The following is a 244,988-nucleotide window of genomic DNA, read 5'->3' as shown; positions in this document are numbered from 1 at the left end:
GCTAGCTTAAAATTAAGCCAGCTGATGCCGGGAGAAATAGCATCAGCGAACAGGTTGCAGATTTCAATGCACTGTTCAAGGCAGTTGCTATGTGATTGCAATTTCGAACCAGTAACGAACCGGTTGAAGCGTTGTATGCATATTTCATACACGCCTCACAACTGCCTGCACTTGTTTGTTAGATTTCGGAACTTGCCAATTTCCTATCAGAACAATATGTCACGTATTGCCAAAGACGATTTCTCGAGAATTGTATAAAACACATGCTATTGAACGATTCAATCACTATCGATCTCCACTCGTCAATTAGGTTACTTCACATCAATAAAAACACAGAAGACATTACACGTACATGTTGTTTCACAAAGTCGTTCGCTTTGATTTTTACAGCAAGTGTTAAGAGAAGCGAGTGAGTTTTTCAAAAGACATTTAGCAGCCGACGCAACAGTTATGCACTCAACGATTCGACATGATAACGTTTGATATTGAGATAATCTTGGGCGAAAGAACATCATCGCAAAGGCAGTTGTATGGTTTGTGGCCCGTGTATGGGCGTTGGAGCGGGCCCATTTCGACGTCATAGCTGTTTTAGTGTTGTGTGTCTGTGCATGTGCTTTTGCCTTTGATCCTTGACCTAACTTTTGCCTGGGTCAGGGTAGTTACGCATCTGATATACATGTACTCTGGAAGGATCTCAGTCTGATTGGGACGCTGTATCTTCCATCGATATGATTTGTTTTCATTAAGGTAGTATGCACCTCGAATGCAAAAGACTTAAACTTTTGCTCAAACTTTCCTTAAGAAATCTTTTAAACATTCTCTTTCAAAATCAAGAAGAAAAAACGGGGGTCACAGTGCAGATGTTGGTACTAGAGAAACAAATTGCCCAAGATTTACCGATATTTAAAATTCAAAATGGCCGTTATCCCTGTGTTAACTCTATGGAGAAAAATAAAAGTTTTGATTTTCGAAAAACTAAGCCGGTGAAAAGTTTTCTTACACCAAGAACTTTAAAATGAATACCCTCAAGTGGTATATCAGAAAAGAATTGAACAAGTTCAAGGGTCCGAATATCTGTCTACCTTAATAGTGAGTGTGGCTCACATGTAGTATCACTTGAAGTAGTTGACGAAACAGGATTTGATTTCTACAGATGCTGACGGTATAGTGTAGTACTATTACGGTTGCGATTTGGCGAGCATGAAGCATTGGCTATAATCTGAATGTTGGTAATTACTGAGGCTATAGATCTAAAGTGTTGAAGGCACTCTATGCCATTGAACGCACAATGTACTATTATCATAGTTTAGTTCGGTATCATACCGACAGAGTAATGTGCGTGACAAATCGATTATTTGATCATTTGCATATTAAATGGATTATTATAATTAAGCTATCCATACATCAATTTCAGACTCATTTTCATTTGATTAGACTTCAGAATAAATACTCGTACTTACGTTTACTGATGTAGAATGTTTGACGAGTGATGAGCACCTATTATAAGCTCATTTGCGTACTTAACGATTTATTGTACTCTGGCGATATACAAAAAACTCGTGAACACAGAATTTGATTTAACTTCACGGATACATTTTTCATACCCAGGTTTAGTCATATTGGGCGTGGCATACTGATTGTGGACTCACTTTCATATTTAAAAATCGTTGGTCGGGTTATTATCATATTGTCAACTTTTCAACTTCTCACACGCCGGCCTTTCTAGCGATCACGGCAAAGTTTTAACTATCTTATATTCATGTTTTTAGAAAAGGTGGCGTTCGTTATTTTGTATTTGTGTTCATGCAATTTCGTGCAAAAGAAACCGATGTACCGATAGGCAGAGACAACCGAACTGACTTGAGAATGATTTAGGTACATATAGCGAAGCATGGACAGACATACAGGCATGCAGACAGACAGAGAGACAGACAATAGACAAATAGGGAAAGATAGTAAGACTACGGAAGAGCAAACAGCTATGTATCTCGTTCAGTCTCTCTATAGAGAGACTTATGGAAATCCGGTCACGACATGCGACATGCGACCTGCGACTTCAAAACTGCGACCTGCGTCACCGGTGTCTCGCCATGTATTCCACACAAAATACATGCAATGATCCTTTTATTCACCATATCGTAATATTAAACAATATTGGTAGAGCCGATGAGTGGAGTTGCCTTCATTTTCCTTCATATTTATAAACATTGTCCCTTTGAAACCGGACTTTGAAAGCAACCGAACAGCACGTAGGCCAAAACAACTGTGTCATCGAAGCTCATCTCTTTCCTAAATGACACCACCTATCAGTTATTGTATCAGTTATTGGTTAAACTCATAGAAATGCCACAGGAACGTCTCCCAAAGCAGGCCTACATTATGCTGTGTAATCTTGACAGCCTTGGACGGCACACATGGGCAACTTCTGTAAAACACATTTTGTTTTCCTATGGGTTCGGTCATGTATGGCTTACCCAAGAAGTTGGCAGTACGCTAAGTTTTATATCAGCTTTCAAAACACGTGTTTCAGATATTTTAAAACAACAATGGAAAGCTAATGCTATGGGTAAACCAAAATTAAGAACTTACAATTGCTTTAAAACTCTACTTGAACCGGAAAAATATATGTTGTCAAATTGTAACTGGAGAGTTATGCAAATGTTTGCACGGTTTCGGTGTTCTGTACTTCCACTAGCTATTGAAGATGGTAGACACAAAAACATTGAATCATCAGCCAGATTTTGTAATTTTTGTAAGCAGGGTGACGTGGAAGACGAGTATCATTTTCTTTCAGTATGTCCATTATATAATGAATTACGAGAAAAATATCTGCCAAGTGCATTTATTCGAGAACCAAACTTTTGTAAATTTCAGACACTAATGAATATTTCAGATATAGAAATAACACTTAAGATTTGTCACTTTGTATTTCAAGCTTTCAAAATTAGAACGGAAACTAGCTCTAAATTGTAATTTCTGAAGGCAGTTGTTGCCAGAATAGAACTTTTTTGTAGTAATTTACTTAAAACTTCAGATAGCTAGCTCTGTACATTTTTTTGTAATATACCAGCCATTGTACCCCCTTTGCATATGGGCCGGAGGCCTTTGAACGCAAATAAAAGTGCACATTTGTGCACTGTTACTAAAACACCTATCAGTGATATAACTTGTGACTGCTTTTCATACTCTCAATAAATACCAAATACCTAAAATCATGGATCAGGTCGTGATCTCGCAAGTCGCAGTTTCAAACTCGCAGGTGGCAGCTAGGCCAGAGCACCCGGAAGTCGCAGGTTGCAGTTTGACAAACACGCAAGACGCAGGTCACAGTTTTGAAGTCGCAGGTCGCATGTCGTGACCGGATTTCCATAGAGACTGAACAAGATACATATAGGGACACTTTTAAGGCGTAACACGTCTCATAGCTGAACAGCGAATCGAAGAACTGTATTCACTACATGGAATTAGTATAATCCTATAACGACCTTTCCATTGTTTTTAAAATAGATAAATATTTCAAAACAATCTGACATTTCTTATCATTCAAATTATCACAGACTTGTTTATCTGTATCAAAACATTTCTAATTTGTTTTTGGGGTCGTTTTTATACACTTTTTACGGATACGTTAACAACAACCTGTTCCAAATCTTTAAACGCTTGATCAGACTACAATCCCTCCATCATTGTGATCTGTGAGCTGTGACCAGAGTGATCAGACTGCCCCATTTTACACTGGTAAAATTCCAATATTTACATTCACAACGACTGTAGCAGTTCCCGACAATTGACGAAGAGGGCGACGTTTGGCGAAACGTAGGAAAGTAAAATAGCTGTGAAGTCGGTAAAAATCACGAGCGATATGAATTTTTCTTAATACACTGTAAGCTTTGCAATGTACTAACATTGCTATTAGTTTTGGGATAGTATTTTCAACAACTTGAAGTACATATAAATTCTCCCCCAATTCCTTCCTCTCCGTCCCAGCACCACGCTACGCCATTTCACATTGTATTAGGCTGCTGTCATGGGATTTCCTCCTGAACGGTCGTTAACTAGACTTGGTTCGAGTCTGTGATTTGTGAATGTTTGAGTGGGGAGAACGCGATAATTTGTGGTCTGTTTTCATGTGAAACGCGCGAGTGGGGTGAACGCAAGGGGTGGGGTGAACACTATACAGGGGAGTTTCTCCCGTAATCACACATATCCGGCAGAAACTAACTCACTACTGCGCAGACTCAAAGGTAACGCGTTCAATCAATCGCAAGGAAAACCTGGCCTAGGCTGTCAAAGTCCAAATAGGTTTGTATGAAATAGGAGAGACACAAGAGAAACTATTACAAAAGATTTGTTTATAGAAATTCACCGACTTGAACCAAGTCTAGGTCGTTAACGTGTGGACAAGTGATTGTAAATTCATGTTGACACTCAAGTCTAAGACATAAACAGGTCATAACCTCACTAAAACGACGATCTTTTAAATTAAACAGCATAGTCGACGTCAGAGGATAAACAACCAGAGTCCGAAGAAGCTGTTGACGAGGAGGCAGTAGCTCCGAAAGACAGGTACCTGATATGTCAGAGGGCGCTGTTGATTTGGTCGGCTTTTCATACGTACCATCAAAGTAGTTATTTGTGAATAAACTTTACTTTCCATTTTAAAGAAATCAGCGGTATAAAGTGAGCCCTCAATATACGCAATATGGATTATTATCGTCCACAATGCAAATTCAAGTCATCAAACACAAAGTCAAGGATGTTTGTTATTAAACTTTCTTTTGCTTTTATTTCTCAAGGTACCTGGGTTCTGTACATCTTCGTTTTTTCCGACCAACGGTTAAATATCAACAGTACATGACAGCACAGCTACACGTAAAGAACTTCTCACCAGCCAAACTCCAACAAATTGCTCCTGTGGCTTGATTCCTGTCGGCTAAAGCCAGTCAAGAGCTAGTCATATCGACTCTGTCGGTATAATATAGTGAGACAAGCCTTAATTTATGGATTTACCATGGCGAAATGTTATAAGAAAAGGTGGCGAAATGACACGAGAGAATGAAAACATTTGTGAAAGATGTTAATTCCAGGAAATGCACTTTGCAGCAAGGTTTTGACTGATCAATGTTAAAAATATATCAGGAGCTCTTCAAGTTTAAGTTAGCTCCCTTGATTTTGCCAGTCCTACAGGACAACGAGGCTCTTGACGCCACGCGTTCGACAGCTATCAGATGACCGAATGAAAAGATATGGAAATATCTACCTGCCGGGCTCAGGCACAACAAATGCAAACCCACTCGAGAAGACCGGTTCATTGAAAGTTGTTTGTTATAAACTTAATCGTTAGTTTGATTGTATCCATTCTGCCGAGAGTAAATATTTGACGATAGCGACAGGAGTTTTCGACACATATCGTTGACGTCGGAGAGTTTCTTTAACTGGATGACCATGGGTCATTGCGTTCATCCAACGATCTACGCTACAGTCTGCTGAAATATACTGCTTCAGTTTGCTGTTTTGATATTTATATGCCCATAGACTTGGGGCAAGTCTACTCAAGAACCCCCTTTTAAGAAAAATGATCTTCCTGTCCACATTCAAGGGCAATGGAATTTGAGGGACGTGTAAAACGATTCAGGGTCGACCCAACAATAAGCACAGCCCGGGCGCTAATGCAAATGTACGTTCCCTACATGAAAATGATGTCTGCACAGCTCTCAACCAACCTTTCACTATTTTCAACCTGTATATTCAGATGACTCGGGAGCCCTAACACCAAATCGAGTCTTCGTAATAACAACACGTATTTCCAAAGAATCGTTTGTCCACTGAGCTGTGGTAAGCCAAATTTGAGAATCGGCATATCAAGAATAGAATCACACTGATATTAGCATCAGATTCACATTAAGTTCAGATCATTTCTTATATCCTCGAGCTCTACCGACAAATCTTGCCTCAGTTCACAGATATTAATCATTCTGTTTCCCCGTGTTTGAGTCAAATTATAAACTTGAAGAGATCCCTATACACTACAATATTTCTATTATTGGTGGCAAGCTGTATGTTATATACCAGTTACCTCACTCATTCATTTTGCATGGCCAGTTTTTTTTGGCCTAGGTCAAAGTATCTTAGTGGAAAGCAGCAGAATTTACTGTTCCAAGGACATCAAATCACTTTATCCCTGTTCCCTTGACCTAGCTAAAATAAAACTGATGATGGATGTTAGTGATGTTCACCTTCTTGAAGCTGAATTTTGTGCAATACCTTGGTATAATCAAATTGGTATTGATGCCGATGATATGATATCATTTTGGCTTTTCATGTTGGAAACTATAATGTTTGACAAAGTTTTTTTCTATAATATCATTTCTTGTGTTGTCTCGTCATTCCTTGAGAAACGACACATGAAAAGGGTTATTCTTTTCATTTTCAAACGGAAACTCTGTAAGAGAGAACAGTTATGGATGCTCTGGTACAGGTCAACGTCATTGATGAGAACGTGAACCAAACCCGGTGGTGTGACTGTCGGGAGAAATGGGTATTTCTGTATTGAATCTTGTTATCAATATGTTCTCGTCTGACATTGAGAATATCTTGTCCCCCTTTATGGCATAAGTGATAGTTATAGGTCCTGCCTTTGGTATGGATGTGCTTCCTCTATATTATACATTATACACAAAGCCCTCCCCCTTCGTCCTATAAGATAAATCCCTTAAGCGCGAGCGCAATATTTCATTTATTATTTCATATTCTTTTTTGCATCTTTTTATCAAAGTGTTCTCTACTGACACTGAGAATATCATGTCCCTTCGTGGCATCAGTTAAAGTTATAGGCCCCATTTTAGTATTGTGTTCTTGCCTGTATATTATGCATTTGGCCAAAAAAAAAGAAATGTTTTTCTGGTCAGGCCTTTCTTTAAAAAATGGTGCGGCGACGCGGCTTTTTTTTTTTTTTTTTTCCTCCTCAAGGGAGGGAGCAGGGTCAGTTAAAGCGCCAAAGCTTAGCGGCTAATTTGCATAATCATTTGCATATCATTAATTTATATTTGCATATGGATGTAAGCTTGCACATGCATCCACACATACATGTACACTCACAACAAAATGCAATGGTAACACACAAGTGTGCAGTTTGAACATCATGGAAACTCTTTATTACACTTAAATAAATCATCACAGTATTGTAATTACAATTGCAATTAAAACAGAAGATTCAGATTGAAACTTTGAGAGCAAGAAATGGTTCGTCTGATTGGAGTTTCATTAATACATATATTGCTAATAAATTGTCAAAACTTGCCAACAAAGAGGAAAATTCACAAGTTTAAGCTTTACTCAATTCAAATGCAATTGAGTTTTATATCATTTTTGAACGACAAACACCGCGAATAATTTTTCATCACGGGGATAGATTTCAACCAGCGCCCCCCCCCCCCCCCCCCCCCCCCGCATAACGTCTACTTCAACTGAACATCCGTCGTTCGATTCTTGATTTTAAAAATACCACCAAGATGATCACAAGACATGAACTAAGTACGACTAGAATCCCTCGAAAATCAGGTGTAAAATCTTTCAGAGAACGTGTCAGAGTGGAACCAGTTACCACACGCGACGCCAGGATCAATGTCAACACGTTATGAACCTGTCGACCAACATGGCCGCCGCCATATTGAAATTTATGCAATGTGAACTCGATCGCGATCGTGATCGTACTCAGACAAAACTCATCGTTGTACAATCATAATCAACCTCACCAGTCAACTCTTGTTTCTTTTGCGGTCCATTTCGTTGATCAAAGCATGGGAATGTGATCAAAGGCCCTGCTAGTGCTACACCGCCTACCTCTGTGAACACTTGTCCGCGATGTCTTTGTTGGTCGTAATAGTCGTTCTGGAATGAAAATTTGTGAACAACCCAGCCGATTCTTCTATTGTTTTAACGTTCCTCTCAACACTTCCGGACAACTTATCTGATGCATACCATACTTCACACCTTCCACTCTTTCACCAGGTTAAAAGTTGCAGTGAGCGCTTATGTGTAGACAATGCAATCAGCTGGTAGCTACGCAGAGCGTGTGAACTAAAGGATGGCGGGAATATTTTAAAGCGTAGCGGGGAGAATCGAAGCGTAGGGGGGGGGGGGGAGGAGAAAGCGTAGCGGGACCGCTATGGCCTGGGGATAACACTGAGTTTTGTAGTTTTATCAATATAGTAACATTTAAACTGTTCATGCAGTCACTGATCATGTGCCCAAAGAATTTTCTTTCTCTTCAGCCGTTTTGCTGGTTTTGGTTTGGTGTTATAGTAATCAGTATGTACTAGTTTGCCACAGCCGCCGGCCTCAAACCAGGAAAAAAAAGGGTGACGCGCTGTTGTTCAAGTGACGCGCGCGCTGACCAGAAACATTTCTTTTTTTTTTTTGGCCTTATACACAAAGCCCTCCCCTACTACCTATGACATCAGTGCCTTAAGCCTGAGTACAATAATCCTTTTTGCATATAATTATCAAAGTGTTGTCTACTTACCCTGAGTATATCACGTCCCCTACATGCCATCTGTTAAAGTTATAAGCTCTGTCTTTAGTATGGTGGAGGTGTCTGTATTTTAAATATTATATACATTGTGCACAGAGCCCCCTCGTCTTATAACATCATTCCCTTCAGCCTGAGGACAAGATTTCTTTTTTGTATATTATTATCAAAGTGTTCTCTACTGACAATGAGAATATCATGTCCCAATTTGTGGCATCAGTGAAAGTTGTAAGCCCAAATTGTAGTATGGTGGTGGTGCCTGTATATTTTACATTATACACAAAACCCTCCCCCTTCGCCCTATAACATCAGTCCCTTAAGCCTGACTACAATATTTCTTTTTTGCATCATTTTATCAAAGTGTTCTCTACTGACTCTGAGAATATCATGTCCCCTTCGTGTCATCAGTTAAAGTTATAGGCCATGTCTTCAGCATGGTGGAGGTGCCTGTATATTATACATTGTACACAGAGCCCTCCCCCTTCGTCTTATAACATCAGTCCCTTAAGCCTGTGGACAATATTTCTTTTTTGTATATTATTATCAAAGTGTTCTCTACTGACACTAAGAATATCATGTTCCCCTTCGGGGCATCAGTGAAAGTTATAGGCCCCATTTTAGTATTGTGTTCTTGCCTGTATATTATGCATTATACACAAAGCCCTCCCCTACTACCTATGACATCAGTGCCTTAAGCCTGAGTACAATAATCCTTTTTGCATATAATTATCAAAGTGTTGTCTACTTACCCTGAGTATATCATGTCCCCTACATGCCATCTGTTAAAGTTATAAGCCCTGTCTTTAGTATGGTGGAGGTGTCTGTATTTTAAATATTATATACATTGTGCACAGAGCCCCCTCGTCTTATAACATCATTCCCTTCAGCCTGAGGACAAGATTTCTTTTTTGTATATTATTATCAAAGTGTTCTCTACTGACACTGAGAATATCATTTCCCCCTTTGTGGCATCAGTGAAAATTGTACGCCCAATTTTAAGTATGATGGTGGTGCCTGTATATTATACATTATACACAAAGCCCTCCCCTTTGCCCTATAACATCATTCCCTTGAGCCTGACTACAATATTTCTTTTTTGCATCTTTTTATCAAAGTGTTCTCTACTGACACTGAGAATATCATGTCCCCCTTTGTGGCATCAGTGAAAGTTGTAAGCCCAAATTGTAGTATGGTGGTGGTGCCTGTATATTATACATTATACACAAAACCCTCCCCCTTCGCCCTATAACATCAGTCCCTTAAGCCTGACTACAATATTTCTTTTTTGCATCATTTTATCAAAGTGTTCTCTACTGACTCTGAGAATATCATGTCCCCTTCGTGTCATCAGCTAAAGTTATAGGCCATGTCTTCAGTATGGTGGAGGTGCCTGTATATTATACATTGTACACAGAGCCCTCCCCCTTCGTCTTATAACATCAGTCCCTTAAGCCTGAGGACAATATTCTTTTTGTATATTATTATCAAAGTGTTCTCTACTGACACTAAGAATATCATGTCCCCCTTCTTTGCATTAGTTAAAGTTATAGGCCCCGTCTTTAGTATGTGGTGGTGGTGGCTCTATATTATGCATAATATTTCTTTATTTTCATATTTATCATAGTCAGGACAATATTTTATTTTTGCATAGTTTTACCCAAGTTTTATCTACTTAGAATGTGAATATCATAATCCCATCGTAATCCCCCTTCCCCCTTCGTTTTAGGGTCATAAGCCCTTCGTAGCCCCCTTCCCCCTTCCCCCTTCGTTTTAGGGCCACCCGGGAGTGTATTTTATTCCCTATCACGGGTCCATGAAATCGAGAAAAAAGCCTACTTTTCCAAAACCTGGCCTAAGAAAGGTTTGAAATATCCCAATAAATACCTATCAGACACTCAAACTTCATCAAAATTTTCATTTTTCCCTATGCTTTGATCTGGTTTAAAACTGTGATTCGAAACATAATGAATTTTATGACTGTTCCAAAGTTAATAGTTTCTTTCAGACTCTGATGTGTTAATATAATTATGTGAAAACAATATCATAATTCAGCATTGACCTGACTCTAATATTACATGTCCCTCTCCTGGATTTTGTAAGTAAGGGGGTATTTTTGGTCGTATTTTCTCCCATATTTCTCAAAATAAGGGGGTCTATTTTGTTGAAAAATCCAAGATTAGGGGTATCTTGAAATTTTGTGGAACGAGCACGGATGCCCATGCTCGCTGAGAGTGTCACCACCGGGGAACCAAATGCCAACAGTAGGGCGATTCTTGATTCTAAATTCTCTAATGAGTCACTTGTTTTCAAATTAGGCTTAACCGCACACAGCTGTAGTTTCCCACGTCCTCTTATCAAACCACAGATAGTCCGTCAGAGTTTTCCACTGTTGAACGTCGACGACGGCTAAATCTAATCTTTACTTTGTGAGAAATGTAAATACATCAAAAAGATCAATATAATGGGGCAACACTTCTGCCCTTATGTATTCAACGGTCGAGGGTCGGTTATCGTTGGAAATTACCATTTAAAAGCTTTACCAATAGTACTTATCTCGCGTCGAGTTTAGATACCCTCAAGCTTGTTAACAAAGCCTGTAAATGTGTAACTACTTCTTTTGTTAACAACTGAACTCACGCGCTGACATAGTTGTGCGCTCTCAACACACGTGACACGACATGTTAAAAAGCCGAAGACTTAATGTTTCACAATGCCGCAAGTAGTTTGCCAATCTGTACGTTGATAAAAAAAAACGCCGAAACCACTTGAAGGTCTGTGCGAGACAGTCACCAAGAGTGGGTCACCAAAGGCAAAGAGAGTGTCAAGGAAATTGCTGTTACGTTGACAAAGTAATGACAAGGTCGATATTGTAAATGGGACCTGCTCTCATGTCACAGTAACCTGCTTTTTTTCCTTTTATTGGCGCTGATATGATAAGACAAACTATGTGGCGATCATGTATTTGTTTCAAAAGCTACTGTAACATTGGTAATCTGTTGCCCTTGCCCCCAAATAAGTTAATCTGTTTCACCTAATCACTTTTCCCCTTAGTTTACTTTTACTAGTCCCAGAATCATGTAAAGATATCCAGTAATCATATCTTGTCGGTACAGCCTGTATAAGCCAGATTCTATTTCGACGGGAGAATTACTCGTGCTGACCCGATTCATCCGTCAAAGATGGCATTGCTCACTGTAAAAGAATGCATCGTATCGGCAAGGCCGATATGTCAACATAATTCACAATGATCGAGAAGGTATTGTTTTTGTGGAACAAAACTAACTGAATTGTTATAGCTACTTCTTATCGTCCCTATAAAACAAGATACATAATGTCAGCCAAGCTTAGTTGCTAGCACCAATCGACAAAGCCTCACCGGTAATGCATGCTTGACATCCGGGTACCATTCCAATCAGGGAGGTTCAAATATATAGATACAGAGGTTGAGAGAATCTGCCCGAAATGTGAAACATGACACCATAATTGTAATTCCCATCAATATCATCTTGTACCCATTACGGTATTAACATACCGCTTAAAGCTTTTACTCATCGGACTGCTGTCGAATACTATATTCTATATATTCGACAGGATTGCAAGGGGTGTATCAAGTTGTCGTACTGTAGACGTTCGTGTAGTTTCCGCTCGGTGATAGTACCCGAAGTTTTACAGAAAAACGATAACGAATTTAACATATATCAGACAAGTGACAAAACAGGTCTGCTGTTGCATTGAATCAGAAAGTAAACTTTCCCTTTATTAAGAATAATTTCTTCCCGGTGTATTGTGTCATCTCTGCAATAGAGTGTGCCCCCTTGTGATCAGACGGACTTTTGTTGATATCGCTGGTATACACGCGCATATCACAACAGCTACACTGAGGTCAGCAAACTTTTCTGAGGAAAGATCACATGGAAAAATGAAGGTACTGACACTCATGTGATTGACCCTAGAAGTGACAGGTCACATGTTTTACTTTGTTTACACTGGGATCTAAAGTACCAACTTCACAAAACGTTTTAAGATGATGTTGATAGTGAGATGTTTATTATTACCTACGTTCAAAAGCATGCAATATATATATATATATATATATATATATATATATATATATATATATATATATATATATATATATATATATATATATATAGTTATATAGTTATATAGTTATATAGTTATATATATGCACAATGTTATATTACTTGAACAGTATATTTACGTTCTGGTATATCAAGGCAGATGAGTAAGTTTCCCTTCCCGTTTTCTCATTGACGCTCTGTGCCTAAACAAAGCGGTTTCTGGCTATGTGATCTATCATAGTTAAACATTAAAAACCCACTGTTTAAGATGACCCTGCGGTTATCGTCATTTTTTTTTCTTGAACATGGTAAATTATTTATTTACCATTAATGATACTGATCATCGGGCAAGTTTCAATGTCATATTACTCCGTCAAGTCACCAGAGTTTCAAAAGTCTACAGTTAACGATAGGTTTTACACATATACGTACAGGCTGATTTGTTTGCGATTTCTCAGATAGAGCTGAGGAAATTCAAAACCTCACCACTCCTATTTAACCTTTGAAAATAAGTTTCCCAACGTCACTATTTCACCAATCGTCGACAGTGAACTGGCTTACTTCAAGTTCCTACATACATCATGCTACACACAATACTTGCCGTGTCAAGATAAGCCTTATCGAGTTTGATATAATTGCGTGTCACAAGGGTGAGTTTCTGTTGAGATTTGAGTTTCTTACTCTTTTCCGCAAAGCATGCCGGGATACACAGTGTTGAGTTTCTCACACGAAAACTCTATTTCTATTGTTAGCAAGTGAATTCTGGTACGAACTAGGATTCACCTATAATAGTGCAGTTTACACATGTGCAGGCTGGTTTTACAAGCAGCTAGCTTAATGCTTTGTATCTTATGCCTATCGGGAATAGAATAATATCTTGCAGATAAAAGACAAAACAAAATTATATAGTGAAAAAAAATCATCAAAAGCTACAGTTGCAGGCCCTTTAAATATCATGACTTGGTCATGAGAGTATCTCAATGAAACGAATGGCATTCACACAGCATTTAGACAGCTGTATAGTGTCGTTGGCGAGTGATTCAATCGACAAAAAATGCAAAGTCTCATAACTCTTAGTCATTCAAACAGATGACAAGCATCGTGATGATAACAAATCAGTTTTTGTGTTTATCAAAATGTAAATATAAAAATTGACGACAGACATAAAATATAAAAATGACGCCTCTCTAGAGGCGAGCACGGGCAAAGCATTTTGCGTAAGGTAATGCGAATGCAGTCAAATTGACACTATGTTTCAACGCTGTTAAACTTACGCTTTCTATGGGCGTTCAGATATGTATCCCATTACTAATTGAGACTTATTTCTCCTTCTGAGAGCGCAAAACGTCCGCAGGCGATGTTTTCCCCAATCGCTAGCAGAGTCTCGGAACAAGTGCATTTGACGATGATTATGAAAAGACTCTCAACATCGTTTCGAAGGTTGGAAATTCGATCATGCGATCCAACTTCGGATCGGATTGAATATAGGACTTTCACCTCACAGTTTGTAATCAGACACGATAAATGTTAGGCAAACCTATGCCAGAATGAAATTAAAGACGTCAAACTTCTGACGAAGAGTGTTCTGTGTCGTTGTATCAAAGCTGCATCATTCATGACAAAATGTCATCGTCTATGCTTACACGGACATGTTGTGTCCTGAAACAAATCTGTCCTGACTTAAAAATATAATGATTATTGTCACACTGTAATGGCGACTAACTATTTCAAAAATATATCTACACACGCTGTGGCAACCTTTAGTTAAGTCACAGTCAATAGATGTTACATCACGAAACCGTTAGCCACTCCCTGTTTTGGTAGACAGATATTTCATATATTTGTTGCAAATGAATTCAGTAAACCATAAATAACAGTTTTATAAAAAATGTTACAAAATGGTTTCAGCTGATGTATGAGGTCAGATGTTGGAAGAAGCAATGATCAGTGACACACTCGATAAGTTGACTAGTGTGTTGTCCTATTGTGATATATGTTTTGACTCAGTGTATAAGTCGTGTTTGATTAGTGTTATACAAATGATGAGGTAAGAACATAATCTCGTTAAAGTCACCAGCAAAATTTTAACGATTGCATCGACGTCACTCCGCAGGCACGGAATGTTTGTTGTGCCCTCAATTTACCATTGATGTGACCAGTGCAGTGTTCTTGGTCGCATATCAGCGGTGTCGTGTGAGAGTGTGTGGTGAAGTGTCCAGGTTTCTCCTTGTGACGTCCCTGAGAAAGAAACTATCATAGTTTCACGTTCTCCATATGGCACTCTAGGATCTTTTGTCGTGAGGTGACGTCATCAGTGCCCTAAGACATGATAAGACCTCCCCTACCTTTGCACCCAAGCGATAGTACCCGCGCTGAGAAGCAGTTAGGCTGCGTTCACAAATAACGGTGGGAGGGGGGCTGGAGAAATTGCGATTGAAATCCCATTTTAGATACCCCCTCAATACCCAAAAAAATTTTCAAGTCCCAGCCCCCGTCTATATGATCAAAAAATTTCAAGTCTTTCCAATTATCATATAGCTGCGTATTTATCAGGGGTGCATACAAAGGAAAAATAAACATTTATGGCGCAGTTCTGCTCTCAGATGTTCAACACTACCTGTTATTAGCAGTTTGTAGATCCATATACCTAAGGTTATTAATTAAATTGATTTATTATTAAATACATCAATTGAATTTTTTGATTTATCAGTTAAAGCCCCAAAATGACGATCATGAGAGAGTTTGCAAATTGTGAATTCCTTGCAACATTAGATGCCACTTATAAGTTTTACAAAATTCACAATAGTGGAAGGTTAAAATATTTCATCAAATAAATGTTTTAATCTCTGAAATTTTTGGTGTAATAATGGAAATATGGTAAAAGTAAAATGACTCCATTTAGTTACACATTTTTCTATACAAATTTTCATTTACTGTCTTTTGCGTTATTTTACGACGAGAACGTGAAAATTTAGAAAATCAGCATGCTCACCCCTTCTTTTATCTTTATTATTTGATTATTCTTATATGCCAGGGTTCAAAAATTCCTGATAACTTTCAAGCCTCCTGGTCTTCCATGTGTTGCTCTCTGGCCTGATCTTGTGTACAGGTGTTCACTGCCATGAGCGTCACATGACCCGAACACTTCTTCAGCTACTTGCAGTATCTCTGATACTGCTGGTATGCAGCTCACAGTGGCACTGCCCCTTAAGCAATAGCAGGACAGTAGCTGCATTATTAAACTTTGATGATTTTGACAATAATTTTGTTCAGTTTTACAACTGCATTCTTGTTCTACTCCCTGAAGCGTGTTGAACTGTTCAATATTCAGCTTGCTAACACAGCCTGTGTATGTGTACCATGCATTTGTCTAATGTGTATAATTGACAAATGACTTTCAGTCTGGACTCTAATTCAATTATTACCCAATATTTATATATGCAGGTTTTTGTCGACAAATTGAATATTGTGTGTTTCAGCAGGGAGACAGCATGAAACTGTATTTGATATGCTGCATAGAAATATGGAAAAAATATCAACAGTCGCAGCTTCTGCCCCGAAACAAGGCCTACTTTTATGAAAATTTATACATTTTAAGATTTTTTCTATACAAAAGTAATGAAATGCGACAAAATGGTTCTAGATCTTGTTCAATTATTCCTAAAATATAGACAATTGATTGAATTAAAAAGTTATCAAATTTCATTGAATTACTCACCAAATCTTGGAATCGTAAAAAAAGGAACGAAACATTTTCAGGTGCCCCTATAGGCAATACAACTTTCAAGTCCCCCCTCACTACCCGGAGAATTTTCAAATCCCCCTGAATTGCTCAACCACCCCCTTCACTGATTTTTGTGAACGCAGCCTTTCACCCTAGCGCATTATTCAGTTTTATCGCCACTTGTTTTCAGCGGTTGTGTTTGTCTGCCCCGCTATCGTCATTTCAAGGAGAATTCGGCGTGGAAGGATGAAAATGGCGCGCTCAGGAGAATCTGTTCCCCGCTGCCTATTATTGGCCCTTTACCTTGTTGTTTTCCCGATTTCGGTGTCTTCTACGACGGAAGAGGAGGCTATAGCGTTCTTGGAGGCCTATGACGTAGAAGCACAAATCGTCATTCCTCGTTATGTGCATGCTTCATGGGGCTACTCCACAAACCTGACTCAGTACAACTTGCAGATCCTGGTATGTCATTCTTCGCAAACATCTCACAGAGTTTTAATTTTTTCCGTTGTTTTAAGGAAATATTCATCACACGTCATTTGAGCGTGGACAATTACAGTAGTAATCGGTGGAATTGTCCTCGTTCGGTGCTTCATGATAACAGACTTGTAGGGACTAATATAACATATGGTGTCTACATAAGGTTTAAAATGGACTATTTTAGATGGTACAGTGTAAAATACTGGTGGGTAGATAGTAAACTGAGATGTTTCACCCTTATGAACTATGTTTTGCTGTACTGTAATCAATACTCGTGTAGGTATGTGTAGTATTAAAGTCACACATGCGTTAAGCGGTCTAAGCTACAATGTAAGAAGGGCTAGTGGCTGTAAAGTTTGATCACTGTTTTCGCTATTTTTGTTCTGAATCTCAGCTACAGTTTCTTGTCCTATTTCCCAAACGAAGGTCAGATCACATTGAGGTTTCAGCTTGTCAACTGAGTCTGCGCATTATGCAAACTAAATCATTGTTGACGAGCTAAATATTTAGCTTTTCAGCATGTTTTGCCGGGTTGAATGAGAAACGCAATCAAAATACAAATCAAAGAAGTGAAAAATCATTAAAAGTTGCAGTTACTTGATGATCTCTTTAATTTGTATCAAACAATCATCCCTCTTGGTCAAAAAGTTATCTCGTTACGCTATTGCTTTTAAAGAAACGGAATGATCCTACAAATAAATTACCAAGAAAACGTTTGTTTAGAAAACGGCCTTGACATGGCGAAAGTTTAAACAGTAACTATTACTGTAATTGGTCATAAATTTTGCGTGTGTACACATTTATTTTGCTATAATCTCGTCAAGTTGTTGGATACTTCTTTGATGTTTCATCAAACATATTTCATCGTTCAGGCAAACCCTTTTTGCTACGGTAAACATCAGGTCTAAGAAGCATTTAATGTTTTCCCCTGCAAAATGTGGCGATTACACAAGTCAAAAGCTTTTGGAACTGAATATCTTTTGACTACACTTGCACTGACACTGCAGTCAACAGGACAACTACAACAACTGGCGTTTTTATCGTGTCATAAAACAAGATGGCGTACTATGTAAACTTTTTTTATCGTGTCATAAAACAAGATGGCGTACTATGTAAACTTTGATAAGTCACTGATGCTGATATACGTACGTGACAAAATAACACTTCTCCTCTATGGCTATTCTCTCTCTCCGTACCCACATCATTCACATTCTCGTGAATGCGTACATTTGTACTCGAAGAAAATTTGAGATATGCGGGAAGCTGTTATGGCTTATCTCGTCTAAACCATGCTCATGCCTTTTTACGTTCAGTCCAGACCATATGTCGCAATAATTTCGATAATTTCACCATGTGGTCAAAGACAGTTTGTATGCGTCTCCTTCCCGATCGGCATTGTATTATCAGTTCACTCCGTCAGTTAGACACGTGTATTATGCGAAACTGTCTGTCAGTTTTATTATCTTTGTGTTGCCCTGCTAATCATTCTGTCTGTCTGTCTGTCTGTCTGTCTATATATCTATCGATATATCTTTTCTTTCTTTGCCCCTCGACCTTACCTATTTTCTGTTTACAGTGTTTATCTCTGTCTATCAAATTTTCTTTTCTACTTCCCTCGAAGTGTCCGTGGTTTGTGCTTTCCAATTTATCCTTGTGTCTGTCTGTCTGTCTGTCTGTTTGTTTGTTTGTCGTTAAAACTGTCTGTCTGTCTCTCTGTCACTCTTTGTCTGTCATTGTCTCTGCCTGTCTCCGACCCCATCTCAAGACGACTGACTGCTTGAGTTGCTCCCCAGACTTCTCTCTCTCTCTCTCTCTCTCTCTCTCTCTCTCTCTCTCTCTCTCTCTCTCTCTCTCTCTCTCTCTCTCTCTCTCTCTCTCTCTCTCTCTCATATGTCACACTTAGCCGGTTTACGATATCAATCTCATCAGATGCGGCCGTGATAAGGGATCTGTCCTGGGGAGGTCCATATTTTGTAAACTGTCCAGACGAGGGTCAAATTTGCTAATTTTACATTTTTCAAGTGAATACCAATTCTCAATATTCTAATTCACCGGTGAAAAAGGGCAGAAAAATGTTCAGTGTAATTAGAACTGCCAAGGGCTGAAAGAAAATTTAAACTTTCATAACAACTCAGGACTTTATTTTCAGTAATGCACTTGAAGTTTCAGCACTTTGCCTTCACAAATATATGTAGATAAACGATGAAGTTTAGTGGAAAGTGGAATATTTATGTATTTTTGTTCCTTGTGTCAACTACAACTCAAAGTTTCACTTCTTGATAGAGCCTGCAATGTGTAAACCATTTATTGAATTGCCTCCACAGTGGAGATGTAAACAAAATAAATACAGGCAATGCATATATATATATATTAAAGCTGTATTAACAGGCTGTTAGGGGGCGCTGCACCCAACACAGTGTATTTTGCTCAAAAATCACTTTTTTGCAAATATTCGTTAAACTTTAGTTGATTTGTTAACCAAAGAATAAGTTATTGGTTGGGTTCACCTTTTAGCTTGTTTAGCAGTCGTAAGTTGTGTGATAAAGAGGTGTTGATCAAATTCAGCTGTCTGTCAAACAAAGTCAGCTGGTACCACAGGGAACCCAGATAGTTGTTGTTGTTGGTATTCTTGTATATGTTTTTATTAGTCATGTTGTTTTTGTTGTTGTTGACAATAAGATTCAACGAACATAACTGTTGTATTGTTGTTGTTTCAAATGTAATGTATATGTCCTATACTTGAGTGTACATTTGGAGAAAGTTGCATTGGCATTGGATCAAATAATAATTCTAGTAGAAAATTCTTAATCTTAGGACATCTTCATTGTGTTTGAAACAACAACAACAGCACAACAGTTATGTTCATTGACAACAACACGACTAATATAAACAACAACAACAACAAAAGCAACAACAACAACAACCAGATTTCTGGACTCCCTATGCTGGTACATGGGAAGGAGTCGGCTTGTTTCTGACAGCGACATTATCTTTACTGTATCTTGTTGTGCTGCCAACAACGACTTCGAATTTCCGTTTGCTTACTAGTCACTTGTCCGGGTCAACTTTCTGTTTATTGCGCGTGCGCCTTATCATGCCCTTGTTTCTTTATAGTTCAACCTTTAGTTATCCCTTTTATCATAGAGGCTTGCAACAAAAAAACAGCTGCACATTCCCATTAGAGGCCAACTACCTCAAATACCCTTGTTAAAAATCATACAGTTGCCGCTGGGGCAACACTGTTTGATTTTCTATTTTCACAAAGCTGAGCCAGAAAAAAATCTTACATTAGTTGCTCCATAACTTTCAATATGAGCCCCGAAAAGTAGTTTCTGTAAAAAGTGTCGAGCAACTGCTATGAAAATTGGACCTAAGGGAGCCTTCAGTAACTACAAGGGGTTGGCCGGGGGAATCGGGGGGAGAGACACTTTTCAGAAAGCTACCCAAGGGGGGGGGTCACTTTTAACAGAAGGTGATCTTATGGCCTAACCTTCAAATTTCCATTTCATATTGCCTGAACAGAAAATTGCAGACGAAATAAATTGATTCTTTTAAATACATACACATTATCGACAAGCTTGACAAGCAAAGAAGATTCAGTGGTATCCTACATATGGGACAGATGGCAAAGTGTATATCAGTTATCAAATGTTTATAAATGCACATATATTGTTAGTTTTGTTTTATTTTGGCAAAAATTGATCATATTTCTCTCATAGACTACCATAGTGAATCAACATTTTGGTGAAATCTCAAAATCCAATTGTTTTCACACACATTCATTTGTAACCACCCTAGTCTAACAAGTACACTAATATGAATAATCAAGAGTCGTAAATACACAGATTTACCTAGTTTTGTATTGGAAAAAAGTTATTCATAGTTTCCTCATAGACTACCATGTATAGTGAATCAACATTTCGGTGAAATTCCAAAATCCAATTTCTTGCAAACACATCCATTTGTAACCACCCTAGTCTTATCAAGTACACTATTATGAATAATCAAGCTGACATTTTCAATGAAATCCAAAAATCCTATTTCTTGTACACACATGCACGTTTTACTTCCCACTTCAAGCAAAGCACATTTACATATATTATCAAACATATATAAATGTACAGATATAGCTTGTTGTGGGAGGGGGAAATTGTCAATAGTTTGCCTGATAGACTTTCATTATGATTTGATATTTTGGGTGAAGCACCATATCTGCCACATCTTGCCGCCTTATAGTTGGGCGAAATATGGTGGCCCTCCCGCAAATGCATGACCCTACCAAAATGCTTGCGTGATAAATAGCAACACTCCCTTCCAAGAGGCTAGCCGTCCCCCCCCCTGTAATTTCTGTCCGTTACTTACATTACAGTTAAACTAATTGTTATGTAAATTAGCTGGTACTGTTTCAGTTGTTCCTGGGGAGAATACTGCACTGATTTGCGAGGGTCAAGTTTTAGAATGCCGGACAAGGGGGGGGTCACATTTTACAGTACAGGGGCGCACGGAATTCCCCCGGCCCACCCCTGTAATTATTGAAGGCTCCCTAAATTTAAATATACCTCTCGATGTACCATCTCATTCAACCATCGGTCGCAGTCGGTTGTTGGTTGTGTAAAAGGTAAAAATTGTCCAAGGAAAACAAACGATGACATGCAGTATGATTGTAAGCGCTTCCACTGAAACACGTAGGCGTGTCCTGATAATTATTTTCATTGTCTCATGTAATACAATTGGACTTCTGTTATCAGTCAATCCGCTAAATATGGTTAGGTTACCAAGAGAGGCATTGACACCAAGTTGTGACTCTGTCATATTCTATATGTTGCGCACGCCCGGCTATAGTGTCTGTGTTGCTGCCATCGTAGCATCAGGGACATCCAACATACTTGTTCGCACAAGAGGCCGTTCGTGAATAGTTTCTTGGCCGGCAGGTTAATATTATTTTCCGAATCAAAGGGCGGGCGGGTATTTTTTTCTCACTTGCCGATGGTAATTATTTTTCCACTTCAGCTTTAGCGGACAGTGGGTAGGAATCGGGTGTAGAATTGCATAATCTTTTCAGCCGGGAGACTGGCGTTGCCGTTTGTTATGGTGACAAGACAGCGGTTTTCAGTCGGGGAGGGGAAGATGAGAGATTTCGTGAAGTTCACGTTTCTGACTGAATGTATGAGTTTTTCATTGTAAAACCACTCAAACTTGTGCTATGACCTATGTATATATTAGCTCTCGACAATTGAAATAACTAGGACATAAGAATCGTTTGTTTTTTCCTCTTGGAAATTATATTTTCAAAGAAGCGTAAAATGAAAAGTAAGTACTCCTTGATTACTGAATAATGTATGATAAATTGATGGTATAGTCGTGATGAAGTGAAGTTATTTCGATAAACATTAGGATACTTGTTCAGAACTTTTTGCCAAGTCCATGCAACAAGTCATCATTTCACTCTTTCGTTGTTCTTTATACTTCACGACCAGTGGGGGAGGGATGGGGAGGTAATCTATCACGACTCTGTTTTGCGCACCATATATAGTTTTCATGACATGTTGAGTCACCACTTTACTGCTGGTAGAAGCACATACCATGCACACAACGCAACTGAACTCATTGATTCATGACTGCATATCATATTGATATTACGTCATAGGCTTATAGCAAGCCCAGAGATTAGTAGATATGTTCTGTCAAAGGTGGATTAGCCTCTATGGCGTGACTTGGTTGAGGCCATCATCCAAGTCCTTGATACAAAACACACTACTTTATGTAGTTTATAAAAAGGGTTTGTGTCTTTAGTATGGGCCATTTTATTTCCTGTCGTTTTTAAATACTGTGAACCGGAATTTTACTATTAAGTTGCTGAAAACATCGTCACATATTTGCTAGCTTTGAAAATAATGAAACCAACATTGTGTGAAATGATTTCTTCATGTGTATCTTTCGACAAAGCATGTACAGGTACTGAGGTTTTAATATGATACAATAAAATGGAAATACTTTACCACCAAAAGTTTCACAAGGTACAGAGACTTCACCAAATTTTTGTGACATTCAAAGTTCTATTTTATATAAAAAGGTGTATTATTTGTTACAACGCAATGTACACAAAAAATTTTTCATACTAATTTGCTAAGGGTTTTTAATATTCCACAATTGTTTGTTTTGTTCTCACGACAGCAAGAAGAAAGTAAGAAATATGCAGCCTTCTCGAGCGAGGCCTCTCAGAATGCCTCGTTGTATACACCACATATGCATAGTTACAACGAATCTACTAGAAGGCAGCTAGAATTTCTGACTAACATAGGAACTGCGATTCTGCCCGAAGACGAGTACAATGAGGTAAGTTCATCAGAGGACAGAAGTCACAAGTGGCGTGTGGTGGCGCCATGCATGCAAATTAAATGACTGATTCAAAAGACCTGCTCCCGCTACATTGGTCGAAAAATCGATGTTGTTAACATTGGTCATACAAGAACTATTGTTAGCCAGGTGATAATATTTGCATGCTTAGCACTTGCACAAAAGTCTACCTTTCAAGATTGAACTATCGAACAGAAACGGCATAAACGTCTCGTACTCTAACTTGTCCCTACAGATACAGGAAATTCTCACAAATATGAGTTACATATATGCTGTCGGAGAAGTATGCTTCCCTTGGAAGGGCGACAATGTCTGTCAGAAATTAGACCCAGGTATGTATCTATACCACAGCCTTTTATGATGATGTAGAGCTAAACTTCCCCCCTGTAAAAAAACTGCTCAGGTTGTATTTCTCGTTTCTAGTTTATCGGCGTTATTGGGAAAGTTTTCCCTAGCTAGAATGGGGTTTCAGATGCGAGAATAGCCGAGATCATTGGTTTAGCTACAGAAATTTTGCACAATAGTTGATCATAACCGGCATTTCTATACGTTCTGTGCAAAAACGGGAAGACAATTAATTATAAACCATGCATGGCTGAATGCAAAACTGTCAAATTGAAAGCTCAAGCAAGGGGTCATGCGTAAGACCTTAGGAGGGATAGCCAGATGATCAAATTGGAAAAAATCTACCGAGCAAAGATTGCTAGAGACGTTTAAACACCCCTGCTGCTTTTCTGAAATAAAATCGACTTACCAGCTATTTTTGTGAGGTGTGTACTACCTACAGAAAAAAGCTGTTCGTCTTATTACATTTTCTGATTTCACAGCACACTCCGAACCTTTGTTTCGTCAACTAAATATATTACAGCTTCCGAAACTCAGTAAATATTCTTCCTGCCTATTTATCTTCGATTCATTAAATAATAATTTCCCGACTAACATTTCTAACTATTTTGAAATCCCTACCCATACTTATTCTACACGATCATCTGATAGTGGCAATCCGCTCCGAATACCGAATGCCAGACTTACTATTACTCAACACAACATTGTCTTTGCTGCAGTCAAAAACTGGAATTCACTGCCGTATCATCTTAAACAAATGAAATCCTGACGTAAATTTCAAAGAGATTTAAAATCATATTTATCAAGCTTGTGAAAACTTTTCTGTGTACTCCTTATAGTTTTTTTTCGCCTCAACACTGTGTAACTATTTTGTAAATTTTATAATTTTGGGCTGTGGACTCGATTAGTCCATTGGCACTACTTCCACGGTCCAAACCAAATATATACCAGTATTTTTCAAATTGTAAGTTTGTAATACTTTGGTTTATGTTCAACATTGTATTTATATGTGATTGAATAAAAGATTCAATTCAATTAATGTTCGATCGCTAAGCATGTTATTCATTTTGTCAACTCTCTATATGTTACGTGAGCATGCAACGTTATTCTATCTAGACAAAATGATTGAGGACCGGAGACAAAAATATTGCCAACACGAATAAACATGTTTGCTGTTAAGAGTTTTGCAGCTGCGACCGCTTGCTGAAAATCAAAAAAATGTACATGTTTTCAAATTTCCTATACATAGACACTGGCTGTTACTCAGAACTTAAGTCTCCATGTTGCATTAAGTCTATAGATGTTACTATTATCACGGTGATGAACAGTGTAATTCAGGTTGTATTATCTGAATGAGCGTTTTGTTTTGCAAGGCTTGACTGATATCATGGCGAATTCTCGTAACTACACCGAACGTCTTTGGGTTTGGCGGCACTGGAGGGACGATGTTGGACGGAAGATCCGACCACTGTGGGGCGACTACGTTAGACTGAAGAACAAAGCTTCTGTCTTGAATGGTAAGAAGTATAGCAGTCTCAAAACCTTTAGCTGTTTAGATGTCCTCTCCTGACAAAAATGCCGACAGTGTGTCATTCTTGGCTCGAAATTGTGTGTGTTGTTAATCCTGAAGTATGTTCACCATCAAACTGTCCTGGTACCTCACCATATGATGTAATTAGAAGCACTTGAACGCCAAAATTAGTTGCTTAAGTGGGACTGAAAAATCAGCATGACTTACCTGACAATTATGCACACACATGCATTGACCCCATTTACAATATTTTCATGGCGCGTGCGCACTGCATACAGGTTACGAAGACTACGGTGATTATTGGCGGGCGAATTATGAAGACGACAACCTTGAAGAAGATATGTGGCAAATGTACCTCGATATCCTACCGCTCTACGAAAAACTGCACGCTTACGTACGATACAGATTTAAGGAAGTGTACGGCGATAAAATTAACCTAGATCAAGGATGTTTGCCAGCGAACCTTCTTGGTGAGTTTAGCGTCAGTGCAATACTCACATTATCACAAATTATGTCAATGCATATACCCATTTCCTTGTGATAGATTTTTTCAAAACCACAAGGCATTTACAATCGTATTACCTACCAAATATTTATAAGTATAACACATTCGTAAACAACAGAAATATGTCAAAGTATGGAGAGATACACACAGACATCTTTAAACAAGTACAGCTGGAAATTTGAATCGTTGTCACTTTATATATGAGTAGTCGGATCCATTCGCATTCTGTACTCGAAGTCGTGATCTCATTACCAATTGAGTGTGTTTCACTTACATGTATCTCTGCCAGTGCGATATTGTTAAAAAGTTGGTTGAACATTTGTGGAGACAATATTGAATAAAAATATAATACTAAGAAAATCGTGATTTCTTGAAAGAAATCATTGATTGCTTTGAGTGGCTTAGAATTATTAAAATGCAGTAAGGCATATTCTATACACCAGGAAGAACAGAACTGCTTTAAGGTAGATCGTGCCTCGGACAGATATTCAGACTCTCAAATTTTTACAATTCTTTTCTGATCTAACACTTGTGGGGGCTCATTTTGAAGCTCTTGGAGAAAGAACAACTTTCACCAGCTTAGTTTTTTCGGAAATCGAAAATTTTATTTTTTTTCTCCATAGAGTTAACACAGGAATGGCGGCCATTTTGAATTTCAAATATCGGTAATCTTGGGCAATTTGTTTCTCTAATGCTAAAATTTGCACGGTGACCCCTGATTTTTATTCTTGATTTTGAAAGAGAATGATTGAAAGATTCCTTGAGGAAAGTTTGAGCAAAAGTTTGAGTCTTTCACTTTCGAGACGCATACTACCTTAAGGCATCATTTCATCATTCGCTTAGCACTTATCCAAAGACTCCTCCGTGCCTTAACCCTTTCACCACCATGGTTTGTCCCAAATCCATTGTTTTCTATGGTAAAGTTGGACCTGTATACAGGGAACTGGGGGTGAAAGGGTTAATGGAGAGTGTTCTCGTACGTACACTTTCAAATCGGGAATCCTTCGTGCTTTATCCAAGATCTATATCAGGTCCGCAGTCCAAAAACGATGCTTTAATTGATTTTTTCTGTTCAGAAATTTTACTCGAATAATATTGTCGACTATGTTTGTCCCAACAGGTGACATGTGGGGGCGCTTCTGGACTAACCTGTACAGTTTGGTCGTTCCATATGAAAATGGCACTAACGTTGATGTCACGGAGGAACTCCGCAAACAGGTGAAACCATTTAGCCTTTTTTGTGAGTGAATTTTTCGGAGATAAAGTCCAAGTGCGATTACTGTGAGCAGGCCCTTCATAGGAAGTATATGTATGAAAGTGGCACGGAAAACAAACAGACGAAGGTGAATGGTAGATATAGTTGGAGCGACGATCAGTGGTTTGATGGATGGAAGGATGGATGGATGGATGGATGGATGGATGAATGAATGAATGAATGAATGAATGAATGAATGAATGAATGAATGAATGTTCAGCTTGGTAGGTAGCGAGGTCGGAAGGCTGGTACATTGATAGATAGACTCAGACTTGCAGCCGCACTCAGACAGGTTAAATGGGCACTCACTGAGTTGAGTTCAGTTGAGAAGACCAGCAAATAAAATGTTGTCGCCATTATTTGATACACTATTTTTTCCCTTCATTTCAAAGAATTATGACCCGGTCAAAATGACAGAACTGGCCGACGACTTTTTCGTTTCAATGGGAATGATGGAGGCTAATCAGGAATTCTGGGATCACTCCATGCTGGAAAGGCCTGATGATGGACGAGATGTTGAATGCCACGCTACGGCCTGGGATTTCTCTAATAAAATCGACTTCAGGTAAACCACTTCAAGGAAGTTTCATTATCTCATGCTTTTGTTCATCGGACGAGAAACAACTTTTGCCGTAGATCAATTGTTTGATTGATTCGAGATCAATAAATCAAAGTAATGAAAAAACTTTATTGGAAATTTGCTTTTTGATATTTTATTGTTTTAGGTGAGTGACAGGTGAATGTAAATTCATTCTCTATGTCTGTCTATCTGTCTTTGACTCTGTCTGTCTGCCTCTGTCTCTTTGTCTCTGTCTCTCTGTGTCTGTCTCTCTGTCTCTGTCTCTCTCTCTGTCTCTCTGTCTCTCTGTCTCTCCCTGTCTCTCTCTGTCTCTCTCTCTCTCTCTCTCTGAGCTCAGATGGTTTTGTGCATCTGTATGTCAATATGTGTAAAAATATCTGGCGTTCACAGCTGGTACCTGGTTTTGCACTCAAGCTAACGAACGCGAACAATTGCTACGACAAAAACCATAACATGCCAAAATGCATATTTAAATCAAGTTGTAGTACTATCTGAAATAAGGACGCAGACTAAATTACGATATTGTCATATTTTTCAACGCCACGTCTTACAGCATTATAGTTATTCGGGCTGGGCAACCTGAGAGTTGCAGGTCACAATAATAAATAAATACTACTACTACTACTATTCGACTGTCGGTTGCTCTAAGTCTCCGATTACCACGTTTAATTTTCATTCACACAATCGCCACCTTACACCACAACCAACGACTTCTTTCCCTCTGTCCTTCCTACAGAATCAGGATGTGCTCCGAAGTGAACATGGACGACCTGATGACATTGCACCACGAAATGGGTCACATCCAATACTACCTTCAGTACAAAGAACTGCCTGTCCTGTTCCGCGGCGGGGCTAACGAGGGTTTCCACGAAGCCGTAGGCGAACTAATCTCATTATCGGCCGCAACACCGACCCATTTGTATGATGTCAACTTGCTTGATACACTTAGTGATGATTACGGTAGGAGGCAAACGATTTCATAAATTCTGTCTGCACCGCTTCTTTGCCTGTCGGTCCAACTACCCCATCAACAGTAAAGTGTGATTGTGGTGTGGTAAAGAACTATTTTTCCTTTCTGGTCCCTGTTAGAAAACTACTTACTAAAAACAAGGGGGTTAGTCCCACTATTTTCATACAGGTGTGCCGCACAAGTTGAAAATATCTGCCCACCTCATGAATATTCCAAAATATTACCCGTTAAGGATTTTCTTCATAATTGGGGGGTACCCTTATTGTACTGCGTGGGAAGGTTCTCCTGAAGTATAGGGACATTTCCTTTCTTAAAGACCATTTTGGAAGATAAGTGGAAGATGAGATACGTAGGATATTTTTTCGTGAAAAAGTGACCCATTAGGGCATCGTCGTAAACCACGCGCCTCTTTACGGCAACAGCTCAGCGCTACCCGTCAAGTTTTGCGTAGGTCAGCGGAGCGGAAATTATTGCTCTGGCTCGCGAGAATGTGACCCATTTGGGCGGCACATACACGTATACCTTTTTATTGGAGTGCCCCACCCCCCCCGGGGCAAGACATAATCTTTTGAGAACGGACTACATAGTTCAAGTATTCATTGAATTTCAATATGTGCGTGTTTTACGCATAGAAACAGAACCCAATGTCAAGTGTGTATGTCAAGTGTGTATGAAAATGTTCATATTGCTTAAACAAAGCCACAACAACTTCAGGAGATGAAACTCAGTGCAACAATTGTCGCCAAAGGTAATAACAGTTGGCTACACAATAGTATACACACGACACATGCTGTCAGTGACCATCTTCCCGGCAGTACCGTGTATTGCATAATCACTTCATGTGAACTTTTAATCTTCAAACGGTCTCCCCTCATTGAACCATGCCAACTGTAACAACTTTCGAAAGTGCAGACTCCACCTATATTGTTGTATGAGAATTCCACAGCTGCTTCAGATTTGTTTAAAAGCTCTTTATTTTTCACGATTTTATATGCTTTAACTTTCGTGAATAGACAGTGTCAATTATAAGTTACCATATTTAAAGACTGCAATGGTAATTGATTCTCAAAAGATGAAATACCGTAAATCAAAAAAATGTAGTTCCGCGCTTTTTAAAGTTTGACAACATTATTTTTTACTCCCCTAGAATCCGATATCAACTTTTTGATGAAGCAAGCGTTGACAATGGTAGCAACTTTACCGTTCAGTATGGCACTGGAGCATTGGCGATGGGAAGTCTTCAGAGGAAACATCCCCGAAGACAAATGGTCAGAGACATGGTGGGAAACAAAGTAAGTTTTGCACACGTGCAAATAACATCGACCTTTGACTCCTAAACCACATAGGGTTGGGTCTCGATGCAAACGTAAATGTTATCCCGATAGAACGTTTGTTATTTGTATCTCGTAGAATGGAGTAATAAGCCACGTGAGGCGATGATTTCGGCGCCATTCGGCGATAATATGATACGTAAAGGCCCGAAGATTCAGGCCAACATCGTGTACGGCGCCCTGAACGTATTTGTAGCATTTCTGCAATTGTAGAATTGGAAGCTATTAAACGCATTTCTCCTTACATTAAGGTAGTGCGTCTCGAAAGTGAAAGACTTAAACATTTGCTCAAACTTTTCTGAATGAAACTTTCAACCATTCTCTTACCAAATAAAAAAAATCAGGGGATCACCGTTCAAAGTTGCAACTAGCAAAACACATTAAATTACCCAACATTTTGCGATATTTGAAATTCAAAATAGCCGCCATTAATGTGTTAACTCTACGGGCACAAATCTAAATTTTGAATTTTTGAATAACTAAGCCAGTGAAAGTTTTTCTTTTTCCAAGTGCTCTAAAATGAGCCAAGAAAGGAATTGTAGAAATTTGAAAGTTCGATTATCTGTTCCGAGGCGCGTTCTATCTTAAAACAAACGTAAATTGGCTTCGAAGACAAAAACTAAACTTAAACTTAAAGGGCATCTATTTCAGATGTTATTCATTTTGTCGTTGATTAGGACATGTCCGTAGCCTAATAGAATAATCATTAATATGTTCTCAATCGACAGACATAAGTTTGTTGGTGTTGTAGAGCCTCATCCCAGAACAGAAGTTGACTTGGATCCACCGGCACTCTTCCATATTGCGAACGACTATTCCTTCCTCAGGTAAGACAGAGATAATTGATCATAATTAACATGCACCTCGGTCAATGACCTTTTCTCCGCTTCCAGCATCTGTTTAGCTTTGGAAGTAAACTCTATAGAAAATGTTTCGCCACCAGTGGAGGTGACTCACATTAATTATGTTGATGACCGTCGACCTGCTCTCTACTCCCGGAAAAAATTAAAACAATTGGACGATTTGTTGGTTTGTTTGTTTTTGGCGATGGTTATTATCTGAAGTGCTGCTTTTCATTGTTATATTGTTCACCCAATACTCTAAAGCAGTGGTGTAATCTTTTCAACCACTCACCCCGATTTCGACTGCTGCGAGTGCGTTCACCTCAGCTTACATAGTCTATTATGTATATTCCTAACAACAGCAGAGACAGGGTGTGAGTTTTGCAATGTTTCATTGTTACCTATGATAATAAGACTTGAAGATAGATCAACGCGAACCACCATAATTATCAGCACTTGCTACTTAACCATAGGAAATATGAGTGGTGAAGAGAATGTTGGTGTGTATTTATGGTGAACGTTACTAAGTACTTAAGCGCGATTGCCAAACGGTGTCAACAAAGTCCATTAAAGGCCAACGTCAATGCTTGTTATCACTCGCATTGCCGGCACTATGTACTGTACTGATGACGATTTTAATTCATAATTGTTTTGATACAAATTTTCTCGGCACGTATTTTGTCATGGGCTATTTTTTTCATGCAGATACTACACTCGTACTTTCATCCAATTCCAATTTTACGAAGCCCTTTGCGAAGCTGCAGGATGGGACAGAGAACTCTACAAATGTGATTTCTTCAACTCTACGGAAGCAGGAAATCTCCTAGCGTAAGTGATTTATATAGTGAATGTTGCAACTGTAGAAAAAGGAGACACCACTGACAGTCAACTTTTCTCTCCTAAACATCATGTAGCATGGTAAAATAATTGCCCTGCTTCTGCACTGTATTCATTGTTAATGGTGACCTCGTACACATCTATGTTAGCCAAGGAATTCAACGTCATGTTCTTGACTGCTGGCTGCTTCGCAATCCTCCATTATGATAGTATGATTAGGGTACTCTCACATTTGCGATGTCACCACTTTCTGGTATCTGTACTTATGGGTATACTAAGTTTACAATCGCCGATTCACATCACGTGGTCACAATATTAGTATCCTTTCCTCTGGATCATTACTATTGGAATTATTACTAGTGGCTTAACACACCAGATATGAACTGAAAATGCTCACGTGTTTCATTATATATTGCAGTTATGTGTAAATTTGAACCTTTGCCACATGTTTGCAACTTCATTGAAAGTATTATGATCAACATAATGAACAATAATCACAGCCGATTAATTCTAAAAGGTCATGAAGTATACAAATATGTAATTAGCTGAAATAAAAATATTAAAGTTCTTTGACTGCTGTCATCGTATCACCATTTTATACAGCAAGTGTAGTTACCATAGGCCAAGTCCTTCAAGCCATATATGCCGAGCTGTGAAAGCTCATTAGATATGCAAATTGTAAATTAGCTGACATGGAAATGTGAAATGACTTTCGATATTGTTTTAACCAGGTATAATCATCAATGTACATAGCATGTTTTGCCAACTTTGATCAAGTAAATCCCAGTATATATCCCTACTACGCAAAGTTCATTAAATATGTAAATTAGGAATTGACTTAAGTAATTAATGCTTAATGATTGTCAATAATGTTGTATCATGGTATCTGCAATATATGTAGCAAGTTTTGTCAACTTTGGTAATGTCAATTCAGATATATATCTCTCATCAGGAAAGTTCATTAAATATGTAAATTAGGAATTGGCTGAAGAGAAAATGCTTAATAACTTTCAATAATATTGTATTATAGTGTCTTAATGTACATAGCAAGTTTCATCAATTTTGATCAAGTAAATTCAGATAAATATCCCTAATTATGAAAATTCATTTAATATGCAAATTAGGAATTGGCTTAGGAACTGGTAAAAATGTCTTTTGACTTTCAATAATGTTATATCACAGTATCTTTGATGTATATAGCAAGTTTCAACAACTATAATCAAGTTAATTCAGATATATATCCCTAATTGGGAAAGTTCATTAAATGTGCAAATTTGGAATTGGCTGAAGTAAAAGTGCTTAATGACTTTCAAAAATGTTGTATCATAGTAGCTCCAAATACATGTAGCAAGTTTCATCAACGTCGGTCCAGTCAATTCAGATATATATCCCTAATTAGCAAAGTTCATTAAATGTGCAAATTAGGAATTTGCTAAAGTTAATGCTTAATGACGTTCAATAATGTTAAATAATAGTATCTACCAAGTTTGGTCAATTTTGATCGAGTCAAATCAGACATGTATCCCTAATTAGGAAAGTTCATTAAATATGCAAATTAGCAACCATCTTACATGTAACCCCTTAATGTTTCCCACTGCTGATATATCTTGGTGTGATCAACATTTGTAGCAAATCTCATCAAATTGTGTGCAGTTGTTTTTAATGTATATCCGTTTTTTCTAAAATCATTAACTATGCAAATGAGTAAAAAGTATGCAAGCCACACCCACCAAAAACTAATCAGTTCTTGCCGTTTGCTAACTGAATATATGTACCAGATTTGATTCTGATCTGACAAGCTGTTTTTGAGATATCGGACGTCGACCAACAGACAGACAGACAGACAGACAGACAGACAGACAGACAGACAGACAGACACACGGACACATAGACAGACAGACAGACAGACATCGCTGCGACATTTGCTCACGTGTGTAAACACGTGAGCAAAAAACTACACCCACCCGAAAGATATTTTACTTGTCATGATAATAAGGCTATCTTGGGTAGATTTTGATATACAGACGATGATCGATACTTTTATTCGTCTTCAGATCCATGTTAGCGAAGGGCAGCAGTGAGCCCTGGCCAAAAGCTATGATGGAAATCGCCGGAACAGAAAAGATGGAGTCCGGTCCGTTCCTCAACTACTTCGAGCCGCTCGACAGATGGCTGAACAAAAAACTTTATGAACTTGGACTTATTGGTGACATAGGATGGGACAAGGAATGCTCGTGGAGGCCTTATGAAGCAGACGTGCCTACTGAACAACCTACTCAGCCGGGTAAGATATAAATGTGTGTGTGTACGTGCTTGCGTGCGTGCGTATGTATGTATGTATGTATGTATGTATGTATGTATGTATGTATGTATGTATGTATGTATGTATGTATGTATGTATGTATGTATGTATGTATGTATGTATGTATGTATGTATGTATGTATGTATGTATGTATGTATGTATGTATGTATGTATGTATGTATGTATGTATGTATGTATGTATGTATGTTTGTTTGTATGTATTTATGTATGTATGTATGTATGTATGTATGTATGTACGTACGTATGTATGTATGTATGTATGTATATGTATGTATGTATGTATGTATATGTATGTCATACGGATACGTCAGCACGCACGCACTTACATGTCACATCGGTCGGTCGGTCTGTCTGTCTCCATCTCTGTGTCAATCTATCTATCTATCTATCTATCTATCTATCTATCTATCTATCTATCTATCTATCTATCTATCTATCTATCTATCTATCTATCTATCTATCAATCTATCTATCTATCTATCTATCTATCTATCTATCTATCTATCTATCTATCTATTTATCTATCTATGTATCTGTTTATCTACCTACCTACCTACCTACCTGCTTACTTATCTATCTATCTCTGGATGGTTGATGAATAGATAAGTTTCGATACATGGGTAAAAAATCTTTGGCTGCCGATAAATCAAACTCACTATTGTCGAAATGATGACAGAGATTGATAACGCATTTTAATTTCTTATTTGTTACAGTTCCTCCTGCGACAGGTCCATCTGCCAGTGGAGAAGTGTTCACAGTCTCAAAATTGATGACTGTGATGGCACTCATAATCGGTATTCTGCTTCAACACTAGGGGGCGTTATGTTGGTGTTGGTCATCTCCAAAAGTTGCATTGGCAACAGTGATTAAACTGACTTTCGTTACAACCGTAGGGTTTTTGTTTGGACATTGTGTTTCTCATTTATTGGATAGTTTTGATTCAATTACATTAACATGAAGGTATTTTGAATATGTGTTTTACAATTATCCTGATCTTTTAGAGCGTAAACACGTTGGGGTTATATGTGCGGTTTAATTAAGAGTGGGGCGTCAGTAAGTCTCAAATAGGAATAAATGATGATATTATATGAGCGAAATACTGTTTCTTCAAGTCTGCAGTCAAGAATAGTCGAACGAATATTTTTCCATAGTGCGATCAAAACTTTTAAGAATGACAACAAACCAGGAGAAAGTCATCCTGAAATCCACAAGAGTTTCGTTTTTAAATTTCACGAGAAATCGTACCTAAATAAATAACCTCTTGATAATTGTAAAAATAGTTTTTCACAGTTTGGAGACGCAAATATTTTTCAGATGATTTTAACGATATCATCTAAAAAACACCATGTTCTGTGCTTGATCGTCCTAAAGTAATTGTATGTTGAATATAAGTTCAAAAATAATGTTTTTTAATTTGCTGTCCTCATCACGTCTCCGGAGAAATCTCGCATCGTACACCTCGTTTCCTGATACCCAGCATTCATGGCGGGTGAGATGAAGGAAACCACATTTAAAACATTACTCTAAACAAGATGTTGTCTGCTGTTAGTAGCAGTATCGGTATAAGTAACTTCAAGATGCAGATGTTGATATGAGTGTAATGCTATCTGTCACACATTTCGAGTTTTCTATCTTTGGGTTACCTAAAAGTTTACAGAAACAAATAAACTTTGATCGAAATAAAGGTATTCTGTACCCAATGTTGTCAAAGTCGCTTCCGATAAATGAATGGAAAACTTAGCCCCTCATATTACCACATCAAATATCTCGATATCACTTTTAACCTTGATACATGGCGATAACTTAAAGCAACTTAGCTCGCTGAATATGCTGAACAAAGCCACGTTTGCTAGTGTGCATATTGTTCACTTATATCTATGAACGACGTCTTTCCACATTTTTGGAGAGAGAGAGAGAGAGAGAGAGAGAGAGAGAGAGAGAGAGAGGTTAGCTTACACCAAATTCGTCCTAATTACAAGGAAACAACTAAATGTCAGCCCTCTCCAACTTTCGAAAACGCTCACTCAGCATTACTTTTATTAGCAAAGTTCAATACATACAAACACTCATAACAGACGATGTAAAAAAAAACAATACTGAAAGCTTCGGCTACCATATGTCTACCTATTATCATGGTCTAGCAGACACCATGATGATGACACCGACACATACTTGGGGTGCCCGTGCTTGCAGCACACCCATACTTACCCCGCAGTGGGCGATAACAAGTGGGGCACGTTCTTGGCCATACTGAATTGTAACCGAGACCTTGGCTGACGTAAAATTGGCACCTTTATTTGGGAACCTTGTCAAGTGTGACATCACGACAGTGGTGGATTCTTTTGCAATTATTTAAACAAGAAAAAAACCAGTTGACTAAGTTTTTTTAAGGATTTTGAAAGATATAAATTTATTTCGAACATTAAATTCCTTCATCTTACCCTGTGTTAAACATCGGCATCAGGAAAATAATGGAAGTGTTAGAAAAACGTTTTCGACAGTTAACAGACCCCAAAAAACCCAACACGTATTCAAAAGTTAACAAACTGAAAACTGAATCGATTGCCGAAATCTGGTTTGCTGTCTATCAAAAATCATAAAGACAGAAGCATAGGCCTAATATGGTAAAGCTTAGCAACTATTGAACTTATAAATTTTACATCTTTGTTCTAATGGTTTAAGGTTGTATTCCGATATTTACAAAATAATGGCACTGCATTACACAGTATAGCAACTATGTTCTTAATAAGATACTGACATCTGAAGTACATGTGATAGACATTAACTGTCTAATATCTCCTCCAAAAACCTGCGAATATCCCCATTTTTGAAAGCTAGTGCATTATAATAATAACTGTCCATTTATTCCAAATTCTGACACATGCGCATTTGCTAATTTGCTGGTAATTCACAGTCCTTAGCTTACCAGAGAATACCTTTAAAACAAGAACTTCATGTAATAGTAAAATAATAGGCCATCAAATTCGACATTTTGACTTTTCGAAGTATGAAAGGGTCACGTGCGTTGCAAAATAATACGCTCTAATACAAACAGGAAAAGCCACAGAAAAACCAAAAATCAAACAAACTAACAAACAGGACTGGTAAGCCACAGTAACAGTGGTTAAGATGAAAATGCTACCTATCGCGTACAAAATGCAAATATGGCTGCCAAAACGAGACACAACTTGGTGGCGCTGTTCATGAAGCCGGCAGACACTGGTTCTGTTACAGGATCAGCTGTAAAAAAATAGAGAAACTTCTTTCAAGCTCTTTCGTCAAATGAAGCTAAACATCACTCGTCTAACGTCTACGACCTTTGACATTGTCGTCACTAAGTCGAGGCCTATTAATGATAACATTAATAGGCCTAAATTCATGTTCCCGTAACCTTTGTCAAAGTTATCAATATTCAAACAAATTTTTTTTCCAAGGGATGAAATGAAGTGTTAATTTCTCTTCAACTGGTGATTTCTTATAAATTTCTCGCGTCAATAATTTCAAATTTCTTGATCATGTATTAGTGACTGAAAATATCTCATTCAGCGTCGTCATCGACAGATTTCTTAGGGAGAAAGTATTCCCATCTTGTGATCTTTATCAAGCTCTTTCGACTTAATTTATGCACGACCGAAGAAGCGGAGAACGGTGGGATAAAGCCGGGGCTGTATTGTATTTCTAAATTATCCTAAGAGCATGTTTCCGTTGATTTATAATGCAAGGATTCTTGAGACAAGTAGATTAACAGCGTCCAAGAAAATCATTCTCCGTTTACTTCCATTGAGTCTCTTTTGGTGCAAATGTTCTTTGGAAGGAAGGAAGGAAAAATCAGTCTTACACTGACTGACGGTGACCATACCTGGCTCATCAGTGGGCTCGTCTTCTTCGTCATATGGCCTCCATGTGCAGTCCTGGTCCCATCCGATTTCTCCAATGAGCCCTAGGTCTTTCAGTTCCCTGTTCAACCATTTGTCTAGCGGTTCGAAGTAGTTGAGGAATGGGCCGGACTCCATTTTCTCCGTACCGGCTATGGCCATCATTGCCTCGGGCCAGGGTTCGCTTTTCCCTTTTTCTAACATATCGCTGTAATTGTAGAGAAAATCGTGGAACAGTAATTCAGTACAGTGTTTAAAGGAGACGACAGTTTTAATTTATTCCTTATTTTGATACATTTGTGCGTAGACAGGGCGAAAATGCCCAGTTATCCTCTATTTCGTGTTTCTCTTCAAATGTGCGTGAGTTTCGAATGCAATGGGCTTATAAATGACGATTTATCCCTTGAACAATGCTTCAGCAATGGACAAATAGGGGTTGTGCCCATTGTCGTCGCCCTTTTCTCGCTGGCTGTCTGTCTGTCTGTCTGTCTGTCTGGCTGGCTGTCTGTCTGTCTGTCTGTCTGTCTGTCTGCCTCAATCAATCAATCAAACGGTCCTGTCAGTCAGTTTGAGAACCTGCATTCTTCAAGTTCCATTGAGCGAAACCAACGAAACGGCAAATTCTCAAGGTTATTGGCGTACACCAAGTTCTGGATGTGCTGATATCCAAATAGCCTGTTTATTTTCACGATAAAGTAAAATAAGAGGGGACAGCTACTTTGCCAACTCCTGAGAAAAAAATTGAAGGTGACTAGATATGTCGCGCTCACTTACCCAAGGAGTTTTCCAGCTGCGGTGGAGTTGTAGAAATCGCATTTGTAGAGTTCTCTGTCCCATCCTGCAGCTTCGCAAAGGGCTTCGTAAAATTGGAACTGGATGAAAGTACGAGTGTAGTATCTGCAGTGTTGAGTAATAAATCGCAAAGTCCAACAGTTAGCAGAAAATCCGTCATAAAATATAAAATCAACAAAATAATCTAAAATATTGGCAGTGACTTTGCGAAATAAGACATCGCGATCAGAGTCTTAGGGGGTTTCTTTTTCAACAATGAAAGTTATTCACTTTTTATCTTTTATGGCGAGTTCGAATCAGATCCTCAGATCTCACACCAGTCAAGGAGTATTCTAACTGAGATCATAAGTTGGAACACATTTGATGGGTGTTTTGTTATGTTCTTCTATACACCCAACATGAAACAATGATAACTCTTCGTCAATGTCAAGGCCTTCCAGTGTACGAAAAATGGCCTTATACTGATTCTTGTGCGATTAAACAATTGCAATTATCAAACCCAAAACACCACAGCTACCGCCATGCTGACAGATCAAAACTATTTCACATAATTTTTAATTCGTCTCTCGTGTTTCACTTTTTACATCACGTAAAACGATAGGTTGCGATTCGCGAAAAAAGGCGGCTGAACACCGTACACATGAAGCACATGTTTTGCAGAAGACTAGACTCACCTCAGGAAAGAAAAGTCGTTGGCAACGTGGTAAAGAGCTGGTGGATCTAAGTCTACTTCTGTCCTCGGGTACGGCTCGACAACGCCAACAAATTTATGTCTGATTTATCGGAAATAAAGTTGAAGGGAATTAAATCGAAACATGTATAAAGTTATGCGATTATGAAACAGCGAAACAGTACGAACTTTGTCTATTGGCCTACGGCAGTGAAGAGTCAGTAAAAATCTCAAAACATTTCTGGAAATACTGCAGCCAAAACTCTCATAAAGTATAAGATGAATGGCATGTGGTGCATACTTGAGAAATACATGGTAAATATTCCTTTGGTCGTACTTATATTTGATACTAAAAACCGCGAACTTTGGTTTCCTTACGGTAGCCGTACAAACACACGCCTTTATATAGTCAACATAATGTAGTCAGAGGGGAAAATATATACCGGTTTTGATAATATATCATTCTTTTTCCAGAAAACATGAATTTTCATTTCCTTACAAGTATGTTAACATACAGTATTTGTTCGCCAATACAATGTACGTATTGTGTACAATATATGAAATGTAAATGTTGACAAATGAATTTTGGACCGGACTTAAATTCACTTATCAACAATAGCAATGGACATTACACGCATTGTGGCTGTATTGCCAAGGTCAACTATGGGCTGTAGAAAGAGACTGTCTGTGGTTCAAAAGAGGACATTCCGACATTTACAAACACAACAAGAATTCATTAAGAATACATCACAAGCCGCCGATAAAGGAGTTTTAGCAAGAAATTTGTCATCAAGAATTGAGGTTATCTGGACATTTTTAGATTTAACTGAAAACCTTGGTTAATACCAGGACACTCTATGGCCGGGTACTTATTATAATAAGCTTCTTGACGTTAAGTGGTTTTTCATGGGTAATCTTGCAAACTCGTTCGTTTGGTGTCCACGGGTTAATCCTTTGCAACTAATGCTTTCATGTGGGATGTTTATCGAGATATGTAATGACTGGCAGGACTGTAATTGACGAAGTTGAAAGTCTTGCATTTTAAAGCTGCAGTAGATCATGTAAAAAGCGCCCTCACAACAGTTTAACTCACTTTGTTTCCCACCATCGTTTAGTCCATTCCTCGTACGGAATATTCTCCCTGAAGACTTCCCATCTCCATTTCTCAAGCGCCATGCTGAACGGCAGAGTTGCAACCATCGTTAGGGCTTGCTTCATCAAAAAATTGATGTCAGATTCTGCAAAAAACGGAAAGCAAAGATTGTAAGTTTATGACAATGTTTGAAGCTGGTGAAGTAGGAAAAATCAAAATTGAAAGTCTGGTATATACAGGATCATGAGATAACCTTTGTATATGAAGTTAAAAGGGAATACAGAATTGAATGCCTTCATAACAATCATGTTATGTTTTTTTCGCAATTTTCGTTATCGTAATGAATGTATCGTCCTTTGGAGGAAGATTTTAACCGGCAAATTCCATCCTATGTTATTAAAACAAATATTTGCCTAATACTCATCAACTGTAGTACATCTCAACTGTCTTTGGCAGCTGTCGGGGTTCGCACAATAGAAGTAATACAGGGAACAGAATACTTTGATCTTACTTACTCAGTGCGAGACTTTGCTAGACTTAAATATGCAACGAACAAGCAGGCTCCAAACAATATTATAGAACTTCGGGACTGGAGTGCTGGACCTCCGGCATTGTTTTTTGACACAGTAAAAGTCAGACGGAGACATGGAACAAAATCATGCAGGGGACCACAAGACTATACTGTCAGCTGAATTTAAGTAAAGTCATGTACTGTGCTGTCCTCAAGTCAAAACATGGTGCGTTGTTTGGTCCCTTTTGCAAGACAAGGCCTCGTAAAATTTCAATTATCATTAACGAAGGAGATTAAATTGACAAGTTTAAATGGTCTGTGTATGGATGCAGAATAGAGTGAATTAGATAATCAATCATTATACCATAGTCGTCTGCGAGCTCGTGTAGCAAGCCAACGTCGTAGAGATGCTGTGGCGTGGCTGCCGATAGGGCTACAACTTCACCTACGGCTTCGTGGAAACCTTCGTTGGCGCCATCGCGGAAGGATACAGGTTGTTCCTTGTACTGGAGAAAGTACTGAATGTGACCCATCTCGTGGTAGAGTGTCAGTAAATCGTCCATGTTCACTTGTGAACACATTCTTATTCTGAATGAGAAACACAGAATATGCAAAAACTTAAACAATGATCAACAAATGGGGGAAAAAATTGAAAAAGGCGAAAATAAATTGAATATACAGCTGGGGATCTTTAATCAATTATTTTGATAGGATCTAGTCTTCCAGCTGCCGAAGCTGTAGGATGAGAAAGTACGACATAAGTGAGAAAAAATCGTTATTGTTACCACTGCCAAACCATGGGTCCATTATTAATCCTGCACGAGCCCGCATGGACTACGCGTATCTTACCCCACCTGAAACTTCAGCAAAGTTTGTTAACTGACACCTCTCCATAAGGCAATCTATTACCTGACAAAGAGTTAAATGATATGGCTCGTCGAAGAGGTATACACACAACAAGAAAATTATTTTGGAACATACACAAGTGATCAGCATTTCAATAAGTATCAGTGGTACAAGATGATCAAATTCGTGATCAAGCATACCACTAGACAAACAAGTGACCATTATTTTCCAGATGAAATGCGGTGACCATTACGTATTTTGAATGATTTTATTAAGGTATCCATGTGTTTGATATGGATGACGTGATTTGAAACAACCTTAGCGCTATTTTAGATTTACACGAGGTATGTCTCCATTGGTTTTAACTACCTGAAATCTATTTGGTTGTAGAAGTCCCAGGCGGTTGCGTGACACTCAACGTCTCGTCCATCATCAGGTCTTTCCAACATGGAATGATCCCAGAATTCCTGGGGCGCCGGAATCATCCCCATGGAGACGAAGAAGTTGTCCGCCAATTCCGTCATTGTGTGAGGCGTGTAACCCTTCGAAATACATAGATGTGAAAAATTTTAATTGCGTGTGCATAGGATCTCATAGAGAGTGGTATAAATGAGTCACTCAATACAATCATAATATGTGTTCAACCTTTAGGAGTTTAGATTTCCAGACAGTCCGCTTAGCGTGTAGGAATTACAGCGCAGGACAGACTACAGTTGGGGTAAGTAAAATATCGAATCTGATCGGATATGTATACAATATTCGACATCGCCATACTTTTTAAACCAAATTTATGGCCTTTGAGGAACTTCGAGTGGCACGTTGTTTTGCTAATGTATTGTTCATGTAAATCTAACAAAAAAATAGAAAAAAAAAACATTTCACTAAAAAACTAAGTTGTAAAGTGTGTGACTTGCCGTAGACAGTGTAAAGGACACGTATAATGGTCTTGAATTTGTCACGAGCTGTCTATGCATGTTCCACAGAAACGAAACCCTTACGGCACCAATATGACTGCAACAATTGTTTACCTGTTTGATGAGTTCATCTGTGACGTCAACATCGGTTCCATTCTCGTACGGTTCCACGAGACTATAGAGATTGGTCCAAAAGCGCCCCCACATATCACCTGCCACAAGAACAAGTTTGTGATATCAAAATCAGATTATTTCCCATCTTCAAAACATTGCTCGCACGAAGATGCACGGTAATTGCTGATAGGAGTAGGAAACATGTCTATCCTGTAAGACTGGTAAATACTGGACCCATATTGAACAACCTAGTAAATCAACATAATCCTGGGGTCCCACTTTTATCAATTACAGGTGGGTCGGCAAAGAAACCCACTTGTTTCGTAGGGGAGATTGCGCTCCGAGTGCATCAGGTGTTCTGTATTTCTTCATCGTATACTCTCCCTGCAAGTTTCACGCCAAAGTTGGGTAGATGGAGTTCAACAAATCTCATATCATACGAGATCGCGTTAATGACTGATTCTTTGTTTAAGTTCCTTCCTTCCTTCCTTCCTTCTTTCTTAATTTATTATATATATATATATATATATATTATATATATATATATATATATATATATATATATATATATATATATATATAAATTTTGTCTCGGGTATGGGATAAACATATTGTTTATACTACCTTTCCAAGGTAAACTCAGTTTCTGCTCAGCATTGTTTAGGATATTTGCATGTGATGTTGCCTAGGTTAGTAATTGGAACGTCTTACACAAAATTTCATCTCGTCACAGACTAGTCATACATCGTTATTGGTATGATTGGAATAATGATTTCAAGAATCTGATTAACTTCGTCCTGATGTCAGGGATATTCTTGATTTTTCCAGACTTTTTATTTAAACCTGTGCAGAACTTCTGATTCGCTCAAGTCTGTACTGACGTACTGCACACTCAATCTGCAGTTCTTCCTCGCATATGACCCTACTTCCGATATAATTCGCATAACCCTGAGGATAGTGAATCGTCTCTCAACAACGACTCACCTAAGACATTGGCAGGGAGACATCCATTATCTCGGTTGATCTTATCACCGTACACATCTTTGAGTCTGTATCTGACATAGGCGTGCAGTTTTTGGTAAAGTGGCAGGATATCGGCGTACATATGCCACATGTCTTCCTCCAAGTTGTCGTCTTCGTAATCTGCCCTCCAATTGTCTCCATGATCCTCGTAACCTGTTCACCAGAGTGGGATTTGTTGTTAATTGTCGACACTCGAAATTAAATCTATGATTCGAAATTTGCTCTATAAACAATACACGTCTTTATTCAAGTAAAGCAACTGTTCATATGGCGCGCAGAGAGTGAAATTATTGTTGTCATGGTAACCAACACCTTGAAAATTAATGTTTAAGCAAACTTTTATGTGAATCACACATTGTAGTGCCGTTCTTCATACGGGAACCTGCTAATACCTCATCGCTTAAAAACACAGTACATGACACATGACACACACACACACTCTCTCTCTCTCTCTCTCTCTCTCTCTCTCTCTCTCTCTCTCTCTCTCTCAAATACAACGAACGTTTCGACGAGCTGCTATCTCTCTTCAAAGCCTGACAAGGAGTTTGCTGTCGTGAACGATTGGTCTCACAACGATACATACCGTTCATGACGGCCGCCTTGTTGGTTAATTCTACGTAGTCCACGTACACAGGTCTGAGTTTCCGTCCGACATCGTCTCTCCAATGCTTCCACACCCACAGACGCTCGGAGTAGTTGCGGGAGTTCGCCATGATATCAGTTAAAACTGAAAGGTTGGAAATACTCTATGAATCATATACTGTTCACGTGAATGTTTGTTTTGCTAAAACAAGTGTCTATGATTAAATTCCCAAAGCGCTGGAACATTTTCCTGTAATTTGCCCATTCGCCATTTTATGCTAAGTATTGGCGTTTTGCGAACTTTACTTGCTTGATAGGAGCAGGAAAGATACTTGCCAAGACACCGATATTTATAAGCCCAGCTTTCAAAAACGAAATGCTTAGAATTCGGTCACTATGGACCAGATTTGTATTCTGCACTTTCGGTTAGTTTTGCCACCCGCTTGAACGACACTTTCGACAGTTGGTTCTGTTAGGTAATGCTTTCTCTGGAGAACATATTAATTTTAGAATTAACGGTGCAACGATGCACACTTTGTATTACATCGTACAGACTGCGGATTATCATCAACTGAGAAATAAAAGTTCGTATAAGGTTCATCAAATGGCTGCGAAAGCACCGCCTGTCATTTTCATCCACAAAAAGAAAACCGATAATGGTTATCTCTACCGACCAGTCCTGCTAATTAATCAGCCAAGAATGATGTCGCCAGTACCATCTTTGAATCGCGCCACAACAATGGTAAGATTGCAATACCTGGATCCAACAGTTCGCATCTGTTCTCATCCCACGGGAAACAGACCTGCCCCATGGCGTAAGTTAAACTCATATTAGCCAGTACTCCTTGCAACTGTGGAAAGACAAAATAACATCTAGAGTATTAGTTCTTCAAAAAAGTCTTGTTTGGAGTTTGAATATAGCTTTATAGCTTTCCCAATTGATCCTAAAAGTAATCATCGGTTTTTATTTTCGCGATTGAGAATAATCAATCTCAATGAAAATCAAAATATTCAGTTTGAACAATTACCATCTTATTGCATTTTTCGATAAAAGCGACGAAGTGGCAATCAATGCAATAAAACAGTAATCCTAAAAGCTCGTCTCTATCGTAGACGATCGATCACAGTATAATTCAAATGTGAGCTTTGGGGCACTCTAGATAAAGCTCAGACAACCGTCACAACTTGCTAAAATTTTGAGATTTATTATATTGTAGAACACACATAATGAATGTACTTGTATCTAAAATCAAACAATAATGCAATACATGTGTTGCTTGACAAATGGTATAAATTTGTAGAATATTGTAGACTTTAGTTTTCTAACCTTAGAGCATATCATTATGATATAAGGCGGGGAATATTAATGTGTTTTTCTTATGATAAGTGATCCGTGGAAGTGATATAAGTTTTATGTGGAACTGTATCGTGAGTGTCATGCTGAACCATCACGGGAGACATTGTTAGTGATAGTTAATCAAAGTCAAAAACTTGGAACTCCCAAACAGCTCCGTCTTAATGTAGCACTCACTTTTTCATAGTCGTCGGTTTCCAAAATTGAGTATCCAATGTTCGCTATGTATCCAAGTTCCCGGGCCACGATGTCGCTATAGTTATCCATATAAGGCGTGAAGACAGACGCGTTTTGATAAGCCTCCTGGGAAAAGGCCGCAACTTTCAGTCCCTCCTCTTGCTGAAAAAGTGCAATATAGAGACCGTTATTTGGAGAACGATACCCATAAAATGTAGTACTTGACACCCATAAACGAACAATATTTCTCGAGCACTTTTGTGGAACGATTTCGTACCAGTGACGAGCCAATGACATATTTGATCGAGGTCTAGAACAACCATATCTGGGCCATAAAGATATTATCATATACGTCATGCAAGCTACCATATCCAGCAAAACAATATGCATTTCAGACAGGCGAAATGTCATATTGAGATTCTACGAAGTTATTTTCATAACAATGACCCCATATCCTGGTATGTTTGTAGTTACGAATCCGTCGGTTCGATCAAACACTATGTAACTGCCAATCATACTTACTGATTTCCGCTTCATTTCTGTAACGGCTAATCTCTAAGCGGAAGTTCGCATTTCTATCACGGCATTTTATCTACCTTAATTATAGTTCATATGTCGAAATTACCAGGATGTAATCATAAACTATTTGTTGGAGTCATTGTACTTTAGCAACAACGTTTCGTCGTGAATGATATTTCTTTACAAGTCGAACTGGAGTTTTCAATAATTATCATAATTAGCTGCATTAAGGATAAGGCTAATCGAGGTCTTAGGAAGGTCATAACAAAATTATTCCAAACCGATATAGTGACCTCAGAAACCCAGAGAGAAGTATTTAACGATTACCAACCATATTTAAACGTTACACTCTAAAGTTATGTGTTCAGTTATTGAACACATATTAGAACGCTTAACTGTAACACTTTTTGAACGCAGTTTAAGTGTTCAGTAAGAAAACTAGAATGCATGTGTTCAGGTTCAGAACATATAGTGTCTTTATTTTTGAACGCATTTCATATGTTCAAAATTACATGAAATAGAACACTGTTTACGCATCAGAACACTGTAACACTTTTTGAACACAATGTATGTGTGCAGGGTAAGTAAATAGAATACATGTGGTCTGGAAAGCACCGAGACCACCATGTGTTCGCCTAATAATGTACACATAGAAATGTTGTGACTGAAAAATATTGTAATGTGGCAAAATGGCATGTTAACTGGCCTGAAATGCATTTTAAATGTAACAACAGACTTTAACGTTTGGGTTACAGTTATATTAGAAAAATGTTGCATGGTCAATGCTGAGCTAGCATTACCGAACACTAGCATTCTATTTGTGATTTACAAAATTTGTGTTTGGACTAACGAATATGGCCCGAAAATTTGCAACTGTCTAGTACTATAAACACAAAGCGAGATAATTATTAAAATCAGACCGTAAGTGACTCACAATATTGCGAGAGAGGGTACTCTACGGCAAAAATACACTTCTAAGGAGTGTCATATGCTTATCGCCGGGCCACAGTTCACACTTGGTGCCTATTCAATGCCATTTTGCCACGATATACAATACTTACCGTCGTAGTCAAACTCTCTGTGTAGACAGCTATCACACCGTCACAAAATACTGGCAGAACTCAATCGCTAAAATCATAGAATGTGAAAATACCGCCGGCAACAAAATGTGTCGTCTGCAGAAGCGGCGCGGCTTGCATCTAATGTGTTCAGAGGGCCCTCGTGTGACCCGAGGAAGCCCGATTATCCGTGACGTCATACTCGGGACACCAAGGAACACAAGTGTTCATTTAGTTGGTAACACTAGTGTTCTCTGTTTGGCGTTCTGTTAGAATACGAATATTCACAAATTGAACACCAGTGTTCCGGAAGATTTTTGTCTTCACGATTTTATCGAAATAAAGAGTTTAAAGACATTTACCTGCTTTTATTATAAGCAATTAATAAACTTGAAAACATTTTCAGAACTACCAACATGTGCCTTTGATTTCAAAAAGTGTCCACTGACTCGAATTCACTTATATACGAGTCAAACAAAATATTTAGTTCGTTTTTTGTTCAGAGGAGTTTACTGGAGCAGAAAACAAATTACAGATATCGTGATGTGTGTCTCTAACTAAAAATAATATTGTCTGGATAAAAACACGCGACAAACACTGTTGTCAGTTGGTGTTAGAATGGCAGCGGTCTATGGCTGACCACATCCATTCTATTTCTGAACACAAATGTTCAATACTTGAACACACATAACACTTCCCATGTGATCAAACTGAACGCATCCGACGCGTCATAAGCGTCCAAACGTTTAGAGTGTAGTTCCTGGTGTTTGAAAACATTTAGTCTGTCATTTTGTCATCATGGTATCGACTTAATAGCGTGATAGCACCATGAGGATTGTAATATTGTTAAGTTCCCCCTTTTCACCTCATACAAGTAACACGTTCACGACAGATTATTACCAAAACCGGAAATCAGTTTAGCTTGGAAAACTTGGCCATGAATCGAGAACTGCTTTGTGACTGTACATGAGGTATAATATTCACCTACGAAAGTTATTGGACTTTGGAATTAGTCCCACGGCGCCATATTTAAGTGGAATATAATTGATCATTAATTCTTAGATTTTGATTTGTTTCTGCGCTAGTTCAGATACGATGTGCAATCTGTGATTTGTTCATATTTGTTTATGTTATGGAACGTAATCTGTGATTGGCTTATGTGTCAGGACTGCCATGAAACACAACCTGCCATTCGTTGATAACGACACAGGCACACTTCAACGTGGCAACGTATGGGTTATATAGTGAGTCAACGACATCTTCGTAAAATTTTAGTTTTTTTATTCATTTACAGCTGCTGAAATTTTTCATATATATTCCAGTTTTTTGATCTTTTTACAAACATGTAGTTGATTTTCTGTTTAACTCCAAAACTCACGTCGAAATGCTCGGTATAAACTTAACAAGACATCCTGTATGTACCTACAGTGAAAACCTGTCTAAGAGTTACAGACCCCCTAAAATATCATGTATAGTCATAATATGTGAAATTATATCCATCGTTGTGTCTGTTTAACCATCTATTACGTTCGTGCGAACAATCACCGCTTCTGAATGGCCGAGTGTGACAAATAGTACCATTTTTCGCATAAAGTCAAAGTTGTAAAGGATCTTCAGAGTTTATGCATTTTATCACATTTGAAGATTTCCGCCGCTCGGATTTCCCTAATTATAAATACTTCTCTCTACCGTGGAATCAAATAGGACATCCACATGGTTACAATGTGTACAGGGACTACCATTCGCAGATATCTCGGTCAATGCAACGGTGCAATTGATCTAAACCCGTTATCTCAGTGAGTCGAGATAAGGTGAGATGTAGCTGATGTATGTCACCAGCTATAGTGAGGTTGACCGGGCCGCCCTTAGTGATACTGTACCAGGAGTGGTATGGCACTGAGACATTGACCGTACAGCGTCCGGTACTGCAAGGTACGGGGTTAGCCGAAGTACACGAGTGTTTTTGCATGGATATACAGACCTCATAAATCATTACCTAAGATGGGCAGAACAAGGACAATTTTGTTTTTTGCAACTTCAATGTATTAGCATGATACGTATAAGCAAACAAGCAAGGCAATTCATTCAGTCGTGTGGTCCCACTATGTTTGTAGTAATAGTGCCTGCATCACGTTCCCTCCACAGTCGTTCTTGGAGGTGTGTTCTCGTCGAGGAACCCTCGCTTACAGAGTTGTGGGTCCGTTAAAGGCCCATGAGCTGCAACTAAGCAAAATTTGTCCAACCTTAAGGTACCTCCAATTTCCTCAGATATTCATTGCAATCTGCATATTGAACGATATGGTCATTAACAATGTCTCAACAACATTTGCTTTTGGCAGAATAGGCAAGACATTGAACAGACTTTTGTTCATTTTAAATTTCCCGCCATTTTCAAAATCTTGCCATGTTATGTGAAAAACGGAGAATTTTTTGTGAAAGTGGAGTGAATCCCTTTCCTGTTTTTTCAATGGCTTGCACCATGTTGTATTTGTAAAGATTCAAATGTGTATACATGCACCATTTACGCTGTTTATCATGTCGTTGTATGGAGGCGGCCGTATTCGGGTGCGGCACCCGTTTATTATTTGTTTTACTGTAACCTCCCCATTCAGTCCAACTCAGTGGATAATTATTCTTGAGTAAACATCTCTGATTAAGAACATTTCTATGAACTAATTTTAATCTATATATGAAATAACAAAAATAATGCCAAAAAGTTACATCTCGTGTGCCTTACAGATGCTCATGAATTACTGTCTTGCGCTGTTCGTTAATTTTAAAGTGTTGTCACCAACCAGGCCGTATAACAAATGTGTCAATCATCAGATGTCTATCCTGATAGATTCGACGGGATGACTACCTAAATTACTTTGTTATTATCAATAAAATCAAGAAAGGCCTGAGCGTGGTCGTCTCCCCTAGAAATGTTTGTGTACGACAGAGAGAAAGAATTACTCTGACAGTTGTGGTTCACGTGTGGGCTATCAAAGGTTGTACAGTCTCGACTTGGATACCATAATCACGGTGGGATTCTAGAATCTCGCTATATAGTTGACATAGAGCAGACTCTGTCCGAGAAATAGCAGTGCAGAAGTTCTGAATTCACATATCTGTGTAAATGTAAATCTTTTCCGGGTTAACCCTTTGACTGCTGTAATTTTTCCCATCAAAATTTTAATGTAATATTTTACCAATTTTTGAGAACTTTTTTATACGTTTTTTCATAATTTTGGACCAATTGGATATCACATTTTATCGACTACAGTTTTCTATCAAAATTTTGGCAGAGATCAGAAAAAATTGGCTGTGGTATATTTTATAAAGGTGACAAAAATATACTTTGGCGCTCAAAGGGTTAAATTCCATTTTGAACTTACGATAATCATAAAAGCAATATGTATTCCATGTACTACAAAGGTTGTTACACATAACGGTGATAAGAACTATGACCAACTTGCAAAAACTGTCAAAATAACTCATTGAAGTATGACGTGGCGACTCAACTTTGATCCACTTAGATACTACACATGGTCATTTAGCACTTTTTTAAAAAATAGACACGAGGAAAAAGATACAGCGACTATTTCGTGTATGATTCTGATCGTTGTGTGGCATACGGTGCATCAAAGTTCATTGTTCTCCTCCTTTTCCTTCTACCACGATTTGAACTAATTTAGGATAATTGGATGGTAAAGTAATGTCGATTTAATCTAAAAATGTAATCTCATCTGCTGTTTTTACGTTACACACTTGTTTTTATGGGTAATCTGCGATATTGCAACATTCAGCTATAGGGCCCCTAACACTTTTGAGAAATTTGAAAAATATGAAAATCCAATTATCCCAAATTAGTTCCAATCGTGTTTTCTTCTCTTACATTTCTTGCCTTCATGCAAACTTAGACGCCATCGATAGGAAAGAAAACGTCAATTTTAAAGTTTTAAATAAAGAAAAAGTTGAGTCGAAGCGCCGACTACATGGGATTACAGTAATGGGATGTATCTAATTACAGTGAATGCACTCAAGTAACATGTTCTTGGAACTCTTCTTCGAGAAACCTCGACTGTCTATACGCTGTCACAGAGAAACGTAGACTGTCTATGTTCCTCTGTGACGCTGTTCAAAAGAATTATACCATGTGTCGTCAGCTGCCAACACGTACACGGAATGTGTCAATCAGGTGCTATATGCAGATGAAGATGACTGGAGGAACACTTCAATTACGTTGTTATTGTTATACTCAGAGAAATCGATAAATACTTATACGGCGTCAATAGTCTCTTAGAAACATCTATTTACGGCGGAAGAGGGCGAGCGACGTCAACGGTGGTCTAAACGAGCCTACTTCAACGGTTTATCTATATTTGAAATCGGCTATGATCTCTTCACAATTTGCAATACCGATGTTCTTTATCCACATATGTTCCATTTTGAATTTACAATAGTCTATCTACATAGTATATAACGGATGCGATTGCCTCTCAATGACGAATGGAAGGTTAACGTTGCTATAATAAGCTGTGATAGGAGCGACGACCCGAACTGTTAAGGTTCATAGATAAACTTTGATCCACCTAGATACGACAGGTTAACATTTAGCCGTAAACATTTAGTCATGGTGAAAAGAACCAGATAATGACCTTACAATCACAGTGCAGAGTTTTGCAGAGTCTGCAATATAACCGCATCAGTGTGTGTGTGTAAAATTATGAAGATTCTATGCCTGCATTCTTGTTACCTTCGGGTACCCCCAGGTGCCCATGCCATAGTCAGGTATCTATGGCCAAATACATGAGAAATGATTGCATCATGAAATGTGAAAAAATATACCTTTCTTCTGCTCTTTCCCTGTTATTTCCCTGCATTTCCATTTCGCATTACTTCCATGAACATCATCCATTAAGAAGAAAATGCTAATGTAGTAAAAAAAGTTTCAAAGTTTGCTGGATTCGCCGACTACGGAGTATTCAAGTTACATCTTTTATTTTTCTTGCCGTTAATATTCAGTGGAAAGGATAATTTCTATAAGTATTTTCGCTGAAATGTGTGACGAACGGTCAGAGGTTAAATATCTAGTCCAGCCATGCCAAACGAGGGCAATAATTCGCACAAGAAACAAAAAAAAATATAATGACGACTGGGAGTTATTATTTGATGCGCATAGAATACTCATTACAGTTTCGCATTTCTATAGACTAAAACCGCATTTCAAACATGAAAATGATCTTGTCTCGCGTGCTAAAAATCATGAACGTCATTTCCGGTATCCATTAGAAACAATACAGTAACTGTATAAACCGTAACCGCGATGTGTTTGCATTTTTACGCAGGTTATGGACAGAGTCTCTCACTGGGTACTGCAGGCATTATTCGTCTCTATGATCAATAAAAGTCATTTATTAAACTTTTTCATTATACAAGCCATTATCCGTGTCGCATGTGTGCCTATCACCATTGACAGTAGTCTCGCTTCTATACCGGCTATGTATTACTTTACACTCGCTATCTCTGTATAGTATTTTCAAAGAAAACAGTTTATATCTCTTAAATACCCTCCTTAATCCCCGATCACCAACGCGGGGGCTGATCTCCCTGACCAAACAACTCGTTACCAGCTCACCTTATGAACTGCTAAAGTGTTATTTGGTCACTGATAAGTCCCCGCGTTGGTAATTTGCAGAACAATTAAATAAAGGGGATGGGGGATAGAAATTAACAGATATAGACTGATAGCGAGAGATAGCGAGGATAAAATAATATGCACACACCTATGAAAACAGTTTAATACATGACATTTCCTGATCAAATTCATAACTCTTGACGTACCTTCAGGTTCATTGTCTGTAGCTTACACGGTCTTTTCAAGTGTTTTTCTTTTTATTCACTACTCCACAACTATTGCATCAGCACACCGTGTTTGGAGGTAGTGTGCAATGTTATTGTTGACATTTGAATTTAAGTCCTGACTTGAATTCATTTTGTCAACAGCATCATTTCATATTGTACATGATCGTGGCGCTAACAAGGCTGATCATTCGTAGTTCAACCAATAGTGCGGAGGAAAATAAAAAATGTAAGCTTATTTGTTTTCTGAAGCGAAATAAATGAAAATATTATCAAAAGTTAATGTCATTATCATTAGCTATTAAATATATACAATATTGAATAGACACATGTCACGTGGACTTGAAGTTTTAGTTCGATGTCCTGTAATCCACCTTTAGCTCTTTTTGTCTATACCAATTTAGTATTAAACGGGCTCAACGGTACTTTTTGCCGCTGAGATCGAACTAGAGGCGCTGAAAACCCGAAACTGGAGGCCGAAAATGGCCGTGGGTGACCGAGACAAGATAGATCATCCATGAGCAGAACGCATTGCGCTGATAGTGTACAGTTGTTGGGAGGTTACCAGTTAAGATTAAAAATTAGAGGCGGCGCCACACCTAAGTGACAGCGACAGGTCGTCTCCAGCGAAGCTCTATTAATTGATGCAATTTAAATGATAAGCTGAAATTTCGCAAAATATTAAACACAATCCCTGGATATTTCGAGGTCGTATCTCGTTCATGTCTTGAAAAACATTTGCAAATGTTCGGCATTTGTCGCAGACTTCGGCTTTTTTGCTTTTTTCTTATTAACGTTGTAAATTGAACACGGCAAGGGTCTCGATTGTAATCATTCAACTAGAGAAAGAAATTACCCAACTGTAAACTGAGTGCATCGTATCCTGAATTATGTTTTTTAATCTCTAATTCACCAAAAACAACAATTCTGGTGTAAACATTGAAGCGCCGTAAGGGCGAGAGTAAGTACTAATGGTAAAGCATGCTGTTGAGGAAAGTAGGAGCAATTTAAAGCAAAAAAAAAAGAAATGTTTCTGGTCAGGTCTTTCTTTAAAAAATGGTGCGGCGACGCGCATTTTATTTTTTTTTATTTTTATTTTTTTTCCCTCAAGGGAGGGAGGAGGGTCAGTTTTATAGTTTTATCAATATAGTCACATATATACTGTTCATGCAGTCACTGATCATGCCCCCAAAGAATTTTCTCTTTCTCTTCAGCCATTTTGGTTTGGTGTCAGCCACGGCCGCAGGCCACAAACAGAAAAAAAAGGTGACGCGCTGTTGTTCAAGTGACGCGCGCGCTGACCAGAAACATTTCTTTTCTTTCTTTTTTTGGCCTATGCGACTATAGCTTTAATAAAAAATGACCAAGTAATAAATATTTTGAAAAGCAGGGTCTTTCAGGGAACCATTTTCTTAAGTTTTGAGCAAGGAAAGTGATGGGTACAAACAACAAAAAAGAACTCACCATTATATCAAGATTATGTTGTGTCAAATTAGTTGAGTAATCCCAGTAGGCATGGACGTAGCTGGGGAAGACAATCTGGGCCTGCTCGTTGTAGTAGTCCAAAAACTCCTGAGCCTGATCTTCGGTCTTTTCTCCGGACCCATTCAATTCAGCAGCCGATACATCGTACAAACAGGCGCAAAAAAGCACCAGTGCAAATAGCGAGAATCTCATACCCGCCATGATTTTACAACTGCGGATGCGAACGTTACTGTGTCGCAGGCGACCAAACACCGAAAATGATGAAATGTACACTAACCACGTTGATGATGACACCAGGGTCAAATTGGCCATGTCTGCTTCATCACGTGTTTATATAGGTAAAGTATAAATAAAAGGTCAAATGTTATCATCTGCATACAGGGTTAACCCTCTGTAATTTTTTCCCAAAAAATATCAGGGCAACATTTTACCAATTTTTATGAATTTTTCTGTAATTTTTTCCAAGATTTTGGACCAAATGGACATACATTTTCATGGCTACACTTTTTGACCAAAATTTTGGTAAAAATCAGAAAAAAATTGTCTAGATCTGAAAGAAATTGTTAGCGTTTTATTGTGTAAAGGCAACAAAAATCGACTTTGTCACTCAAAGGGTTAACTGAATCATTGGTTAATTGCATTTTAATGCTTAAAAAGGACATTTCGATACACTGAAAGGTTAGATCGGGACAAAAGTTTTGCAAGACTATGCTATGAGAAAAATATGTTTGGATTATTTAATGTTCATTTAAGAAAGAACTTATTTCACTGGCCCGCACCATGTAAAAGATATAAAGCCCTTCTTTCATTTGGCCTTCAAAGTCACGTGACAAAATTGTAGGGGAGCGATGGGCAATAGACCTGTTCCTGGATATCCCATAATGCATTGCTGTACTTAAAACAGCAAAACCATACTGATTTTGTGTTGTACAATGGGTTGTTATACAAGAATGACAGAAATTTGCAATGCCAAAAAGTTTATTTTGTATTCTTCAGAGACGAGTGCTCTGTGAGTAAATACCCTATGGCCAAAAAGTTCTGCACTAGCGCATCAGGAAACCGGTAAAAGAATATTCCCCATGCTACGACATACATAAATCACTGAACTTAATATTCTCGATAAAACAAATTGAATGTGTTGTGATCCCTGCAGTCTGATGTGTATTATTCTGAAATACACAGCTTCCAAAAATGCGCAGCTGCGATGAACATGGAGTTCACAATGTTCACGATCATTATTACATGACGTATGCCGACTATGTTTCATCACTTCTCCGACCTTTATGCTGACTTGGAGAAAATTGTGATCTCATAATCTCAGTGCCGCAACGTAGAAGGCGACACTCAGTGAAAAGTCAGCGAGCAGATAACAGCTTACACTTGACTCATGCAATCGTTTATCTCAAAGATTGATAGCAACGCGGAAGATCATCAACAGTCTAGATTCATAACTTTGAATTTGATTTCAAAATATTGGAATAACGTATATTCCTATTACTGTGTTTAGATTATCCCACAGCGAATCAATTATCCGGTCAAGATGCGCAATCCAAAAAGAAATTCCACAGTGCTGATGATTGTGTATGGACATCACGTGAGTGTGACGTCACATGATATTTTAATGATCGTCCTTATGATTCAAAAACGATCGTTTGGCACTTTTAATAAGTCAACCCTCGGTACATGGTACCGTTCCCATCTTTTTAACCATATGGTTTTCTATCAGTTTTTTTGACACTCCTGATCAAATTTAGTAAAGTCAATTTTTGACAACATATGTAAGACTGACTCACGGTGACACATGAAATATGATAGATCACCGAGATGAGTAATACGCGCAAAATACGATAACCGCCCCAGCATAGACATCCTTACTGTATCAAAGGTGACATTCGTCCGCCAAGTGACATCGCATTGACATTTTTGTCACTATAAACATGATAAAGGATCCTCCACCTATCAAAAAAACATTTGTTTACTTATCAGCGGACCGCCACTCCAATGGACTAGCAGTTCCCGGTCCGTTTGGTGTCATGATTTTAGTTTCGCCGCGTATTTTAAAAATACGGACAGAATTTAGAGTTAGGTGTCAACGGTGACTCTGAAAACATCGAATGAAGCAAAAAAAGTAACTGTTTACGTATGTGACCTATCAGTCAAACTTTCCTACACTTGAAGGTCCAAGCGACGGTCCTTTAGATTTTTAGGTTTGTTTGTATTCAAGATGGATACCATGTAGGTCAATGGCACCAGTCTCGAGCGTCCCGCGCTCTCCACGAACAGTGTGTTACCACACAAGGCTGTTGGCCATACATCGTCACGTGCCTCGTACATCCCAATATGGCTGTTTCCATAGCCGACTAAGAAAACGTAGCTGACTGAGATAACAACGACGTCGACCTCACTGCACGATAAAGGCACATGCTCACAGTGACGTATACAAAAGGAAAGCCTGGAACTAAGGAAATTCTCTCTCTCTCTCTCTCTCTCTCTCTCTCTCTCTCTCTCTCTCTCTCAGCGTCACATATAAACAAATAAACAATGAGGTGAATCAATTTTGAGCATAAAAAACATTGAACACATTTTCTTCTTTAGATGATCTCTTGATGTTAAACTCGAGAAGTTGTGAGAACAGTAGTGCAAAGTGTTTGGTCTTCTCCTAGGTAAGGAATAGCGACATGATAATAACAAAAACTTTTGCTCAAACTATCCTCAAGCAAACTTTCAACCATTTTCATTCAAAATCAAGAATGAAAATCGAGGGGTCAGCGTGCACATTTTGGCACTAGAGAAAGAAATTACCCAACATATTGCAGATCTTTGAAATTTAAAATGGCCTCCATTCCTATGTTATCTCTACGGGGGAATAAAATAATTTTAAAAATTTGAGAGTCCGAATATCTGTCCCCGAAGAGCATTCATTAAGGGGGTGTGCAGTTACACAGTGTTTTTGCCTAAACCACTTATTGCGAAAATCCATTCAATGTTCAGTAATTTGTTGTAACAATCCACGTCCACATATCACATCAAATCCACATATCAAACGGTCCTCACCTAATCAATAGACCTTACAATCATTTCCGCGAATTTCGGAGGCAGGACTGGTTCATCGAAACAGCGCCACAATGCGACAAAATTTGAATTGCTGTTCAGGCTCGATGACTTCACCTACTTCATTGGGTACTTTTTTCCATAAAACGTGCAACATACAATATGGCGTCTACATTAATATTCATAACGTCTATAATCATTAATATTAATTACCCAAGATTGAATGTAAAAAGTTTATTCCTACAATTTTTCCGACAAGAGCAACTTCCGTCTACTCGCTCTGAGAACCGTATGTATACCAGTTCTGTGTTTGAGGCTGAGAGTTTGGTTGACGTTCCGCAGCAACGCTGTCTATCAAAGGCTTACGGAAAGTAAGAGAAGTCTTCACCATTTCCAACCATTTTTATGTCAAGTGTGGCACAAGGGCAAATTTACTATACTGAATGAGCAAGCTGTCATGCTGTCGATCAACACAAAGCGACAGATAGTAAGTCATAAGGCGATGGACTTCTCCACAAGAAATATTTGACATTACATTATTCTTTACAAACGTTACCAGGCTGGCATTGACTAGGACACAGGCGACAGCAAGAGAATGTTGCGTACGCGTAAGTAGACGTCGCCATACTCTACATCTGATTTTAATCAGATTCGGGCATTGTATAGTGTACCTTGAAGAATTATAGACCCTATTTCTCTAGGGTCTATGGAAGAACCTGCATTTTTACGCGATTTGATGTTCATTGTTTAAAGGGGCAGTCCTCAATCCCTGGTATCCGCATTGGTAGTTGTTGACATTGGCCGCTAAATAATTTAAGTCCTTTATTCTCCTTTGAAAGCACACTTAGTCAATTTGTTCAGAGATAAAGTCAATAAAAATTGCCCTTCAAGCTCTGCGTGGAGGCCTTGTGCTTTTGACCCAACTGCGTACAGGTTCGTGTATTGCTGAGGGCAACGCCTCCAACCACTTGTCTGGTTGGAGGCGTAGCAAACAGGCCTGCACGCAGAATGAGATAATACAGTCCATAGGCACCCAATAATGATAATATCTAGCGGCAGTGATCAGATTCTGGATCAGATTAGACTGGAAGATCTGTCGCTCGAGGGCGCTCTCTACCCCCCTACTCTTGAGGAGAGGGGAGCGTAGGGAGCGTCCTCGAGCGACGGATCTTTCAGTCTTTAATCAGATTTGCTGTCGCTGCTGTCTGTTTCTTAGAGTGCCAGTCCTGAGTGCCTGATTCTGGCATTAGTGCTTGCTGATCTTCACTATCTACATTTTGTTATGCGCCAGTCAATGTAAACCCCCCCCCCACCTCGTGGTTTAGTGGGGGATTTGGAAATTAGTCCTGTGAAATCTGCCAAATGCCCCACCCCCTGGGGCATGACAACCTGGAAAATCCCCACCTAAACCAAATAAATCCCCCACATAGGGGGTGGGGAATTTGTAAATTCCTACACACAACCACTCTTTGGAATTTTCATGTCGTAAACAACCTGCATCAATATAAAAAGTTCATGTTCAACTTCAGAACAATTTTAATCATTTAAAACAGGGTTTTGTGACATTTATGCTGTTCACAAATGTCTATCACAATCAACACAAATAGATCCAGGATAATGACATACTTTTCGCATTTGTTTTTCAGCCACTTATACTGTGACCAGATAAAAGTGTTGAGGTGTCACTGTCACGTCACCTATTTTGGAGCAAAAATTTACAATATTTTTCAGTCTAGTTTGCTTGTATGTTGTCAGGCATAAACATATTTCAGGCTAGAACAATTAGATCAAAACACCAGATGTATCATACAAGACCTGTCGCCTCAATAAACTAATTAAAGCTGATAATTAAACAAGATACATGATGTCCAATCTCACAAGTGCAGCTTTTTGTCTTCTCGCTCTCATGCTACAAGCACAATTACACATTCTACATCAGTCATGCAGTGATTTAAAACAAGCAGAGGAATGAAAATTCACAATGATCCGTGTTTATTCATCACAAAACACGGCAGAAAGATACTGTGTAAAACTCAACAGAACAGATGATCAGAATGATCACACTGATGAAACAGAACTGTTTCCCTAGCTATATGGGTCATCATGAATAAATTTGATAATACATTTAGCGGACATAAAAAGGAATCCCGTCGTGACCGAACATGTTTTCCAAATACACAAGCAATTTAAAGGGCCATTTTTCATGAATTTTGTTTGATGTGAGATACTACTTATATTGTTTGACATGTCGAAAGATACTGAATGAATGGGTGACCCTGCTATATTCGACCCCGGTTTTAGACACGATACATGCAAACCATCACGAAATGATGAATTAATGGTCATGACCATTAATTCGTTTTCGCGATGGTTTTACTTAATTTGTATAAAACTGGGGTCGAATATATGTATGGTCACTCATTCATTCAGTATCTTTCAACATGTCAAACAAAATAAGTAGTATATCGCATCAAACAAAATTCATGAAAAATGGCTGACTTTGTCCCTTAAGCTTTATCAAAAATAGAGTTGACCCGGAGGTCTTTTTAGTGCTGGACCATGTCGATGAGGCATCGTGAACATCCGAAATGTCACGCTCACGTGGGAAAATGTGGGAAATTTTGCGTATGGTATGTTCAGTTTTCCAAAAAATAAGAATACACGGCGGATGAAAATCATTTATTTAGTTATCGATATTTAAGCCATCAATCACAAATATACTTTCATGCACACCTCTGAATATTGCTGCATCGCGTTCATCAACAGCCAGTTGAAAAGCTGCTTACCGGCCCACATGGCCTTGACATCCACCTTTCGCCATGCTACCGCTCTGAACAACAACATACCATTACCAGGGCCTGAAAATTTCTGTTTTTTCCCACTGGTCCCAGGACCAGTGACCTGGGTTTTTTTTCACTGGTCCAAAGGTAAAATCCACTGTCCTCAAAAATTTGCATAACAATACAAGAATGATTCATTTCTCATACTCATGTATGCATTTCTATCAGATTTGCTTGGGATTTACATACAGCATAAACTGCCAATCTTTTTAATATAGACACACTGCATAAACATTTACTTGGTAATTTTCTCAAGTTCTTGCACCACATACTTAATATGTTTTTTTCCTATTGCTATAAAGTTCACTTCAATTTATAATTGCCCAGCGGTTGATTCTTTCCCATTTAAATTGTAAAAAATAGGTTTAAAACACCAAATATCTGAGAGGGACTTCTTTTTCCTTTGATAGCAATATTAAATTGCCATAACGCTGTTTTGACAAGCTAGGCGGTTCTTGTTAAGGTCAACTACAATCGAGTTAGGGGGTCTTGACTATATAAGGAATTCAGCATGGTGACCTTCTAAATTCAGAAGCTTGCTTGCCACGGACGATCGGAAAGTTGTAATGAGACTCCTTCCAAAGAATTTTACTGCAAATTCTTTGATAGACAGAGATATAATATTTTCACACAATTTTCGGGTTGCTGATATTTTTAGCTGAGGCTATGGTCTGGTTTTTACCACATTAAATTTTCCCCTTAAAATGAGTACGTGGCCCGTCATTTGATTTTTGCAGTGCAGTGGCTAGTGGACGCTCATCGCCAGGCTCATATCATGAATCGCAAACTGTAATAGAGTAACTGATTTTCCTTTAGAGTTTATGTTGTGATGAAAGAAATAGACTAAATTTTAAATGTTTGATTGACTTAAAGACGCGATAATTATTGTAATTTTGTAGCTAAAAGACGTAGTCTCTCAATGGAATGGGCCTCTTGGTTTTAGTGTAACTGGCTTTAGTGCGTCTCTGCTACCTCCTTGGTTTCAGTAACTTCGGTATTTTGGGGGGGACGTAGTTTCTAATTTTTCGTCAAAAGACACTAGAACACAATCTGGGAAAAGCACTGGACATTCCCTTGCAAAATAAATTGGCTCCTTTTTTGTATTGGTCTGCGGACTTTTTAGGGGTAATTAGTACTGGTTCGGGATAAAAAATCACTGGTCCGGGACTTCGGGTAATTTTCAGGCACTGCATACGTGCGCATGCGTAGTTATTTACGAACATCTGGGCCTGTCCGTCAAAGGAATAGGGGGATCAAAACGAGGCAATTGCCCCACCCCCTCGGGCACAGTTTCATGGCACACACGGTCTAATCCCCCACATTTTTCCCGTATCGCCCGAGATGGGGGGGGGGGGTGGGGGTTTACATTGACTGGCGCATTTTGTTAGTCCTTTGTTCTCCTCTGAAAGTTGTGCCCAAAGTAATACATCTGTTCAGAGATAAACTGATAAAAGTATCAGGTCATGTCTGCATGATACATGTGTGTATAAATCAATAATCGTACACACCGGAGACACCTCATTTAAATATGTTGCGGGGAAATTTGGGCCCATCACCCCCCCCCCCGCACCCCCACGTCACCCTGCACCTGATTTATGGTGTTTATGTTTCATTATCGATCAACAACGATCGCAATTGCACTATATAAAGACCGTGGAAAGGGGAGACTGTACGGTGTTCTTTCCTCAAACCATTCCTGATTTGACAGGTGCTTTCAAATAAGAGTGTAACATACAAGCTCTAAGGTCGTGTCAATGACCACGTGACTGTTTGCTATAATCTTTCTGAACACACGTCAAACTGATAAGATATCTTCATGAAGGTATAAAAGAACGATATGGCATCCAGTGACCAGAATGTGCTTCACAATAAATTTCACTTGCCGATATGAAATATGACACATATGTTGGAAGGTTAATACACTTAGTCCAGGAACTTTGACCACTCCTAATTGTAAACTGAAATATTTCTTACTTAAAGTTGCCGTCCATGACCCTCGTGACCCTGTTTGACATTATAGGGCACGCTCTGCGCATTAACACCTGAAAAATATTTCGTGCATGTAACCCACAGGGAACTCAGGTATTGCTTATATGTCCACCAAGCTAGTGTATTCGTTATGCGCCAGTCAATGTAACCCCCCACCCCCACCTCGGGGTATAGTGGGGGATTTGGAAATTAGTCTTGTGAAATCTGCAAAATGCCCCACCCCCTGGGGCAAGACAATCTGGAAAATCCCCACCTAAACCAAGTAAATCCCCCACATTTCCCCCACCCCCATGGGTGGGGAATTTGTAAATTCCTACACACAACCACTCTTTGGAATTTTCATGTCGAAACAACCTGCATCAATATAAAAAGTTCATGTCCAACTTTAGAACAATTTTTTATCACTTAAAACAGGGTTTTGTGACATTTATGCTGCTCACAAATGTCTATCACAATCAACCCAATAGATCCAGGAAAATAACATACTTTTCGCATTTGTTTTTCAGCCACTTACACTGTGACCAGATAAAAGTGTTGAGGTGTCACTGTCACGTAATTCACCTTTTTGGAGCAAGAATTTACAATATTTTTCAGTCTAGTTTGCTTGTATGTTGTCAGGCATAAACACATTTCAGGCTAGAACAAATGATTTAATTAGATCAAAACACCAGATGTATCGCACAAGACATGTCGCCTCAATAAACTAATTAAAGCTGATAAACAAGATACATGATGTCTAATCTCACAAGTGCAGCTGTTTTGTCTTCTCGCTCCAATGTTACAAACACAATTACACATTCTACATCAGTCATGCACTGATTTAAAACAAGCAGAGGAATGAAAATTCACAATGGTCCGTGTTTATTAATCACAAAACACAGCACAAAGATACTGTGTAAAACTCAACAAAACAGATGATCAGACTGATCACACTGATGAAACAGAACTGTTTCCCTAGCTATATGGGTCTTCATGAACAAATTTGATAATACTATCCTAACTTTAACGTCTGGAAATAGAACAAAATGCAGATGATCAGAATGATCACACTGATGAAACAGAATTGTTTCCCTAGCTATATATGGGTCATCATGAATAACGTCAGACGTCACAGTATGTAATTTTACCCACAATTCACCTTGATTTGTACCATCGGAGATTGCCAGTTGAATAATTTCTTTGGTTCTACATAGTAACAATAATGTGAACCACATATTAAACTATCTATATTTATTTGGGAAAAATATGTTTAGAAAATAGAGTCAAAGCTTCAAAATCATCATTTACAAGCCACAGAAATCACAGTACGCATGTACTGCAAATGTCATACTCGGAAGGAAACAACTAAATGACCAACTGAGGTGGCCACCAACTGATAAAATTTAATATGTAAATTTATGTTGTCCTGTCAATCGAAAAAAATCAATATCTTTTTGTGTGGCTAAACAGGTGCTAAAAGTATCCCTGTTTTACCTCAAACTATTCTGTATGGCTGGTTACACAAGTGCGTCAGAATTTTATGAAATTCCTTTCTCCTCTCTCAATAATGCATGATTTTCATTACAATTTGAAAAGGTAATTGACAATAACAGTCTGCAGTCTGCTTCAAAGTATGTTTTCAAAATTTCTATTAGTAGTCTGTGTTTGATACATTGCATAGAAATATTGAACAAATTATCAGCAGTTGTAGCTCCTGCCCCATTACAAGGCCAACTTGTTCTACGAAAATTTAATGGCATTCATACATTTTTAGACTTTTTCGAGATTAAAGACATAACATATGACAAAACGGTTCTAGATTTTGTTTAATTAGCCTATTACTAACATTAGAACCATTGGACGACATCAAAATGTTGGGAGTCAAAATATTTTGAGGTCCCCCCTATAGGCAGAGCAAAACTTTCAAGTCCCCCCCTCGACTACCCCCAAAATTTTCGAATCCCCCCCTGAATTCCTCCAGCCCCCCCCCCACTTTTTTTGATCGCGGCCTTACGGCCTCCGTGCCTCCGAGGTGGGTCGGAAGCACGGAGGCCGTAAGCGATGAATAGGGTCAAGGCTATAGCTACCACGGCCCTCTCTTGAAAAATTGAACTCATCGGCTCTCTTACTATGTATTTCAATCGCTGACGACCTCGCCCAAACCCTACGTTTAAATGTGCGTTTCTAAACAAAATATACATTTCACATAGCCTGCAGCCTGATTTCCATGATTTCCTGTTGCCACCCGCGGGTTTTGATTATAAACGAGATGTAAATACAGAGAGCATGCAGAGGGCGTACTTCGCAATGCGGAAGTGCACATACGTGACCTGTCAAAATTTCCCCGCATGACAGTCTCCGGGTACTATGGAAATCCGGTCACGACATGCGACATGCGACCTGCGACTTCAAAACTGCGACCTGCGTCCTGCGAGTTTGAAACATGCGACCTGCGACTTCGATATTTAGACCAAGGTGTAACCTGCGACTTCACAACAGCGACCTGCGTCCTGCGTGTTTGTCAAACTGCGACATCAGTCTTGATTTATTTGCACCATTGCTCTGAACACGAGCCTGAAAAACACGAGGGACACCATTGCACTGCATTAAAACAGCCGGTTTACCGCATTCTCGCGACCAGAGCATAATTTTCGAATTCGCACCGCTGGCCTACGCAAAAATCGGCCAGCGAAAGAATTCAACCAGCTATAGAAGTGCACGAAGGTGTGACGGTAGAAAATCCACAAAGGAAGAGCACAAATTTATTTTCCTTCTTACGAAAGGCAAACTGATCTGAAATAATGCAATAGCAATAGGGTTTTAAACGTCTACATCAGAGTTAGTTTCTGGAACTTTTCTGCTCACATGATCTAAAATATTATATACACACAAAAAATAATATGTACATATTATAGTATGTACATATTAGGCTTAAACACTGAAAATAGGATTGTAGGAAGGTTTAATGATGTCCTGTTTTACAGTTTTAACTCGCGTTATCTATAAAGAAAGTCGGTCACTGGCTGTTCATGGTTAGCAAATATGTTTGGATTGCACTTCTGTCAATATCAGTATTATTTTAACTGCTTTGCATATGTTATTTGTGTAGACAAATGTAGTCCGAAGTAAACCTGTAAGAATATTTTTATTTTTCCAACTGTACAAAAGTTGGATCAATTCGATTTTTTGACGAAAAAGTAAAAATGAAATTAGACGAAAAGATGGCAACATCCGATGATCAATCACTGGAGAATTGGAACAAAACTGGAAATGTTAGAAAATAAAGGACAATAACTGAAAATTCTGATGTTTGCAATGACACTGACGCAGAACTTTATGATACATGGGGGGGGGGAACAACTGATGAATTAAACAGACAGCTAGATGGTTATACCGCAGTAAAATGAGGATAAATACCGGCGATATCTAAAAATCAAAAGGTTTGTCGATAACATAAGGAAAGAAGCGAGGTAAGGCAGACGAAGAATATCTAAAATAATTTGAAATTATAATATAAACATATAAATGCCTATCACGTAGCATATTATTTTCCATGCATTAACACGGACTACTGTCAACATTTCCGTCATAAAATTATCTCAGAGTCTCAAGATGAAAATGAGTGAACTGGTGTGTACATGAATTGAGTTTTGCCAGACTTGGTGAACGATTTACCAAAGCGAAAGCAATGGCTTTTTAATTGATCGATGTTGAACGTTAAATCTCCATTCCACGTTTTACCCTTTGAGCGCTGTAATTTTCTCCCACCAAAATTTTAGGGCAAAATTTTACCAAGAATTTTCTGTAATTTTTTGATAATTTTGGACCAAATCGACATCACATTTCATTGGCTACAGGTCTTTCCCAAAATGTTTGCAAAAATTGGAGAAAATTGACAGGGGTTTATTATATAAAGGGGACAAAAATAAACTTTGGCGCTCAAAGGATTAAAGTTGCGCTCAACGATTAAAGTTCACGCAAGACGCCTCAAATCTAATACTGAGGAAAACACCATGAGACGTTACGTGTTGTTGTCGCATGTCGCAGTTGTGAAGTCGCAGGTCGCAGTTTGACAAACACGCAGGACGCAGGTCGCTGTTGTGAAGTCGCAGGTTACACCTTGGTCTAAATGCCGAAGTCGCAGGTCGAAACTCGCAGGACGCAGGTCGCAGTTTTGAAGTCGCAGGTCGCATGTCGCATGTCGTGACCGGATTTCCATGGGGTACGGCATACTGCCCAACTGGCTTCTTATGCCTGCTTTTTACACTTTTTTTGTAACCTTACTTTCCTCCAGCCGCCGCTGAAATCTGAAAAAGTCACTAAACGGAGAGGAAAATGGACATCTACGTAGGCATCCTTCCATAGGTAGGCGATCGATGCACCCCGACTCCGGATTATGATGTTTTTTGTTGTGTTTCTGGAGCATTGCAAGAAAAACGCTCACTTTCCCCCCGCAACATTTTCATGGCGCACGACTGTGCACTTTTTGAATTGACTAAACCGTAGCCCACAACAACCAGCCAGGAAGTCGTAGGGCTACGGAACCGCAGCAAGCAGCTTGTGTGAATATAGTTCATCTGAACGATTAACATTTTCTTCTTCTTCTTCTTTTTCTCACAGAAAATTCATATTGATGCCAGTCGTTCCAGTAGCAGGCAGAATCATGAGAGCTATAAGGGTTGCCGAGTTTGGATCCCCTGAGGTGTTGAAATTGCAGAATGATGTTCCAATACCAGAACCCAGCGGCAAAGAGGTAAAATAGCCATGGCTCATTTCCCTCAGTGTTATGAATCCTGACGCTGCGCTGACTCAGGAGTTACGTTCTTTGGTATGTGGCTGACGAGACGAAAAGATATTTCCACAAATTCCTAAACTGAATCAAAGAGTTCAGAAGTGTTATCAGTAAGATAGCATGCTGAACACTTGACTTGAAGAGCCATCTTTCGCGAGAGCGAGTGTTGGAGAGCCCGTACCATTGAAATTACAGTCTTGCTTACAACTACTACTAGACTGTAAAGAACAGTCGTGTGCGGACGCTCCGTACCTCCGCCCCGGTGCGGAGCGCCCGCACACGACTGTGCTTTACAGTCTACCTTACAACCAGTCAATTTCATATTTAGCCTTGGAATGGTAGACTTCAATTTGTTCCGAGTATCCTATGGTTATAACGTGTGTTTGTGTATTTGCAAATTGGTTCAAACAGGTGTCATAGGGTAGGGAAAAACAGTTATTCGAAGGTGGCTGCACTGTTACATTTGAAGAAAGTGAAATAAAATTTTTGCCAGGTGATATATGTCATTGTAACATCTGACCTCTAGGTATTAATAAAGGTCAAGTCGGCAGGTGTCAATCCCGCTGAAACATACATCCGTTCAGGAAACCGCGACGTTCTGCCGGCACTACCCTACACGCCTGGAAAAGACGCTTCAGGTATCGTGGAGAAAGTTGGATCAAAGGTCACAAAGTTCAAGGTTAGAAAAAATTCGTTTGACCTTCACCTTCAACGTACATGAAGGTCAAACTTTAGAAAATTCTGATTTGTCATCGATTCATAATATAATGTCTAATATTCTTGTGCATGAAAATCAACGTTCTGTTAACTTTGATATAGTATAGTTGCGATACTGCATCGAACACTGTGCTCACACTGGAAAAATACATACAAGTCGTATACACACAGACACATTGTTAGCTTCATGCCCTTTCCGCACTGTTGATAAAATTGGCCTCAGTTTTTGAAGGGAAATATTACCCATGGAAGACATCCATTTCACAATCTAGTCAATTAACGGAAGTAAACAAAGCTCCACAAGATTTCAAAAATTATTTGCATACCAAAATAGAGCTTAAGCGATTGTATTTGGTCCCTGGAAGTATTGTGATTTGAGTTCTAATGTGAATCAAACATTAATGGCCCAGTGCTAGACTGAAAGTCCGTCGCTCGAGGACGCTCTCTACGCTCCACTCCTCTTATTTTTTTTATTGTAAGGGGAGGAGCGTAGAGAGCGCCCTCGAGCGACGGATCTTTCAGTCCAGTCAAGTGCAAGAGTGATGTAAAACGATTTGTTTGGTAAAAGTGAGTTTTTACGTAATTTTAGTCCCTGTATTAACATTCACCATTTAGAAAATTAAAAACACCAGATATGCATGGAAGCTCATAGCGTTAAAACTTTCAACAGTGAAAGTCAAGTTACAGTGTTTTCTGAGCCTCTGCAAAAAAAAAAAGATCTGAATTTGGATCACTGGTGAAATAATCAACAAGACAGCAAATATTGTCATGTGTACGTGTGAATTTTATTGCTTTAGATGTCACACATTCATATCTATAATGAACCATTTTGTCGCTATTTTCAGGAGTAAAGCTAGAGCTAGTGAAACAGTTCTTATTCATGGAGCCAGTGGTGCTGTGAGTATTTGAGGGAAAATAGCTGTAACCATTAAAGTAAATTTTCCCATTCGTCTCTCTAACTTTCGTTGAAAAAGAAAGTATTAACCTTTCAGATACAAGCCGGTTAATTTTGACAAATAAATTCTAGTCGAGAATTAAATTGGCAGTCAAAAGTGATATTTAGCATTACACACATAAAGTACAGTTTACGAGTTGAACAGCAAACATCGTGAATGATTATGGTTGAGAATAAATAGCTTTATTCTACAAATCGAACGAAAGTAATATAAAATACATCAAATATTATCGAGATAGAGTTCTATATTTCATATCCTTGATGAGTTCACATAGTTTTCGATCAATATTTGCACTGACAGCAACGGGTAGGAATTTTATTCTTGTCGAAGGCATCATTGTTTCTGGCTTTTGGCGCTTCAACAAGCACCGCATGATACCTACTGTATGTCATCGACAGATGTTAATTGTTCCCTGTTCTGTATTTGTCCTCTACGTACTTTGTACTTAAGTGCAGGTGACTTTCAAAGGCACACTTTACACAAGGCAGAGACCCAACCATGCTGTTTGCGAGTTCAAACCCATAACCATTTGTCAATGGGCAGCGATCCTTCAAATATGCCCCTACTTTGACTGAAACTTGTGCAGTATTCTTCCTCCAGAATGTTAATCAAACAGCAACACCGAAATATATCACCGAATCACTATACCGTTTCAAGTATGGAAATTACCCAACATCAATGGGTATGGTGATAGGCAATCTGTAGACAAATTCAGATCCGTATATAGATGTTCATGCAATGCTTTGCATTGATGTGCACATATATTAAACCTCACATTTTTCACATTTTTGCGTATATATACTAGTCAGTTTCAGAAAGCAATAAATCCCATCTCATTATAGGTTGGAATTGCATGTCTGCAGCTAGGGAGTGCATATGGCCTGAATTTGATGGGGACTGCAGGCACACCAAAGGGATTGGAACTGATAGCAAAGCATGGTGCTCAGAAAGTGTTCAATCACAGAGAAGAGGGTTACACCAAACAGATCATGGTGAGGGATCGAAGCTCTGATAAAAGTTTCGATTGTACGTTTGCATTCTCTAATTCTAAGAAAAACGTTCTTAGGAGTACCTTTAATTTTATGTCATATCTCTCTCTCTCTCTCTCTTCTCTCTCTCTCTCTCTCTCTCTCTCTCTCATGCAAATGAAAACAAGGCACGGAATTGTGTGGTTCATTTTGTTGGCATCGTAACATATCATAGGAAGGCTCGATTTTCGTAAGAGAAAATATCTGGGTCATGTTACGAATTCGATTTTACTTTACTTTTTGCCGTTGTATATCTAAAACGTAAAGCACAAATCTTTGATTTTTATGCCTGAATAGGACGGTCCATACATTTAAATAATTAAATGGTAACCTTTGTCACTTGAAAGGTTTTGCAGAGTCACATCGTTCGTTATGAGTGTTAAAAACCCATAACAACACATAGGGGTCACGAAAAGTTTGTATGTATTGAACTGTGCTGATAAAAGTAAATGCTGAGTGATAATGGCTGGATGCTATGTTGTTTATATGTTCTAGTACAACAAAACCTAAAATGTCACTTAAACATAATGCATGTATGATTGTGAACTCACCATAGTTTGTTTTCATAATTCTAATTTGATCTAATAGTCATGGTGTTTTACTTTCATTGAATGCCTCTGTGTGACTCTGTACAGTTTACACGAACTTGCTGGCTGGCACAAATAATTCATAATTATCATACATGTCAAAAAAGTTTATAAGTTAAAGAACAGCAGAGGACAAGATTCCAAGTTCCATATTGACATTTTTTTTTTTTTACAAATGAAAATATCAGCACTGAGTACACAGATTTCTGATATTTTAAAGGGAGTATAATTATATTATTTTTGTACTGTATAGGAAGCTACTGGTGGCAAAGGAGTTGATGCCTCAGTGCCACGACTGCCCAAGGAAGAGAGGGTGACATTCACACAAGGCGACTTGTACCTGTGCCTGGAGTGCAAACAGAGACGCTTTCCAACAGCTAGAAAGAAAAGTTCAGACGACGCTGCCAATGCAACAACTCCACCAGATACTGCCATAATGCATATCAATAACCAGCTAACAGACATTCATACTCAGCTAAGATGTTTGCCCGCTCTTCAGTCTGCAATGCAGGAAGTTCAAGAAACACAGAAGACAATATCAACGTCACTAGAATTCTTCAACAACATTGTTGAAGAATTGAAAGGCAAGGTGGAGTCACTGGAGACCAAAAATATACAATTGCTACAAAGAAATGAAAACCTGGAGAAAAGATTGACTGAGCTAGAAAGAGAAGTTGAGGAACAAAATCAGTACAGTAGAAGGGGAAATCTGGAACTACATGGTATCCTGAAATCCCTGACGAGAATACCGATAACGTGGCGATGCAAGTACTGAAAAAAATCGACGGAGACATTGTACAAGAAGACATAGAAGTAACACATCGAGTTGGACGACAAGATGCACAAGCTCAAGAAAGAGGCGACACAGAACAGCGAAGACCAAGACCAAGACCGATTATCGTACGATTTACAAGGCGACAGAAACGTGACAAGATATATAAGGACAGAAAGAAGATAAAAACACGACAACGGACATGCTAGGTTACACAGTTAATAATAATATTTTTGTTAATGAGAATTTGACAACATATAGACGCAATTTACTTAGACAATCCAATGAAAAGCGGAAAGCTTTGAGATATAAATTCTTATGGTCACACAACGGAATTATATATGTGAAAAAAGATCAAGGTATGCGGTCAATAGTGATTCGTAACGAGAGAGACCTGATGAAGATAGTTTAGACTTGAAATATGTCAACAACAAAAAATTGAAGTAGTTATCTAAAATTTTTGAGTGATTTAAGTTTAGTATGGATACTTTTGTAAATGAGAATATCCAGAGAGTTGAATGTATGGACGCTCCCATTACTCCCTCCTATTTCAATGACACTTTTAATTCCAAACTCGATCAGTCTTTAGCAATTTCCCATGTAAATGTACGCTCACTGAATAGAAATTTCGAAGATTTCAAACTTTTGTACGAGGACTTATTGAATGAGAAGTTTAAAAATTATAGGAGTCTCTGAAACTTGGAATATGAATAACAGTGACATGTTCAATCTGAACTCTTATGCATTAGAATACAACTGTCGAGAAATGGGAAGGGAGGTGGTGTTGCTGCTTACATCCATAGTTCTCTAAAATATAAAGTATTATCTTTTCGAGTGTTGCACTCGGAGTCACTGTGGCTAGAAGTTTGTGATAAAAATTACTCTTTCATTATAGGTATCATATATAGAAAACCAAATACAAGCATAAGAGAATTTGAAAATAGTATTTTAGAAGTACTAGATAGTATCAAACTTGACAAAACACATTGCATTCTAATTGGTGATCTAAATATGGACTTCTCAAAACAAGATAATAGTGTAGAACAGTTTTATACGAAATTGACATGTTTAGATCTTAAACAGCTCATTTTAACGCCAACACGAATTACAAATACCTCCAAAACTATTATTGACCATATTTATACCAATATAAACCATTGTCCAGTCTACTCTGGTACTTTAGTTGGAGATATCTCCGACCATCTACCAGTGTTCACAATCTTTGAGAATATCTACACCAATAGTAGTGTATCTCAGACCGATACAGTATTTTATAGAAGTTATAAGAATTTTTCTCCAGATAATTTCAGACAAGAGCTGTCAAGACAAACTTGGAATAAGGTTTACATGCATAATGATGTAAATGAAGCTTATAATAATTTCTTTCAATTTTATTGAATGTTGTAATAGACATGCTCCAATAGTATCACGGTCACTTAAATCTGTCTTAAAACGTAAACCATGGATTACTAAATCAATAAGAAAGTCAATTAACAAAAAACACTCTTTATATGCTGAGGTTATTAAATCAGGTCATGAAATGAGCAAAGTCTCCAAGTATAAACGTTATAGAAATGTACTGACAACAGTTTTAAGGTTTGCAAAACGAGATTACTACGCTACCCTTTTTAGGGAAAATCATGGAAATTCAAAAGCAACTTGGAATACCATCAATGAAGTGCTTGGCTCTCGTAACAGAAAGCCATGTACTTGTTTGCCTGACCAGCTCATTGTAAATGCAGATGAGGGTACTCCGTTAACTTACAATAACCCTCAAGATATTGTAGATGGTTTTAACAAGTTTTTTACGGGTATTGGTCCAAGCTTGGCGAGTAAAATTTGTAGCTCTAGTTCTTCATATGAGGAGTTTCTCTCACACCCCTCAAATCAGTCTTTTTTTCTATTTCCTACATGTGAAGCTGAAATTGTTAGTCAATTGAACAGGCTTGACATGAAAAAAGCCGTTGGTTATGACAATGTGTCAGCAAAACTGTTAGTCAACGCTGCAGAACACATTTCTGGACCTCTTTGTTATATTTTCAATCTATCTTTTACAAGTTGTCGATTCCCAAATGCCCTAAAAGTAGCCCGAGTAGTTCCAATTTTTAAGAAAGGGTCAAGAGACATTCCTGGAAATTATCGACCTATCTCTGTGCTACCACTTCTTAGCAAAATCTTGGAGAGGATTGTAAATAATCGATTAGTTACGTTTTTAAATAAGTATAATCTCCTCTACAAACATCAGTATGGATTTCGAGAGAAACACAGTGCAAAACTGTCATTAATTAATTTACTGAACAATTTGACGCAACAAATTGACAAGGGAAATACTACAATAGGAATTTTTCTAGACTTCGCCAAAGCGTTTGACACTATTGACCACTCTATTCTTTTATCAAAGCTCCATAATTATGGTGTCAGAGGAAACCCCAATCGTTGGTTTACTGATTATTTAAATCAGAGATTCCAATATGTTTCAGCAGATGGTATTAGTTCTATGAAATTGCCAGTTACGTGTGGAGTGCCTCAGGGATCAATACTTGGACCGACCCTGTTTTTGATTTACATAAATGACCTACCTAATTCATCTGACTACTTTGATTTCCGACTGTTTGCAGATGATTCGAATCTTTTCCACACATACTCGAGTGATACGAAATGTATAGACCTTTCACTAGTAGAAAACCAGTTGAGAGATGTAATCTGTTGGTGTGATGCAAACAAGCTCACTATAAATATTAAGAAAACCACCTATGTATTTTTTCACCAGAAACGTAAATCGGTGTATTTACATGGTAATATCTGTGTTAAAAGTGTGCCTTTAATTCAGTCTAATCAAGCGTCATTTGTTGGTGTAAATATAGATGAGAACCTAACTTGGAAACAACATATTACTAGAGTCAACGCACTAATTAGAATGAAGGCAGGAATTCTTTTTAGAATAAGAAATTTTGTACCACAAAATGTATTAGTATTACTTTATAAATCATTTATACAACCATACATTATATATGGTTTCGAAGTATGGGGAAATATGTATTCATCCTATTTAAATTCCATTCTCATCACGCAGAAAATGTGTATGCGAACAATAACTTTTCTGGATTAAGAACGCCGTCATTACCTTTATTTTTTAAATTACGCATCTTAGATGTTTATAAGCTTTACAAGTTGCTTGTTGGTAATTTTGTTTTTGATTTATATCATCAAAATGTACCACATCCCATGATAGACTATTTCCAAGTTGTGGATCATTGTTATGACACCGTCAAAAAGTAGGGATGAATTTAACATTGCCGAAAATGTACACATGTAAAGGTCAATCGGCAATTCGTACACGGGTGCTCAACTATGGAACTCGTTGCCTAATGTAATTAAAGCTCATACTTCCAGGCATAGCTTCACAAAAGCACTGAGAGAGTATCTGTTACAGGAATACCTACAGTGAACTAGTTAAATCACAATAGTCGTCACATCATTGTGTATGAATTTTCAGGAATACCTCGCTCTGATATCAAATTTGTATCATATAAATATAAAATAATGTTTGTAGAACTCTTTGTATAACAGCGTACGTGTTGACCTGACTAATTTAAATTTTGTAAATGGGCCAGGCTCGACTAGCGAACAGCTATATTTTCTGGCTCCACATTACCACTGAAATGTAAATTTTGTATTTGCCTGTTATGACTTGTGAAGTGTACTACTACTACTTTTCACGGTAATAAACCAAGTTATATTTATAAGTTGATGTAATAATTGAAATGTTAGCAAATGTAAACCTTCAAAATGATCTTGATTTGTTGGCTCGTCACGGAAGAGTTGTGGTAAGTTTAGACTTTATAATTGCCTGGTCCTGCGTCTAGCACAACCCTGCATACGTTTGACGATTCGTACAAAATAGCTTACCTCTATATATACATGTAGGTTAGATACTTCGTCTCCAAGTGTGTTAAAATTACCTTAATATTTCCCTATCTAGGCAAGGAAAAAAAGTTTCATCGAACGTCACTTGTAAAACTGGTGAGATAAAATATTTTAAACTTTTGTTGGTAATTTTTTGAATTCACAAGATGCAACTTACATGGAAGACAACAGAATTACTGTTCGAATGCAGTGTTCATTCTGAACATGACGATGACGATAATGGCGAATCTAAGTTCACCATTCAGAACTGTTCAGTGTGCATAATCGTAATCCCACATACAGTTAAAATATTTTCATGTTCTGAAAAGCTTAGAGAACCGTCAGATTTTTATATTTAATTTTTCAATGCAAACGCGAAAAAAAAATCGGCTGATTCAGGCACGAGATGATGACAAACGAACTCTTTTCATTTTTAACCTTATTGGCAAACTCTCAGAGACCAGTGAGGCAAGCCTAGCATGGCATGTGCAATGTATACGTGGTGGAGACAAGCATCATTAAGGGGCAAATACAATGATCGCAACAAAATTGCACAAATTACTCATCTCGTAAGGGTCAGCTGAGTTCACGAGCGAGTTCCGAAGGGCGCATTATCGCAGTTACTAAAAGTGGGAAGGCGAATTCTGAGCTTTACTCAAAGGGCAACTTTGAAACAAACAGGAACATCGATTCGGTTGTTTGCCAGCTTTTCAAAGGGAAAGGCAATATTATGCTGGCAGTGTACGGTAAGGACGCTTTGCGCGCATAACATCCTGGACCAACGTACTTTTGTAACAAAATCTCGTGTGCAGCATTGGCCGAAATTCGGACAATGCCTTGTCTTTTTCACCTGCGTCGTCTACTGCATTTTGCAATTTAAAAAACCGTGAAGTGTACCCACTTTGTCTCGATACAAAATTATAAACAGGACGACTTTACATACCAAAGTTTCCAAATTGTGTTCGATTCAGTTTGAGTAAATCCGTATAGTATAATCCGGATCCGTATAGGACTTTGGATGTGAATGACTATCAAAGCTTGTTTGTTGTAGTCGCCAAAGAGAGCCTAGTCTTACTTTTCCATTTTCCCGTAGGAATTTCTCGGTTTAAAAGCTGACATGTATCACAGTGGATGTGATCAACTGGAACAGCAACAGCCTGAGTGAAAGATCAAGTGTTTTATCGCAAACACGCAATGCTCGACAACCGTTGACATCACAGGTCAGCAGAAGACCGAGTACTAGTGTTTGCGAAAATGTCGTCTCTCGCCTAATTACACACAGAAAATACTATGTTTGAACCGCTTACAGTTTAGTTAGTTCTCTTCGGCATATCCTTCGCCTTCTTATGTCATTACGTCCTGCTGGAACAACAGGACGTGCACACGAAGACATGTTTCAGTGGTGAGGCCGAACAAAAAAACTGTGCTGTTCCGATAACCCGACCTACCCTATTTTTTACCTGCCGACCGTAAACTTTTTAGGGCTACATAAACACGGAAGTAAAAAAAAAGACAGAAAAAACCCGTAACATCACGCGTTCGTTACTTGGCATTTGATTTTTGCTTGTCTTTGATTTCTTTTTCCTTTTGTATGTATGACACATTTTTCTGGAAATGTTGTGGCCAGTGTTTGACCGCCCTGCACCCCTGAAAAATGCATATTTAAAAATAAAAATATTTTGGAAAAAAATCCCTGCCGACCTACCTAGCCTATTTTTGAAAACCATGTTATCGGAACAGCACAATTTATTTTGTTGGCCTGAATGTGACTAGTGTAAGTCTTGGAAGGTCATATTGAATTTTGCAACGGTAAAATTCCGCAACGACCGTAATTGTGTACGTGTCATTGTTAAATGCAACTCGGTTTCGACAGACATCTCAAATTTTCGCAAGCAGAAGCGCGTTGCTCTGTTTTCCTGCAAACGGATCCATGGAGATAACTGGGGTCTCTACGGTCCGGATCAGGACCGTAACGAAAAAACGGTCTTTTTGGCCGAAATTCTGCTCTATCGGGGCAAAATCCTTTCCCTGCCTACCTTTACCTCCTAACCGACCCCAGAAAAGATGCGATTAACTTCTCGTAACGTCCAAAACCGCTCGTTTTCTGAAACATACCGTACTCGACAAGTTGTTCACCCATGGAGATCGCCATTTTGAATCTCGCTGCAGAGACCCCAGTTATCTCCATAGACCGTTGCAGGGCTGTGGTGGAGGCCGTATAACGCCGGGAACACACAGACCTGTACGCAGGGCTATTATGCCCATATATGCCCATAGCTACTTTTGGCTTGAGCCAAGGTGAGTGACAACGTTACTGTGACCTTTCTCAGAAATATATCCTAGGAGATCATCGAAGTCCATCCCGATCCCGCTAAATCTAATCCCCATACCTGTTTCTGCTCGAGCCAAATCAAAGCGTTACTTGTATATTTCTTTAAACTATATATTCTCAGATATCCTCCTGGCAGTCTTAATTCCTGAGGCTGAACATTTCACAACAAACTGTTGGACGGCGATTATTTGTTAAATATTTATGAAATTCCGCACTCGTTAAAAGATAGAATGAGCCTCAGGGACAGGTAATCGGACTCTCAAACTTTAACAATTATTTTCTGATCTACCACTTGCGGAAGTTCATTTTAAAACTATTGGAGCACGAAAAATTTTCACCGTCCCAGCTTTTCGAAAATCGAACATTTTACCACAGTCCCTAAGTGATTTCACTGTATGTTTCGTCATGGCGTTAACATATGTATAGCGGCCCCTTTTTAATTTCAAATATCGGTAAATCTTGTCTATAGAAATTTTTTTCTAGTACCAATTTTTTGCGGTGGCCTTTGATTTTTTTATTCGTTATTTTGAAAGAGAATGTTTGAAAGATTCTTTACGTCAGCGAAATTGCAATATCTGAGCCTGTTCATAAAACAGCGCCACCATACGCTCACATTAAAAAATGTTTTGACCCAAACTCGATCATTGACTATAAAGTTCATTAAACACTAGCACCTGCAGCACTTACAGCTACCGTGTGCTCGCTTCTACCACTAGTTGCATGATAGTGCGATTGACTTGACGAGCCGGTGCAACGTTATTTATCTGAGGAATATCGGCAAGTAAGAGTCTAACTCTTTATATAATGTTTCACCATTTTCGTGCGGCACAACGCGCGTGTATGAATCAACATAAGTTCGACAGCAACATGTAGTTGGTCACACCTACACTACACCTCGGTCAGTCATTAGACGGCTAGACTTCTTCACAAGACATTCCATGCATTATTATTTTGTTTATCATAACACGTACAGGTACATATACAAATGGTCACACCGACACGATATCACTAACCAGAATGGGTTCAATCATTATCAATCAATCAATCTTTATTACTCAGCGTACACTAACACTCTAACAGAGTGTGGTATGGTACATTTTAGATGAAAGAACATGTTCAAAACTGAACACCATCAAATAGCTAAATCCAAGTAAATTGGATTGAAGTCCTTGTAACTCCATATTTCGCATGCAGATATTGAATATGACAAATATGTGTGAAAATGGGACTTTCACCACTCCTTATTGCGCATGTTGTAGCCTCATTGCTCACATACAGTCTCGAATCTATCAAAATTGATCTACGTCACCATTGTTTGTCATATAATTGTAATTATCGGCGAAATAGTGAAATGGCGAAATACCGAAATAAGGAAATGGACAGAAATCACCTGGAGGGAGGGCGGATGTTCAAAGTTTTCAGAATTACTCTGCACATAAAATAGCGACCCTGCAAAAGTTTTAACAAGAAAAAAGTGGCCCTCCCCTGCATGTCACAGTCAACATCAATAACATTTTATTTGACACATGATAAAGTTCAAGATGTGAAGCCATTTGGTGCCTCATCCCACCAAGTATAAAGGCTGTAGCTCCTGAAGTTACTGTTTACTAATTCTAGTCATATTTGTGAAATTGAGGTCAAAGGTCATCCTGGTCAGGTGACATTTTGGCTGATAATTTTACCTGCATAATCATCCCTGTCCACAAAAATCAGACCTCTAGCTCTATTGGCTGGCCTACAATAATTATGAGGTACAGGATGATATGAGGGTCAAGGGTCACTGGCAACCCCAAAAGTTAGTTGTGCATTATTTCATCCCATACCAGCCATTAATTGTTCAATAGACACCACCCATTTTGGAGTGAGTATAGGGTAAAATATAGCCATAGCTTAGCTGCAGAGGTATAGGGCAGGTCAAAGGTCATAGAAAATTATGAAAAAAATACTTTAAAAGTCTTCTCAAAATTGACATGGCTTTAAAACCTTGATATTTGCATTGTAGCAACTTGGTCTTAATGTCTACAAACTTATAATGTAAAGAATTTTGATTGATCAATTTGTATACAAATTAGGTCAATTTCAAGGATAAAATCCGAGATAAAGATTCTAAATATTACTGCTATGGACTGTTACATGTAGGGGAAGGGTCACTGTTTGTTATTTATGAAAATTTGGGAGGGTCACGTCTTTCTTACTACTATTTTACTTGCAGTGTCATTTAGAAAAATCTACCGGCCCTCCCTGACCCTTTAATTTCACCCCTACCCGTGCCCACATATGGTTGCTGTAGTAACAGGACAATGGGGAGCAAGTGGCGCAAGAAATACACTGAATTGACTGTCTGTTTTTCTGTTTATCGGATATTTATTTCATTCTAGATATTTCTATTTCTTTATTAATTTATGAATTATTAATTTTATGAATTCTTTATTTCTTCGTTTCAATATTTCACCATTTGGCCATTTCAGGATTTTGTCCATTATAATTAGCTATATAGTCACTCTGTGGTAAATTTTGTTGACCTCATATGAACTCAGGAACTTCTGTAATTGCCACTAATCTGATGTCATCGACATTTTTTTTCTGACAATGTAATTATTTACTGTCATGAGTATTTTTTGATAATGAATATTCATTAACGTTGAGAAGTTTTATGAAGTGTTGCTGATTATTGTGATAAACATGTAGAATTTGATATTCAACAGAAATGTACAGAACATCATTGTAATTAGGGCTGCTCTAACAGCGACTGACTCGTACATTTGCCCACTGAAGAGAGTGCACATGATTATGTCAGGTAGGTAATAAAAAATAACCCCCGCCATAATGCAATCGCAGGGTTCAACTTCAAGTTTTGTTTCCTTCTGTTCACAGAACACAACGTATCGAGTCAGTCACTCGTGCAGCAGGCAGAATCATGAGAGCTATAAGGGTTGCTGAATTTGGATCCCCTGAGGTGTTGAAACTGCAGAATGATGTTCCGATACCGGAACCAGGTAACAAAGAGGTAAGATAGCAAAAATAATTTTCGCAGACTTAATGTCAAAAAAGTCAAGCATATGCCTTTGACTATATAGCCAAGAACACTGATTTGACTGTCCTCTCACCATAACCATACCAGTCAGCCCCTTATTCTCACAGTTACTGTTATAGTATCATTTGTTCACAGTATTATGTACTCATGGTCCGACAGGTGGCAGCAAAGTGTATAGATAGACTATGAAGTTCTATAAGAGTGGTTTAGCTATACATGTAGAGCCAACACATGATAGATCCCTTACAAAAAAGATGCTATAGAATTCTATTGAGTTCTATAGCTTATAGATTTTCTATAGATATCCTATCTCTAAAAGTTTTGCAGAAGTTTATAAAGTTTTGGCCCCATTTTCTGTAGAATTCTATAGAAAAACAACACAGAATTCTATCAAACATTTTGCATAAGTGATGTATGTTCTACAAGTTGCATCTTTAGCTACTATAGACTATAGTCTATAGAAGCTATCGGGATGGGTATCCGTCCGGCGTCCGGCGTCAGTCTGTATGTATGTATGTATGTATGTATGTATGTATGTATGTCCGTTTGTGAGGCGTCCGTCCACTCAAATATCTTGAGAACTGCAGTACTTACTGATTTGATGTTGTTGTGTAGATGAAAAATATGATTTTGAGAAACTATTTTTTTATTTTTTGATATTCTTGAAAATAGGCAAATAATGCCAAAAAAGGTGTTTTTGGTAAAAAATCTTCTTCTTCATAACCGCTGGTCAGACAGCTTTGTTATTTGGTATACAGGTCCCTAGGGATAACCCAACTTAGATTTGTTCAAATTGTGATGAAATATGCAAATGTGTATTTTTAAGGAATTTTTTTGTCATGTTTGGTCAAAATTTGACTTACATTGTATGTAATTCCTGTACTGTATAAACCCTATCAATTCACCCAGAAAGAATAATTAGATTTTAAATAATTGAATTAATTAGGAAATCATCAGACCCAAAATAATTTTAGTGTGGAATTATCAGAAAGTTCAACTTTTTTTGACAGTTCATAGTGAAATGCTTACCATCTTGGAGGATTAAAACATGTAAAGGCAACTTTCCTGAATCCCAACTTTGATATTCTGAACCACCATTTATGTTGGTTTTGCAATAACTTTACCAGAGACAATGAGCCAAGGCAAGATTGTGTTACTAGTAGTTTGGAGAGAGGTCTTCACATAAAAACATTAATTTACTCTAAGCCTTCTTGAAAATTATCTGATATTTGAAGTTAGCTCAATTTGGCATTGTTCCGTAAGTTTGTTTGGCAAAATCATATTTGAAAGGCACAACTTATGCAAAAAGGTCATGTGTTAGTACATATATATTTGTAAACATACTTACACTACACTGCCATCAGACCTATGTGTAATTACACACATATGTAACTCTCTATTAAAGTGACTCTACTTGTTAAGAAGGTACAATGTGAAATTTCCTCAATGTGAAATGTGTCACTCTAACACTTGTCCTCTAGGTATTAATCAAAATAAAGGCGGCTGGTGTCAAACATGTAAAGGCAACTTTCCTGAATCCCAACTTTGATATTCTGAACCACCATTTATGTTATCTAAAAGAAATTGCTCATAATAGTTTGTCATGATAGGGTGGTCAAATAAAAAGAGATAGAGAAAGTTCTAATTTCCATTTATGGTTGACTTGGTAAGGATAAAATAAGATTACTTTTTGAGGAAAAAAATAGAGTGGTCAATTAAAAGAGTGGTCAAAGTGATAGGGTTATGATGGTAAAGCTTGGCTGTAAGATTCCTCATGTGCTATTTATAGCAATTATGCAATCTGTGTAAACAGTGCAATGAAAGTGTAACATGATTCCTTGTAATGCTTTTGATGACCTTGAACTTCTTAAGTTTCAAACATTTGTCTCTTCAGTGTGCTTTCTCTGAGTACGTACAGTCTCAACTTATTCAACAGAACTTACTTACAATGTTAATTTGAAAGTTAAAATGTGCTTGGTTAATAGGATGAAAATACTGATAAAGGTAACCAGCTCAAGATTCTTTATAACCTGACAGATATGCTGTTTTTTATGACTTAATCTTGATTTAAGCAAGTCTTGTTTACTTTAATTAGAATGTAATTAACTCTGGTTTATTTGCTATTATAGACTAATATAGTCTGAGGAAATATGCAAATCTGTATTTTTACGGAATTTTTTTCCATTTTTGGTCAGGCCATTCTGAAATGAGCTATCAAAGATATCCACCTTCTTCATCAATACATGTGTCACAAAAGATTAACACAGCAGAGCTCTGTCAACTGTTTAGTCGCTTGTTTTTTCAAAACCGCTGGTCAGACAGCTTTAATATTTGGTTTACATGTCCCTAGGATGACCTTAGTGAGATAATTTCATACAGTCAGGAAATACTTAATTTTGTATCCATGTCTATAGTAGCTTCAGGGACTTTGGCCCTATGTTTATTATAACTTGACATCGCAAATATGTAGCACAGCCATTTTGAATGACAAACAGCACTTCTATGCATAATCATATTTACAATCACATGCATGTACAGATTGAATTCCTTCTCGCTAGCCAATAGCCAATAAGATAGAATAAGGCAAGCAATTTTATTTAACCAATCAGATTAAAACAGTTTCCTTCTACACAGGTGCATTATACCACTCTGTAGCCCTTATTCAAATGCAGATTTGCAGTTGACCAGAGCCCTTGTCCTACTTGTCTTGGATATATCCATTCTCCCAAACTCGCATGTCAGGTGCATAATGACCTCTGTGAACCTTTCGATGTACAATGGGTCGCCCCATTCCATTGTGGGTGTTCAAATCAAAAGTAGACGATTTATTGACAGTAATTTTCATATTTTAGAGAAGATTGGCCTGTTTTTCGTGGTATAAGTCGTTAATCGCACCTCGTAGGTGAGCTGTTACAATTGTAATCACCACACTTATGGTCAGGAACTTGTAAACATCACTCGGCCTTCGGCCTGGTGATGTTTACAAGTTCCTGACCATAAGTGTGGTGATTACAACTGTAACAGCACACCTACTCGTGGGATTAACTATGCAAAGATTTCTTAAATTTTGCAATAACTTTACCAGAGACAATGAGCCAAGGCAAGATTGTGTTACTAGTAGTTTGGAGAGAGGTCTTCACGTAAAAACATTAATTTACTCTTCTTGAAAATTATCTGATATTTGAAGTTAGCTCAATTTGGCATTGTTCCCTAAGTTTTTCGGCAAAATCATTTGATATGCACAACTTAAGCAAATAGGTCATGTGTTAGTACATATATATTTGTAAACATACTCACACTACACTGCCATCAGTCCTATGTGTAATTACAACAAACTCTCTATTAAAGTGACTGTACTTGTTAAGAAGGTACAATGTGAAATTTCTCCGATGTGAAATGTGTCACTCTAACACTTGACCTCTAGGTATTAATCAAAATAAAGGCGGCTGGTGTCAATCCTGTTGAAACATATATCCGCTCGGGGAACCGCACTGTCCTACCGGCATTACCCTTAACACCTGGAACTGATGGTTCAGGTATTGTGGAGAAAATTGGATCAAAGGTCACAAAGGTCAAGGTTAGGATGTTTCTTTTTCAGACTATAGCATAAATATTTTTAGCTCGCATTTGGTTTTACCAATGTGAGTTTATCGTATAGGCTGAAGTCGATGGCGTCTGTATGTATGTGTGTATGTATGTATGTATGTATGTATGTATGTATGTATGTATGTATGTATGTATGTACGTACAGTATGTCCGTCAACATCAAAAACACGCAAACAGCTGCATGTTTCAGCTTGGTATTTGTGTGTGGATGCATCCTGGGCTATAGATGGGATTTTGTTCAAATGAAGTCTGCATTGCCAAAATTATGCAAAGGAGCTTACAAAATGTGAAAATGGTTAAGAATAATAACTCAAGAACCGCTTTTTTGATTGCTTTGAAAATTTGTGTGCAAGTACCTTAGATTAACCTTATACAGTTTTATGAATATTGTGAAGATATCCTTAATTTTGTATTTTTGCTGAATTTTTTTGTGATTTTTCTCATTTTCAGTAAAAATTCTTCTTCTCTGAAACCGCCGGCCCAATCGCTCTCAAATTTGGGTTGTCTCTTTGCAAGGGTGTTACTCTTCTAATTTGTTGAAATTATGACAAAATTGGGAAAATTACTATTTTTGTGCAATTTTGTCATTTTTGGTCAAAAAATCTTAGACAGTGTTTCCTTTTTAAAACCCCTGGACAGACAGCTTTCATATTTCGTACACAGACGTACAGAGATGACAATAGTTAGATATGTGGAAATTGTCCTGAAATATAAAAAATTGTATTTTTAAGACAATATTGTCATTTTTGGTCAAGAAAACTTTATCTCAACATTACTTGTTTGATAGCTTTGTAATTTGGTATAAAGTCCCTTGTTTGATAGCTTTGTAATTTGGTATAAAGTCCCGAAAGATGTTTTTAGATAAATTTTCTGCTCAAAGTGTTGGGAAACCCCAAAACTTGTATATTTTAGGTACTTTTCTCAGTTTGTGACCTTAAATGACCTATACTAACCCAGGATATGTTGTGAGACAATTTTGAAGGCTGTGAACATAATTTTGTCATATTTGATACCAATTGTAGGAAAATTTGATCCAGAAAACAAAGCTGAGGTGATTTTTTTTCATTTTGGACCAATTTTTGCAACTTTTCTATGAAGACATACAAAAACTGATGAGAAATTTGGATCCAGGATAATTCCAGATGTTGTAATCACCACCCACAGTGGAAGGCATTTCACTATCTGTAACTAACTTAAGTGCTGTTTACATTAGAATGATAACACTCATGGCATTAATTAAAATTCTCCAAGGTTGTAAATGTACTTCTTGTCATTTGGTCTTATGTAATACCAAGGGGTGGAACATTTGATATGCAGGAGAGGGTAGGGTTTAGAAGATCAATGATGTAGCATTACTTTTTTACCAGATCCCTTGTGCAATTTTTTGCCCACTCCCACCTTTCTTTTTGTCAAGCCTTCTCTGTTTTTTGTTGTTGACATTTGCTTATATATTTAGCATCTGCTTCTCCCATTGCTATAGAAGTTGATATGCATGTTCCTAAAGATGACCTCCAGTACCTAAGTTGGAGACCTTATTTGCTTTTGTCATTCTTGTTTTTCCTGGTTTAAATATTTCTCGAATGGACCAATTCAAACCGAATGTGAGCATATAGTGTCCTTGACGGTATTTTTTAAACTTCCAGAAGTTTAGATGTAACATTGATTGATCATTGCGTGCACTGTTGATCCTCATCGGAAGTGATAATGTGAATTACTTCAAGCGCATAGTAATTAGTATACTGCATATTATTATGTACCTGAAGTAATTTATTTAATTATTTGTAATGCTCTGCTTTGGGTATCAAGCACTGTAATTTCCCACAAGGACATCTGTATACTTGGATATATGGATGTATAATATACATCCAAGTATACAGATATATTTATATGTATAATATATATATATATATATATATATATATATATATATATATATATATATAATATATATATATATATATATATATATATATATATATATATATATATATATGTATATCACATTCACACACTCGCACACACATATGTATGTGTACCGTATATAAGAAAATATATATATATATATATATATATATATATATATATATATATATATATATATATATATATATATATATATAATATAATGCCTACAATGCCATTGATTTCACATAGACAAAGTAAAATCTCTGGGATCTTCTTGTACACATCAAACAGAAAGTAAGTCATCAAGTCAACACGTCCCATCCATGCAAATTCTTCTCCTCACTTTCAAAATCCTAACCGGTAAATGTCCAGAGTATTTGAAGTCACTGATAGATATTCAGGTTCAACGACGTGTTCTCCGTTCCTGTGATAAATTATTGTTAATTCGGCGTGATACGAGGAACACTACTGTAAACTATGGTTTCTGTGCTTTTTCAGTTGCTGCTCCAATATTATGGAATGAACAAGCGTTTACTAATGCTATTTTAAACTGTTCGGTTCAATCCTTTAAGCGCCAGTTGAAAACTGATCTTTTTAAGGAATGTTACTGTGTTTAATGATATGTTTTGATTTTCTTTATTTTCATTCTTTCCATTGTTTGTGTACAGAGCACTGAGACGAAGTGTAGTGCGCTTTTTAAGAAATAAATAATAATAATAATAATAATAAGCAACATTATGGGATGTGTCAATTGCAAAATGGTTTATGGTGACTACAGGTGCCATCACTAGCACTGTACATGCAAACACTTTTGATATGTATAATGTTAAATGTGTATGCAAATGGGAAGTTGCATTCAAGTGTTTTATATATATATATATATATATATATATATATATATATATATATATATATATAATATATATATATATATATATATATATATATTTATAAAAACGCCTAAGTCCTGTGTTCTACTTGTTATCATTTTTACCATATATATATATATATATACAGTCAAACCTGTGTATAGTGGTCACTCAATGGACCAAGAAAAAGTGACCACTATATGGAGGTGGCCTTTCTACAGAGGGTGGGTGTGGCATTACTTTCTGTGCAGGTGGTGCGCTAAGTGATGGATTTAGGGAAAGATAAAAGCAATTATAAAATTCCATAACATAAATCTGTTTAAACACATAGAACAGCTATTTAGTTTCTGAAAGCTTGTAATGCAGATGTAAAATCAGTAAAAGTAGACTTATTTCGTGCTTTCTAGTCTGAGCATTTTTTGACAGAGGTCATTGAGAGTCAGATATATTGACCATTATATACAGGTTTTGTACTAAAATGGAGCAATTCCATGTGACCACTGACCACATAAGAGAGGTGGCTGTTCTGTAGAGGGCCTTTAACATGTAAAATGCCACGGGACTGCCACAAAGTGACCACTATAGAGAGGTGACTGCTCTGTAAGGGTGACCACTATGACAGGTTTGACTGTATATATATCAGTGTTGTCCTTATATTTAAAAGTAGCCGGGTAATTTAAGAAAGTAGACGGGTGGACTGCGAGGGAGTGTAGCGACCGAGCGGCGAGTGAGCGTAGCGAACGAGGGGGGGAGAGGGGGGTGTCCCCCCTCTTGCAAGGCGAAAAATGAAATTTTGGAGTGGAAATGGTGTTCCCTGGTGGCATCTGAGGTGACATTTAGCTGAGACTGAATAGTACTTTTGTTGTGTGTCTTAGACGTGGCTCACATACAACAAAACAAACAAACATGATTTTGTTTTGTTTGTATTATTTATGACACACTTATGGTTTTATTTGCAGTGAAGATGTAACATTTAATCTTAAATCACCCGCTGTCTGCTCATTTCATTGCTCATTTCCCATTCTTCATTACCACATAGCAGTTTCCCCAAAACCATCAAAATCATTCTATTCTAATCAAAACACATTCGCTTTTGTTAAGAAAAACATCGGTAAGATAATTCACTGTAACAGTGTTCGCATTTACGAAAAAAAATGCGTATATAGAAAACTCATGACAATGAAAAAATGCGTAGAGAGTCGATCCAATGCGTAATAATATTACATTGAGTCTCTACGCGTTTTTTCATTGTTATGAGTTTTCTATACGCAAACGATAATAGTAAAATGTTTGCGAAAGCACTCTACGCGACTGAGCTTAGGCGACAACCAGACGAGATGAGTGCCTGCTTAACATTAGATTTGTTGCAACATTTCTGTCAATCACTCATTTTGTGTGGAAAGTTTCGGATTCTCTGAGTGTAGTCTGAAAAATCGGCATCGTCGAGTCAGAGGCACGTTACCATGTCAGCTGTGCCTATGAACTTACTACGTTGCTAATTTTCAGGCGAGCGATAGTTTCTGAAACTTATGACACAAAGTGAGTGATTGACAGAAATGTTGCAACAAATTAAATGCCAACCGTGCGTGATCATTGCGTCTCGCTGTCCCCAAATTTGATCAAAGCAGATATGCAGCATGGCGTCGGAAGGAAACAACTCTATTTTTTTTCAAATTTGCTCCACGAGTCCGTAAAAAAATGATTCAGAGGGTCCATCGAAATACACTATCGGGCAACCCAACATGGAGAACATGGAGAAGCGCAGTGAAATTGAACCCATGCCGGAATCCACGACATATTGTCCTGTTGTCTTAAGCAACAGGGGATCACCGCCACGGTGAAGCCGTGAGCCGTGACGATGGTGCGCCGGTCGGCAACGGTCGGCAACACACATGCCTGTGACCGTGGATTCTAGTACGTAAAAATAATCAATGAAAAAAATACCCATTCAAATAAACAGTTGCTTCTAAAAAAATCAGTTCTAGCTCATTTTTTTAAAAATCTAGAAAATGCGTCGGTATTGCTCTGAGAATAACTTGACTTGTTGAGAAGATCATACTCGTAGTGACCGTGACGTTGGCAGCCAGCGCGGCGGCGGAAAACTAGCTGCAGTCTCATGAACTTCGAATGGTCGATCAAAATCACATCTTTTCGGCGCTTTTTACTCACAAATTCAGCGAAATTGAAGTTTTTCATACATAAACTAAATATATTTTTGGAATCAAGTATACCTTTCGAACGGGCTTTCTTCGGGAAAAAATATTCCATCGGCAAGGTGCCAGTGGCCGACGCCACATTTCTTTATGGCGCCTAAGATTACCTTCATACTAATCAAACCAATTACACTGCTCGTAACAAAGACAACACCATAGGCGCGTCTATTAGCCAATCACACTATTTAACAAATAAAAGATCGGGCTCAAAAAGCCACAAACGGGTATTTAGAAACTGTTTTATGTTTGTGCAGTTCCATGCGGGGAAAGGGGTCGCCAAACTGCTAATCGTACGTGTGCCGTCTAACAGCTGCCAGTTGCAGTGCAATCCCGAAATTACAGGTCTATAAAAATAATTTAATGACGTTAAAAGTAGCCGGGAAAAAATGCAAAACAGCCGGGTTATTTACCCGGCACCCGGCTTCTAAGGACAACACTGCATATATATATATATATATATATATTATATATATATATATATATATATATATATAATATATATATATATATATATATATATATATATATATATATATATATATATATATATATATATAATATTTTCCCCCCCCCTACAATTATGTTTAAAAATGTCTATTACAGCCAGGAGACAGAGTCTATACAAAAAACATCAGCTCTGGTTCATATGCAGAGTTTGGCATAGCGGCAGAAAGCAAAGTGGACATACTGCCAGAAAATATGACATTTCAACAAGGAGCAGCAGTTGGAATTCCTTATTACACAGCTTACAGAAGTCTTTTCCAAAGGTAGGTTTGTGCTAGGGAGTGATTTTAATCTTTTAAAAGTGAATGGTTTGGTCCAACCTATTTTTAGCTCACGTGTTCACACACAAATGTCACAGCGATGTCTGTCTGTCTGTCTGTCTGTCTGTCTGTGTGCTCGATATCTCAAAAATAGCTCATCAGATCACAATCAAATCTGGTACATATATTCAGTTTGCAAATGGCAAGAACTTATTAAATTTTGGTGGGTGTGGCTTGCTTACTTTTTGCTCATTTGCATAATTAATGATATTAGAAACAAACGGATATCCATTGAGAACGAATGCACACAATTTTATAAGATTTGCTACAAATGTTGACCTCATCAAGATATATCAGCTGTGAAATTTATTAACATGGATGACATGAAAAATAATTGCTAATTTGCATATTTAATGAAATTTCCTAATTAGGGATATACCGGTATATCTGAATTTACTCGATCAAGATTGATGAAACTTGGTATGTATTTAGTAGATATTATGATTTAACATTATTGAAAGTCATTAAGCGTTTTGACTTCAGCCAATTCCTAATTTGCATATTTAATTAACTTTCCTAATTAGCGATATATATCTGGATTTACTTGACCAAAGTTGACAAAACTTGCTACATATATTGAAGATATTATGATACAACATTCTTGAAAGTCATTAGCATTTTTACTTCATCCAACTCCTAATTGCATATTTAATGTGAACTTTTGAAATTAGGGATATATATTTGAATTTTCATGACCAAAATTGATGAAACTTGCTATGTACATTAAAGATACTATGATACGACATGATTGAAAGTCATTTAATATTTTTACTTCAACCAATTGCTAATTTGTATATTTAATGAAGTTTCCTAATTAGGGATATATACTTGGATTTACTTGATCAAAGTTGGCATAACATACTATGTACACTGATAATTACACAAGGTTATACCAATATTGAAAGTCATTTTGCATTTTCATGTCAGCTAATTTATAATTTGCATATCTAATGAGCTTTCACAGTTTGGCATACATGTATATAGCTTGAAGAACTTGACCAAAGGCAATTACACTTGCTATTTAAAGTGGTGACACAATGATAGCAGTCACAGAAATTTAGTGTTTTCATTTCATTTAATTACTTATTGTATACTTAATGACCTTTAGAATTAACCTGTGGTGAATATTGTTCATCATATTGATCATTACACTTTCAATGAAGTTGCAAACATGGGACAAAGGTTCAAATTTACACATTACTGCACTATATGATGAAACACGTGAGCATTTTCAGTTCGTATTCGGTTGCTTGAGTTGTCACACAGTCCTATTGATAATATACATGTACTATGGTGTCTTTGCATTATTTTCAGAGGTAAAGCTAGAGCTGGTGAAACAGTTCTTATTCATGGAGCCAGTGGTGCTGTGAGTATTCGGCAGATAATAAATAGCTGTATAACTTTAGTCATATTTTAACCATTTTTGTCCCGGTACATCTATTTCTGCATAAAGTTTATTGAAAGGATTATCAACCCTGCAAACACAACACAGAGTGTACAACATGTAATGTTATTGTTGACAAATGAATCCTGAACTTCAATCAACAGTATTAACTTTGATATTTCTTGTATGTAGGCTAGGCACTTTAGTCATCAACTTGTACACTGGGGATGTCAGTGTGATTTTGGGAGCAGACAAGAAACTCCATCTTATAAATAGAATGATGACAATGCAAAATACATCAAAAGACATCACATGTTGCAGTTATCAAAGTTACAGCAATGAGATGTATAATTTTTAAAATACACGTCAGTATTTCATACTGAAATACACACGTAATTTATTCTTAATGACAGTGGCATGGCTCTTTATCAAGCATGGGTTCCTATGTTGTCATCAGGGGCCTGTACTCTAGTGTTGTACGGTAGGTTTGTTGGCACTGAGGTTTAATTGTTACACAGAAATTGCAAATGACTTTCCAGTGGAAATTTACACAACATACAACATAATGCTTGTCAGCTCAAACTCATAAGTTAAACATCTATGATTTAGTAGTGATCCTTCAAATCTGTACCTAAATCTTTGACTATATAAATTCAGTGCAACTAAAGATCATTGAGCCCAACTCTCTTTACCATTCATAATCAGTGAATGAAGTAAAAGCCCCTTGTATAGTATTGAATCATAATATGGCTTTCCTTGAACTCAGTGTTCTTTGTCTAGGTTGAGAGAAAGTGAAATTCTGTACTGCCATTACTGCTTTGAGCATCAAAATTACCCAAAACGCAATTAGATAACAAGGCAAGACAATCCTACAGAGAAATCCTGACTTACAAGTTATAAAAAATGAATGTTTGAGCTGATGTGCAAACAACGTATTCTACATATTTTGCAAACATACTCATTGACTTTTGACACCAATTTATGCCATCTTATTTGTAGACTGGAATTGCATGTCTGCAGCTAGGGAGTGCATATGGCCTGAATTTGATGGGGACTGCAGGCACACCGAAGGGATTGGAACTGATAGCAAAGCATGGTGCTGAGAAAGTGTTCAATCACAGAGAAGAGGGTTACACTAAACAGATCATGGTAAGGGACTGAACTTCAAAGCTTTGCTGTTTATGACAATTTTACTCCGATAAGGTAGGACACACCTCGAAAATGAAAGACTTCAAGTTTTGCTCAGACTTTCCTCAAGCAAATTTTAAAGCATTCTCTTTCAAAATCAAAAATACAAAGCGGGGGTCGCCATGCAAATTTTAGTACCAGAGAAATGAATTTCAAATATCTGTAAATGTCTGGAAATCCATTTCTCTATTGTTAAAATTTGCACAGTGACTCTGCTTCCAAACATTTATGGATATTTTAAATTCAAAATGGCCTCCATCTCTGTGTTATCGCTATTGAATACAATTAAATTTTCGATTTTCACAAAAATAAGCTGGCAAATTTTTTTTGCTACATACACTTCAAAATGAGCCCCCGGTACAAGTAGTTGACCACAAGAATATTGTAAAAATTTGAGAGTCTGAATATCTGTCCTCAAAGCACATTGAACCTTAATGCATCCAGATATAGTCAGATTTCGCAGGAGTACTTATAATTTTTAGCAAGTTCATGCACCCCCATTCCCAGATCCACAACCTCAGTTGATAACAAAAGGTTTGGGCTAAACCATGATGGTGAAGGTTGATGTCAGTGATGAAATCAGAAGATCATTTGCTGTCAACATCTGCATGTCATTGTGTATCATCATTCAACTTGCATTCCTAATACTAATAAAGCATTCAAATTTCACACACTGTTCAAGTTTTAATACAGGACTCATGTCAATATCACAAAATATGCTGCATATCTTTTTGTTACACATACTCACAAAATTACAGTTTAAATTTTGGGAATTTGTTCAAAAAAATGTCATGACCAAAAATGAAAGTCGTGGAGTACTTTTTATCTTTCTTTGGAATCTTCTCTACCACTTCAAAGTAGTGTTCTGTACTTTCAGCCTTGTTTTGTTTGTATTCCCTTCAGCTCAGACTCATGTTTTTGAGATCAATCCATTTGGGCCAGAGAAAATAATTGTTCTTCAGATTTTTTGTCAAAGCTACGGAGGCAAGCGATATTAATTTTTTTTTCATAGGGCAAAATCTTCCACTGCTTACATTGTTACTGATGACTTGGAGTCCAGATTTTACAAACTGTCCAAAATAATAGTATACAGGCAATGGCAGTGTTGAAGTAACAAATTCTGAGCATTAATTTTCATAAGCTACTAGAAGAAACAAAAACTCAAATATTCAAAACAAAAATGCCCTAAAATCTGCAATTCGGTAGTATATATTTGCCGCAATTTCAAAAAATAAATGTTTCCGAATTGACTAAAATAGAAGTGGCAATTCTGACGAATATGATTTACTGGCCTGCACTTAGAGTTAACTAGACTTGCTCCAAGACTGTGGACATATTAAATATCACAATAGAATAAATTTTAAGGACTAAACTTCAGCAAACTGTTGCACTAGGTAGGCTGTTGTAAAGATCGTGGGGTGAACATGGTGAATGCTTGGCCTGCAAGTAACTGCTGCTGAGGAAAGCCTCTGGCAACTTGGGGGCACACAAAACAGTTATTTGCTTTGGAGACTTCCTATCAGAAATGTCATCAGCTCTGGTTATCTGGCCTGTACTGCATGTACTGTACTGTGTCTTGCAGAGTTTGTACAGTGGAAGCCGTTAACATCGTGTTACTCATTAACATAATTATCTAAGGCGCATTCAAAACGTCTTGACCCTTTCACCAATCAGTGATCGCCATGATAAAGTGCAAATACACTCCTGCAACTGGGGTAGCTGGACCTGTTTCCAGTGAAATGGGAGTTCAAAGGTTAAAAGAACCAGTAGATAGGTTGTACAAGTTCAGGCAGTAATGACATGGTAGCCTATATTATAGATGGTATTACTTATTAACAGATCAGACGCGCATGTGATTGATAGTGTTATACTGGCAGTAGTTGCTGCTTTACTTATATATTGGAATTACTGTGGCGGTTTTGGTGCCACTATCTAAAAATTCATTTAGATTTTATTCAAAATGTACAATAATGATTAAATCAGCTATTAGAAATAATTTGATAGTGTCACTGTATCATTGTATGCCCAATACTTTTTGCATTTAATATAGTAACAAACTGTCTGATCTCACTTTCATTGAATGCCAAAGTGCAAAAGGTACTCCTACAGTACTCATCGACTCAATTTGGTTGGCATGACTCAATTTGGTTGGCATAAATAATTATCACAGATGTAGCAAATCTCACAAGAGTTTAGACCATTGGTGTTTTTTCCACAGCTGACATCATGATTTTACAGTGGAAACCTGAGTCACACAGAACATTACATGTTCGGAGAGTTGTGAAATTTTGACAGAAGAATACCGACATTATTCTATTTCTTCTCTTTACAGGAAGCCACTAGTGGCAAAGGAGTGGATTTAATCATTGAAATGTTGGCAAATGTAAACCTTGACAAAGATCTTGATCTGTTGGCTCGTCATGGAAGAGTGGTGGTAAGTTAACACTTTATAATAGCCCAGGCTGCTTTCAACAACATTTGTCCATAAATTCAAGAGATTCATAAATATCTAACCTTTATTTTGTTAATTGTACTGATCACAAATGACATCATTTTTAGTCCTTTTGACCAACGGTCCATTTTGAAATAAAGTGGCTAAAGTTATTTTGAAATATGGTAGCTAAAGTGTGAACTGTGAACTCAAGTTATTTTGGCGGGAAGAAAGCAAAGTTGTAAGATATTCTATTTCTGATGCATGTAGGTGGTTGGAAATCGTGCTCCAACACAGATAGATGCCAGAAAGACTATGGGTAAAGAAACCTGTATCATTGGTGTAATGATAACCAATATTGATGATGTGAGTATAATGCTTTTATCTTTCAGTTTCTCGACCAAAAAATATCTATCGTCAATCAAATGTGCTAACACATTTATATGTACATGTTGGAGGGGTTTTTCTTCCAAATTTAAACTTCTGAATTTCAACGGGATGTGGTTGATTTTCTTCAAATACCATGGCAAGGATGATATGCCTAGACTTTTAAGAATCCATATAATAGCTACAATTTCAACTTGACAATTTACCGGTAGATTAAATATTGCATCTTTTCATATCTGTAATAACACACCTATTTTCATGGTCCTGGCAGGACCTCATGTTGGGTGTTTTTTCACCATGAAGTAATCAAATTTCAACATTTTTCAATGGGAAAATGTGAATTTTTGCATGAAAATCGGTTAAATTTGGCAGTTCAGCATAGAATTCAGTGATTGTTGGCATTTGCAAGTGGTTTTATTCAACTTAGATTAAATGTCAGTGGAAATGTCATGATGTTCATGTAAAGACATGTATAGAAGTTACAAAAATATGTAAAACAATGTCCAGTGCAATTTAGAAATCAGAATTCCCACCAATATCTCTCAATTTCTGTCAACTTAAAGTTCATAGACATTTTCAAGAAGTTTTTCTGAGTTTGTAATCTGTCCTTTTTTTCAGAGCAGTCAACAATAAACAATATTAAGTTTTGCTTGACACAATGCTTTATAAGTCAATGTACTAGTAAGATTTTTACAGACACACATGTAAAGGTTTGTGTTTGCATAACGTTGTAACCTGACCATAGTCTTTTTTCTGTCATTTTCTGTTTCCATTGAAAGTACGATCATGACGAGATAGCTGCCGCTGTAGGTGCTGGAATGGCAAAAGGCTTCCTGAATCCAGTGGTGGGTCTGGAATATCCGCTGGAAGAGGCTGCCACGGCTCATCATGAGGTCATCGACCACAAACAAGGAACCCATGGGAAGATAGTGCTGAACATGTAAAAATAGCCACAAATGATATATATATGAACAAAATCTATAATTGGGCAATACCGGTATACCTTCTAAAGAACTCCGAAATATATTTTTCTCAAATGAAGGGATAATTTTAATTTCAACATTAATGTAAATGTGTATAATTTTCCCTGTCTCCAAGAGAAAATGATGGTACTGATAAGAATAGATAAGGTAATCTTGTTTTAATGTTATACTTAATTTTGCTTTTAATTACTAATTGGTGATTCTTTGTGTCACTTTGCAGTTTCTTGCCAAACTTGATCAGGGATGAAAAGTAAATAGTACTGACAGTTTTTTAAATGAATCATCTTCTGAAATACAACTATTCATGGTGCTAGGGAGTACATGAACTTGATTTTATAAGTGTATGTTACAGTTACGTCAAGCGCAGTAAGTCGTAAAGTTTATGTACGACTGTCAAATTGTCCAGTAAATGTGACATGTTGTCTTTTGCCGTGTAAGTGTACTTAAACAGCATTCTGTAATGTGGTGTCTTTGGACCATATGCAATATTTCAAAACAGAAAATTTGAGTTAACTTAAAGATTTAGATGTACAGGTTCTTTCTTCAATTTGTCAGCTTAAAGCTAAATTGATCACAAGCAAAACTGTGGTTTTTAAACATCCGCTTTGATAAGGCAGCAAAAAATATATATTTCCTGAAATTTTTTTGACCTATTTTCAGAATGGAAAACTAATTGAAAAGCACAATGTATTTGCTGAATGAGGGAGAGTTACATGTAGAGATAGAGAGAATGATGCAGGGATTCCTGGGTAACAACTAGCTATAAACTTTATTTTTTTTATCAGATAGTTGATTGTACCCAATTACAACATAAAGAACTTTATTATAGTATGTAAAACTAATGGCAGTATCCTTCACACCATACTAATGTTGCGTACTGCAATATAGAAAATCAAGAACTACAATGAAATAATTTATAAAAAGTCCTAGCACACAGATACTACATGTTTCCTCTAACACAACCGGAGTAGCTTAATATATGTCATAATACTTTGATAGTAACACTGTTTTTACCCCTTGTGTTTAGGTTAAACAAGATCATTGTTTGTATGGAACATGACAATTTCCATTAAAATTGAAAATTGTGAAGTTCAGTGAGGACATGAAAATATCGCTGAAGTACACGTAGTTCAACTGCAATTGTGTTTTCATAAATTACTACGCACACAGGTACGTTTAACTTGGCGCACGAGTTATTGGAACACTAAATTAGGTAATTACCCAGCAACTTGGCTGAGTACTTTGCTATTTGACCTGGCGTTTACCTAACAAGAGTCTGTTTTATGGTCTGAAGACTGATAAGATATCCACCACACTCAGCAGGCAGCTCCTCCACTGAGTAAACTGATATGCCTACACTGCAAAAAACATTTTGACTGGCAGCTGCATGTAGTTGATGGGAGAGTTTTGAAGGGCCGGAATAAAATGTTGTAAAGTGTAAAACATGATTTGCCGCTGTCATTTTGTGTCCTGTTTTTGTATATATGCATGTTATTACCAGTTTTTTAATCACAATTACATACATTGAAGAAACACTGGCTGTCAGAGCAACCATCCAATCATATGATAAAAATAGACTGTTCCATCAACGTCGGTGGTGGGCTCATGGAAGGTGGTAAATTTGACGAGTTTTGTAACTCTAGATTTACAAGGGATGCTGCGATGTTTCAATTCCCAATAACATACAGAGGCAAAACCTATCAGGTTCAGGCCCAGGACACAAAATGAGTACAATAGATTGTGTTACATCATAATATTTATTCCCCCTTTTCACAATTTTCCCATGAACTAGATGCCAGTTGAACGCAAAGTCGTCAATCTGTAGGCATATCAGTTTACTCAGTGGGAGCTGCCTGCTGAGTTTGTGGATATCTTATCAGTCTTCAGACAATAAAACAGACTCTTGTTAGGTAAATGCCAGGTCAAATTGCAAAGTGCTCAGCTAAGTTGCTGGGTAATTACCTAATTTGGTGTTCCGATAACTCGTGCCCTCGCTGTAACATGGTGCAATATTCAGGCAAGGAGCATGGCAATGCGTTTTTCCAATATATAGAGTGATTTTTGGAAAAACACAACATTGTTGAATAAAATTGGACAACCACACACAGGCAAGCTGACCTTAGAAACTTATCATACGTTACTAATACATCGTGTTTTGATAAATGAAATCATGGTGATTTTCCTTGACAAAATGACTTCAAAAAAGTGACAAATACCAGGGTAGTTCTGAATATGAATAGCATTGTATTTTATGCTTTGAATCATTTTTCAGGGAAACATGATTAGGAAAAATAAAGAATAAAGATTTTTTGAACTGACTGCCTCTGTACAAAATTTTGTTCGTGTGGTTTTATTCTTGACATAGCTCCCCACAGAATCTGTGGTACCATCGTGGAAGTAGATTAATTAAATGTTTAGACATGCCTGCTACTGCTGTTGGCATTAAAGATCATTTCAAGTGAATGTGTGCAGACTTTTCAGCAGCAACTGAAGAAAATTCCTCGGCAATTTCTGCATTTTTTGTTCAAGGAGGGGGAAAATGTTGTGTTCACATGGGGAAACCCTACCGTGTGTATTTATCATGGCAATTCATATAGGAGGAATAAATTTCCAAAACAATGGCGAGTTGCATCTCGGAAGCAAATTTTGGCACAGACTGCTGGGTGTTTAGCAACTACATGTGAATGTCGTGTTCTTATAGTTTTGGTAGGTCTGTCTTCTGTATGCTTTTTTGTGTACAATTTCATAAAACTATTATTTGCAAAATTGAGTCGTGTTGACACATTTGAGAAGATGCAATTTGATCATTAATTTATATTCTGACTTTAACAATTCGAAATGGCTCTTCAGAGGAAACGTATTACTGAAATACTAAAATATTTCCATGAAAAACTACTGTATGGTGTACCTGAAATGTGACGACTACCAATAGAAAGATTAAACTTTGCACAGGAGAAACTTACATTATGAATTGAAATGGTTCCTTCAAGTGGAGACCTAGTTACTTGACTTTCAATGATTAACTGGTGTTAAACATAGCTACAATTGGCTTTAACTCACTACATCCCTGGTGTTAAACATAGCTACAATTGACATTGACTTTCCCAAAAGTCTAAACTGAAGCGTTCAATTATGATCACCACTATCACATTGTGCAAAGGTTGTCTTCAGCATAGCTCAGAATGATGAAATCGAAGACAAGTACACACTGCCTTGTGGATGATGTTTTCTTTATTGATTTCATAAAAGTAGATTTCAATCCACATATATTTGTTCAAAAAGAAATGAAAGGCAGAAACAAAATTGGTGAAATACAAAAATGTGCAGGTGAGTAAAGGAGGACCATGTCATTAGCTGTACTACAGATAAAATAGACATGTCGAGTAGGGAAAATGACCTGGAAAAGATTGGTAAATAACAATAAGTAATGTGAACACTATTGAATTTACAGCAGCAATTTTAGTGTTTCCTTGCGATAAAGCAACTTCTGAACTAAAAGTCTAAGACAAGAAAATCCAATGATTGAGTAAGAGTAGAATTTCCACCCCAAAAGAAGTCACAAATTTTAGACAATATTTTACATGAACATAGAACATCTTTAGATACAGCATAAAATGGCGTGGGTATACAGTATTTGCTTCCATTTTAAATACCTAAGGCAGCAATCACGCACAGGCCTAGCAATGAAATGAGCAAATATATAGAGTATCCCAAGATATTGTATATCTGCGAAAAGTGAGAAAAAATGAAGTTTTCAAGTGCAAAATGTGTATGTGTATTATGAGGGTCAGATGTAACTCCTAAGTGGATAATTTAAACATTACAGTGCTTTTGATTTCGGGAACATACACTTAAAGTACCGGCTTTGTTTTTCCAACTGTGCCAGTACTTGGTTCCTATGATAGTATTAGGGACCGTTCAGTTTTTACGGCCTGGGGAGGGGGGGGGGGGCGGCAAAATCTTGTCGCCGGTGTTCAAAAAAATATAGACCCCCCCTCCTGCATTTTTTGTGAAAAAAAGATGACCCCCCCTTTGTCAGATGAAAAAATTTGATGAAACCCCCCCTCCCCCGCGCGCTGAAAAATAACCAAAACCCATATATCTAATTTACCCGCACGGTTTGCATTTGAACTTCGGTAGGCGGCGCATTTTATTCGAGTAGCAGAGATGCCAGGGAAACAAACTTCTCAGCCACATCCATGCAAACGTCTGTTAATTAGGACGACTGTAAGGCAATTTTTAACTTCATTTCCATAGACAACTTATGTCCATGGACATTGTATAAAGTAAACTTTATTGGAGTGGTTCGCCAAAGGCAGCCCTCCGGTTAAGAGGGTCATGGGCCATTACATAAAGTCAACTTTATTCTAGTGGGCCACCAAAGGTGGCCCGCCGGTGAAGAGGGTCGACCATGGTCATTGCATGAAGTAAATGGGCTATTACATAAAGTCAATTTATTGAAGTGGGCCGCCGCAGGCGGCCCCGCCGGTAAAGAGGGTCGATCATGGCCATTGCATGAAGTAAACCTAATTGCAGTGAGCCGCCAAAGGCATTTGCCCATTAAGAGGGTCATGAGTAATACATAAAGTCAATTTATTGTAGTGGGCCGCCGAAGGCGGCCCGCCGGTAAAGAGGGTTGATCATGGCCATGGCATAAAGTGCACTTTATTGTAGGTATTATGTTTTTGAAAATGTGGTGACCCCCCCCCCCTTTCCTACAAGTGAAAAAGCAATGCCCCCCCCCCTTTGCGGATTCCAAAATTACGATGACCCCCCCCCCTGGATTTTGCCGGCCCCCCCCCCCCCGGCCGTAAAAACTGAACGGTCCCTTAGGCCTACGTCTCAAGTATTTCTTGAGTCAGACTAGACTGGTAACCCAGCTGGTTACAAGCCGGCATCAATACTCTTAAACCGAACATATTGCTTACCCACTTTGTCGCGATACAAAATTATAAATAGGACGACTTTACATACCGAAGTATATTGCGTTTGAGGAGTAATCCGAATCCTTAGGGCTTCAGATGTGAATGGCTATCAAAGCTTTGCTTAAGCTTGTTGTCGCCAAAGAGCGCCCGGTCTTACTTTTCTGTTTTCCCGTAGGAATTTCTCAGTTTAGTGTATCATAGTGGATGTGATCAACTGGAACATCAACAGCCTAAATGAAAGATCCAAGTTTGTTATCGCAAACATGCAATTCTCGACAACCGTTGATATCACAGCTCGGCAGTAAGCCTTAGAGCGATTGTTTGCGAAAATGTCGTCTCTTGCCTAATTACGTTCAAAATACTGTTTAACCGCTTAAGGCAGAACGCGCCTGGGGGACAGATATTCGGACTCTCTCACTTTTTCAATTCTTTTCTGACACACCACTTGTTGGGGTTTGTAACCTCCACAAATGTAATAATCTCCACAAATGTAATATCAACCACAATTGTAACAAGGCAGTATTGCTGAAGGCAATGAGTACTTGGGCCGTGATAGAGTAATTTTGAGGACAATATATACTACTATTCAAATATGGTCTTGAATTTCCTCCTGTCAATTAGGCATTTGATTAACTGGTTATTAAACGAAGCAATGGCATGACAACGGCAAAATATGTCTAGCAACTTTTGTGGAGTTTGAGGCAGGGGTTCTTTATTTATAGTGAAAATTGCTTAAACTCCTTAAATATTCAAATTACAGCAAATTTCTTTTGTTCTCGATGGTAGATGTCTAATATTTAGATGGGCATACTTAGATTTCTACCCTATAGTTATCCCTATATACCAAAAATCGGACATCCAGCTCTATTGGCTTGCTCAGAATTAGATATGCGCATAATTAATGAGGTACAATATGTGGTGTCATAAGGTGTCCCATCATACCAAATATGAAGGGTGTAGCACTTGTGGTTACTGAGTTGTGGACAAATATATCTATTTGAGGTCAAAGGTCATTGAGGTCACGTGACATTTTGTCAAAATAATTGTATTGCTAAGTTATTCCTATATACCAAAAATCAGACCTCTAGCTCTATTGGCTCGCTCGCTTGAAAACAATCTCATAAACCTGGCCATATGGGCAACTGTGTATGGGCAGCTAGATACTTGACTTCCCGGAGAAGGCGAGCTGTCACGTTCAAGCTCAGGATTATTTGTCGATCAAATTTCAGTAAATTTACCTTACCTAGATGAAATTTTGTCTATAGGCTGAAATTTCGCCGAATTTTGACGAAATTGCATCGATTTTTCAGGTTCATATCCGACATTTTTGAGTGCAGACAGAAATAAGCTTTGAGGCAACATGGCTGCGACCCCATGTTGACCCCGGTATCTGCTAAAGTGCGGGTTGCGGGCTGCGGGCTGCGGGTTTTAGAATTATGGCTAGATTTCTAATATATGTAATATGGCATATAGTATATAAGAATAAAACCTTTAGAATGTGTCTATTATCAATAATGATGATCAGGTCTATCGTACAGTATCCCTTTTCCTGCCAAGTCCATATTTCACCTCAGGTCAAGATGGTTAAAATTAATGAAACACTACTATATGGTGTATTTTAACGTAATACTGTATATTTGAAGGCTGTTGAAAACATCAATGCTGTAAACTTGATTTTTTGGACTAAAGATGCTATAACAGACCAAACCAAATGGGTGAAAATACGTCATGTTTCTGAAAAAAATAAAATCTGCTAAACTAAAAGTGGGATTCCGAGGACCAATTTATTTATTCCGAGCTGCCTGGCCATTACAAATAATTAGGGATCTGAATCACTTTTCTTTCTTGCCATGGATGTGAGTGAGGAATATACGTAATACCAGACTGACAAAAAAAAATCGCGCCTCGGAAATGTCGCCACTTATCGCGGAATGAAAATTGTTACATTTCTAGTATCAGGCCATAGGAAGTAAATTCTTTGTAATGCATCCATTCACAATTCGGTTCCAGGGCAACTCATACAGAAAATTAAACAATGCCTAGTTAAATGCAATGCATAAGGAAAGATTTGACTTAAAAAAGCGTAGAAGTGATGTGTATTGTAAATGCCGTGTATTTTTCATGAAATCTTTAAAAGAAAACGACGTACAACAAAGGACTTAGTTTACTTTGCCGTTTCGGTTACAAAGGACTTAGTTTACTTTGCCGTTTCGGTTCAAGCGAGGTCGCGACTTTAGAGAACGACATTCTGCTAACATTTTACGCGAGAATTTCAGTGGGAAAAACACGCCGGTGCGTTGCCTTATTTTCAGGAATCGATCTAATAGGAATATTTTTGGATGAGTTTGTGTTCTGCAGCTCTCAATAATTTATCTCCTAATATCATGAACGTATGACTTGCACCTGCAGTATGATAGTCGCTCCATGCCGGTATGCCCCCTTCAAGCATTTGATCCAGCGTGACTTTGAAAAGTTTCCTAGGACTATAATCGTGTTCACCACAATAAAATTATTTGAAACGGCATTGAAAACGATTTTGAAAATTGTGCTTTTATCGGCGGTTGAACTAATCTGAAGTGTGAGAAGGGCGAAAATGATATCAAAAAACACACATTTTTTCATGCCCGCAACCCGCAGCCCGCTAGCGAGAGAGTTGCCGACATCGACGGTTATTTACGAGAAGTGAATAAAAGACTGTCATTTTTGGAAGCGATCGAGTAGCTGAGGTAGGCTGGGATACGACTTGGGCCCAAGAACGCTGAATTTCGGCAGTAATTTGGCTTTTTACGTCAAGTCCCAAAATGGATTTGAAGTCACCGACCCTACGTACGGGTCTTTGCAGAGCTGTGGTGAGCGGGGCGATTAGCTGTAGCGGAACACACAGCATCGTACGCAGGGCTAGTTGACCCCAAGTGAAAATGTGTTCGCGATCAAATCTTCCTATATTTTTTTCAGAATTTTCGACAAAATCATTGCTTCTTAAATCTTTTGTAAAATATAAAATACTAAAATAAAAATGCGATGTGCCATGTCTCCAGATTTCCAAAACATCGTTCGTTGACCGTTCGACGGAATACTCATTTTGCAAACTTGTGACGCAGTTGAAATTCAATACTGACCGCCAAATAATCTTAATGAGACGAGATCATTCTAGACCCCGGTTCTAGACATCCTCCAAATTATCCAACCATTCGCGTTAGAGTTCAGCTCGCTTAGAGTATCATAACATTCTTCGGCCTTCGTTTAGATCGACCCTAATCTCTCCCATTTAGGAAATAAATACACAAGCTACCTCGACAAGACTTCGTGCACCATCCAGGACCAAACGCACTACAAATCTGTCTTGACGTCATCATCTCCTTACATGGTAATCGGCATACCGTATTTTTTAGCAAAGGAGACACAGAATACGTCGGAGTATTCAGTTTCAAAACGTATTACATTGTGTGATGTTGTCAAAAAAAGGTAATGTTACTGCAGTGGTATAAATTACAAAACACAAAAGTTCAAATCAGTTTATTTTGGACTGGCTTTACCCAACATTTCATATTGTTTCTTATGCCAGATTTGACCACGTACTTACTGGCGACCCCTTTACATGCAAATTTTGTGTCAAATGGTGTGTTCTCCTGGAAAAACAAACGTACGATTTCTATATGAAGGAGGCGAAATTTGCCCTCAAAACTCGAAACCACCCTTTTGGGGTGTACCTAGCTATTTTGAACGAGCTTCTCGAATCTGCAGCTCTATTTCGAAATGATGGTCTGGTTTTCTCAGCTCAAGGATAAGTGTTCTCCATCGCTGTGGGCATTACTATTCTCAACTGGGGGTACAGTTTCCAGTCGTAATGTTTTTCATTGTGTCCGGGATATAAAACCTTTCCTTTTCAAACTTTCACTGTGATTAACACTAGTCCACATCTTGTCAGTGATTAAACATGTTTCAAGTTTAAATGTTAAATTCTGGTCTCGAGCCCTCCTGTTCGACCAAACTGAAATTACCCCTCCCACTTTGGCTCGTCCAGTGGGTGTAGCAAGGGTCGTGCCATCGCTTAGGAAACGGAGGGTGCATTAATTGTTGCATTTCGATGCACATTTTGATTATATTCAGAAGATTTTGTGGCAAAAACTCAGATAGAGAAGCATTAATATTCACATCTCACTTATTCAAGACTGGCTGAGAGCAGCACTTCTATTCAGTTAACATCATTACGCCATTTATTATGCCAAGAAAGATGAAGCCAAGACATTTTGCCCTCCCTGGTCTCAGCCAGAAATGGTTATACCTTACAGAGTTTTTTCCCACGGAATGAAAACAAATGTACTTGGGCTGAGGCCCAAGTACAATAAAATCAACCACAAATGTAATAAAATAGTCAACCATTAATGTAACAACCCGCAACCACAAATGTAATAAACAAATTAACCATAAATGTAATAAAACTCAACCATAAATGAACTTGCATATGTGATCATTTGTTTATCAGTAAACAATAAAGTAAAGAGTAAATAATAACTTTAATAAGACTAGTCTAATGTTATTGCATACTTTCCTGAAACTAGGTTTCCTTTCCGAAACACAGAATAGAATACTTTGAGAACGCTATCAGAAAACGGCGAGGTACTGATCAAACCGTTAAATAATGGAAGTGGAACAGCAGTTCTAGACACTGATAATTACATATAGCGTCAAAATAACTCGTCAATCAGTGATACCACACAGAGTTTATGACAGATGACTCAGAACAAATAACAGAGAAATATAAAACCTTATAACAGAAACTTACGACACAAAACATGTTGACGAGAACATATATTTCAATCTAGTAAAAAACAATACGAACACTACCTTGAACACAGTAGAACAAAATTAGACACCCTGGCATCCCTAGTGAAGGAACAAACTTCAAGTGGGACAGCATAGGAATACAGACAATCTATCGATTATTCCACACAATTTATCCACTGAAGACGAATTTGAGGCGATCGATTAAGAAAGTATGGCAATTTCGAAAAAAACGGCGTTAAAGGATCGTAGTGTTATACAGTCTTCCCCACTCTGGAGTAGAGACTGCACTGACGTTCAGTTCTGTACACAAAACAGGGAAACGTAAAATACACTTTCAAATATGCAAAACACACTAAACGCAAACAATCAAGAAATTAATAATGTGTGGAGTTGCTTTCCTTATTACATAGATCAATATTTGAGGGCTTATTCCTCAATTGCAACGGCAAAATAGATTTATTACATTTATGGTTGATAAGTATTACATTTATGGGTGTTTTTATATTACATTTGTGGTTACCATTTATTACATTTGTGGTTGGTGTTTTTATTACATTTATGGTTGATTTTTGTTACATTTATGGGCGATATTACATTTATGGATGCATTTTATTACAATTGTGGTTGATATTACATTTGTGGAGATTATTACATTTGTGGAGGTTACAGGTTTCATTTCATAGCTCTTGGTGTCAGTAAACTTTTCATTGGCCTAGTTTTTCGACATTCGAAAATTTTATTTTTTCTCTATAGAGTTTAGAGATAACGGCCATTTTAAAAAATCGAATATCGGTAAATTTTGTCTAATTTGTTTCTCTAGAACCAAATTTTCGCGGTGATCTCTGATTTTCATTCGTGATTTTGAAAGGGGATGGTTGAAGGATTCCTTAATAGTTTCATTACGTCAGCGAACTTGTAATTATTTATGAAAAATAAAAATTTATTCCAACAAAGTGCCTATTAAAATAAAGGAAGTGGCTATTCTCACCACAGCGGTGTGAATAAGGAATCTAAATTTCTTATTTGCCCCTCTGCCTAAAAGCAGTCATTTTAACAAAAAAGATCATCATAAAAATGCATTCAGGACGCGAACTTGCAAGATCTGAACCTGTTCCATAAACAGCGCCACCATACAATCACATTACAAAATGTTTTGACCCAGTGACCTCGACCTAAATCATTGGATATAAAAAGGTCATTCAACACTGGCTCTTTCAACTTGTTGTAGTGAAGTCGCCTTCTAGCAGTTGTGTTATTGACAGTGAGATTGACTTGACTAACCGGTGCAACGGCGTTTATCTAAGGCATATCGACAAGTAAGAGAACTTTATAATTTCAAATCATGTGGCATATTAGCGGCCGCGGCTAGTGTTCTGTGTTGCTATCCATGCTACACTGTAGTACGTTATCAATCAACACGAGTTCGACAGAAATATGTAGTTGGTCACACCTGGTCAGTCATTAGAGGGCTAGACTTCTCTGCAAGACATTCCATGCATTATTTTGTTTATCATACCACAGGTACATTTACAAGTGGTCACACCTACACGATATCACTGACCAGAATGTACTTCAATCAATCAATCAATCAATCAATCAATCAATCAATCTTTTATTACCCCACACACACTAACAGAGAGTGTGGTATGGTACATTTCAGATGAAAGAACAACATGTTAAAAACTGAACACCATCAAATGGATAAATTGGATTGATAGAAGTACTTGTATCTCTACATATTTCACATGCAGGTATTAAATATGACAAACATGTGTGAATTATATTCCTAGATTTAGGGACTTTGACCACTCCTCATTGCACATGTTGCAGACTGAAAGCCTCGTTGCTTACTTGCAGTCTCTACTCTATCCAAATCGACCTTCTTCACCCTGTTTGTATAGTCACTCCGCAGAAAATAATTTTCTGTAGAACTTACCATCAGTCGGCTAATTATAATCGGCGAAATTGCAAAATGACGAAATGGCGAAATCACAATTTTCGATTTTTTCCAAATAGCAAAATGAAGAAATAAAGAAACTACACACAGAGAAATTACCTGCAACCTAGAGTATACTTTATAATCGTCTCCTACTCTCACTAGTACAACATTACCTGTAAAACGCCATGTTGAACATTGCTGAAATCGGCCTCGGAATTGGATTCATTTTCGAGTAACTGAAAAAAAACAGCTGGCCTATGTTTTTTCCAAACTGGCTTTTCTGTCACATGAAAAGTATTTGGACCACAACAAGTTTATTACTGGCATGTGTTTTGCAGTATAAAGAAAAGGCACTGATTAGCTAACATATCATTGTCGGTTTAGTTTATTTGTTTGGCGGGCGTTTTATAGCATACTCCTGCCAAACTACGTGTATGCGTGCATGCTTACGCAAAACATTTTTATCTTGGTACAAGAGATCTAAGGGACGAACATTTAGATATATTTGGAGGGGTGATCAGAAACGGAAAAAAATTCAGATCAGAAAGTTTTTCGGGAAAAAATCTTCACACTACATTGCAAAATAGACAAAATATTTAGAACACAATTGAGTAAAATTAATCTACAAGACTCAGAAAAATAATTTGCACATCTATTCTCATTTGGAAAAAATTAAAATTTAACATTTTCAGTCGTACAATTTTTATTTCACATTTGGTTATACCAATGTGAGTTTATCGTATAAGCTGAAGTCAATGGCGTCTGTATGTATGTATGTATGTATGTATGTATGTATGTACGTACAGTATGTCCGTCAACATCAAAAACACGCAAACCGCTGCACATTTCAGCTTGGTATTTGGTGTGTGGGTGTGCATCTGGGCTATAGATGTGATTTTGTTCAAATGAAGTATGCATTGCCAAAATTATGCAAATGAGCTTACAAAATGTGAAAATGGTCAAGAATTAATATCTCAAGAACCGCTGTTTTGATTGCTTTGAAAATTTGTGTGCAAGTACCTTAGGTGAACCTTATACAGTTTTATGAATATTGTGAAGATATCCTTAATTTTGTATTTTTACTGAATTTTTTGGTGATTTTTCTCATTTTCAGTAAAAATTCTTCTTCTCTGAAACAGCCAGCCATATTGCTCTCAAATTTGGGTTGGATCTTTGTCAAATTGTGAGGGTGTTACGCTTCTAATTTGTTGAAATTATGACAAATTTGGGAAAATTACTATTTTGGAGTAATTTTGTCAATGTTGGTCAAAAAATGGTAAACAGTATTTTCTTTTTAAAACCCCTGGACAGACAGCTTTTGTATTTGGTACACAGAGGTACAGAGATGACAATAGTTAGATATGTGGAAATTGTCCTGCAGTATACAAATTTGTATTTTTAAGACAATATTGTCATTTTTGGTTGAGAAAACTTGATCTCAAAATTACTTGTTTGATAGCTTTGTAATTTGGTATAAAGTCCCCAGGGATGTTATTAGATACATATTCTGCTCAAGTGTTGGGAAACCCCCAAATTTGTTTATTTTAGGTAATTTCCTCAGTTTTTGACCTTAAATGACCTACACCAACCCAGGATATGTTGTGAGACAGTTTTGAAGGCTGTGAACATAATTTTGTCATATTTGGTATCAATTTGTAGGAGAATTTGATCCAGAAAACAAAGCTTAGGTGAATTTTTTCATTGCAGACCAATTTTTGCAACTTTTCTATGTAAGACACACAAGAACTGATGAGAAATTTGGATCCGGGATAATTCCAGATGTTGTAATCACCATCCACAGTGGAAGGCATTTCACCATCTGTAACTAACTTAAGTGCTGTTTACATTAGAATGATAACACTCATGGCATTAATTAAAAAATCCCCAAGATTGTAAATATATTTCCTGTCATCTGGCGTTATGTAATACCAAGGGATGGAACATTTGATATTCAGGAGGGGGTAGGGTCTAGAAGATTGATGAGTTAGCATTACTTTTTTACCAGATCCCTTGTACATTTTTTTTACCCACTCCCACCTTTTCTTCTTATCAAACCGTCTCTGTCTATTTTTTGTTGTTGACATTTGCTTATGAATTTAGGATCTGCTTGTCCCATTGCTATAGAAGTTGATATGCATGTTCTTAAAGATGACCTCCAGTAACCTAAGTTGGAGGCCTTATTTGCTTTTGTCATTCTTGTTTTTCCTTTTTTAAATATTTCTCCAATTCAAACCGTATGTGAGCACACTGTCCTTGACGGTATTTTTTCACAATCCGATCGTGACCACCCCCTCCCAAGATCTAATGGTCTGTCCCTAAGCCTCGAGGTATACGTGGTTTTGTGCTCTGTCAACTTACGGGTTCGCGATCGCGTGATTTCGCAGAATTTACCGTACTTTCAGTGCTAAACTTCGATGTTGAGAATCAAAACATGTGCAGATTTACTGAATTTGACTTTATTCAGATGAAACTCAGCAGATTTCTTATAATTTTCCAACCTGCATGGCATACACATGGGTTTTGGAATCCACTGGCAGATTGCAGTGTGCACCCGGGTATTCGGTTTAACATCGATTATAAAGCATACTCTAGGTGGCAGGTAATTTCTCTCTGTGTATTATCTTTATTTCTTCATTTTGCAATTTGAAAAAAATTGTGATTTCGTCATTTCACCATTTCGCTATTTCGCAGATTATAATTAGCCCCATCAATCCCTCTATCCACATAGAGGGACTGTGAACTTTAATACTAACCCTCAAGGAACTCTGGCACCTCTGTAATTGCCACCAATGTGGTATCATTGATATTTATGTTTTTCTTCCATGAATAAAATTACTTTTTTGGATAATTAATCTCCATTAAAGAAGAGAACTTTCATGAAGCATTGCTAAGTAGAATTGTACACAACATCATCATAGGGCTGCTCTTTAGGGGGCTGCTCTTACACTGTCCTACTTGTACATTTGTCCACTGGAGATAGTGATTATGTCAGGCAGGTAGTAAAAATGTAGCCCCACTATTATGCAATCGCAGAGTTGAACTTCCAAGTTTGTGTTTCCTTCTATAGCACACTGGTATTGATGTCAGTCACTCGTGCAGCAGGCAGAATCATGAGAGCTATACGGGTTGCTGAGTTTGGGTCCCCTGAGGTGATGAAACTACAGAATGGTGTTGCGATACCAGAACCAAGCAGCAAAGAGGTAAGATATATAGAGCAGTCATTCCCCTCCAATGTGTTGTTAACTGTCATCCTGCAAAGTTCATGTGTCATGATCTGGTCAAGTTGATTACAACCTGAAAGGCCCACAGAACTTCCAAATTGTTGTTTTTAAAAAAGTCTTGAACATTTGAAGGCCCCTAAAATATTGATACTATAAAAATGATTTTCACAGGCTTAATGTCAAAAAAGTCAAACATTGGTATCATATATGCCTTGGACTAGCCAAGGACACTGATTTGACTGTCCTCTCACCGGAACCCATAGCAGTCACCAAACAGCCCTTTATTCTCATTATAATATAATTTGTTCAAAATACTGGTGCGTGTCTGTAATGTGGCAGCAAAGTGTCACAGCTAGGGTAGAAGCTAGTGGAATAAATAGTTACATTTGAGAGGTTTAGTTACATGTTGAGCCCTAACATTTATGTATGTAGTAGCAGCTTCATCAAGCAATTGTTGAATTTTGCATCTTTGAGTTTTGTAATTTTTGCCTTACCCCACTCCCTGAGTTTGTTGTTGAGCAATAACGTAAAGTATGTTGTATCAGTACAAGAAGCATCTTAGTCGCATGATAACCAGACATCGCAAACATGTAGCACTGCCGTTTGAAATGACAAACAATACTAAGAATTCTTAATTTACATATAATATTTTTCAGATTTTCTTGAGGTTTTCAGTTACTTTAGGTGAAAAGGCTGAGCCATAGTATAGTTGTCAGCATATTTGATATGTGAATAATTTGGTACAATTTACAGCAGCACTACAAATACTTGCTATGATTTCCTGATATGGAGGGAGATTTTAGATTTCCTAAACTCTGCAAAGCTTCTACTAAAGAAAATCAGCCACGTTAATGGGGTGCTTTGAGTTTGATGTTAGTTAATTTGAAGAAATTAAAGTACTTGAAAATTACTAGAATTTGGCATATTTCCTAAATTTTGGGGGCAAAGTTATTGGACATGCACAACTTAAGAAGAAAGGTCAATTGTCAGAACATACATGTACCGGGTACATGTGCATGTGTAAATACGCACACTACGCTGCCATTAGCCGTTCATTAGCCATCATATGTACCTAAACCTTTCTAGTAAAGTACTTGTGATGAAGGTGTGATGTGAAATCCCTCCAATGCCAAACATAATTGCTTTAACATTTGACCTCTAGGTATTAATAAAAATAAAGGCAGCTGGTGTCAATCCTGTTGAAACATACATCCGTTCAGGGAACCGCAATGTGCTACCGGCATTGCCCTACACACCTGGAACAGATGGTTCAGGTGTTGTGGAGAAAATTGGATCAAAGGTCACAAAGTTCAAGGTTAGGATTCTTCTCCTTTTAAACTTCAAATTACATGTTTGTTAAACTTGCAGAAGATTTGAGTGGACATTGATTGATGATTGCATGCACTGTTGATCTTCATTGGAAGTTACATATATAACATGAATTACTTCAAGTGCAAATTAACTACTACATGTATATTATCACTTTGTACTTGAAGTAATTTACATTATTATCAATAATACTCTTCTTTTGGCATCCAGCATGTAACGTCCCATGTATATTTGGTTATACCGGGGTATACCGGTATAAAAGTCATATACAATATATAACATATAGTAATCAGTGTAAGACATAAATATATATATATATATATATATATATATATATATATATATATATATATATATATATATACACACACACACATACACACACACATATGTATATATCATTTCCCCCGTAATTATATATATATATATATATATATATATATATATATATATATATATATATATATATATATATATATATATATATATATATATATATATATATATATATATATATATATATATATATATATATATAATATATATATATACATGTATGTATAATCTTTCCCCCCATAATTATGTTTAAAATGTCTATTACAGCCAGGAGACAGAGTCTATACAAAAAACATCAGCTCTGGTTCATATGCAGAGTTTGGCATAGCGGCAGAGAGCAAAGTGGACATACTGCCAGAAAATATGACATTTCAACAAGGAGCAGCAGTTGGAATTCCTTATTACACAGCTTACAGAAGTCTTTTCCAAAGGTACATGTAGGTTTGTGCTAGGGAGTGATTTTAACCTTTTAAAAGTGGATGGTTTGGTCCAACCTATTGTTTTCAAGGTGTAGCTGGATGTGTGCAAAGGGATTTCCCAGGGGACCAGAGCTGTCAACATGAAACGATCTCGTTTAAACAACAGCTGCCGTACACTCAATGGGTCAATACCTGAATTTACAATTTCAACGGCTCACCCACTGACAGGAGATAGCCAATCGTAGGACTGCTTATTTCAAATATATGTCATATGTTGTTAAGAAGGGTCATTTCAGGTTGATAGCGTGGGTCCCCTCGGAAATTGTACCCCAAAATGCAGAGAGGATCGATTTTGATGCAAACTGGATAGCAGGTGCCGTATGAATTTAGAGATCTAATGGAAGCCAATGATACTGATTTGTTGAATAAATTGTGCTTGTTTATTAAGGAAGATCTGTCTCCAAACTTGGTGATACGTGTCTATGTAGCCACTTTGTTTGAAAACTTCCAATTGTTCTAATGCATACAACAGCCTTCACCGTGTATCGAACCACAAGTGACTGTGGATGGAGTTGTTTTCCTTGCCAATTTTCAGTCATAGTTTACTAAGAATCTCCTCTTCAGGAAACATACACTGTATCACATGCATTGTTACACAGTTGGTTAATCATGGAAATACAGAGACCTCTGTTCAACTGTTTGAATAAATTGCATATCAAAATCTGAATATCTGAAAAGATTCTGTTGGTGGCATTGTGCTGTTTGGTAGACGTAGTCGGAAGTTTGGCTCACTAGTGATGTGGTCAACAAAACAGCAAATGTCATCATGTGTTAGACTTAGAATGTAGATGAGATTTTTCATTTACTTTAATATTACACATTCCTGGCAATAATAAAGTCTGGCATCTCTGTTATTTTCAGAGGTAAAGCTAGAGCCAGCGAAACAGTTCTTATTCATGGAGCCAGTGGTGCTGTGAGTATTTTGGGGACAAAAGTAGATGTAACTTTAGGTCATATTTTAACCATTTTTGTCCTGAATGTGTTGAGATACAAATTACCAACCCTGCAAATGCAATGCAGTGCTTAAAATATGTAATGTTATTGTTGACAAATGAGTCATTATTGTCAGTTAACGGCATAAAGCAGTCACTGTGGACAACATGTACACCAGGGATGTCAACGTGATTTTGGGATTAGACAAGAATCGATATTTCATAAATGGAATGATGATAATGCAAAATACATCAAAATCATCAAACGTTGCAGTTATTGAAGTTACAGCAAAAACAATTTATAGTTTCATGATTTTAGTGAAACAATTTTAAAATACATGTCAATATTTCATTCTGCTATACACAGGAAATTTATTCTTGTTGGTAGTGGTATTGTTTTATCCCCGGATACTCTTTATCAAGCATGCTTGGGTTCCTATGTTGTCATCAGAGGCCTGTACTCTAGTGTTTTTGGTTTGCTCTCAACATACTGGTATTTGCACCAAGGTTTAATTGTTACACAGAAATAGCAAATGACTTTCGACAGGAAATATACACAACATAACATAATGCTTGTCAGCTAAAACTCATAAATAACATCTATGATTTGGTAGTGATCCTTAAAATCTGTACCTACTCTGACTGAATTCAGTACAACTGAAGAACAATGAATCCAACCAAAAATAAAACCCCCATCAGGCTTGTATAGTGTTGAATCATAGTATGGCTTTCCTTTAATCAGTATTCTTTGTCTGTGCTGAATTTAAACATCAGCACTGAAACTGAATTGATTGCTGGAGAAACTGAAATTCTGTCGTGCTGTTACTACTCTGAGTATGGACATTACCCAAGATGCAATGGGATAACAAGGCAAGACAATCTACAAACAAATCCTTACTTACGAGTTATTAGAAGTGAATTTTTGAGTTAATGAGCACTTATCATCAAACCACATATATTTTAATAGTTCTGCATACACACCCATTGACTTTAGAGACTATTTATGCCATCTCATTTATAGGTTGGAATTGCGTGTCTGCAGCTAGGGAGTGCATATGGCCTGAATTTGATGGGGACTGCAGGCACACCAAAGGGATTGGAACTGATAGCAAAGCACGGTGCTGAGAAAGTGTTCAATCACAGAGAAGAGGACTACACCAAACAGATCATGGTGAGGAATTGAAGCTCTATTGAAAACTTCAATGCTTTGCTGTCTGTGAGATGACAGTTTGCCTTTAAGGTGGTTCACACCTCGAAAAATGACAATGAAAGACTTCAACTTTTACTCAAACTCTCCTGAAGCAAATTTTAAACCATTCTCTTTCAAAATCAAGTATAAAAATATGAGGTCGCTGTGCAAATTTTAGTACTACTAGAGAAATGAATTTCAGATGTCCGTAAATGTTTGGAAATTCATTTCTGTCAACGTCTGCATGTGTATCATCATTCAACCTCGCATTCCAAATACAGATAAAGCATTCAAATTTTGCACAATGTCCAAGTTTGAGTCTTTTTAATACAAGACTCCTGTCAATATCACAAAATATCCTGCATATCTTTTTGTTACATAAGCCTACAAAATGACAGTTCTAATCTTTTGGGAATTTGCTGAAAGAAATTTTCTCGACCAAGAATGAAAGTCGTAGAGGACTTTTTATCTTTCCTTGGAATCTTGTCTACCACTTCCAAGTAGTGCTCTGCCCTTTACAGTCCTGTTTCTTTTGTATTTCTTTCTGCTCAGACTTGTTTTTGAAATCAAACCATTGGGTCAGAGGGAATAAAAATTCATTGTTCTGTAGATTTTTTGGCAAAGGTACAGAGGGGTTGAGCAAAGTTTTAGATTTTTTTTCAAATTGGCAAAATCTCCCACTGGTTACATTGTTACGGATGACTTTAAGTCTAGATGTACAAACTGTCCACAATAAAAGAGGCATTTAGAGTACAGGCAGTGGCAGTGTTGAAGTAACAAAGTCTGAGCATTAATTTTCATATGCTTCTAGAAACAAAAACTGTAAAATACATGCACAACAAGAATGCCCTAAAATTTGCAAGTTGGGAGTATATATTTGCCGCAATTTCAAAAATTAAAATATAAAGTAGAAGTAGCAGTTCTGATAAATGATTTACTGCCTATACTTAGAGTCAACTAGACTTGCTCCAAGTCTGTGGGCATATTTAATATCACAACAGAATAAATTGAAAGATTAAACTTCAGCAGACTGTCGTGTTAGTGGTAGGCTGTTGCATAGATCGTAGGGTGAATGCTCACATATGTTGTATAACCTGACCTATATATTTTGTAATGTTTCGATGGAGTTTTCTTCCATGAATGGGCAAAATGTCACTGCTGTAATTGACATGAGTAAGCTAGGACAGAAAACACCCTGTATATGCCGCTGAAATCGATTTATGAGGCTATTTTATTTCTCTCAGCTGTGATGACCTTCCCATGACCTTGCTTCGGCACACAGCAGCAAAATGTCCAGCTTTGTTGCACTTGTAACATCTTTTCCCTATGGCTAGACATGTTGCCCCTCCTCCATGCTGCCTGCCACACCTACTACAACTCTGTCTGGAATTTTCTTCCATTCCACTGTGAGATGCAGATGCTTGTTTCCTACCAGATTTCTGTTTTGACGATCCTGAGTTTTGACGAACATCCTCTTCCAAAGACATGTTTCCAAAATATTGGTGAACCGAATCTTGCTCTTTTTCCATTTCCAATCTCCTTGCTATGTCAACAGTTTTTTCCAGTGTCAAATCTTCTTCAAGTAGTAAGTCAAGCAACATGTCTTTGTCCATATTGTCCATAAGTCCGGAAAATAATTTATCCCTAATAAGTTCATCTGTGTACACTCCATACTGGCATAAATCTGCTAGGTCATAAAGAGCTCTCACATATTCATCTATCGTTTCTCCCATCTTTTGTACACGCTGGTTGAAATTAAATCTCGCTCGGATGACGTTGATTTTTGGTAAGAAGTGATCATCAAATTTCTGAAGCACCTTTTCATAATTATTTTTATCATCTGGATCATCAAACGTGAATGTTTTGCAGAGGGTATGTGCCCGTCTTCCCATATGGTATGTGAGAGAAGCCACCTGAATTTTCCCTTCCTCTTTGTCAAGCTTTGACAGTGTTCTGTACAGGTTGAAATGGTGTTTCCATGCTGACCATTCTTCTGGCTTGAAACTGAAGGCACGTGGTGACCTCACAGGTATATACCCGTATGTAGCGGCTACAGCCCCAGACATCTTTGCTTTAGTGGTGTCCTGCAGTAAAACAGTTCTGGTGTACTGACTGAACTCTTAGGTTTCACGCCAGACTTACAGCCATGAAACTCAACACTTGGTGCTGCTACTTAGAAGCGGCTGTCCAGAGTCAAAAGTCAAGGCTGGGGCATGGCTTCAGCTCATGCATGTGACAGTGCACAATCACTTCTGCCAAAGGGGTTATTTACCCTGGTGGCGTAGGACTTACGTAATACCTCTACACTCACAAAAGAAAGAGTTACAAATGTAATGTCACTAGTTCAGTACCAACACATGTACATTCCTCAGTGCAGAAGAGAGCTCCACGTATCTCCATATGACTGCTGTCTTATTATCCACAGCGGAAGTGGCTCATTAACATAATTATTTAAGGTGCATTCAAGACGTCTTGATCCTTTCACCAATCAGCGATCGCCATGATATAGTGAAAATCAACTTATGCAACTTGGGTGTAGCTGGATCTGTCTACAACTAAATAGGAGTTCAAAGGTTAAAAGGATCAGCATATAGGTAGCATATTATGTAAATGTGCAAGTGGTATAGTAGTGACATGGTAGCCTAGATAGTGTTACTTATTAACAAACAGATCTGTATATGAGATTGCTGGTCTAGTGTATTATTCTGACCGTAGTTCCTGCTTTTAATACTTAGTTATAAAACAGAATAACCATGGGGGTTTTAGTTTGACTAGTCTAAAAATTTTGTTGAAGTAATTACAAACTATTGGAAATAATTGGTTATTGTCACCGTATGCCCAATACTTTGCATGTTTTACTTTTAACAAACAGTCTGGTCTCACTTTCATTGAATCCCATAGTGCCTCAGGTATCCCATACAGTACTTCTGCTCTACTCAACCTGGTTAGCATGAGTGATTCACAATTATCATAGATGCAGCAAATCTCACAAGGAAAGAGTGTGGACTCATTGGTGGTTTTTCCAAGGCTGACATGATTTTTTCAATTGAAAACTCAATAACGCAGTACATTGGGTGTTCAGAGAGACTTGTGATACTTTGACAGGAGAATATACTGACATTATTCTATTTCTTCTCTTTACAGGAAGCCACTGCTGGCAAAGGAGTTGATTTAATCATTGAAATGTTGGCAAATGTCAACCTTGACAAAGATCTTGATCTGTTGGCCCCTCATGGAAGAGTGGTGGTAAGTTGAACAAAATTTTTACATAAATTAATTCATGAGATTCATAGAAACCTCACCTTTATATACCTAATTTTACTTTGACATTTTATTCAAAGTATGTTAACAATGCTTCAATATTGCCATCTGCTAGGAAAAATGTAGGTTTATTATCATCATTAGCCTCTCATAAAAATGAAGTAGATTATTTTTTAATCTCATTTTTTATGAGCTTAGGCCAAAAAAAAAATTTGTGCCGTTCCGATAACATGGTATTCAAAAATAGGGAAGGTAGTGGTCGGCAGGAATATTTGTTATCCAAAATATTTTTATTTTTAAATATGCATTTTTCAGGGTTCAGGGCGGTCTAACACTGGCCACAGCATTTCCAGAAAAATGTATCATACATATAAAAGGAATAAAAATATAAAAGACATCCTCGTTCAAGCAAAAATCAAATGCCAAGTAACGAACGCGTCACATTACGGGTTTTTTATTTCTTTATTTTTACTTCCGTGTTTACGTAGCTCTAAAAAGTTTAGGGTCAGCAAGTGAAAAATAGGGTAGGTCGGGTAATCGGAACAGTACAACTTTTTTGTTTGGCCTTACAAGATTTAATTATGGCATAAAAACAACAGAATAGGAATGGTTGAACACAGAGGTCGTATTCCTGACTCTTATTCACAGCAAGATGACTTTACAGAACAGTAAAGTGCATTTAAGTGTGATCCAATCAACATAAAAAATGCTGTCATATTCTGCCAAGCCTCACAGACTCCCAGTTTTGAAAATTTAATATTTTCCTAATAAATGTTTGAAGCAGTAAATTTTAAGCAAAGTATTGAGGCTACATAAAGAAATATCAGAATCTGGCCGCAAAAGTGTGAAGGTCAAATGCTGTCGGTGGGAAAAACACCTAAGGCATAAGATATTCTATTTCTGATGCATGTAGGTGGTTGGAAATCGTGGTCCGACACAGATAGATGCCAGAAAGACTATGGGTAAAGAAACCTGTATTGTTGGCGTAATGTTAACCAATATAGATGATGTGAGTATAATTTATTTTTCAGTTTCTGGACAGCAAAATATTTAATCATTTAGATAAATTTAAACATCAGAATTTCAATGGATGTGGTTGATTTTCTTCAAACCCATAGAAAACAGACTGCCAACATTGGTATGGAGTAGCCATGTAATGGCTAGAATTTCAACTTGCCAATAGAGATTAAATATTACAACTCTTCTTATAACAATAACACAGCTCTTTTTCATGGCCCTTGCATGACCTTATGTTGGGTCACCGTTTTTGATGCTGTGCATGCAAAAACGTAAATTTTTGCATGAAAATGAGTTGAAGTGGCAGTTCAGTAAAGAATTCAGTGATTGGTTGGCTTTATTGAATCGAAAATCAATCAATCAATCTTAAAATCAATTCAACTAAAGTTTAATATCATTTGAAATGTCATGGTATACACGTAAGGAAAAAGAAGTTAGAAAAATGGTTAATTGATAAGGCAAATATAAAAATCTTCAATGCAATTAAAACAATCTTAATTCCCACCAATATCTCTCAATTTCTGTCAACTTATTAAAGTTCATAGACATTTTCAAGAAAATTTTCTGAGTTTGAAGTTTGTCTGTCTTTACAGCAGCAAACAAACCAAAATTAAAATTTGCTTGACACGGTGCCTAGGAAGTTTTGTGCTTGTAAGATTTTGAACATCATAAAGGTTTGTGTTTACATAAAGTTGTATCCTGATTGATTTTTTTTCTGTCATTTTCTGTCTCCCCGGAAAGTATGAATACAAGGAAATAGCTGCCGCTGTAGGTGCTGGAATGGCGAAAGGCTTTCTGAATCCAGTGGTGGGTCTGGAATATCCGCTTGAAGAGGCTGTTGAGGCTCATCGTGAGGTCATCGACCACAAACAAGGAACTCATGGAAAGATAGTGCTGAATGTATAAAAATAACTGCAAATGATATATATGAACTATATCTTTAATTGGGCAATATGCCTTCTAAAGAACTCTGAAATATGTTTTTCTCAAATGAAGGGATAATTTTAATTCTAACATTAATGTAAATGCGTACAGTTTTCCCTGTCTCTGAGAGAAAATGATGGTGCTGATAAGTATAGATCAAGTAATCTAATTTTTATGTTGTACGTTTTTGTTTTTAATAATTGATTGACAATTCTTTGCAGTTTCTTGCCATCCTTGATCAGGGATGAACAGCTAATAGTACTGACAGTTTTTTCAGAAGAATGGTCTTCTGAAATACAATTATTCATGGTACTAGGGAGTCCAAGAGCTTGTCAGCTACGTTAAACGTGGTAAATTGTAAAGTAAATGTACTACTGTCAAATTCTCCGGTAAATGTAACATGTTGTCTTTTGCCTTGTCAGTGTACTTAAACAGCATTCTGTAATGTGGTGTCTTTGGACCAAGCAATATTTCAAAACAGAAAATTTGAACTAATTTACCGATGTAGATGTTCAGGTTCTTTCTGCAATTCTATCATCTTAAAGCAGAATTGATCACAAGTAAAATTGTGGTTTTTGAACATCCACTTTGATAAGGCAGCATAAAATAGTCCTTAAATCTTTTTTGACCTATTTTCAATGTGGAAAAACTAACTAAAGTGCCACCTGAAAATGATTATTTTTATATGATTACGAAGTCGTCATCACAAAATCTCAAAAAAGCTGCCATATTATGGGTTTTGATAATGAGGAAAGATGAATAACATCCTCACCATACATTTGATGAATGAGGGAGAGTTACACGTAGAGCTTTAGGATTAAACAGGGATTCCTAGGTAACAACTAACCATAGACTTTATATTCTATGTATCAGATCATGATTGTACTCAATTATGACACATAGGACTTTATAATGTATACAATCAATGGTGGTATCCTAGATTTCGTAGCCAGGTATACAGTACTGACATATAGAAAATCAAGTACTACAATGAAATAAGTTATAAGACAGTCCCAGCATACTCCCTTTAACACAGCCAAGGAAGTATACTATGTGGTATCACATGCCTCTATGTAATCAGTGCAGTGATTTGAATAGGAACATCTGGGGAGATAGTGGGCCATATGAACAATGTAGTTCCACAGCTACCATGTCCAGTGAAGCCCTTCGATGTTTTCAACGTCAATTGAGGGAGACGCTTTATGCTAGATGTAAAATATATGTCCATGCACTCACTGGTATTTTGACTTTCGTTAAAATCTGTTTGATGCTGGTCGATAACTGGTAAAATTGTTTGAGAATGCCCCGCATGTAACTAAATGTTATATAGCATTAACTTTGAAGAGGCATGTAATAAAAATTATTGCATGAATATATGTTGCCCTTGCACCAGAAGACAATTTGCCCTCCTGGCGTCAGGCAAATTGTCACTTGCGCTCAGGCTACATAAACCCATGTATTCAGCAAATAATCATGTACAATATGCCTTTGACAGTAACACCGTATTTCCCCCTTATGTTTAGAAGGAACAAAATCATTATTTTCATATGGAACATGATAGTTTTCCTTTAAATTGAGAATCGTGATGTACAGTGAGGACATGAAAATATTGGTAAGTACATGTATATGTACAATGTTGTTTCATAACATACCATGCATAAAGGTATGTTTAACACCTTGCAAATTTTAAGCAAAGAGTATTGCAATTAATTTGCCAAATATATGGAGTGTATTTTTTTCTTAAAAAGGCAATACTTTGTTAAATTGGACAACCACACACAAACAAGCTGACCTTGGAAACCTGTTCATACCCCGATTGATTAAGAAATAGGTTTTCATGATCAGCGAAATCGTGGTGATTTAACCTGACGAGTTCACTTCAAAAAAGTGATGCATAGTACTGAAAATGAGTAACATTGTATTTTCAGTTTTTTGATGATTTTTCAGGGAAACTTGATTAGGAAAATAAATACGTCTTTAAACTTATGCCGCAGTATCAAATTTTGTTTGTGAGGCTTGTTCTTGACACTGCTTCCTGCAGGATGTGTAGATTAGTACCAGACCTTTTATGCAGCAACTGAGAAAAAATCCACAGAAATTTCAACATAATATATCTGTTCAAGGAGGATAAAAATGCTTCGCACAACATGGGGGAACCCTACTATGTGTATTTATCATGGCAATCATGTGTGTGTATGATATGAGGTATAATTTTACAGACCGACAATTTTCATCTCAGGGCAAATAAACTTATTGGCATGGACTGCGTGTTTAGCAACTGCATGAATACCATGTTCTGAAAGTCCTGGTAGGCCTGTTCTCTGGTATGCTTTTTTTGTACAAGTTCATAAAGTTATCATTTGCTAATGAGTCATGGCTGATACATTTGAGAAGATACTCATTGATGATTAATTTTATATTCTGAATTCAACAATTCCGAATGGCACTTCAGTGGAGAACTTAGATGATATTATCCATAATGCCTAAATTGCCAATTCGGTGGTATCCTCAGCCATCAGAAAAGTTGTCAATAATCTCTTAAATGTATTATCATGAAAATTACCCACCCTTTTTCGCCTTGTAAACCATGAAAGTCAAGTATTGAAGGCACCATTTGAAATTATAATTCAAGTTTCTACTGTGCCAAGTGTGGCACAGTAGAAACTTTCTGCATCTAAACCTATGGCAGATGTGATATAATACTATGTATCCATGAACAAATACTACTGTATGGCTGTATCTGAAATGTGATGCATATTGAGAGAAAAGTTCAACTTGGCACAGTAGAAACTTGAATTATAATTTCAAATGGTGCCTTCAATACTTGACTTTCAATGGTTTACAAGGCGAAAAAGGGTGGGTAATTTTCATGATAATAACATTTAAGAGATTATTGACAACTTTTCTGATGGCTGAGGATACCACCAAATTGGCAATTTAGGCATTATTGGAAATATCATCTAAGTTCTCCAAGTAAGAGTAATATTAGAAGAGTGGGGAAGGGGCTAATGCCAGACGTGCTGTTTATCGGATATTATTAGATAAAATTGATAATATCGTCTAAGATCTAAGTTAGAGTCTAATATTAGACAAGTGGGAAAGGTTGGTTGCCCGATATGCTGTTTTTATGGTTAATATCAGATAAAATCGATAATATCGTCTAACATCAAAGTTAGAGTCTAATATTACATGAGTAGGGAAGTGGCGTATGGCCGACATCCCATTTTATCAGATAAAATCGACGATATTGTCTAACATCTTAGAGTCAAATATTAGAAGGGTTGGGAAGTGGCTGATGCCATTGTATCAGATATTATCGGATAAATCGATAATGTCGTCAAACATCTAAGTTAGAGTCTAATATTACAAGAGTAGGGAAGTGGCCGATGGTCGACATCCTATTTTATCGGTTAAAATCAATAATATTGTCTAACATCTAAGTTAGAATCTAATATTAGAAGGGCTGGGAAGTGTTGATGATGCCCAACATGCTGTTTTATCGGATATTATCAAATAAAATCGATAATATCGTCTAACATCTAAGTTAGAGTCTAATATTAGAAGTGTGTTAAAGTTGCCAGTGCCAGACATGCTGTTTTATCGAATATTATCGGATAAAATCGATAATATACTTAATAATAATTAAATAATAATAATATAATAACATGATTATCTACTTTACCCGTTTCCATGTCAACTAATGCTGATGTATTTCAAAATGGCCCCTTTCTTATTTAGAATATATTTGAGTGGGCAGTCGGAGAAAAGGTACTACCACTAACCACTTTTGGAATACAAGGAAGTGATCGTGTCTCACTCAGTTCCAGGTGAAATTTTGAGGGCCAGCCTGTAGATTTTGAGTAGAGTTGGAGGGCGCCCTCAGGTGACAGATCTTCAAATCTAGTGGTGCTTCAGTCCGGTGCTTCAGCAACAGAATGAACTGACGGTACATGTTCACTGTGCTGTAATTGTATTTGATAGATTCTCAAACGATCTGAAAACTGTTTTATTTCATTCATTTCTTTTGTTCAGCTGCTGAGCCGTTTACAGTGGCATATTCCCAGTCATCGCTGACCCACTTCATACTCTTCTGCAGACTGCACATTGCAAGGTTACGTGAGAGGTGGTACTACAATGAAACTGATGAACAAGGTAAAGCGAGATTGATTTCTGGTCCTTGTACTAACAATACAATGCTACTTTTATCCATAGATTAAATATGAACATACCACAGGGGCAAACTTGTTGCATATGTTATTTCTTATGAAAAAGTTTGAAAAAAATATTATCAGTCTCCAACATCTCCTTATCAAATGAATCTTGAAGTTTTGTTAATTCACACAACACAAATGGTTTACATACTATCAATTTTAAACCTGGTGAATAAGCAAACCCACTTTACTCCATTCAGTCATTCGTGTGCCAGCATCAGTTCAGAAGTGTTAATTTTCAGACTCTTGCCAGTCATTAACAGAGCCAAAGATGTTCATTTTTTTCTTCAGGGCCTAAACAACAGAAAGAGACACAATGCTAGGGTAGTTACACATCCCAATTGTAGCACAGTCAATAACCATAAAAAAGCATAGAAATCTATCACACGTTTGCACAACTCTATCCAGAAGCTGTATATTAACATGAAGAAAGTGAAGTGAATTTCTGTTATAATCTCAGTGGGATCAATCACTCTCTTTACTCGGCTAACTGACATCAGTGATAGAAGTATAGAAGTCCAAGTACTGATATATGTACGGTACATATCTCTGACTCGCAGAGAGATATATAAAGAGCGAGCATGTGATGCCTATTTCACTTTTGTGCCATTGTTGCTTAAGGACTTCTCACCTCAAAAGATTCCACGGTAAAGGTATTTACATGTTTTGACCTTTTTCCCAATTTTCTTGGTTACAAGTCAACTCAAACCTACATATTGAATGTCGCGCACCAATTTAAATTCAATGGTATGGGTGACCCTTTTATTTTTTTGTTCCTCATCTCCAGAGGAATACTCTCGCAGGGCGGGCGGTCGAAATAAATAAAAAAAAAAAAAAAAAAACAAGTTACCAAAAAACAAACTGTATTTGTTTCATTTCAATGTTCTTTCCATTCACTGTCACTGCAATTGGTTGTCTTTCAGTTCAGTGTTCTTACTCTCTGTCTTTTCAGTCAGAGTCGCTGCAAACTCATAATTTTGTGATGGTGGTGCTGTTGCTGGGATGATCGCCTCAGAGGCGGCGCAAATAAAAAAGTTTTTTTTTTATTTTCATGTCGGAGCTGAAATTTACGGTCGGTCAGGAGATGATTAACACAAAAATAAAAATTTCGCCCTGACCTAATGAATGACATAGGGGGCGGCATAGTCATCATTTGATGAAAGTGAACCGGAATCATTTTCAACTTGACAACTTCGGGATTTTAAAATTACATGATTTACATCGAAATAAAGTCTTTAGAAATTTATGCAAAAAACAACTATAAACAGCATTATCATAATTCAAACAGATGAATCCACCATTCTTCTTTGAAATAAAGCACATGATTTTCAGAGGGGAATATTCTAGACTAGACCGGAATTCACTTTCCAGCAAATAACAATGCTGTCTGTACATGTACAGGTTTGAGTTTATAGGCTCAACTCTATGTGTTTCAATAAGCATTTTGGAGTGGAACAAGAAATTGTAGTTGATATTAGAAAACCGAAAATAATGAAAGAAAAATCATCAAAACAGATAAACTAAATGCTTTCTGATGTTGATATTTGCAGCTGTTTGACTCAAGTAGTGGCGAAAGGGTTAAAGTGGACTCATGAAAGACACAAAGTCAAGAAGACTCTTAGAGATGGGGAGAAGATGAAGAGAAATGCATGTGTACAATATTTTTGTATGAATAATAAATTTGTATTTCAAAATGCCTGGCAGTCCGTGTACGTTGCAGCATAACCGGTGCTGTATTTGATAGCTTGATTTGTGAAGGCAGTTTTTGAGTTTACAAATGACTGTGGCAGCTTCCTAAACATTTACTTGATTAACTTGATTGAACAACTGCATATTTTCATGAACATTTAGGAATATGATATCGTGCAATATTTCATGTTTTTGAGCTAACGATCAGGCCTGAAGTATTATCGACGAAAATTGATAAAAATATTATCCCTTCTTGTCGGATTGGACTGTGCCCTTGCACTGTGTGTACCTTCAAAGTTTGAACGAATTTTTCCCCTTGGGTCTTTTTTATCCCTTGGCCTTTGTCATTTCGCTGAAATCTGACAGTGTCGGATATCTATTATTTAATAGTATTTGACGCAATGCGATGTGATTTTGTTACTGATAAGATTGCTATGAAAGTTCAATTTAGTGGAAGAGAAATTTAAGGCTTCGATGGTGCGAATGATAGAGAGGTGAGAAATGAACGGTTATCAAGTTGTCTTTTCCCATTCACCCGGCAATCCTCCCTTCTTCTTAAGTAGCAATCTTTGTAAATGTTAAGCAAAAAATGAAACTGAGTGGACGTAGTATTTCGCGTTAAGACCCATCAATCTTGGGTATCGAATGTAAATAGGGATATAGGATATAGAGGGAGGCCTGACAGGAAAAACATGTCTTTTTGTTCAGATCCAAAGTTAAGGTTTGTATCAAAATGTTTGTAGCCACCAAAGTTACATGTTCATGTCCCATATGTTGTTTGTCCTCAAGATGTAATAAAGTTACAATTCCTCACTTGATTGCATTTATTGTGTTGACATTTTAACTTCAATCAGAAATACATTTTATCTTTCAGTATAACCGCGAAAGCATCACTTTTTCTGTGATGCTTAAATATGCGGCTGCACCGAACAGAGTGAATTAGTATATATCAAGGGATTAGCGCTCTTCCTGAGGATCTAGAATAATTTGAGGGCTTTGTACTGTTTTTATATTTTCTGTCAGTATAGAAAGCATGCAAACGATTGGAATAGCATGTTCTAAATGCACTGTCCGCCAGACCAAAATAGTATTTGATTTAACCTTTCACCCTTATGACTCTGCAAACCCTTTCCAGTAACAAAGCTTAATATGCACAGTTAAAGCACATCGATTCAAGCAATTAACTACGCGAATGAATCATCGTATTGATGAATAAAAAATCAAAGATTTATGCTCTGCCTAACACGATTTGTGATATAAAATAATAAAGTAAACTGTAAATGAAGAATGGCTGGATATTTCTTTTTCAAAAAATCAAGCAGTCCTCAGGTAAGATACCGATGTTAACGAAATAGGTCACATAAATAGATTCATTGCCCTTGCTTGCTTCCATTGGTGGGTGGTGTGTGTGAGAGAGAGAGGAGAGAGAGAGAGAGAGAGAGAGACAGACAGACAGACAGACAGACAGACAGAGATATGCACGAAAGTTCCCTTTGCATTGCTCCTTTTTGTTGTAATAGATGACAATGAGAGTTTCTGACCATAAAAATGTCCAACTCCATTAAACTCAATTTTTACTTCCGAAAGAAAGTCGAAAATACGTGTTGTAGATGAACATACAGCAAGGCCGTATTTAATTGTTACAGTAGTAACAGAAGAACTTGACCGTGCCACCCCTGCTTCAGTCACACACGTTTCATATGGTATCATCGAGACGACTGGCCTGAACGGAACCCAGGAAAAAGAACCACTAAACTCTTCCGGACAATCTATGACCTGTTAAAGTAGAATAACAAATAGACAAACATTTTTAATTGCAAATTGAAAGGCTTGGCTCAACCATATGACGAGTATATTCGGGATTGTTTGGATTGTTAAGGTGAATTCAGTTCATAAATCGTTGCACTTATTTTGCTTTGCAATAAATCAAAATGACTCCTACACCATCTGTAGTAAATTTCAGCGTATTTGCACCTCCATCTCCTCTCATTACCAGATGTACTATATCCACACGAAAACAAGGTAAACTTAAAACAGAAGAAGAAGACTATTGAACTACAGTAAAAGAATGACACGGGCCAAAGACAACCGGCTTGGGCCCCAAATTAACCTATGTATCTCAGACATGAAGTTGGCCTTAAGGAAGCACGCGTTTCGGAACAGAAAGTTGTAAAGTTTCCCCGAGAAAATGTTGCACAACTTATTTCTTTATGGAAAATAGAAAAGAAGGCCATCATGCAAACGTTGGCGCGAGAGAACATACTTTAAATTTAAAGACTGTGCATAACTCGAAATGGCTGCTATACTACTGCTAAGTATGTAGTATAAAAGCGAATCACAAAAAGAGAATGACTGCAAACCAGATGAGAATTTAGTGTAAGAAACACTGTACCTAGAAAATACTATAGCTCGCTCTGGTAAGACAAATAAAAGCAATGCTCCAATTGTCATCTTGAAGTCAAAATATCAACTGTTACAATGTCTGTACACATTCGGGATGCAAGTTCCCTCATGTAAACCTGCAACCCTTCCTTTACTTAAATGTGCATACCTAATTACTGACTCCTAATCATACCTACCTTGCAATTCCAAAATGTGACTCCATTTTCGTAGATTGTTATTACACACCGAAGACAGGAACCTAACATTTTGTCCCCAGGCCCATCGCCCTAGATTAGAAGCACATGTTTAGTTTGTGGTGGCTTTGACAACATTGTCATGTAAAGCCCTTGACAAGCATTTTAAACGTACGGAACAACAAGGTAAGCTCACAAAACAACACAGAAATACATGAAACAAAATTACTTTAGTTTGTTAAATGCAATTGGCGATACTATAAATACGCAAGACACAATTTCTATTACAACAACGTCAACCTGAAGAACAACGTTAACATAGTAAGTTCACATGACAACAAAAAACAAACACAAAATTAAAGCTGCAAGCAGCTTTGTTGGAGCCTAAGCGGTTGCCATGGTTTCAAGTACTTCCACTGGTGATACTTTGTGCAAAGTGTGAGCTTTAAATGATCTTTTGGTTGTTGTAAGAAAAATTTTGAACATCCATGTGGGTTTCACTGTTAATCGTATGTTTTTCGCAAGAAACAATATGTCCGCCCCACCACATGACCGATACAAATGCTTTTCGCAAATTTGATAGTATTCACACTAGGGTGATACAAGGGAAATTTCGAATTAAATCGTTTGTTGTTTCTGGAGAAGAAGATTTTTAAAAAATAAATTGGGATTTTCTCAAAATCCAACATGGCAGCCAAACCACCTGACCAACCGAGTCTGTTCTTGAGAAGTAGATTTTTGAGATTAAATTGGTATATTTCGAAAATCCAATATGGTGGCCAAGGTCGCGTGACCGCAAGCGATTTTATTTGCAAATTTTAAAGACCTGAGGTCAATCATGCTAGACCCCTAGGTCGTCAGGAGAAGCCATTTTGTAGTTTTGGGAAAATCCAATATGTCCGCCAGGTCATGTGACCAGATGGAATTTCTAGGTATCTGTGCACAAGTACTCATATGACCCTTTAGGTTCTGCAAGATGAAGAAGTTTCTCTCCAGCGGTTAAGAGATCTAGAGTGACAAATAAAACGGCAGAAGAAGAAGAGGAAGAAGTAGAATTCGAGCAATAACAATAGGGGCCAGCCCTATGGCTTGGGCCCTTAATGGCGACATCATATCAACATATTGAATGTTCGCATTCAACTTAAATGCAAATACAAAATAAATACTGTGAATAAATAGTAAGCTTTCAATGTGCCGAATAAATAGAGAGATAGTCCTTAACTGTTTTATAAAATTGAAAAGTCACGTGGATTTATCGCATTCTATGTCTCTGACATTATTGCATGTTGACTGTTACATACCATGTCCACTCCTTGTCCCAATCGTCTTTCTGGTAACGTAACCCATTTGTAATTGTCTTCGGAATTTGCAACAGAAATACACGGTGGAATTTCACTGATTACATCAACAAGACCATCTCGGATGTTTTGTACCAGTTCGAGTAAATCTGACGGACACGATTGTGTTACGTCACAATTCTCGCCGTAATACACTCCCGCGTCGTCAATACGAAAACGGCACCTATCACAAAGCCGTTCGTTGTCACCACGAACGTGTGCCGTAAGTATGATGGAGACTGAGATTACTGCGAAACGACAGACTGGAAACTAAAAACCAAAAACAGTATACTTTATTTTCATACGATAGGATACTTTGCGATCACCACGGTGAACATTTGATGACAAAGGCCAACTGACGTCGTCCATTAATATTTGATGAAGAAATGGACAATTGGTAAATCAAAAACTACCTATTCATGCACGAGTGTACACAATGCCAGACGAATATTGTGTTGTCTTTGTACATGCTAACCATAAAATAAAAAAAATAGAGTTACCAAACTAAAAGTATAGCGCTCGACAAAACAAGAAGTCCGACAATTCCCATCCTTCAAATTTTTTATCCCCAGTGATTCGGGCAAGTCCAAATTACTATTGCATATAAGATATGTCTCATGCACCGGGGAATGTTTTACCTCGAATGAATATTAATACTAAACTAGTTTTAATGTCATATTCCATCTGCATTTCATCCTTGCATTCTGTCCCTTTTTCTTGTCAGACCTTCCGAAACCTTTAATTGTCTGTTCATTTCAGTCGTTACACCACGCAATTCAAAGCATTCTTGAATTCGGGAAAGTAAAATGAGTATTGTCGACCAACGTAAGCAGTAACATTATAATGCGTCTAAGAATAAGTTTATTATTCATCTTATTTAATCAAAGACTTCTAAAATTTGTTTATTAACATTCAACTAAATTATTGTTCCTCACAAGAGCCCTATAGGCAAAAGCTACGGCAAAAGAATCCGTGACATTTTCAGGCCAACCGAATTTTAATGTCAAAAGCGAATACCGTCATATTTCTTTCCATGATTGTCGTTTCAGAGTTGGTATATCAAACATCGGATTTTACATGTAACGCCGTGCATTACGTGGCCAGTTTATATTTGATGATGATATTAAAGACCTATTATGTATTAGTTCATAATCCGGCACATATGCATTGTTTGCCTGAAATAAGTGAGATGCAAAGACCATCACTTTACAATATGCTTGAAATAAATCGAATATCAAATTTGATGAAGAACAGGAAGTTCAATTTGTCAATTTTCATTTTATGTTGACCTTGACATGGCGTCATAAGTCGGACGGCTATACCAAACATAATAAGCTTTACATTAAATGAATGTTTCAGTCAGGTATATTTAATTACAAACGAGGTCACAAATAGCATTAGGGAAGAGACGCGGACCAGACAATCCTTGTAGTCGGTCAATGAAAATGCAGGATCCAAGTTTATAAGCATTTTACTTTCAATATCTCTCGGGACAGCGGTAGTGCTAATTGAAAACATTACCTCCCAACTCCAGGCTTTAACAACTACCGAAACTTTTATCTTAGAATTGGTTAAGGTGAGCGACATTGTGAGAGGTTGATAAATTCAATAGTTTCATTGTAGACAAAAACTTAAAATATTTTGCTCACTTATTCGCACGCTTTCCCCTCATTTATACATGGCACTTATTTTCAAGAACTTGAAGAATTATAGTATTCTATTTGAACTTTTTATATCAAAACGCATCTTTAATGGCCTACAGACACTACATCCAATTCAGGTTTGTTAGTGGTAATTATTTTGCCGCGTTCTACTTTACTTGATTTGGAGTTTTGCTTTTGATTTCGACAAATTCATGCAACAGCAGTATCATTTGAAGCTTGCTGTTTCTATTGTGCAGGACAAGAGAACCTTCTGAACGATGACTATATAACTTCACTCAGATCACAATACGGTGTTGTTAGACCATTGTGTAAAATGTGTCGGAACGGCGGTACAGAGGCCAAGACATTGGGCAAAAGTAAATTTAAAAAACTCAGATGATAGGTTCTAGTAGGAGGATATTGAAGGACAATACTAGATTGTTAAATTTCAGTAATTTGCTGTGCATATCAGTTTTATTCTGAGAGCATGTTGTGCAAATACCGACAGTATATGTAATTCCCTATGTAATGTAACTTGAGAAATACAGTCTTAAATTCAATAACCAATATCAGTGTATCTTGCCTGAGATATTTCTGCTTAGCCTAAAAGGGAAAAGATTAGATTTGTCTGCATCCCGGCTAAAAAGTCCGAGGGACCACGGTTACAATTGGCCTAAAAAATAAAACTGTTACAATTTTCGCTCGCCGTTCCTGAATCTTGGTCCCAAAAATCCGATGAACAAGATTTTTTTCTCTGGCCTAACCTCCGTTTTTGCTTGTAGCAAGAGCATATGTTGACGCCTTGCAGACTAACCATTCTCAAGCGCTTGCCGAAAACTTACATTCGAAGAAGACATGACTACATATTACTTCAACTTTTAAAGTAACAGCACATATTCTGTCAAACTGGTATAAAGTAGGCATTGCTCCTTTCAATCTTGTTCCGGAAATGACAGAAAGAATTGAATATCACATCAACACGTTCTTGTCGTCGCAAGCAAATGTTTTCAAAATAAAGATTGTCATGTCAACTTCAACTTTGAAAATAAGAACGTGGCAATTTGGGACAACAGAGACAAGCATCCGATTTTTAACTTCAAATGAACACCAGTGTTCTCCCCAGGCCATTTTAGCGTAGCGGTCCCGCTACGCTTTCGCCTCTCCCCGCTACGCTTTGATTCTCCCCGCTACGCTTTAAAATATTCCCGCCATCCTTTAGTTCACACGCTCTGCGTAGCTACCAGCTGTTGCATGCATTGTCTACTCATTAGCGCTCACTGCAACTTTCAACCTGGTGAAAGAGTGGAAGGTGTGAAGTATGGTATGCGTCCGATAAGTTGTCCGTAAGTGTTGAGAGGAACGTTAAAACAATAGAAGAATCGGCTGGGTTGTTCACAAGTTTTCATTCTACAACGACTGTTACGACCAACAAAGACCTTTAGTCGGTATACATCGAGGACAAGTATTCACAGAGTTAGGCGGTGCAGCACTAGCGGGGCCTTTGATCACATTCCCATGCTTAGATCAACAAAATGGACCGCAAAAGAAACAAAAGAAGCAGTTGACTAGTGAGGTTGATTATGATTTTACAATGATGATACAACGATGATCTTTTTTTTTTGTCCGAGTACGATCACGATCGCGATCGCGTTCACATTGCATAAATTCCAATATGGCGGCGGCCATGTTGGCCGACGTGTTTATAACGTGTTGACATTGATCCTGAAGGGATGGCGTCGCGTGTGTGGTTCCACTCTGACACGTTCTCTGAAAGATTTTACACCTGATTTTCAAGTGATTCTATTCGTACTTAGTTCATGTCTTGTGATCATCTTAGTGGTATCTTTAAAATCAAGAATCGAACGACGGTGTTCAGTGGCAGTGGTTAGTTATGCGGGGGGGGGGGGGGGGGGGGGGGGCCGCTGGTTGAAATGATCCCCGTGATGAAACATTATTCGCGGTGTTTGTCGTTCAAAAATGATATAAAACTCAGTTACATTTGAATTGTGTAAAGCTTTAAACTTGTGAATTTTCCTCTTTGTTGGCAATTTTTGACAATTGTATTAGCAATATATGTATTAGTGGAACTCCAATCAGACGAACCTTTCTTGCTTTCAATCTGAACTTGCTGTTACTGTTTGAATCTTCTATTTTAATTGCAATTGTACGATACTGTGATGATTTATTTAAGTGTAATAAAGAGTTTCCATGATGTTCAAATTGCATACTTGTGTGTTACCATTGCATTTTGTTGTGAGTGTACATGAATGCGTGGGTGCATGTGCAAGCTTATATCCATATGCAAATATAAATTAATGATATGCAAATGATTATGCAAATTAGCCGCTACGCTTTTGCTTGATCCTGTGGAGAACACTGAACAACAAGACCCAGATTCACTGTAATGGTATTTGTAAGAGTACTTACATCACGAAGTGTTAAAACAGACCGCAAAGTATTTGACTGTATAAGAAATCTTCCGTTGTTGTGTTGAGCGCTGATTACTAGTCGGAGGTTTATATATAGGCATGTTTGGTGTAGAAATACTGTCACAGTGCAACCCTCATTTCTCTGCTTTTATGATGAAGTATGCATATTCTATTTTTTGCAAAGGCTGTCTGCTTGCGTATCAATTTATATATATATATATATATATATATATATATATATATATATATATATATGTATATATATATATATATATATATATCACCAAACCGTCGTAGCATTTCTTTCCTACCATATATATATATATATATATATATATATGTATATATATATATATATATATATCACCAAACCGTCGTAGCATTTCTTTCCTACCATATATATATATATATATATATATATATATATATATATATATATATATATATATATATATATATATATATATATATATAATATATGGTAGGAAAGAAATGCTACGACGGTTTGGTGATAGACGTGACGGTCTAGTTTGTGTGTTGTGTGACTGGCTAAGACATTCCCTATTGTGCTCTATCGTTTCTTATTTCTTGTCCGAGCGTTATAAATTTATCCCATTCTTCCACTTTGGTCGGAAGCAATAAATTATTCCGAAAAAATTGTCATGCAATAAATTGGCAATACCATAGACCCCAAATAAAGTCGCCTGTACATGATGAGAAGTTCAGAGCATGTGTATAAAAGAGCTGACTTATCGACTTAATTACGTTGAGGTTTTATTGAAGGTTTATCAGACGAAAATGTTCTACTTTGTCCTACGTGGCCTCATAGTTGGGCAATACTGAAAGATAAAACCAAATCCTGATATGCGAACTTAATAACAGCATCGTAACACTCCGCGAATGAAAACGACGCTCTTCTGTTATATGGGACTGTATTTTGAATATATCAACAGCTATTTGAAATCACACTAATTCTATTTGTTCGTTTAGCCACACTGCAATACTTAGCTAGATATCTGAATCTGACCCTGCATCAACACCGTCCATTAAAAACCAATAATTCAAATCTCTAACCCCTTTTTCTTGTAATTCGACTTTTAACATACCATCCATCACTAGTTACATACAGCTGGTGAATTCCCTTATGTTTGTGTAGTGGCAAATTCAAACATATTGATATTTAACAAGGATTTCGCACCAAAATGTAAATACAACGTACATGGAGATATTTTTCTCAAACATTATTATGGAGTTTGTTACTATGGATATCCATGTTCACTTTACATACCGTTAACGAGCTTTTGGCATTTTATTTGTACATTCAAGGCACAGGCTGAACACTTGTACTTTAGCTCTTAATAGCAAAAATAAAAGGAAGCTTACGTGACTATTATGCAAGTTTCCACTACGTTATATCTTTAACATCACACCTTTTACTTATACATACATGACGTATCAGTCTGTTCTTGTAAAATGTTGGTGTGGGACATACCATACTTACAAAGCAAAAAAAAAAAAAAAAACCCAGAACACCGAGATAACACAACACAGGATTTTCATTAGAAAGACAGCTGTATCAAATGATACGATTTTAAAATCTAATTTGACGAGAAGCACTATTATGTAATTGTAAAATTAAAGAAATAAAACATAAAATACAAGGCAGCGTTCCATCTTACTCGTATACAAAAGTGTATCTCGTCAGTTCTCCAGTGTACGATGCTCTGTAATTAACATATTGGACTCCGTACCATGCAGATGTTCTCGTTTCTCATTTTCTGTAGAGTTTAATATCTATATATATTTGCTTTCCATTCAAAACAAAACTGGGTTAAGTTTTATTGTACATGTCTCAGCAGTTAACATATTGTTCTGTTTTATCACAATCAGTTATCTGATGACCTACTTAGGGTGAGTTTGGCATATTTCATTCATTTCTAAATTACGAATTGAGCACAAGCACTCACGTGACTGATTACACAAATCCGTCTCCTTTCTTATGATGTATACTTTTATTGACTTTATTCAACGTGTGACATGGAATCAACATGGATGGAAGCACTACTTTATTCCTATAGTACCACCAATATTTCATACTCATTTACATACATCGATCGTCCCTGCAAAATCTGGAAGAATGGTCAAAGAAGAGTAAGTCACCTATCAATATTTCTCATTTCATGTTGCTAATAAGCGCCTTGCTACTGTTCTGTGATATATCTGTGTATGATATCTGCCATTGGCAAATTTCATCAGTGCTGATATCTACTTCACCTGTTTCTTCAACCACTAACGTGACTGTTAATTAATCGAATACCAATGTTACAGCAGTATCAGAGTAGCATAGCAGAGTTAACTAAACATAGCTTTACTGGAAATGTATGCACAATGTGAAGACGTACCGGCATCATAACAAAATCGACATTCCATTTCTTGACTTATATTCCTGGGCAGTGCCATTGCTTGATGAAGTAAGTCCACGAGATGAACGTAGCTGTTACTTTATTCTCAGAGGAAACGAACATTTAAATGCTATATCGTATGTGTACTGAAAACTTATTCCTTCGTTGTTGTGGACGTTTACTGTAAAAATAGAGATACTGATGGTACACGTCAAAATATCTGTGATTTCCCAATATCAGGGCTTTCAGAACGTATATACGTTATTGGGGTTTGGGACTGCTATAACTGAGAAAAAATAAAAATCTGAAAGTGCCCATAAAGTATATACTACCTAAATTTAATAGTTTTGTTCATGCGTTTATGAAAAACTGGTAAGTAAGAATAGAATATTTGCATTTTTAAATATTTATATTTATTTGGGCCGCAGTAATTGTCCCTCTTCGACATTCGTTCAATCCAAGCATGCAGGTGCCGTAATCAGACTTTTGAATTATTATTCCTTCTATTGTGTCACTCTTCTGTTTTCTTCCTTTATGTCTGTTAGACAATTGTATTAGATCGATTACTTGTTCAAGGGTAGGAATATATGGACAGAATCATGACAAAAGGGCAATCATTTCTGCAGGCGCTGTTCGTAAGATCATCACTGTAGATTGATAATGACTAATGTATTGTCGGCTAGCCGTTTACGTTACTAGTGGTTTCATAAATATCCACAGCTTTACGTCCGTTTGTTCTGCTTCCAAATAAGAAACTGTATGCATTGTGTCGTGCGTGAAATACCTCAAACAGAGAGAGAGGGAGAGAGAGAGAGAGAGGAGAGAGGAGAGAGGAGAGAGAGAGAGAGAGAGAGAAAGCGTATCATTTTATGGCATTTTATTTTTTGTTCGCCACATGCTACTGTAAAAATCAATCATACAGCACCGTTTTATTTACTCTCCTTGACGATTGCGTCAAAATATTGGCCATTTCACGTTTGCTTGTATGCGACAAGCGAACGTAATGATGTTCAGATGTGACGTATGCCATCCTCCGTTGATACAAATTATATGATGCCTACATTACAGTCTAAGGATTTGATCCAAACTTATGTAATGGACCATTTTTCTCAGAGGTCTCGGCCTTCTGAATATGTTATAAAGTGAGGAGAGGAAGCCCAGTACTGATGCATCACTGTAGGCTTGTCGCTCCTTTGCTACGTGAATTCACGTAGAACTACAAGAAGAAAATGGATGTTGCAGGTAACCTGCATAATCAAAAGCCTGTTGAAACAAAACCGACTTTGCGCAGATGGGAAAATGCCAACTGCGGAAAATATTCAAAATAGTTCGCTATTCATTTATTTGAACATTTCTAAAATGTTTCTATGCTATAAAAAATAATCCTCGCCTCTCTTTTTTGCATGGCACATTTCTGTCTAGCCTAGTACACACGTTTCAATCAGGTATAGAGGGCTGCAAATGTGTTTCTAACTACGTTCATCTAGACGTAGTCGACGACACTGTGCGGGCCTGCGGTCCTTTTCCGCATGCCAGTCATTCCTGTGTAAAATTCTGTAAATGTACACTACGGTAATTTTTTAGTTTTGTTGCCAAAAGTAGTAGCAGTTGCCCATAACGTGATCAATCAAACCTTATTTGTGTAGTCTGTTGTGTTAACTTTTTTAAGCTATCCATTTGTGATACTTAATAGGCTGGTACTTGTGACTGAAAGGGACCATTCAATTTGTTTGATGACTTGATAATATATTAGTATTTATATATTTATATATTTATGTATTAGTACTCACTTCATCCGTTCCATCTTTTGAGTGTACGTTAGAGCATTCAAGGCCCAAGAGGGCACTTTTTAAAGTTTCAAAATACATATCTTGCAATTATCATCATGATTTACACCTTGATTCACATGCATTAAATCTCTACTATCATGTGAAGCAGGTGTGACTTCGACTGGAAATTAATTCAGGAGCGTTTGACCGGATTGCATACAAGCGAAAGAGAAAGATTCCATCGAGGATGTTGTTTATAGCCCTTGTCATTTTACAGAAATCTGACGCTGTGCCTAATGCGTACTTTTAATCGTATATCACATAATGCGATGCGACTTTGTTACTGATTCGTTTCTTTGATAGTTAAACTTAGTAGAAAAGTAACGCTATGATGGTATGATAGATACATAGATTAGTAATGAATGGTCATCAGTTTATCTTTCCCTTCACTGAATAACCTCGTTCTCATCAAATAGTAATCGCTTAATGTCAAGCTTAAGATTGCAGCTGAGTGGACATTCCGTTTCATGTTAATTCCCATAAGTCTAGGGTATTGATTGTGTAGCGATAGATGACATAGCGGGAGGTCTGATGCGAAAACCTTATTAGTTACAGGTCAAAAGATTTGTCTTAAATGTATATATCTACCAAAGTTACAACGTTTCTGTCCCATGTGTTGCTTGTTTGAATAATGTTAAGTTACAATACCTACTTGTCGACTTTCACTTTGCTTGCTTTACTGGTTAAGTATGCGTGGTATGAAGATGTAATTCTGTCATTAAAAGATCGTTATCCCATTTCTTGAGTCATATTACTGGGAACTTGAAGGCTTGTATGATAAGATATATTGCAGAGTTGAGTGCATAGATTGCATTTATTTTTTTTCAACATAATATTCAGGTTATACATTAAGCATACCGTTCTTTTTATTACAAATTAGGTCAGATGATAACACATGTAAGGATGGTGCTATACTTTTGTTTCATTTTACACATCGGATGATACATATACATGCATCATGTAGTTAAAAATAAGTCAAATGGCAATAAATTAGGGATTTATATCTGAATTGACCTGACCAAAGTTGACGAAACATGCTATGTACATGGAAGATACTATAATACAACATTATTGAAAGTTATCAAGCATTTTTTACTTCAGCCGATTCCCAATTTGCATAGTTGATGAACTTTCGTAGTTAGTGATATACATCTGAATTGATTTAACCAAATTTGACGAGACATGCTATGATACAACATTATTGAAAGTTTTTAAGCAGTTTTACCTTGACAAATTCCTAATTTGCATATTTAATGAACTTTCCTAATTAGGTGTATATACTTAGTTCATACGTTACTAATACGCCAATTGTTTAAGTAATAAGTTTTAGTGAAATCATGGTGATTTTACCTGACGAGCTCACTTCAAAAAAGTGACGCATAGTACAGAAAATAAGTAATGTTGTATTCTCAGTTTTTTCGTTGATTTTTCAGGGAAACTTGATTAGGAAAGCTAAAGATGTATTTTCACATAATGCCATAGTGTCAAGTTTTGTTCGTGAGGCTTGTTATTGACGTGCTTTCCTCAGATACATAGATTGAGTACCAGACCTTTCAGCAGCAACAGGGAAATTCTACAGAAATTTCATCATTATCTGTCCAAAAGGTTTTGAACACATGGGGAACTCTATTATGTGTATTTATCATGGCAATGTGCATGTATAATAGGTGTGTAATTTTAGACTGACAATTTTCCTCTCAGGAACAAATATTGGCATGGACTGCGTGCTTAGCAACTGCATGAACGCCATGTTCTGATAGCCTATGAAGGCCTGTTCTCTGGCATGGCACTTCAGAGGAAGGATATTATGGCAGATGGGACCTTTATACTTAAGGTCCATTAACAAATACTCCTGTGTATGGATATCTGTATGTGATGAAATACCAATAGAAAGGCTTAACTCTGGCACTGAAGAATGGGGCATTCAAGTGAAGACTTTACTTTTACTCTCAGTGGTTTACAAATGTTATAGTTGGGGTCAAGCGAGCTCTAAACTCCCTGTCCCTGTAAACTTGGGTTCAACTGACATTCATGCTCCCCTCAAAACTGATGTGTTCAATTATGATCAGTATTATCACACAACACAAAGCTGACTTCAGCATAGCTCAGAATGAGGATATCGAAGACAAGTACACACTGCCTTGTGGATGATGTTTTATTTATCAATTTCATAAAATAGATTATAATCCACATATATTTGTTCGATAACAAATGAAACAAAGAAAAATAAAACATTGGTAAGTTACAAAAATGTGAGCAAAGGATTGCATCATCACCTGTACTACAAATAAAACATGTTGAGTGGGGAAATATGACCTTGAAAAACATTGGTAAATAACAAATAAGTAATGTGAACACTATTGAATTCAGAGAAGCAGTTTTTTGGTTTGGTAAGTGTTATTGATTCCTTTGCGATAAAGCAACTTCTGAACTGAAAATCTAAGATGAGAAAGTCCAATAATTATGACACCTGACCAATTTCTTGGGCGGAATTTTTTTATTTATTTAGTCCATCATCCACAGGGTGCTAGCCCATTTACAGGATGAGGTACCAATAACCCACTACCCCAATGGAGCACTGAGGAGTAAAGTGCCTTGCTCAAGGGCACAACACCGTGCTAGAGTCTCGAATTCACCGTCCTCTGACAGTGAATCCCCTACTGTAGATCTACTGGGACTTGAACCAGGTCTCGAATTCACCATCCTCTGATAGTGAGTCCGTTACCCTAACCACTGGTCCACGGTGCCTCCATAAAATGCCTTTTCTTGACAAAACTTCAAAAATGGCAGAACTTCAACAACGTACCAAGTAGAAGGCATTGTACCATGGCAGAAAAGTTAGGAAAGAAAGATATTTCAACACTACTGACCATGCTTTTAGTTTATTTTTCCTTTATCGTTTGCCTGTTATCGTTTCCTTCGAGGTAAGCGATGCTAATATGTGGTAGCCAAGTTGTCATGTTAAACAGGGTAAAACAGTCCAACATTCAAAAATATTTTGTTTGAATAAATTTTTTTCACACTTTTTATTAAAAGTTATATGATTATTATATGAAAACTATATGATTAACAAGAAGGTATGTTTATATGTTACTTTTTTGTACTCAGTGTTTAACTCACAGGAAATAATCCATTTATGTTTTGTAGAAGAAAATGGCTGTATTTTACATTTATAAATCCCAAAGATAAATAGCTCTTAATGCTAGTATCTGTTGGCTACCCATTGTTGATCTCCACGAAAATTATACTGATAGTATTTAGACAATGAGAGAATTCGAGAGTGTAATGGGTGTGGGAACCTTGACGTAGTCTGTTACATTTAGCACTTATTACAGGAAGTAAGCTCCTTTATAACAGCTGCTGACAAATCAACAGACAACTTGCACAGAGCATTTACACTTCAAAAACAGTAATTTGAAGCATGCTTGCAGATAGACATCCACCGGGTCATGCAACGTGAGCAGCACATGAATTAGTGACATTCTGTGAGTTGCTGCAACATTACTGCAATACATTTGATACACAATCGATGCACAAGCTTATCATTTTTAACATACGCTGTCCCCAACCAGCCATTCTCTTGGTAAATGTTTAACAGAGCCATAGAACAATTCCCATAGACAAAGGAACATTTGTGAATGGTATTGTAGTCTATGTTCTTACAACACAAACTTGAAATTAAACTTGAATCGACAATACTGGTTGTGAACTCAGGATTTTCTTTTCCAGATTTTTAGCAGAACCTTTAGATTTTTAGGATTATGATACCAATCATGATAATACAAATCTTTGCTGCAGTGTATTCAGTGTTCAGAAAAAGTCCAAGAGCAATAGGAAATATGTCTCCGTTAAAAATGAATTTCGTACACAATCTTGCTAATAGACACTGAAGAAATGGCAGTGACTTCATTTTGAAGACAACTACAAAGGAAATATTTTTAAAGTTATGTTGGATTGCTTCAAATATACTCTATATAGTACTACAAATATATGCTTATATAAACCTTTGTCTCCCCATGTAAAGGTCAATTGCATAAATAACTCGAGGGCTACAAGCACCAACAAATTTTGGTAGACATTATTCCTTTTTGGTGCACGGCTTTAGAAAACTTTGCATAGCTGAATGTACGCAACAATACAACATATCCAGCGATTGGCTACTGACCCTACACATGACAGATCAGTAAAGAACGTTAGCCAATCACACTTCTTGTTGCTTTGGCAGTGATAAGTAGAGCTTCCATGCATTGGTCAACATGATCTTCGAAGGCTGCACTCAGTGCAGCATCTTTTCTTGTTTTGGGAGGTCCCTTTCTCTGTGACAAAGGTTCATGATAATACTGGTAGAGGTAAATATATTTTTTGTTAGAATGGGTCCTCCATCTTCGAGATCAGACCACCGGAGGAACTTGAGGCTACATAAAGATGTGCACACGTCCACTGGAGTTTCCACCGACGAGGATGTTTCTCGTCGGGTGGAATGCATTAATGGAACACACTGAGCCAAGGTTTTCCTCATCTTTGAAATTGTGTACATGATGGCAGTGTTCGTTGAACAACTCAATCTGGTTGAAAAGAAGAAAGGCAAGACTGTCAATATAATAGCACTGTTCAGTGTTACAGGTTCGCTAGTAAATAGGTGCATGCATGACATTCAAAACTTCTACTTAAAATGCAGACAACTGTTAATCAGTGTTGCATACATGACTTTTGTTAGAGCTTGTAGTATGAGCTGATGTCTTTTCAAGTGTTCATTAGTACTACCAGCATTCACCTATTTCTTGTATTTTTCATCTTTCTAGCACAATTTCCAAGATTTAATCTAGATTTGCTGACAAATATTTATTATTTATTTTTGCATATTAATAAGAAAAACATGGGATTTGTATCGGACCTGATTATATTTAATGTATCAGTTAAAGAAATTAATAAAGTTGTATGCTAATTTCATGATTGATTAACAGTTCTAATGGAGTGGCTTTTTTAATTACTTTTTAACAAATGTACATATACTGATTCTCTTGTCTGCTACTATAATTCTATCCACTGGTTTTCTTCAGTTGAGGGAAAAACAAATTTGACTGTACAAGAATATTTTCATATCATATATTCGTTCTTCATATAATATACATGTTGAAAATTTGCACACTGAACTTGATATTCAGTGAGGGTAAAAAGGAAGCTCATTCCTGTATTCTTATCGCCATAAACTTAACTTGATCCCTGACATTACAAAAATACAGGCCTTCCACTAAATTACTCCCAAGAATCATCAACATGAGAAAGGTATCTCTTTCAGTAATACTACACATGAAATTTTTGGCTTTAAAGGGACAAAGTCGGCCATTTTTCATGAATTTTGTTTGATGCAAGATACTACTTATATTGTTTGACATGTTGAAAGCTAATGAATAAATGAGTGACCATGCATATATTCAACTCAGGTTTTAAACATGATACATGAAACTATTGCGATAATGAATTAGTGGTCATGACCATTAATTCATTTTTGCCATGATTTCATTTAATTTCTCTAAAACCGGGTTCCAATATATGCATGGTCACCCATTTACTCATTATCTTTCAACATGTCAAACAATATAAGTAGTATCTTGCATCAAACAAAATTCATGAAAAATGGGCGACTTCATCCCTTTAAAGGGATCACCAATCATAGAAAGACCATGGTTGTAGCAACATACCTGTCTTGGTCTACTCATACTTCCACAGACAAAGACATCCTCTCTGCTAGGATGCCACACTGCTTTAAATGGTGTCAACCAACGACCTACATGGTTATCATGCCTGTGACACAAAAAAAGACGCAAGTCAAACGGATGTTCACATGATAAGTGTAAATAGGCAACCAAACTATGATAGCCATTGTTGGCAACATGTCTAACCATGTACTCATCACCAAATCAGTGTTATATTTGGCACTGAAAACAAAAAATGTTATGGTTAGTCGTCAACACTTGGTCCAAAGAGAAAATTAAAGGCATTAAGTTAAAATATTGATCAACAGCTCACATTGTGTTCTGGTGGTTTGCTGTGTCACCTTTTGATGTGTATGTGAAGCTCAAATTATGTTTTTGAACCACTAGGTGTATCACTCGACTCTGACAGCACAAACTTACCTGACAGATTTCACCACCTCAGCTTCTACTTTCTTGCTGTTCTCTGTCGTTGAAAAATTTAGAACTCTGAAACCAGGTACAGAGATGAACAAAATGAGGCGGATATACTTTTTTCCATTGCAACACTGGGAGCTGCTTAAACAAAATTTCAAGTGACCTAATTTCTAAATTAATCTATCGTTTTCTATAAGGTAAGACAAGCAATTTCCTTGAGTGGAACATTCATGTACCGGTAGTTTCATTGAACCATCAATACATGTGGTTGCAATAAAGGGATGGTTAGCATGACAAAAACTTCAAGACAACATCCTCTGATTACTATTCTTACATGTATATAAGTGACGTAATAGTATAAAAAAAATCTATTCCTACAGATCATTGAGCAAGTGTCCTATCATACAGTCAAACAGTATTTATATTACTCCATGAAATACCATTTTCAGATTCTAGCACCAACCAATTACAATAAATGTAGATTAATTACTGGGGAATATGATTGAGTGATCAAAATGTCAAATGTGCAGGTACAGAAAATGTTCTTCATTGATATATTGAGGTTTTGAAAAATGTTTGACTGAATCTGACATTGCAGCTTTACCTGAGTCTGTCATCAAATGCTGTTGTTACTATCTTATTTCCAGTCAGTGGTGAGAAGAACGCAGACGTCACTGTCCTAGTGTGAGGTACGGACACCAGTGGTTTGTTACTTTTACCACCACCTTTCAGATTTCTGATGTCCCATACTGCAACAGTGCTATGTACACAACAAAAAGATATACAACATTTAGAATGAAAGATTTTTTATCAGCTTTAGTACTTATGAGGGAGACAAGTGATTTTCCATTTCAAACACACACCCATGTGTCACTGTATACAACAACTTTATGTCAGGAAATAACAATACATCTTTATAACAGGTGCATTGAAAAAGAGAAGCACACTTGAACTCCACAAGGTCACAATATAATAGTCAGGCAGGACTGCTGTTTAGAGGAAATATGAATGTCCTAGTACTACGACTGCCATAATATGAAAATAATAAAGTCAGAGATATTTTTGTTCTGATTTTGTCATTATGAGGTATCCATTTGTATAACACCATGCAAAGCTTTGTGCTTTGTAGTTCAAATGCAATGATGACAAAGAGTTAGCCATAATAATCATGTTTTCAGATTATTGACTCAAGTGTGGTGAGCATCAACGTTGACATATCTTACCTATCTGTGGATGCTGTCATCACATAATGTCGTTGAGTTGGATGTACATTGACTGTCTTCACACTACGGTGGTGTACTCCATAGACATTCTCCGCTACTTTGCTGAAATTGCATTATACAAAACAACATTCGCATTAAATACAATTGGTCCATCTTTCCTTTCAGAGAGGTGTACATGTATTAGGCCACAGCCTGTAATCATACATATCACAGACAGCTTGTACTGTACACACGAGTAACTTTACTTCTGCAAATGTATCTGAGGACTTCTCCATATCTCGGTGTCAAAGCATCCAAACTTGACATGCATTGGTAACTTGAACTCCAACTTGAAAATCACATTTTTCAAACCATGGCACACTGCCAGTTCTCTGATCATCACAATTTCAAGGTAACACTGAAACAAGATACAAAGATAACACTATGAGGTGACAAATGAAAAGAACAGAGACAATGTTGGTGCCATATGTCCACTCACTTGTTAGATCTGGTGTCCACGATAGCAATGCTACCCTCTCTGTTCATCATTTGACCGACTACAAGTTCACTGCCATCTTCAGAAAGGAAGTCAAGATAACTATACCACACATCGAAACCATATGTAGCAGCACAGACCTGTACAAACATGTCATCAGATTGTTTAGATTAGATGATAAAGTTAACATGCAGAGTCCAATCTTTCTTTCTTTTCTTGGTCCAAGGCTAAAAAACTGTTCCGATGTTTTTAACGTGGCAAAATTATCACAAATGCAGGCTGGATATACACAGAGACTTGGCATGTGGTATCACAGACTGACTGCTATAGTTAACACCAATTACGAATTTTTTCTGAGGGAAAGGACACTCGATTGAAGTGTAAGTAAACTCTAATTAATATTGGTGTGAGGAGTAAAAGTCTGTAAAAAAGTATGTACATGTACACTAATAGACTGAAAGATTTAAAAGTCTGTAAAAAAGTATGTACATGTACACTAATAGACTGAAAGATTTCTTGCTTGAGGGCGTCCTTAAGCCTTGTACACCGATTGCTCTCTCAACATCATTATGATCTTTGAAACATCTTTCGAGTCTGAACTCATTCAACAATAAGTAATCTACTCAGCCACACTATGTAACAGAGAGTGGGATCACTTGCACGTCAGTGAGTCGGGAGAAGGCTGAACTCAGGATGTTAAACCACAAACACATTGGGCAGCAAAGATGCATACCTCATTAAAGACCATCTTGTTGAAGTCACCACACCTCACCGTACCATCATAACTGCAGGAGTATATCTTGTCAGGCTGTTGCTTTGGCAGTGCCAGACAAGTGATTGGACGGGAATGTGGCTCAAATGCATACACACCGTTGTCTGCCGTCTTGCTCTTCGCACCCTGTGTCAAAAAAAATGTTCTTAAAATTAGGCCTTCTGTGTAGCAAATATCTAAGGAATCTCCCATCAATGGCTTCCCAAATCAAAGTCAATGTGTTGCACTTTGCCATCATATCATCATCATCTCACTCCATACTACTGTAACCACCACCCCAACCAATACCTCCTGACAGATTTTTGAGTCTGTGAATGTGTGTTTTGATGACAAAGTACCAGTATATTGTTCAAGAGGCTAGGAAATCCAGTGCTTTGCAGTACTGCACGGCTGCCTATTTTGCCTGGACAACCGAATGTTCCTTTAGGACCTTGTCAAGTATGCTGCCACGGAAGTACCTGACAGAGTGTACCATTATTATTTAGGGGCAATTGATGGTCGTGAGGGACTGAATACGCGTACTTATGTAAGGGTACCAGCAGTAGACAAAGTGCACTCGTGGCAGTAGTTGTTTTAATGGTATATCATTTTTGGAGGATTGAAAAAGAAGTCATAGACAGTTTGTTTCTTTCCAATTACTGCAAGAATACCACTAGCACTGAAGGCCATGAGACCAGTGACCGTCTTTTGAGAAATTGTACCATTTCTGAAGATGTGAAAGACATATAAATAACCCGTTCCCATACAGGATCTCTTGAACTAATACATTGTTGAACTTAGTTCAGAGTGTTGAGAAGAATTTATGACTTATTGAACTTGCACTGAGTTATAATTGGCAAAAGTGTTGTCTAACAGCTAATTCAGGCCCTGACACCTTTTGGGACCCCTAAAAAATAATGGTACAGTCCGCTAGGTACTTCCATGGCAGCATACTTGACAAGGTCCGTTCCTATATTGGTGGTTTGGATATGTTGACAATGTGGGCTACGAGGTGACTACACAATAGATAATTATACATCGCTGTGAGATCACCAAATCTACACAGTCTTCAGACTATTAATTTTCACTTCCCAGCAGGTACATGTAAAAAATCAATACAACATGATGGCTAATGAGGTGGAATAACATCTGTTGGATATCCCTTCCATATTGGGACCAAGCGCGAGACTAAACACACCGTAAATTGTAATCGGGTTAGTTTTATGTTATTAGTTGTAGATTGTTAAGACGTCCATACATGAACAAAAATGCTATGAATTAACCTTTACCCTGATACCTGCATGTACATGTATGTACAAAAGTCACGGTAACATTCACTGAATAAATCAGTAAACAGTGATCAAATTGTGTCTTTGTATTATGCACCTTACATGGATGTTAAATTTTCAAGGGAAGTAAATACATACCACATCCCACAGACCAAGACTGCCCCACTTGCCACCGGCAAAGACCAGAGTTTTGGAGACTGATGGATGAATAGCGATGGAGAATATTCTGTCCGGAACCACTTTAGCCACACGGTCCTCTGTGATGGTCATCTTGGACACTTCACCAAGAAATCTTGACAGTAAAAACAGACGTGGTATACTGGCTATCAATTTACATGTTGTGTGGTGAAACTTATGCTGTGGCGCGTGTCTGACAGATCAGTATCAAATGAAGAACTCAAAAGTATGTTTGAGTTTTTGGTGAGTTTTTGGGTGAGGGTTTCATACCAAAACTTCTGATAATAAGGGATGAGTTTCATTTCACTCTCACATCAAAATCTTCGAAAAAGTCCATAATTTTACAATTTTTACAAGATGAAGAATCTGGCAAGACTTCAGGAATTGTTTTTATTCATCTTACATTGAAATCCTTCCTCCCTAATTTGCTTTGATTAAAGATTTGCTTCGTAGGTAAATACAATGTGGTGGGTTAAATATTGTAGTAAGCCTGAACCGGTGACGAAATAATCTGTGGTAGAGAAGGCTTCTGTCTGCACAGCACACTGTGGTAAACTTTCTTGGACAATTGCACAATAATTGCTACTTCAAAAGAACTGGAGATTGTGTATTGTAATCATGGTGAGCTATGGACTTTGATAGGTATGGTGAGACTATTTTTTACCAGGTTTGGCCTTAGTATCCACGAAGCAATAACAGCAAACGGCAGATATGAAGCTGTAGTTTCCCAATCATGGACCTTCCCTATCCTTTCTTGCCTAAAGCTTATTGCATAACATTTGCAAGTCAAGTATATTACCTTTGCATAACATTTGAAAGTCAAGTATATTACCTTACCTGTCAAGTTCTGGTGTGTTCTTACAGGGCTTGATGTCAGTGTCACAGAGCGCTGTGACTGCATTCTGAAAGACAGCAGACTCCTTGCTGTCTTCTACATTACTCGGCTTCACTTCCATTGGCCCTGATGGTTTACGAGGCTGTAAGCACAGAGACATACAAAGTTAATGGATAGTCTCAGAAATTTTACCCCAGCTAGGTGTGACAGGTATCACTTTTGCTCATAGTACAACGGCTAAATATTTGGTTCCATTCATCTTTCGGTAAAAGCACACCATTACACACTGGCTTTTATGATATACACCAGAAAGGATGCGAGCGCCTGCCATGGCCACATACATTTTCGGCTGGGCACACAAATTTCAGTTGCCTGCCTGATATGCACATATGTTGATGTTGGGTCTGCTGAGATTTGGACAAGGTACACAGTGTGTGTGATGATATTATTATCAGGGTATTATAATATTTTGATTGGGCAGGCAACTTTGAAAATTACCTGTACAAAGTGAAAGAAATATCAATACTTTTCATATCATGAGCTTAGCTCTGTAACTTTGGAAATAGTTTTAGTAACACATGCCATAACATTTCCATTCAAATTTTTCGTCCATTTTTAACCACATCCAGTTTATCTCACAACTTACATGTCTTTCCGGCTCTGGTTCAGGTTCCTTGGGTACTTCAGGCAGTGGAGTACCATGTGGATCTAGTCCCCGAATCCGTAGTGATGGCATTCGTCTTGGCAACGGCTCTGGTGCCTTTGGTTTACTGTGTTCAGAAAGAGATTGACACAAACCATAGAACAGTCAACTATAAAGATTTCGCACAACTCATGTTTTTTTTAAATTAATTTTCCGTGGTTCCACAACAGCCCTATTCATAACCCTGTCCCAATCTCCTGCACATCCAAAAAAAATATTTACCTCCATTTTGCTTTTTTTTTCATGGTATTACACAAGTGCCCGTGGCCTACAAGTATGCAATGTACAGTATCACTATTGTTGGTGTGATTTCACTCCTTATAATGACCTCTGACCTTTCCTTACCTTTTCAGTCCGTTTCTGCTTGGTTTTTTCACATCACTCTTTGGCTGACCAAAAGAATCTCGTAGTTTTGCCTTTGCCTGTCAATGAAATGCACAAGTGTAATTTAGTAATCTCACGGCCTTTTCTTCTAGACCCATATTTCTTTCCGTAGGATGGAAGAAAGCTGATGAGATATTACTGTTGTTTCTTTTCCGATGTACATTTTCACTTGGAGAAGATGCCAGGACCAGTCTAAGCCTTGCGCACATGTAGCAAAGAGAATAAACACTGGCCCATCTCTCTGATCAATTATTTATCTTCAATGATGTCTAAATTGACTTTTATTACCTCAGGAAGGTTAGTTAACAATTTCTAAAAGCGTCTAAAAATAAACACTTTTACCTGAAAAATTCCCAGTTCTGCAAACAACTTGGCATTCTCTTGAATATTCTTCAGTCTCTTCCTTTCATAGGACATGCCGTCACCTTCCTGCGCGGAGAACAAAGGAGTAGCAATACCGTTCCTATTATCATGTACATGTATACCACATACATATACTAGTACAACTGTTCCCGTCTGATAGATTGGCAAAGTGTGGCTGCTTTCAGTGTCACACTTCAAAGTGTCTCCATTTACTGTTCGAAAACTTGTCCCTGTCATTTAAGAATCAGTGCAACAACTGGATTTTTTTCTTCCATTATCTCTTCATAAACATGGTACCTTAGAAGAGAGGTTTTCAAACTGGGAACATGTTGGTTATAATGCCAGTAACTCTGTAAAAGATACATGCAAGTCATATAGCTCAGAGTTTTCACCATCTCAGAAGTACTCAACCCTATCTTCAGAGAACTATTCATATTACAAAGTAATACTTAAACTAGGTACAATGTACAGTATGTAGTACAATGTTCCTGAAATATTCTTAATTATGCCAAATGTATCATTGCACAAGAATTACTTGGTGTCAGATATACTTTTGTAAACATGCCACATTCAAACAAGTCATAGAGACATCAAGAGTTGATATGTCTGCCCAATGTCATGTAACACATTCAGTATAATTAACCCTCTTTTATCATCATGACGTACCTCATCACTGGAATCACAACTCATATCATCTGACTCTCTCTCCTCTTTCACTCTCTCCATGGCATTCATCTCTTCCTTTTTCACCATGGCAACTGAATTGTTGTTGTTAGTCGAGGCATCTCCTTTCACCTCTTTCTTGACTTTGAGATCGTCTCCATTTGTGATATTCTCCATGGCTATGACATCTTTGACTGCAAAGACCTTTCTTAACGACCTTCTTGGTTCTGTCCTGACTCTCTTATCCTATTGATATGCAAAGTAGGAATATTCAACAGTGAAAATATTATACTGCCACAATGGATTATTGTCACTGTAGTAACTGAAATGGAACATGCATCTTGAAGATTACCAACAGACAGACAAGACTCTTTTGGTGTGGACTTAATCACACACCACAGTGTCACCACACAATGTGGTAGACACAAAGCATGACATCATGTGAAAGAAAACTTTGCTTGTGAAATAAGGTGTATTTTATATGACAGAACCTGCTGTGCTACTGCTGACAAATGAATTTTAGTTCAGTCTAGAATTCAATTGTCGTAGGACATTATTCACATATACTGTATATTAAGCTGCCTTGAATACTGAGCATCTCACATGATTTTTGGAGTACCAACTTGTAAGAAAGTTAGACACTATATTTTCCAAACCACTCAAAATGAGGAACATGTGTCAAAGTTACTGCTAGTTGAGCTTTGAATGTTGTACACATACATCTTGCAATCCCTGTTTCACCCTTTTTGCCACATTTTTCTCACTGTTGACAGAGCCGACCCTCTTCCTCTTACTCATCTGTGTTGCACCAATCATGTTAGATGATAAAGATCTGTGGGTGAAAAACAGAGCAATCATGTCACTCACTAATGAATAATGTGACCGTCAGGGTTTGAATGTTCACATTCCTTATAAGCTTTCATCTGTGCAGATGAAGTCTAACTGTAAACTTAACCACACCTTTATGCCCCCCAAAATATTTTTACGTGATGCAACACCAACTGAATCGGGGCTACATCACAGGCTTTCGACTCAATGCAAGTAAACTGTCAAACTGCCACAGATGCAATCAGTGGCAGCTTGACGGTTTGCTTGCATTGAGTTGAAAGCCTGTGGGCTATATTGTGAGGTCTGCACCCAGTAGTACATTGCAGTACTTGGTAACTGGTCGTTTCGGCACCAAGTTGTTTCGGCCTCTCAATTTCTGGCCCCAAGTGATTTTGGCACCGCAACCCAAGACGTTTCGGCATCCCTGTTTTGATTTTTTTTCAAACTATTTAGTAATTGACTGACCCGTCACATTGTAAGTGTGACCTTTGCGTTCTGACCAGTACTTTTATGTGCATTTTGTGCGACTTTTACCATGCTGTTTCGTCACCGCTTTCAAACTTTTGCCCTGTCGGCAGCTATTGCTATCGATAAACCAATGTGTCACAGATTTGAAAATGACATGAAGCTTTTTCTTGCAGTCTCTTACCATGTTATAACAAAAATTAAAGCATGTATGTGAATGTAGTTGACACTTTACTTTTAGTACTTTGTTTTGTAACATTACGGCCCCAGCACTATGGTACCCACAGGTAGCCTTGAGCGGTACCGAAACGTCTTGGGTCAAGGTGCCAAAATGACCTGGGGCCTGAAATTAGGAGGCCAAAACATCTTGGGCTGAAATGACTTGGTGCCGAAACGTCTAGAACCGTAGTACTCTACCTCCTGAATCAGTGTTCTACCTCAGCTTTTTGCGGTATTGCATAGATACATGTCCTCATATTGAATTTACAGTGTGGGGAGGTGGGGGGCGTCACTGCATGGATTTGGGCTTTATTGAATTTGATTAAAGAGCGTACATCCCGGATGTGCATTCACACACAGGCGATGGAAAGGCCTGCCCCGAAATTTTGAAACAGGACTCATTAAGCCCCACGGTCCTTTAGACTCAGAGCCTCCAGCAGCGGTTAGGACACCGTCGTGGCACAGGTGCCTGGAGTTGCCAGTGTAGTATACATCTCTATGTATACTACACGGCAACTCAAATCACCTGTGGTAAATGGAGGTCCTGTGATGTGATTGTGTATGAAGTGAGCTCTCGTTCGCCTGTACACTTGGCTTGGCGCCTGCCTTGCGACCATATCTACCGCCATCTACCCAATGCAGTCATATTGTACTAGTAGTCATTAAACTTAGAACAATAGACGCTGGGACTGTAGTAGAGCTGACTAGGGCACCGAAGAGAAAATTTAATGACTGTCGAAGAGCAATGCTGTAAGTTGTCATATCACTGTTGCAATTTTGTGGAGTGAATGTGTGAACGATCACCATATGATGCCTGTCACTGTCAGAGTCATGTCAGACACCCGGGTGAGACGTCAGTTAACGTTTACTAGTACTACTGAAGTCTGAACTAAGACAACGTCTTGGTTGACTAGCATTGAACCAATGCAATACACATTCCAGGAAAAACACCTTGTCAGTTTTTATGTTATATGTGAATGCCAACTTATCAGCTAGGAAAACAGTAAAACCTACCCGAGTAGCGTGCTTTGCTCCGAGAATCACTCCGACTGTAGTTGCTTGAAAATGGTTGCAGTTGTTTTGTAACTGGGCTGTTTTCACACGTTGAATACACGACGATGCTGAAGTTATTTTCGTATTCGTTTTCGTATTCGTTTTCGTATTCGTATTCGTATTCGTATTGGAGTCACTGACAGAAATTGTTATTTTTAGTCCAGGTTTCGTTCGTATTATACAAAAGTTCTGTCTTTACAGAACTTAAAGTGCTTTTTATATGACAATATATCAATACTTCAATATTTGAGAATGTAAGTTGAAAAAGATCCAATCTTTTTAGGCCCTAGATTGAAAGATATCGTTGCTATAATTAGAGGAGAGATTTTAAAAACAAACGGCCAGTACACAGGCACTCCTTAGCTGGGTAGTCTGTTGAATAGATCGATGTTCGGTTCGATCTATCGATCCCGTAGTCGATATGCGCGCCATTGTAACCAAAATACTCACTAGGTTATAGTGGCGGGCATACTGACCACGGGATCGATAGATCGAGCCGAAAATCGATCTATTTAGCAGACTACCAAGCTAGCGCCTGTGGGCCAGTAGTAGTCTTTGGAGGAAAGATTTTTTAAACAAACATCATTTTCGTATTCGTATTCGTATTCGTTTTCGTATTAGCTTTATCATATTATTCTGTTGACATCATTAGTATCGATAATGGAAATTTAGCTGACCCGCCCAATTTGACGAGTTGTAAACTTAAAAGGTAATTTTCTTGTTTTAAACTGATATCTCTGAGAAAGTGATCGTCATAACGACAGTGAATGCAGGGCTCAACGTTATCGCATGCCCCTAAGTCGATGACATGATGTCGCAAAGAAAATATCATCTCATATGATGTGGGAAAGCGTCATAAAAGAAAACGAGATGAATAAAATGGTATCATAGGCCTATGTCCCGATCGGTACATTTGTTTCCCTAATAAAGATTAAATTAATGTGTGACCTGTTGTCAGAGTCTTTATTTCAGTACGGCCCATCTCTTTTTCTTTCCTTGCGTTTGCGTCAACTGTCATTGCCAGAACATGTTGATCAACTTGCGTTATGATAAGATACACTAGAATGCATGGAAATTAATTTGTATCGCGAAATATCGAGAAATACCTGTATTCTATGATAAATAGACTTCAGCTAGTCTAGTAGCTGTCGCAACTGGCTCGATCGGTTTCCGTCATTTGTTACTGTGCGATCCAGTTTTAGTGTTACGCAGTTTGCCCCGCTCTACAACTCCGTTCTGCAGGTCACTCCGAAAACTTTCAGCAGTACTATTTTGGGGGACCAATTAAGCCGCTAGCCGTAGATAGCTCCTTTTTTCAACAAAAACTCTGAATAGAAATGCAGCAACTATCAACTTTCGATAGATATTTTGTAGGCAAGAGAACAAAACTCAAAGGTATCTGCGCATTTAATCCTAGCTGTGATATCGCAGCGGTACTTGTGGCGTGTATCGAACTCGCTCGGGTCATTGAGGTCATCGCCACAGTCCCATCCATGGTCTGTTCTCTTTTACCTCCATGGTTCTACATAATTGCAGTCGCTACCCGGCAGATTTGCCATGATATTTCAACAAAGTTGCTTGCTATTTAGATCTAGCTGAAAAACTAAAACCTTTATGAAACAGGATAATCCAGTCCAAGCTTGATGAAATCGATGCTTTGATCTGCTTTCCAAAGGACGATTTCCGGAAATGGTCTAGCCGGTCACATGCCACTAAACGCAAATATTCATTACGCACGTGAACGCATGAAACATGTTGCAGTTACTGGTTGCTTGTTTTCCCTTGTCAGCTATATTTTGATGACATTTTATGCTGGGATTATGATTGGTTCATTTGAAATGATGTGACAGCATTAAAACTGCTTCTGATACTTGATTGGATTGTAGTAAAATTTATTATTAAATTCATGGGATATTTTGACAGATCATTCAAGATAACATCAGCAGACACATTGGCAGCGCTGTGCAGAGGAGAGAACGCGCTCAAACCTTTGAGTAACTCCGCTCAACGGCTATGCTTATTCAATGCGTATTTTGTGGGTCGTGGCCTTTCAGGACAATGCTCCGTGAACACTGAGCGAATATATGTTGTATTTGATCACGTATACGGTATGGAGAAATGTCTTGAAAAAATTCAGTCGCAATCTCATAAAATTTGGTCACCTATGCGACTGAAAATGGTCGCTACTTTGAGCCCTCATTGAATGTAATACATGAATTATCGGTCGGTCCGGTTTTATGTATAATATTGCTCACATCTTTACTCTGAAAGACAAACTACCTATTGTCATTGATTTATGTTACTTTCTCCCCTGTAGCAGCACGTACAACTTAGTCGTAACTTGCAATTTTGTAATTTTTGCCTTACCGCACTCCCTGAGTTTTGTAAAGTATTGTATTGTATTGTTATTATAATTTATTTCAGGTCTACGTAGAGCCATATCAAAATCAAGTAAAATACTTGAAATACAAATTGTAAATGGATATGATCATTCTAAGTGAGTCCAAAAGGATGACCGGATATAACAATTTTCACATTTTTTTATTCAGATGGTTGTCCTAGACAAGTCCCCCGTTCATCATACCTTTCAACAGTCACCCGTTTTGCAGCGCCTCATAAAAATCTGCCCTCCCCGCAAAACAATGGTACAGTCCAGGGCAGCTCCTTTGCATCCGCTCTCACGAGTCCCATTACTTGGCACTGACCAACTGATTTCGGGGTGCATCCAGCTGTCCGGTCAAGAGACATTGGCAAGCGAAGATGCTGCCTTACCAGATCCCAACCGATTTTAAGTATTTTTTTTCAAATAAAATGAAGTGAACAAAATTCTTTAAAATCTACAAATGTAAATTTATGTAAATTTAACCAAATTTGGCAGATGAAATTACTAATCAAATTATCACAATATTTAAACCTCAGTAAATATCGTATATTGCACGTTTCATATCTGAAATTTGGACTAAAAATAAAAAATTTTGTCAGTGACTCCAATACGAATACGAATACGAATACGAAAACGAATACGAAAACGAATACGAAAATAACTTCAGCATCGTGAATACACGCGCCTTATGCAACTACACGACCCCCCAAGCTGCTGAACAAAAATACAACAAGTGTCGCTTATCGAGTTCCCGCCATTTATTACCGCAAACAGAAAACGAAGCTTCAGAAGGAGTGTATCGTAGTGTTGATGCTAAAATTCAACGTAATGCAGTTTAATGCGTATTAACAATACTTATTACCGGATTTTAAAAGTGAGCGTACACAGTAAAATGTGTTTTATCGCGTATTCATGCTTCACCGTACCTCACCGTAGTTGGCGCATTTCAAGATTGGTTGAATTGCTGAGTTTTTCAATCTCCTGACTATGGAAGACCGGTCACGACATGCGACATGCGACCTGCGACTTCAAAACTGCGACCTGCGTCCCGCGAGTTTGAAACATGCGACCTGCGACTTCGGCATTTAGACCTAGGTGTAACCTGCGACTTCACAACAGCGACCTGCGTGTTTGTCAAACTGCGACCTGCGACTTCACAACTGCGACATGCGACAACAACACGTAACGCTTCATGGTGTTTTCCTCAGTATTAGATTGGAGGCGTCTTGCGTGAACTTTAATCCTTTGAGCGCCAAAGTCGAATTTTGTCCCCTTTATATAATAAACCCCTGTCAATTTTTCTCCAATTTTTGCAAAAAATTTTGTGAAAAACCTGTAGCCAATGAAATGTGATGTCGATTTGGTCCAAAATTATCAAAAAATTACAGAAAATTCATACAATTGGTAAAATTTTGCACTAAAATTTTGGTGGGAGAAAATTACAGCGCTCAAAGGGTAAAACGTGGAAATGAGATTCAACGTTCAACATCGATCAATTAATAAGCCATTGCTTTCGCTTTGGTAAATCGTTCACCAGTCTGGCAAAACTCAATTCATGTACACACCAGTTCACTCATTTTCATCTGGAGAGACAATTTTATGACGGAAATGTTGACAGTCCGTGTTAATGCATGGAAAATAATATGCTACGTGATAGGCATTTATATGTTTATATTATAATTTCAAATTATTTTAGATATTCTTCGTCTGCCTTACCTCGCTTCTTTCCTTATGTTATCGACAAACCTTTTGATTTTTAGATATCTCTGGTATTTATCCTCATTTCACTGTGGTATAACCATCTAGCTGTCTGTTTAATTCATCAGTTGTCCCCCCTGTATCATAACTGCGTCAGTGTCCGTATTGCAAACATTCGAATTTTCAGTTATTGTCGTTCATTTTCTAACATTTCCAGTTTTGTTCCAATTCTCCAGTGATTGATCATCGGATGTTGCCATCTTTTCGTCTAATTTCATTTTTACTTTTCGTCAAAAAATCGAATTGATCCAACTTTTTGTTCATTTGGAAAAATAAAAATATCTTACTGGTTAACTTCGGACTACATTTGTCTACACAAATAACATATGCAAAGTAAAGCAGTTAAAATAATACTGATATTGACAGAAGTGCAATCCAAACATATTTGCTAACCATGAATAGCCAGTGACCGACTTTCTTTATAGATAACGCGAGTTAAAACTGTAAAACAGGACATAATTAACCCTCCTACAATCCTATTTTCAGTGTTTAAGCCTAATATGTACATACTATAATATGTACATATTATTTTTTGTGTGTATATAATATTTAAGATCATGTAGGCAGAAGGTTCCAGAAACTATTAAACACTGGTGTAGACGTTTAAAAACCCTATTGCTATTGCATTATTTCAGATCAGTTTGCCTTTCGTAAGAAGGAAAATAAATTTGTGCTCTTCGTTTGTGGAATTCTCTACCGTCACAGCTTCATGCACTTCTATCGCTGGTTGAATTCTTTCGCTGGCCGATTTTGCGTAGGCCAGCGGTGCGAAAATAATGCTCTGGTCGCGAGAATGCGGTAAACCGGCTGTTTTAATATAGTGCAATGGTGTCCCTCGTGTTTTTCAGGCTCGTGTTCAGAGCAATGGTGCGAACAAATCAAGACTGATATCGCAGTTTGACAAACACGCAGGACGCAGGTCGCTGTTGTGAAGTCGCAGGCTATAGGCCTACACCTTGGTCTAAATGCCGAAGTCGCAGGTCGTATGTTTCAAACTCGCAGGACGCAGGTCGCAGTTTTGAAGTCGCAGGTCGCATGTCGCATGTCGTGACCGGTCTCTCATAGGAAACATTAAAAGTGTCTAAATCTGGAAACTATGGAAGACCGCGCGTCACGACATGCGACATGCGACCTGCGACTTCAAAACTGCGACCTGCGTCCCGCGAGTTTGAAACATGCGACCTGCGACTTCGGCATTTAGACCTAGGTGTATAACCTGCGACTTCACAACAGCGACCTGCGTGTTTGTCAAACTGCGACCTGCGACTTCACAACTGCGACATGCGACAACAACACGTAACGTTTCATGGTGTTTTCCTCAGTATTAGATTGGAGGCGTCTTGCGTGAACTTTAATCCTTTGAGCGCCAAAGTCTATTTTTGTCCCCTTTATATAATAAACCCCTGTCAATTTTTCTCCAATTTTTGCAAAAAAAATTGGGAAAAACCTGTAGCCAATGAAATGTGATGTCGATTTGGTCCAAAATTATCAAAAAATTACAGAAAATTCATACAATTGGTAAAATTTTGCACTAAAAGTTTGGTGGGAGAAAATTACAGCGCTCAAAGGGTAAAACGTGGAAAGGAGATTTAACGTTCAACATCGATCAATTAATAAGCCATTGCTTTCGCTTTGGTAAATCGTTCACAAAGTCTGGCAAAACTCAATTCATGTACACACCAGTTCACTCATTTTCATCTGGAGAGATAATTTTATGACGGAAATGTTGACAGTACGTGTTAATGCATGGAAAATAATATGCTACGTGATAGGCATTTATATGTTTATATTATAATTTCAAATTATTTTAGATATTCTTCGTCTGCCTTACCTCGCTTCTTTCCTTATGTTATCAACAAACTTTTTGATTTTTAGAAATCTCTGGTATTTATCCTCATTTCACTGTGGTATAACCATCTAGCTGTCTGTTTAATTCATCAGTTGTCCCCCCTGTATCATAACTGCGTCAGTGTCATTGCAAACATTAGAATTTTCAGTTATTGTCGTTCATTTTCTAACATTTCCAGTTTTGTTCCAATTCTCCAGTGATTGATCATCGGATGTTGCCATCTTTTCGTCTAATTTCATTTTTACTTTTCGTCAAAAAATCGAATTGATCCAACTTTTGTTCAGTTGGAAAAATAAAAATATTCTTACTGGTTAACTTCGGACTACATTTGTCTACACAAATAACATATGCAAAGTAAAGCAGTTAAAATAATACTGATATTGACAGAAGTGCAAACATATTTGCTAACCATGAATAGCCAGAGACCGACTCAAGTTCTTTATAGATAACGCGAGTTAAAACTGTAAAACAGGACATAATTAAACCCTCCTACAATCCTATTTTCAGTGTTTAAGCCTAATATGTACATACTATAATATGTACATATTATTTTTGTGTGTATATAATATTTTAGATCATGTAGGCAGAAAAGTTCCAGAAACTATTAAACACTGATGTAGACGTTTAAAACCCTATTGCTATTGCATTATTTCAGATCGGTTTGCCTTTCGTAAGAAGGAAAATAAATTTGTGCTCTTCGTTTGTGGAATTCTCTACCGTCACAGCTTCATGCACTTCTATCGCTGGTTGAATTCTTTCGCTGGCCGATTTTTGCGTAGGCCAGCGGTGCGAAAATAATGCTCTGGTCGCGAGAATGCGGTAAACCGGCTGTTTTAATATAGTGCAATGGTGTCCCTCGTGTTTTTCAGGCTCGTGTTCAGAGCAATGGTGCGAACAAATCAAGACTGATATCGCAGTTTGACAAACACGCAGGACGCAGGTCGCTGTTGTGAAGTCGCAGGTTAGGCCTACACCTTGTAAATGCCGAAGTCGCAGGTCGCATGTTTCAAACTCGCAGGACGCAGGTCGCAGTTTTGAAGTCGCAGGTCGCATGTCGCATGTCGTGACCGGTCTTCCATACCTGACTGTGCCGCAGGCCAGCGAATGTGCGGGGACCTTGCGTTGATCCACAGTCCCTCCACACACAAGGAATGTGGTTGACCCTTGATATCCTACGGAACCCTCGACTAGTGCGTGGGTCAAAATCTACAGAGGCCTCTTTGCATGTAAAAATTTTGTCAAATCTTTTAACAGAAAAGTGGCAATATATTCTCATTTTGATGTAGGCCTAGGCCTATATAGCTTAGGTACCGTTCAGTTTTTACGGCCGGGGGGGGGGCCGGCAAAATCCAGGGGGGTCATCATAATTTTGGAATCCGCAAAGGGGGGGTCATCGCTTTTTCACTGGTAGGAAAGGGGGTCACCACATTTTCAAAAACATAATACCAACAATAAAGTTCACTTTATGCCATGGCCATGATCGACCCTCTTTACCGGCGGGCCGCCTTCGGCGGCCCTCTACAACTAATATACATTATGTATTACCCATGACCCTCTTAACGGGCAGACGCCTTTGGCGGCCCACTTCAATTAGGTTTACTTCATGCAATGGCCATGATTGACCCTCTTTACCGGCGGGCCCTTGGGCGGCCCACTACAATAAATATACATCATGTATTACCCATGACCCTCTTAACGGGCAGACGCCTTTGGCGGCCCACTCCAATTAGGTTTATGCATGGCATGCAATGGCCATGATTGACCCTCTTTACGGGCGGGCCGCCTGCGGCGGCCCCACTACAATAAATTGACTTTATGTAATACCCCACGGCAATCTTACGGTTAAATTCCCAATTGAAGCCGTGGCTTGTATTAGAAACATTTTTGAGGGACCCCTGGGATCACGCACTGAATAATGGTAATGGCCGCGCGCCTTCAGCGGCCCTGTCCAGTAAAGTCTACTTTATGCAATAGCCATGATTGACTCTCTTTACCGGCGTGCCACCTTTGGTGGCCCACTAGAATAAAGTTGACTTTACGTAATGGCCCATGACCCTCTTAACCGGAGGGCTGCCTTTGGCGAACCACTCCAAAAAAGTTTACTTTATACAATGTCCATGGACATGAGTTGTCTATGGAAATGAAGTTAAAAATTGCCTTACATTCATTCTTATTAACAGACGTTTCAATGGATGTGGCTGAGAAGTTTGTGGACTGGCATCGAATAAAGTGCGCCGCGTACCGGAGTTCAAATCCAAACCATACGGGTAAATTGACATATGGGTTTTGGTTATTTTTCGGGGGGGGGGGGTCATCAATTTTTTCGTCTGACAAAGGGGGTCATCTTTTTTTCACAAAAAATGCAGGGGGGGTCTATATTTTTTGAACACCGGCGACAAGATTTTGCCGGCCCCCCCAGGCCGTAAAAACTGAACGCTTCCTTAAAGCTATCCTCCTCCTCTAGCAAGATGTATTCGTCTATTCCTCAATGATTACCTATGATCTAAACTACTAAGCTACCTAACACTCGGATAACGGATTGTCGACCACCAAATCTTGGGAGGTGTGGGGTTTTAAACAGGGAAATATGCAGAGCAAATTTTTGAAAAAAATGGGAAAGGCATCAAAAAAATGTGAAAATTTGATTAAAAAAAGTTTGCATGCAACTAGTGTTTGGAGCGCATCAAAATGCTTGTCGGCTTTCAAACCGAGATGCAATATAATTGTTAATCCCCGGTTTCGAACAAGATCTTTCTATCCATCCGTCCATCCCTGACTAAATGCTAGCGTATCGTTTGCTCTGGGCAATGAGCCCGGGGGGGGGGGGTAACTCCCATAGATGGCTATACGGGGAGGGTCCGCGCGAAAGGGGTCGTTTTTTTGCACTGTTTGGTATCAGAAAGGGTATACTTTTCACGAGGTGTTGGTATGAGAAAGGGTCCGGTTTTAAACACAAACTGACATTTGTTAAAAAATCATGCTGTCAACACTGGAAACCCATGTATCTACATCCCAGATCTACCATCAATATTTCCGATCTGTCGGTTTGACTGTTGGTACCCCTGGTACGCAAGGCGAGTGAGTCGTATCTGTATACGTATGGTATTGTATGGTATCAGATAGCTGTGGAAACGCAGCTATCTGTTGGCGGGGTAGCGTGAGTTGCTATGCGGGTCAAAGGTCAACCCCGCCACTCACGCTACCCCGCCAAGAGATAGCTGCGTTTCCACAACTAGGTATCAGAAAGGGTAGGTTTTTCGCTCAAAACTGGTATCACAACAGTTTGGGTTTCCTTGTTCGTGCGGAGCCCCCCCCCCCCCGTACTATTAGCCATGGAGTTACCCCCCCCCCGGGCAATGAGACGACCGGCACTCTTTGCATGAGTGTATCTGGAACATTAGTTTTTAAAATTTTGGACTTAAAAAAAAACCTGACAGGTAAGCTTACACTAGTCCCAGGTGATATTGATTCAAAACATCTAATAAATCCAGACACCGACGCGTTTATGTAATGCATCGCTTGAAGCGTGACTATATTGAGACCATTCGTTCCCATCATGCGGTATAAAAGTATTGACACATTCATGTTGACGTCGTTTTGACTATACGTGTGAGCTATTCACATGCTTTTGACACCTTTGGTGACCTTGCGTGCCTTGATGCAAAGTCAGGTGCAGCCAACGAACAATGCACTTTTAAAAAGGTCCTTACTATGATAAGATATATTGTGCATGACAAGTAATGTGAACTGACTAATTTTAAGTCAAGAGGGTAATTAACAAGCTGTTCATAATTGACCTCCCACAGAAAATTTTTCGACTTACCCTCTCACACTCAAACTTCATTTTTACCCACTCCCCACTTATTTTTGCCTGTTTCCCCTCCCCACTGTGAATTTTTGAAGCTCCCTCGCCCTGTGGCGAAAAAAAAACTTGCCAATTTCCCCTGCCCTGGAAACAATTCCCCTCAAAAAGTTTTTCGCCAAGCCCTGTCCCCAGGACAATCAACCGATATCCTCCCTGCCCTACAAAAAAAACCTAAAATTTGCTCCCCTACCACCTAAAAACATGTCCCCTGCCCTAGCAAAATTAAAATTTCCCCTGCCCTCAAAAATTGCTCCTGGAATAGCTTTCTCGATGAATAGCTCCGTTGGCTGCACCTGCAAAGTGCCCAGATTAATTTCTAATAGTATCGCAACTTCCTGGGAGATTTCTCTGTACGATAATCATGGACTGGGCATCCTCTTATTGAGGCCTACCAGATTGTCTCATACTTTTAGCAGTTTGTAGATGTGTTGCCGGATATTTGGCTGAGTGGCAGTGGCAGTCAAATAATGGGTATCAACAATAATATAAGTAAGAATAAATTTCGAACGCGCGACAAGAGGGGTTATGTGTCTCATGGTGTATGAAAATGAATGAGTATCCTGTTAGAAGAGAAAGATGCTGAGAGACTGTCGCAGAAGAACATGCGAACGTCATGCTGCAACAATTTGCTGCAACTGCATTCAACAGGTCGTAAATTCACAGCAGTTGCAGGTAGACACTGGGTATATCATTGGCCAGTAGCTAGAGCAGTGGACGCACGATCACAGGATGGTGAGTTCGAGCCCCGGCATGGCAATTATGTTGTGTCCTTGAGCAAAGCACTTCATTCCTCATTGCTTCTCCCCACCCAGGAGTGATGGGTACCTATGTAAGGACAGTGGCCGTAATGTGTGCGTTTAGCTCTGCTGCGCTTATTGGCTGCACTTGCGAGCTGTTGTTTGCTCCCCAGGGAGTCGTGTGGTATCAAATTAGGTCCAGTGACCAGTAGTAATAATAATTGTTAAGCGCCTTGCGCACAAGTACTTGTGGATATGAGTGCTATATAACAACCCATTATTATTATCATCATCATGAGTGTAGGGTCATTCAAACAGAATTCGAATGTAACGCAGCTGAAACTATGTGTTTGTAAAGAAGGTCAAATTAATAAACGTAATGGTCCTAACACTCCTCTGATTGGTATACCTGAGTAATTTCAAAATCCCAGGGTGAATCCCATCCCATCCCGTGTATTGGCATAATATTAAAGTACAGTGCAAATCCTGAATGCAACTCAAGAAGATTAATCTTCACGACCACTGTTGATAAGATACTTTTGAAATAATCGCGCACATACAGCAAGTCATTGACCTGCATGATTATGGTCAAATCATGAAAAGGACGGTGGCCCGTCCAATGGACACTATTTGGAATTTGTTTTATATTCACAAGTGTGTCATTTGTTGGAGCATCCAATTAAAGACAATTAAGACGTATAGAAATTGGGTTTGGAACAGAAATATTGGCTCTTTTAACTTGCTTAAAATATTTTTTTGAAATATTCACTACTTTTATTTCGTTATTACCCATGTGGTACACGTAACTTTTAATGGTACACTTATGTTGTGGCATCTCTATTTTGTAGAAATAGGCAGATATCTTTTCTACATTTTCCATATTTCTCTAATGCCTACCAGTACCTTTCCAAATCCTATCATCTGCATGGACATTTTGCAACTAATTTTTAACTCAATACAATATGCATTGTACTGTATATCAAATATCAACGCACAGTCCGGTATTGCCGTCAGTGTTCACATAAACAGAGGGAGCGGAAAATTGTTATAAGTCTGCAGTCATCGCTAAAGTTGCACCGACAATGACCGCAAAGGGTAAAATCTAGGGTAAAAATGCGCTACGGGGACAGATATTCATGCGACTCTCCAGAAAAGTTTTACAATTCTTTTTTCGTTCTACCATTTGTAGGGGGCTCCTTTCGAAGCTGATTTGGTCATGAGCTTAATTTCTACTATACTATCGTTAACGTACATATTTACTGCTTCGTTGATCGCTTTTTGAGTTAAATATGTCACACCTTACTTTCTAATTATGAATGTCCTTATGAATAAATAAATAAATAAACAGACGTATCTGTCAATTTTGCTTTTTGTAGCGTTTTATGCGCTTCCAAATGTTACTTGTCTTGCATAAGTTGCTTCTCCCATGTCACAGAAGACAGTAACCGTAACCAAGGAGAATCTATATCCGGCATTCTTTTTTTTGGAGAGGGGGGGGGGGGTTGAAGAACGAGACTGTCAAATAGTTCTTTTACCAGTTCCATGATGCAGTGCACGCCAGGGTATACAAAGCGTGCATTGCGCATAGAACTTTATAGCCGTAGGGTACACGCAGGGTATGTTATTCATGGGACTATATGGCAGATTGCACCCTGACATATATTTTCGACGCCGATGTATAGAATACTCACGGGATATTATTTGGCATTTTAAATTTGTGTCATTCTTGTATAACAATCCGTTATACAACACAAAAGCAGTATGTTTTCGTTGTTTTGATTGTGTACACGGTGTTTGATGTAGCCACAGCAATGCATTGTGGGATAACCGGGGAAAGGTCTATTGCCTCCTTTGGTGTGATGAAGACAACGACATTTTTTGTGAGACGTCCGCCCTTTCGATGTTACCACGCTAATAGAGCTGTCAGCGCATCTCTCGTTCCGTACTTTTTGACTGTGTGTCTTCAAAATAACGCATAGGCGCAAAGTTTCATATCTTTGGAAAGTGCCGCCATTTTCCCCTCTTGTCAAGGATGAGAGATTGACCCTGAATTTCTTGTTCTCTGAAGGCAGGACATCACATGAGGGAGTTTTTGCCCGCACAATCGCGATCGCACACAAATATCGTAATTTCATGAAGCAGGGTGCTAAAGCGATTAAATGGCACGAGTTTCTGCCGTTGTTTTCGGGCGGCGTGCGTTTTATGTATATAAAAAAGTCATGCAAATACCTTACCATGTCTGCTCCATAGCCGTGGTAATTTTTTAGGAGGGTTTGCGTGTTTACGTGACATTTTTCCTGCAAAATCAATCGTCAAGGTAAGATACTGCAACGTTTGATCACATACCTTAATGCTGAAAGGTATATGCTTTTGACGCCAATCTGTTTTACGTTTGCAAGCGGTTAACAAATTATCACCCTCGCAAATTAAAAAAAAACCATCATTTGTATATCAAGTACGGCAACTTATGACAGCAACAACAGAATTTGGGCTGTAAACTAGGTCTGTGATAGCTAAAGGATAAGGGTAGCGCCTGTGATTCAAAACGTGTATAGTTTTATAAAAATATTGTTGCGTTTCAAGATCTGACATTTTTTTTCTTTCGAAGCAGCTATAGTAGAGCATGCAAACGTTTGCCCTATAGGATTATGCATCTTTACTATTTGTAGTCATGTGGATATTTTGTTGCAGCTTTGTTAAGGCGACCTGAAGCTATAAATCAATCAAAGTGCATTAAAGTTGGTTAAAAAAACTAGTATACTAATGAGGTACTTGCCTACGAACTCAGATTGTCCTGACCGCTGTCCTGTCTCACATCGAAGAAATGTCAATGAGCCTCTTCAAAACAGCACACCTACATCTGTCTTCACATCAAGATCGGTATCTCAACAGCCTATGGGAGCTACCTTGATCGTAGTATTCTCAAAACCCATCAATCCGCGTGCATTATATTTTCGATTCCCATCCGAAGTGTTCCCGAGGTCACAGGTCACCCTTTTAGGCAGTTGAGTACACAGGATACGTTAGATTGCGTGATTCAAGTAGAGAATGTGTCTAAAAGTGGATCTTAACAGTCATTTCCCGTTTTCCCGCATTTTCAGCCGCTCGTTATGGCATCTGTGAAGATATCAAGCGGGCGCTCAATCGTGTTGTAAACCATACACAGGAGAACAGGAGTGTCAATTCAATGTGCAGAACGATGCTGGAAACGATCACAATTGCCTCATGGATTTATGAATATACTGTCTTGGAGAGTTCACAACATTCTCGCTATGGTATTTCCACACAAATAACTAACACATGATTTACGATAATCCAACAACCAAAATTATTCGACTCGATGTTCAGCGGTGTTTTACCTTCTAAAACCTAGATGCTTAGAAAATGTGTAGATGAAAAAATACACCTCTTCCCGGTTATGCCAAACTGCATTACCGTGACTGTATCAAACATCGTACGCTGATTGTGTGTTTTACACCGGATATGACACAACTGACAATGCTAAATATGTCTAGTGTATTTTGTTTCCATCGTCGACGAAAATATAGGTCAGGGTGTAACTTGCCGTGATGTTCTATGAGTAACATACAGTGCGTATACCCTACGGCTAAATAGTTCTATGAGTAAAATACTCTTTGTATTGCCTAACGCGCACTGCATCACGGAACCGGTACAAGAACGAAGTATACATGCGTATCATACAAAGCCTACATACTCTAACGGTGAACATTTGCACCGAGTCTGTAACATACTTCAAGCCCCATAACTACAGGTTTTTTTTCTCTTCAACCAGTGAACATAATATGATCAAATTAATGGATTCCGTAGTACGTGGGTCAGCTAGCAACACCAACTTTCAATAATGTTTTCTTATATTTATGTACTTTGTTTCATGTAATGTTAGAGTGTATTGGGCCTTTCAGACCCTTATGTGTATTCTGTATAAATAGTACATTTTCGTATTCCCCTCTGTACAGCATGTCGCAGAACAAAAGTATTAGCACTGAGAACGCAAGGCGTTATGTTCAATATGCAGTGTAATTGTTGACAGATGAGTTCTGGTCCGAATTAAAAATTTAGTTGTCAACAACTAAATAGGATAATGTTCCCAAGTTCAACTGTAGGCATTCCGACATGATTTTTGGACTGCAACAATGAATCATATTTACAAACAGAACAAAAAACATAGAAAAACGCATTTAATGGTTTTAGAATCCAGGCTCCTGGTTATTAATTTTAATAAAAACCATGAAAAATATTATCCTTGATTTAATAAATGTATACAATTATAATTTTAATAAAAATATGAAAATTATTATTATCATCATCATCATCATCATCATCATCATCATCACCACCACCATGCAGCATGATGATGATGATGATGGCAATTTGAAATAGTCGTAAGGGAGGCGTGCATTGATCGGATAAGCTGATAATGACACCTTCCCGAGAGACCAAACCCTCTTTTTGACAGGAAACAGTGCAGCGTTTATCAGATGTATGAACTGAAATAATAGACCTACTTGCTTTTTTTGAAATATTCAGATCGAATTGCACACCTTCAACTTGACGTAGGGTTGACAAAGGAAATTACAACAAATGATGTAATTACACAGAGAACTTGCGATCTGTCACGTGGTCTGAGGTGTTTCTGTTATGATTTGGTTGCAATTGCGCAGACGTGTATTACTTTCACTGCTGTATATGTTAGCTTACACATAGGACAATGCATACTCTTCCAGCATCTCCCTAGGAACCATTCTGCCTATCTTATCGTTCATCGATCACAGCCAACATGCACGGAAGACGCGGAATCCTCCCTAGGATCTGACAAAATCGAGAAACCACGATACAGTAAACGCGGTATTCACAGCGATTTTATATCACGACTCCGTGCTTATATATGGTGGACTCAATAACACCGTCTGAAGATGGGGAGTGGCGCCTCGAAGACACGGCTCAAGACAGAACAGGAGCACGCACGTATCGAAGAAATGATCCGTTTGGACAACACGAAGGCAAAGCGGACGGCGAAATTATTATTGTTGGGTAGGATAACATCTTAATTTCGTATGTTTCCAACAGGTATCACCCTGAAATTAAGACTGTTAAAAATTGAACTAACATCAGTGAGCTTAATAATATGCCAACAGAGCCATCCTACAAAGGAGATAATAATAGATAATAGGGTGAGACGCTTACCTGCAATTTGGAAGCACGTTTAATACACGTCATGCTAACAACACATAGGCCTAAACCACGATTGTTTTAAAATGTTCACTGTCAGGCGTGCCATTTGTTTCACTTTGGGCTTAATGAAGGTTATGATAGCGTTTTCGATGAGTTTCTAAATTTGAGCTGAGATCACATATGACAAGTCCGTGCATCTAAACGGCATCCTTGTTCTCCTCTGATTCTTTACTCCAATACAACATACAATTGTATAGAATGAATTTAAAGGTCTAAGGGATGGACCATTGGATCTTGGGGGGTGGTCACAATGAAATTGTGAAATTTTTTATTTTTCAATTGTAAATTTGTAAAAAAATTTTTTTTTTCCAAATGAGAAAAGCTGCGCTCATTTTTTTTTCTGAGTAACTTTTCAGATTTATAATTTTCTTTAAATTCGACGCTGTCTGAGGATACAATGTACATCCATATCACTAGTGCAAATAAGATTGGGTGCTGTAACCCTAACATACATATGGCCTAGTGATTTATATTGCTGATAGATTTTGCGAAATGTTGCAGATCATCTTGCGCACTGAATGTCCAACAGTATTGCCTTATACTGGAACAGAAGGAAATGAAGAAGTAGTGGAATCAGAGACTGATTTTTGCGCAATTTGGGTTTCCTGGCTTCCCTTTCTACTGCATGGTGAAATGCGTACATTCATTACACCAAACATTATGCATATCTCATGATTTACAATTGATTTTGACAAACTGAGAAGCTGTTTGCAAAATATAGTGAAATTGCATATTTGTGTTTTTAGCCCTTTTTTGATCAAAGCATCTATTTCTCTGTAGCAGCATGTCCAAATTGATTGGATATGTATAGATGTGGTTAAATTTCAATATTTGTCTTTTTAGGGCAATTTATGTCATTTATGGTCAAAAAATCTGTATTCTCTGAAAGGGCTTGTCCAATTTCTTTGAAATTTGCTACATTAGTCCCTTAAGAATGTTTTAAATCATGCTCTTTTTTGTGGTGCAAAAATTCTTCAGATAATTGTCATTCAGCATTTGCTACACACAAACGATTATTCGTGCAGATTTATTCAATATTTGCCATAGAGAAACCTTCAAAGTTCAACCCTTCTGTGTGTTTTTGTGTTGGGATTTGTTGGATAGATGGCATTCTACGTAGTGTATCGTTGAATGTTAAAAAATGTGTTGCCGTTGTTTTTAAGGCTGTTTTTTGAGAAAAAAAATTGAAAATGCCTTTTAAAAGCAAAATAATACATAATGACCCGATATGTTGTTTTATCATTATTGACGTGTTTCTATTTGTTCACAATTCATGCATTCATCATTGCAATAAAATGCTGTGAAAAAAATGAACCTGATGTGGCCTGCATCTGTTCACCTTGATCTTAAAAGGCAAATATAACTTTCTGTCTTGACAACCATACCATAGTTTCAATGTTATACCTAGTGTACCTGCTTGATTTGTACGCAGAAAACAAGTAGAAAACAGGCTCTATAATTTTATAATTTTCAAGTGATCAGAATACAAAAGTCCTGAGAAGATAAGATAATCACAACTTCCAGTATAAGGGATACAGTCACTCTAAATGTATAAATTAAAATTAAAAATGTGCCTAGAGGACGTACTAAAAATACAGAAAGTTGCTTCCTGTCGGTAAAATCTAAAAAAATTCAAGATTTTTTAAGACCTTTGCAAATTTTTTGTACGCATTTGTATTCTTATTTTTTTATTTTGCCAAGTAGTTTGAAGATTTTTTTCCCTACTTTCTGCTGTGATTTTTTTTCTCTGTTTTTGACCACCCCCTCCCAAGATCTAATGGTCCGTCCCTAATAAGATAGGAGTAAAATGTTAGTCTTTCAGAAAATATACAGTTCAACGAACAACGGAAACCCATAGGATCATAGTGCGTTAACCCTTTAAAATCACAAGTCGAACTTTCAATTAGCCTCAGGTTTTGACGTGTTTTTCAGATATTTTTGCGTCTTTTAATACACCCAAAATTTATACCGCAAATGTCGGCGTTCGATACAGTAATGCTGTCTTTATGCAGGTTGCAGGTAGTATTCGCATTGTTGTTGGCCACTGTCGGACAACTTGAATTCGCTTGTCAATAATTAATTATTGTACACGATGCACAATGTTTTCAACCTAGATGCTGTTGCATCCTATACCTGCTGTATCTCAGGGAGAAGTATAAAAATGACGCATGGTTATCCAAAGTTATATGATGGTGGATTAATATTCCTCAACGGCAGTAAAATACCATTTTCAAAGTTTTCCATGCTTTTGTTATGATATTAATCTGACGTGGGTATTTCAAAATTCAAACCAAACTCACAAACTTCAACATACATAAGATTCCCCATGCTGGTGATAAACGACGCGGCTGGCGCCACAGCCCACACTAATTAAGTATTCATAACATGACTGGCGCAAACATGCGGGTGTAAACAATAGGTGAGAATAAGAATAAAAAGGACTGAGAAAAAGAGAGTGGAGGTTCGACGTTGAAGGAGAACCCTTGACGACCTGAAGACCACGCAGGACGAGACAACTGCTCGGCACTCCTCTCCCCCACGGTTTAGACATCTTGCTTCCCGCTACCTCGCACTATTTTGTTAACTAGGCCATTTTTATTTAGGCAGCAGTTTACGTAAGTGCTCGAGTTGGCTTATTTTGTTTAATTTTACACATTTTAATTTGCACCGTAAATTCCCAGTGTTCGTGTCGATCTATTGGGATGTAAGCCAGATTCTGTGTAGGTACCTCTCGTCTTAGTCTCAGCCATGGTTCCGTATTCAATAAATAAGTTCCAGTTCTACATCAACACTCGTCGTCAATTCCAGTTTCTTTCTAAAAGATATGAGACTTTTATACAGTCCCTGTGAATTTTAAAATACATATTTTATTTTCTAATTTCGGGTTTTCTCTTCATTGAACACCCATTGTTTCGGCATTATTTACGGTAATTTATGCTAGTGTGGGGTTCTATTTAGCCCCGGTGTCCCACTTTATTAAACTTGCCGGCGTAATATTTATCCAATAAAAGTTATCGTCCAATCAGAACGATGCATTGGTGCAGACTAGTGTTGGCTATAGCGCCCGTGTATTACCGTTGAGATAGTATGTGCCTCTAAAGTGAAAGACTTAAACTTTTGCTCAAAATTTCCTCAAGGAATATTCCGACCATAAACTATCAAATACAAGAATAAAACTCGGAGTCACCGTGCAAATCTTGATACTAGAGAAGTAACTTACCTAAGATTTACCGATCTCAAATGACCGCCATCCCTGTGTTAAGAGTATGGGGGAAAATGAAAATTTTCGATTTTCGAAAAACTAAGACGGTGAAAAGTTTTTTACACCAAGAGCTTTTGAAGGAACCTCCACAAGTGGTAGATCAGAAGAGAATTGTAAAAGTTTGAGAGTCTGAATATATGTCCCCGAGGCGCATTTTTACCTCAAAAACAGTGCTTCACCTGAAATGACGTAGATCGGTGTAAATGATGAGCAAATCGTGTGTTATCTTTGTTTTGCTCAAACCACATTCTGATTCTCTGTTGCAATTGGCCAGGGTAAGTAAATAAAATATATCAATAGCCAACTGGTTCGAAACAACTACATCTGAGAATATTTTTCACGAATTATTTTCCAACGAATATCGCTAAAAGGGCACGGTCAGGTGACCCTAATTGGGATGTCGTCTGCCGTGGAAACGATGGCGGATGGCAAAGAGCGCAATCGAAGACTTGTTAGTGAGCAAGATTTAGCAGTCCAGCGTCGCACGAACTCGAGCTTTTGGTAATAAATTTTGAAATGCAAACAGGTGCGTCAATCGGTATGCTAGGGCTGTTTTCACTTCTTTTCGTGAAGAAATTTAGAAGTGGACGCGTTGCAGCAAGAAACCGTATACACCTAACAATTTCACCAAATTGGTTGTAAACGTACCAAGCTAACACGCGCATCGAATTGAAATACTTAAAATATGCTCAAACTCTCCGTGAAAAAACTTTGAGCCAATCCCTTTCGAAATCAAAAATATCCAGTTCAACGTGCTAAATTTGTTACAAGAGAAACAAATATTTACGGACTTTCGAAATTTAAAAATGTTATAAAACACCTCCTAGCTGGTCATTATTTTAGCTCTATTTAACTCGTGGCCTAGCGTTACCATAGACATATGAATTCGATGTTTTCCTCGTCAGAAATATCAATGTATTCATATTAGGTACAACCCTTCTGGGTAATCAGTGGCCACCATATACAGCCCCCATTAGCATGTAATACATTAAATACAGGTGTCCTCCATTCAATTCATTGTATTGATAGAAACGTCAACCGTACTGGGGGAGGGGGATTGTCTGTCAGATGGACAATATACCACAACCTGCTACAATGCTCACAGTCTACAAGCATTCAAAACCTCGCAACTTGTTTTACAAGGACAAACCTGTATCTAGCATATGCAACATAGTAAATGATTGAGGTCAACATTCATTATCATAGTCCCAGAAAAGCAAAATTGGAGATGTACTATTGCGTGGCTTCATCAAGCATAGGTAACAAGGCTAGACAAAAGCAATGCCTACAGTTTGTCATTCTGTAAAATAGTTTGATTAAAATTTTGGAGGCTCTTTTAACAGACTTCGGAGGAAATATTAGAAGTCTTATCTTTATCCAGATTGAAGAAAGTAAGGTTCAAATACCAATGCAACCCGGCCGTGCACATCTTAGTTATTTGACATGCCATATTGTATACTATAGTATGTAGAATCACATCTTATGTTGGCCAGTTTGGATTCATGTATGTATACATATATATATATATATATATATATATATATATATATATATATATATATATATTATATATATATATATATATATATATATATATATATATATATATGTGTGTGTGTGTGTGTGTGTGTGTGTGTGTGTGTTTACATCTATCCATCTATCTATATCTATTTATTGTTGTATGTATACGTTTGTATATCTATATATCTATATCTGTCCATCTATATATGTATACATACGTTCATTCATATATATATATATATATATATATATATATATATATATATATATATATATATATATATATATATTTATATATACTGTTCGATTGTAGGTGCAAGCGGCTCTGGAAAAAGCACTTTCGTTAAACAGATGAGGTAAGTTTCCATGGTGATCGCGGTTGTTTCCCCTGCAGGTATGTCATCACAGATACATGTTTATGTACAAAGCTGTTTTGTTTGCAAAGCCAAATAAGCTATCTAAAGTTCATTCACATCCATCTTGTAAACCCGACAACGTTGTATACTATTAGCATTTCCCAATAAGCGTGTTCCTCGTCTCGGCGTGATTGTAAGATGCTTTGCAGACGTGGGTCAAACCATCACATCTCAAATTGTGTGAGGTGAATCGAGCATGACTGATAACGATGACTAACACAACGGTTAAATACGGCTATTTTTCAATCGGGTCCGAATTTAACCCACAACATACGGCATCAGTCGCCTAGCGGAGAGGCCACAGAGAGAACCGCTCGGCTAAATCTCCACTCCAAAAAAGTTGGTCGTGTGTATTCTGAAACCTTATCATTCATGGCTAACGTGGCTCACACAATAGCGATTGCGGACAATATACTCGGCGAGACATGCTCCCATCGAGCGCCGTATCACACCATAGCTAAAGCACATATTTCTGATGGATGTTTGGCTATTTCGGTCTCTTTTCTTTTTGATAAAATGTGACTTTTTAATCGAAAAAGTAACTTTGTTAAAATTCCTTTTATAGTTATATTTTTGGTTTCATGTTCTTCAGTAATATACACTAAAATAGTACAAGTGGTGTTTTCGAACATGCCAATGGTAAATTCATACGACAAACAAGTATCTGTGTGACATTGTCAGCCCTAGTTTATTTGCGAGAATCCTTGAAAGAATATTACTTCGTCCCTGAAATATTTAATTATTAAAATTAATCCATTAATGACCATACAAACAAGAACTTTTGGGATAAGAAATTCCAGAAATTCAATATTACATTTTAAGTTGATGAGGACTTTCATAAATTTCTAAATGTAGGGAGTAGGTACTAAAGCAAGCACCATGCCAACGACGCAGTGATTTAAATCTTTCAGAGACAACAGCAATATCGCTGGGAAGCCAATTATGGTTTATATATATGATTAGATTCTACCTGAGAAAGATTTGAACTATAAATAACACACACGCACACACTGAAGGGGTTATTCATGTGCGTATTTTTTTTTCTAAAATACTGTATGTTACTTTCCACTGTTGTGAACTCCAATTCTGTGATTAATGGATGTGGCAGGTCACACATACTCTACTGCTTCACTGAAACCCGGAACCAGGAATCCTATAATACATGTATACCAAAGACAGAGAGAGAGGAAATTTGATCATGCAATACTGTGTATACATATATACTTACACATACATAGATACATAGATACATACATACATACATACATACGTCATACATACATACATACATACATACATACATACATACATACATACATACATACATACATACATACATACATACATACATACATACATACATACATAGATACATACATCCATACATACATACATACATACATACATACATACATACATACATACATACATACATACATACATACATACATACATACATACACACACACATACATACATACATACATACATACATACATACATACATACATACATACATACATACATACATACATACATACATACATACATACATACATACATACATACATACATACATACATACATACATACATACATACATACATACATACATACATACATACATACATACATACCGAATTAGGAGAGAGGGGAGAGAAGAGACAGAAATAGGTTGCGTGCCGAAGAATATGCCGATGAACAGATATACACATTTATTCCAGAACTCAATCAATTATTGATTAAACACAAGACAATCCTTCATTTCTGCCATGACCCTCAATTATTTGGCTTTCAGAATCATGCATCAAGATGGATTCTCGGAGGCAGATCGCTTGAGATACAAAAACATTATCCAATGCAATATCATCGGTTATTTGGAAACACTTTTGGACGCGATGATGAAACTTGGCATCAAATTTGCTGATGTAAGGCGCAAGGTAGGAATTTATAATCTCCATGTTTTTTACATAACTCGAAATAATGGTTGTATTTGACTGTGAGCTTTCAATTTGCTGAAGATTACAATCGCACCGGTCGTGTTAAGTGCCTGCCCCCTTGAAATCATTCTATTAATAGCAGTGTGCCATTATTGTGACTCTATGCCGGTGGCTGCATCACCACAGAGATGAATAGTATATGATGTCATCAAGTGGATGACCATAGCTAGCAAAGTGCCCTTTAGAAAGCTGTATGAGATGGTGAACAAAACCTGTCGTCAGTGATTCGTACACCACGCAAAGTGAAATCCGAGAAGTGTGTACATTGCAGACTTCTACGAGTTTGCAGAGAGATTACAGAAAAGGCCAAGACAGCGCTTGTGGTATTGAATTCACTGCCACAACTAATTTGATTTCTCAGACTGGCTAAAACTGTTGACAGTTTGTGTTGACAGTATGTATGTATGTATGTATGTATGTATGTATGTATGTTGTAAAGACAATACAGGACAGGGTCAATATCAGACAATTACTGACAACATTTTATGTTGGCGTAATTTACCACACTGACAGCTTGACGAGGAGATTTTTCACCAATATTTTCAAGCAATAAACGTTGGTGAGATTGACTTGTCCCTACAAGCGGCCGTGGCGATAGAACGACTCTGGAAAGACCAAGGCGTTCAGAAATGTTTCGAAATGGCACGTGAAGACCAGTTTACGGATTCTGTACACTAGTAAGTAATAGATCCTGCAATTTATTCAAAACACGTTGAGGAGTTTTTCTATGTATGTATGTATGTACGTATGTATGTATATGTATGTATGTATGTATGTATGTATGTATGTATGTATGTATGTATGTATGTATGTATGTATGTATGTATGTATGTATGTATGTATGTATGTATGTATGTGTAACTATATGTACCAATGTACGTACGGAGGGACGGGCAGACTGACTGATGGATTCATGCATGCATGCATGTGTGCATCCGTGTATGTGCAAAATAACAAATGCCCAAGAGAGATACATGCGTACATCTTACAAAGACCACTCATTATTTACTATTTATACCTTGAGGTTGACGAGTAGATGATAATCTTCATGGACTATTTTTATTTCTGATCCGGAAGCTTGTGCACCAAAACAAGCGACTAACAGGGTCGGGTGAACATTCCGAATATCGTTTGATTAAATATAATATACTAATTTCTACTGAACATCAATAGAATAGAAGGTTTGTAATTTTATATTTATTATTTAGTGACAGCACACTAGTGAAAGGACCATTTCTAACTTACTAGGCTTGCGATTCTCATCATCATACGATAACTGCGAAATGCAGGAGACGCCTGGTAGATGATATTGCGTAGAAAGAGCAACAATTTGTCCCCTGTTAAGTCCGGGTATGATATTAACCGCCCAACCATGCTGAGATAACATCAATCTGATCGGATTATACAAGAATTACAGTCAGCGGGAATACATTTGGCATTTGCACAAGACTGATGATTTTAGCAAAGCTGCTGGCTGGGTAATAAAATACATTTCCCGGGTAATATGCTCTGGTACATTTGCTGAATTTTGCAGCAGACAGCTTACTCAACAGCAATTACTTTGCGCGCAACTAAGCTTATATCAGTAAACCTATTTCGAGGTACTTTCGGTGGCTTCAAATAATTTGCAAGCCCGTCTTGGTCTAAATTTCATAGTTTTATCTTGATGGCCTTAGCGGTGACCTTTTCCTATTTCTCTGCTATCATTTATTTCTGCAGATGATATCTTCCTAGTTAGCAGTTATACTTGGCATACAAATCTACAAGTCATTGATAAGCAATCATATATAAATACCATTTGTCGTTTGACCTCTTATTAATTCTAAAAATTTCATCTTATATGACTTATGATTCTTAATCAATCTGCAGCTTAAATGTCTAGCTTCGTATCTTAAGGGTTAATAATCAAGTCAAGCCTATTATATGATATTGAAATGTAAGTCTCAGATAATTACGTTGATACCTTATCGTTATGAAATGATGTCAATAATTGAACGATGATCGCATTTCACTTCAGTCCCTTTGCACTTTGTTAACCCGACTTCTGTATATAACAGATCGATTTCAAGCATTACTCTCAATGGCAAATATAAACACTGCCAGATTTCTATGTTATGCTGAGCGATTTAGAGTTTTGGATGATTATTGTCTGAAAACATATTCAAAATCGCTTTGAGTAGTATGTGTCTCGTAACTTAAGCTTTTGCTCAGACTTGCCTCGAGGAAAGTTTCAACCATTCGCCTTCAAAATCACGAATAAAAATCGAGGGTCACCAGTGAAGAGAAACAAGTCACCAAAGATTTACCGATTTTTGAAATTCAAAATGGCCGCTATGACTGTGTTAACTCTATGGCGAAAAATATAATTTTCGATTTTCAAAAAACTTACACGATGAAAATGTTTCTTACATCTTGTTTCTTATTCCTTGTTTCTTAAAAGATGCCTTGTACTGACTTATGTGCTTGATTAGTAGTGCAACAAAAGATATTTCAGAGAAGTCAATGAAGTATGTCTTTAACTTCTACGCTTCACTGCCCTGGCTTAGCAGTTTACGTAACCGTATAGGCAATGGGCTCGATACTGTTTTCATTAAGCTGAAAGTTAAAGTACCCACGAGCATTATTTATTTATTTATTTATTCATAAGCCATTGATTTACTGAAAATAAGTAATATTCTTCGGAGCTTACATAACTTTATTATTTATAAATTATTACTCCTTTCGAAAACAAAATGGCGCAAAACTACTGCACATGTTATTGGGTTGACGCAGTGGGACAGGAATCGTCGTATAGGTTTTGAAAATAGCTAAGAAAAACATCACTTACCATTTAAAATTAGCATAGTTTTTCATCACATAATTTTTTTCTGACAAAGGATTGCGTTTCGGATGACTGATTCAGTTGATCGACGAGCATGACACATGCTTCCTCCACAATATGCACAAGCTGTTTCCTTTCGTGTCAACTGATCCGCTGACTTCAACTTTCATACGGAACATTTAACTTCGGATAAAGTTTCCAGATTTTTCCGGGCGCAACCATCACACATTCCTGGAAAAATAGCTTCTGCTTTCATTCTGCCCAAATTCCCTCGTAACTTTTCGTCTATAAAACTTTGCCGTACAAATTATGCGGTTTTACCCGATTGTTCCCTTGTACTTTCGAAGTACGAGCAAACTTATATGGAATACTAAAGACCAAATTTTTCTTTTGTCGATATCAACCAGTTTCCTTGGAAAACTACGGCAACTAGCGGAAGTTGACTATCTACCATCTGACCAGGACATCTTGCAGGCTAGAACAGCGACAATAGGTATTGTTGAGACAAGTTTTCAGTACCAGGGATATTATCTTAGGTAAGCGTTATTGCTCATATCATTATCTAAAATAATGTATATTGTGTAGGAAGTATACTACATACTCTCTCTCTCTCTCTCTCTCTCTCTCTCTCTCTCTCTCTCTCTCTCTATATATATATATATATATATATTCGCTCTGCCATACTGGTATTGAGCACTGTTTTACACCATGGAGATTTCCGAACTTTATAGGCTATATCACAGACAAATAGAGGACATACTAGCAACGCAGCATGCCTTTTGTTTCATGGTCGTCTCGGTAGACTATTGCCTTTTCATATTAAAATGAGGTTCACAGGTGTTAGACATTTTGGAGATTTTGTTTGTGGTTGATAATTGCACGAGATTATGCGTGAAGTACGACGAGATGGCATCGTACAGTGAGCTCTCAGGGCAGAAACACTGCTCCACGAGAATAAAAACATAACATGACAGCAGTTTTATAAACACGTCCTTCCATGACCAATTTGTAAAAGACGATTTGACTGACCGTAAGCCATTGGGTAAAATCAGACAGTATCGATTAAAAACTTTCAAATTTGGTTCAAACACACAAATTATATATTCCTAAAAATGTGAGAAGAAATTTTAAAATGATAAAACTCACCTCCCCGAAGCTCAAAACTTTCTTGTTTTCGCCAGCACGCCAATTCCGCTCAGCGCCACACGACAACAACAACTCCAACTTTGCCAAATATACTTTCGCTTAAAAATCCGGAAACTACCGAAGGTTGCACTGTCGGAACTCTTCGAAAATGAGAGTCGAGAGCTACCTGAGGCAAGGCGTACATGAAGGGGTTACGTAACTGCTTCACACCTTGAACAATACCCGTTGCTAGTCTGTCTTTCTATTCGTCTGGGGATATATATATATATATATATATATATATATATATATATATATATATATATATATATATATATATATATATATATATTGCCGATTTATCTTCCTATTCGTGAAGTAATAATAGAAGAGGCGTTGCATACGTGTGTTTCTCTTGTATATCGTGACTTATGCGTTGTACTTTCCAGAAGAATCAGCTCATTTCACTGTCATCTGTAACGTTGTCTCCATGTATTTGTTGATTGTTTTGTTTCAACAGCTTGGTCGACGTTGGTGGCCAGAGAACAGAGCGGAGGAAGTGGATCCATTGCTTTCAAGATTGCAACTCCATTATTTTCATCGTAGCTCTGAATATCTACGACTTAGTGATGACGGAAGACAAGGGGCAGGTATTTGGCACTGAAAATTTTAGATGTGAGTCTTAAAACATGCGCCGAGACTTGTGAAATTTAATGCATGACATTGTTTGGTATTAACATTACCCTGAATTTTGAGGCTGTTCATATTGTATATGACAACATCATGTCTTTCGGTAAAGGCCGACATGAACATTTCATTGGAGTCCTGCGTACGTCTTATTGAAGAAAACTTATATGTTAAGAAACATGTATTCTTGGGCCTTCTCTAAGTAGATCCACATTTTCACGAAAGCAAATTTGATGACAATGTCTTGACTGGTCACCGTGTATGTAAGTCTCATATAAGGTTTACGTACTCATGACAAGTCAACCGGTATAACATTCTGCCGCTAAAACTGTGCCAGCGAGCGATACTGAACAGTGAGTGATTACAAAGTTATAACATTTCCGAGTGTCTGTGTTCTCAGTCACATTTCTTCACATCATGTACAAGTTATTCATTGATCATGCATCGTCGTGAATCATATGTCCCTTTACGGCAACAGCTCTGCGGTACTTTTTTTTTGGCGTAGGTCCGCGGGGCGGAACTCATGCTGTGCATGGCTCGCGAGAATGTGATCATGTTGAGTTTCGACAAAACAATATTTTACTTGAAGATAAACCCGCAAAAGTTTAGAGATGCATGAAGCGATGAAACTTGGCTTAATGTATTCATTCCGTCGCGACAATAGACCCACTGCCGCTTAACGAAGGACGGAAACGTGTTCGCCGTCGCTTATACGCCATCATCAAATCTCAGGGCAAGTTGTCTCGGGCTTTGAGGGTCCTTCACAAACCCATAACTAAGCCTGGATTGCTAAGACAAGCACTCAAACGTACGCCATGATATATTCAGCATAACGTTTGAAATGAGGCCTTACCAAGGGAGGGATGTAACACTGGCGCCGATTACATCATGGGGAGGGGAGGGCAGAAGCATAGATACTTTGCCTTACAGGGTAAAGACTACGAGTTGGTAGGTAGCCTTTTGCATGTTAAGTGTAGACTCCCCAGGAAAATATATGTATTCATAATTGCTGCCCTCCAGATAAGTCAATAAATTAAATACGGCATCTTGTCGACTAAAGTCTTTCTTGATATTAAAAACGGACAAAATTTGAATGGGTGATATTCTTAGCTTTTGGTAACATTTTCATCGTCATTTGTCTTAGAATACAAAACCATTCTGATATTTACAATTGACGATATAAAGAAAGATAATACATGCAGAGTAGGTTAAAATACAAAGTATTATTTTTACAACACAACACATTTTGTAAAGTATGCAACGTTGTCGTTGACAAATTACATCTAGGCAAGACTGGATTCAGTCTTCAACAATTAGCAGATAATACTACAACATTTCACACGCTGTGTTGACGAGTTGAACACCGGGCGTTTCCATACAATTTCAGAAGTAGATCAGGGAACTGTATTTTGCAGGTAGAATAAAATTTTCCTGAAAATACATCAAGTTAAAACATCGACCAGCATTCAGTTTAGTAATAGGAGCTGTGAAGCAATCGGTTGACCAAAGAGGGTCCACATTGCCAGGCCTTGCATAATAGCATCAGTCACAGATAAAATGTTCACTCACCGAATAAAAGACACTATTTTCGCATGAAATCAGAAGAAATTCATATCAGAAGCTATTCCAAACGACTCCAGTTTTTACAAACCACAGACTTAATCTAAGGCTATTACGATCTTGGAGTAGATGGTATTTTCAGCGTAGTCAGGTTACCTTTTCATCAGCTGTAGCTAAATGGTATCAAGTTTTCTAGTGACGTGATCATGTACATGACAAATCGAAGATACATCTTCGCTATGCATTGTGATGTGTGTACGAACGTTTCAGGCCCTTTTCTTCATTCAAAACTGTTGTCGGGGTAACGTTGCTCGTAAAATGCTGCTTTGGGTAGTCTTGGTAACAGCATATTTAATTCGATTATGCATAATCTGTTTCAAATTCTGACTGATTATGAATAATATGTAAGCTATCGGTAGAGTGATGGGTTTCTGAAAAAAAAATAGACTTATGAGATGGAATTGAAAGTATATCATTTTTTTTTTCAGAATCAAATGCACGATAGCTTACAGCTATTTCGTAGCACTTGCAACAACAGGTGGTTGAGGAACATAAGTTTTATCCTATTTCTAAACAAAATGGACCTTTTCGGGAAGAAGCTCCCAAACTCACCGCTAACGATTTGCTTCCCAGAATACACAGGTACTGTAATACATATTTTACTAGAAAATCAATTTAGTACAATTGCTCATGTGCAGGCAAACGGGCGGGCAGGGTAGGGGGGGGGTCGGAGAGAGGGGCATATCACTAAATGTTTTCGAATGTGCATTTAATAGAACATGTTACGAGTCTGAATAGTGACAACAGGATGTGTAAATAAAACTCTAAAAGAGACTTGCAAATCATGCGATTTCAAAAAGTATGCATATTTTCATGAATATTTATAAATGGATGCCATTATTATTCAGTTTATAAAGAGCCAATTATTGAGTTCATTGAAAATTATCTATTTCTTCTTTCCCGTAATGTACATGCCTTTATCACCTTCCGCAGGGTCGTCCAGCAAACGAGAGGCAGCCGCTTTCATCAAGAAAAAGTTCGAAGCAGTGGTTGAAAATATAATCGAACGTTCAATTTACACGCATTTCACGGTGGCTACAGACACTAAGAACATGGCTTTACTGTTCAACGATGTCGTGTTCGATGTACTCATGAAGAACCTGCAAAATTGTCGCCTTCTCTGATTGCGCGGGAAGCATTTGGATGTTGTTTTCAAGGTCCGTGCCGTGAATCATGCAACCGTGCCTCACACAGTTGAACTCAGATCAAGTGGAAGGTGGTCCTGGATAATAGCCAAGGACCGATTTGGTATTATTTAAACGTATAAAATGGCGTTCTCAAGATGGCACATGTTAAATGTCAGCCTACCATTCTTTCCGTACGCGTCATCATGTACGCATTTACCTGCTCCGCATTAAAGGCTTGAATTAGATGCTCACAACAGAACTACTCCAAAACGTAAAACACGAAGAAGAAAAAATCTGTCGCGAATATTAACACTAACATTTTGCAAAGAGCGATCATATAGGCCACATTGTGGTAAACCTAAAGTCTGCACAGCTGGCGTTTACGAAGTTTTTAAGTATTTGTTTACTAGATACCGGGGGGGGGGGGGACAAATGGTGTCCAATGTCACCGCAGTATCTGTCTGTCCGTCCACCTCTTGTTCAAGTTACAGCTAATGCATGATTAATGAAATTTTGCAGTAGGCTATATTTTAAGAATAACCGAACCAAATTTAAAATTACTATGCGGGCACCTTGCTGTGCTAAAAGTTTGTAGGCGTGGCTTACAGAGTATAATCTCATTTGCAAATTCAACTTATTGTTGTATATTGCACCATAAATCAAAATTTCAGAGTCTTAATTTCATCGGATCTCTGAGTTATGGCGGTCATACTTGGTCTAGTTATGATAAAAGTTTGATAAGTATGATGTACTAATTAGTCACTCATTTGCATATTTAATGAATTTCTGTAATTAGCCCATATATCAATACTGAGCGTACTTACTTTAACAAGACCTCTCAAATACATTGATCATACTAAAGTACATTGATCATACTAAAGTTTAGTAATGCTGCAAGATTGATGAGCACAACATGATGATTATTACTACATTTACCTATATGTGTAATGATTTTCTGTAAACAGGCAATGAATCAATATTTAGTGTGTCGATTTTGATTGGACCTGGCCCCTGAGAAAGAAAATGATAATACTAAGCTGAAATTTTCATGAAATACAACATAAGGATAATTAGCTCATTTGCACATTTAATGAAATTCCGTATTAAGGGTATATATCAATACCGATTTTGACCCTACCTAATGCTGTTTTATTACATGCCTCGAGGTGAATGCAAATCAGTGCATTGATTTGAAGAGGAACATCCGGGATGTTTCCATGGTTACGCGGGCCAGTGAAGCCTTTCGATGCTTTCGACGTCAAAGTAGACGCTTAACGCTAGATGTGAAATATCCATGCGCGCACTGCTATTTTGACTTTCGTTAAAATCTGTTTGATGCTGGTCGATAAAGGTAAAATTGTTTGAAAATGCCCTGTATGTAACTAAATGTTATATAGCATTAACTGTGAAGAGGCATGTAATAAGAATATTATTGCCTGAATACATGGGTTTATGTGCCCTCGCAGCAGGAGACAATTTGCCCTCCTGGCGTCGGGAAAATTGTCACCTGCTCTCAGGCACATAAACCCATGTATTCAGGCAATAATATATAATATTGAAGTTCGGAAATGGTAAACGTTTGATGAGCGCGACCTTCTGATCCCTGAATCAAAATTTAATGGTGTGACTATCATCTGACCTCTGAGGTGCTATGGCCATACATTAGTCTCGTTATGCTAAAAGTTCGATGATTGTGAAATACTGACCATTAGCTCGTTGCATGTGTTAATGAATTTCTGTAATTAGGCGATATATCAATACTTTTTTTGACCGGACCCTGAAATCCATTGATTATACTAAGGTTTAGTAATGCTTCAAATTTGATGAGCACATTATGATTATTAGATCATTTGCATATTTAATGAATTGCTGTAATTAGGCCATTTGTGTCCAGTTTGACTAAACCTCTTCCATTCAGTGATTGCATTCTGATTATATATGCTGATATGTATGACAATTTTTGTAATTAGGCTATATATCAAAGCTTAATATACTGAACTTTATCAGACCTCTGAGATTCATCATTATATTTTTATTTAAATAAGCTAAAAAATTGGCGAATGTAATACACTCATTATTAGTTCATCCGTATATTGAATGGTATTCTGTAATTCTGCTGTACATGGGAACAGAATTCACTGACTTCGATCAGATGTCTATGGTACATAGGCTAAACTTTGATTTATTGATGCTCCCAGTGTGATGAATGTTAAATACCTGTATCATTATAGCCTAATTAACATATTTAATGAATATGTGTAACTGGGCTATGTGCCATAACTGAATGCATCAAAATTAATCAGATTTCTAGGGTTTAAAAAGTGAAATCACAATAAAAAACACATAAATAATTGCCAGTAAAAGCACACACTCTGCAGCACACGCCAAATTTTTAACTATGCTAAAAGTTTGGTCAGTTTGACATGGTCATTGTCAGTTAACCGACTTATGCCTTATTTACTCAGGCTCTATATAAGAACAGAGTCGACTGAATTTGGTCAAGCTTTGAAAGTACTTTTATCATACTTAATTTGCTTATTCTGAAAGTTTAAGGCAATTGTGCACTTATTAATAACTTATTTGTACATTTGATGAAATTCTGTAATTAAGAAGTCAAATCACCACTGAGTGCATTGAATCTAAACAGACTTCAAAGGTTCAATTGTCATAGTTAGTTTTGCTTATGGGGTAAGTTTGATGAGCAGGGTATTTCTATATTATACTTACATTTAGTCTTGCTGGAAGTTTTGTGAGTGTGACATATAATTATTAGCACTTTTGTATGTCTAATGACTTTGGTTGACAGGGACAATATCAAAGCTGAATGAACTGAATTTGAACACATACAACATTTATGAATGACCTTTGTTTACCTCAAACATTGTTAGCATAAAAAAGGATCAAGTTTGTGTAGGGCATACTCAATGTATTTCGGTTATTTTTGCTTCTATTTCTAAATCATTCCTGTTTGGAAACTGTGTTAATCTACGTCTTACTTTGGTTTATCAACACCTCAAGGATTCCACGTTTGCCTGACACTAATACTCTGACAATGGAACATGACATTGAAATGAGGCATTACCAGAACAAAGCACAGAAGACCTTCACGCAATGATCTGTAATCTCGGAGCAATATTTACAGAAAATTTGTCATATTGATAAAGATCCATGTAAGTTTGAATTTACCTTTGTTGAACAAATGTTTTGCAATTCTCGTAAACAGTACAATTGGCAAGATTTTCACTATTTATAAAGAATGTTTGTATATCTATTTGTAAACCTTTCGTACAGTATTTTCTGAGAAATATGAGTAAATGTACAGATGTCAAATGTCTGAATGTTTCTCCTTAAAATTTCTGGTGGATGAAAGTCATGAGAGAGAGAGAGAGAGAGAGAGAGAGAGAGAGAGAGAGAGAGAGTGTGTGTGTGTGTGTGTGTGTGTGTGTGTGTTTAACAGTTCTGGCTAACCTTGGCAACAAAATATGATGCAAGGTGTTGGAACCATTGAATGTACATATGACTCGACAATTTGCAGACAAAATGTGAGCTAAAAATGATCAGCACACAAGGGTTATCTTCCCCAGAGGACATAGTTACCAACAATAGACAGCAGCTAGCAAACTATAGCCAAACATCCTTGCGTGTATTCTTATTGTATATGAGGCAATAGCATGAAGGCTAGCAATTTATGGTGAATATCTATATGGTAACTACGCAATAGTAAAATTTCAGTCTTCAAAGATGTTAGAAGCCAGTTTTTAAAGATATTAGCAGCTTATTAAGACTGAAGCACTGTCATTTTCTTTCAGCATAGATTTTGAAAATATCCATCTTCAAATTTTTGAAGATATAACGAGGTTGCTAACATCAAATGAAAGTGAATAATTATGATACATTTATCAAAAGCATTTAGATAACTGCCAGTTTAGCATTTTTCCTTGCTCTATAAAAAAGATATTATCTGCCTATAACATCTTAAAATCTAGCATACTGCTGTCATTTTTCAAACCATTTTGCAGAATGGCTTTTGAAAAAACTGAAAGTACATTTAAATGAAATTTTCTGCATGAAAGTCAATAACGTTGGCTGACACTCGGTGACCCATTGGAAGTGTTTTACCTCTGAGAGATGAATGTATCCAGTTTATTTTGCTATGGCTGTATCGTGAGATTCGATGAAGAATATCTTGTTGTATTCGATTTTACAATAGATCTGTGCCTGTTTACAACTTAAGTAGAAAAATGGACCAAAAAGCGTATTGTGCCTTGAGTTTTTTTGCTTCATTGTATGTGATAGGGTCATTTCATTTTATTCCATGGCGCTTGTATCACTTTAAGGAAGTATATGCTTTTCGAAATCGAAAATGTTAAGCTTCTCCTAGAACTTTCCACTACAAAACCTGCAACCATTCTCCTTCATGATCATGGATAAAAACCTGGGGGTCATCATGCAAGTTTTTGTTGTACAGAAACAAATATCCTAAAACTTGCTTGCAGATATTTGAAATCCAAGTAGTCGCAATCCCTGACATAAGTCTCCGGGGAAAAATTAAATTTTCGATTTTCATGAAAACCAAGATTGTGAAACTTTCAGGTGCTCCGAAAGGCTCAAATAAAACTGCCCACACAAGCAGCATACCAGAAAACTATTGTAAAATATTCAGAGTCCAAAAAAATTGTTGTCACAGAGGGGCATTCTTGCTTCTGAATCAATATTCCATTACTGGTTTTGTGTGTTGCTGTCGCAGTATACAATTACGAATCTCAATGTATACTGGTGTAATTTAAGCTGCAGTTGGGGAATGGATCATTTGTGTTTATTAATATTTTATGCTTCAAAATGTAATCAATATATAGGTGGCACTAAGTAGGTGTCCAAGTGTTATCTCTGCAACTGTTACATGCACATAAGCAGGCAATATTGCACATGCATGAAAACATAGCATACATTTACATACAAAGAAGAACACATTATTTCAAGTTTAGGTACTCTGCAACTATATTACCACCACAACACACACATTTATGACATGACACTAAATTTGTCAGCTGTTTTGGATGTTGATTCAAAAGTTGGCATTAATCTACACATGTTGAGGTACAAGCTTGCTAGAAAATACCCTAGGTACAAGCTTGCTAGAAAACGTCCTTGGTAGAAGCTTGCTAGTAAACATCTTCTCGTACGTTGGTAACACATCAGTGCGGACAGACTGCTCCATATAGATCTGAGATATACTCTAAATTAAAGAAACATCTTGGATGGGAAACCATCTTTTCTTTGTTAGGTTTATCTGCTGCTGGCCATCAGCTGATTTCCCCCTTTTTGGCACTATATAAATATTAATGAACAGAAACGATGCACCATGGATAGGAGAGGATCTACCAGTTTGTCATATTGCTCAGATAGAGGAGAAATTCATGTTTACACCAACAATGCTGTGAAAAGGAGATCACCCTGTTCCCTTGAGAATAACAGAAGCTCAAAGACTGGCAGTTAAAAGATTAATTTTTGGCAAGTCCAGGCTTTTGATCTTGATGGTACAGAAATGAATAATTTACAGAAAGCTAGCTCCTTGATGCAAGGTCAGTCCTTTTGTCCATCATATTTAACCTTCTGGCTGACTTCCTTAATGTTGAAAGCTGCATTACTGTGTATTAAATGTAGATTGCTTTGAATGCGATGATATTACATTTCTACCTTGCTAATTAAAACTTCCACGTATGTGTACTACCAATAACTGGTGCATAGCTGAGTGATAACATACATGTTACAAACACATAAGGACAAGCAAGACAACCATTAAATATTTACTTTACCAACACAATTTTTTTCAAAGGAACAAATCTCATCTGAGATGACAAGGAAACCACCTCATACCATAGATTTTCAACAAGCAGAGAATCTAAAGTTTAGTATGGTAGCAATTATTTACTCAAAGAATGAAGAGGGCATATATTTAGGGTAGAAAATCTCAATTTTAACATTGAGGATAAAAATTATTTAAGTCAAAAGCTTGATAGTGGTTTCCAAAATTTATTATTTCACATGAAAAAAGAATATATATAGAAAAAGACAACAATTTTATTTTGAATTATCTGTCCTCATTCTAAAATCGTAGGGGTTGAAAGACTGACACTCAAAAAAGTGATTAAAATCATGATAAGCAAATTAAAATGCCTCTCATACAAAATGTAAGAACTGTATTGCCAAACAAAATAGTATTTTTGTTAAATAATTATTAAAGAACAGAATGTGAAAATTTTAGAAAATTTGCCCCAGCCAGAGTGGAGTTAAATTCTTTGGAAATCTTGAAACTGGGAAAAAAGAGAAGCCAGGAAATGGGGTGATTTGCATAAATTTGCATAAAGTTATACTCTTTTCTCACCCAACTTACGACTGCTTGACGAGCTTACAGGTGAACTAAACCAAACCAATATTTTAACCTTGGGTTAACAAATTAATTAAAATTGAATGAATATTTACAAATCAAAGTGAGACTTGAGTTGACACCGTGGCTAATCGATATATACCGGTATTATTATCTGGGAGACAGAGCAGTGGCAAAGAAAAAAATCAAATCCAACCAAACACTCAATGCACTCACTATTATAGGAAAGTCAAAGTATGTGCATAGAATCATCATGTTGGCTTGAGTAAATTTGAGAAATGGCCTAATTATGAAAAAAGCAAATTAATGATTAATGTGCAGGCAAAGGCTTAACCAAACTGAATACCAGGTTACACTTTTGACTTTTGGTAGTATTATATCATAGTATCTACGATGTACATAGCAAGTTTCCTCAACTTTGGTAAAGTCAATCCAGATACACATCCCTAATTAGGAAAGTTCATTCAATACACAAATTAGTAATTAGCTAAGGTAAAAATGGTAAATGACTTCAATAATGTTATATCGTAGTATCTTCAATGTACACAGCATGTTTATTTAAGCCTATTTAGAATATTTTGCTGATTAGAAAAGTGGTTGAATCTAAACTGACTTTTGGTTATTAGAGTTTGGATGTACAGAGCATGTTTCATCAACTTTGGTAATTATAGTTTCTTCAATGTACAGAGCATGTTTCATCAATTTTGATCATCTCAATATAGATAAATGTCCCTAATTAGGAAAGTTTGTTTAATATGTAAATTAGTAATTGGCGGAAGTAAAAATGGGAAATGACTTTCATTAATGTTGTATCATAGGATCTTCCATCTACATAGCAAGTTTCGTCAACTTTGGTCAAGTCAATCAAGATATATATCCCCAGTTAGGAAAATTCATGAAATATGCAAATTAGGACTTTGCTGAAGTATAAATGCTTAATGACTTTCAATAATGTCGTATCATAGGATCTTCCATGTACTACATAGCAAGTTTTATCAATTTTGGTCAAGTCAATCAAGACATATAACCCTAATTAGGAAAGTTCATTAAATATGCAAATAACAATTGTCTTAAGTAAAAATGCTTTATGACTGTCAATAATGTTAAATATAGTATATTCAATAGACATAGCAAGTTTCATCATTTTTGACGGAGTAAACTTAGACATATATCCTTCATTAGGAAAGTTAATCAAATATGCAAATTAGTAATTAAATTTCATGTCACACCTTTATGTCTTTTATTGCAGATAAATCCCTGTGTGTAGTCAACATTTGTAGCAAATCTCATCCAATTCTGTGCAGCTGTTCTCAATGTATGTCTGTTTGAGAAATTCTTGAATATAGCCTAATTACACAAATTCATTTAAATATGCAAATGAGAATTAATCAAGCTAAACCCACTAAACTTCCAGCATAGTTATGCTTTAGGGTCATGAAAGTATGTGCAAAGGCACATCAAATTTGGTTCAGGACTTCTTGAGATATGGCCTAATTACAAAATTCATTAAGAATATGCAAATGAGCAATTAATTTAGAAGCCACACTCACCAAAATCTAATCAGATCTTGATCTTATCATGACAATGCCATATACCAAAAAACATGACATTTGACCAAACCGTTCTTAAGTTATGGGTGGAACAAAATCCGTCGACAGACAGACGAACAGACAGACAGACAGACGGACACACACAAAGACATTGTGGTGACATACAACACCTTGTTGCTTTGCGCCACAGTGTCCAATAAGTGATTTTGAGCAAAATAGGCTGTGTACCTTGCAGTTTCCTTACAGTGAATTTCAAAATAGCTTAATGAAATTACAACATGCTAGGGTGATTAAAAAACCGTACCTGGCGATAGAAAATAACGCCAACTGCATCCATTGCAAACATTCTCCTTTGATAGATTTTGCAACAATTTAACCCAATACGACATCACTGTTCTCACTCAAAGAGCACACTGAGTGAGGAAACACCAATCGTTGTACCGACCCGTACACACTGTACCAAGAAAAACCTATCGTTAGCATTCTGTGCAGTTTCATCGACAGGAAATGTGATAAAGGCAATAAAAGAATGTTCGAACAGTCAGTGTACAGGCGAGTTTTTCTATTGAAGCGCGGCAACACTGATGATGTTGACTGTGGCACAGTGTATGTCGTATTGGGTTAAATTGTTGCAAACTTTGTCGAAATAGAACATTTGTAATGAATGCAGGTGGCGTCATTTTCTATCGCCAGAAACGTTTTTCTTATCACCTAAGCACGTTGTAATTCCAAGCTATTTTAGAATTGACTCTAAGAACATTCTACATTAACATCAAACTACGGTTTTTTTACAGGGAGTTGTTTTTAGCTTTTGAAGTGAATGCAGTGTGATTTACTCCAATGAAATACTGCTTCATGATATTTTGGCATTGAATTTAATTCCTATATGATATATTTGTGTATTTATGCATCAATTCAAGTGACAGCATCGAAATAAAAAGTTCCAATATGGCCTTTTTCAGAGATCTATGAAGAATTTATTCCCAGAGACACAATTTCAGATTCTACAAAGTCAAAAATACCGCAATTATACGGTGTCGCTCAAATTTGATCAGAATTGGTATATACCAGTATGGGTTACCAATGATCAACAATAAATGTTGTTTCTATCTGTTCAGTGCAGGAAAATTCTACGTTGATGTTATGACAATGATTTCTGCACAGTACAACCAGAAAAACAACAAGAAATATTTAAACCAGAAAAACAAGAATGACAAAAGTAATTAAGGTCTGAAACTTTAGGTACTGGAGGTCAACTTTAGCAACATGCATAGCAGAAACAAGCCCCTCTTAGTTTGAGTATAGAGGGTCTTTGCCCCCTCTACTGTCTGTGGTTTCATCAGGTCTGTTAATATGTAACAGTCATAAACAATGACAGGAAATTATTCAAGATCAGTGGAGTTGGCCTGTTTCTTACTGGCCTGCACATTTGCAGGATTTCACTTTTTCTTACCTCATTTGCACATTTTTGACACTGATGTGTTCATTGAACAAATTCACATCTCAACCCCTACATCTACCTGTACACCAAATACTGAGACGGTAGCTTTGGCGGTATGGGAGCCTTTGTGTGTGACGGACATACATTCGCACATACCCACAAATATACAGACATGCAAATCAGATGCAAATGAACTGATTCAGCTTATACCATAACCTCACATTGGTATACCAAATGTGAGCTAAAAACAAGTTGAAAAGTAACACTCAAAACTTGTATCATTTCAATATCTTTAAAAATTCTGTATAAACTGAATATCATGAGAACCTTTGATATAGAAGCTGTCTTTTATTCACCCTGGGAAAATGAAATACTATATATATCTTGTAATCCAACCCATGATTTCTTTTGCAGTGCTCTTTGCAGTAGCGTAAAATTAGTGAATTGGAAGAAGAGTCTGAGGTTTCTAAAAATATAATACTAATTTCCTGTCCTTTTCACGTCCCTTAGAACACAAAAACAAATCCTCCTGCCTTAAAATAAACTATGTCTGGTCTTATGATTCATTATGATAATTGTAGCTGGTAACAAACATGTTTTGATGGAAATGAGTGTATAGGTACCATTTTGCAAAATATATTCCACTCTGTCCTCAGCATATGGCATCATTACATCACAGCAAAACAAAACACACGAGCAATACTGTTAGTACAACCTTAGCAGTAAACATTCACTGTAGTTTGAGCTTACCAAGGTGGCTTATCAATAGTCTGATTTCTACAAAACACAAATCACAGATCAAACCTATGTAGTTGAACACACAATACAGTGTTGTTAATATGTCAATAGATGTTTTGCAATTTACGTCTGTGAGCCTATCTTCAGTCCCACAATCACACCAAGGTCTGTGATCTGACTAGGATTGACTCCTTGGCATTTCACATTAAGCATCCACTGCTTGAGTTTCTTACATCCTTGAAATATCACAGATTACAGATTCTTCACACTTTCCTGTGCATTTTGATGAAATAACGGCCGTTTCCCCAGTGATAAAGAGGCCTCTCTCATGAAAGAGAAATTACTGTGCCCCTGATGCCATGCAAAGAACAAAAACATCAACATAGTATGAGGATTAATTTTATTTGTGTGCACAGATTTTTGTAATGTTTATTATTTTCTATAAACAGATATATATATATATATATATATATATATATATATATATATATATATATATATATATATATATATATATATATATATATATATATATATATATACCGGTATATTTACATAGGAGAATTACAAACAATGATGATAATGAACAGAAATATACACATCAGTTGTTACAGAGACAGAGAGATGAAATACACATCTGGAAAATGATTTCTACAAACATAACAAAGTGATCATTTGCTGTGCGGATGAACTCATCTAATGTCTCAGAGAATCCCATTTTAAATCGTAACTTTATCTACAAACCAATAAAAATTTTATGCAAGAGTGTTTCACTTCAACGGTCAATTTGATATCCAACAATGCATGAAATGTGCCTTGAAAGAATAATTTTTTTCTGAGGTACTTTTTTGTCTCAAAAATTGTGTATTCAAAGTAGAGTATCTTCTTGAAGCCTGGATCATGCTATCATGTTATTATTAGATTTATATGGAATAACACTGCTTTTATATGTCAATGATTCATTTGGTAGCATATGTCATTTTGGAGTGCTTGACAAAATCTGATTTTGAAAAAGCTGCAAAGTGTGAAATTTGCAGACTATGGCTCTTCAATAACTGTTGAGGGGCTATCTAACACCTGTCAGTACACAGATGTCCTTGTCTATAATCTTACATGCTGTATTGCCACGCTTTAAGGTAATATGCACCTCGAAAGTGAAAGACTTAAACTTTTGCTCTAACTTTCCTCAAGGGATCTTTCAATCATTCTCTTTCAAAATCAAGAATAAAAATAGGGGGGTCACAGTGCACATTTTGGTACTAGAGAAACAAATTACCCAAGATTTACCGATATTAGAAATTCAAAATGGCCGCCATCCCTGTGTTAACTCTATTGAGAAAAATAAAAATCTTCGAATTTCGAAAAACTAAGCCAGTGAAAAGTTTTCTTTCACCAAGAGCTTTAAAATGAACCCCCACATGGGGTATATCAGAAGAGAATTGTTAAAGTTTGAGAGTCCGAATGTCTGTCCCTGAGGTGCGCTCTACCTTAAATAGATATTCAAAAAGTTTGCTTGTGCATGAATTTGCTGGAACACAGATCTTTCTGTTCTATTGGGAACCTGGATTCACTCTTTGTTGTATATAAGTCAGTGTTCCAGGTGTATGGGACATGCGTGAAGGACCTATATCTGTTTTGAAGATGTGTGATCCGTGTACAGTCTAGTCAAACAAGATTTTGATCCAGCACTGATTACCACATTGATACATTACTGAATGTCAAACTAAAGAAAGGCTGCTGGAAGTAATAGAAATGCTAAAATACAGGGATTACAGATATGAAAGGCTTTTTTAAAAACAAGACTGGCAAAGTGTTTTGTGGTCCTACATCAGGTGTAATTGATCGTTCCATAGATCGAAGTGTTTGTAAATTTTAACATTTGCTTAAAGACACAATTTACAGATTTACAGATTTAATGTAATATAGCTCATGAACTCTACACAGAAAACAGACAGTGGTAAGCATCGACATTGACATAAGAGTGTTAGTCACTTTTTCTGCAAACTACAATGAAGATTGAAACATGGTACATGTACTCAACATGAAAGAATGACTACAAAATTACAGATTACAGAATAGATAAAATATTTTTGAAGAGTATTGACATTTCTCATAAATTTCTTACAAAGTATCATATGATGATAGAGAACAAGCAACACTGTGACATTGTACAAAAGCAATGATTATGAACCCTTTCACTACCTCTAAATGGTACAACCACAATGTATACAATGTTTTGGTTGGACCAGTATATGAAAAAAATGGGGTTGAAAGGGTATTGAGGGGCAAAGACACCACTTCTTGACTTAAATAATTGATCTCATGTTTCGGAAGTTCCCTCTTTGTGTTTGAAATTTCGAGGAATATGTTTCTATACAAATGTGGTTTCCACAGATAACCTACAAATGGAGGCTAATAATAGTTCCTCAGCATACACAAGGTTTTTTGAAAGAGGAAAATTGAATAGCTTTTGTAAAATACATCAATAGAACGTCAAATTGATAGTGAATGTGCCCCTCTTTGAATACAGAAATGTTTAATTCTATGTATTTTGATATGAAGGACCAATAACAAGGACATATCTATGACTACTTTGTACTTCACATTTACCAGAAGAGTTGAATTTAGCTCTATTAAGTTTCAATGGACGGAGACAGACTTCAAGAAATATCTCTTTTAGCAATTTATAGGCACACTGTCAAATGTCAGCAAGTTATTGCTGCAACCAACCAGAAAGCCAAAACACGGGCTGGAATGCTTTTGGAAGCTTCAAGGGAGTGAATTCAACACTACGGCAAATCTGTACCACTGGATGTACATTTCAAACACAGCAAAAATCTACCAAACGTAAATTATCAGAGAAGTTAATTAAAAAAGCTTTAAAGCACTCAATCAATTTACACTCAAAACAAAGGACAATTCACAGATGTCAGATGTATGATGAGTTTAATTGTTTTAAACACTCAATAAATAGATATTTTCAAGCACATCTCTTGGGTACACTACATTGTCAGTCAATATGTTAATATAAATGCAACTACCAGAGGCTATATTAATGTTAATACCAGATTAGAAATCTTCAAAACAAACAGTCAATCAATATCTCTGATCTACAGCAATTTAGATGAGAAATCTACAACAACAAACAATTGATCAATACCTCTGATCAAAATTAATTACCATGGGAAATCTACGACAACAAACAGTTAATCAATATCTCTGATCTAAATTACTTTTATATAAAAGTCTGAATCTTTTTAAATGTACATCTCGAAACAAACATTATTCCATGTCAAGGTTGTAGTTTACAAAAGTATTTACAAGCAGCATCATTTATTTCAGAAAGGAAAGTAGATGTTTATATGAATGGGGGCACTTTCTTTTTTATATACTGTAGAAATTTTCCATGGAAATTGCTGATACACAGAATAAAGGACACTTTGTTCATATGCATTTTTGGTATTATAAGAAAACAAAAGGGGCATTTACTTTGTGATTTAAGCTAACTATGCATCTGTGCAGTTTCATATCATTCTAAAATGAACGTTTACCTGCTCAAATGAACAGACTAAATGTTAATATGATCGTGTATCATTCAAAATAGCGTATGTTCAAAAAGTAGATAAAATGACTACGATGTTGATATCAGTGAAACTGCTGTACTTGTGTCTATCACACCCATTCAAAATTATGAAATCTTTCTGTTGTGCACCCAAACAAAAGGAAATGTGTTTGCCACTTCAAAATTTGCAACGTGCATGTGTATAATTGTAGATATCTATTACAAGCAGCAACAAACACTTTTTGCAAAAAATATCTGTTCAAATATACACTATCATACGCATGTTGCTGTAACTTATGTGGTTCTAGCATTCAATAACTTTCCAATTATGCACAGTATGCGGAGTTCCAGTACGGGCGTTGATGCACTAGGGATGTCTGACCTCTGACCTGCATCCGATGTAAACAAAGAAATTTAGAGTGCTCTGTACATAGAAGTAGCTGAGTTTCTTTTCAAAAAAGCTGTTCATAACACAGTGAACAAATACAATCAACAGCAAATTGCGTCAAAATATAAGGGTGCGTAGAAGACACGTTTTTTAGCCTAATCACTTTTGCGGAAATTCATTAGTTATTTGTTAACCAAAGATTGAAAAATTGGTAGTTTACTTATAAGCATGCCAAGAATTGTGCGTGAGGAGGGGAAATTTACGCAAATGTATGCAAATCACCTGATTTCATTGCTTCTTTTTCTTCCTGTTTTCAAATTTTAAAAGGAATATACCGGTACCTTCACTCTGGTTGGGTCAAATTGTGTGAAATTTTCACGTTTCAGTCTTTTGTTTAGCAATAAAATTCTTACATTTTGAATAATAGTCATTTTTATTTAGCTTCGCATTATTTTAATAACTTTTTTGAATGTTATTGGAGTGAGTTTTATTAAGGCTTGTTTGAAAAAAATTCAAGCCTTTCATTGTTTTTTTGCGGCGCTTACTACCTTAAGTATATAGCATTAAAGGAGGAACAATTTTTTTCCTGTTATGCATTGAGTGACTGCACTGTTCTTCAAGCCTGAACAGCATGTTTTGGTGTTATGATATGGATGTACAGCAACATCACTGATACAATGATCTACTGGTGTAATGATATGTACGTAGATTTCCTTTACAAAACCACCAGAAGTCAGATTTATTTGTGCACAAAAATATATAGACATATACTGATTATTTGTTGCCTGTGCTATGAATACGTACATTAATTGAAGTCAAAACCTAATTGCAGATATACAGCAATCAGTTAACCATTGGAAACAGGGGGAAGTGCTCTATCAGGGCAATTTTTTTGAATTACTAACAGTAGGAATATCGTAGAATTCTTATTCATACCTTCCATTTTTTCAAATAGCTAACTTTCTTACAAAAAAAAAGGAATTGTTTATAGTCTGACTATAAATAAATCAGCCAACACAAATCAGTGCCTTTGCATCAGGATTGACAATGTACACCAATAGTTGTACCTGCCCTACTTTCCTGTTCAACAAAAGCGTTAACATGTGATGCTGTGAAATGGGCCTTAAGTAGTGTGCATTACATTTTCCTTCAACCAACATTATAATGACAATAAAGCTGAGTCTCTTAACTTTAAACCCACATTTAACTTTGTCATCTATTTTTGTAATTTTTTATCAAACTGATCATAAAAATATAATTTTTGTTTTTGTTTATTGAACTGATCAAAAATGATCAGAAATGGATAATAAATCTAAAAGCAAAACACTTATTTACAAATGAATCAATGTGTGATATCTTTTACACAAAATCATAAATCATTTACCTATTATAAAATCTTACATCCTAAAACTGTGATGGTGTAACACTGGTTATTAACACTGAAACAGGATATGCATGGTAGACTTCTAAAATTTACAAAACACTCATGAAGTTAAAGTTAGTGATATAACACCACAAATGAAAGACGCACAACAATAAATCTCTCACTGATACCGTTGTTCGGCTTACCTCCTGTGGGGTTTTTCAGGAGCTGCAAAATATAATGGAGGCAATCAGGTGTTATTTCAGATAATTGCCCGGGCTTACTGAATTGCCTGACAGTGCGAAGCATGAAGTTATTCGACAGTGGCGCAAATACACCCCTGGCACACGTACAATTACCCATGCAGCATACAAAATTGAATACACATAAATGTAAATATATAGATGATAGGCTGTATCAGATAGCTGGACACATTTTTGGCAACATGCAAAACATTGCTGTATGAATTTCAAAGACTTCTTATTTCTTTGGAGGAAATCAGCGACCTTGTCTGGGGAAAGATGGAGCATGATGAAGTAATGAGGGAATTAATACCATCCTTAATGATATCTATTGAAAGGACTCGACGAACATAAAACTACAAAAAGGTGCAGGCGAATCGGCCAAAAAACAGTCTGTTTGCTATTACTCTTTAGGTGAAATAATTTTTATACTTCAATTTAAAATTAATTATTTGAAACATTCTAAATTCATGATGTGGTTTATTTATTACTCACAACATGTCTAGCTGTTAAAACCTTGAATCTGAAAAATTAACAACCACTGCATGCTATTCCGACACCTTTGTTATATTATCATTTGCTCTTTGAAGTACTTGAATGAAATTTGCATAATCTAATTGACTCAGATTCCTGCGATAACACCAGTGACCATCTCTTTTTCAAATTGTTAAATTTAAATTTCACACCTTTGCAATCATTTCTTTCATCAATGCACATCACAACATTTACTCTTCAGGCCTCCACCTTCCTGTATTTTTACTATCATAGCTTTGAGACGACATCGTGTCATAAACATGTAATTTATTTGAACTCAGTTTAGATCCTACTCTTATGGACATGCTGCATTGGTTTTGCTCTGATGCTAATACATTGCACTGTTGGGTTAAGTCAGTGTAGGAAATTCATGGAGGACAGTCGCCAGACATCCCGGCAGGTAGCTCTTGAGAGGTTTACCTGTGCAAAATGATACATAATAGGTGTCTTGCCTACATATCCACTATATCTTACATCTGATCTCGACGAAACAAAAAATTTAAAATTATTTCCACCTCTCTATGCAGCAGGTTACAGTAAAAATTTCACGTGCCAAGACATTAAAATAATTTTATGAACCAAATTTCAGTGTAATTTTAATTTAGGAGAACCAGGCTGCTTGTTAATTTTTTCGCCTAGTAAAAGCATGCTGGCTTTAGGGACTGTCTCTGATTGTTGCATAAGTTCAAGAAACGAAATTCCTTCATTTAGATCAAAATCCCCTCCCCTCTCCCCCTAAACGAACGTCCAAAAGTGTGAAATGTTGATGTCTGTCTGAGAGTACATGTAGCATTTTGCTTCAGCTACTGCAGAATGTTTCCCTTGACCACATTACATCGTCAAGTAATCAATCAAATTTGAGTACTACCCACTGTCAGCATGACACAAACGAGTCGAGTTGGTAATAGTTATACTGCGAAATTTTATGGTACGAGTGTGCAGAGTGTGCAGTTTTTGTTTATTTTTACATACAGCATAAAGAGAGCTTGTAATCACAAAATAAAAGTGCGAAAGTGAAGAACACTAATTAAATGGAGGTCAAACCCCCTCCCCCTGTAAACGAATGACTTTTGCTTTTTGAACTTATGCGACAATCTGAGACTGTCCCTTAAATGACAAGTTTTACAGCATCTCTATGTTAACTTACGGGGTTCAGACAGCTTGACATGGATTGGCTCAAGGATCTCGTCCAGAGCTTTCTTCTGTTGGATGAAGTCATCTATTGTTGGATCTTCAGTCACGTCAAGCCATTCCTGTTTCTCTGTACATGCATTGATTCCGGTCATCTAGATAAAATGATGAATAAGTCAATGTGAATGATCATTATCTGTCTGTTTGCTTCCTTGGCAGTACTACAGAGATCAGAGATGGGAAGGTAAGAAGCAGCCTAAGTGTGTTTTTTCAAATAATTCATTCTGTGAGTAATTTTACATCAGCTATATACCAAATTTAACATTTTCAATCATAACTGTTGATTGAATGGATCAAGTGGTTGATAACAACACATACATGTACACATTTTTGTGGAGAATTAAGCTATCATATCACTGGTTTGCAATACCCAAACACAAGGTGAATGGACCATCCATCTATCCATCCTTGCAAACACAAGGTGGCTGGACCATCCATCCATCCATCCATCCTTGCAAACACAAGGTGGCTGGACCATCCATCCATCCATCCTTGCAAAAACAAGGTGGCTGGACCATCCATCCATCCATCCTTGCAAACACAAGGTGGCTGGACCATCCATCCATCCATCCATCCTTGCAAACACAAGGTGGCTGGACCATCCGAACACATGCCAGACCTTGCCAAGTGAGTTTTTTCCATTTTGTTTCCACAACTGATTTTGAGTCCTTTTACAAGTTGTGTAGTTTACACAAATGTTCCTCAAGTGTATTTTTATCTGTGAAGATGACAACACAGACACTTTCTCTCCTTGCAATGAACATCACTTGACCTTGGTTTGTCTGTCTTTTTTTCAATGAGTAGAAAGAAGCATTTTGCAGAGCAAACAAATAACAAAATTGTAAGCAATTGAGGGGATACTAAATACTTTTCACTTTTAAAAAAACTTTCCACAGTTTTGAGACTAAAATTATATTACTTGACTCCTTTTTCCGTCTCTTTATCTGTGAGTATGTTTAACATAGGAAAATTGATAGATATTTGTTGACAAAATTTGCATCATAATGAAATGCTGGGTAACATTTCCACACTTTTCGGACGCTTTTCGGACAAAAATACCCATAATTACAGCAAAACATAATTACAACAAAATAACTCAGCCTTCCGTTTTCCTCAATCCCCAGAAATGTGAAGTGTCAAAGTTATTCTGTTTTTGTAAGTGCCCAAGAAATGGTGATTCAAAATGAGTTGGCTTTGTCCATTTTGATCGATGGGGGTGGCAGATGTGAATGCGAGGGGAAGTTATGGGTGTAGCAGTGCCTCACCTTGTCATCCTTAGTCAGTCTTCCAAGAACCTTCTGGGGATCTTCAATTGTTTCCTTAGTCTCCCTGATTAACTGTACCAGGGCATGTTTGGCTTCTGTTAATTGACAGATGGAGAAAAACCAAATGGATAAACTAACAAAGAAACAGCAGAGCAGCAGTATTGTTGATCATGGCAGCACTCCACAGAATTATCAGGATACAAAATTTGGTTTCTTTCATTATCAGACGGTCCCTCCACAAAAGGGACTGTGATTATCAGAAAGAATTATTTGAGATTCAGACTTGTGCATGATACAAAAATTCCGCATTCTTACTTGGAACGGATCAGAATATTTTGACATTTGAACTCATGAATCAAGAATTATCAATACTACTGTGAGGATATACATTTAGATGGGAAGCTTGAAAGGTACAATACAAGCTATCACCCTGTCACTAAAACACAATGTTCCCATTACTTTCTGAGGAACAGTTGGACTTCAATACAAACAACTGTCAATGAAGGACATAAAAATGGACTTTTTTCAATCATAATAAGATTGGAACTACTCATTTACATATTCTAAAGTTCATCTTTCGTTTAGTGCATGCATGTATATAGACTGGTAACTGCTCATCAGGGCATTAAAAAGAAAAGACACAAGACAGATTTTGCAGTTGATTATTAAAGGGGATGATGCTCCTCATACATATTGTATATGTGAAATGCAATATCTTCAGGCTGGCCAACGAATAGTCTGCAAAATCACACAGTTCAATGCCTCGGTGAACTGTGTGAGAAATTTTCCTTTCGTAGAATCAGCCCCTTCCATCTTTCACATGAATTCTCACTATTTAGTCGATAGCTTGCGGCAATACATTTCAAGGAACGGTCATCGGTTGGTCATAGTGCCAACCGTGCATCACAGCACAAAGGAGTATAGAGAGTACTGCCTTCTGAAAAAACGTGATTGCTGCTGTCAAAACACCTACATTTTCACAGCAACAATACAGAAACTTGCAAAAGCCTTTGAGGAAAACATTAGCGATGATGCAAATTGATCTGTCTGCATGCATTTCCTTGTCTGGGCTAACTGAACAATTGTTCATATTACTGTAATTGTTTCAAACGATTTTGATAAAACTAGATAAAACATGAGTTGAGGTAGGCTTTCAAACAGAACGTTGTTTGGCCAGGCAGCTTCTGATCTTTGCATTTAATGGAACAATAGCCGTACCTTTTAATATTTACAATAACATATATTTCTTATACTTCTCCCTCATCTATCTATATACTAATAACAGCAAAGCTAACACAAATTTCAATATGTACAATGTTCACTGTTATTGTTGACAAATGAATTCTAATATATTCAAGAGAAAAAATCAGTTGTGCACAAAAAAATTGACATTTACACAAATCTACAAGCAGGCTATATTGATAATTTGAACACTTAATCATAGACCCTACAGGGAATGTTTTCTGTTGGGTCTATGACTTAATTAAGCATTTCAACATGACTTTGGGAATAGACCAAGAACCTGTCCTGTATGAATACAGGCAATCGTAAATGAAAATAAATCTAATATTAGCAATTTTAGATCCCCAAGTGCACTATCTGATTGAAGGTATTGTGTAGCAAACCTTGTGGCTATGCAAGCTCACTGAGTTCAGCTTCACTGTGGTTAATTGTTCAGGTAGAAGAAGAGGGCCACACCGCCAACCCAATGCACGATTACCTTTAATATCGATGATGTGTGCATCTGCCTAGAACAGCTTTACTGCAAATTTACAATAATTCAGACTGAATGTCTACTTAAGGGCCATTCTGATACACTTCAATTTGCAGAGAAATTTGATATCATTATTTTACTCCTAATACACATTAAAACCTTGTTCATTGTATGTCTACTCTTAAAAGCACTCTTCAATTGCAATTATTAATACAGAAATGTTTGTCATAATAGTAGACTCAATCTTCATATGGATTGAATTCTAATATTAATTTGTAGGGTCTATTTGCCTTCTTGTAACTGTCTTTTTTTTTTGTGCATGGATGATATTTTATCAGTATGCAATACAATCATAATAATAATCATTTATAATATTTATTTATACTTATAATGATTTAAGTCTTGCATGCCCTGGTCATATTCCTATTCTAACTCATTTTGTAAATTTTTTAGCAAATATTGTTGTGTACATCAGTTTCCAATACTTTGGACCACAACTGTGCTATTTCACAGCGACAGTTTCACTCTCAAAACATTTTCCTGATTTCTTTGTAATTACACTGATTAAACTTGGCAGTTCTAATTCAAGGACAATCACGATTTATAGAAAATTTTATAGTTGAGGGAAATAGCTGAAATGTAGACAACAACATAGAAAGTGGGTACAGAAGACACAAGTAATTTTATATTGTATTAACATTAGTAGTTTTCTGTGGGGAGCTCACTGCCTATTGATTGTTCCACATTTTTGTGGACATGAACATGGAACACTATGAGTCTTGAAGACTATCAGTTCCCCAAAACCAATCCCAATCTTGATGTATACTGTCGGGGTCCAGACACTTCGCACCAAAACCAGTTCGCCCCACACAACTTCGTCCCAAAACCATTTCGCACCAAAACCACCTCGTCCCAAGTACTACCTTGTCCTACGCCACTTCGCCCCAAGTACCACCTCGTACTAAAACCACTTCGCCCAAAGTATAGACTATAGTACTGTCAACTCGTCCTAAAACAACGATGTTACGACGTATCATAACGTTGTTTTTACCTGCGACTTGGAACCATGAATATGTCTGGACATTTTGGCTACCACGAACCATAAACGGTAGAATTAGAAAAAAATAAACACGCAAACTACTCAGTGCTACAACTCAGGTGCCGTGCGCGGAATTGCACGATGTCATTTTCCTCGAAATGTGTAGAATTTCAAGATTTCAGTCCTGGGATGATAGAAAAAGGTGATGAAAACTTCAATGGTAGTGGTTGGTTATTTTCAGCTTTACCGGTTGGCGGTAAGTTTGGGGCAAAGTGGCATTGTTTTGGGGCGAAATGGTGTGGGGCAACGTGACTTTCGGGGCGAAGTGGTTTTGGTACGAGGTTGTTTTGGTGCGAAGTGGTTTTGGTGCGAAATGGCATGGGACGAGATGGTATGGTGCGAAGTGGTTTTGGTGCGAAGTGTCTGGGAACCATACTGTCATGATTGTATGTTACATTTCCCAACAGAACTCAGTGGTGACTTTGTTTTCAGATGAAAATGATATACGATGATGTGATTTTTTTTTTCATTATTTTTCCTTTAATGTCAACTAAATTTTCTTGTTCTACTCCCCAAAGCATTTATTAACACAGTATTAGGCTTGTCATCTCAACCTGAACATGTAGGGACTGCATTGTTATTGTTCACAAGTGTATTCTGGCATGGACTGGAATTCAAATGTAAACAACAACAGTGCATTCAAGTGTAAACACTGTGTTGATGAACTAAATAATGGGCATTTCAACATGCTTTGGGTAGTAGAATAAGAACTTGCAGTTGCCTTACAAAACAAAAATAGTGAAAAGAATCATGAAATTTAGTACAGATATTGGGAATAAAAAAACCTATACCTACCTGCCCAATCTAAATACTGAGCACATTCTAGTCTGTTGTATCTCATCGCTGTTTCTCTGGGTCTCTCACAGTGTGTTGTCTTCATTTGCATATCTGCTCCATGTTCTACAAGGCACTTGATGCAGTCGAGCTGACCCCATGCAGCTGCCCTATGTAGTGCTGTATACCCTGCGGAAGTCAAATCACATTTATGCAACTGGAATGATATTCTTGAACGATTAGCGGCGCAGATATTCAATTCCATTGTCTGGAAACCCCATGTGTACAAGTAATTTGATAACATTCGCAACTGACTTTTACTCTCATGAGGCAGAAGTTGAAATCTGCTTTTTGGCATATGGCTATACATTCATTCATTAGTAATCTTTGAACAACATCTCCTAAATTTAAGTTGAAAACTGTCAGAGCTTGGAATTTTTTCATTCGGTGCTAAATACTAATAAAAGAGTCGTGCACAAATTCAATCTTTTATTGCATGAAATGACATGCATTAAATACAAAATTATGCAATCGTAAGATGTAAATGTGAGGCATATGAAAATAAAATTTGAAACAAATTATAACACGTGTTTTCATGCTTTTCCAACATCTATGCCATGGAACATTTACAAAATTTCAATGAAATTGATAGCATACTTCCCGGTAATTGTTGCATGAAAAATTACACTTCACACTATAAACACATACACATATGATTGCTAATGAGGGGACAAATGATCACTATGCCGCCAGGTGTACACCCAGCGCCAATGGTCTACACGTTGCCATGACAACATTCAAGAGGGCGCTCATCTCGTTCAACAACCGAAAAAAGGTACCAAGTCGGCTCGATTTAACATCTGAATATCACCTTTAATTCATAAAAAATATTAATTTGAATTGTAACTGTTCCTACCTCTCGCCGTTGCGCTGTCTGGTGATGTTTCGTTTTCAAGCAGTTCTGTAACCACAGCTGTCCTGCCGAGAATGCAAGCAAAATCTAATGGAGACTTTCCTTCTATATCTCTTATATTTGTGTCCGCTCCTTTCTCTAGTAAAAGTTTCAAAACTGTAATCTTTCCCATCGTACAGGCTAAATCTATCGGGGCTTTTCCATTTTCGTCACGTCTGTTCAACAACTCTCCAACTTCAGCGTGGTACGGATTTTCTTCGTCGTCAAAACACTGCTGCAACTGAAGTGCATCTCCGCGCTGTATACAGTCCATGACTATATTTGCCACCCTTGGCGGTTCAGCAGACTTTGGTTCCTCCGCTGTGTCATCTGCAACGGGTTGTTGATCTCCAGTCGTCATGATTACGACAAATTTCTAGGAATACCGTTTTCACTGATGGCAGGGTGGCGGGACTTACAAGGGATTCCCGCAGAAGTGGTATCCCACAACACTGTGACGTCATCACTCCCCGTGAACTCTCGTTTGGGATTTCCGGTTTAAAAGCGAAATTTCTGAGCTGAAGTTTACCTATAATGAATTTCTTATACTATTTTAGACATTCTATAACTGGAAATCCCCTTTATCTTACAAGTTCAGAATAATTTACGCGATCTCAAGGCAGTGGACCAGAAAATAATGTTTACTTCACGCGAGATTTGATATTCTTGGCTGCGTCGGCCATTTTTGCACCCAGCGAGTCTTGCTTTGTCGGAAGTTGGTTTATGGTACATTTCGAGGGATAAATCGTCCGATGTCAACTGTCTGTGGGCATTTACTTCCAAATGTAAGTAACGAAAGGTCTCTCTGTCTGAATGGTCTTTCAAGTAACATCAACATTATGACGGAATTCACGGATTGTGATGAGTACGCTTTACTTTGGTTTTGCCGTCCGACCCAAATACCCAGGCAAAACCTCGAGCTACTGTACTGCAGCTAAGTTTCACAGTGCTACGTACTTGTTACTGTATCATGGTCGCAAGAACCAAATGTCTTTGAAAGAATTCTGATCATAAGTTCGGAGTTGAATGAGAGACAATATACCAGACAGTGAATTTTACACCGTACAGTACTGCGAAATGCGAAACGTGTTATCACAAAGCGTCAATTGATGCATGGAAATACCGATGGGTACACACGTACACTCCTATAATAGCCCTCCGTACGATGCTGTGTGTTCGTGGCATTATACTGCCTGCTAAATTGCCGGGTAAGCAGGGCTATGGTACATGTATGGTATACTATGCCACTAGTTGCCATGTGTAGCTTTGTGTGTATGGGCATGTGAACGTAAAAAAGAAACATGTTTACACACATCATGATGAAGTGGTGTGCAACTTGAAGGCCGTCAAAACAGAAACTCTTGTCCTTTAATATAGGGAGGGAGTGGTAACCTCCTGAATTAATTTTGGAACAAACCAAATTTCATTGGCTAAATAGCAAATACGTAAGAAAATGATCATGTTTTCCTTTAATCATGGATCACCGTTTTTTTACATCCATGGTTCAACCAAACTCTAAAATTATAGTCTGCATTACATGGGAAATAGATGGAACTGTGATTAAACAAGTAAGGTCAAAGTAATTAACTTCTTTGTTTTGCGTCCACTCAAAATGGGAAAAGGTACGAGTCTAAGCGGCTGAAAAACACACACATGAAAATTAACACAATGTAATTTGATTGCAGCAAATAAAAAAATTGTAACAAAATTTTAGTTCAGAAAAGCTAAGCGGTCAATGTACCAAAATTTCCTATTCAAATACATTGTGTGTGTTTTTCATGAAAACCTTAAAAACCTACGCAGGTGGGGACGCAAAACAAAGAATTTAATTACTTTGGCCTAATGAAATATATGTTATTGATTTCTATATTCAGTACTAGAGTACAAGCTCCCAGTGGTGCAGTATGGGAGACAGCAATGGACAGGGGTGTTTAGACCCCCAGATGCAACCGGCTAGACTTGTCTACAATTCTGACAAACATCCTCGACAGACATTGGAGGCCATCAACACACTCCGTAAACACAGGGAGCTCTGTGATGTTGTCATCATAGTGGGACAAAAACGGATTTTTGCCCATCGCATTATTCTGTCGGCATGCAGCCCGTACTTCCATGCCATGTTTACGGGAGAACTGGCAGAGAGCCGACAGACGGAAGTGACCATCAGAGACATTGATGAGCATGCCATGGAGCTTCTGATAGAATTTGCGTACACTTCAACAATCGTTGTTGAAGAAGGCAATGTACAGACTCTGCTGCCAGCAGCTTGCTTGATGCAACTTCAAGAAATACAAGATGCTTGCTGCGAGTTCCTCAAGAGACAGTTAGACCCCTCAAATTGTCTAGGTATCAGGGCATTTGCTGACACACATGCTTGCAGAGATCTTCTCAGAATAGCTGATAAATTTACACAACATAATTTTCAAGAGGTAAGGCAAAATGTATTCATCTGTGTCAAGCTGCTTTGCAAAATTTCTGCCATGGCCTTCAAGCAGCATTGCGAATATAATACCAGGATTTCCCTGTAACTTTATCAGAGTTTTACAAACAGTGATACATTTTGGAACATTATTTTAAGCTACTTCCTTGACCTCAGAGTATTGGTAAATGTTGTTATTTACATGATTGAGTGTTGCATATTGTAAAGTTCATACATCTTGTGTGTGGCAGTTTCATTGAAGTACTACAACATTAGAATTAATGAAACACAACATATTTCATATGGTGTATTTTAACATAATTGTACATTTGAAAACTGTTGAAGACATAAATACTGTAAACTTGATTTTTTTGGACTAAAGATGCTATAACAGACCAAGCCAAGTGGCTGAAAATACGTCATGTTTTGGCTCATTACCACTTTTTACTGACTTGGCTGATGGGGAAGTGATACTGTTTGGCAGGAAAAGGATTAATAGACCAGATTTTATTTCATGTTAGTAATGCCTAGTGTGGGGCATGTAAGGAAAAAAGGCATGCAAGTCTCATCTCTTCTAAAAATTAACTTAGATATCATTCAAATTACACTGGAGATTTCACATTTAGAATTTAAAGAGGAACACTCAAATCTTCAAATAACAACTGTCAAAATGTCAACAAGAGCCTTGGAGATTACAGTTTCATCACTTGCCAACTTCTTTAAAATCAAAGATCCACTTTCAAACATTTCATAGTATGTATAGGAAAATACAAATGACAAGAAAAAAATCTTTGACAACCTTTGGCACTTATGTTGAAATCAATCATTGGAACAATACATGAGGCAAATGTATAGTAACAGGTTAGGCTGAACACTAAAAAAAATTGTGCTGTTCTGATAACCCTACCTACCCTATTTTTTATGTGTTGACCCTAAACTTTTTAGAGCTACATAAACACAGAAGTACAAAGAAAAAACGTAAAATCATGTGTTTGTTACTTGGCATTTGATGTTTGCTTGAACAAGGATGTCTTTTATGTTTTTTTCCTTTTATATGTATGATACATTTTTCTGTAAATGTGGTGGCCAGTGTTTGACTACCCTGAACACCTGAAAAATGCATATTTAAAAATAAAATTTTTCAGAAAAAAAAAACCCTGCTGACCTACCTACCCTATTTTTAAAAACCATGTTATCGGAACAGCACAATTTATTTTTTTTTTTTGCCTAATATAAGTCCCACAGGGTAATTTTAGACTGATCCTATGGATACAGACTTTCATTAATGTTCTATCTTCCATTGTCATAGGTCATGGAAAGTGAAGAATTCATGCTACTGCCAAATAATCAACTCACAGAAATAATTTCCAGCGACGAGCTCAATGTTCGTTCAGAGGAGCAAGTCTATGGTGCTGTCATGGCTTGGGTAAAATACAACATCGCAGAGAGGCGCTGTCTGCTTCCTCAGGTATGAGCAACCACATTGTGGAGTTGATTGCGCCTACGCCTTGATTCAGTGTACATCTAAACATTCAGTGTTACTGTGATATTCTGATGAAAGTGTCTGAATTAAATTGGTAGCACTTGCATGCATTCTTGTTCAAATCTTTCTACTTAGTACAACATTATTGCCAGCACTGTCTGTGACTTAAGGCATCCGAGCACCTCCTGTTACCGTTGCGGGTGAGCTTTTCTTTGATTTCAATGTAGTAATCCACACTGTGCTTCCACAGTTCCAGTTTTGGTGAGGGTTGGAGTGGGCGGGGCACCTATGCCACCACTGAATCTTCCAGTATACCCGGTACATGTCAGCATATGTACAGTACTACAACATGCACATGAAAACGTAAAGTCGCAGTAGCAGAGAACTTGGATGTGTACATTATACATGTACATTCTGTTCCATTGTACAGCATATACTTGGAGATGGGCTCAGTTCTTTCTTGTCTACTGCTTTTGCTTAGTATTTACATTGTAAGACTCCCTGAAAACGAAACGTCTTGTCATTTGTACTTACCTATAATTCAACAAAACTGTTTGACTTTTCTTGATCAGGTGCTGGAACATGTTAGGCTTCCATTACTGAATCCGAAATTTCTAGTGGGCACTGTTGGTTCCGATCTACTTATAAAGAGTGACGAGTCTTGTAGGGATCTTGTTGATGAAGCCAAAAACTACTTACTGTTACCCCAAGAGAGGCCGTTGATGCAGGGGCCCAGAACACGGCCCAGAAAACCAATCAGATGTGGCGAAGTTTTATTTGCAGGTAAGGTGTATGTAGTGAAGAATAATTTTGTCATACTGAAAGATGTTACATTGGCAGCCATATAAGGTGACATTCACATGAAGACTTCATTGTTAAATTTGCTTCCAACTGTGTTTCTAAATCTGTAACAAACAGATGACAATATATAAGAGGCAAATGCTGTCAAACATACATGTACATCTTCATTTCGCATGTATAGAGTCTAATATTTGTCAGAGTACCACAACTTTCCTCATGAAGGTCCGTAATTTGATTTACATGTACATACATTTTGAGGTATGAAATAGCCCTACCGGTGTGGCCGATTCATCATTCACACGTTTCAAGGAATCTGTTATACTGACTTTTCATCCTAAATTTAATCATCTCCATGCTCAAGAAGATCAGGATGTAAGGAAACCCGGAAAGTGTTCTTCACTTTAACAAAATTACATTTCTCCGTTACATGTAATTACTGCAGATATACGGCATAAATGGATTACATCTTCAATTAAGAGGCCTTGATTCCACATTAATATAATTTACTTTTCACACTTGCTACATTTTGTGAGATATATAAACACTTTGTCCCTGGCAGTTTTGTCTCAATCATCTCAAGTTGTCTTGGAACCTTGAAAGCATCCTGTCCTTTTCACACAATTTCAGTCAATGCTGCAGCAATTACCGTATCACCAATAACAGTCATAAATGGATTGCTTCTGGTCACTGTTTCTGGTCTAAGAGGTCATGATTCAATATCAGTGTCAAATTTCATTAACCCCTTGACTACAGTGTTGTCCAATGTAACTAAGATAATGTGAACATGTTCACTAGAATTTTTTCAAAACTCAAATTATGTATAATTCAATATGGTACCTGTAGTCAAAGGGGTTATTGTACATGTATGTCATAAGTCTGTAGTTAGTATTATAGTAATTCAGAAAACGGTACATACATGCAATGTTATAATTATATATAAAATGTTCATAGACAGGAGGAAGTTCATATAATTATGTACCCTCTCTGATTAACAAAATGATTCCATGTAACTTAATTCAGCAAATGGGGGTCATTCATCAACAGCTTCCTCTTTATGGATTGAAAATAGATTTCAAATTCAAAGTCCGTATACAGAATAGCCTGCCCTCATGCAATACTCATCACTGTTACTGTGAAGGATAGGGAATCTGTATTGCTATCACTTCATGTTTCCTTTCAATCGAAATGCCTTATGTTGTGATCGCAAAGAGCGCAGCCTTTTGTTGGTCTCCTGTTTTCAACAGTGTAATTCTTTGGAACTATTTTCTCTATGGGTTTTTGTACTTTGCAATGCACACTGAAAATGTTTTACGTTGTCTTGATTTTAAAAAAAAATCACCAAATAAAACTGTTGAAATCAAATTTTTTGAAATTGACATGTATGCAAATTTGGAAACCCAGAATAACTGATGTTCTAACGTATTTTTGGTGTATTTTGTTTTAATTTGTACAAAAACACAAATAGAAGATATTCACATGAACATGTGTGCTCGTCCTATAAATTTAAAACTGTCATTTCAGTTGGTGGCTGGTGCAGTGGAGATGCTATCTCAAGTGTGGAAAGGTTTGATCCACAGACCCATGAATGGCGAATGGTGGCTCCGATGAGCAAACGACGGTGTGGTGTAGGAGTGGCGGTCGTTGATGATTTATTGTATGCTGTTGGTGGCCATGATGGTGCCTCTTACCTCAACAGTATTGAAAGGTTGGCAAAATTAAATTATTTTTCTTGCTCAGAGCTTCCCAGCCAGAGTTGGTCACATGCAAAAAAATTGTGCCTGTTTTGGAAAGGGGATACCACTCCAAAGCATTCTACCTGTCACACTTATTATATGAGTCATAGATAGAAGCCCTTTTCAGGTCCATCAACTAACTCAAAGCAATTATGTCATCTCTTTGTGCTTGTTGCAAAGTAGATGGAAAAAAATTTTGGTATATTGAACAAATATTATTTGTAATTTTTTATCTCGAAAGTGGTATCCCCAAGAACATTCAACATTTTCAATAACATTTATATACCTGTATATCACCAGAGGTATAGCAAACATAGCTTTAAAACAACAACCAAAGTCAAGTGTCAAGTCCAACTAACACTACCACTTTACAAAATTGATGGGTTTGCATTAACAAGGGTGTGAACCAGTCCTGCCTAGTGTTGCATTCACATCTGTTCTATTCATCTGCAGGTATGACCCTCAGACCAACCAATGGAGTAGTGACGTAGCACCAACCAGTACTTGTAGGACCAGTGTTGGAGTAGCAGTACTTGACGGCTATATGTTTGCTGTGGGCGGACAAGATGGAGTATCATGTCTGAATATAGTGGAAAGGTGAGTATTACGTGGGATGTAGTGGTGATGGGTGGGTGGGGGGGATGTAGTGGTGATGGGTGGGTGGGGGGTGTCAAACTGATGCCACTTTATCAGTGTGTTCTACATGTTGCCACCTCCAATGAAAATGTCATGACCCTTTCAATCAAGTGATGTTGTTTTCATAAAATGTAATTTTTTGCTCATTATTAGACAGAGGTTTCTAACAAGAAATTTTAGAACAGCCTCACCAAGTACACATTTTAAACTGATTAGCTGGTCAATGTTTACAATTCACGCTGAGTGATATGTTCATTTTTGTCTTTTCATTACTACAGACATGTGGGTATACTGTAAAAGTAATCAACGTAACAAATAGTACTGGAATTAAGCACAGCCATACTTCCTTATTTCCCTGTAACATCACATCTGGAAAAGTCAATTGTACGTGATGGGAGGTGCTTAATATTAAACAACCCAGATTGCAATGATTGCGAGACCATTGCATATGGGCTAAACCTGGACTATGCACAAATACGTATTTCCATTCCCATTTGTTCATATGAGTATGTTTGTACGGCCATCACAGGATCTCTAAGATGTGCTGAATCTATAGAACACTGCATGTCCTTGTTTTTCCAGAGTAAAACCATGGGAGCCTTCCTTATTTGGGTTGAAACTTTTTCACTACTGAATATGGCCAGACCTTATCAGTATGTAGACAAGACCTACTAAATGCAAGAATGCGTTTTCTACTGTTGACTAGATAATGTACACATGTTTTTTCCAGCCAAAATGTTCCACATGATACAGTATATTTTCATCACAATGTAGAGTATCTCAATTCTATTAGGGAGTTCGAATAGCGTATGTCTGTACTCATTGTACAATGTTTTACTGTTTCCAGGTATGAGCCGCAGGCTAACAAATGGGGCAAAGTGGCGCCAATGAGTACAAGAAGACTTGGCGTAGCTGTAGCAGTCTTGGGTGGTTACCTCTATGCTGTGGGTGGATCAGATGGTTCATCTCCACTCAATACAGGTATGCTATCAAAATGTCTTTGTTATTGTGTGATGTTCACAGCCCTTAGTAAGGGGCAGTCTCAACAGTGTATAACTCAATGAAGATAGAGAGCAAATTAAAATCTGCGTTATACCGGTAGGTATCTTAGTAGATATCAAATCATTGATAAAGTCTCATCGTTAAAGAGAACAGTTTGTCCTAAATATGGTTAAATATTGTTTTCGTTGATGTTCTAACTAATATCTGTAAATACAAAATTTATTAAAACCTTGGCCCTGAAACATCATTAACGTAGTTTTATAAAGATTATTGACTTAATTTTCTCCAAGAAGAAATTTTGCTGTTACAATTTATTGTATCTCTAAATTTGTACAAATAACCTTGTTTTCCAGTGGAGAGGTATGACCCCAGAACAAATCGTTGGACGGCAGTTTCTCCCATGGGTACGCGGCGCAAACACCTTGGCTGTGCAGTGTTCAATGATATGATCTATGCTGTGGGTGGCCGAGATGACCAAGCTGAACTGAGTAGTGCAGAGAGATACAACCCAGCCACCAACACGTGGCAACCAGTGGTAGCCATGAATTCACGGAGAAGTGGGGTGAGTTTATTCATTTCGCACATTTCTATCCCTGTGAGCCCCTTCTTACAAGTCAACTAGTCCGACATCCCCACAGGGAGATGACAGTGATTTGAACCAAAATCTAAGTGTTGAAACACAGCAAGGTTTAGGCCAGTATCTGAAGTGTATACTTGAAATATTTGTGAAATGAGTGATAAAAATTGCAGTCTTCACTAGTTTGCATCAGAGAGCATGTTATTCTGCCCTTTTGTAATCATCACAGAGTAGTCACAGTATACAAGGCCTTAGGGTGAAAGGTCATGTTATTGTAGCTTATTGTAGAATTCTATATCTAATTAACAAAACAGCAGCTCAAGTAAGACATGGGTACAAAACACCTGGCTACACATACAGCCCTGTGCACATTTTAAGCTGAATTACATTGAAGGTAGACCTTTGGTTTGGGTTTGGGTTAAACAGTGCCAGTATTCTACTGGTAAGTTGCAGTACTCAGAGATTCTAATATTACGGTAGTGCATACAAGTATATCCTCCTGCGCAAATTTCACCAGAATTTGGAACACTCAACACATTTGGTCAGATTTTTGTTCGTTTCACACAGCATATCCAAAGTACGCTAAGCAAAATGTGTTTTCTATCATCAGGTTGGACTTGCTGTTGTGAACGGTCAACTCATGGCTGTGGGCGGATTTGATGGTACAACTTATCTTAAGACAGTGGAGGTCTACGATTCGGATTCCAACTGCTGGAAGATGTACGGTGGCATGAACTATAGGCGACTAGGTGGCGGTGTTGGCGTTGTCAGGCTGCCACACTTAGAACCACATCTCTGGTGACATCAGCAGTTCCTGAGTGATGGGCTGATGTCACCACTCTTTGCGTACCCGGATAATACGGCGATGATCATATGAACTTCCAAACAACCAGAAAATTACTCACGCAAGAGAAGTAATGTAAGGTAACCTGGTATGACATCCATGATGGAATACACACTTTCTGTGTTGTCATAACATCATATATACAAACAGGAAGTGATGTCAGCAATCTCTGTGTTACTTTTCAGGGAAGAGTAGATAGACTAGTGGAATTCTCTTGTAATACTACTGTCATGGATAACAAGTGCAAATATCCTGTAAACGTTGATTATGAAATGCCATACACTCTCCTTGCTCTGGAATGAGCCTAAAAATTATGTAAATAGCCCCTTAGTGTGGGAAAATACTGCTTGCTAACAAGTGAATTATGCAATCTTTACTATTACATCTGTACATACAAGCGTGTTCAACAAGGTGCTACACAGAGTGTGTGTTCTGGCCCATACCGGTATACGCTGTACAGTGTTTTTATCAAAAATGTGCATTTATTCACAAAGTTGATCTGTGTGATAACGCAGTGTGCAAGGCAGTGCTTATTCACAGAGTTGCACTGTGTGATAACACATGCATGGCAATGCAAGGTTGAAATAGCGGTGTGGCAAACAACTTACAGGAATCTGTGATGTAAGTAGTTTTTGAGAATTATCATGAATTCTCTAACTAGTGTCATGATGATAATGGCAGTGTTTTGCAACAACAAAAATATTTTATTTTCATTGACATGTATTATAGGTGATATCCATGACAAAATGTAAACCAGGATTTGTATCGTTCCGAAACATTTGAATTCAAATAAGTTGTTTGCACTTAAATGATATTTTGTGAAAAAAAATTGACTTCCCCCAGACCAAAGGTCTCGGTGCAAAGAAGTTACTGAACTTATCCATTTCTTGGGAAGGAGATACCAGCTTGATCTTTTCATGTGACTGGAGACTAGTTTGTACAGATGTTGCTGTCCTAGAAGTCTCATGATTTTTGTTGAAGTATATCCATGAAAGACAAACTTTCCTCACATCGTCGTCTTCTGTTTAAAATGCATTTTAACAAACACTTTGAATTTTGAATTTGTGTATTTGTCGACTGATGTCATTTTACATAAAGGGTATTAATCAGTCAGTAACTGCAATACAAAATGCATGTCATATTACATAAAGGGTATCAATTAATCAGTAACTGCAATACAAAATGCATAACTTTTCATACTAGCATGATGAGGATTGCACACAAAAACATGATTTAAATTCTTTTACATAATTTAGATGGTAGTGTTTATGCAGAACATAGCTTTTTGTCTTTTGTTTATTTATTTGTGACTAGTTTTAAAACTGACGTCTACTGTTACACAGAAAATTTGTAAAACAATTTACAGGTGTGAATAAATGACTATCATGAGCATTTTACAGAATTGAAAACACCATGGCTTTGACAAATGGACAAGCTAAAATGAGTACAATTTTTTTGGTAAAGATTTAACTTTCGCAGAGCGTGATTTGAGAAATCCAGTTTCAAACCGAAATGAACATGATACTTAAAATGTTTTGTTACCATATTTAGATCCTAGAATTTGATTAAACTGGATATTGTTTTATCTTCTTTTCGACTTTCAAAAGTAAAGTTGTTGATTTACACAGCCTATGTGAAGAATATTGAAAAAAATAATTTCAAGTAAGCTTTTACTGTATAACAGTGTATGCGTATTCTAGCACTTAAGTAAGTATGCTAGGGTGTCCATACTGTCATTAGCTGTGCGTGGGGGTATGGATGTCCATGCATGGAAGAAGTGTGTATGTGTATGTGTGAAAATATGTTAACTCTAAAAGTACATTGTGTTAAATACGATGACACACACACAGATTGGCACATTTCTTATATTTAGATTTTTCCAAATTGAAGATTATTAAATATGGATGAAGGTATAACACAAATTTCAGTTTATGTTTATGTGTACATCATATTGTGGTGTCTTCACAGAACTGGCAGAACAGCGCCCTCAGTGTCAACAATTAACAATCTCCCCAATAACAAGTGACCTTGAGTATCACTTTAGTCTGTCTTGCAAATAAAAGCATTTTTGAGTGTTTCTAAAAATTTTGCAATCTAGCCAAATGTGCAATTGTGTCATTGTATAGAAACACTAGAATGTAAAAACTGAAATGTACAAGTACTGAACAAGATTGCATATATGTAAATAGTGTAATAAGTTTTGAAAGGAGAACTTGTGATATTCTACCATACAAGATGCTTCCTGCTCTTGAAAATTATGTACAGTAGAAAACAACCATTGTAGATCATTGAAGCTGTTTATAAGGGACAATCTTCTGAAATCTTGAAAACCTTTGTTCTTATTAATGTAGTTCAACTCTGAGTCTCACTGAAACATCAGTTGCATGAAGTTTTAATGGCATATACTAGTATTCATAATCCTACAATGTAGCAATTCTGTCATTGTTCAGGATGCAAAAAAATTACAGCTTACAAAGTAAACAATATATGAGTAAATTTCAAAAATTTTAATGTGAAGGTCCTTAAAAATACTAGTAGCATCACAATGTGAGTTACTGGAAGGCAAAAATGACATAACATTGACTTTTTTGTTCAGAATTTGAGTTCAGATATGGACTATATGTATAACTTCATGTTCTACATAAAAAAACATGTGGAAATATCAAATATTTGGCTCTCAAAACAGCTAGTAAGTGTAGTGTGCGCGATATCTTCGATTAGTGGCTTTTATCAAAAGTTTGCTTTCACATTATGTAATACATTGTAAACACAACAGCTATTGCAACTATGTCGCATATCACTGAGTATGTTAAATTTTGTTTACAGCTTGTCACAACATTACTGAAAACATTACAAAGTGATAGCAACTGTTTACATTCTACATCACAATAGTCAATTGTTATTTTGTCAGCTCTAGAAATTACATGTGATTTTTTTTTTCATGGAGTATTTTCCCCAGTGCTCATAAAGCATTTCCAAAAATGGATAATACAATGCATTTTGGGTAGCTGTCTGCTTTTGGAATCAGAGGTACAAATCACTCTAGAAGTTGTCAGAGTTCAAGGTCTGCTTTGTGTTTCTGTGCTACATATTTATTTGCCAGTTTAAACAGATTCGTTGAAGTAACAAGGTACATGGTATGTCAACTTGAACTTTGCAGTCAACTAAACTTTTATTTTATATCAGTAATAAAGTGATTATATTTAAGCTGTCAGATGTTGTCATAGCTCTACCAATGTCAAATACACTAAGTAAACAGTCCGCTCCAAATACCCTTTAATCAGATCCATGCTCACCAAGCATAACGATGGGTTTAGGTCAAACTATGGTGGCGAAAGAGTTTACGTACACCATACATGCGGCCAGTCACAAGTCAGAGCTTTTTGATCATGGAAGGGGGTTCCGTATGCTCCTGGAAAGTTCCTGAAATATAAATTCTCCTGGAAAGTCCTTGAAACGTCCTGGGAAATGACAGTGAGTCCTAAAAAGTCCAGGACTATTGATAGTCCACTCACAATTTTCAAAAATGACACATTGATCAGTCCTGATATTGTAAAAGATAATATGTAAAAATGATGTACATGTATTGTAAATACTATTGGAACTAATTCTGGATAATTGGATCTTCATATTTTTCAAATTTCTCAAAAGTGTAAGGTGCCCTGTAGCTGAATGAATGAAAATTAAAATTACTCATAAAAACAAGTGTGTAACTTGAAAAAGAAGAATAGATGAGCTTAGCTGTGCAGATTAAACCCACATTACTTCACCATCCAATTGCCCCAAATTAGTGAAAATCGTGTTTGTAAAAAGTGATGAGTGGAAAATAGTATTTTGGACCTCAAAAGTCCTTGAAAGTCTGTGACTTTTAATTGACTGAAAGTATATGGACTCTGGTGGAAGTGCACTCCACAAGTGAGCATGGCATTACCCATCCAGAGAGTTTTGGTCCAGGCCGACTGTTTTCAATAATGTAGTTGAGTCTATCTGAAGGAAATAGGTTGGGATGGAAGATGGTGAAGAGAATAGTCGAAAAAGGGTAACCGTGCAGCTTTTGGTACTAGAGAGAGAAATTACCTACATTTTACTGATATTTGGAATTCAAAATTGCCGCTATCCTTAATTCTATGGGATGAAATTACAATGGTCACAAAGACAAGAAAATGAAAACTCCATTCACTCAATGTACTTAAAAATGCATGAGTCCACATAAACAGCAGACCAGTAAAATACTGTCAAAATTGAAGATTTCAAATGTCAGTCACTACCTAGAGAGCAATGGTGAACGTGTACAGTAGATAAATATGAAATATTGTCAGCACATAGAAATATTTGTGTTCAAGGTGCCTTGGTTTGGCCACAGGGGCACAATGCATTATCAGTCGTAGCAAGAGTGTCAAAAATTATAAATTTTATGATTATGAACACTTAAAAAATTAAATATTTCTGTCATTGTTGTATACTTATAAAAGTACCCTACTACACTATAATCTGAATGATGATCAGTTTTCATGCCAAGTTCACGCAGTTGGTGTATGCCGGTAGACCCTGTTAGCTGCAATAATTTTAGCCTTGGTTGGTGGGGCTTGGGCTTCTGTCTTGCCCCAACCAGGGAAAGGCGCAAGCCGCACGACAGAAGCCCAAGCCCCACCAACCAAGGCTGCAATTATTGCAGCTAAGACCCTGTTAATAATAAATTTATGATTATGAATATTCTTGATGAGAAATTAATATTTCTGTCATTATTAAATGCTTACAAAAGTACTCTAAAGCACTCGAATCCTAAATTTAGATCAGTATTTGTGTCAAATTCACACAGTTGTAGCAGTGCAGACCGTCAAAAAATAGTTACAGCAGCAGCATTGCGCAGTCACAATAATGACTCGGCAGACTCTCTGAACCGAGAATCAGCCAAAGGCAGTACTATGTGACCGCGCATCAAGTTACTGAGCAATGCTGCTGCAGTGTAACTGCATTGGCCATATTCCTGAGGGTCTGTGCTACAACTGCGTGAATTTGGCATAAATACTTCACATAATTTAGGATTCGAGTGTTTTAGGGTACTTTTGGAAGTATACAATAATGACAGAATTATTAATCTTTTATCAAGAATAAATTTATTAATAAGAGAGTCTGTACGCGAATTTCATATGAAGGTTTTTCATCAGTCAGGATTGGAGCGCAGTAAGGTACTTTTGTAAGTATTCAATAAGGACAGAAATATTTAATTTTTATCAATAGTGTTCATAATCCTAAATTTATTAATTTCTGTCACTCTTGTACCCCTGTGGTTTGGCCTGCCTGAGTACCGTTTTGAGCAGTATACTGCCCAAAATGTTTAGCCGTACAAGAAGTCAGGCTTCCGAATAAGCACTGAGATGAACAGGCCTCGCTTCCTCGACTCAAGTTGTACGTACATTCTCTTTAAACGTCATATTACACAGCGAGAGATGTTTCGCCATTGTTATCCGGTCAATCGTATCAATAACGATACTATTCGCAGTATAACTACATCGTCAAAGTAAAATGAATCAATGTTCACAATGGTGTATCCAAACGTATTGTCTGCAGATCGTCAAGCATTCCATTGGTATCATAAACCAAGAATTACTAAAAAGTAATTATATCTTGCTCGTTGTTTGTTAGACTGTCCTGAAGAGTCTCAGATGCGCATTAAAATACACTTTTGCAGACAACGCAACCGTCTTCCGATGGCAAATTACGTTACCAAGGAATTGAAATTAAAAGACTGTAGCGCCATAGTCAATTTGTGTTGCTTTTATGAAACGTACTCCTGTAAATTGTTTTCAGATTTTTGCCAAAATTTTGATAAAAATCTATAGCAGATGAAATGTGATGTCCATTTGGTCCCAAATTATCCAAGTAATTACAAAAAAAAATTATAACAATTGGTAAAATGTTGCACTAAAATTTTGGTAGGAAAAATTATAGCATGCAAAGGGTTAATGTCGTCGAAAATTTAACAAAACCTGCCGTCATCTCTGTCCATGGTTTGTGATTCGTTGTCAACACATTGGTGGTAATATTGAAAGCTCCACTCCTCTCCTCGACGTTGAAAGCCTAGCTTCGTGAACGTTATTATTGCGGCTTCATTTAATGGTGAAATTACAGCGAATGGGATGTCATTTGATTGTAGGACAAGTAAGGCTAACTTTGCAGCCAAAATACTGAAAAAGCCCCGTCTTCGGTAATGTGGTACTGTGTATGCCATACCAATGTCACCGTGTTCTTTGATGACGGCCCAAGACACAGGATCTCTTTTCTCATTGAAGACTGCTAGATTCTGTTGGTATTTTATCGTGTTCTCAAATCTAGAGAGAGAGGTGGTTCACCATGACCATACGATGCTCGCACTGCTTTCGCCTGTTCAGGTCGTAATGGAGCGACAATGAAGTCAGGAGGAAGCTGTCTTTTCGTGGCATTGGTGATGGATTCGTTCATGGTGTCTAGGACATAAGTCTGTGCAGGTTTATTCGACTGTAATGTCATGTTAAACTCATTCGTCAATAGGAGGCTGATGGACTTGTCTTTATCGTGTTTGGACATTGCACAAACAATGTCGGAATTCTTTCGCAAGGCGACTACACCAGGCGTTTGTAGCAGCCCTTTCAAGTTGGCAGAATCCAGTGCGTGTACAAAATACAGTAATTCACCTCTGTCGCCTGCCTCTTCTTGTGCATACCAGATAGCTACTATACTTGTTAGTGCAGCAAGATCCTGGCAGTCTATGTAGACATCAATTTTAGGCCAAGTGTTGCCAGTCTTGAGACTGTTCTTCAGCAGATAGTAAAGACTGAGACATTCTGGCAAACGTCCTTTTAACATTTTCACAAGTTCCTTGATTTCTACCGATGCCAACTTTCGTCCCATTGTTCCTTTAGGAAGAAACGTAACAAACACAAAAATTACACACTTGGAGAAATATTGGAGCAAAGGTTTAAAGGTTGACGTGATATTCATGGAAATGTTCCTCTGAATCATAACTTTGGGTTAAAATACTGAGTGAGGATTATTCCAATTATGAAAACATGGCGCAGTTACATCTCGAATTTGTAGTTTGTTTTTGTATATCAAATCACGGACAAAGTTCTGCTGGTTGTTAAGATGATCGTAAAGATCCCAGCCTTAAGCTGTGACCAAAATAGTGGAAAGTGTACTTCGTTTACCGATAACATAAGTTGCCTCTCCCTGTAGTGCACAGATGTTCTGCGTAGTAAGGGGAGAACCATTTGATTTCTTGGGGATGGCTGGTGGAAATGGATATGGTAGCAAATTTTTCACCGCCACTGTTGCAGCAAATTTTTTCTATTGTCAGGTCTGTATCAATTTATTTCCCAAATGTGGCAGCAATATATATATATATATATATATATATATATATATATATATATATATATATATATATATATATATATATATATATATATATATATTATATGTTATGTTTAAAAGACGTAGACAGAAGCAAGAGTTTTTAAAGGGGTACTGTAATTTTGGATTGATTAAGCCAATTTTGGTAACTTAGGTACAACTGAGAAGTGCAATTGATGTATAAAAATTCTGTCAAAAAGAAAGAAAGAAGAGAAAACTGGACGACAGTACGGGAGGAATTGTCCCCCCTCTTGGAGGGCAACTTGTGAAAAGGCAATTAAACCAATTTTGATGGCCGTATGTGTTCACTGAATAAGACAAGTGCTGACAACCCTCTTGCGTTTTCAAAGACGAAACCAAAACAAGTGGCTTTTTGATATGTCCTAACGAACTACATTGTGCTATATTTGGTGAATGACCCGTGTCACCGACAGGCAGTTTACTGTCGTGTACAAGGGCGCGTCTTACTTGAGAGCGTTGTGGTCTACAAATTAAAACATGGGATGTTCATATAAATGTTAGGACCTCAAGCCTTGACTCAATCATCCCCTATGTGTGTTTAAATACCGCGTGATATTATAATAATTTGCGAATTCGAATTAGACAGCAGTTGATGTGACATACTATGATAAATTCTATGAAAATCCTACCGGTGAAAGTGCTGTTACAGCCGTCCGATTTCGCTAGCTGCCCGTTTCTGATGAGCACACTTATGTACATTCGCTCTCTAAAATTATGGGGACTCGATCTGAGAGAGGTAATCACATATGCTGATGGTTACGTTGAATAGACAGACTGATAATCACGACAGCGCGGACATTTTTTTTACCACAGCGCGGCGATTTTAACGCAGCGCAGACATTTTTTTACCACAGCGCGGCGATTTTTTTACTACAGCGCGGCGATTTTTTTAACACAGCGGGGTGATTGTCGTTTTCGTCCACGGTACTGAATAGAATATTACCCCGCCCCTGGACGATGGCGGATTGTGTTTATATATTGGGGTGAAGGACATCAACGCTGAACTCTGCATCTGTAGAAAGGTCACATGATAACCTACGTGTCTGTGTCTGTGTTTGTGTCCATGTTGCACAGTTCTGGCAATGCATATACTGGTCCACAATTATATGAATGAAGGCTTATTACACTTTTATTAGACAGGAGGAAAGGATTATTTCGAACAGCAAATGCGTATACTTTACTCAAGTTTATCAGGTCACAGTAATTAAATTCTTTGTTTTGTGTCCACTAAAATTTTTAAGAGGTAGACGTGTTAGCCGCGATTAAAAAAACACAGAAAGCTTTACACATGGGAGTTTTATAGTATCTTGTGAGCGCCAACCATTCAAGGGTGAAGCAGTATTCACCTCCATAATTTACACTACAGTGTGACATTCTGCTAACATGCATGCAGGCGTTTAAAGATGGATTTGCAGGCGATAAAGTCCCATTTAAGTGTAAGATGTGAGTGTGACTGTGTTGTTTTCCTATCAAATGACAAAACTCCGCTTCGACGCAAAACAAAGAATTTAATTACTTCGATCTCACCTCATTAAACAGAAAATTGTTGCGTCGCTAGACATTCTTCGCGAATGTTAAACACAAGTGAGGTAGAGGTCGCGGGGTTATTTAAGGTTACGTACAGAAGTAAAGTTCCGATGGTAGGCATTGTGTTTCACAATATCAATAGACGTGTTTTCCAGAGTCAGAGTGATGTTGAGCAGTAATTCTGTCCTTATTAAATGCCTTACATTAAAGTAAGAGATGACTTTGATCATCAGTCATATCACCAGATTTACGGATCGGTTATCGATGTAGTTGGTTTGTAAAAGTCAGATTGTGCAAACTTGTGATCTGAAATGTATATATTTCAGAAGAATTTACGGAAGTTTGATATCACTGCCTTTGCATGAATTTGTTATCCTAGAGATGGATTGGGGTCAAAGCTTTACATATTTTACCCCTGTTATTATATGGCTAGACTTGTGCCGAAACATTCATTGGTCGATGTTGACAAGGGGAAAATGATCACCAACTATAAATTGGCAATAACAAGCCAGTGATGTTATTTTGTTCTGCAACATGCTGTCGACAACAAATTGGCATTTTATCTCAGCTCACCTCCAATCGGTGGAGTTCTCTAAAACATCCCCTTTCTACGCCTATATCTATAGCATCGGGGAGTTCATTTGACTAAAATTTATTCTTGGTGGAAAAATGTGGATGGTAAAATAAGTGAAAATAAATCAACATTGTATGATGAGAGTAGAACATATGGATTGAAAGGGCGCCGTCACCACGCACAAAAAATTCACATAGAAAAAAAAAGAAAATCTTAGTGTAGGTGTACAGCTTTCTTAAACCTGGAAGCCTCTTTTCAATTTAATCAATTTATTTATTTGGAGAGATATTCATTAAACGTTTGATGGCAATATTAAAATCATACATATTGTTAAAAATCACAAACAAAAGAAAGAAGATGCCGTCAGCTGATTTTCAAGTCATCTGTAAACGATGTGATGATCAATTTATCAACAGTACTGATGTAAGATTATAGTGAACATGGTAAAGCAGATGTATACTGGCAGATCCAGTAAAACTAGCTTTGTCTGGCCCACTCTGTAAGTTTTGAAAGGATGGTTATATTCAACCAAGCATGACGGTTCATGCTCTTGAAAATTATTTACAGTGGAAAACAGCCATTGTAGTTCATTGAAGCTGTTTATAAGGGACAATACCTATAACTTCTGACATCTTGAAAACCTTTGTTCGTATTAATATGGTTCAACTCGCTGAAACATCAGTTCAACAAAGTCTTAATGGCAAATACTGTTCATAATCCTACGATGTAGAAATTCTGTGTTGAGTGTTTCATCATTGTTCAGGATGCAAACTATAACTATGTCGCATACCACTGAGTATGTGAAATTTTGTTTACAGCTTGTCACAACATTACAAAAAACATAACTAGTGATAGTAATTGTGTGTTCATATAGTACATCACAATAGTCAATTGCTACTTTGTCAGCTCTAGAAACTACATGTACTTTGTATTCCATCGAGCATTTTCCCCAGTGCTCAGTAAGTATTTCAAAAAAGGGATTATACAATGCATTTTCGGTAGCTGCCTACTTTTGGAATCAGAGGTACAAATCACCTTTAGAGTTCAAGGTCTGTAACAAATACCTTACATTAAAGTAAGAAATGACTTTTACCATCGGTATATATATATATATATATATATATATATATATATATATATATATATATATATATATATATATATATATATATTATATATATATGTATATATAATATCTCAGGTAACAAGGCAGAGAGAATAAAGAAAGACATTACATCACTTTTCCACGATATTGGACTGAAAATAACTATCGAGACGAACTTAAAAATAGTCAACTACTTGGATCTAACATTGAATCTCTCAGATGGAAAGTACTCTCCATATAGAAAGCCGAACGACCTACCAGTATATATTCACAAACAGTCCAACCATCCCCCTGTGATCACCAAAAACCTACCGTCCGCGATCAGCAAGCGTATATCGGCGCTCTCAAGCGATGAACATATCTTCAACAAAGTAGCACCCATCTACAACAACGCGCTCAAGGCCAGTGGCTACGACGAAGAGATAAAATACACAAAGGAAAATGAATTTAAAGGCCAGGCAAGAAGGAAGCGACATCGTAACATCATCTGGTTCAATCCACCGTTCAGTAAAAGTGTTGAGACAAACATCGGAAAAATATTCCTCCGCCTCATCGAGAAGCACTTTCCCAAAGAATCCAAGCTCCACAAAATCTTCAACAAGAACACTGTCAAGGTCAGCTATAGCTGTATGGACACATGGCATATGTAATAAAATCACACAACAAACAGATCTCCAGCGAAAACCGTGCTGAGCCTAATAAAGCTGAGTGTAACTGTCGGGCCAGAAATACATGCCCGCTGGGAGGTGAATGCCCAACTAAGAATATTATTTACAATGCCAAGGTATCGACAAATGACGGTAACAGCAAAAATTACATCGGCCTCACAGAAAACCTGTTCAAAACCCGGTTCTACAACCACCTACACTCGTTCATCAACTAAAAGTGCAAAACCAGTACAGAACTTTCCAAGCACATATGGAATCTGAAGAACAAAAATATGCAACACTCAACCAGCTGGTCTGTTTTGTGCAATGCTGCAGCTTACTCTAATGCAACAAAGAGATGTAACCTTTGCCTGAAAGAGAAACTGTTCATCATCAATGCTGAGAAGTCTAACCTGCTAAACAAGCGATCGGAGCTCATCTTGAAGTGTCGCCATGAGAACAGATACCTCCTGTCCAACTGCCCCTCCTCTAGGAATAGAACCATCCAGCGCGCCATGTGGAAACACGCATAACGGAGTCAGGAACACGCAGAACCACGCGCGGAACAACAGAAGCAAAGCAACGGAAACATTCGAAGATAAGATAAGTTGAACCATTCGTCTGATGATCGCTACAGAGAGCACATGTAGCGTGAAACTCTGAGTAACGCCTAAGTCCTGTGTTCTACTTGTTATCATTTTTTACCGTATATATATATATATATATATATATATATATATATATATATATGAATGAATGATAAGGAAGTTAAATCGATATGAAAATTAAGGATTGGTTGAAGTATGGTTGAAGTAAAACTGCTCAATAACTTTCAATAACGTTATATCGTAGTATCTTCAATGTACAAAGCAATTTTCATCAATTTTGGTCGAGTAAATTTATATAAGATCCCTAATAAGGAAAGTTCACTAAATATGCAAATTATGAATTGGCTGAAGTGAAAATGCTTGATGACTTTCAATAATGTAAAATCATAGTATCTTCAATATACATATCAAGTTTGGTCGATATTGATAAAGTCAATTAAGATATATATCCCTAATTAGGAAAGTTCATTAAATATGCAAATTAGGAATGGGCTGGAATAAAATGCTGAATGACTTTCAATTACGTTAAATCATAGTATCTTCAATGTACATACAAAGTTTTTTCAATTTTGGTATCAATTCAGATATATATCCCTAATCAAGAAAGTTCATCAAATGTGCAAATTAGCAATTCTCTTTTTATGTCACCCTGTTGATATCTTTCATGGTTGATATACCCCAATTTGATTATGATCTGATGAGCTGTTTTTGAGATATCGGGCCAACAGACAGACAAACAGACAGACAGACAGACAGACATCGCTGCGGCATTAGCTCACGTGTGTGAACACGTGAGTAATATCGCAGCGAGCTAAAAATCAGTGAGCTAAAAATGATCGTAAAAATGATAACTGGAAAATGCTATTCTGGACCTCAAAGAATAATTGAAAATTGCTTAAAAGTATAAGAAGTATGTATATATTGAGCGACTTAAAGTATATGGACTCTGATGGAAGTGTACTCCACAAGTGTGCATGGAGTAATCCACCCTGCAGAGTTTTGATCCTGGCCGATTGTTTTCAAAAACGTGGTTGCGTCTATCTGAAGGAAATTGGTTGGGATTAAAGAAGGTGGACGTAAGAGATGAAAAAATGTTACCATGCACCATTGACAGAGACAAATTACCTAAACTTTTACTGATATTTGGAATTAAAAATGCCGCTATCCTTATCTTAACTCTATGGGGTGAAAAAACAACTTTCACAAAAAACAAAACATTGAAAACTCCATATTTTGCAAACGAACTTCAAATGCAGAAGTCCACAGAAACAGATTAGTAATATAGTGTCAAAATTGAAGAGTCGAAATATCTGTCCCTTCGGTATATTTTACATTACGAGCAATAGTGAACACGTACAGTAGATCTCATTTAGTACGTTGAAATATCTGTGTTCAAGGTGTCTTGGTTTGGCTTGCTGGAGTACCATTTTGAGTAAACAGCTTTCTGGTGATCAGTATGCTAGCCAAAATGTTTCGCCGTACATGAAGTCAGGCTGCCTAATCAGCACTGCGATTAACCGGCCTCGCTTTCCCGACTCATATAATGCCTACCACATCTTTAATGAAGGCAACATGTGGAGGCCATTGGTATCTGGTGAATAGTATTAATAACAATTATAGCTACCAGTAAACTTCTGTTTTCAAAATTGTGTAGCCAAAGGTATTGCCTGGAGAATTACAAAAGACATAGTCGTTTCTTGTTTGTTCGAATGTCAACATGTTGGTGGTAATGTTGTATACTCCACTTCTCTCCTCGACTTTGAAAGCCGAGCTGCGTGACCCCTCCTTTTGATGCTTCATTTACTGATGCAATTGTAGCGAATGGGATGTCATTTGATTGTAGGACAAGTTGGGCTAACTTTGCAGCCAAAATACTGGAAAAGCCCTGTCTTCGGTAATGTGGTACTGTGTATGCCATACCAATGTCGCCTTGTTCTTTGATGACGGCCCAAGACACAGGATCTCCTTTTTCATTAAAGACAGCTAGATTTTGTTGGTATTTTATCGTGTTCTCAAATCTAGACAGAGGAGGTTCACCGTAGCGATACGATGCTCGCACTGCTTCCGCGTGTTCAGGTCGTAATGGAGCAACTGTGAAGTCAGGAGGAAGCTGTCTTTTCGTGGCATTTATGGTGGATTCGTTCATGGTGTCCAGGACATACGTCAGTGCAGGTTTATTCGACTGTAATGTCATGTTAAACTCATTCGTCAATAGCTCGCTGATGGACTTGTCGTTGACATGTTTGGAAAAATAACAAACAATGCCGGAATTCTTTCGCAAAGGGACAACACCAGGCGTTTGTAACATCGCTTTCAAGTTGGCAGCATCCAATGTGTGCAGAAAATATTGCAATTCGCCTGTGTCACCTGCCTCTTCTTGTGCATACCAGATGGCTACTATACTTGTTAGTGTAGCAAGATCCTGGCAGTCTATGTAGACATCAATTTTAGGCCACGTGTTGTCCGTCTTGAGACTGTTCTTCAGCAGATAGTAAAGACTGAGACATTCTGGCAAACGTCCTTTTAACATTTGCACAAGTTCTTTGATTTCTACCGATGCCAGCTTTCGTCCCATTGTTCCTTTAGGAAGAATCATTCACGAAAATTGCACATTAAGAAAAATATTGGAGCAATGGTTGGAATGTTGACATTGATCAAAATGTTCCTCTGAATCAAATCTTTGGATGAAAATACAGCGTTAGAACTACTCCTTTATTTCATGAAAACATGGCATAATTAGATGTCGAATTTGCAGTTTTATATTTTGTATATCGAATCTCGGACAATGTTCTGGTTATTAAGGTGATCGTAAAATCTTGTGATGAGTATTCGATTAAAATGATCCCAGCCTTAAAGCCGTGACTACAACAGTGGATAGTGTACTTGATTCACCGACAACATGAGTTGCTCCTTCCTATAGTGCACAGATGATCTGCATAGTAAGGGGAGAATCGTTTGATTTTTCCCGGGGGGGGGGGGAATGGCTGGAGGAAATGGGTATGGCAGGAGATTTTTTCCCTTCCACAGTAGGAGCAATTTTTTTCCTATTGTCAGGTCTGTATCAATTTTTCTCCACATTTGGAAGCAATGTAAATTTTTTCGGGATTAAGAGATTTTTAATATGCGGTTCTTGAGTTAATTACATGTCACTGGTTAACAACTGCACATTTTAAAATAACGAATAGTATTCTATGTGAGCATAGGACAGGTGACATTAAAGTAGAGGATAGAAATTGTGTAAAACAAATGATTTTCTCTAATAAATTCTTAATTGAAATAAAATTGTTAAAAAACTGGAAAAAAAACTACCAGAGCATCGTGTGGAGGTGCAAGAGGCCAAAAAGGGTGAGCGGGAGATGTCCCCCTCTCGCATCAAAAATTTCTAAACCTGTATGGGTGTGTGCATTGATGCAATCTGGTACAATCTGGGAGATATTTCAATTTGTTTGTATTAGATCAAACTATTTGAAAATCACATAGGACACCCAAGCCCCTCTCGAATCAAAAAGTTTGAGAAATCGATATGTACAGTTGTGCAATGTGAGGGTGTTTTAATATTTTTACACTAAGTAAGGCTGTTTGAAAATGACATTGGACGCTGATGTTTTTGTTACACTTTTTGAATGATCAGAGTTTGAGTAACAATAGCCAATAACAAAAATTAAAGATATTTGACTTAATGTATTTTGAAGATGTTTGGCGCTGCCGAAGGCGGCGACCCCGACGGCATCAGATAATGAGACAGTCAGAGTTCCCAAATTTTGTGGTAAAGTAAGGAATATAAATTTTCCATCAAATGTGCGATTGTGACACGAGGCCGAGTTAACTTTTTCAAAAAATTTCGTTCGACAAAGAATAGGTAAGTACTTTTGGAGAACAACTGTGGGGTTACTCCGTTATATTTAGCCACGGCTCGTCAAATGGTGTTGATATTTTGTTGACTTTCCTCTTGTTATCCATAAATAATGGAGCGAAGGTGAAGGCCAATGTATGGTACAATTTATGTAGTACACTCGTTCCGACAGGATTTTCATGTTTTGTTTAGGTGGAGAAATGTATATCATAGGCTGTCGTATGACAATTTGAAATTTTAACTGTTGTTGATGTCCTTAGGTGCAGTCTGAGAAAGGCAGGTGCTGACAATACTATGTTATGTTTAAAAAGACTTGAACAAAAGCAAGCGTTTTTTATGGGGGAGAGTACGATGTGTGGTACGTATTCCCCTGTTATACTGTAATTTTAAATTGATCAAACCAATTTTGGTGAACTTGGGTACAAACTAGTGTTATTGCTTAATAAAAAGTTTTGCTGTCAACAAAGAAAGAAAGACTTTCGAAGAAGAGTCATCACAGGAGGAGAGTACGGGAAGAATTGTCCCCCACGGTGGGCAACTTGTGCAAAGCAATTCAACCGATTTCGATGGCCGTATGCGTTATCTGAAGATAAGTGCTGAAAACCATCTTCCGTACGAAAACCGAAACATGTGCCGTTTTGATATTTCCAAACGAACTACTGTGTTTGGTGAATGAGTCGTGATACCGACAGGCAGGAACTATTTGTATTAATACAATTGCTGTCGCGTACAAAAGTCCGGCATATTGTAGTGCGATGTAGCCGGATCTAACGTAGGATATTGCATGTACAAGAGTTCAGACCTCAAGTCCGGAACAAAACATCCGCTATTTGTGTTTTAATCCAGCGTGATATTGTGATAATTTACGAATTCGAAGTAGACATCAGTTGCTGTGATATACAACATTGTCCTGGAAAATCCTGCCATTGACAGTGCTGTTACAGCCATATCTGACTTCGCTGCTGGCTGCCCGTTTCTAATGAGCACACTTATGTACATTTGCTCTCTAAAATTATGGTGACTCGATCTGAGAGGTAATCACACATACCTGATTGTTACGTTGGATAGACAGACGGATAATCACAACGATTTCCTTCTGACTAAAACGTCACCAAGCCCCTGGAAGATGGCGGATCTTGATGGAGGGCATGAAAGGTGAACTCTACATATATAGGCAGGTCACATGATAACCGAAGTGTCTGTGTTTGTGTTCATATGGCACCATACGATGCATTTACAGGGTCATATCTAAAAGAACGCTGAGTGCACCTTTAACGGACAGGAGGATAGGATTATTTCAAACAGCAACTGCGTATACTTCACTCAAGTTCATAAGGCCACAGTAATTAAATACTTTGTTTTGCTACCACACAATATGTTAAAAGGCAGATGTGTAAGCCGCGTTTCTTGTTAGCGCCGTCCATTCAAGGATCAAAGCTGTAACTCCTGTTTTACCTCCATAAATTACACTACAATGTGGCTTTCTACTAACATGAATGCAGACGTTTAAAGAGGGATTTGTAGGCAAAAAGGTAGGCCATAAAGTCTCATTTCAATGCAAAATGTGTGCTGTTTGTTTTTTTCCATGAAAACTCCAAAAGCCCGACAGGAACGCAAAACAACGATTTTTTGCTCACGTGTTTACATACTTGGGCATATGTCGCAGCGATGTCTGTCTGTCTGTCTGTCTGTCTGTCTGTCTGTCTGTCTGTCTGTCTGTCTGTCTGTCTGTTAGTCCGATATCTCAAAAACGGCTTATCAGATCAGAATCAAATCTGGTGCATAGATTCAGTTAGCAAATGGCAAGAACTGATTAGTTTTTGGTGGGCCCGGCTTGCATACTTTTTGTTCATTTGCATAATTAATGATTTTAGAAAAAACGGATATACATTAAAAACGACTACACACGATTTGATGAGGTTTGCTACAAATGTTGATCACACCAAGATATATCAGCAGTGGAAACCATTAAGGGATGACGTGAAAGATAGTTGCTAATTTGCATATTAAATGAATTTTCCTAATTAGGGATATATGTCTGATTTGATTCGATCAAAATCGACCAAACTTGGTTGTATATTAAAGATACTATGATTTAACATTATTGAAAGTCATTAAGCGTTTTAACTGCAGCCAATTCCTAATTTACATATTTAATGAACTTTGCTAATTAGGGATATATATTTGAATTAAATTGATTGTAGTTGTTGAAACTTGCTATATACATCAAAGATAGTGTGATATAACATTACTGAAAGTCAAAAGACATATTTTTACTTCAGCCAATTCCTAATGTGCATATTAAATGAATTTTCATAATTTGGGATATTTATCTGAATTGACTTGATCAAAATGATGAAACTTGCTGCATATATTGCAGATACAATGATGCAACATTATTGAAAATCATTAAGCATTTTTACTTAAGCCAATTCCTAAGTTACATATTTAATGAACTTTGCTTATTTAGGGATATATACCGAGATTTACTTGATCAAAGTTGGCAAAACATGTTATGTACATTGATGATTATGCCAGGTTAAAACAATATCAAGTCATTTCACATGTTCATGTCAGCTAATTTATAATTTGCATACCTAATGAGCTTTCACAGCTCGGCATATATGGCTTGAAGGACTTGGCCAATGGTAATTACACTTGCTATATAAAGTGGTGATACAATGACAGCAGTCAAAGAACTTAATATTTTTATTTCAGCTAATTACATATTTGTATACTTCATGACCTAATCGGCAGTGATTATTGTTCATTATGTTGATCATAATACTTTCAATGAATTTGCAAACATGTGGCAAAGGTTCAATTTTACACAACTGCAATATATAATGAAACACGTGAGCATTTTCAGTTCATATCTGGTAATTACTTTGATCTAGCCTCATTGAACAGAAAACTGTTGCGTCACATGCTCTAAAAGTAATATATTACATAATCGCTGGTAAAGGGCATTCGTAGCGAATGAAGACATAGATCTATCCGACTTGTTAGCAATTATAATAGCAAGTGGGAGAGAGGTCGAGGAGTTATTTAAGGCTACGTACAGAAGACAATATCTGCAAAAGTTCCAATGGTAGTGCATTGCGTTTCACAACATAAATAGACGCGTTTTCTTCGTCTACCGCCCACACATCGCCAGTCTGTATTCAAGCTACACTAGTGGTGTTGAACAGTAATTCTCCGTCCTCATCAAATGACTTTTACCATCAGTCATATCACCAAATTTACGGTTCGGTTATCGACGTAGCTGGTTTGTAAAAGCTGCATTTTTCCAACTTGTAATTTTAAATGAATATTTTTCAGGAGATTTATTAGAAGTTTGATATCTCAGCCTTTGCTTTAATTTGTTATTCCAGAGATGGGTTGGGTCACCGGTTTACATATTGCACCATTGTTATTGTATGGCTAGACTTGTGCGGGAACATACATTGGTCTGAATGAATGAATGAATCTTTATTCAACCAGATATAAATACAATGTTGAACATAAACCAAAGTATTACAAACTTACAATTCGAAAAATACTGAAATATATCTGGTTTGGACCGTGGAAGTAGTCCCATTGGACTAATCGAGTCCACGGCCCAAAATTATAACAGTAATAAAATTTACAAAATAGTCACACTGTTGAGGAGAGAAAAAAAAACTAAAAGGAGTACACAGAAAAGTTTTCACAAGCTTGATAAATATGATTTTAAATCTCTTTGAAATTTACGTCTAGATTTTATTTGTTTAAGATGATACGGCAGTGAATTCCAGTGTTTGACTGCAGCAAAGACAATGTTGTGTTGAGTAATAGTAAGTCTGGCATTCGGTATTCGGAGATTGCCACTATCAGATGATCGTGTAGAATAAGTATGGGTAGGGACTTCAAAATAGTTAGAAATATTAGTCGGGAAATTATTATTTAATGAATCAAAGATAAATAGGCAGGAAGAATATTTTCTGAGTTTCGGAAGAGGTAAAATATTTAGTTGACGAAATAAAGGTTCGGAGTGTGCTGTGAAATCAGAAAATGTAATAAGACGAACAGCTTTTTTCTGTAGGAGGAGAATGGGATTTAATAATGTAGTGTAAGTGTTACCCCAGATTTCTAGGCAATATGTTAGATGTGGTAAGATGAAGGTGTTATAGATCATGATAAGAATTGACTTTGGTACAAAATGTCTGATACGAGAAAGGACACCAATTTTGGGGCTGATTTTTAAAATAACATTTTTCACGTGTGAATTCCAATTAAGTGATGGGTCAATAGAAATACCAAGATAGCTTGCCGATGTGACTTCCTCGATCATATGATTTGATAACAATATATTGCCTTCTAAGTCAATTTTTTTTGGTGTTTTAATAATCATGAAATTAGTTTTGTTGACGTTAATAGTGAGTTTGTTAGCGTTACACCAAATAGTGATTTTATTAATTCAGTATTGACATTATCGAGGTTGATGGTAGTGTCATCAGCGAATAATCGAAATTAAAGTAGTTAGTTGAGTTAGCAATGTCATTGATATAGATGAGAATAGAGTAGGACCGAGAATGAACCTTGAGAATGCGTGTACGTAGCGTCCAACCAATTTATTGAAAATTGAAAATTGAAATCACCTTTAAAATGCAATTTTTATTTGAATGAAATAATAACCAATTTTTAATATTCGTTTTTGCAGACAAATTTTTATTTTACCGATTTTTTACTACGGTTTTCGCGGCCAATCAATTCCCAAAAATATTAAACAGCCTTTTGGCATAGAAAGCAACATTTGAAATGTTTCAAATCGAAAATTATTTTTCATTTTTATCTTCGTTGAAAAAAAAAAACGATTGACGGCCCGTTTTAAATAAAGCTTCTGCTATTTCATTATTAATGAAACATAATTCTGTTTCGCCTTCTTTATATTTTGAATCCGAATGAGCAATTTTCAGTAAACACAAATTAAGCTTTAATCAATTAATTATGTTTCATTCATAAGATTTGAAGACACAAGTTCGGGTTTACTTTTATTGAACGTTCCTTGTTCATATTTTGATTTTAATTCATTTTTCAGTTAAAATGATGTTGCCATTCTCAACAAAGCATAAAAATAATTTCAAGTCTTCAACTTTATTCTATCTTAATATAACAAAAATGGTATTTCTTCCGATTTTTGTAAAATATAAAATATAGGATAATTTTGACATTTGAAGGAGAACAAAAATGATGAGAATCGAAACTCGTTAATACTAAATCATGTACAACTAATTTAAATGAATTCGCTGTTCATTTTGTTACTTGCGAAAATTGAAAATTGAAAATGGTAAGTTTCAACCATTTCATTTTTTTGAAAATGGTCGAAAAACGACTTACATGTTATTTCAATTTCTTTGCTGTTCCTGGCCCTCTACCGGCCAGTGGGCGAGCAGCGATGCGTGCGAGATTTCCGGCTTCCGTCAACGCAAGAACTGCGGTAAATTAAAATGGAGTTGTCCTCCTAGTCTCTGAAGAGTTTATGCGGCAAATGGTCGTTTTTGAACTTGAAGGTAAAACACACCGCGAGATAGCATGTATTTTGAAAGACTTGTTTCCTGATCATAATCTGTCAGGATTAGGCCTAAGCGAGAGATCATGTGCGCAGATTTTGTGAAATACATGAAATTAAGCGATGCCACACGCCGAACAATGACCAACGATTAGTACAACATTTACTGTTAACATAACGAGCACTAGCAACGCTCAAAATATGCCCTAAAACAAAATCCTTATAAGCGTCTAGAAACTCCGGTCAATACTGGGTCATGTTAATTATAATATGACAACACACACCGGATCGCTCACTGTAGTCAGTCAATAGAGTTGCTAACTCTCTGAACTCTCACAATAACGAATCTGGCTTCTCCTCATCGAGGACGAAGATGACTTCATCACACAACCAAGCGGAGGGATACAAAACAAGAGAGCGACTGATGAAGGAACCCCATTTTGGTTCCGTTTAGTAAGACGAATCACTCAATCAACAAACCGGTTAACCGGGAACCCAGATTCACATGACTAGGGCTAATTCACGTGCCGCGTGCCAGGGACTCGTGGGAAATTGTAGGGAGGGAGGGCCTAATTAAAAAGAGTATTCGGAATCTAGGAATTGCGTTAGTTTATACATGCCCGTAGTATATTCAGGCAACACCACAATACCCATCTCAACACTACTTTGTTGCGCCAAACTTCATAAGTCGGGGATTGAAATTGATTAGATGGAATAAAGTCTTTAGAGTTTGACCAATTTTCGACACCTCTACATGCAGAGTCTCTGGTAAGCGTCACAGTTGTTATTGGAAATACATTTGTTTACGCATGAAGGTATAAAGTGAGAGTCGTCTTTTGCCCGTGATTTAGGACAGCAAGACTGGCCAAGACTGTATCGTGTTTCAAAAATCAATGTTGACCTGGCCTGACACGAGTATGCCAGCCGCCTATCGCGTTCATGGTAGGCCTGCCCGCAGCCTATGTGTTGTGGTGGGACTGTGGTTTACTTGCACGCGTGCGAAATACAGCGTTTTGGTAACATTTTGATTGATACAAGTTGGCAGATGGTGGACTGTCCACAAAATAAACCTGTTTGCAACGTTTTTACCTTCTCGTGTCTATTTATAGACAGAGAAGGTATTAGAGTTGAAAACCAATATGCTGCTGTCAAGAACTTCCGTCTGTCAAGACTTCCGTCTGTCAAGATCCGTTGACGTCATGCCATTGTGATGGGTGATATCATAATCTGGTGGGGGTGTTCATGGCTCAGGTTGAGGTGTGGGAGAACGATTTTGAGCTATGACAAAAATCAAAAGGGACTTAGCGGCATAGCCACAGTGTTAAGCCTTTCTCCAAGGTTTCTTAGTTGACTACAATCTATTACAGACTACTGAGCTGACGCTAGGGGTACTCACTTTGTGTTTGCTCACTCTGTGAGCGCTAGTGTTTGGTACTGAGTTGCGTGGATATCCCCTCATGGCCTCACGTGATCTGGGCCTGTTGCATAATCTGCAGAGCTAGAGATGATCATATGCCTCCGAGTCTGAAAACTGTCATTGTGTAAGCCTGTCGGCATTTTCCTTGCATTTTTTCTCATTGAATTTTGCAAAATATCGGCGAGTACCTCAATATTTCAAGATAACCCTTTCTTCCCAATCGTTTCCTGGAGTTTCAGAGTCATATGAACGAAAATGAGTGAAAGTTTTAGACAGGAAAATCGGACGTCGGCCATGTTCAATGTTTACAGTACAATCAGAAGTTTACGTGGAGGAATTAACCAACAAACACAGGAGTGTTCATGATGCCCGCCCTCTAGAGGCAGACCCTCCTATATGAAGTACCACATTTGATGCTTGTGGAAAGCTTGACCACACAAGGAGCATTTAAACTTTTAGAAAATGACAAACTGAATAAGAAGGTATTCAGAAAATGTCAAATACTGAGGAAAAATGCGCAAATATTCAAAATAAACAGGTTAACTGATTGGTCAGCTATAAAAACCAATGAAAATGTTTATGATCAAAAGTTTTTGAGATGCGCACATTTTAAACAAATACAGAAATTATTAACATTATAAATATAAGACCAAACTATTTTTCAGGGATGGGACAGGTTGGAAATGAGGGGTGAGAGACAAAGGCACTCCTATTGCTGCATGTGGATGCAGCCACACCATTTCATTTACAGCATACTTATTCACTGTGTTGTGTTCAAGTTCCATATTGTACTGACTGTCATACAAGGATAACATAAGCAAATCAAATCAAATTAGAAAAGGATCAATGCTGTTGTGTGGATTTTGCTGAACATGGCTGATATTTCGCCCTATATATTTGGTATCCAGCAAAGGCATATTTTGATGTAAAGTCAAAATTAACACTACATTGCTGACAATATATTTTACCGTTTCTGCATGAATTTTTCTTTTTTAAATTATAGTATATTAGTACTTCAAACAGATTAACAGTTATCGTGATGTCAACCCATAATTTTACATCACAAAGACTGTAATTCTGCCAATTTTTTTTGTTTTTCAGTCATTTTATAAATTTTGCACTGCACAAGATGATTGAACAAATTGCAATGTTTGAATTTGAAATGATTGTAAACTCAAAGAATAAAAATCCTTTGGTCACAAATTAAATTATTTTTTGAAAAGAAATTTACTCTGAAACACTTTTAGCATATATTCTTTACATGGTCATGTATTTCAAGGAAAATATGCTTATTAAAAACAGTAATTTCTTCACTTTCAATTTTTTTCAATACTATGACAATTATCAGCCATGAGGTTATACAAACACAAGACCAGATAAGCGTTTTTCATCATTTCCACAGGACTCTTTGGAAAATCCATTAAAAACAGTTCAAAGTGACTGGAAATGATCACTTGGTATACGTTTAATTTACAGATGCCAGGTTGTGTATTTCACATGCACTCAGGTCAGTAAGGAAGTGCGTCATTACTATTTTGGACTGTGATCTTATTTCTGAATTGTTTAATTTTTTTCCACATTGAACTATCTTTAGGCAGTTTATACTGTAGCTTAGATTTTTTTGGGTTCTTTGGGTCCATATCCCACCTCATGCCCCTACATCATCAAACTATTTACCAACAACTCCATGCCAACAACCAATTACCTGACCAGGCCACACATTAGAGAAGGTACAGCGTCATTGACGGTATTTTTATTGATACCTATCAATAGCTTACGCCCATACCAGTCTACAGTTCGATAGACACCATAGGACCTAGATATTTGCAATATAGCAAACCTTAACATAGGGTCTACAAAATCAATGTACGGAATTCTGATTGATCAATTTTTAATGTTACAAATTTACGTGCAGTGTGATTTTGAAAAATACTGGCCTCCCTCCCTATAATTTCTCTCGAGTCCCTTTCTGCATATGCACAGAATTCGCTGGTCATTCGCTGGTCCCCAGTTCATGCATTTAGAAGGCGGCGTTGAAGCCCGATGTTGATTTATTCATGAAAATGAATCAATGAATTAAATTGGAGTGAAAATTCACCTACTTCTGGCTCGCGGCGCGTGGCACGTGAATTAGGCTAACCCCGATTCACCGGTGTCTCGCCATGTATTCCACACAAAATAAATGCAATGATCGTTTATTCATGTTATGTAGGTCATTTACCCACATCATCATGACCTGAATTCAATTGAGCATGTTGGAATGTTCTGGAAAGTTGATTAGTTGTGTAAGAGAGATAATTTTAGAACAGTAATTAGCATGTCAATAAAAGTTCTAGATTGTTCTTATATACTTATGTAAGCACACAAGTATAAATACTGGGACAGCAGGCTCGCAGTCAGACTTTTGGGATCGTGTCTCTGTGTGTTACTAAACTCCAGCAGTAGTCATTCTCAAGACTTTTCAAGACCTTCACTGTCAACGCTGGATTTATACTGTGGTCTTTGTGCAGCTTCAAGCCTGCAAGCCAAAGGACTGTTCATTCATCCGACTGACTGTTACAACTCTGAGACTGGAGCTTTGCCGTCCCAGCTGAGATAAGTAGTCTGTACACTTTTAAAGCTTGTACTCTATCCCTGACTTAGCAATTAGTTTTATTTTCGTAATAAATTTTGTTTAAACGTTAACTGCTGAGTTCACCCTTTTGTTCGTTTTCTCTGCACGTAACAAAATTGGGGGCTTGTCCGGGATACGAATATTTTGAGCCGTTTGACAACATTTTGACAGCCTTTTCAAAACTACTGTATACTGTGAACTCAGCGAAATTTAATCATGGCAGAATTTAAACCAGACGAATTTATGGATGACCTTGATCAGGACACATTTAATTCCCTCAGAAAAGACAACCTCATAGCACTGGCAAATTTCCTTAAAGTAGATGTCAAAAGATCTATGCGCAAGCGAGAAATACAGTTCAAGATTGCAAAACATTTAGTTAATTCTGGCCATTTTGAGGAGTCTGCCTTAAAAGATTATGAGCCTGAGCCTCCTTTGAACTCAAAAAATTAGAATTAGAAATACAGGCAGATTTGGAGCTTAAGAAATTGGAATTAGAAAAGGAAAAGTTACAAATGGAAGAAAGACAGAAAGAAAAAGAAAGGCAGGAAACATTACAATGAAAGCCAAAGAATTACAAATGGAAGAAAGACAGAGAGAAAAGGAGAGAGAATTAGAAGAACATCGACTACAGTTAGAAATGAAACGTTTAGAGCTTGGACAGTCAGGAAAATTCTCCCCTTCAGACAATTTTGACATCACTAAGCATTTCAGGTTAGTTCTCCCTTTCCAAGAAAAGGATGTTGATAAATATTTCCTTCATTTTGAGAAAATTGCTCAGAGTCTGAATTGGCCTAAGGAGTCCTGGTCTATGCTTTTGCAGAGTGCTTTGGTGGGTAAAGCCAGAGAAATTTACATTCAGTTGTCAGTAGAGCAGGCTTCAGATTATGATTCTGTGAAGGAATTAATTCTCAAGGGCTATGAGTTGGTGCCTGAAGCTTACCGTCAGAAATTTAGGGATTGTGAGAAGGCGAAAGATCAAACTTATGTTGAATTTGCTCGAACAAAAGAACAACTGTTTGATCGTTGGTGTTCTTCGGAAAAGGTCAGTCAGAATTATGACAAATTACGACAGCTTGTTTTGATTGAGGAATTTAAAAGGTGCATCCGGAGTGACATCAAGACGTTTATCAATGAACAAAAGGCAGATACATTGGAGGTTGCTGCACGTTTGGCCGATGATTATTCATTGACCCACAAATCTTCCTTTCTCAGCAAACCATCCCAGTCCTTTTCATATCGTAACAATGCAGGGAAATTTAACTCCTCCTTTTCATCCAAGAATTTTTCAAAGGAGAGTAGAAAATCAAATGACAACAGTTCACAAAGTTCAAGTAACACTCCCACATCATCAGATCCCAAGTCTCAATCTCCTTCTGACAAACAGTTCGGTACACTTTCTTGTAATTATTGTAAGAAAGACGGCCATTTAATGTCAGAGTGTTTCAAATTGAAAAGAAAACGTGAAGGTCAAAGTGGTCAAAGTGGATCTAAGCCCACCGGCTTTATTTCTTCATCAACTCAATTAGAGTCTAATAATGTGTGCAACACATTTTCTGAGGTTAAACCCCTCTCATCCCCAATTAATGAGGTCAAGGTCAATTCTTCTCAAGATAGCATTATGGGTATTTTCGAACCATTATTCATGATGGTTTTATATCACTTTCTAGTGATTTCTCTTCCGCTACCCCTGTCAAAATTTTAAGAGATACCGGGGCTTCCCAGTCTCTTTTGTTGGCAGATACCCTGCCGTTTTCTGAAAAGTCATTTTCAGGTTCTAAAGTTCTTATTAAGGGGGTAGATTGCAATGACTACATTCCTGTTCCTCTCCATAATGTCTATTTGTCTTCGGACTTTGTTTCTGGACCTGTGGCTTTAGGTATTAGGCCTTTTTTTGCCTTTCGAAGGGATTCACCTTCTTCTTGGAAACGACCTTGCTGGGGACAAGGTCATCACTAATCCACTTGTGACTGATAATCCTAGTTTAGATCAGGATCCAGAGCCAATTGAACAAGAGATACCCGATTTATTTCCTTCATGTGCCATTACTCGAGCCATGTCAAAGAAAACTTCCGAGAATCAAAATACTCTCAAAAATAATGTCACAGATGTTGACTTAAATGACACCTTTCTCAGTCAGGTGTTTGACACGGATCATTCCGTTATCCCTCGTGGATTTGAAACTTCCAGTAAAACTTCTGCTGACAAAAGTCAGACATTTTCTAGATCAAATCTCATTGCA

At 37.4% G+C, this 244,988-nt stretch overlaps 9 protein-coding genes across 13 annotated transcripts; 6 read left to right on the top strand and 3 right to left on the bottom strand.

Annotated features, from left to right (window-relative positions):
• Window positions 1-16,469: 16,469 nt before the first annotated feature.
• LOC139114405 (angiotensin-converting enzyme 2-like) lies at window positions 16,470-35,393 on the top strand. The gene is made up of 13 exons (XM_070676123.1): window positions 16,470-16,798; window positions 22,991-23,152; window positions 23,409-23,505; window positions 24,892-25,035; window positions 25,328-25,519; window positions 26,675-26,772; window positions 27,202-27,374; window positions 28,126-28,349; window positions 29,507-29,651; window positions 30,419-30,517; window positions 31,238-31,360; window positions 33,424-33,653; window positions 34,407-35,393. Exons 1-13 carry the CDS (start codon window positions 16,583-16,585, stop codon window positions 34,505-34,507), a joined length of 2,004 nt encoding a protein of 667 aa, XP_070532224.1. The 5' UTR covers window positions 16,470-16,582; the 3' UTR covers window positions 34,508-35,393.
• A 681-nt stretch (window positions 35,394-36,074) lies between these two features.
• Window positions 36,075-54,865, bottom strand: LOC139114404 (angiotensin-converting enzyme 2-like). The gene is made up of 13 exons (XM_070676122.1): window positions 54,530-54,865; window positions 45,645-45,806; window positions 44,871-44,964; window positions 44,115-44,258; window positions 43,493-43,684; window positions 42,509-42,606; window positions 41,850-42,022; window positions 40,999-41,222; window positions 40,124-40,268; window positions 39,035-39,133; window positions 38,343-38,465; window positions 37,553-37,776; window positions 36,075-36,933 (listed from the first exon to the last, which is right to left on the bottom strand). The coding sequence occupies exons 1-13, from the start codon at window positions 54,860-54,862 to the stop codon at window positions 36,836-36,838; spliced, it is 2,109 nt and encodes a 702-aa protein (XP_070532223.1). The 5' UTR covers window positions 54,863-54,865; the 3' UTR covers window positions 36,075-36,835.
• A 2,996-nt stretch (window positions 54,866-57,861) lies between these two features.
• On the top strand, window positions 57,862-98,657 carry LOC139114401 (quinone oxidoreductase-like). Of its 2 annotated transcripts, none has more exons than XM_070676118.1 (9): window positions 57,862-57,972; window positions 67,030-67,162; window positions 67,728-67,880; window positions 89,730-89,893; window positions 91,265-91,316; window positions 92,334-92,483; window positions 94,855-94,956; window positions 95,224-95,319; window positions 96,120-98,657. In XM_070676118.1, exons 1-9 carry the CDS (start codon window positions 57,893-57,895, stop codon window positions 96,282-96,284), a joined length of 1,095 nt encoding a protein of 364 aa, XP_070532219.1. In that variant the 5' UTR covers window positions 57,862-57,892; the 3' UTR covers window positions 96,285-98,657. The 2 variants fall into 2 exon arrangements, with proteins under 2 accessions (XP_070532219.1, XP_070532220.1); XM_070676119.1 differs by lacking the exons at window positions 57,862-57,972; window positions 67,030-67,162; window positions 67,728-67,880 and adding exons at window positions 78,139-78,280; window positions 80,374-80,506; window positions 83,958-84,110.
• On the top strand, window positions 68,738-71,264 carry LOC139114878 (quinone oxidoreductase-like). The gene is made up of 3 exons (XM_070676810.1): window positions 68,738-68,815; window positions 69,717-69,866; window positions 70,743-71,264. The coding sequence occupies exons 1-3, from the start codon at window positions 68,738-68,740 to the stop codon at window positions 71,262-71,264; spliced, it is 750 nt and encodes a 249-aa protein (XP_070532911.1).
• Window positions 98,658-107,196: 8,539 nt separating the features above from the next.
• On the top strand, window positions 107,197-121,243 carry LOC139114403 (quinone oxidoreductase-like). Of its 2 annotated transcripts, XM_070676120.1 has the most exons (10): window positions 107,239-107,352; window positions 107,697-107,787; window positions 111,043-111,175; window positions 112,359-112,511; window positions 113,129-113,292; window positions 114,202-114,253; window positions 115,294-115,443; window positions 118,606-118,707; window positions 119,636-119,731; window positions 120,481-121,243. In XM_070676120.1, the coding sequence occupies exons 3-10, from the start codon at window positions 111,056-111,058 to the stop codon at window positions 120,643-120,645; spliced, it is 1,002 nt and encodes a 333-aa protein (XP_070532221.1). In that variant the 5' UTR covers window positions 107,239-107,352; window positions 107,697-107,787; window positions 111,043-111,055; the 3' UTR covers window positions 120,646-121,243. The 2 variants fall into 2 exon arrangements, with proteins under 2 accessions (XP_070532222.1, XP_070532221.1); XM_070676121.1 differs by lacking the exon at window positions 107,697-107,787 and having other exon boundaries at window positions 107,197-107,352.
• A 19,673-nt stretch (window positions 121,244-140,916) lies between these two features.
• On the bottom strand, window positions 140,917-154,413 carry LOC139114398 (WD repeat-containing protein 76-like). The gene is made up of 15 exons (XM_070676116.1): window positions 154,300-154,413; window positions 152,494-152,605; window positions 151,777-152,019; window positions 151,090-151,176; window positions 150,709-150,785; window positions 150,307-150,430; window positions 149,663-149,802; window positions 148,787-148,940; window positions 147,342-147,506; window positions 146,612-146,748; window positions 146,134-146,235; window positions 145,515-145,670; window positions 144,917-144,982; window positions 144,482-144,584; window positions 140,917-143,344 (listed from the first exon to the last, which is right to left on the bottom strand). Exons 2-15 carry the CDS (start codon window positions 152,587-152,589, stop codon window positions 143,195-143,197), a joined length of 1,800 nt encoding a protein of 599 aa, XP_070532217.1. The 5' UTR covers window positions 152,590-152,605; window positions 154,300-154,413; the 3' UTR covers window positions 140,917-143,194.
• Window positions 153,953-188,096, top strand: LOC139114400 (guanine nucleotide-binding protein G(i) subunit alpha-3-like). The gene is made up of 9 exons (XM_070676117.1): window positions 153,953-154,035; window positions 169,724-169,982; window positions 175,280-175,322; window positions 177,181-177,322; window positions 177,896-178,059; window positions 180,611-180,739; window positions 181,849-181,978; window positions 184,064-184,217; window positions 184,569-188,096. The coding sequence occupies exons 2-9, from the start codon at window positions 169,865-169,867 to the stop codon at window positions 184,757-184,759; spliced, it is 1,071 nt and encodes a 356-aa protein (XP_070532218.1). The 5' UTR covers window positions 153,953-154,035; window positions 169,724-169,864; the 3' UTR covers window positions 184,760-188,096.
• Window positions 188,097-195,022: 6,926 nt separating this feature from the next.
• Window positions 195,023-208,433, bottom strand: LOC139114397 (ankyrin repeat domain-containing protein 45-like). 2 transcript variants are annotated; one of them, XM_070676114.1, is made up of 6 exons: window positions 207,928-208,433; window positions 207,033-207,200; window positions 203,425-203,519; window positions 202,116-202,254; window positions 200,399-200,420; window positions 195,023-195,230 (listed from the first exon to the last, which is right to left on the bottom strand). In XM_070676114.1, the coding sequence occupies exons 1-6, from the start codon at window positions 208,322-208,324 to the stop codon at window positions 195,206-195,208; spliced, it is 846 nt and encodes a 281-aa protein (XP_070532215.1). In that variant the 5' UTR covers window positions 208,325-208,433; the 3' UTR covers window positions 195,023-195,205. The 2 variants fall into 2 exon arrangements, with proteins under 2 accessions (XP_070532215.1, XP_070532216.1); XM_070676115.1 differs by lacking the exon at window positions 195,023-195,230 and having other exon boundaries at window positions 197,809-200,420; window positions 207,928-208,432.
• A 40-nt stretch (window positions 208,434-208,473) lies between these two features.
• LOC139114396 (kelch-like protein 20) lies at window positions 208,474-220,672 on the top strand. Of its 2 annotated transcripts, XR_011547864.1 has the most exons (10): window positions 208,474-208,748; window positions 209,838-210,392; window positions 211,692-211,850; window positions 212,438-212,648; window positions 214,188-214,371; window positions 214,853-214,996; window positions 215,883-216,016; window positions 216,391-216,599; window positions 217,225-219,970; window positions 220,149-220,672. XR_011547864.1 is itself a non-coding variant. In XM_070676113.1 (9 exons), exons 2-9 carry the CDS (start codon window positions 209,868-209,870, stop codon window positions 217,414-217,416), a joined length of 1,758 nt encoding a protein of 585 aa, XP_070532214.1. In that variant the 5' UTR covers window positions 208,622-208,748; window positions 209,838-209,867; the 3' UTR covers window positions 217,417-220,672. The 2 variants fall into 2 exon arrangements, 1 of the variants encoding a protein (XP_070532214.1); XM_070676113.1 differs by having other exon boundaries at window positions 208,622-208,748; window positions 217,225-220,672.
• Window positions 220,673-244,988: the final 24,316 nt, after the last annotated feature.

Source organism: Ptychodera flava, chromosome 16, assembly GCF_041260155.1.
Source record: "Ptychodera flava strain L36383 chromosome 16, AS_Pfla_20210202, whole genome shotgun sequence".
Lineage (NCBI taxonomy): Eukaryota > Metazoa > Hemichordata > Enteropneusta > Ptychoderidae > Ptychodera > Ptychodera flava.
Note: the sequence above shows the minus strand (reverse complement) of the source record. Positions and strands in the feature narration are given on the sequence as shown.

What these genes read in the sequence shown, in the direction of transcription:
- LOC139114401 (XM_070676118.1), top strand. Translation starts at nt 57,893, where the DNA reads ATGTATACCAGTTCTGTGTTTGAGGCTGAGAGTTTGGTTGACGTTCCG. An exon ending in CAGAACCCAGCGGCAAAGAG is followed by an intron (nt 67,163 to 67,727) that starts GTAAAATAGCCA and finishes TCTGACCTCTAG; the next exon opens with GTATTAATAAAGGTCAAGTC. An exon ending in TGATAACCAATATTGATGAT is followed by an intron (nt 95,320 to 96,119) that starts GTGAGTATAATG and finishes TTCCATTGAAAG; the next exon opens with TACGATCATGACGAGATAGC.
- LOC139114400 (XM_070676117.1), top strand. Translation starts at nt 169,865, where the DNA reads ATGGGGAGTGGCGCCTCGAAGACACGGCTCAAGACAGAACAGGAGCAC. An exon ending in ACTTTCGTTAAACAGATGAG is followed by an intron (nt 175,323 to 177,180) that starts GTAAGTTTCCAT and finishes TTTGGCTTTCAG; the next exon opens with AATCATGCATCAAGATGGAT. An exon ending in TACCAGGGATATTATCTTAG is followed by an intron (nt 180,740 to 181,848) that starts GTAAGCGTTATT and finishes TTGTTTCAACAG; the next exon opens with CTTGGTCGACGTTGGTGGCC.
- LOC139114405 (XM_070676123.1), top strand. Translation starts at nt 16,583, where the DNA reads ATGAAAATGGCGCGCTCAGGAGAATCTGTTCCCCGCTGCCTATTATTG. An exon ending in AACGACTATTCCTTCCTCAG is followed by an intron (nt 30,518 to 31,237) that starts GTAAGACAGAGA and finishes TTTTTCATGCAG; the next exon opens with ATACTACACTCGTACTTTCA. An exon ending in TGAACAACCTACTCAGCCGG is followed by an intron (nt 33,654 to 34,406) that starts GTAAGATATAAA and finishes TATTTGTTACAG; the next exon opens with TTCCTCCTGCGACAGGTCCA.
- LOC139114404 (XM_070676122.1), bottom strand. Translation starts at nt 54,862, where the DNA reads ATGGCCAATTTGACCCTGGTGTCATCATCAACGTGGTTAGTGTACATT. An exon ending in ATGCGAACTGTTGGATCCAG is followed by an intron (nt 44,259 to 44,870) that starts GTATTGCAATCT and finishes CCAACCTTTCAG; the next exon opens with TTTTAACTGATATCATGGCG. An exon ending in AACGACTTTTCTTTCCTGAG is followed by an intron (nt 38,466 to 39,034) that starts GTGAGTCTAGTC and finishes TCAACACTGCAG; the next exon opens with ATACTACACTCGTACTTTCA.
- LOC139114397 (XM_070676114.1), bottom strand. Translation starts at nt 208,324, where the DNA reads ATGACGACTGGAGATCAACAACCCGTTGCAGATGACACAGCGGAGGAA. An exon ending in TCAGTATTTAGATTGGGCAG is followed by an intron (nt 203,520 to 207,032) that starts GTAGGTATAGGT and finishes GTCAATTAACAG; the next exon opens with AAGCCAAACATGCCCTGGTA. An exon ending in CCTGAAAAACCCCACAGGAG is followed by an intron (nt 195,231 to 200,398) that starts GTAAGCCGAACA and finishes GCATGGCATCAG; the next exon opens with GGGCACAGTAATTTCTCTTT.
- LOC139114398 (XM_070676116.1), bottom strand. Translation starts at nt 152,589, where the DNA reads ATGATTGGTGCAACACAGATGAGTAAGAGGAAGAGGGTCGGCTCTGTC. An exon ending in ATGACAGCATCCACAGATAG is followed by an intron (nt 145,671 to 146,133) that starts GTAAGATATGTC and finishes TTGTGTACATAG; the next exon opens with CACTGTTGCAGTATGGGACA. An exon ending in GAGGTGGTGAAATCTGTCAG is followed by an intron (nt 144,585 to 144,916) that starts GTAAGTTTGTGC and finishes TTTGTGTCACAG; the next exon opens with GCATGATAACCATGTAGGTC.
- LOC139114396 (XM_070676113.1), top strand. Translation starts at nt 209,868, where the DNA reads ATGGGAGACAGCAATGGACAGGGGTGTTTAGACCCCCAGATGCAACCG. An exon ending in TGGCGAAGTTTTATTTGCAG is followed by an intron (nt 212,649 to 214,187) that starts GTAAGGTGTATG and finishes CTGTCATTTCAG; the next exon opens with TTGGTGGCTGGTGCAGTGGA. An exon ending in TGTCTGAATATAGTGGAAAG is followed by an intron (nt 214,997 to 215,882) that starts GTGAGTATTACG and finishes TACTGTTTCCAG; the next exon opens with GTATGAGCCGCAGGCTAACA.
- LOC139114878 (XM_070676810.1), top strand. Translation starts at nt 68,738, where the DNA reads ATGAACCATTTTGTCGCTATTTTCAGGAGTAAAGCTAGAGCTAGTGAA. An exon ending in TTCATGGAGCCAGTGGTGCT is followed by an intron (nt 68,816 to 69,716) that starts GTGAGTATTTGA and finishes ATCTCATTATAG; the next exon opens with GTTGGAATTGCATGTCTGCA. An exon ending in GTTACACCAAACAGATCATG is followed by an intron (nt 69,867 to 70,742) that starts GTGAGGGATCGA and finishes TGTACTGTATAG; the next exon opens with GAAGCTACTGGTGGCAAAGG.
- LOC139114403 (XM_070676121.1), top strand. Translation starts at nt 111,056, where the DNA reads ATGTCAGTCACTCGTGCAGCAGGCAGAATCATGAGAGCTATACGGGTT. An exon ending in ACTACACCAAACAGATCATG is followed by an intron (nt 115,444 to 118,605) that starts GTGAGGAATTGA and finishes TTCTCTTTACAG; the next exon opens with GAAGCCACTGCTGGCAAAGG. An exon ending in CCCCTCATGGAAGAGTGGTG is followed by an intron (nt 118,708 to 119,635) that starts GTAAGTTGAACA and finishes TGATGCATGTAG; the next exon opens with GTGGTTGGAAATCGTGGTCC.